Source organism: Carcharodon carcharias, chromosome 9 (genome assembly GCF_017639515.1).
Source record: "Carcharodon carcharias isolate sCarCar2 chromosome 9, sCarCar2.pri, whole genome shotgun sequence".
Taxonomy (NCBI): Eukaryota; Metazoa; Chordata; class Chondrichthyes; order Lamniformes; family Lamnidae; genus Carcharodon; species Carcharodon carcharias.
The window spans coordinates 120,851,668-121,140,025 of record NC_054475.1 but is presented as its reverse complement, the minus strand read 5'-3'; the positions used below and the strand labels follow the sequence as shown (position 1 = coordinate 121,140,025).

General features: G+C 43.1%; 3 protein-coding genes across 4 annotated transcripts; 2 read left to right on the top strand and 1 right to left on the bottom strand.

The window, feature by feature from the left end:
* Window positions 1–100,299: 100,299 nt before the first annotated feature.
* On the top strand, window positions 100,300–256,570 carry LOC121282022 (fibronectin type-III domain-containing protein 3A-like). Of its 2 annotated transcripts, XM_041195355.1 has the most exons (27): window positions 100,300–100,667; window positions 167,068–167,199; window positions 173,264–173,353; window positions 193,231–193,306; window positions 195,014–195,090; window positions 205,999–206,230; window positions 211,694–211,990; window positions 219,577–219,635; window positions 221,308–221,465; window positions 224,356–224,415; window positions 224,533–224,671; window positions 225,016–225,069; window positions 225,219–225,340; window positions 227,297–227,471; window positions 228,909–228,995; window positions 230,586–230,724; window positions 235,007–235,075; window positions 236,921–237,039; window positions 240,085–240,190; window positions 240,285–240,460; window positions 242,466–242,579; window positions 244,841–244,990; window positions 245,148–245,431; window positions 245,557–245,769; window positions 247,645–247,811; window positions 250,326–250,447; window positions 254,124–256,570. In XM_041195355.1, exons 2-27 carry the CDS (start codon window positions 167,095–167,097, stop codon window positions 254,439–254,441), a joined length of 3,708 nt encoding a protein of 1,235 aa, XP_041051289.1. In that variant the 5' UTR covers window positions 100,300–100,667; window positions 167,068–167,094; the 3' UTR covers window positions 254,442–256,570. The 2 variants fall into 2 exon arrangements, with proteins under 2 accessions (XP_041051289.1, XP_041051290.1); XM_041195356.1 differs by lacking the exon at window positions 173,264–173,353.
* On the bottom strand, window positions 154,473–154,857 carry LOC121282023 (ubiquitin-like protein FUBI). Its single transcript, XM_041195357.1, is given in 2 exon segments — window positions 154,473–154,677; window positions 154,679–154,857. Coding segments are annotated over 2 exon segments (384 nt in total).
* An 11,686-nt stretch (window positions 256,571–268,256) lies between the features above and the next one.
* Window positions 268,257–281,406, top strand: taf9 (TAF9 RNA polymerase II, TATA box binding protein (TBP)-associated factor). The gene is made up of 7 exons (XM_041194743.1): window positions 268,257–268,341; window positions 270,213–270,294; window positions 270,995–271,131; window positions 271,228–271,362; window positions 271,464–271,548; window positions 277,630–277,743; window positions 280,272–281,406. Exons 1-7 carry the CDS (start codon window positions 268,306–268,308, stop codon window positions 280,442–280,444), a joined length of 762 nt encoding a protein of 253 aa, XP_041050677.1. The 5' UTR covers window positions 268,257–268,305; the 3' UTR covers window positions 280,445–281,406.
* Window positions 281,407–288,358: the final 6,952 nt, after the last annotated feature.

The window sequence follows — 288,358 nt, the reverse complement described above, 5'->3', positions numbered from 1 at the left end:
TTAAACCTTCCTCAAACACTCCTTTGGTTAGATCTGATTTAGTCAGCCAGTTCCTCCCTTTATGCTCTTGACCATATACAACAACAACTTGCATCATTCTGCACCTTGATTGTAGAAAGGTGAGCCACAAGAATATGAGGAAAATGATGACTGAGCCAAAGAAGGGACAGTTAAAAGCTTTGTCATCAAAAGTTTAGTCAAAAAGCTGGGTTTCAAGGAGGATCTAAAAGGGAGGAGAAAGTGTTTGGGGGAGGTAAACTCAGGAGTATGGAACTAGATAGCTGAAGGCACGGCTGCTCATGATCCCGTGAAAGGAAGAGGGAATATACAAAAGGCTGGAGTCAGAGAAACAATCCTAGAGTGGAAGGAACAGCTGTATATATGAACCAAGATGAATTTCTGACCTCATATTTGTGCCATCGCTGAAGATCCCCCTATTTCATCTCTCAGCTTATCGATTGCTGAAACCCTCATTCATGCCTTCATTACCTCAAGACTTGAGCATGAAGGGGACACATGTGAGTAAATTTTCCAATTTTTTTTTAGTATGATTAATTATCCTTGGAAGGATCCAGAGGTAAATGTGAATGAGCAGGAGGAGAAACCATTGGAAGTGATTCCCTGGCTATAATTTGATAGCTAAGAATGGAACCAGATGAGCGCAATGCCATCCAGCTGAAAGAGTTTCTGCAGCAGGATGTAAACTGTGTCGAAGGCTGCAGACCATTCGGGAAAGAGGAGCAGGGATAGTTTGCCTTGGTTACAGTCACACAGAATATCATTGTGACTTTGACAAGTGTTGTCTAGTGCTCAGTGGTCCATAGCCTTGCAGGTTACAGCACTTCAGGTGCAGATCCAAGTACCTCTTAAATGAGTTGAGCATTTCAGCCTCAATCATCAATTTAGGCAGTGAATTCCAGAAGCCCACCACCCTCTAATCCTTCTACCAATCACCTTAAATTCCATTTGCTGCTTTTCTGCCCACTCAACCAAACCATTGTTTTTTTTTCTGGAGGCCATAGCTATCCTCTTCATGATCAACTACACGACCAATTTTTGTGTCATCTGCAAATTTCCGAATCATGCCTCCCACATTTAAGTTCAAATCATTAACATATACAACAAACAGTAAGGGACCCAACACAGATCCCTGTGGAACACCACTGGAAACCACTTTCCATTCACAAAAACATCTATCAAACATTACCTTTTGTTTTCTGTTGCTGAGCCAATTTTGGATCCAACCCATCACGTTCCCCTGTATCCCATGGGCTTTTATTTTTCTGACTAGTCTGCCATGTGGGACCTTGTCAAATGACTTACTAAAATCCATGTAGACAACATCCATTATTTCCTCCCTGGTTTCCTTTAACAACCTGGGATACAATCCATCCAGCCCTGGTGACTTATCGACGTTGAAGGATGTCAGTCCCTCCAGTACTTCCTCTCTCACTATGCTTATTGTATCTAATGTTTCATACTCCTCCTCCTTAACTAGAATGTCTGCATCATCCCTCTCCTTAGTGAAGACAGAGATAAAATATTCATTGAGAATGCTGCCCATATCTTCAGCATAAACTCACAAGTTGTCATGTACATCTCCGATAGGCCCTATCCTTTCCTTACTTATTCTCTTGCTCTTTATGTACTTGTAAAACATCTTTTGGTTTTCCTACCAATATTTTTTCGTATCCTCTCTTTGCTTTCCTTATTTCCTTTTTTACTGCAACCCTGTACTTTCTATACTTTTCTAGGCTTTCTACAATATTAAGCTTTTTCTGACTGTCATAAGCTCTCTTTTTCTGCTTTATCTTACCCTGTATGCTTCTGGATAACCAGCGGGCTCTAGATTTGGCAGTACCAGCTTTTTCCTTTGTAGGGAAATGTCTACACTGTGCCCAGAGAACCTCGTTTTTGAACGTTTCCCACTGATTTGACAGTTTTCTCTTCTAGTAGCCATATACAGTCCACTTTCGCCAGCTCACCTCTCAGCTTTGTAGAATTTGTCTTCCCGCAATTTAGAACTTTTACTCCTGTTCTATATTTGTCCTTTTCCATAATGATGCTAAATCTAACTGTATTATGGGCACTATCTCCAAAATCCCCACTGCTACTTCATCCACTTGACCAGCATCATTTCCTAAGACTAAACCTAGAATTGCATCCTGTCTCATTGGGCTTGTTATGTGCTAGCTAAAAAAGTTCTCTTGAATACAGTTCAAGAATTTTATGCCCTCTGTGCCCTTCACACTGTTTGTATCCCAATTGCTATTACGGTATTTGAAGTCTCCAAATATTACTGCCCTATTGTTTATGCACTCAGAAATTTGCCTACATATTTGCTCTTTTAATTCCCTTCCATTATTTGGGGGTCTATCATACACTCCTAGTAGCGTGGCTGACCCTTGTTTATTTCTGAACTCAACCCATATGGCCTCATTTGATGCTTCATTTAGTATATCGCCCCTCCTCATAGCTGTAGTTGTTTCTTTAACCAATAATGTTACACCCCCACCTTTTTTATCCCCTCTCTATCCTACCTGAAAATGTTATATCCAGGGATGTTGAGCTGCCATTTTCACCCCTCTTTAGGCCAGGTTTCCATTATAGCGATGATATTATGCGGCCATGTATCTATCTGTGCCCTTAACTTATTGGCTTTATTTGCTATACTCCTTGCATTTATATATATACACCTTTTAACACTGCCAAATTCCTATGCTGTACACTTTTTAACCTGCGCTTCTTCTGTCTTTCAGAGTCACTCACTAATTTTCCATCTCCTGTTACCTGCTCTGAATTTGCCCTCGGGTACCCAGCCTCCTGCCAATCTAGTTTAAAAACCACCCCTCCCCACCACTCCCCTCCCCAACAGCACTAGTAAATCTCTCTGCAAGGATATGCAAGGATATTTGTCCTAGGCCAGTTCAGGTGTAGACCGTCTGGCTTGTACAGGTCCAACTTTCACCCAGAACCAGTCCAATGCCCCAGAGATCTGATGCCCTCCCTCCTACACCAGCTTTTCAGTCACATGTTCAATTGTTCTATTCTCCTATTTCTATACTCACTTGCATGTGGGATTGGGTGTAATCCTGAGATTACTGCTTTAGAGGTCCTACTTTTCAATCTCCCTCCTAGCTCCCTAAAGTCTACTTTCAGGACTTCATCCCATTTCCTACCTAAGTCATTAGTGCCAACGTGGACCACGACTTCTGGCTGATCACCCTCCCCCAAAAGAATGCCCTGCAGCCGCTCCATGACATCCTTGACCCTGGCATCAGGGAAGCCACATACCTGGAGTCACGTCTATGGCCACAGAGTTAACTGTATATTATCAATGTGCTGGAGGCTGCTCATAACAATGAGGATTCCATTGTTGGGTCATTTATTTGGGGGCCGAAAAGCTGTAGCTGCAGCGATAATACGGTGGATTCTTACTCAGAGGAGGCGAGTGATCCCAAGCTTCATTTTCATTTCAACCTTAGTTTACCTGCTGCAATTACAGTCAACAGCTCATCAGGCAGGTTGCCAGACTGAAGACTTTGCAACGACACAGAACCTCAGAGGGATATCTTAAAGTAGACAATGTCCGTTACCATGAAAGTCAGACTATCCTACCCATCCTGCCAGTTCATGCAGAATAACATGGAGATATGCATATTACAAAATAAGGGTACGGTAGGAAGTGGATAAGAACAAAATCAATGTCTCAATAAATTCACGATCAGTACAGGATAGTCCTAAGTTTGCTCCTCACTCAGTGCTGAGTTAGATCAGGATGTGGATATCACCAGCAAGGCAAGCATTTGCTACCCATCCCTAATTGCCCTTACACTAATGGCTTGCTAAGCTGTTTCAGAGAGCAGTTCAGAGTCATTGACATTGTTGTGCTTCTGGAGTCACATGTAGGCCAGATAGGGTGAGGACTCCCTCAAGGATATTAGTGAAGCAGATGGGTTTTTACAATAATCAGTGGCAGTTTAATTGTCACCAGTACTGAGACTAGCTTTATATTCCAGATTTATTAATTGAATTTAAATTCCACCAGTTGCTGTAGTGAGATTTGAACTCGTGTCCCCAGAGCCTGCATCTCTGTATTACCATTACACCACCATCGGCCCAGTTAACTGATCTCGTGCAATTAGCTCTAATGCTCACAGCTGATGACAGGGGTGAGGGAGGGGAGGGTGGGGAATGGAGCGGGGCTGGTGGTGGGTGGAATAAACTGACAAGACTCCTCCCCACAAACCAATAGGAAAAAACAGCTCAGATCCAGTTTTTTTTTATATTCATTCATGGGATGAGGGTGATGCTGGCTTGGCCAGCATTTATTACCCATCCCTAATTGCCCTTGTTCAGAGGGCATTTAAGGGTCAACCACCTTGGTGTGAGCCTGGGGTCACTAGGTAAGGACACCAGATTTCCTTCCCTAAAGGACATTTGTTAACCAGATGGGTTCTTACAACAATCAACAATGGTTTCATGGTCATCATTAGACTTTTAATTCCAGATTTTTATTGAATTTAAATTCCACCATCTGAGGCAGAAAGCTGAAGAATATAAAAGTAATAAAAACAGATTTTAAAATCTGGAAATAAATGCCCACGCATCAGAATCAGTCACCTGAACATAAATAAGATGAAAATTCTGTCCATACAATTTATTTTTTTAACTTAATAAAGGAAACTTCATCTCGCCCGTGGATGAGGTTTCCTGAAAAATGCAACGGCTGTCTGGCCAATTCGCCCACCTGTGAACTGTAACATTGGACAGACAACAAAAAATCTCCACAAATTGCACCATTAATTGGCTTAATAGTCCTCTAAATTGTCAGCAGGTGCACTTTGGAGTTTAGCGTGTGCCCGCCGACCGAAATATTGCGCAAGTGTGCAATGATATCAGGACACTCATCCGACGTCATCACATGCTGTTTCACACTTGAGCGGTTTGGGCATGCACCCACATGCCAAGCAAAAAATTCTGCCCTTAGTTCCTGTAAACATATTTGTTCATGTTTTAAATTTAATTTAAATTGACTTTAATTTAATGTATTTTCCTGCTGGTTAATTTTGACACCTATTGGCCAACATTATCAATTGTGAAATTAAATATTGAAAAATCTGTAAAGTAAGGGACTGCAGTTTATAATAAGGGTATTCTTACTTCATTCATCTAGCCACTTATTTGGAAAAAGCTAGATGTTAGTGGATGAATGCTTGGTGAATTTCTAGACGCAGCAACTTCAGAGAGTGCACCCCTTGCACATGCAGCTACAGCACCTGTGATGATACTGACACTGGTGCAGATCGAAGGCAGAAAAGAACACACAACACTGTTGTCGCTCTGTCCCATTCTCTGTTTTTTCCCACTCCCCTCGTTATCCACCCCATTCACCTGACCCATCATTGCCCTTTGTTGTAATACACCTTTAAGGGATATCAGCAAGACAGCACTAGAAGGGAAATGTGTCATTTGGTCCAGTCTTATTTTCACTTTTGCTTTGACAATGTAATGCTTCTTTATATACTAGTCATTACCAGTCTACTGTCAAATCTTTGAATGCATTTTTCCAATCCACCATAGCCAACTTGCCCCTCAGACCTTCATAATTCCCTTTGTTCAGATTTAGAACCCTAGGCTAGGATTTTCCAGCTCCATTGTGGTGGGACCCACCATTGGAGATTCGGCATGCCAGACAAAAGTCCATTGACTTTTGGCGGGACCAGATGATTCTGGTGGTGGGAGGGGCTGGAAAATCCACACACACACAGCTCTGATGTCTTCAAGCTGTAATTATATTATAAAATGGTGCTGAGCGGTGGTGAGATGTCTCCAAGCTTTATACCTATGTATAACTGTTCTCCTGTGCCTAGTCTTAATAAATGAACCCACAAAATGTTTACTCAATCCCTTATGAGCAATTGGGGCCTTGTGTTTTTTAAAGTAAATAAGCAAAAGTGATATAGTTCATTCTGAAACTAGGGGCAGGATTTTCCAGCCCCTCCCACCACCAGAATCGTCTGGTCCCGCCAAAAGTCAATGGACTTTTTTCTGGCACGCCGAATCTCCAATTGTGGGTCCCACCACAATGGAGCTGGAAAATCCTGGCCTAGGGTTCTAAATCTGAACAAAGGGAATTATGAAGGTCTGAGGGGCAAGTTGGCTATGGTGGATTGGAAAAATGCATTCAAAGATTTGACAGTAGACTGGCAATGGCTAGTATTTAAAGAATCATTACATGGTCTACAACAAATGTACATTCCTCTGAGACACAAAAACCCAACAGGAAAGGTGACTCAACTGTGGGCAACAAAAGAAGTTAAAGATTGCATTAGATTAAAGGAAGTAGCTCATAATGTTGCCAGAAAATGTGGTAAGCCTGAGGATTGGGAGCAATTTAGAATTCAGCAAAGGAGGACCAAGAAGCTGATTAAGAAAGGGAAAAAAGAATATGAATGCAAGCTGGTGAGAAACTGTAAATGCTTCTTTAGGCGTGTGAAAAGGAAGAGGTTAGCAAGGACAAATGTGAGCCCATTAAAAATGGAGGCAGGAGAATTTATAATGGGAAATAAGGCAGTGATGGAGAAACTAAACAATTACTTTGTGTCTGTCTTCATGGAGGAAGATACCGAAAATCTTCCAGAAATACTAGGAACCAAGGGACTAGTGAAAATGAGAAACTGAAGAAATTAGTAAAAATAAAGAGATGGTACTCAAAAAATTAATTGAATTAAAGGTTGATAAATCCCCTGGACCAGATGAGCTGCATCCCAAAGTATTGAAGGAAGTGGCTATAGAGATAGTGGATGCATTGGTGGCTATCTTTCAAAATTTATAGATTCTGGTAATGTTTCTGCAGACTGGAAAGTAGCAAATGTAACTTCACTATTTAAGAAGGGAAGGAAAGAGAAAACTGAGAACTACAACCCTGTCAGTTGTAGGGAAAATGTTTGAACATATTGTAAAGAATATGATAATAAGACACTCATAAGAAAATAATCATATGATTGGGCAGAGTCAGCATGGATTTATGAAAGAGAAATTATGTTTGACATACCATTTGGTGTTTTTTTTGAGGAAGTCACTTGTAGCCTAGATAATGGAGAACCAATGGATGTAGTGTATTTGGATTTTCAGAAGGCTTTCAATACGATCCTACACAGGGACAAAATTACAGCACATGGGATTGTTAGTTATATACTGCTATGGATTCAGAATTGGTTATTAGGCAGAAAGCAGAGAGTAGAAATAAATGGGTCATTCTCAGGATAGCAGGCTGTTACTTGTGGGGTACGGCAAGGATCAGTGCTTGGGCCACAGATGTTCATAATCTATACAAATATTTTGGATCTGGGGATCAAATGCAATATTTCCAAATTTGCTGATGACACAAAACTAGGTTGGAATGTGAGTTGTGAGGAAAATGAAGGAGGCTTCAGGGAGATTTGGACAGGCTAAGTGAATGGGCTAGAACATGTCAGATAAAATATAATGTGAATAAGTGTGAAGTTATCCACTTTGGTAGAGAAAGCAGAAAGGCAGAGTATTTCTTAAATGTTGAGAGATTAGGAAGTGCTGATGTCCAAAGGGACCTGGGTGTCCTTGTTCATGATTCACTAAAAGCTAGCATGCAGATGCCGCAAGCAATTAGGAAGACAAATGATATGCTGGCCTTCATTGTGAGGGGATTTGAGTACAGGAGTAAAGATGTCTTGCTGCAATTTTATAGAGCATTGGTGAGACTGCATCTGGAATATTGTCTACGGTTTTGGTCTCCTTACCTAAGGACGGATGTATTTGCCATAAAGGGAGTGCAACAGAGGTTCATCAGGCTAAGCCCTAGGATGGTGGGATTGTCTTATGAGGAGAGATTGGGCCTGTATTCTCTAGAATTCTGAAGAATGAGAGGGGATCACATTAAAACGGTTCTTACAGGGCATGACAGGGTTAATGTAGATAGGATGTTTCCCGTAGCTGTGAGCCTAGAACCAAGGGACACTGCCTGACAATAACAGGCAGGCTATTTAAGACTGAAATGAGGAGGAAGTCCTTCATGCCGAGGATGGTGAATCTTTGGAATTCTCTACCCCAGAGGACTGTGCATGGTCAATCATTGAGCATGTTCAAGACAGAAATCTATATATTTCTGGATCCTAAAGACATCAATGAATATGGGGATAGTGGGAAAAATGGTGTTAGAGATAGATGATCAGCCATGATCTGTTTGAACGGCGGAGCAGGCTCAATGGACTGAATGGCCTACTCCTGCTCCAATTTCCTGTGCCCCCCAGGGTATTATATCATTCCAATAATGCAACAGCCCGTCCCACTCCCTCACCTCCATCCCAATCCCTCGCTCTCCTGCTCACCACCCTCCTTGTCGCCTCTGCCACTCACTGCCCCATGCATCATATTCACTGCTTCCCTCTCAGCCCCTCACCACCTATTGCCACCCGGCTCATCGCCTCCCTCCTGGTTCCTCACTATTCCTCCCCACCCTGCTCATTGCCTCCATTTCAGCCCCTCAGTGCCCCTCAGCATCCTGCTCAGTGCCTCTCTATCAGCCCTTACTACCCCTTGTCACCCCCCTCACCACCGCACTTACCATTTCCTTCCCAGTCCCTCACTACCTCTCACCACCATACTCACCGCCTCCCTCCCAGTCCCTCACTGCTTCTCACTACCATACTCACTGCCTCCCTCCCAATCCCTCTGCCTCTCACTACCATACTCACCACCTCCCTCCCAGACCCATACTGCCTCTCACTACCATACTCACCACCTCCCTCCCAGACCCATACTGCCTCTCACTACCATACTCACCACCTCCCTCCCAGACCCATACTGCCTCTCACTACCATACTCACTACCTCCCTCCCAGACCCATACTGCCTCTCACTACCATACTCGCCACCTCCCTCCCAGTCCCTCACTGCCCGTCACAGCCATACTCACTGCCTACCCCCACCCCCAGCCTCTCACAGCCCCTCACCACCCCGGCTCACTGCCTCTCTCCCAGCTCCTCACCACCATGCTCACTGCCTCCCCCCCAGCCCCTTGCCACCCTGCTCACCGCCTCCCTCTCAGTCTCTCACTGCTCCTCACCACCCTGCTCACTGCCTCTCTCCCAGCCCCTTGCAGCCCTGCTCAATGTCCACCTCGCCACCCCACTTGCTGATGGAACTGGGAGAGAGGCGGTGAGCAAAGGTGGATAGTGAGCACATGACATCCTCCATCAGTGCAGGCATCATGCACACACCAGTAAATGGAGTCATGCCAAGTGGGCATCAACTGCTGTTCCTGTGTGGTGGCAGGAGTTATAGTGAATTTTTATGACATTTTTCAGTCTGCTATTTCAATTTGGTCATGAACCTGCAGCAAGTTAATGCCTCTGTTAAATTGGTTTACCAAGGAATGCGTTCAGCTGCCTTGGCCCTGAGCTCTGGAATTCCCTCCCTAAACTTCTCCAGCTCTACACCTCCCTTTCTTCCTTTAAGATACCCTTTAAAGTGTATGCCTCTTTGATCAAGCTTTTGATCACCTGTCATATTGGGTGCCATGGGAATCGTCGGAAAATTTGACAGACCAGCAAAAGGTCCATAGACTTTGGGTGGGAATTGGAAAATCCCGCCCATCATTTCCTTGTGTAGCAAAGTGTCAAACTTCCTTTGATAATACTCCATTTGTAGCTTGGCATAGCTGGGGTGATTGGAGCATGGGGAAATTCCGAGACAGTGCCAGCCTGCTGAATCTAGACAGCTATTAAAGAGCTGAAATTATGCTAGTAATTAGAGGCTGGAGTGCAGACTCAGGAATCTAAGAGAATGCAGTGTCAGGAGACAAGATTGAAATGCTGGGAGGTGAGCAGTTGTTGAGGCAGTCCGAGTCAGAGTGACTTTTGGAGGGAATTCAGACGCTAGTTCTTGGGAGGTGAAGACTGGAAATCCATCAGAAGGGAGATAGAGTTTCAACAAGATTGTGGAACTCACAAAGAACACTGACATCTGGGTGGTTTCCTGAGAAATCTGTGGGATCTGTCTTGTTCGTATCTAACATTTATGTGTAGCATGGTGTGTTCAACCGCAGTTTGCCTGTTAATTCATATTTATCTCATGTTGATTCTGAATGTTAGAGTTTTTTAAGATAGATATTGTAAATAGTTTTACTTTTGTGCCTTTGTATGGTAAAGTTTATTCTGTTTGTTCAAAAACCTCGGAATCTTGGGCCTTTATTCTCTCTTAGCACATACCTGGGATCTCAAACTTTGTCTACTTTTAAAAAAAATTTACTGGTTCCCTAGCTAAATCATAACATAAATTTGGGGGTCAGGTCCAAGATCATGACTACTTCCTTTGTTTTACTACTGGTGTATTCTAAGTGCCAACACTGCTGCACTGTTGTAGCTAACCATAGAATTCATGCCCACTGTCTTGTTCACAAAGCTAGACATGTGTCTCTTGGTATTTATAACTTTATCCGTTAATATTGTCAACGCCTTTAAGCATGCAGAAGTTTTAACACTTGCCAAACATACATCAAGTTATAGCTTTTGTTGTCAAAACCACAACAGAGAATGGGATCTTGCTCTATGACTTGTTCAGGTGATGCACGACGATCAATAAGGAAAGGGAAAGAAACTGAAACAGGAACAAAGTGAGTTATTAGCTAATCAGGTAGCAAGAGTCATCATCTGTAATAAATTTCCTCTCGTGAATTATAAATGAAACAGTTGCTTACTAAAAATCAATAAATCATTTGGAATCTACTCTAGGACATGCAATGAAAACAAGTTTTACCATCAAGCTTCTTGAGTTTTCAAGAATTTGAGATGTTTGGCTCAAGGTTTTTGTAGACCTACTAATGAGCCGAATTAACCCTTACTGGGTCCAGCTTGCATTGTTGACATTGTACAAAGTTCTTTGAAGTGAGCCAGAGCAATTGACATGAAAGGGAACTGTTACAGGCAGAAGTGACTGTCAGCCATTTCCCTGTGACTCAGAGTGTATGGAATGTCTTTTCCCACGAGCTGTGAAGCAAGGGGGTAATTTAATTTCTTTGTAATGTGTCCTCAGTGGGCCTCTGGGTAATGCCAATCAAGAACTTAGCATGTCCCCGAGACCAGCTATTAAAATACCAGATGATTTGCTGTAGAATCAAAGAACTCTGAGAACCTGGAATAGAGAGGGCGTTATCATGTGATTCAGCTAATATGGTAGGTACTGAGTTGCTTAAACTCTGCTAAACGTATGCATTTAAATTGCCATTCATTTCATTTCATTCTTTATCATACTGCTTGAAAGCCCCTAAAGGCAAATAAAATCTTCTCAAGGAAGAGAAAGAAAGAACCCCCATTTATAAAACATCTTTCATGCCTACCAAAAGTGCCCCACAAACAATGGTTACTTTTGAAGTACAGTCACTGCTGTTTTATAGGCAAACGTGGCAGCCAACTCACCAGATGGAGCCATGAATCTAAAATTGTATGAAAGCCACTGTGTACTTAGGAATTTATCCCTTGGGAGAATGACTATGGAGGAGGCTAGTTGGGACAGATTTGTTGTTCATTATCCACCACCATCTGCCCTCCCCCGCAACAGCTCCCGTCCCCAACCCCAGTGTGCCCCTCCCCTCACTACACAAATTCTAAACTAAATCTGACCATTGGATTGTTCCGTTGCACCCTGTTACTAGAAAGGTTTTCTTTGGTCTGATGGAGTTTGAGGAGATTTCTTTGAAACATTAAATTCATTAAAATTGATCATCTTTGTGCAAGTTAGTGATTAAACTTTAAACTTTCTTGGTGTATAAGAATCAGCTGTAATTCTTCTGTAAACTAGATGTGCATCATGTATGGAGACTGGAAGGCTGGAGTAATCCTGGGCCATCTTAGAAGCTCTTCAGTCTGGACAGAGAACCTCAGCAAAGCTGCCGTTGTCACACTCTTTCTTTTGTGTTGACTTTGGAATTCCTATCAGTCTTTGTCAGACCTAAGGGTCAGGGTTGGTATGCCAGAGCATCAGATATTTCCATACAAGCATGTCAGGTTTTTACACTCACAAGACACACTGAGAAACTGACCCTGATTTGAAAGAGGAGGTCGGGTGCAGTTCACAAGAGCCTCATAGCAGGCAGCACATCCAGGAAAGTCACAAATTTAACAACTGTGCCTCGGTACCATAACTTACATCGGAGTCTGTTGAAATCAGCCAGACGGTGACAGAGAAGCAGGTAGGAAGCCATAGCCACAGACCCATTGGATCAGTTCCCAGTTAAGTGGTAAGAGAGGCAATTGGATTCAAGAGGGGCCAAGGGGTGGGGATGGTGGTGGAGGGATTGGGTGGGAATGTGTGAGGTTATAGAGGCCCAAGGATTACTTGTAGCCTCCAGTATTCCTGCTCCACAAGGCCCCAAGAAAATATAAAATTAATACTTATCTCCAGGGCCTTTTTGGTTCATGATGACCCTCCAGGTTTGGCTTGATAGGGAGGCCAAAAATTGCAGATTCATTCCCGACAATGTCATCAGGGCCCAATTTGCCTATTTAAAATGGACCTGGCAGGGAGGCAAAAGAGATGGCAACAAGAAAGTCATTCTCTTCATTTTAATTGCCCCACCCATCCCCAGCTCCCCCATCTTTCCCAGTTCCTGCCTGTGGGGAATTAACACTGGGGCCAATTGACTCCATTTACTCATCTGGATTGAGAAGTACTAGACATTTCTCAATACCAATTGGATTTGAATGAAAACCGTTCTAACCTCACATCCATTTGTTTCAATGACTAATCTTCCATATAATTTGCAGGAAAGTGGTATGAAAAGAATTGAGCATACAACTGAAAGTGGATTTATTAGAAATGATCTTATTTTGGTTTAATTGGCTGTCATGAGGCAGGGCCTACCAAGGCATTTGGTTATCTTCTAAGAGACATTGATTTGTTAAAAATATTGCTAATCTTGGATTGAAACGATTCTTTCATATAGTTTTACCTTGTTATTGTAAAGTTTAATCAATGATTCCTTCCTGAGGTGTGATGGCACATTTTACATCAAAAGGCTGTGGGAAAGGAGGGAGTGGTGATTGACTTCAGACACTTTCTTACCTTCAAATAAATGGTGACTGCAGTTTTACATTATACAGACAACTCTTGAGACAGCCTCAAAGGCCCATTCATAATTCACCACAGAAAAAACATAAGCATTTTAATTGTTACAATTCATGAGCTGATCACAACAGGACAGCCTAGCATTTGAGGTATTGCTGATAAGTTTCAAGAAAGGAAACCTGAGGGGGAGTGTGATGACTCTATGAAGCAGACAGGTTTCGTCAAGAAAACAGTTCAGCTTTAGTACAGAGACATTTTTATTGCTTGCACGCTCAACCAGATCTCTCATCAGAAAAGCCCCATCCTGCAGATTACCCATGCTAAGAGCTCACTGGCCAGAGACCTGCAATATATCACATGACCTGTGATTGACAGGTGGGAATGACTATACATCAGTTACCACATTTCCTCCCCCTTTAGTTTTTTTACAATTACTCTTTACAGAAAAACATTTAAACAATCCAACAAACATATGTACAATTTCAGGTGATTATAAATCAAGTCTTTGAGGTGCTCTTCTTATACGGCCAGAGCAGTGTAGCTCCACCACTGGAGGTTCATGAACAGGATTGACAGGATCTGGAGCTGCACTATGAGATACATCATCGGAACTAAGCAGCTCAGGATTTAGCAACTCTTCTGAAACATCTGGAATGTCTGTTCTAGGTCGATCACACACCTCAGAAGTCAACGGTTCAATGTTAATCACTGGTTGATCAGTTAATTATTGGAATATCTCTCTGGCACAGATATGATCTACATGCTTACGAATGATTCTATCTCTCACTTGTACTTGGAAAGATAATGACTCCCAGAGCTCGGGCACTCCTTCCAGAACACATTCTGTCACCTTTGGAGGAACAGTACTCTCTGTTGCTTTGGGGGACTTTGTCAGTTTGGCATTTTCCTTTTTCCAAGGTATCCATTGAGTTCTGCCAGATGTTAATGTCTCAGAAATGGAACCCTTATTTCCACTTGTTTCACAATTTCAGCCACTTCATTTTTCAACAACTCATCAGTTCTCAGTATGTTTGAGGCATTTGGTGCTTTTTATTCTAGTTCCATGAACTTCAGTGTCGGATTTACATTTTCCAATCTTATTTCTGTTTTTTCTTTCTCGGTCTGTAGCAGAGCTTGTCTTTGACCTTGGTTTCACAGTTGGCCAGGTCTGTCTCCTGTGAATTCCTTGCTTGCTTCAGTTCTGTAATTGTGCTACTCATGACTTCATTATCCATTCGCATCTTGGAGGTCATTGATGAAGCAGCTGAAGATGGTTGGGCCTAGAACATTACCCTGAGGAATTCCTGCAGTGATGTCATTGGACTGAGGTGATGGACCTCCAACAACCACAATCATCTTTCTCTGTTAAGTTATTAAGGTTATTAAAAAGTCAGTTGAGAACTGAGATAACCCTCATTTCTGGATATTGCAACCAGGGGAGCTGTTTCCTGACCTCGCCAGAATTAGTGAGGTGAATGCACTGTTGGAAGAGCTTCTTCAATGAAACTAACAGACTGGGAAGGCTTTGATCAGTTACATAGAAGGGCTACAATCATGGACAGGGGAGAGGCTGCTTGTTCAAAGCACTTCTCTCAAAGAGTGCTATCACAGCTGAACCAAACTACTGCTCAATATCTTGGATGGCACTTCACCTGTCTAGCACTTGACTCCCTTCAGCTGCACTACATTGCTGCCAGCCTTCACCAAGCCCTGAGAGCAGCTTATGCAGCTCGCAATTGTGCCTCTGCTGAGGGTTAGCAGCAGGGGCCATACTACTGCAAATTGCCCCAAAGCACCAGGAGCAACCACCAGTAGCAGCACCAGCTGCCTTCTGCTCAGGCACATGCTCCTCCACAGGGCAGTGGAATGGATACAGAGATCTAAATCCAAGGAGGCAAGACTCCCCAACAACAGGGTTTACAGGCAGAGGATCAGCTCTTCTGGCATTTCTGAGCATCAGAGCCTCAGGCATTCAGGGCAGGTCATTGCTGAATCCTGCAGCCTCCTGGAACAAGACCTCCTTCTTAGTGGCGGAGGTGGGAACGCATTACCAGTGGCAGCAAACTGCCTGTCACTGGAGGAACACACACCCCAAGGTGTCTGCCTCTTGCCAAGTTGTGAGTTGTCTTCTCCTGCTTGAGAAAAAGCAGAGAGGTGTGAGTTTACATAATGGCTTGTGTGGAGAGGAGGGAAGGCCATTTATGAATAGTGACTACGAGGCTTAACTGTGAAAGGACAATAAGATGAGGGTGAGGATGAGTGTTGGTGTTCAGATGGGGATGTGGAGAGAGAGTGGAATGAGTGGAGCTGCAAGCTGTATTGCCCTGAGGATTCCTGTGCAGGAGAATGCTGGGGAAGTCAGAGTGTGGGGCTCGGCCTCTGAGTGGGTTCTGCCACTCACCTTTTGCACCCTCCTGAGGTCCTGGATCCTCTTGGTGCTCTGTCACAGGTTGGAGGAACAACACTTCAGCTGCTGACTTCCTCAGCCACTTTCATCCACCTCACTTGCTTTGAGTGATTGGCCTCTTTCTCCCATCCTTGAGAAGAATCACCTCACTGCAATATCTTAGATCTGTCAGCTGCACCTCCAGATAAGAGTGAGAGACCCAGGGAGCAGCCTTCCCAGGTCTCCTCTCCATTTCCTGTGGTTGCTGCAGCCTCAGGAATTCACACGCAGTTGAACCATTGGGAAGATCTTTATTAGATCCTTAGAGGCAGGTTTGGAGGTGGATAGATGAGCATAATTTGAGAAAAATGAATCTGGCTGGTTTGCCAATGTCTTCTCGCTTCCGGCCACTTTATCCAGAGGTGGGCTGACTCCAAAGTCAGCAACCAGACTGGAAGCAGCGGGAAGTCAATTCAGATAGACAATTAAGCTGGAATCTTCCAAAAACATTGTAATTTTCCCAGCATTGTCCGGGCCTCACATTGTGTCAGCACCTCGGCTGCACAGTGGGAGGTCGGAGCCGTGTGAGAGTTCAAGGCTTTCTAACCTTTAACAGCAAAAAATCACAAGGCTGGTGTCTTCTGCTGGCAATGCATTATCAGTGTGTGAGGGGCTCCTAGAGACTAATGTCTCCCATATTTCTGGGGTTGAAGCAGCAGCAGCCGCTCCCATCAGACAGATTGCACTTCCGTTGCATCCCTTCCACTTCTTCTGCATTCCCTCAGCAGCACTCTCACTGCAGATACAGTACAGCCTGCCACCCTTGCATTGGGTCACGCTGAATTGACGTCCTGCCTCCTCAGGCTGCCCGGCATCCCGAATTAGATACAAAAACAGAGTTCTGTCGAAGGGTCATGAGGACTCGAAACGTCAACTCTTTTCTTCTCCGCCGATGCTGCCAGACCTGCTGAGTTTTTCCAGGTAATTCTGTTTTTGTTTTGGATTTCCAGCATCCACAGTTTTTTGTTTTTTGTCTTTATCCCGAATTAGATGGCAGTTCTGAAGGCAGATTCCTAATTCCCCGTCATCCGGCCCATAGAACTGGAAGGCGCGTTGCTGCTCTGAGCGGGGTCGGGACCCGAAAGTGGTGCCAGCAACCGAAAGTGCCTAGTTCCAGAAAATTCTCCCTGTTGTGACCTGTGCCACAATCCCTTTAATTAGAAACCATTCCTTTGATAGAATGTACGCCCGACCCCTGGTTGGCCAGGTAATCCTGTGGCAGGAAACTAATGCTGAGTTAAAGAGCCATGTTTAAACTCATCCTTTTCTAAATCAACCCAAATATGGACCCACTGATTGGGTACTAACTGCAGTAGATTTCACCGCTAGAAAACTTTCAACTATTACCAAAGTAGTTCTTCACTACCAGGGGCAGTTCATTCAAATTTCAATAAAAGCTATTGCATAGCCACTGCTCTGGATCCCAACAGATAACCTTTGCAGGTTAATAACTTGTGATTGATATTTGGATAGTCAAATATTTGAAAGCATGCTGAGGAATCAATAGGGTCTCATCAACAACAACAACAACAAAAATTGCTAGAAAAACTCAGCAGGTCTGACAGCATCTGTGAAGAGAAAGAGTTAACGTTTCGAGGCCAGATGACTCTTCTTCAGAATTAAAGAGAAGTAGAAATGTGGTGAAATATATACTGTATAAGGGGGATGGAATAGATGAAGCTGGATAGAAGGCCAGCGATAGGTCGAGGCTAAGAAGAGGTTACAAAAGATGTCATGAACAAAAGGTCGAAGGGTTGCTGATGGTGGTTAATACTGGCTAAAGGAGGTGCTAATGGTGACATTAAGAGTAGAAAGCAGGATAAGCCAGTAACAGATGGCCTTAGTGGGGGTGTGGTGGGGGGATGGGGATGGTGTGGGAGCAAGAATCAAAATAAGCTAAAAGGTGGGGTTAAAACAATGAATACATTTAAAAAATAATAATAGAAATAGGTGGAGAAAAAATGTATATATAAAAATTTAAAGATTTTTGAAAAAGGGGTGAGGATGGTGGATAGAGTTCATGATCTGAAGTTGTTGAACTCACTGTTAAGTCTGGAAGGCTGTAAAGTGCTTAATCAGAAGATGAGGTGCTGTTCCTCCAGTTTGTGTTGAGCTTCACTGGAACATTGCAGCAGGCCAAGGACGGACATATGGGCATGAGAGCAGGATGGTGTGTTGAAATGGTAAGCAGCAGGAAGGTCTGGGTCATGCTTGCGGATAGACCGAAGGTGTTCCACAAAGTGGTCACCCGGTCTGCGTTTGGTCTCTCCAATGTAGAGGAGACCGCATTGGGAGCAGTGAATGCAGTAGACCAAATTGAGGGAAGTGCAAGTGAAGCACTGCTTCACCTGAAAATAATGTTTGGGCCTTTGGACGGTGAGGAGGTAAGAAGTAAATGGGCAGGTGTTGCACCTTCTGCAATTGCATGGGAAGGTGCCGTGGGAGGAGGTTGAGGTGTAGGGGTGTAGGCTGTCATCCACTGGTATACTCTGAATCCAGTTAAAGGAAATGAACAGAGTTTGTTAGATACCTGTCAAACTCCACAGGTTGGGAGAAATGGATTCCGCCTTTTTCGGAGGATGTGGAGAAAGGCATTGCTACATCTCCTGTGAAAGCAGCAACATAAACTTTGAGAAAGGGAGAAAATAACATCAAGACTCTAACCAAACACTCCACCCTTCACCACCCAGTTTTGGTATAAGGTGTCAGCCTTAGCTTTGTGCTAGTTCTGTTGCCTCTGATTCAGAAATTGTGGACTAATAATAAAAAAGAAACTGTAACAAGTACGATTTGTTTAATGCCCCTATGATTGTTCTCCCAGGTTGTTCTTTACAGTGAATCTTTCATTCCTGGAGACTCAGACAATCCTGAAAACATTACACTTGACAGAATTCAGCACCACAAGTGTCCCTGAAAGGCATCACTAAAACAATAAACTAGCTTGTGGTCCACCCAAACTGAAATATGCTTCAAATAAAGAAACAAAGACCCATTCCAACAAAACCAAAGGTTTTACACCTTGTCCTCGAATGACCCCACTGATTTTAATGCATGCCAAGTATTCAGAGTTGGTTAGATTCAATCCAAAACCACCCAGAGCAACCCATAAAACTTGAGTCTAGACAACAATTACTCTCATGAGAATCAAACTAGATAATTATCCGTCCCTTCAGGAAGTTCTGATCACAATCTTCCCTCTTTCTGACTCTTTGCTGACACTTCCCTCCTGAACCATTGCCGCAATGAGTACAGGTTAAAAAACAAATACTTCCTTTTTTAGTAAAGTGCCCAATTTGCAGAATTAAGTCAAGTTTTACATTGACAATGGGAGTTTTTCAATTGTGTAGTTATTTTTTTTATCAATAGCAACACTATTTTTGTTTGGGAAAACATGATATTCTGTTTCAGAGCTTCACTCAGGAATGGAATTGAAACATTTCCAATTGAGAGTAATTTGATTCCATTTTAGTAAAAACTGTTTTAGACAAGGCAAGCCTAAGTCAGAATACTGGCAGCAATTGTACATGACCTGGAGCCAAGTTATTTAATTACCTGAGATGACTCTGAGGACTAGAAATTTGTTCGCTTAGTGCTGCTTCAAGTGGTGCCACAGAGGCAGACTGCCACTTCCCAGTGGCACAATGCACCATTATCCATGTTTTCTATGGCTCGCATAGCCTTGCTTAAGAAGGAGGGCACACACTGTCCCCTATTTGGAACTAGAAGACCAAGAGTCTAAACTAGGACCACACAGATCCAGGTTATGAATTTGTGCATCATTCAGCTAAGAGAAAGCATTTTGCTGCAAGCTGGGCCACGAACTATGCTAATCAAAAGGCCACTCCACAAGTTGCAGGCAAGGTGTTTTTGAGTAACTTTCACTTAGACACAGTTGCGTGGAACACTGTGCTGGGATTGCCAGTTTCTGAATACAGCCAAGGAGGAGAGAGGACTACCTGACCTGGGTATGGGTGGCAGTGGGGATGGGGAGCAATAGTTGTTGCAGTGCCTCCAACATGATCTGGAAATGAAATGAAAGAGACAGAAAAGAAAGAAGGAGAAGGCATCCTGAACCCTGTGTAGGTAAATTATGAGACCTCGCTTCAACTTCAACAATTTCCCCATTGCAATCAGGATTCCCGATTCAACACTATCACATCCATTTCACAGTCCCCATCACAATGTCCCCTTGGCCAACATTCAACTATAAAAGCCAACAATAAAGTACATTTTTAGTAAACAGCATAAACATAAACATAAACGAAGTTACCTCATGCATCCACTTGGCATCTGAGCAGAATTGTACAGTCCCATTGGCTGTGGGCATCATGGTGGGCGGTGGGAGGTGGGGGGGTTTGGGTGGTGCTGTGCGGCAGCGGGTTGGGGAGGGTGGGGGGGGCGGGGGGGGGCGATAATTTGGCAGAAATCGGTTTCATGCTGCCCTGAAATCACAGTGGGATCACCCGATGATGTCCGTCATGGTGGATTGCAAATCCCGCTGGAGGCCAGCGTGAACCCGATTCCATTCCAGTAATGGATGCAAAGTAAGACCCAACCAGAATCGTCCCCCCACATCTGATTTACTGTTATGCCAGCAGGAAAACATGCTGACCCAAAACATGTCTGGACAAGTGTCACATGCAGAAGTTGGGACTTACCGTCAGGACCTTGCTCAGATTGCAGACATCCAAGGAGAAGAAGGTGCTGGTGCCCTACAGCTGCTGGACCGTGGAGAAACACACACATCGCATGGTTCTGCCGTGAAGCAGCTCACAGAAAGTGGGAGGTCTCCGTTGATGTCTCAGGTCTGCATCAGAACATCACAGTCTTAGCCATGGGCTGCTACGGAAGATCGGTGAGGGGGGGAATTGGAAGTGGCTGTGAGCGGGAGTGGAAGGTGTACCCAGGGGTTGGGAGGCGGGGGGCGGAGTTGGGGGGAGAGGAAGGTCTAGGTGTGACTGGGAGAGGAAGGTATATCGGGGGGGTGAGGTTGGGAGGAGGAGGAACGAAAGTGTCCGGGGGGGTGAGTTTGGGAGGGAGGTGATGAAGGTTTCGGGGGTGGGGTGAGGCTGGGAAGGGGAGGAGGGTGTACAGGGAGAGAAGGGTGTAACAGAGAAGAATACAGCAAGTAGGAAGGTAGGTGTAAGGGCGGAGGAAGGTGTAAGGGAGGGAGATGGAGAGGGGAAGGTGTCTAGGGGAGGAGGGAATTCAGAGGGGAAAGGTCTCCGGGGGTAGGAGCTGGTTCGGAGAGGGGAAGGTGTCCAGGGGGTGGAGAGGGTTCGGAGGGGGGAAGGTGTCTGGGAGAAGGAGGGAGTTCAGATGGGGGAAGGTGTCTGGGGGAGGAGGAAGTAAGGTTGGAGGAGGGAATGAGGGTGGAGGAGTAAGTAAAGGGAAGGCAGGAAAGGCATCCGGGGGGAGGAGGAAGTAAGGGTGGAGGAGGCAGTAAGGGTGGATGTCCAGGTGAACATGCAAGGGAGGGGTCTGTGGAGTCATTGACTGTCTCCTGGGGAGCGAACTGAGGGTGGGTGTGGTAGGAGGGAATGGTGAGTGTGAGAGGGGGCAGAGGGAGCCAGTAATGTGGGAGGATGAGGGTCTGTCGGTAACAGTAGAAGGGATGTCGAGGGTTGTTGGCAGACTTGGAGGCAGACACAGACCCCGGGGGTGGGAAGGAAAAGGCCGGGGAGGTCAATGTAGAAGAGGATGGGATTCTCAGGAAGGCAGGAATTGTGCACATTCACTTGAACATCCTGGAACAACAAGGGTTCGGGTTGGCAGGTGACAGTGGGGAGATGGAAGGTGATGACAGGGGTGTCCACAGTGATGAGACAAAGGACATGGGTGACTTGAGGGAGGAGAAAGGACAGGGGATCTGATAAGATACTTGATCACAACCATGGTTTTCAAAATCAAAAGTGAGAGGAGCCTTGTGTTGGATGGGCACAGATGCTGCATGGGAGTGTGATCAGTGGGTGGGCAGAGCTGCAGGTCAGCTCAGATGGACAACTGAAAGAGAACCGCAGCACGCAGCACTGAAAATGCGCAGGACAGTGAGATGAGTGTGATGGAGGAAGGCTCCGCCTGCGTGGGACAGTGCTTGCACGAGCTCCAAAAGGTCCTCTCACACACACAGTTCTCAACCCAGAAGCACTTGTGGTCCGGCTACATGCAGCTGAACTGCTAGTGAGGGGCGCGGATGCAATGGGAGGACTTGTGATGCCTGTCAATGAAGCTGAAAACCGACATTACACATTATTCAGTGAAAGTGAATATATTTTCAGAATATTAAGTGACAGGTTATGAAGTGTTCACCCATGCAACAATTTGCGATCAGAATTTCTTAACTTTTCTAGACCTACTACTTCTTCTAGGTGCTGCCCTGACATCTGCAGCAGGAGTTGTCAGCCTGAGCAATGGTTGGTCCAGTTGGCTCTGATGACTTTGGCAAGTGTCCTCTGGAGAGCTGAGACCTTGAGGGACCCGGATTGCTTTGGCTGTCCTCCTGTGGACCAGCTGCTCCCTCTGCAGTGACAGAGGATGAGATTGAGGTGGTCACAGGCAAAAGGACTTGGAGGGAGAGGACAGCCTCTGAGATTCCTGAGTGGATGACCCAGGGGTGTCCAGCTGTAACTCCTCATCCCTTTGGGTACCCGAGGGCACTGGCCTGACTCCTTGTGGGGAAGGAATACCTAGAGTGACATCAAGGTGCCCCATTTCCCTTTTGCGTTGCCATTGCAGGAACTCACACATGGCTACCACAATGGAGTGCAGGTCCGCGTGCATCTCCACGTTCTGCTGGACCAGGGCCTCCATGGTGTCCTCCATCCTTCCCATGCAGACCTCCACATGGGCACCACTTCCTCGGAGAGCAGGCGGACGCACTCGTCCGACTCACATGCCACTCTGTTGAGGGCTTCGAACAGTTCTGTGTGATGATTCCCCCACCTTCTGCTGACTCTCCACAATGAGTTGGAAGGCTAAATCCAGAGGCTCGCCATCTGACTTGGACCTCAAAGATGCCTCTTCCCCAAGTCCTCCGAGTGCTGGGGAGCTCAGCTGAACCTGCCTCCTCCTGCTGCAGACATGTTTCCGTGCAATGACCACCAGATTGTGAACCCAAGCCTGCTCTAGATCTAGGTCCCACCAAGGTGTGTGTCTCTGTGTTGATGGAGAGTGTGGGTAAGCGCTATGGTGGGTCTTCCAAGCTGCTTATTTCCAGCTCTTCAATGGAGGAGGTGTCCTCTTGGCCGGAGGTGAGGACCTGGATGGAGCTGAGGGGCTAGCTGGCTGAGGGCGTTGGTGACTTAGCAGAGCTCCCTGTGAATCAAAGCAGAGTTAATTAGCACATGGCAGCAGAGTCAAAAGCAAGAGAGAGGGAGAGCACTCAGATTTGCATTGAGAGAGGGATGATGTGGTGCAGAATCCTCAAGTGGGTGTTTGCCGCCGACCTCACCATCAGCACAGCCACGGTCCACAGCCTCACCAGTCAGCACGATGGCATGTTCCTCAAAGCGAATGAAGGGCTTAATGTGGGCCACTCCACCCTAGTTTGGATCTCTCCCTTCTGATGTGAGCTGGCTTCTCCTGCATGAAAACAGATGGAGAGAGTGTGAGCAGGACACATGGCATTCGTGGAATGTTTGTGTGGTGAACAGAGCTATGGATGGATGAAGACATGAGTTTGAGAGGATATGAGCCTGATAGCGATGTAAGGGTGTTTGTGAGAGTTAGTGGTGTTGTCCCTTGAGGTGTGAGATCCCTGTGGATGTGTGATGGGTTTGTGAGTGTGTGAGTTGAGAGTGATAAGGTGGTTGACTTACTCTGGCGGAACAGATGAGACCATTCATCCTCTTCCTGCACTGGAAGGCTGACCTCCTCTGTGCTCCAGCGGTGCTGACCACCGCTGCCACCACTTCCCAGGCTGGACTGGTGACTCTGGTGGATCTCCTGCAGCCAGAGCAGCGGTAAAAGACATTTTGGTGGCCTTCCACTGTGTCCAGCAGGGGCCCCAGAGAGCAGTCACTAAATTTGGGGGCCTCCGCATCCTTTGCTTTCGGGGCCACCTGTCACATGCAGCAGTCCTGGTCTGAAGACATGAAGCAGGCAGCGCTCTGGTTCATTTTAAATATGGCACCCAGAGGGAGGAAGCGCTGAGGTCACAGCATGGCGGGCTAATCTGAGCCCGCCCATCAGTGAGCTGGAGTGTTTCCCGCAAAGGCATTATTAATGAGGCGGATTAGGAAGTGGAAAATACGGCGCGAAAACCCGTCATTGCGGCCAGCCAATAAAGTGTCTTTTTTCACGCCCACTACCACAATTGGTGCAAATCTGGGACAATTCCACCCTCTGTCTTCTCTGCATCTTTGCCTGTCCTCGTACTCCAATGCAGTGTTACCCAGTGCCTACAGCATGCCTGGTGGAAATCTGCTGACTCTCAGTAGAGGAGACTGTGAATGGCCTTGCAGTCCCTCTTGCTCAGCTCTGGGTCTTGAGAGCCTCAATGGGGGCAGTCTGGGCTAGCAGGCTGAGAGGCAACACCCAGGGGAACATTAATGGAATTACAATGGCAGGACCACAAATGCTGTTGTCCTGACAGCAGGTTCGTCTTCCACAGGCCACTGCCACGGGGCAGCTCCTCAGCAATCATACTTAATTGCTGGAGTACAAGTTGCTGTACTGCTGTGAGAGACTGCAAGCCCCTTTGTGCACTGAGTTTGGAGCCACGATGGCAACAGTCCAAACCTGCACGGCAGCAATCATGGATCTTTCAACCTCTAACTGGGCTTCCACTGCAGCACTGAGACACTGGAAGGATTTGGCTGTGCTGGAGTGGGAAGCTGCGAAACAGTGACTACCTGATTCTGCATCAAATCTGGATCGCCAAAGCAGTCATGAAATTGGCCACCACTTCCATGCGGGGAAGGATCCAAGCTCCGAGTGATGCCCTTTGCCATTTTGGGGCCAGACTCCCCCATGCTCCTAAACAATGCCAGGAGACTACCTTGTCAGCAGCCAATGCCCCAAACAGCTCAATGTGCATCATCATCATCAGCCTTCTCCTGTATGCTGTCCCATTGAAGTTCGTAACTGAGTCCCCTACAGCAGAACTTCTGCAACCTCACCCACTGGTGATTTGGCTCACCCTTCCTCCAGCATGGCTGCAGCCCACTTGTGCCCAATGACTCACCTGATCCTGACTCTATACCAGCCTCTAAAGTTCATGGAATGCACATATCTGAGCTGGTGGCTGGAATCGCAAAGTCCAGTGCCTCCTCATCAATGTCATGGGGTTGGTCTTCTCTTCCTCCTGTGGAAGCTGAGGCTGTCCAGCTTCTTGAGTATCTGAAAATAGAAAATCAGAAGGGGAGAGTTGGAGGAAAGAGTAAGGAGCATGGGAGCCAATGTTTTGTCTAATTTTTTTCGCTGTGCATGGCCTGATAGCTTAAGTGCGCAGGCCCTTGAAATACAGTTTGCACCTTAGAGGGAACATTGGCGGGTACCACTCAGACCATACTACAATGATTAAGATGAGGTGGGTACACCTCGATCAGAATCACAATACATGAACTTCACACCCAAAAAGAACGAGGCTATCCGATTTCTAACCCTGAATGTTTCATTGTGAATTATGGTCAAGCACCTTAATTATTTGGATAAATCCCTACTGCCAAAGATTACAGCCCGATTATTGGCAAATCAATGGTTAGCAATTTGTACACCTAATTCTGTTTGCTTTGTTTAATGGAGATGTTGAAATATTTGTTTTAAATGTGCTATAGCCCACATTAAATTAAAAGATGGAAGAACAAAGCAGAAAGCTTTTGTAAGTATTAATAGTGAAGTTGTTTTTCCCCAGACATGCGAAAGAGGTTGACACTGAAGTCACTGGGAAAGATATTTGGGCCTTATGCCAAACAAGCTGCTGAGTCACATTTTAAATTTATTCTTTCATATGATGTGGGCATCACAGGCAAGACCAGCATTTGTTGCCCAACTCTAATTGTCTTTTCAGGGGGCAGTTAAGAGTCAACAACATTGCTGTGGATCTGGAGTCACAAGACCAGACCAGGTAAGGATGGCAGATTTCCTTCCTAAAAGGACATGAGTGAACCAGATAGGTTTTCACAACAATTGATAATCATTTTATAGTAACCATTACTGAGACAAGCTCTCAATTCCAGATTTCATTAATTAAATGCAAATCCCACCAGCTGCTGTGGTGGGATTTGAACCCATGACCCCAAAGCATTAACCTGGATCATCAGGATTACTAGTCTAGCAACATTACCACAATGTACCATGATGAGCCTGTTTGTGTCATTATCAAAAAAAAGCACTTGGACTTTTTTAGAGCCTTTCACAATCATTGGACATCGGGCTTTACAGCCAATAAAATACTTTTGAAGTGTGGTCACAAAGTGTAGGAAACAAATCAGCCAATTTGTGCACAGCAAGCTCTCACAGACAGCAATGTAATAATGATCAGATAATCTGTTCCTGTGATGTTAATTGACGGATAAATTTTGGACAGGCCAACAAGGATAACTCCCCTACTCTTTTTTGAAGTAGTGCCATGGAAACTTTTCCACCCAGCTTAAACATCTGACAGGGCATTGGTTAGCGTTAGGACTGTCCACCACAATGACAATGAGATCCAAGGTTATCAAAGAAGGCTGAAAAATAACCGGAGGGAGGGCTACCTGTACATTGTGAGGTTCCAGGAACAATGGAGGGACCCGAACGATGATAGGCGGGGGTTTGAAGCTGGTCTCAAAATAACCACCATATTGGAACCCAGAAGTTATTGCACAGTTTATAATCAAAACTGGAAAAGGATCTGACTGGAGGGGTCTGAGGCAGTGTGGGAGGAGCCCTGGCTGCTCTCAGGGGTCATTTCAGGCACCCTCACACTGCTTGGAGGCACAACATTGAAATAGAGTCAGAGCTGAGAGAAAAGAGGAAAACTTTCTTGAGAAAGTGCAATTGGAGTCAGTGACTTTTGGTGTGCTTTAATGGGAGACTGCAGGAATCATTGGCTTCACAATACAGTTGCTCCATTTGAGAGAATGGAAAATGCAGGCAACCATAAAGGAAGCACAGCTGCTGCATATCTGCCAGATCATCAATGAAAGCCTCTAATGTGCTTTCTCCAATTTACATGGATAACAGGCCTAAGGGAATCCAGTCATTGATGAAGTGCAAGTTGAGCTTGATCGGTATACCAGATCAGAGATTGGCAAGGTGGCACATTTTATGAATGTGTCCAAACCTCTTCCAACCTCTTTGGGATTGAGATGTCAAGTATCAGGGTTGGCATCTTGGACACCTGGATACGTAATTGTGTAATCTATTTCATCTATCAGTCCCCAGGGAGAAGGAGGATTGAATAATGGAGCCAGCACTCAATGCTGCCTCTTGATGGCAATGATCTGATTGAGGGAGAGAAGGGCCCAGCGCCGCCTGGCACAGCTTCGAGAGAAAGCCCAGCCTGAGGTGCATAGACCAGGGGAGCCCCAGCAAGACCCAGAGGATGAGAGGTTATGTCCATCTCACGGAGGTGACTCGCACAACCAAGGGGCTACCGAAGAAGATGTCTTTATCTGGAGATGAGTGAGAGACATCGCTGCGCATGTCTGCGCTTGTCAAGTGATGTGGCAGATCATTTCTACAGGAGGATCAAATACCCCATGGGTTGGGAGGACATCCCCTGCCAGTGCCTCTGAAGGTCACCGTCCTGCTCAATTTATTTGCCTGCGGATCATTCCAAGGATGCACAGGGGACCTATGCAGCACGTCACAGTCCTCAGCACATAAATGTATCAAGGAGTTGACAGATTCCCTGTACAGTAAGGCTCATCATTTTGTGAAGTTCATACTGGATTAAGCTAGCCAGGCTGCGAGATTTCTGGGTTTTGCGGCTATCTAGAGGACAGGGTGCACACATGGATTGCACAGATGTGGCTTTGAGAACTCCATGGCAGCAGCCCCTGATGTTCATTAACAGGAAAGGGTTCAGTCCCTGAATGTTCAACTGGTGTCCGATCATCAGAAGCACATCATGCACGTTTGTGCCAGGTACTCTGGGAGTTCACATCATTCATACATCCTGAGTAACTCCCAGGTACCTCACATATTTGAAGGGCCTCAGTGAGTACAGGGATGGCTGCTTGGAGGTAAGAGGAACCTGGACAAATGATGGCTCATGCCACACTCTGTGCATCATCCTCAGAGTTCTCAGAGGAGTGATACAGTGTGGCACACTCAGTGAGGAGATCCATCATCAAGCAGACCATTGGCATCCTGAGGATGTGCTTCCAATGTTTGGACCATTCAGGTGGGGCTCTGCAGTACTCTTCACAGAGAATGTCTCACATCATCGTGGTCTGTTGCGCACTTCACAACCTGGCACTTCAAAGGGGGAATCCCATGCCAGAGGGACCATGGAGGAAGCTGCGAACTCCTCAGACAACAACGAGCAGGATGGGCAGGAACTTGAAGAGGGAGATGAGGGTCAGCATCCATGTGAGGATGAAATCAAAGAAGCACGATGCGGAAGATATACCCGTGCCACACTGATAGCCACGAGATTCCAGGAGCATTAAGGTACAGGCAATGGGTCACAGCCACATTCCTTCTCTCCGTTAGTGCCATGCCAGTGCACTGAAAGGCCTTTACAGACAGTGACATTGAGATCAGGTTCAGCATTCAGACTTGCACCTTCAGCCTTCATGATTCACTAGATCTTAATCTTTGGAAACGTCAGCAGTGAACCCTGTATCCATGCTCTCTGGGAAGTGAAAGTCAGTACAACAGGACAAACACTATGTCAAAGGACTTGATGCAGTCATCAGCACCTTAATGAGAAACTTTTAGCAAACACTGAGATGTGCACATGGTTTGAGAGACCATCATGGCTGCAGGCCTTGTGCTTTGGCACCACCAATAAAGTCAGCCATCTTAACTGGAGAAACAATTACTGCTCACCCTCCTAGACTATAGTGCACATGCTTAACTCCATGCTATCTTATAAGAAGTAGAAGTTACGAATGTACTTTGCAAACACTTACAGTAAACTCTTGACACATCTCACTGACATAATACAAGGGTCGAGTAATTATCATGACTCAAAAAGAGACATGTCGAAGCTTTTCATCTTGCACTCTTAGGACACTTCACAAGAATACCAATATAGAATGAAGACAACAATTTATACTCTATGTGAAGAGAGTGTTGATTGGTTGGCAAGTAGACTCTGCTTGGTAGCGGTATTGCCATGGAGAATGCACCAGTGATGGTGACCGACAGTTAACTGCCAAGCATTTTTTTGAAATTTTAACCAGGTGGTTTAAAGGGCCGAGAGCTGGAGGGTCCCAGCCTGCTTTCGGTGTCCTCTTGTGGGGAAGGTGTGCCCTCCCAGCCTGTACAGCTGGAGGTGATGGGGTCACAGGCAGAGGGGATTAGAATTGCTGGACACTCTCGGAGCCGCCTGGGTGGATGACCCCAAGGTCTCCAGCTGCCAGTCCTCCTCCCTGTGGCTGCCTGAGGGCTCCTGCCTGACTCCCTGCAGAGAAGAGGCTCCTGGAGGGAGGCCAAGGTGCCCGTGTCCCCCACAAGCCTAGCCGCCATTGAATCCTGCCAATGTCAATAGCAATGTAGTGCAGGTCCGAGTGCAAATCCGGCAGGATCTGCTGCACCAAGGTCTCCATGGCAGCCAGCACCCTTCACATGTGAGGTGCTCTCCAGAATGTGACCCTGAGCCTGCTCTAGATGTGTGACCCACTGGGGGTGTGTGTCCCTGCACTAGTGGAGGGTGCAGGTGAACACAGCGATGGGTCTTCATCTGATGCATCCTCAGCATCTTCCTCTGAGGTGGCCTGGGGGCTGGGGCTTATGGTTGGTTTGGACCCCTGTCTGGACCTACTGGTGCCTGTAAGAGAGAGAAGATAGATTCTGCTCATAAGCTGGTAGAATACAACATTGCATGTAAATCACTGTGATTATCAGGATGTGATCAACTCATGGAGGGCTCCATTAAACCTTTCTGTCCCCCAGCCCTCCCTAACCTGCCTAAACTCTCCCTGCCCAAGACCCGAACTTACTCAGCTCCAGGATCCATGGGCATTCTGCTTGCTCCCGGTTGCAGTCCCGGCAGTGCCCACTAATGCGCCCTTGGCACTGCCAATCAGATAGGGCAGCAGCAACTGATGGCGGGACTTAATTCCTCCCAGTGAGAGACGGAAGTCCCACATTACCCCTATTTAGCACCCTCCCATCCCCCACCAACACCCCCTGCACCCACCCTGCTCTCCCCCCCCCCCTCCCACCCCCAACCCTCCCACCCCTGCCCCCCAACAGTGAGTTATGGCTGCAGAGCGGGCTGGCATGGAGCAGGTCAACTCCACACCTAATTTGCTGTTAGGTGTACAAGCCGTCTACCCCTTCAGTAATATTCCGCCCCATCTTTCCCCCCCACCACAGCCACCACCTTCTTCACTATTTCCTGTATCTCTTGGTTGCCTCTGTACCCTCTGATTCTGTCATAGTACATCTTCAAAAAGAATGTGTTTTCTTCAAAACAATAATCGCCATGTAAAAAGATGTTCCCCCTGAGAGTTGTGGAGAGCTGTCTGGGGCAACTAGAGCATCGGAAGGATTAGGAAGAGAAAGACAGTAACATCGTATTCATATGGTTCCTTTTACCACCACAGTACATCCCAAAAAACTTTATGATCAATGAAGTATTCTTGAAGTGTAATCACTGTTGTATTGCAGGAAATGCAGCAATCAATTGAGCACATCAAGGTCCCACAAAAAGGAGTGGGTTAATAACCAAAAAAAATTTAGCATTTTAAATTACAGTCTCAGTTCACCAGATTTTAAATTTCCAAAATTTACTTTTCAAAATTATATAAAACTATTTTCTAGTTAGGTTGGAGGTACAATAGTCAGTTCTTTAGTGAATTAAAAACAAATTCATTCAAAACCTTTCAAAACGTATCTATCAGTGTCTCATTGTGCAAAAAATGCAGTTTCATTTTTGAAGCCTCCTTGAAGAAACTTCCAATGGTGATTAATTCACACTAGGGACGGAGCCTGTTTTGGGGGCAGGTTCTGCTTCTATCATGATGTTTTTTAAAAATAGTGCAATAGATCAGATGAATTGTGCTAGTTGAAACAACACATCAAGTGGAGACTCGAAGATATGGTGTCACATCAGTGCCCTGAATCAGGTATCACACAGGGATGTACAGAGGGTGGTTCCATGAGTAACAGAGCAGCCTTTCTCAGCCCAAGAAATCTATGGAGCTTGAAGGTGCTAGAGTTCACTTTTGGACACATGCAACAAGGAGGAAGGAACTTATATTTGGTATACCAAAGAAGCACATGAGCCTCTTTTAGATCACGGACCTCTCCTTAGACATCACCTCTGTCGATGAATCAGTCTGGGTAACTTGCAGGGTATTCCTTGTGGTTGTAGGACAGCATTAAACTAGGAGTAGAGTATTTATCTGCCATCCAAATCTTGCATTGTTACGTAGCAAGCATATAACAGCAAAGTATTGAAAAAGTCTATGGAAATAATTTTCCTTGCTAATAAAAGAAGGCAAAAAAATAAACAAAGCATTTCCTCAAACAAACATTTTCATGCTAGCCAGAATCCTTCCCTCAACCAACACCAAAAGCAAGTTAGTAGGATATTCATTTCACTGGTCTTTATGGGATCTTGCTGTGTGTAAAATGGCTGCAGGGTTTACCAGGGTCACTGTACTCCAATATAATTAATTAGATGTAAAGCTGTTTGAGACATTTCTGACAGATTGGAAAACTGCTATGTAAATGCAAGTTTCTATCTCGCTGATACATTGTGCACGTGTTTGCATGTTTTTGTACATGACAAAAGCTAATAGCTTTTTATTATTTAGCCATTACATATACAAAGCAACCCTACATGGCTGCGACAGAAAGTATTCTTAAAAAGTATGTTAAGGGTTAATTCGCAATGGCATTTATTGCCAAATACCATACTCTAGTGACAGTAAGTTATTGTATTGGACTCAAATCCAGTAGGTCAATGAGTTCAATTACTCTTGAAATTCAGAGCTAGCACTCTCCATTTGCTCAGTTTTGAGTTGAGAAATACATTCTGTCTGCAGTTATTAGGCTGTAAAGATATTTCTCAATCTCAAAGACGTCACAACTCAAGAATGATTAACCAGGAAACAAGAAAAAAAAATCAAGCTTCACATTAGAGCCAAAAGTTTTTGGAATAAAATGGTCATATCAGATAGCTCACAGCTGGCATCTTTTGAAATTAGCCAAGCACTGGTCAACAGTTAAAGGTCAATAGATGCCTCATTTGTTTCCATAACCCTGAAGAGACTGTGTACGATATGCGTCACACCTGAGGTATGCTGAATCAAAGCCTAGCGAAGGCTCTCATTACATTGTCAATAGCATGTGGGAAACGAAACAACATACAGTGGGCTAAACATTTCCACTGCGGTTAAAGTCCCGGGGGTGGAAACCGAGAGGCATATTCCCAGCGATAGCCAATTAGGCGTCCCATCCCAAGAACTGCCAGCCCCATCAGATGCCCAGCAGCTCAGTACTGCCACCACTAGCAGTGGCCATTGCTGAGACTACAGTTGCATGGAGAGGGCACCCAATGGCCGAGGTGGGCTGGGGGGTGGGGTTGTAGGGAGGGGTCTGTGGCACAAGTGGCACAGTTGGTGCAATGGCCGCTATTGTTGTCTGAAGCCCCTTCGTAGGCCATGAAGTGCCCAAAAAGGAAGGCCCCCTCCCACAGCCGCTGGGAGGCTGTCAGGTTTCACTGGCTGTCTCCCCACAGAACAGCGGGTACCCTCGGTGCAGGCGAAATGCTCGCATGGGTCAGAAGTGATCCTTAATTGGCCTCTTAAGTAGTCGATCTGTCACCTTTCTTGCTGCTCACAAAATGGCATGGCAGCAGGGAGACATTGGGCACACCTCCAAATGTGTTCCCATGCCATTTTGCCAGCCTTCCCATCTCCCAACCCATCCACAAAGGCCTAGTCAAAGTCCTGATCCAATTGTTAGCTGCTATTTACTGAGATTCACAATTTTTTGGTCGTTGAGGAAAGAATAATTATAGCATTTTACAGGTGTGGTCATGAAGGGTATGGGTAAGCCCCGGAGCAGACGGTGGTCCCAGACAGATCAGGAACATGGAAACCCAGCCAAGCTTAAAGGCTGCGCCTCACTCTTTCTGAGCTCCCATCCATCCCCTAACCATATTCGCTAGTTGACTGACAGATGGGAGCAGGAATGTGGCAGCAGGAGGCCAGAGCTCAGGACCAGTGAGAATAATTCCTAGCATATCACTTGGTCGAGGGATTCCAGGGTAATCTCAGTCAGATCAGGGGGAGTTGGGAATTGCTTTTAGTTGCACAATCAGAGTGAGGCCAGGGCTTGGGAAATCCAGTTCCTTGAGGGAACTGGAGAGAATATGCCTTCTCCTCCTAGTCCACAAGGCATTCAAAGAGATGGAAATTTCTTTGGAACAAAAATGTGCATTTTTTAGTAAATACATAGATGTAGGGAAACAAGTGCTGAGCCGAGAAAGGAAAGATTAATAGAGGTGACTGAAACTCAGTTGAAGTGCTGGGTTTTGAAAAGATTTCTGGAGGTGCAGAGCGGTTTAGGGAGGGAGTTCAGAGATTAAGACAAAATTGGCTGGAGGTCTGTCACCAACAGTAGGGTGGAAAAAAACAAGAAAGCTAGAGTCAGAAGGATAGAGCATTCTGGATGCCTCTAAAATTGGAGGTAGAATGCGGGAAGCCCTTGGAAGAATTTATAGATGAAGACATGATGCATTAGAGGATTCTTAGGTTTTGGTCATCAAGGCCTGATGTAATGATCCTCGAGTCAGGAGCATCCCACTGGAAAATTCAAAACATTTCATACAAAGTGGTTCAATCTGGTACAGATCCTGAATCTGTTTATTGATTTATTGATCTTTGTACCAATTGGAAATTACAATACAAAAGGCCAGTGTTTCTAATTCTCCTCAGACAACTTTATTCATTGATCATACCCAAGGCCCAGATTGGATAGGACCTCAATCTTGTTTGAACAAGGTCATTATAAGTATCTTTTTTATGTCCATCTTTTTTGTCTCCCTTAGTCTCTTCCTTGTGCAAATTCCTTTATGCAAATTGTAGCAAATTAGTACCAACAAGCATAAAATGTTTTATTCTCCACTGAAGTCAGGATATTTCCTATGTTTTTATTCCTCCTTTCCTTCCTTCCTATTACTGTACTCTCCTCATTTCACACACATGGCCATCCTGCAATCTTTCCTGTGAATCAGTAACTGAACGTGAATCATACAGCTCGGGCCCCTGGTCAGAATTTGCTGTGTGAAGCACCATTAGGATTTCAGTACAACTAATGTTTCAAATATAGCTTGCATGTGTGAAGTGGCCATTTACTGCTAATTATTCACAGAGCTGTAAAGTTGTACAACAGTTTTAGATGGGTGAGCTGTACATGGTTAACAAGTCCTGAGGATGCATATGGGATAGACAGCTAGGAATCTTCTGGGTAGCATCAACATGGTGTCTTTCCTCAGGACCACAATCTTTTTCTGTATTCCCAGCTAGGTTGTCATGATATTACAGACAGCAGATCTGCTGTCACATATCTCACAATAAGTGTTTTAGATGGCTCTCCTCTTGGGAGTCAGCTATCCAATGTCAATAGGAACCACCATCCTTAGCTATATCATAAACTTCAGGAACTCAAAGCCACTATCCTCAAATATGCTGTGCACTTTCAGCAATCCCTCCATTGATGAGAAGTGGAATGGATCCCTGTCTTCAACTCATAGGCCGGGATTTTCCATGCCAACAATCGCAGCTGAGGGGGGGCAGATAATGTGGTAGGAGCTGGAAAATCGGTTTCCCACCAGTGTGAAATGATAGCAGGAACACGCTCTCTCTCCCATCATGGCAGGCTGCTATTCCCACCAGAGGCTGGCGTAAAACTGTTTTGCATCCCGTTAATGGCCACCAGCGGGATATCACGCCAGCTGGAACTCATCTGGGTCAACATGGCATGGACATGTTGGCACTCACCTGGAATAAGGCCTGGGGAAGCTCGCAGAGATCAGAAGATGGAGGTCTCCAGCGACCATGAACCCTGGAACACCACATGCAGCTGTGCTGGGTGGAGCATCAACCACGTGGATTGTCATGCTGCAGGAGCTTCCAGCATGTGGATCTTCATGCTGCAGCTGCATGAGGTACTGTTGGGCGGCGATGGCCTGTGCTGTGGCAGGGTAATTAAACAGGGAGGAGAGGAATGAAGAGGTGGGGTGGGTGTGGAGGCCTAGATGGGGGCTGGGGAGGTTGTGGGTGGCAGGGGAAAGAGAGAGATGCTGTAGGGACCATGGAATGGGTGAGGTGGTATGGAGCAGAAAGATGGGAAAGGCTGTGCTGGAGTGCAGGTGAGACGGACAGGATGTGCAGGTATGAATGGGCATGGGAGTGTGCAGGTGTAAATGGACATGGGGGGTGTGCAGATGTGAATGGGCATAGTGGGTGTGCAGGTGTAAACGGGCATGGGAGGGGAAGAGGGGAAAGGGGTTCAGAGAGAGGGATCTGTGCTGTCAACTGATGAGTCCTGGGGGGCATACTGAGGGAATTGTTGATAGGAAGGGATGGGGAGGGTTAAAGGGGACAGTGGGAGCCGGTAGGCTGGGAGCGTGAGGGTCTTGCGATGATGGAGTGAAGGGATGCTGAGCGTTGTTGGAGGGTATATGCAAGTAAAACTGAATTTTGGGGGTCAGCAGGATGAGATGGGGTATGTCTATTGTCACAAGGGTAGGCTCCTCAGGAAGGTAGGGGATGTCGACATTCACCTGAATCTGGAGGGTGATGGGGGAGAGCTGTAGGGTGACTGTGGGGAGGTCTAAGGTCACACCAGGGGGGCCACAGGGGGAGGTTGGAAGGTGTTGAACTCCATCTGAAAAGTCACATGCACATCGCCACTTACAAATATCTAGAGCCTTGAGGTGGAGATCTCAAGATGCTGCATGGGAGTTGGGTCAGCGGGGGTGGGAGAGCAGCTGGTCAGCTCAACTGGACAATTAAAGGGGCACCCCAGCACATAGTACTGACAATACTAAGGCATTTCAACAGATAAGCCTGTGAAGGTTAAAGGCTCAATGTGCGCAGGAGGCTTCTTGCACATGGCTCGCAAGCGCTCTTGCAAAGATCCTTGCCTCCCTGCCCATGAATGATTCCAGGGGACATAGAACCAGCCTGGGGTGTCCCTCTGACTTTGGGGTGGCTAGGAGGGTGGGGGGTGCAGGGACTGTGCAGAGCACTTAAGGACTATGAATTACAAGTAAACCACATCAGACCTTATTAAAGTGCAAGTGTAGTCAATTTACAAAAGTGTAAGAACTTTAACAACTATACTACATCCATGCCACCACATGTGAAATTATGTTTTCTTAATCTTGTGTTCCCGACCACTTCTTCTAGGTGTTCCCCTGACATCCATAGCAGGGTTGGTGGCAGCCTGCTGACCAGTTTTCCCTATTGCCTGGGATGACCTTGGTGGCCGTCCTTTGCAGACCCGAGGCCTGGAGGGCATTGGCTCACTTTGGCTGTCCTGCTTTGGGGCAGCTATTCCCTCTGTGGTCACAGAAGATGAGGCTGAAAGGGTCACAAGCAAGGGGGATTCCAAAGGGCTGGGCACACAGAGAGTACGGAGTGGAGGTCACAGGGGTGTCTGACAGCTGCTCCTCCTCCCTTTGCACGCTTGAAGGCCCTGCATAACTCCTTGAGGAGAAGGGACACCTGGAGGGAGATTGAGGTGCCCTGTCCCCCTCTTGCATAGCCACAGCAACATTTCACCCTGGCTAGAGCTATGGAATGTAGGTCTGCACACATCTCTGATAGAAACTGAGCATTGTGCTGACCAGGTTCTTCATGGCAGTCACCATCTTGCCCATGGAGACCTCCATGTGCTCATATGTCAGAACCACTTCATCAGAAAGCAGGCGGACGGACTCCTCCACCTCATGTGCCACTCTGTTGAGGGCCTCCGCCACCTTTGCCTGATGTTCCCCTGCCTCTTGCTACATCTCCAGCATCTCGTGCAGGGCCGATCCCAGACCCTCAGCATCCAACTTGGGCATCACAGATACCTCAAACCCAGCAGTCCTCCAAGTGCCAGTGAACTTGGCTGACCCTGTCTCCTTCTGCTGTGAACACGCAGTATGCGGTGAGCACCAGAATGTGAGGCCCTGCCTGAACTAGATCGAGTACCCACTGAAGCGTGTGTCTCTGGGCTGGTAGAGGGTGCAGGTGACTGCTGTGATGGCTCCATAGGTGCACTTTCTTCCTCCTCCCCAATGTTCCTGGTCCTTTGTGGGCTGGAGGTACCACTGGACAAGGTAACTTCTTCTGGCCTTCCCCTCAACCTGCTGGCACCTGTGAGTGAGAGAGGAAAGAGCAAGTGACTGCATGAGCTGCCTCAACATGGAGGAATGCATGACCCTGAGGTTTCTATGTGACTGCATTATGAGTGGATTCTTACTGGATGGAGGCCGCCTGCCGACCTTTCCATCTGCACAGGCTCAGTCTGGTTCCTGCCCTACCAGCTCAGCTGCCCGCTCCTTGAACTCTGTAATGTTCTTCATCTCAGGCCAGACCCCTCCCACATTCCCTCTCTCTCTCCTGTTGTGCTGTAACTTTTCCTATGCAAAGAGATGAGACGGGGTTGAGAGCAGTTGGGTTTCATGTATCTTTCTCAAGCTCCCAGACTTACAAATAACCCATTGGATTGTGTGCCATGTGATTGATGCATGGCAGGGTGTCCACAAGGGCTCTGGGGCAGCACCCTCCAGAGTGGTAAGCCAATGCAGATAGAAGGGTAATGTTCACAGAGGCATGTCATAATCAGTGCTTGCTAGTGGCCTCAACTCCTAACCCCTTCCCCCACCCACCCCCCTCCCCACCCCTTCCCAATAGACAGTATCTGAGCTCTCTGTGTGGAAGGGCCAGGGACCCACAGAGGCCTCTCCACCTGCAAACTAGATGGACTGCAGTGGGGCTTTGAAGCATCATGTTGAGCAGCTCTTTTATGCATGGCCATATGTTTGGTGCCCTTGCCACTGAGGTCCATGCCCTTTCTACCATTCAGTGAGGTGAATGTGAGCAGGTGAGGGTTCACTTACCCTGGCACTGTGGATGTGGTCATTTATCCATTTCTGGCACTGCTGGACAGTCCTCTGGTGGAAGCTGTGGGCACTGACCACCCTGGCAACTTCCTCCCATGGATGGTTGGGCACACGGCTCAACCTCCGCCTTCCATCCTCGGGATGGAAGACATCTATTCTGGCCTCCACTGCATTGAGCAGCACATCGAGGGAAGCATCACTGAATCTGGGGGCCGGAGTTCCCCGGGCTCGTGGGCCATCTCCTCCTTCCAAGATGGGCTCATGACAGAGAAGTTAATGTCTGGGCGCCTTTTAATTATGGCGCCCGGAAATGACGGTCGGGCCTGCGTCATCCAACCTGCCACATCGCATAATTAATTAGGCCAGCATTGCACGATTTGGCGTGAATTCCCACTGGCCGCTGCAGCGGAAAACATCCTAGTCCCCACCCCCGGCACGGGACCTAGGGCCGGAATGAAAAATCCCAGCCAGGGAATTTAATTTGGATAAATCATTGATCTAAATTTGAAGGTGTTTCTTTCATTTCTTTGTTTAACAAATACTATCTGTAGATCATTGGGGATGTTAAATAAGGATTGTGCTGCAGCATCACTGATGTTGCCTCTGACTAAGGTTACTTTTTAAGGAAATCGCAACATCTTACAAACTTCATACCTAAAAAGGTTCTGTTTACCCGTGCAAAATGCAAACGTGAAATTTAACATTACGAGAATTCAAATTTGCCTTGGTTTACAGAGCTTGATATTGTTCTGATTTGACTTTTTAATGTAGGTAAATCAATGGACACACATTCCTTGTTTGTGCATTCGTGGTGCAGTTGCATTAATTTATTCCTCACTCAGACTGTTGGAACACTGATAAAAGTGACAAGGGTTTACTTCTAAGCTTTCCCCTGTGCAGTCAAGATATCCCAGTGTGTCAAGGTGGCTTGAGCTATTTCTGTTTTGCAGAAATCACTCATAACATAATAAGTAGTAAAATCTTCAACATTTAAGAGCTTCTTCCCGACATTTTATTAAAAATTCTGATCTCTGTTTTAGTTCCCCAGCTATTATTCTATTTTCATTTCAAATCCATTGGTCAGAATTTTATTGGCCCCAGGGTGAAGGGCTAGGAAGCTTCCTCAGTGGTGGGCACAGAAAGGCTTGGCCACACTGACCAGAGGCAGGCAGCCAATTTGAATAATTAAAGGGTTGATTACGGACCATTTTCCTGGGCTGCAGGCAGAGTGCCCACCCCATATGGAGAGGATGCCTGCTGCATTGAAATATGCTCTCAGCAGCTTCCTGACTTGCTGTGGCAGGGCCGTTGGAGCCTAAGCTTCATAAGAACAAAGCAACCAGTTGCAGAGGCCCTCCTGCAGCTGCGACACAGCCACTAGAAGGGCTCCCCACCCCCACCCCAGCAATCAGCTTGTGCCACCAAAAAAGAACTCTCTGCCATCCTGGTGAGGGCACCTCTGATTGGGCTGGCAACATGGAAAGCCCACCAGCCTTCCTTAAATGACCACCTCTACCTACCTGCTGGCTTTTGATTGCCTCGTCCTGGCACAGGGGAGATCCCCACCTCCTGCCCAAGTGCATTGGCCACCTGAGAAACTTCCTGATGTCAGGCAACACCCCCCCCACCAAACCCCTGTTTCTGGGGAGATCCCGCCCATTGTATCACCAGTCAGCAAAGTATAAGAAGGGGAATGGGACAAAAATGCATTGCACCCTTTGCTGCTTCAACCCTTTAAATCTCTGCAGCTATGCAAGGAACCTCAAGGGCAATTAGAGATGGGCAATCAAACTGCTGGCATCATGCGATGCCCCCATGTCCCATGGAAGAATAAAACAAATGCCTGCATATAAGCTACCAGAGGCTGAGGCTGGGGCTGGAGCTTGCACAAACTAACTAACAAGATCTGAAGTGCGAAGCTCACATGGAAATGACTATGTGCAGTCTGTTGGCCCAGATGACCTGCGTCCTATCATTCCTGAGCCAAGCAGCTTGTCTCAGAATTATAGCCTACAGTTTCAAGATCTTTTGTGCCTAAAATACTGAAGAACATCAGTCTTGTTGGCCTGTGGCAATGTTGTTCTGTAACTTTATGCTGAATTTCAATATCTCTGTCTCTGTCTCAAGCTCTGAATTGCTATCCAGAGACATACTAAACTGCTGACTCAGGAGCAATGGGCGAGAGCAGGTGGGTAAAAATAGGAATACGGGGGTGTATCTAGGGCAGCTTTGGTTACTGTGCCAAGAAATCAAAGAAGAACATTCTCCAAAACATGATTATTCCAAGCAACTACTAGGAACATCTTAGAAATCATTGTCAACAACTGTGTTAACTTTTGCTCTGGATTAGAATGCCCCAACTCTCCTTACTCTGCCATCGCCTTTTAATTGTCATTTCACATGAAAGATGTACATTTACTTTTATCAAAACCATTCACTTAGAAGCAGGACTATATATCACTTTGGACAGAATTTTCCAGTCCTGCCAGTGGCGGGTTTCGTGACGAGCGGGATTGGAAAATTTGGAGAGAGGCCAAAAATTGGATTACTGCCGGCAGGAAATCATTTTTGGATTTTCCCCTTTCATGGCAGGCTAAGGGTGGATCAGTTTCCCGCTGATCCATGTCAGGAATGCTATTTGCATACGTTACCATGTCAGGAAATTAAAAATGCTACTCACCGGAATCACTTTCCCCCCTCCCAATCTTGCGCCACATCAGTGGGAAATTAGACCTGTCTGAATCACATTTGGAAATAGGTGGCATGCAGCCATCAGCCCTCATTTCACTCCTGACTTCGGGATGTGTGCAACATTCAAAGCCTAACTGTACTGCTTGGAGTCTCAGCACTGAAATAGAGTCAGAGCTGAGAGAAAAGAGGAAGACTTCCTTGAGAAAGTGCAATTGGAGCCATTGACTTTTGGTGTGCTTTAATGGGAGACTGCAGGAGTCATTGGCTTCACACCAGAGAGGGATGTGAGAATGGAAAACACAGGCAACCGTGAAGGAAGCACAGCTGCTGCACATCTGCCAGATCATCAATGAAAGCCTCTAAGGTGCTTCATCCAATTGGCATGGATAACGGGTCAAAGGGCATCCAGTCATTGCTGAAATACAAGTTGAGCTTGATCAGTATACCAGATAAGAGAAGGTGGCACATTTCATGAACGTTTCCAAACATCTCCCAAGTTCTGTGGGATTGAGATGTCAAGTATCAGGTTTGGCATTGTGGTCATCTAGATATGTGAGTGTGCGCCTCAGCTACAAGGCTGTATTAGTGAAAAGCTAGTAGCATAGACGTAGATCTAGGGCATGACAGTGGCTCTCTGTTTGCAAGTGGGAGGGCTACTATATTTGCCCAGTGTTCTCTAACCTGTTATATCTATCAGTCCCCAGGGAGAAAGAGAATTGAATAATGGAGCCTGCACTCAATGCTGCCTCTTAATGGCAGTGATCCAATTGAGGAAGAGAAGGGCCCAACGCCGCCTGGCACAGCTTCGAGAGGAGGCCCAGCCTGAGGTGCATGGACCAGGGGAGCCCCAGCAAGACCAAGAGGATGGGAAGATTAGACACACCCCAAGGAGATGATTAGCATGACCATGGGTTTACTGAAGAAGACTTTTCTATCTGGAGATGGACGTCAGACAACGCTGTGCACATCTTGTCAAGAGATATGGTGGCTCATATCTGCCACGTTCTGCAGGAGGATCTAAAGTTCCATGGGCTGGGAGGACATCCCCTGCCAGTGCCTCTGAAGATCACTGCCACATTCAATTTATTTGCCTGCTAATCATTCCAGGGATCCAAGGGGGGCCTATGCAGCATCTCACAGTCCTCAGCAAATAAACGTATCAAGGATGTAATAGATACCCACAACAGTAAGGCTCATCATTATGTGAAGCTCACATTCGATGAAGCTAGCCAGGCTGCTAGATTTCTGCGGTTTGCAGCTATCTTGGTTTTCCCTAGAGTACAGGGTGCAGTCAATTGCACACGTGTGGCATTGAGAGCTCCATGGCAGCAGCCCCTGATGTTCATTAACTTAAAAAGGTTCCACTTACTGAATGTTCAACTGGTGTGCAATAATCAGAAGCACATCGTGTACGTTTATGCCAGGTACCCTGGGAGTTCCTATCACTCATACACCCTGAGTCACTCCCAGGTGCCTCACATATTCAAAGGCTCTCAGCAATTACAGGGGTTGCTGCTTGGGGATAAGGGGTACCCGGACAAACGAAGGCTCATGATACCCTTGCGTCGTCCTCTGAGTCACTCAGAGGAGAGATACAATGCAGCACATAAGGCAACACGTTCCATCATAGAGCAGACCATTGGCATCCTAAGGACGTGCTTCCGATGTTTGGACCACTCAGGTGGGGCTCTGCAGTACTCTCCACAGAGGGTGTCCCGCATCATCATGGCCTGCTGTGCCCTTCACAACCTGGTGCTCCAAAGGGAGGATCACTTTCTGTAGGGAGACATGGAGGAAGCTGAGAGCTCTTCAGACGATGAGGAGCAGAACTTGAAGAGGGAGATGAGGGTCAGCATCCATGTGAGGATGCCATCAAAGAAGCATGATGTACCCATGCCACACTGATAGCCACAAGGCTCCAGGAGGATTAAGGTGCAGGCCATGGGACACAGCCACAATCCTTCTGTCCTTTAGTGCCATGCCAGTGAGTAACATTGAGAGCAAGTTCAGCATTCAGACTTGCACCTTCATCCCTCATGATTCGCTGGGCCCTAATCTTTGGAAATGTCAGCAGTGAACCCAGTATCCATGCGCTCTGGGAAGTGAAAGTCGGTACAACAGTGCAAACACTATGTCAAAGGATTTGATACAGTTGTCGCCACCTTAATGAGAAATTTTTAGCAGGCATTGAGATGTGTACATGGTTGGAGAAAACATCATGGCTGAAGACCTTGTGCTTTAACACCACCAATAAAGGCAGCCAACTCATTTGGAGGAACAATTACAGTTCACCCTCCCAGGCTAGTGCGCATGCTTAACTCCCTGCTGCCTTGTAAGGAGTATGGTTACTAATGCATTTTGCAAACGCCTCCAGTAAAGAGTTTGATGCATCTCCCTGACATAACACAAGTGTTGAGTAGTTTTCATGAGTCAGCTACACATCACGTGAATGCGAGGCTCACAAAGGGAGGTGATCACTGAGTGGAAGCATGGCTCACCCTCGCAATAAGAGAGCACATGGATGCATATGCACAAGGCTTTCAAATGACGAGACCATTCTTATGAAGAGCAAATTTATTTACAAAGTTGCATGATATATACAGTGAATGAACACCTGTGACCCAGAAGTGATGTCAAAGTTTCTTAATTTTTCTAAACCTACTGCTACATCTTGGTACATCCCTAACATCCTCAGCGGAGGTGGAAGCAGCATGCTGACTGTAATGCCCTATTGTCTTTGATGAATTTGGTGGGCATCTTCTAGAGGGCCAAGACCTGAAGGGCCCTGGCCTGCTTTGGGTCTCCTGCTGTGGGGAAGATGCACTGTCCTCAGCTTGGATCACAGGCAAAGGGGATTGAGTTTGGCTGGACACTGTCAGAGTCACATGGGTGGATGGCCCCGGGGTCTCCAGCTGTTTACCTCCTCCCTTTGAGTACCCCTGCCTGACTCCCTAAGGAGAAGGGACTCCTGGAGGTAGGGCAAGGTGCATCACCACCTTCTCACCTAGCCACTGATGGATTTTGTTTTTATTCATTCATGGGATATGGGCTTCATTGGCTGGGCCAGCATTTATTGCCCAACCTTATTTGCCCTTGAGAATGTGATGGTGAGCTGCTTTCTTGAACTGCTGCAGTCCATGTGGCATATGTATATCCCTAGTGCTGTTAGGAAGGGAGTTCCAGGATTTTGATCCAGCAACAGTGAAGGAACAGCGATATATTTCCAAGCCAGGATAGTGAGTTACTTGGAGGGGAACTTCCAGTTGGTGATGTACCCATCTTTCTGCTGCCCTTGTCCTTCTAGGTGGTAGTGGTCATGGGTTTGGAAGGTGCTGTCTAAGGTTCCTTGGTGAATTCCTGCAGTGCATCTTGATGATACACACTGCTGCTATGGTGCGTCGGTGATGGCGGGAATAAATGTTTGTGGATGTGATGCGAATCAAGCGGCTACGTTGTCCTGGACGGTGTCAAGCTTCTTCAGTGCTGTGGGAACTGCACTCATCCAGGCAAGTGGGGAGTATTTCATCACACTCCTGACTTGTGCCTGTAGATGGTGGACAGGCTTTGGGGGGTCAGGAGGTGAGTTACTCATCACATGATTCTGAGCCTCTGACCTGCTGTTGTAGCTATAGTATTTATATGGCTAGCCCATTTCAGTTTCTGGTCAATGGTAACCCCCAGGATGTTGATAGTGGGGGATTCAGTGATGGTAATGCCATTGAATGTCAAGGGGCAATGGCTGGATTCTCTCTTGTTGGCGATGGTCATTGCCTGACACTTATGTGGCACGAATGTTACTTGCCAATTGTCATCCCAAGCCTAGATATTGTCCAGGTCTTGCTGCATTCGGACATGGACTGTTTCAGTATCTGAGGAGCCACGAATGATCCTGAACATTGTGCATTCATCAGCAAACATCCCCACTTCTGAGCTTATGATGGAAGAAAAGTCATTGATGAAGCAGCTGAACTCCTGCAGTGATGTCCTGGAGCTGACATGACTGACTTCCAACAACTACAACCATCTTCCTTTGTACTAGGTGTGACTACACCAGCTGAGAGGTTTCCCCAGATTCCCATTGACTCCAGTTTTGCTAGGGCTCCTTGATGCCACACTCGGTCAGATGAGCCCTTGATGTCAAGGGCAGCCACTCTCACATCACCTTGGGAGTTCTGCTCTCCTGTCCATGTTTAAACCAAGGCTATAATGGGGTCAGGAGTGGCCCTGACAGAACACAAACTGGACATCAGTGAGCTGGTTATTGCTAAGCAAGTGCCGCTTGATAGCACTGTTGGTGACCTCTTCTATTACTTTACTGATGATCGAGAGTGGACTGATGGGGCAGTAATTGGCTGGGTTGGATTTGTCCTGCTTTTTGTGTACATGACATACTATGCAATTTTTCACATAGCTGGGTAGATGCCAGTGTTGTAGCTGTACTGGATCAGCTTGGCTAGGGACATGGCAAGTTCGGGAGCACAAGTATTCAGCATGATTGCCAATTGTCAGGGCCCATAGCCTTTGCAGGATTTAATGCCTTCATCTGTTTCTTGATATCATGTGGAGTGAATCAAATTGGCTGAAGACTGGCATCTGTGATGCTGGGAACCTCCGAAGGAGACCGAGATGGATCATCAACTCGGCACTTCTGGCTGAAGATTGTTGCAAATGCTTCAGCCTCATCTTTTACTCTGCTGTGCTAGGCTCCTCCATCATTGAGGATGGGGATATTTGTGGAGCCTCCTCCTCCAGTGAGTTGTCTAATTGTCCACCAGCATTAACAACAAGATGTAGCAGGACTGCAGAACTTAGATCTGATCCATTGGATGTGGGATCGCTTAGCTCTGTCTATTACTTGCTGCTTATGCTGTTTGGCATGCAAGCAGTCCTGTGTTATAGGTTCACCAGGTTGACACCTCATTTTTAGCTATGCCTGATGCTGCTCCTGGCATGCCCTCCTGCACTCTTCATTGAACCAGGATTGATCTCCTGGCTTGATGGTAAGAGTAGAGTGGGGGATATACCGGGCCACGAAGTTACAGATTGTGTTCAAGTACAATTCTGCTGCTGCCGAAGGCCCACAGTGCCTCACAGATGCCCAATCTTGAGTTGCTAGATCTGTTTGAAATCTATCCCATTTACCACACTGGTAGTGCCACACAACATGATAGAGAGTATCCTCAATGTAAAGATGGGACTTCATCTCCACATTGACTGTGCGGTGGTCACTCCTACCGATACTGTCATAGACAGATGCATCTATGGCAGGCAGGTTGGTGAGAATGAGGTCAAGTATGTTTTGCCTTTTGTTGGATCCCTCACCACCTGCCACAGACCCAGTCTAGCAGCTATGTCATTTAGGACTCGGCCAGCTCTGTCAGTAGTGGTGCTACCGAGCCACTCTTGGTGATGGGCATTGAAGTCCCTCACCCAGAGTACATTCTGTGCCCTTGTCACCCTCACCATCAAGTGATGTTCAATGTAGAGGAGCACTGATTCATCAGCTGAGGGAGGGCGGTTTGTGGTAATCAGCAGGAGGTCTCCTTGCCCATGTTTGACCTGATGCCATTAGACGTCATGGGGTCCAGAGTCGATGTGGAGGACTCCCAGGGCAACTACCTCCTGACTGTATACCACTGTGCCACTGGTGGGACAGGAAATACCCAGGGATGGTGATGATGGAGTCTGGGACATTATTTGTAAGGTATGATTCCGTGAGGATGACTATGTCAGGCTGTTGCTTGACTAGTTTGTGAGACAGCTCTCCCAATTTTGACACTAGCCCCCAGATGTTAGTAAGGAGGACTTTGCAGGGTCGACAGGGCTTCGATTGCCATTGTCGTTTCTGGCGCCTAGGTCAATGCAGGTCTGGTTTCATTCCTTTTTTGTGACTTTGTAGAAGTTTGTTATAACTGAGTAGCTTGCTACGCCATTTCAGAGGGCATTTAAGAGTCAACCACATTGCTATGATTCTGGTGTCAAATGTAAGCCAAACCAGGTAAGAACGACAGATTTCCTTCCCTAAAGGGCATTAGTGAACCAGGTGGGTTTTTAAAAAATCGGCAATGGTTTCATGGTCATCATTAGACTTTTAACTCCAGATTTTTATTGAACTCAAATTCCACCATCTGCCATGGTGGGATTCAATCCCCAGTTGCAAAGGCATTACCCTGAGTGTCTGGATTCTAGTCCAGAGACAATACCACTACACCATCGCCTCTGCCAATGCCTATAGCATTGGAGTGCAGGTCTGAATGCAAATCTGGGAGGATCTGCTGGACCAAGATCTCCAAGGCATCCACCACACTTCCCATGGAGACATCAAGGCACTCACATGTTGGAGCCACAACATTAGACAGAGCGTGGACGGATGCCTCCACCCTTTGCTCTGGTCCGTTGACTGCTTCTTGCAACTCTACCTGATTTTCCACTGCCTGTTGTTGCATCTCCAGCATGTTAAAGACGGCCTCTTACAGAGGTTCATCATCTGACACACTCAGCGGGTGTCTGCTCTCCAACAGTCTTCACTCTGCCAGAGACCTGGGCTGTCACTGCCCCCAATTATTGTGGAGATGTGTCTGTGAGGTGCCCTAGAATGTGACCTTGCACCTACTTTATAACTAGGACGCACCGAGATGTGTGTTTCTGCGCTGGTGGAGGGTGCAGGTGAACACAGTGATGGGGCGTCTTCAAATGGCTCCTCAGCATCCCCCTCTGAGGTGGGCTGGGGGCTGAGGTTTATGTTGGCTCTGGTGGTCTGGACCTGCTGGTGCCTGTAAGAGAGAGCAGATAGATTTAGTTTATGAACAGACTGAATGCAACAATGCATGTCACTCAACTCATGGAGGGCTCATCCATGCTGGCTTCTAGGAGTGGCCAACCTCACCTTCCCCACAGGAGCAACCTCTTTCCTCACCCGCCAACTCAGCGGCATCCTCCTTGAATTTTGTCAACTCCAGGATGTTGGCCCTCCCTCCTCCAGTCTGGGATCTCTCCCTCTTGTTGTGAGCAATCTTGGCCTGCATGATGACAAATGGATAGAATATGATGAGAAGAAATGGAGGAGAGGTTGGGAAGCATGCATGCCTGCTGTGTGTGTGCTCTGCCCTCCCCAGTAAGGGTTAAGGATGGAGTTTGTACAGCATGATAAATGCGATGCTGGTGATGTTAAAAGTTCCGTGAGACAATCATTGCTGATGTGTCCCCAACTAATATTGTGTGAGATCCCTGAGCAGTGTAACCATTTGGGTGCGTGATGCCATGATGAAAGTGTGATATTGGAGTGAGCTGAAGGGTGATGTACCATGATAGTGCAGATTAGATCATTCATCCTCTTCCTGCTGTCACAAAACTATAATATTTTTTATTATATTATTAGAGACTTATGAGTGTGAGTGTGGATGATTCTGTCTGTGTGACTGTTTTAATTGAATTAGAGTCAGATAGGCTGCAAGTTTGAAATTATCAAAAGAAGTTAGGTGTAAAAAGGCATTTGAAATGCTAATGAGTAAACATGGATGAAGGCAGCATGTAGGGTGTGAAGGAAATTTGCATTTTAAGATAAGCGGAAAGGTGTTTTCATCCCTTTTTCACCCCTTTCTTGGATTCACTGAAGTTCTGTCGAAGGGTCATCAGGACTCGAAACGTCAACTCTTTTCTTCTCCGCCGATGGTGCCAGACCTGCTGAGTTCTTCCAAGTAATTCTGTTTTTGTTTTAGCAAGGTGTTTGGGTTTGAAAGGGATGGGAGGATGTTTACAACTAACAAGATAAATTGGGCAAGGTTATTATGTTTATTTTTCCCAAAAGGAAAGAGACCAGTTTTTTCTCTGTTCAAAGGATTTATTTCACACATTGGCGACAGGAATTCAAAAACATTATTCATTCTGTGAAAAGGTTGGAGGATTGGTTTTTTGGTAGGGGGGTGGGGGGGGTGGGAGGTGCAGGGTGGGGGGAGAGACCATATTGACAACGTGAAAGATTTTTTATATTATGGGGAAAGTAAATTCCGATGACCTGTAGAACAATGGATTTATAGATTAAAGAGAGAAAAAACATATGTAAAGAGAGATGGAAGACTATGCAGGGGGTGTGGCCATGTGAGATCCAAAGGTACACAGTGTAAAGCAGTCCATGGGGAAAAGCCTCCAGCCGCTTTAGCAGAAGTTTGCTATGTCCAGCAACTAAAGTTTGTTACAAGCCTTTGGAATTCCACTGTCCTGTGAGTGCTGTGGTAACCTTGCTAGGTTGATTTTATAATTTAAAATCTATCTTGGACTATTGTCTTAAAGAGGGTGTGTAGTTGGGAGCCTGTTTAATTAAGAATTTTGGGAACTGTTAAGACTAAATAATCATGTAACTGTGATACTGTGTGTGTTTATTGTTTTATTTTTTTCCTTTTGTTAATAAATATCTTAACTTAATTTTAAAATCTCCAAAGGTGTTAGTGGATTCCCTTCTTCTGAATTCAGTGCATAAACCTTCCCGTAATAAATACAAATTGCAAAACCATTGTGATAGCGTGGCCAAGTTTCCCTTGTGGATTTGGTCCTCCTGGCACATATCACCTACCACGTCATAACGCTGCACTGTATGATGTTTCTCGGGTGGGTGCCCAACAAGCTGACCTCTCTTGCAACCGCCTCTCAGGGCAGCAAGGTGAGGCTGGTGGGCCTCCTGGGGCCATTCTTCAGATACAGGACATCCCGATGCTGGCGGATTCCATGGATGAGGGCCTCAAGGGAGTCATTACTGAACCTCAATGCAACTTTCTTCTTGGGCTCATATCGAAATGTCTGCTCCACACTGCTGGGCTGGAGAGGGTGAATATTTGTGTTTTGGTGGCATTGAAATACGATGCCTGAACCTTCGACACCATTAGAAAGCAGTGGGGTGGATGAATCTGCCTGCCCTGCCGTGTGATTCAGAGAGCTACTCGCCAATGCATATTTAATAAGTTTTCGAACGTGAAATTGGGCATGTTTCCTGTGCTTGCGTCCAGCGGAAAATGTGCCGCAATACCTGCCTGCCACCACACTTAGAGCAGAATTTTCCACTGTGGGGTGGGGAGCGCGGGTGCGGGCGCGGGCGCAAGGGCAGGCAGGCACGGACCCGACTACTGCCCGTGATTGGGTCCGCGCCGCCATTTTATGCGGGTGGGCCAATTAAGGCCCGCCTAGCATATTTGCCAACTCCCGTGGATAGCGGGAGTGTGTGGGCGGCGGCAGGCATGCACAGACTGCTGGGTCCAAAGGGCAGGCTGCAGGGTAGGCCAGTGCACCCCTCGTTTTTCAGATTAATGCCTTGCACCCCTCCTCGAGGGGGTGGCAGCATGGCAGGAGGTATTGGTTCCCCAGGATGGGAGGAGGAGGCCCCCCCACATGACCAAACGTGCCTGGGAGGAGGTGGTGAGCTCCCGCGATGTGGTGCGGCGCACCTGGATCCAGTGCCATAAGTGCTTCAACGATTTGTAGCGCCCTGGCAGGGTGGGTACCATGTTGGTGATGGGCATTTAACCCAGCAGGTGGCCTTAGCCTTTGAGGGCCCCCCCCCACTTCCTTCCCCACCCCCCACCCCCCACCTCCACCCCCCCCCCACCCCCACCACCCTCCCCCCCCCCCCCCCCCCCCCCCCCCCCCCCAGTCTTACTGTCGTGACTGCCTTGAATCATGTTGGACATTTTTCCTTCACTGTGTGGACAAGTAGATATTGCCCATGCTTAGATCAGCCTGAGTGGTTCATGAGGAGGTGAGTTCTCCCCCGCACCATGTGTTGCTCTTAGTCGCACATGACTAGTCTGCGGCAACCTGCAGGTAATGCAGCGAGGCGCATACTCAGAACCCCAGCACATGTCCTATTCACGGTGATGAGATGGTGGAAGGGGAGCCTTAAGATGTCATGGCAAAGAACCATCTGCTACCCTCAATGCTGCACGTAGTTGTGCATCCTTGCTATGGGAGCAAAAACCATGTGGTTCCTAATGTGATGTACGCAGCATGTGTCCAAGGGGCTATTGGGGAGGTGGGGAGCAGGCGTACTATCTTTGTGTGCGTGAGCAGCAGTAGCGGGGAGAGGAGGCACTAGAGGCCTGATATGGCCCACTGTGGTTAGGGTACGGTGTGTGCGTGCAGAGTCCATGTGCAACTTGCCATAATGAATGGTGTTCTCTCTTTCGCAAGAGAAGAATGCTCATAATGCCTCGGAGCATGCAAAGACTGGAGGCGGCCAGGCACACCTCCTCATCTTAAGCAGATTCGAGCAGGAGGCCCTGGAGCTGGTGAGGCGGCATACACCCAGGTCAACTGGTGCCAGTAAGGCTGGGGTGGAACGACCAGGTATTTGAGGCCAACAGTGAGATCCACAATATCCTCCCAACATCCATAGCATTGATGATTGTTAAATTAGTTATTTTTGCAACATTGCTCGGTCACAGAGTGATAGAGTCAGAGGTGTGCAGCACAGAAAAAGGCCCTTTGACCCATCGAGGATGCATCGGTCAAACAAGTACCTAACTATTCTAGTCCCATTTTCAAGCACTAGACCCATAGCCTTGTATGTCATGGCATCGCAAGTGCACATCCAAATACTTATTACATGTTATGGGGGTTTCTGCATCCTCTACCCTTTCAGGCAGTGCATTCCAGATTCCCACCACCCTCTGTGTGCAAAAGTTGCTCATCACATCCTCTGTAAATCTCCTGCCCCTTACCTTAAATCTATGCCCCTTGGTTATTGATCTATCCGCCAAGGGGAAAAGTTCCTTTCTGTCTACATTATCTATGCCCCGCATAAGTTTATACACCTCATTCATGTCACTGCTCAATTTCCTCTGCTCCAGGGCAAATAACCCCAATCTATGCAAACTCTCCTCATAACTGAAACTCTCCAGCCCAGGCAACATCCTGGTAAATCTCCTCTGCACTCTCTCCACTGCAATCACTTCTCTCCCATAATACACATTTCAGAACTACACGCAGTACTGTAGCTGTGGCCTAAGCAGCATTTTCTACAGTTCAAACATTACCTCCGCCTCTACATTCTATGCCTCAGCTAATAAAGGCAAGTGTCCCATATGCCTTCTTAAATACCTTAAGTGCCTGTCCCACTACCTTAAGGCATTAGTCGACATGCATACCAAGGTCCCTCTGATCCGCGTTACTTCCCAGGGTCCTACCATTCATCATGTATTCCCGGACCTTGTTTATCCTGCCCAAGTGCATTACCTCACACTATCCACATTAAATATCATTTGTCACTTATCAACCTATCTGACCACCCCGTCTATATCCTTCTGTAATGTAAGGCTATCCTCCTCACTATTTACCACCCCACCAATGTTCGTGTCAATTGTTTCTGAAACATTGAGCGCATAATGAGCCAGGAGGATACGGATGAAGTTTGTCACACTAACTGATCCACTGTCCTCGTTGTTCCTTTCAGCATAATCAGAGCATGGCCGGCAGGAAGAGCAGCAGATGCCCCCTCTCACACCTGAGGGCCCTCAATTCTCACCAGCATCGCACCATTTCTGCAAGGCAGGCACCAACGCAGATACTAGCATCTCAGTGGGCATTGGAACATCGGCTAGTGTCCCGGGGCACAGTGGAGAGGGCACTCCACATTCATTGGAGGAGCTGATAGAGACAGAGAGTGCCGATGGCGTCAGCAGTCAGAGGACTGCAGGAGACCAGGCACATGCTCAGTTGGTGCCTGATGATGTGCCTCTGGAGTCGTCTGTGATGCAGCAGCTGCAGGAAATGTGACCGGGTGTGCGGGAGCATCTGGGAGAGATACCTGAGGCTATGCTTCGCTTGGTGTCCATGATGGAGGAGTCTACATGGACGCTCGCTGAAGCTACGAGCTACATGTCCGAACGCCATGCGTCCTCCATGGAGAGAGTGGCAACTGTCATGGAGAGCCTCCTGCAGGAGACCCACCAGGACTTCCTGGGGATGCGCTCAAACCAGCAAGCTCTCACATTGGCACTGAGCTCAACTGCTCACTGCCAGTGTGGAAGATGTTGCGGGCATCAAGTTTCCCAGCTCGGTGCCCATCCATCCATGGTGAGCAGGGAGGTCCGAGGTGACCTCATGTCGGCACAGCAGCTGCCTGTCATCTCTTCGGGCTCCTCTCACTGAGCTCCGGATGAGGGCACAAGCTCCTCTGCCCCTCTCCCAGTAACCATATCATCTGGTGAGGCTGCAGTGACTGGGGAGATGCCAGCTGTGAAACTGGCAGATCCCTACCAGGTGGGCCTAGCACAGGTTCCACGGGCCAGAAGACAACCGCCAAGGTCATCGAGGCCAACAGGACAGCAGAGCCAGATGCCACTCTGAGTGATGGGGCAGCACCAAGACGTAGCACCCGGAATCGGAAACGTAAGGCACATTAAGCACACCACGGGCTTCTCGCTGATGTTTTTGTGTTGGCTCGAGGTTAGGTCCTTAGGATTTCTTTTTGCTTGATTACAGTATTGTTCAATAATTGGGAGAACATCTGATTTGAAAATTAAACTTCAGATGTGTGACCATGGCTGAGGATGGTGCATTTGTTCTGCATGTGTATGTTTAAGAAAACTGCCACAAGTGTTTGTTTGGACATTCAAATTTATGTACAAGGCCCTTAGTCCCTGCTGATGACCTGGCAGATTTTGCACTTAGGTGTCGAGTATCGAGGCGCCAGGCAAGGCTGGTCCTGCTGATCCATTTGTGTTGTGCTAGTTGAAGGTTCGTTGGATTAAAGCATCCCAGGTGTCCCAGCCTCCTTGGAGTAGTACCAGGGCAGCACTCACACCCTCAGTTTTCCCCTGTGCAAGCTCATCCTCAGAATCAATGCTGGACTAATCATGTGCAGCTACAGACTCTGCGTTGACATCTTCATTGTCCACTGCATCCCCCTTTCCAGCGCAAGATTGTGTAGAGCACAGCATGTAACCATTATCACCGAGACACAATATGGGGGTACTGGAGTACGCCCCCTGAGCGGCGTCAGAAGCCCATCTTGAGAAGACTCCACCACAGCCCTTTTGGAGGCGTGGCTCCTATTGTACCACTGCTCAGTTTCTGTTCTTAGACGGCGGAGAGGCATCATGAGCCACCTTCTGAGGAGATAGCCCTTGTCACCCAGCAGCCAGCCATCCAGCCAGGCTGGAGCACTGAAGAGCCCCAACACTTGGGAGTGTCTGAGGATGTATGCTTCGTGGGAGCTACCTGGGTACCTTGCACAGACTTGTAGAATCTGCACCCTGTGATCACACACTATCTGCATGTTCATGGAGTGGAAGCCCTTCCTGTTGACAAAGGCATCGGGCTCACCTGCTGGTGCCTTGATGGCCACATGTGTGCAGTCTATTGCACCCTGGATGCGAGGGAACCCAGCAATGGCCACGGAGCCTCTGGCTCACTGTGTCTGACTTGTCTGGTCGCAGCGGAAGTGGATGAAGGTCAATGCACGCCTGAATAGAGCGTCTGTAAGCTGCTCGACACAAGTGTGGATAGCTGATTGAGAGACACCGCAATGATCACCCTGGAAGGAGCTAGAGGTATAGAAGCTAAGGGCAGCTGTGACCTTCAGAGCCTCTGGCATGGTGTGTCCACCCTCACAGTTAAGGGATATCTCAGGGTCAATCATCTGATAGATATAGTTCACTGTCTCCCTTGACAGTCAGGGCCTCCTTTGGCACTGCACCTCAGACATATTGAGGTAACTGCTTCACTGCCTGTATACCCTGGCAGCAGTCCCTTCCACCTTGGACTACCTCTTGGCCCTGCACCCCTTGTGCCTGCACATCTCCTCCCAAAGGTGGCCCCCATGGAGGCTGAATGTACACTCCTGACCTTCTCCTCCTTCCCCCTTCCTCCTCAAAGGAGCTGCCTCCAGTGGACATGTCAGATCCCATACCCAGGCTAAGGGGAAGATTCCTGAAAGCTACAGGCCCGCAAAAGATTCCTGACTGCAGAGTGCTGGCCCGTAGGTTAAAAGTACACAAAAAGCTGCTGGAATGCGTTCTGAACTACTGCAGATCACAAAGGCAACTCTAAAATACTTTCTCCAATAAATACTCCACAAACCAGATTGATGACCCCACTGAGCCCTCTTATCCCGCACATGGATGAGGTTCATAGAAAAGTCTCTTACCCGCCTGCCCGTTGTGCCCATGCCGACCCAAAGATCATACAGGCGCCTAAAAATCAGCATCGACTGAAGTATAAAAGGCCTTAATTGGCCCATTAATTAATAGCGGGCGAGCGTCAGACCTCATCGCGCGCCCGCCCAGCGAAATATCACGATAGTGCGCGGTGACATCAGGACACTTGCCTGACGTCACCACATGTCATTTTACGTGCGGATGTACGAGGCCCTTCCTGGAGATCTTCCTCCAGGCCTGCAAGGCAGTGCTTCTGATTTGTTGGGAACAATAACCTGATTAGCACATCAAGCCATTGTTTCCAGGACAGTCACTGACCTCATGTCCTCTGGGGATCTCCCTCCCATAGCTTCCAACCTGATAGTCGCCCAACCTCGGACGGCCCGCTTCTATCTCCTACCCAAAATCCACAAACAGAACTGCCCCGGTAGACCGATCGTCTCAGCTTGCTCCTGCCCCACAGAACTCATTTCTCGTTATCTTGACTCCCTTCTCTCTCCCCTTGTCCAGTCCCTTCCCACCTACATCCATGAGTCCTCTGACACCTTACATCACATCAACAATTTCCAGTTCCCTGGCCCCAACCGCTTCCTCTTCACCATGGACATCCAATCCCTCTACACCTCCATCCCCCACCAGGATGGTCTGAGGGCCCTTAGCTTCTTCCTCGAACAGAGGCCCGAACAATCCCCATCCACCACTACTCTCCTCCATCTGGCTGAACTTGTTCTCACGCTGAACAATTTCTCCTTCAACTCCTCTCACTTCCTCCAAATAAAAGGTGTGGCTATGGGTACCCGCATGGGCCCCAGCTATGCCTGTCTCTTTATGGGGTATGTGGAACATTCCTTGTTCCAGTCCTACTCTGGCCCCCTTCCACAACTCTTTCTCCGGTACATCGATGATTACTTCGGTGCCGCTTCATGCTCTCGTCGGGACTTGGAAAAATTTATTAATTTTGCTTCCAATCTCCACCCCTCCATCATTTTCACATGGTCCATCTCTGACACTTCCCTTCCCTTCCTTGACCTCTCTGTCTCAATCTCTGGTCAAAGACTGTCCACCAATATCCATTACAAACCCACCGACTCCCACAGCTATCTCAACTACAGCTCCTCACACCCCGTTTCCTGTAAGGACTCCATCCCATTCTCTCAGTTCCTTCGCCTCCGTCGCATCTGTTCCGATGATGCCACCTTGAAAAACAGTTCCTCTGACATGTCCTCCTTCTTCCTTAACCAAGGTTTTCCACCCACGGTCGTTGATAGGGCCCTCAACCTTGTCCGGCCCATCTCCCGCGGATCCGCCCTCACGCCTTCTCCTCCCTCCCAGAAACATGATAGGGTCCCCCTTGTCCTCACTTATCACCCCACCAGCCTCCGCATTCAAAGGATCATCCTCCGCCATTTCCGCCAACTCCAGCATGATGCCACCACCAAACACATCTTCCCTTCACCCCCCCATCGGCATTCCGTAGGGATCGCTCCCTCCGGGACACCCTGGTCCACTCCTCCATCACCCCCTACTCCTCAACCCCCTCCTATGGCACCACCCCATGCCCACGCAAAAGATGCAATACCTGCCCCTTCACTTCCTCTCTCCTCACCATCCAAGGACCCAAACACTCCTTTCAAGTGAAGCAGCATTTCACTTGCATTTCCCCCAACTTAGTCTACTGCATTCGTTGCTCCCAATGTGGTCTCCTCTACATTGGAGAGACCAAGCGTAAACTGGGCGACCGCTTTGCAGAACACCTGCGATCTGTCCGCAAGAATGACCCAAACCTCCCTGTCACTTGCCATTTTAACACTCCACCCTGCTCTCTTGCCCACATGTCTGTCCTTGGCTTGCTGCATTGTTCCAGTGAAGCCCAACGCAAACTGGAGAAACAACACCTCATCTTCCGACTAGGCACTTTACAGCCATCCGGACTGAATATTGAATTCAACAACTTCAGGTCGTGAGCTCCCTCCCCCATCTCCACCCCCTTTCTGTTTCCCCCTTCCTTTTCTTTTTTTTCCAATAAATTATATAGATTTTCCTTTTCCCACCTATTTCCATTATAAAAAGAGAAAAAGAAAAGAAAAAAAAAATATTTATTTATTTATTTATTTTTTTTTTTTACATCTTTTATGCTCTCCCCACCCCCAGTAGAGCTATACCTTGAGTGCCCTACCATCCATTCTTAATTAGCACATTCGTTTAGATAATATCACCAACTTTAACTTTAACACCTATGTGTTCTTTTGTATTATTGTTGTTGACATCTTTTGATGATCTGCTTCTATCACTGCTTGTTTGTCCCTACAACCACACCCCCACTCCACCTCTCTCTCTCTCTCTCTCTCCGCCCCCCACACACACACCTTAAACCAACTTATATTTCAACTCTTTCTTGGACTCGAACTCAAGTTCTGTCAAAGGGTCATGAGGACTCGAAACGTCAACTCTTTTCTTCTCTGCCGATGCTGCCAGACCTGCTGAGTTTTTCCAGGTAATTCTGTTTTTGTTTTTGTAACCTGATTAGTAGATGTGAATGCATTGTAATAACACGGGGTGCTGGAGCTCCTGCATGCTGTCCTATTCTACATTGAGATTGAATTCACACCCATGGCCTGCCGCTCCCTGAGCTCTTGATTTACCTGCAAGCAGGGCCTATGTAGAAGCCAGGTGCTGCACCATGGATCAAAACAGACAATGAAGAGTTAACAGCATTTGAAGTACAGTGATGTGGACAAACCTAATCTCTTAACTACATTTGTGTGCAGTTCAGAGAGACTTGAAAGAGGGGGTTGGATGGAATTGGAAAGTCAAATAGTTGTGTATTCTTACTAAAGAACCACAGTATTTACACAAAGCTAATAACATCCTTTAACTTTGTGCCCTGTTAGTGAACATGGCCTGAGATTTACACATTCAATGTATTGTGCGGATTTTTGATGTTTGTTACATTCAGTCCATTTCTTTGAAAATGCGTGTGCTAAATAAGTCAATCCATTTTGTGCTTTTTCTGTTTCAAATTCACCTGGATGCAGAGTACTCAAGTAGTCAGTTGATCAGGATTGAGAAAATGACAGCAAACCTAATGGTGAAACTATTCCAACAGGAATGCTGCAGCTTCAAAGTCAGTTTTTTATATTAAAGTTTAAATGTATTTCACCTGGCTTAAGGTTGTTGAAGGTGAAATTACCTCAAGGGTAAAACCTGGTGCTGAACTTTACTAGTCCCCAGCAGGCATGTTTCCCTGAGGGTGGTGAGAGGGGACATGTAATATATGAGGGGGAGGGCATGTAAAATGAAGTGGGTGCCCATCCCATCACCTGCCCACCCCCAAGCTAGCCCTATAATATGCGGAGAGGGAAAGGCACCGAAGTCAGCAGCTCATCTGCCATATTTAAATGAACAATTAAGGGTCAATTAGGCTTGTTATCAAGCCTATTGACTGTGATAATATGCTGCCCATGCTATAAAATGTTTGGCATGGGCAGCAGGGCGGGAGTGGGAAACCCGATTTTTCACCTCAGAGGTTAAAGGGTGGGAAGGAAATGAGGGTGGTTGCTCTTCGGGGGCTGCCCTTTGCCAATCACGGGGTGCCCCTTAGGTTTAACCCCCCCCACCCGATCCCTCCCTTAAACCCACCCCCTCCCCACTCTGCCCCCACTGCCCCTCTCCCTAACCTACCCAAACCCTCTCAGCCCAAGACCCTGGACTTACCTGCTCTGGGAATCCAAGGCCTTCAGGTCCCTTGTTCTCCAGCAGTCCCATGACCCATGGTGGAACTGGACAAGAGGATAGATGCCATGATTCTATGTCGGAGGGGGAGGGGGATGGCATTGGAGGCAGCAGGAGGCCCTCAAGGATCATCTCCAGGTGAGTGGGAGCAGATGGCCACTGACACCTTTCTGGTGCTGCTGGGACTGGTGGACCTGCTGGCTGATTGCATTGGCCGGCAGCTCCAGAGGCTGACACTCTGGCCCCAATGAGGGGTGGAAGTCCCACTCAGCCATCGTTAATCAGCCCTGCAGTGCTTTCTGGCTGCAGGGTGGGTCGGCATGGAGCATGTCAGTTCTTCTGGGGAGGTGTGCCGTCTCCACCCCCGCCTACTGTTTATGGAGCCCCTGGACTCCAATATTGCGAAGTCAGCCTTTAGCTCTTTGCTGCCTGGATACTTCTGATTTTCCTGTGCTATGGAGTTACAAAGCATTATTGTTTAAGTTATTCTCTTGCACAAAATTGGTGTGGCCAAAAACAATCATTGACTCAGGTTTTGCTTTAACAAGGCAAACAGTGCCTGCTGTTAGATACACTTGCCCCTGCAACTTTTAGCTCATAAAAACTGCCCACTTATTTGCTTGAAGTGCAAACAGTAAGGGAAACAAGGCATCTGGGAACTTAATGAACAGGACAACAAACCAGGTATCACTTTAACCAATCGGGTTTAAAAATTAGGAAATAAACAACTTATGGACTAAGAAGGAGAGTGAATTAAAGGGGGGGAAACTCAAGGTCAGATCAAGCATATATGAAGAAAGGAAAAGATTGGATTAGCAGAGAGAGAGAGAGAGAGGAAAAAGAAACAGAAGGAGAAGTAAGATTTTTTTTTAATTTTACTTTTGAGGCTAAAAATTGGCTTACTCCAGTTTTGTGTACAGGGGTCACCATGATTTACAACCCATCCATGCTAGTTCCGTTGGAGGTGGGCAGCACATAAATTGTGCTGCCAGCTCATTATCATGATTGCAGCCTACGGCTAAGCATCTGCCGTACTGCTGGCTGCCTCTGAGCTCAGCAGGGGGCCAAGCAGCATTGCTAATAACATCTGAAGCTGCCAGCCTTCTGCTATTAAAGACAGTCTACCCCTCATAAAACATGGAAAATGGAACACCAAGGCAGAGAGGAGGATTCTGTGTGAAACATAGGGCACTGGAAGCATTCATGCTGTAACTCAACAAGAGGATGGATGCCATGATTCTATGTGGGGTGGGGGGGAGGGTGGGGGTGGCTTTGGAGGCAGCAGAAGGCCCTCAAGGATCACCCCCAGATGAGTGGGATCAGATGGCCAGTGAGTTCAATTTACTGCACCTGTGAAGCTGGCAAGAAGCCTAATGGTCTCAAATGGGTGGTCAAGGTCAGTGGCTATTTCTTCATATGGCAACTATGACCCACCACACTACCAACCTCTCACACTGTGGAGCATGGAAGAGGCTGGATCTAACTTGGAAGAGAGCACCACACAGTTTGCCCTCAGAGCCTCAATCCCATCTCCCTTGATGCTGCAAACCCAGAGGTGCTGTCACTGCTGCCCCAAAACTGTTCCAGCCTTTGCATTGACTGGTTACCTACTCCTCTGCCCTCCCTGTTATGATGTAGCAAGACTCCCTGCCAAGTCTAGGAACTCACCACAACACCCCCAGAAACATTCCACAGTACTTCCAGACATTTTGCTATAGCAGAAATTCTTCAAAATCATCTTTACTGCAAATTGGATACCTGGTCCTAAATGTAGCACTGGATCAGGGTCCATCAGGCATGCTTGATCTTTTCAGAGTGGCGTAACTCCATTCAACAGATCCGCATGGGCCAAATTTGGAACTCTGGCATCACATCTGCTGTAAGGCTGTGTGAAGTCAGCATTGTGCCAATTCAGTTGCTTCCAATACACGGAGAAGATGCCAACATGGACGTCCTTCTCAAGAGAGCATGCCATGTGGGTTATACTGGAAGCTGCTGTATGTATAATTTCCACCTCAAGGAGAGTGCAAAACTTACAGCAGTGCTACAGAAACCCTCGACGTTTTAAAATTTCCTAACCCTAAAACAATTCACAACATGAGGGATTGAGGTTCCACGTTTATAATTGTTCAGTTTTCAGTGTCAGCTGATTGATTGGCAGTAATTCACAATTATCACACCGTTACAAGGGTATTTGGACTTGCAATTACGAGTCTTAATATCTACAATGGGTTTATTCATATCTACTGCATAAATTCAGCAACTTTACGACATTCAAATCCATTCAATGGTGAGGGAGACAGCAAGATGCTGTCTTCACAAAGTTAGAGTGGCACAACTCAAACCGTAACTTTTGGATGTTGTCATTTAAATGTGCATCTGCCCTTGCTTGAAAGTTGGCTGTACCATTGAAACATAAAGAATGGTGAGTGTCATTAGCCTCACTGTTATTTTGACAGCAAAATCTAACCAAAAATTATCAACACATCACAGTGGGAGGTTGAAGGCACTGTGCAGTATTTGATTTGCAGTATGATAACTTGGTTTAATTTATATGTAGTTGCAGTTACACTTGCTTTCCCTTTTTATGTAGCATGCATTCAAAGCACATCTACATCATAACATAAAAGAAACGACAAAGCTAAGAAATTATTGCAAGCAAGGTTATCATTATGCTGAAGTTAACTTTGTGGGATTTGCTGTGCAAAAAGTTGTGTGTGATACAAAAATATCACAAAAATATTGCATTTCAGAAGTAATTCATTGGCTGTGAAGAACTTTGGGACATCTGGAGGACATGAAAGGCACCACATAAATGCAAATTATTTCCTCTGCCAGAGGCATTAAGTTAATTACAGACTCAGGTATTAATAGCAGACAAGGCAATTTGGAATGAGCATGCTAAACAAGGTAACATTTCTCAAAGACATAATGTTTACAAATTATGTATAGTTAATAGGGTAATTATGTCATAAATATTCAATGTATGCCACGCAAAATAATATTTTTTCTAGAAATCTTTAGTCACCTTTACTTCATCACCTGTACACTTCCCCTTGACTATATTATCCAAATATAGAGGTTAATCTTTAAGATATGCTACAATTTCTTCCCCTCTGCCTCCACCACCCTTTCAGAGATTTTGCCTCACTCACTGCCTATTTGATTTTAAGACCTGTATAAGCCTAAATATCCTCAAACAAAATGTTTGAAAAACTCATCAACTGATCTTCAGTTTTAACCTATACATGTGTGACTCCAACTTTGGTGCATCAACATTCTCACCTAAAACTTCAGGATATGTTCAGAGGTGAAAACTTTCAGCATGATCCTGGGATATGCTTCCTTCCCACATCTACTCTGCCATCAAGACAGCTTTCTTCCACCGCTGAAAAACCACTCCTCTCTGCCTTTACCTCAGAGCCACTGGAAAGTTAATCTGCATCTTCATGGCGTCACGACTTGATCTGCTCAACATTCTCCTTGCCGATTCTCACCTCCACCCACACAAGCTGTAACTCATTCAGAACATTGTGACATGTGCCCTCAGCAATGTGACAATAACAACTTATATTTACACAGAGATAAAAACAAAAAACTGCGGATGCTGGAAATCCAAAACAAAAACAGAATTACCTGGAAACACTCAGCAGGTCTGGCAGAATCGGCGGAGAAGAAAAGAGTTGACATTTTGAGTCCTCATGACCCTTCAACAGAACTGAGTGAATATTAAGAGAGGGGTGAAATATAAGCTGGTTTAAGGTTGTTGGGGGGGGGTGGTGGTGGTGGTGTTGGGAGAGAAGTGGGGGGGGGCGGTGTGGTTGTAGGGACAACCAAGCAGTGATAGGAGCAGATAATCAAAAGATGTCACAGACAAAAGAACAAAGAGGTGTTGAAGGATATTATCTAAATGAATGTGCTAATTAAGAATGGATGGCAGGACACTCAAGGTACAGCTCTAGTTGGGGTAGGGTGGAAAGGCTAACAGGACATAAAAGATATAGATTTAAAGATAATGGAAATAGGTGGGAAAAGAAAAATCTATATAAATTATTGGAAAAAACAAAAGGAAGGGGGAAGAAACTGAAAGGGGGTGGGGATGGAGGAGGGAGCTCAAGATCTAAAGTTGTTGAATTCAATCTTCAATCCAGAAGGCTGTAAAGTGCCTAGTCAGAAGATGAGGTGCTGTTCCTCCAGTTTGCATTGGGCTTCACTGGAACAATGCAGCAAGCCAAAGACGGACATGTGGGCAAGAGAGCAGGGTGGAGTGTTAAAATGGCAAGTGACAGGGAGGTTTGGGTCATTCTTGCGGACAGACTGCAGGTGTTCTGCAAAGCGGTCGCCCAGTTTGCGTTTGGTCTCTCCAATGTAGAGGAGACTGCATTGGGAGAACAAATGCAGTAAACTAAGTTAGGGGAAATGCAAGTGAAATGCTGCTTCACTTGAAAAGAATGTTTGGGCCCTTGGACGGTGAGGAGAGAGCAAGTGAAGGGGCAGGTGTTGTATCTTTTGCATGGGCATGGGGAGGTGCTATAGGTGGAGGTTGAGGAGTAGGGGGTGATGGAGGAGTGGACCAGGGTGTCCCGGAGGGAATGATCCCAACGGAATGCCGCCGGGGGGTGAAGGGAAGATGTGTTTGGTGGTGGCATCATGCTGGAGTTGGCGGAAACAGCGGAGGATGATCCTTTAAATGCGGAGGCTGGTAGGGTGATAACTGAGGACAAGGGGTCCCTATCATGTTTCTGGGAGGGAGGAGAAGGCGTGAGGGCGGATGCGCGGGAGATGGGCCGGGCACGGTTGAGGGCACTGTCAACGACTGTGGGTGGAAAACCTCGGTTAAGGAAGGAGGACATGTCAGAGGAACTGTTTTTGAAGGTAGCAACATCAGAACAGATGCGATGGAGGCGAAGGAACAGAGAGAATGGGAATGAGTCCTTACAGGGAGCGGGGTGTGAGGAGCTGTAGTCGAGGTAGCTGTGGGATTCGGTAGGCTTGTAATAGATATTGGTGGACAGTCTAGCACAAGAAATTGAGACAGAGAGGTCAAGGAAGGGAAGGGAACTGTCAGAGACCATGTGAAAATAATGGAGGGGTGGAGATTGGAAGCAAAATTAATAAATTTTTCCAGGTCCCGACGAGAGCACCTCTACACCTCCATCCCCCACCAGGATGGTCTGAGGGCCCTTAGCTTCTTCCTCGAGTAGAGGCCCGAACAATCCCCATCCACCACTACTCTCCTCCGTCTGGCTGAACTTGTTCTCACACTGAACAATTTCTCCTTTAACTCCTCTCACTTTCTCCAAATAAAAGATGTGGCTATGGGTACCCGCAGGGGCCCCAGCTATGCATGTCTCTTTATGGGATATGTGGAACATTCCTTGTTCCAGTCCTACTCCGACCCCCTCCCACAACTCTTTCTCTGGTACATCGGTGATTACTTCGGTGCAGCTTACTGCTCTCGTCAGGACCTGGAAAAATTTATTAATTTTGCTTCCAATCTCCACCCCTCCATTATTTTCACATGGTCCATCTCTGACACTTCCCTTCCCTTCCTTGACTCTGTCTCAATTTCTGGTGATAGACTGTCCACCAGTATCCATTACAAACCCACTGACTCCCACAGCTACCTCGACTACAGCTCCTCACACCCCGCTTCCTGTAAGGACTCCATCCCATTCTCTCAGTTCCTTCGCCTTCATCGCATCTGTTCTGATGATGCTACCTTCAAAAACAGTTCCTCTGACATGTCCTCCTTCTTCCTTAACCGAGGTTTTCCACCCACGGTCGTTGACAGGGCCCTCAACCGTGTCCGGCCCACCTCCCGCGCATCCGCCCTCACGCCTTCTCCTCCCTCCAAGAAACATGATAGGGTCCCCCTTGTCCTCACTTATCACCCCACCAGCCTCCACATTCAAAGGATCATCCTCCGCCGTTTCTGCCAACTCCAGCATGATGCCACCACCAAACACATCTTCCCCCATCCCCCCCGGCGGCATTCCGTTGGGATATTTCCCTCTGAGACACCCTGGTCCACTCCTCAATCACCCCCTACTCCTCAACCCCCACCTATGGCACCTCCCCATGCCCACGCAAAAGATACAACACCTGCCCCTTCACTTGCTCTCTCCTCACCGTCCAAGGGCCCAAACACTCCTTTCAAGTGAAGCAGCATTTCACTTGCATTTCCCCCAACTTAGTCTACTGCATTCATTGCTCCCAATGCGGACTCCTCTACATTGGAGAGACCAAACGCAAACTGGGCGACCGCTTTGCGGAATACCTGCGGTCTGTCCGCAAGAAAGACCCAAACCTCCCTGTCGCTTACCATTCTAACACTCCACCCTGCTCTCTTGCCCACATGTCTGTCTTTGGCTTGCTGCATTGTTCCAGTGAAGCCCAACGCAAACTGGAGGAACAGCACCTCATCTTCTGACTGGGCACTTTACAGCCTTCCAGATTGAAGAATGAATTCAACAACTTTAGGTCTTGAGCTCCCTCCTCCATCCCCACCCCCTTTCCGTTTCTTCCCCCTTCCTTTTGTTTTTTCCAATAACTTATATAGATTTTTCTTTTCCCACCTATTTCCATTATCTTTAAATCTATATCTTTTATGTCCTGTTAGCCTTTCCACCCCACCCCAACTAGAGCTGTACCTTGAGTGTCCTGCCATCCATTCTTAATTAGCACATTCATTTAGATAATATCACCACCTTCAACACCTCTTTGTTCTTTTGTCTGTGACATCTTTTGATTATCTGCTCTTATCACTGCTTGCTTGTCCCTACAACCACACACCACCACCACTTCTCTCCCCCCACCACCCCCACCCCCCCCCAACAACCTTGATCCAGCTTATATTTCACCCCTCTCTTAATATTCACTCAGTTCTGTTGAACGGTCATGAGGACTTAAAACGTCAACTCTTTTCTTCTCCGCCGATTCTGCCAGACCTGCTGAGTGTTTCCAGGTAATTCTGTTTTTGTTTTGTATTTACACAGTGCCTTTAACACAGTAAAACCACATTTGGTTACTCAAGGAATCAAGGGATCTGGGAAGCAAGCAGGAAAACAGATTAAGGCAGAAGGTTAACTAGCCATAATCATATTCACCAGGCTTGAAAAGCCATATGGTCCAATTTGCCTATTCCTATTTCTTAAATTATTATATTCTTAAAATTTCCTGAGGCACTTCACAGGAACCTAATCAAACATAATTTGACACCAAACCTCATAAATAATATTTGGATAAGCGATGACAATCTTAGTCAAAGAAGCTGGTTTTAAGGTGCACTATAAAGGAGGGAAGAGGGAAGATAATCCGGAGTTTAAGGCTATGGCAGCTGAAGGCCAGTGGTGTGTTGATTTTTTATTCATTCTGGGGGTGTGGGCTTCGCTGGCTGGGCAAGCATTTATTGCCCATCCCTACTTGAGAAGGTGGTGGCAGTGAGCTACCTTCTTGAGCCACTGCAGTCCATGTGGTGTTAGGAAGGAAGTTCCAGGATTTTGACCCAGTGACCCAGTGAAGGAACGGCAATGTATTTCCAAGTCAGGATTGTGAGTGACTTGGAGGGGAACTTCCAGCTGGTGGTGTTCCCATGTATCTACTGCCCTCATCCTTATAGATGATAGTGGTCATGGGTTTGGAAGGTGCTGTCTAAGGACCATTGGTGAACTTCTGCAATGCATCTTGTAGAAGGCATACACTGCTGCTACCATGCATCGGTAGAGGAGAGAGTGAATGTTTGTGAATGTGGTGCCAATCAAGCGGGCTGCTTTGTCCTGGATGGTGTCAAGCTTCTTGAGTGTTGTTGGAGCTGCACTCATCCAGGCAAGTGGAGAGTATTCCATCACATCCTGACTTGTACCAGTGTGGATGGTGGACAGGCTTTGGGGAGTCAGGAGGTGAGTTACTCGTCACACGATTCCTAGCCTTTGACCTGCACTTGTAGCCATAGTATTTAGATGGCTAGTCCAGTTCAGTTTCTGGTCAATGGTAACCCCCAGGACGTTGATAGTGGGGGATTCAGTGATGGTACTGCCATTGAAAATCAAGGGGCGACGGTTAGATTCTCTCTTGTTGGAGGTGGTCATTGCTTGGCACTTGTGTGACGTGAATGTTACTTGCCATTTTTCAGCCCATCCTGGATATTGTCCAAGTCATGCTGCATTTGGACATGGACTGCTTCAGTATCTGAGGAGTCGCAAATTATCATTGCGAATTCATCAGCGAACATCCCCACTTCTGACCTTATGATGGAAGGAAGGTCATTGATGAAGCAGCTGAAGATGGTTGGGCCTAGGATAGTACCCTGAGGAACACCTACAGTGATGTCCTGGAGCTTAGATGACTGACCTCCAACAACCACAACCATTTTCCTTTGTGCTAGGTATGACTCCAACCAGTGGAGAGTTTTCCCCTATTGACTACAGTTTTGCTAGGGTTCCTTGATGCTACACTTGGTCAAATGCTGCCTTGATGTCAAGGGCAATCACTCTCACCTCACCTCGAGAGTACAGCTCTTTTGGCCATGTTTGAACCAACACTGTAATGAGGTCAGGAGCTGAGTGGCCCTGGCGGAACCCAAACTGGGTACCAGTGAGCAGGTTATTTTCTTTTATTCATTCATGGGATGTGGGCTTCATTGGCTGGGCCAGCATCTATTACCCATCCTTAATTGCCCTTGAGAAGGTGGTGGTGAGCTGCCTTCTTGAACCACTATAGTCCATGCAGTGTAGGTACATCTACAATGCTGTTAGGAAGGGAATTCCAGTATTTTGACCCAGCAATAGTGAAGGAATGGCAATATATTTCCAAGTCAGGATGGTGAGTGACTTGGAGCGAAACTTCCAGCTGGTGGTGTTCCCATGTATCTGCTGCCCTTGTTCTTCTAGATGATAACAGTCGTGGGTTTGGAAGGTGCTGTCTAAGGAGCCTTGGGGAATTCCTGCAATGCATTTTGTCGATAGTACACACTGCTGCTACTGTGCGTCGGTGGTGGAGGGAATGAATGTTTGTGGATGTGGTGCCAATCAAGCAGACTGCTTTCTCCTGCATGGTGTCCAGTTCCTTCAGTGTTGTGGGAGCTGCACTCATCCAGGCAAGTGGGGAGTATACCATCAAACTCCTGACTTGTGCCTTGTAGACGGTAGTCGCTTTGGGGAGTCAGGAGATGAGTAACTCAGCACAAGATTCTTAGCCTCTGACCTGCTCCTGTAGCCACAGTATTTATATGGTGAGCAGTTAACATTTCGAGTCCATATGACTCTTCATCAGAACTGAGGAAAAATAGAAATGAGATGAAATTTAAGCTGGTTGAGGGGGTGGGACAGGTAGAGCTGGATAAGAGGGCCAGTGATAGGTAGAGGCAGAGAAGAGATTGCCAGCGATGTCATTGACAAAAGGACAAAGGGTTGTTGATGGTGGTGATATTAGCTATGGAACGTGCTAATGGTGACATTAAGTGTGGAAAACAGGACGAGCAAGTGACAGATAGCCCTGGTGGGGGTGGGGTGGGGGGAAGGGATTGAAATGAGCTAAAAGATGAAGATAAAACAATTAATACATTTAAAAATAATAGAAATAGGTGGGAAAAGAAAAATATATATTAAAAACTATATATATATTAAAAATATATAAATTATTGGAAAAAGGGGATCGGAAAGTGGATGGGGATGGAGGAGAGAGTTCATGATCTGAAATTGTTGAACTTAGTATTCAGTCCAGAAGGCTGTACAGTGCCTAGTCGGAAGATGAGGTGCTGTTCCTCCAGTTTGTGTTGAGCTTCACTGGAACAATGCAGCAGGCCAAGGACAGACATGTAAGCAAGAGAGCAGGGTGATGTGTTGAAATGGCAAGCTACAGGGAGGTCCGGGTCATGCTTAAGGACAGACCAAAGGTGTTCCACAAAGCGGTCACCCAGTCTGCGTTTGGTCTCTCCAATGTAGAGGAGACCCTTGTCCTTTTGTCTATGACATCTTTGGCAATCTCTTCTTTGCCTCCACCTATCACTGGCCATCTGTCCATCTCTACCTGTCCCACCCCCCTCAACCAGTTTATATTTCATCTCATTTCTATTTTTCCTTAGTTCTGATGAAGTGTCCTACAGACTTGAAACGTTAACTGTTTCCTCTCCACAGATGCTGTCAGACCTGTTGAGTTTGTCCAGCTATTTTTGTTTTTGCTTCAGATTTCCAGCATCCGCAGTATTTTGTTTTTATTTATATGGCTAGTCCAGTTCAGTTTCTGGTCAGTGGTAACCCCCAGGATATTGCTAAGCAAATGCTGCTTGATAGCACTGTAGATGACCCATTCCATTACTTTACTGATGATTGAGCATAGACTGATGGGGCAGTAATTGGCCAGACTGGATTCGTCCTGCTTTTTGTGTACAGCATATACTGGGCAATTTTCCACATAGCCGGGTGTTTACTAGTGTTGTAGCTGTGCTGGAACAGCTTGGCTAGGGGTGCAGCAATTCTGGAGCACAAGTCTTCAGTATTATTGCCGGAATATTGTCAGGGCCCATAGCCTTTGCAGTATCCAGTGCCTTCAGCAGTTTCTTGATATCACGTAGAGTCAATTGAACTGGCTGAAGTCTGGTATCTGTGAAGCTGGGAACCTCCAGAGGAGGATGTGTTAGAGAGTGGAATTGGAGGAGGGCAGAGATCTGGGACTGTTGTAGGGATAGAGGAACTTACAGAGAAAGGATGGGGTGAGGCCAAGAAGAGATTTTAGCACAAGCATGACAATTTTAAAATGTTAGTGTACCGGACCAGGATCCAGTATAGGTTAGTGAGCAGAGGGATGATGGGCGAACAGGACTTGGTACAAATTAGGCCCACATTTCTGTTTTTGCCAAGCTTCATTGATCCTAATGAATCGATTTTGTGATTCTTATATTCACTACCCAATTCCACTGTTGTATTGGTATATTTTATCTAATAATCTCCTCTCCTCTTTGAACGTGCTTTCAATGGAAAGCAGAAAAAGAATTATCATGTAAATGGTGGCCAAACTGCTCCCATCTGTTCAACACCCCTGCTACAGTTGAATTTCAGCCTAAGTGTATCTGAGCCTTGTTTGTAAAACCTTTCCTTTATGCATTCTGGTGCTTCACATCTTGTGGTACATTTAGCTTTGGCTAATATTATGCAAATAAATTCATTCTAGGTAAATTTCTTGTTGCTTAAATAAAGGAAAGGAGAAAGAAAATTTCAGGATTGTGATATCTAACTTAAATGGCAAATTTAAACTTGAAATTGTGTTTAATGTCAATTAGTAATAAAGGGACAAAGCTTCATCTTTCCACAGAATAATATAATGCATCAAATGGTATGTTCCCTTATAAAATAACATATTATCCTAATCACTATGGGCAATGCCACAGAAGATCCTCATGACTTGCAAATATATAATTAAAGTATTTCAAGTGATACTCTGGCTAAAATCAGAACAGGAATCAAACCTAGGAAAGTTTGTTCTAGGCAGTGCCTTTGCCTCCTTGGCATACACAGGATAGTTCAATAAGTGATATATTCAAATACATGATTATATACAATAATACAAAATTGACGGGCAGGAAAAAGGCCAGCTGGTACATAAGCTACCCCATTACTGCCAGCTGGGTGCAAGTAACCTGGGAGGAGAGCACCTTGATCATTGTGTCATTCACTTATTGAATCCATTATGTATCCATCCCTAGAAAAAATGATCCACCAATTCACTTACAACTACACTTTCAAAATCCCAAATATCTAGCCTTTGTCCTGCAAACACCATAACATGACTGCAGCTACTTATTTGCTCAGCCTCATCCTCAACTCTGCCTTTGATGTCCTGGTCTCCAATAAAACCAATACTGCCTCTCACCTTGGCTGTTCCTCCTAGTATAATTCTCAGCTCCTATCTCTTAAGTCCAAGGAATACAGACTTGAAATGTTAAAGTTGACAAATGGTTTAGCCATTCACAGCCAGATATGGTTAGACCACATAAAGCACTACTGTGTCTTACTCTCGTCTGCTAGAACTACCCACTTTAGCAGGGTTATCCTGAAATGCGAAGATAATCCCCACTTCTTTTCACTACTGCAAGCTGTCTTTTTAACTCCTCTCCCCTGTCCTCCCATCTTCAGCTCCAATAACAAGGAGCCCATGGATTTCTTTGTCATTAAGGTTGAGACCATCCAATCAGCTGCTCAGTGCTTCCCTCTTATCCACTAGCCCACCAGGCTTGATTTCCTCTGATGCTCTCCTCCCCCTTGTCCTAAGCCCGTATTTTTTTCTAGGTTTCTCTCCTAACTTACATCATGCCCTATCCAGGGTCATAGGGCTGGATTTTCATCCTAGAGGTGGGCAGCAGGAGTTGGGAAATTTCCCAGCTTGGTGTGCCTGCCTCGGGAGAAAATGCCTGCAAAAACAGGATTTTCATTCCAGGTGGGGCAAGTGTGGGCTGGAGAAGCAGTGTGGAGGCAGCCACAGAGGCTGCCAAATGCTGAGATAGTCTAGTTCAAAGGCTGCCTTCATCCTAGTTACAATAAAATCAATAAATATAAAAACAGCCCTCTAACCCTCACCCCCACACCCACTCTCCCCTCCACACACTCTCCATGCCCCATATATGCCAGGTCATGCCCATCCACCCACCTTCATGGCCCCTCAAACCCTCAATGCCAACCTATGCCCCTACACACAGTTTCTCCTGGCTCCTCATGCCCTCCATGATAACTTATGCCCCTCCACCTACCCGTCCCCACAGCCCCTCATACACTCCATGCCAACCTATGATACTTCCATGACCAGTGTACACTGTGTACAGGACCAATAAACACTCTAGTAACAATTGCATGTGTGGAAAAACTGGGCTGAGACTGCAAATGCTCATTAGTCTGTTAAAACAGCTGTGTCCCAGGACAAAGATTGCTTGATTGACAGCTCTTTATCCTTGATCTGTTCTGTCTATTACACAATGTTTATTTACACAAGATAAAGAGATGTCAAGTGATTGCAGTTTCTGCTATTGAAATTTTAAAGGGCCTGGATGATTAGCACTTCTACAGGGCTGTAGCAAAAGCAATCTTTTAAAGAAAGTACCAACTGATGAATGAATGACTGTTTATTAAAGCTTTTCCACACATGTTACTGTTACAATAGGGTTCTCTGGCTCTGTACAGGGTGAATATAGGGTGAATGAGCCTGGAAGTGCCATAGACTGGCATGGAGGGCATAAAGGGCCATGGGGTGAGTGGAACAGCATAGTTGGCAAGGGGGCATGGATAAGACCTCTTGAATTTACCTTTCAAAAGGTTCCCTCACCCACTACTAGGATCGTCTGGACCTACCGAAAGTCAATGGACTTTTGGCTGGTACGCCACATCCCCCACGGTGGGTCCCACCACGTCGGGACAGGAAAATTCCGGTGTGTGATCTACACCACCTCTTAGAGGCTGTGAACCATGACTCGTTGAAAAGTTGGCTCGACTTCATGAAAATTGTGTGGACCAGGAGAAACCTATCCCCGCAATAGAGCTGGCCAGGCCATGAGTCCAGGTGTGGGCTCGCAACCTGCACCAACCCACATCCTTCTTCTGCTCTAGTAAAAATTGGAGGTGCGGGAATGGAATTGGCTACCATTGTTAAATGTCTGTGGAGTCTCCCTGACTCTGCAAAAATTCATCTTGTCCATGAAATCTACTTCTGTTCCCTCGATCCTAGTCCCACTGAACTTCTGATCACCCAAATTCCCTGCAAGGTTCCCATGTTAGCTAATATTGACAAAGGTTCAAGTGTTGTCCCTCTCTCTTTTAAACCTGCTGTCATCACTCATCTCCTCAATAAAACCAACCTTTGACCCCATCGTCCTTGCAAACTATCACCCCATCTCCTTTCCTCTACAAAGTCCTTGAATGTGAGGTTGCCTCCTAAATCCATGCCCATCTTTCCAGAAACTCCATGTTTGAATTGCTCCAATCAGGTTTCCGACCCTGCCAAAGGACCAAAATAGCCCTTAGCAAAGTCACAAATAACATTCTATGTGTCTGTAACACAAGTAAATTGTCCTGCCTCATCCTTCTTGACTGGGGTTACCAACTCTGGCTGGACATATTCCAGGAGACGTCAGCGTAAGTGACGTCACGGAAAGCCGGCAGTGTGGCATAAGTGAATAGGTGACACTAGAGAAAAGGCCTGTGGCACTGACTGAGAGGGAACAAACCCGTTTGCACTAAATTCCACCGCTGAGTCTGAGTAATTCCTTTCTCTGCCAGGTGCTTTTGGGGAACAGAAACCCGGAGTTCACCACAATCCAATACTAATTAATAACATTAATAACACTAATTAATCACTATACCAGCGTCTGACCAATGTCAGTCAAGCCTAACCTTAGCTCATAATCAATCCCCTTTCTCCAGCTCTGCAGCCCGAGTGGGCATCGCCTCAACTGATTGGAGCATTGATCATGTGGTCTGTAGGCTTTTGGATATTTCTGTTAAGTAGCCTCCGCGTTCGCCGAGTCAGCTTTTCCCCGGATGGGGAAGTAGGTTCCTGATGTAAGGAACGTCAGGTGGTATCAGGACTGAGGTTGTGATTGGCTGACGGCCGGTCCCTGAGCTAGGGAAGGTGAGGTGGTAGCTGAGTCCCAGCTGTGATTGGCTGGCGGCTAGTCCTGGCCACTTTTGCCAGGAGATGATGTGCTCCTGGAATGCTTTGTTGGGCCACAGGGAGATTGAGGCCAATTCTGGGATCTCCCAGCCATTCCAGGAGAGTTGGCTATCCTATTCTCGAATAATCTGAAGCCTTTAGCATGGTTGACCATGTTATCCTCCTCCAACATCTCTACAATGTTAACACAATCCAAGCCGGTTGGTGAAGCTGAAACCAAGGCATAGAGTTTTACTTTATTGAGAGAGCTTATTGACTTGTTCAGTCTCATTGCTCACCTCCGACATAACCCAACATCCAAACTATCCCATGGGTAAAATCTTGCCGTCAGCATGCAGGGGAAAGCCCGACACGCCAATTTGTAAAATGACGTGCGATGATGTCAGGCATGCGTCCTGATGTCACCGCATGCATTATGATATTTTGGAGAGTGGGGGCGCTATGACATCCAAGGCACGCTGGCCATTAATTAACGGGCCACTTAAGGCCCTTGAGGCAGTAATACACAGCAATTTCTAGCAGCCCATGCGATTTTCAGTGTGTCGCATGGGCGCTACAAGCGGGCAGGTCGGCCACATTTTTAAAGTTCTCATCCACGGGCAGGATAAGAGGGGTGAGTGGGCTCACGGATGCTAGTTGTTAGCAATTTACTGCTTCTTGCTTGTGTGAACAGGAGAACTTCAATTCTCTTCAGAGCTGCTTTGACAGGAAAAACAGGATTCAGGTCAGGGCTCTGGAGGACACATAATTCTTGGGGCCTTGCAGGTTTCCGGTAGCTTTCCCTTATCCTGGGAATGGGGATTATGGTCTCCACTGGAGGCACCTCCTCTGAGGAGGAAGAGAGAGCCAGAAGTGAGGGGGGAGGGGGTGGGGGGGAGTGCAAGAGTCCATATTCAGCCTCCAGGGGAGCCACCTGTGGGAGGACAGGTGCAGGAACAAGGGGCACAGGGCCAACAAGAAGTCCAAGGTGGAAGGGCCCGCAGAGGACACCACTATCCTGCTGCCAGGGTTTACAGGCAGCAGATGCAGCTACCTCTATATGCCTGAGGATCAGCGCTGAAGGAGGCTCCGTCTCTCAAGGGAGATAGTGATCTCCATCTGTCAGATGATCGGCCCTGAGATTAGCTTCAACTGTGTGGGTGGGCACCACATGCCAGTGGCACTGAAAGTCACAGTTGCCCTCAACTTCTATGCCTCCAGATCTTTCCATGGGTCAGTGGGTGATCTTTGTGGAATCTCCCAATCACCTGTCCACACTTAGGCCAAGCAGGTGACAAATGCTCCATTCAGGCGTGCATTGACTTTCATTCACTACCGCTCAGATGAGGCCAGCCAGGCGGAGCAAGCCAAAGGCTTTGCAGCGATTGCTGGGGTCCCCCACATCCAGGGTGCAATCGACTGCAAACATGTGGCCATCAAATCGCCAGCGGGTGAGCCCAGTGCCTTCGTCAACAGGAAGGGCTTCCACTCCATGAATGTGCAGATAGTTTGTGACCACAAGATGCAGATTCTGTAAGTCTGTGCAAGGTACCCAAACAGCTCCCATGAGCTACAACCTGAGACACTCCCAGATGCTGATGCTCTTCAGTGCTCCAGCCTGGCTGGATGGATGGCTGCTGGGCGACAATAGCTATCACCTCAAAAGGTGCCTCATGACGCCTCTCCGTCATCCAAGAACAGAGGCCGAGCAGCGGTACTATAGGAGCCATGCCTCCACAAGGGCCGTGGGAGACAGAACCATCAGTCTTCTCAAGATGCGTTTCCGATGCTGGACCATTCAAGGGGCGCACTCCAATACCCGCCAGATCGTGTGTCACTGATAGTGATTGTGCTGCATGCTCCACAATTTGGCACTCGAAAGGGGGGACACAGTGGAGGAAGAAGATGTAGACGCAGATGCTCTGGCTGCAGACAATGAGTCCAGTAGTAGGTTTGAGGATGAGCACGCTCAGGAGAACGTTGAGGGGATGGACGTCGACCTGGGCAACCTCCAGGGAGGCAGGGACATCCAGGAGGCTTTGATTCAACGCTCCTTCAGCTAGCCTACCAAAGATGAACCTCCAACACATGCCAGAGCTGCAGGCTCCATATCCGATACCTGAGTGCAACATTTGCTTGTTTAGGACATTAACTATGTGCCTTGTCAATAAAGCTCAATGACAAACAAGTCACTCATAACATCGTGGGTTCCCCTTCACCTGCAGAACTAACGAAGCACCCAGAGGCTTGTTGAGAACTAAAATATTTAATGATTGCATACTTGCGTACAGAAATCAAAGTCCATTAAAATGTGTTGAGCAGCACATTTACTTAAAAATAACTGAAGCGGGGGCAAAGGAAAACCACCAGTGATAACCCCATGTTGTGCCTAAGGTGATTTACGTTTACATTTGGGGGTGCTATGTCCAGGTGCTCCCACCTCGCTGGCACTGGCATTGGAGACAGCCTGCTCGCTCTGCTGTCCTGTTGGACTTGATGACCTCAGTGGGTGTCCTCTGGCCCATGGAGCCTGTGCTGCTCCCAAATGGGAGGGAGCAGACAGTGGCACGGCTGGCATCTCCCCAGTCACCGCAGCCTCATCAGATGCCACACCACTGGCAGAGAGGCGGAAGAGCTGCTGCCTTCATCTGGAGCACCCTGAGAGGAGCCCAGAGAGATGACAGGCAGCTCATGCGCAAACGTGAGGTCGCTTTGAACCTCCCTGCTCACCATTGATGGATGGGCACCTAGCTGGAATACTGGGTGCCCAGTCCATCTCTCATACTGACACTGACCACCTGAGGTCAATGCCGCTGTGAGGGCTTGCAGGTCTGAGCGCATCCTCAGGAAGCCCTGATTGAGTCCTTGGAGGAGCCTCTCCATGACAGTCGTCACTCTCTCCATGGAGGAGTCATTGCACTCGGACGTGAGGGTCATTGCAATGCTCATGCTCTGCATGGACTCCTCCATCATGGAGACCATGGCGCGCATTCCCTCATGTATCACCACCAGATCCTCCCGCATACCCTGCTGGACTTCCAGCATCTGCTGCCTCAGGGATGACTCCAGAGGCACATCTTCAGCCACCGACTGAGCATGTTCCTGGTCCCCAGCAGTCCTCCGACTGCTGGCGCCCTGGGCACTCTCTGTCTCTGCCTGCACCTTAAGCGAGTTAGAAGTGTCCTCACCGCTGTGCACCGAGACACTAGCCAATGATCTATTCCCCACTGAGGTGCTGGTATCTGCGCTGGTGCCTGCCTGGCTGAGAGGGTGTGACGCTGGTGCGTTTATATCTTCTGGGCCCTCAGGGCTCAGTGGCGGTCCCACTGCCTCCTGAGCATGGGCGTGCTCCTGAGAGGCTGAACGGAAGAACGGGGACATTTGATTAGCTGAAGTTCTTACACTGTTAATGTGCATGTCTGGCACCCGGATCAGGATGCGCTCCTCTTTCCATTATCAATGGGCAATCCATGTTGGATGCTGGAATCAATATACAGTCAACAGTGGAATGTTTGCACTGACAGACATTGTGACCCCAGTGCACAGCACTCTTACCTCCCAGTGGCACCCCAAACTCACTGCAGCCGGTTGTCCTGGGCACATGGCACCTCTCCAGCTCGAGAGCCTCCTGCTCATATCTGGTCAGTATGAGTAGGTGGGCCTACCCTCCGCCAGTCCACAGCCATTCTGCATCATTGTGGGCTATCTTCTCCTGAAAGGAGAAAGGAACATTGAATAGTCCACCCTGTACCTGCATTGCCATTGCAGCCTGGCCACCCCCACCTGAGTGAAACATTACAGGGTTCATCGGATTCATGAATCTGGAGCAGCCATACGCTCACTCCAAGCATCCAGGGCTGACCCCCTTGGCCACATGCTGCCTCCATTACATTTGCCACTCATGCGCTAAGACCTTCCAAACCCATTAGGAGGACAAGGGCAGCAGATGGATGGCGACATCACCACCTGGAAGTTCCCCTCCAAGTCACTTACCATCCTGACTTTGAAATGTTTCAGTGCTCCACCACTGTGTCTAGGTCCAACTCCTGGAACTTGCCCCAAAGCAGTACTGTGGGTGTACCTGTACCACATGCAGTGGATATAGAAGGCAGCTCACCACCACCCTCTCAGGGGCAACTAGGGATGGACAATAAATGCTGACCCACCCAGCGAAAGTCGTGAATGAATGAATGCAAAAACAAAATTCTGAGTTGTTTGGGCGGGGGCCAACCTAACTGCTGTGCTAAGTAACCCATGTCAATACGGTACCCACCCTTCCTGATTGCAAGAGGTCATTAAACCGCTTGCGGCACTGCACCCAGATGTATCTCATCACATCGTGGAAGCGGACCCTTTCTGCCATCTCCTCCTAGGCATGTTTCGTCATGTGGCGAGGCCTCCTCCTCCAGTCCCTTGGCACAAGGACTTCATGGCGTGCTGCCATCTCCTCGAGGAGGACAGCGAGGCACTCTTCCAAAAATCCCGGGGCACATTGCCCTGCCGACCTGCCCTCCTGCCTGGCCTGCTCCCCAAGAATGCTGTCTGACATCCTCCTGTGCAACGTCAGTGGCAGCCTCTGGAAAGCTGCCTGTGCCACTTTTGAATAGGCCGCCGGGTCGCCATTGGACCCAGCGGTCATTGGACTCCTGCCACCGCCCACCCCTTCCTGCTGTTCTCAGGAGCCGCGATTCATGCAGGGCAAGCCTTAATTAGCCTGCCCATGTAAAATGGTGGTGCAGAGCCAATCGTGAGCAGCAACTGGTTCTGCGCCCGCTCTCGAACAGCCCACCCACCATAAGTAAAATCTTGGCCCATATTTATAGACTCCTTTAAAAAACAAAATCAATAAATTAAACTAAAAATCAATAAGGGGTGACAGCCTCTGGCGGGGCACTGTAACTAGAACAAAAATGTGAAAGGAAACTTACAAAATTAAATCAAAATGTCATTTGCAGGGATGCTGACGTACCCCAGCATCACCTATTTATATGTGCTAAAAGACAATTAATACCCATCATCTGTTTCTCTTAACCTTAACAATATAATTGACATTAGCAAACCTTAACAACATAATTGATAGCTATTCACATGCAGCACCATCCAGCTGGGTGGGACTGTACTGGCCTGGTTCCATGCTTATCTATCTAGTGTAGTAGCCAGAGTATCGATTGCAATGGCTTCCCTGCCCACTCCTAGACCACTTTTAGTGTAAGCCAAGGATTTCTCCTTGACCCCCTCTTATTTCTCATGCATATGCAGCCACTTGTCAACATCAATGAAAGCACAACATTAGTTGTCACATCTATGCTGATGACAACATCTCTGCCTCACCATTACCTCTGTCAACTCTTCCACTACTGCTAAATTATCAGACTGCCTATCTGACATCAGTACTGATGAGAAGAAATTTCCTCCAATTAAATATTGGGAAGACTGAAGCCATTGCCTTCAGTCCCCGTTCCAAACTCAGTTCTTTATCCACCGATTTCATCTCTCTCCCTGCCTGAATTTAAACTCAACTTTTCATAACCTTGGTGCCATATTTGACCTTGAGATGAGCTTCCAACCACATATCCGTGCCAACAACAAGACCACCTATTCCCACCTCTGTAATATTGCCCACCTTAGCCCCTGCCTTAGCTCATCTGCTGCTGAAACACTCAGTCATGCCTTTGTTGCCTCTATTCCAACACTCCTAACTGGCCACCCACATTCTACCCTCTGTAAACTTGAGTTCATCAACAACTCTGCTGCCTGTGTTCTTGCACCAAGTCCCATTTGCCTTTCATCTCTCTGCTCGTTGACCTACAATAGCTCCCTGTCAAGCTACACTTTGATTTTAAAATTCTCATTTTTGTTTTCAAAGTCCTTCATGGTCAAGCCCCTCCCTATCTTTGGAATTTTTTCAAGTCTTTGAGCCCTCCAAAATATCTGCACTCACCTAATTCTGGCCTCTTGAGCATCCTTGACTTTAATTGTTCCATCATCATTGGTGGCTGTGCCTTCTACAGCCTAGAAACCAAATTCCAGAGTTTTCTCCCTGAACCTCTTTTACTTCCTTTAAGACATTCCTTAAAACCCAGCTCTTTGACCAAGCTTTTGGCCATCTGATCCAAAGTAGCTAGGCACCTAATTTGGCTTTAAAATGCTCCCGTGAAGTGCCTTGAGATGTTTTGTTGCATGAAATGCACTATATAAATATAAGTTGCTGTTGTAAGTAGTTATTAGGTTTCAAGACTACCCAGAATCATCAGAAGCTTCAACCTTAAACAACATTTTAGTATATGGAATACGAAATGCACATTTTTGTTATAAACAAGCGCATCAAGAACCCTTGAGAAAAGTACAAAGTAACTCATGGAGCCAGATCATAAGTGTTGCTTTAGAGACTGTTGGTGAGCTAGCTAAACATTACTGCTTGTATAACTAGTGCCCTTTCTGGTACATTGGTCCAGCATGAGCTGACATAACTTTGACTATATTGTTTTCTCAACAGATGCCTCCCCTTCCCTCCTGAGGATGTTGATTTGTTGTTGGAATATGGTCCTGTGGGCATCAGTCACCCACTGGTTCATTGCCAATTATGCTGTTTGGTGTGTTTGCAATTTATCACAAGTTTGCAAAATAGAAGACTTGCTGTATTCACATTACTCACCCTGACTGCCTTAGTCAGGAGGAACTGAAAATTGATCTAGGGAGTTGCAGTACTGAAAATAGAGGAGAATCACATTGTGAGAACAATGTAACCACATCACTCGAAGGGTAATTTTTCCTGTAACATTTTCCTGTTTAACAATGCTCTGACCTTAATATGTGTGGAGATAAATTCCATTCAAATGCTGAGAAAAAACATAATGAAAGTAAGGCATGCTAGTTGGTTTTTAATTATTTGGCATCGCCTGCCTGCTTTGTGAAGCTAAAGCAATGTATATGGCACAATCCAATTGCATTGCTTAATGTTTTTTATTAAATGCAATTCAAAATCCATAGGATTGCATTTGTGGAAATATTTTGGTATCTACAATACTGGAAATTGGGACTCAGCCAAGCCTGGCACAATATGACTGGAAAAACAAAAACTGCTTCTCTGACATAAATTGCTTGAATGTAAACAAGTGCAATGAATACATACCCTGTATACTTAAAGGAGCTAAATTCAATTATGATCAATACTCTGATTTAACTGTATAGGAAATGTATTTAAAAACTGCAATTGATTTTGTTTTATTTTGTTAAAAGTGCTGCTGCCACTTTTGGCCACCATTTTAAGGGTGGGAGACTAATCAAATGTCATTAGCATATTTTCAGCTATCTGCAGAATAAAGCATTTTTATAGATGCTGTCTGACAGAGGCGATCAGCCCATCAAACCTGCTCCAATATTCGATAAGATGAAGGCTGAACTTTTACGTAAATTCTACTTTCCCGCTTCAATATCTAAACATACACTACTCACTGAGGTAGAGAATTCCAAAGATTCACAACACTCTGAGCTAAGAGATTTCTTCTCAACTCAGTCCTGAAATGATCACCCCTAGATCTGGACTCTCCAGAAACAATGGCTAGGATTTTCCGGCACCCCCACCGCCCCCCCACCATCCCACCCCCATGTGGCGGACATGGCAAGCCATTCAAACTTCTATTGGCTTCAGAAGAGGGCCCAGAAAACTCTGGCCAATGTCTCAGCATTTATCCTGTTAGATCTTTTAAGAATTTGACACACTTCAATGAGATTATCTCTCATTCTTTTAAACCCCAGTGAATGTGGCTCCATTTTACTCAGCCTTTCCTCATAAAACATCCCTCTCATTCCAGGAATCAATCTAGTAAACCGTTGTTGCACCCCCTCTCCAGCAAATGTAGCCTTCCATAGGTAGGGAGACCAAAACTGTACATATTACTCCAGGTGTGGTCTCATCAAATTCCTACATAATTGTAGTAAGACTTCCTTACTCTTATATTGCAACTTCCTTGCAATAAGTACTAAGTACCATTTGCCTTCCAAATTTATTACTGTATATGCACATTAGCTTTCTAACTTAAGCTATTAATTACCAGGCTTAAGTCTCTGTGATGAGATTAATGGGCAATTAATATGCAAATGTATTCAGCAGCCTAGTGAAAATCACAGGGAGGTTAAATGCTGTTTCTGCGAAGTTGATTGTTGAGCAGTGAAAATCAGTAAGTAAATTACAGTAAATTGAAATTCACAAGGTATCTCTTCCTCACCACAAGTTGTTGGCCTATTTTTGCATTAATAAGTGTGCACCATTCAGAGGTCATTATTTTCTCAGCAGAATGTGACCCCACGTTTAAATATTATAAGGTTATATAGATGTCTGACAATTTTTGCTCCAAAACATTTGGATATATCAACCAATATTTTTAAAGCTATTATTTTACCACTTTTCCACTTTTTGAATCAATCAGCCAACAACAACATAAATACCCTAATATTCAACTCTTCCATACTGTCTTCAATCACCTCCCCAAAATTTTTTCTCCCAACTTTGACCTATTCTCTTTAGTGAAGTATTCTGGGATATTTCAATAAGCTAAAGATACAATAGAAATGTTACTTTATTGTTGCTATTGGTTTCTTTGTTTTAATCAGTCCAACACAAAAAGAAGAAATAACGGTTCCCTGGTTGGAACTTTGACTGACATAAGTTCACCGGCTTCTCTGGTTCCCTGAAAATATCAAGAAACCAGAGAAAAAGAACACTGGAATTTAGAACAAAGTTAGCAATCTTGGTAGAGGGATAAAGGATCTGTGACTGTAAATTGATACACTGGAGCTATCAGAGGAATGCATCTAATATTCAATTATTCTGCTGTTAGGACCCCAGGAATTTCAGCTTTGGTTCTGGTTTCATGTCTGAAACTGAGAAAGGTGAATTTCAGTAGCTAAGGTTTAGGACAGCACTGTTTCAAAAGGCCTCAGCACTGACGCATCGACCAATAACAGTGCCATTACTGATATATGGCTTACATTTACTTCAGACTGTGATGCTTTGTGCTCTAATTTGGAATAGAGATGGTTGTACATAAATTGTAACCAATTAGAAAGCAAACTGGACAGAAACCAGCAGAGAGCATGATTTCCATGATGTCAATTCTCCTCAGTTCAAAAGAACTTGTTACCAATTACAGATAGAAAGAAAGATGAAAGAACTTGCATTAATATAGTGACTTTCATGACTGTAGCAAGTACCAAATTGTTTTACAGCCACTTACTTTTGAAGTGTAGTTGGCTGACTTTTGAGCTATTCTAGTTTTAGTTATGTTCTTTAATAGAGGTATCATGTTATATGTCAAGAATTAAAACAATTTATTTGGATCTGTACTGCACCTTCAGTGATGTACCTGAGCAGATGCTGCTAGAAGCAATCTCAGCTCAGGTGAAAAAAATATATAAACACTCCAACGTTAGGTTGGTAATACACACACAGAAGTGGAATAATCTCAAAAAAAATTGAGTTAGTATAAGTGCAGTGTTAGAAAAGTGTTTTGAATGCAAGACAGCAATGATGTGAATCAAAGTGGAAAGATGTGAGTCTGCTCCTGCCATTCGCATTACTCTGAGCTTCACATTGAGTCATAAGAGGACAAGGAAAGGGAAGAAAGAATTTAGGGGAAAATGCTGCACTGCTTGTGAAAGATTATAACTGACTACATTCCATGGCTAGCTCACACTCATATGCAAATTAAATTGCTGAATTCCTATAAATATGATGTTATTTGCACCCTTCCAAAATTGGTAAAATGGCTTAGAATCAATATTGTCAAGATGGAATGGAATTGCTGTCTTTTCAATGGAAAAGTTGCATGGTTCCACCATGCACTTTTGCAGGGTAGTATCAAAATGTACGTTCTCTACCCTACAGCACACACAGTACAAGGTGATTGTTCTGTTCTAACCTCTCTCCCAGGAGATTTAATTAATATCAGCCTGTGTTTTTTATATTTAGTTTGAAAAAACATGTGCCATGAGAAGTCATAATCCGCAATTCTTGTACAATTGGTAGATCTTTAATTAAGGAAACGAATACCTACAAATGCGTGATGGCAGGGATTAGGAGAAATTTAGACTGTTGCAAAGAATTTGTGAGATTTTGTTGGAATACCAATTCAAGAATAAGCTTCATTACTAGCAGCACTGTTTCATGCATTTGCCTCTCTCCTTTTCCTCTATCCCTTCCTTCTACTATAACATCTTGTTGTTTAATATCTGCTCTTGTCTGCATTGTTCAATGGTTGTTGAAGGATTTTGCTCTTGGAATCTTTACATGTATAACACGCTACAACCACACCAACCCCCTCCACCTCTCTGTCTCTCTATCTCTCCGCCCCCCACACACACACCTTAAACCAGCTTATATTTCAGCTCTTTCCTGGACTCGAACTCAAGTTCTGTCGAAGGGTCATGAGGACTCGAAACGTCAACTCTTTTCTTCTCCGCCGATGCTGCCAGACCTGCTGAGTTTTTCCAGGTAATTCTGTTTTTGTTTTGGATTTCCAGCATCCGCAGTTTTTTTGTTTTTAACGCATTATCTCTTGTCTGTCTGCATGGCAGTCTGTTCAAATAAGCATGAAACCACTGTAGTTCCCAGAATATAGGGCTTCAGTGTAGGTTTTAGCTTTGATGAAGATTCATGGACTGATTTTCCATGGCACGGTAAAAGAGATATCCAAGTGCCCATTTTCAAGGGCATGACAACAATGTGACATTCTTTTTTTCACTGCAGTCTTAGTGCACTGAAGGCTGCTCCCTCATTAGAGAGAAGCAACTGATGGTGATTTTAACCTGAGTTTTAACACCTCAGGCAGGGAGCAAGGTTAAGCCTACATAGAAGGCCTCAGGCAGTACAGGAATTAAACACATGCTGTTGGCATCACTCTACATCACAAACCAACCACCCAGCCAACTGAGCTAACCAGCCCAAACACGTATAGCCACATTAAAAACCACAAGGAGGTGCACTTCTTCCAAATGTTTTGTCAGGTGGCATTGGAATTGGCACCATACCTGCCATCATTCCTTGTACATAGGACAGAGTGTCACTCTTATTTTTTTAGTTTTACATTTGAAGTTTGGTTCTTTCAACTTTTCCTTGGATTCTGTTGATACTCAGTTGATATGATGGGACGATCCAACCTACAGACATTTCTACAGATAAAATTAAGGTGTGGGAAGCATCCCCTCTTTATCGATGGACTTTGTTCAGTGTTTTTTTTAGGAAGTTGCAGTGTGAAGTGCTCTTGACCAAATGCAGATGATAATTGACAATTCACTTGTCTAAGCACAAAATGGCTGTAGAAAAATCTTTTGCTGGACTTCTGCAAAACAATTTGATGGAATCAACCACAGCATCATGACAGGTTTTACAAGAGTTGATCCATGAAGAACAATGAAAACAATTGTAAATATTTGTCCTGCCTGGTATCATGCTGGCCACTGCCACACCTATTGGCACTTCAGAATAAATAGCACCAAGTCCAGGAAATTAGCAATTAGTAAACTTGTCAACAGTCCAATTTTCATGAATTTCAATAGAGGCCAAGATGACATATATGTTGAAATAAATGGAAAGTACATGTCTTTTTGCTTTAATTTAAAAATAAATATTTGAATTATCATGCTTCAGACACAGGTGAAATACAATATTTGACATGAGCAAAAATAAGTGGATGCTTACCAGGATATGACACTGGTTTCATCTATTAAGGAAAGAATGATTTGTGCAAAGTGAACACCTAGTACACACATGTGAATGGTGCAATTTCCTTTCAGCAATCTCGAGATTCCTGCTGTTCATAAATCAGTTTTCCTACTTTTTCCTCCTGTGGAAATATTGACTCTTGGTTTACTATGATTTTACAGGTGCCAGATACCTGGTATCTCATTCCGAGCTGACACAATGTGACAACCAATTCTGATTCTTGTTTCACCCAATGTTCACACACCAACATGTGCTAATTAGGATCAGTAGATAATTATCATGAGTGGGTACCCACATAGCTCAGTATAGCAGAGCTGTACCAGGATAAATTGTAGCACTCCTTACTATCATCTTTGTGGAATTGAGTTTAGTACAGTTAAGATGAACAGAACCTGGAACTTTTTGGTCTAGCACCTCAGCTAATCCACTGCCTTTACCAACTGAGCTAACAGGAGACCCTGCAAGCCATGCATTGCAGAGTTGCTTTTATTATTTATCATTTTAACAAGTAGGATATGAAGCCCTCAAAAGCTGGTTATCAAGCAAAAGGAATAAGCTGGTTATCAAGCAAAAGTAACAATCAGCAGCTCCCAAACAGTGGTCCAGAAACCACCTAGAAACATGTTCAGGAAACCAAAAAGAAACAGAACACGAGAAAGAAAAAAGATATAAAACTGTAAGAAATAAAATAAACCACATAAACTGCAGATATAAAGCTCCAAAGAAAACTACAAGAGATAACCAAGGACCTTAAATAAGCAACCCGGCAGTGAGAGCCATTTTAAAATATAATTTTAAAGTATTGGTTAAAAAAAACTAGCACTCATGAGTTTAAATATATGAAAGAAAAATATGGAAATAAGGTTTTAAACATTCACAGCACACCTCATATCAAAGAGCTGCCTCAAATGCCCATTACAGTGGACTTGAAAAAGTCAATGCTGAGTGGGAACTAAAAGCAGAAAAGAATCAAAGGACACGGTCAAAGAGAAAGATTTTAAAAAGGTCCTTGAAAACTGTATGAGAAATGAAAGATACAAGGGCATGGGAAGCTAGTTCCAGAAAGCAAGGGTTTAATGGATGAAAATGAAGGGCTTCGTGTATGAGTTTCATCGGTATATGGGGAATGATTAGTTGAGGAAGAAACTTAGGGTTGGGCAGAGTGCAGTTTGAATTCAGAAGAGGACAGATGGGCTGAGAGCCATTGGGACTTGGGAAGATGGGAATCTGAAGACATAAGGTCAGTTGTGTAGCTGGCCTTGATTTTAACATGGAAGTTGATGGGTTTCTTATATTTGGGTTCAAAGTGAAAGCACATTGGTGCTTCTGCCATTGCTTGTGTTCATTAGTATAAAATAAGAATTAGCGTGTAACAAACATTGGTAGGTATTTGCAATTTGGTGTGTTTATCCTGTTGTAAAGCAATTGATACTACATTCCAGTGCATTGTACTAAATTTGCTTTACCTCCATTTAAATGTGTTTATATTTAGATATCATTACACTATTTAGGGTTTTGGTATCTCAGAAGCAGTTTTTAAAACAACTTATTTACATTTTAAAATTGTTCCTAGCTTTGTTCATTTTTTGCCTTTATTAGTTCTAGCAGTGGAAAACTGCAAACATGATTTCTGAGTAATTCTGAGTAGCAACCTCAAAGTTACAGATAATTTAGCGTAGATAGGTGAATGAGCTCTGACAGTTGCGACATCTTCCTCCCTTTTATTGCTGATTGTAGGGAGCCTTTGACTCAGTGATTGCATCTCCACATTTCAATCAGAAGGTGCAGGGTTCAAACCCCACTCCAAACAGTCCTAGCTCTATCTCAAAATTTTATCTTGACATCCAATGAGATGCTGAGGAAACTGAATGCAGGCTTGGAGTTTGGTGAGTGGGGGAAGTGGGTGTGTTTCCTTTTTCTATCTTTCTCACCCTGGTTCTTGCTCTACTACAGGGAAAGGAGCTAATTGTTTGGTGAGTATCTGATGAGTGGTTAAGGTCTATTCTATTCCAAAGGTTTAAAATAGCACACAAATTGGCGGTAAAGTTAATAAAATGTATAAAAGCAACATAAATAAATGAATAATATAATTAAGTAATTATTTAACACACATTAAGGATGGCAGGAAAGGTGATGTAGATTTGATAGATTCTTGACTGGTAAGGAGATCAAAGGTTACAGGGAGAAGGTGGGAGAATGGGGTTGAGAAACTTATCAGCCATGATTGAATGGCGGAGCAGACTCAATGGGCCGAATGGGCTAATTTCTGCTCCTATGTCTTATGGTCTTATGTGTCTAGGCTGCAGCATGTAGGAGTTCCTGGGTAACATTGTGATCCAGGGCAAGTACGCCTGTAGGAAATGTTTGTGGCTTAAGGAGCTCCAGGTCAGAGTCATTGAGCTGGAAGCTGAGCTGCAGACTCTGTGACACATCAGGGAGGTGGGTGGGGGGTTGGGGAAGTTAGCTGGATACTTTGTTCCTGGAGGCAGTCACACCACTTACACCACTTAGGATAGGGTCTTTTGATTTGGTCAGTGGTCAGGGACAGGAGGGTGTGACTACGAGTGAGGCAGGTAAGGGGACCCAGAGAGCAGCAGTGCAGGAGTGTGAGCCTCTGCTATTGGCCAATAGTTTTGAGGCTCTCTCAGCTTGTTTGGATGAGTGTAGGGGCTGCAGGGTGGATGAGCAAACTGACCATGGCATGTGGGACAGGAAGCCGTTCAAGTGGGGGGAGCAAAAAGGAATGTGGCATTAGTAGGTGACAGTATAGTAAGGGGGACTCACACTGTTCTCTGCAGCAAAGAACAAGGGTCCAGATGGCTGTGTTGCCTGCCTGGTATCAAGGTTTGGGACATATGTTCAGGTCTGGAGATGTATTTGCATTGGAAAGGGGGAGGATCCAGTTGTCATGGTCCATGTAGGTACCACCGACATAGGGAAAACTAGGAAAGAGGTTTTGCATAAGGAGTATGATGAGCTAGGCACTAATTTGAAAAGCAGGCTTCAAAGGTTATAATCTTTGGATTATTACCTGAGCCGTGTGCAAATTGGCATAGGGTACATAAAATTAAAGAGATGAACACGTGGCTCAAAGACTGGTATGGGAGAAGTGGGTTCTGGTTTGTGGGGTACTGGCACCAGTACTGGGGAATGTTGGGGCTATACCATTGGGATGGTCTACACCTGAACTGTGCTGGGACCAGTGTTCTTACGAACTACATGATTAGGGAAGTAGAGCAGATTTTTAACTAAATAGTGGGGGCAAGGGATCAATTGTGGAAACATATGGTATATCAAAGAGTAGAGACAAGGTAAGAGAGGAAAATAGTAATATGGGAAATGAGGATCAGAGAATGGCAGGGAGAGACAGAGAGAACAAAACCTAAGAATACACTAAGAATCAAGGCTAGATGTTACAAAGATAATGAAGACACAAAACTAAAGGCTCTGTACCTGAATGTGCATAGCATTCATAATAAAGTAACCAAATTGATGGTGCACTTGAAGTAAATAAATATGGTCTGTTAGCCATTATGGAGATGTGGCTGCAGGATGACAAGGATTAGTTCCTGACTATTGAGGGGTATTTGACCTTCAAGAAGAATAGGTGAAGGTGGAGAGGGAGCACTGCTAATCAAGGTTGACATTTGTACAATAGTTAGAGATGATCTTGGTTCAGGAGATCAAGATGTAGAATCGGTTTGGGTGGAGATGAGGAATAGTAGGGAAAAGAAGTCACTAGTGGGAGTGCAGCCACACTGTAGGACAAAGTACACAAGAAGAAATATTGGGTGCTTGTGATAAAGGGATGACAATAATCATGGGTGACTTAAATCTATTTTGAAATTGGAAAAATCAAATTGGCAGTAGTAGCCTAGATGAGGAGTTCACAGAATGCTTTTGAGATAGTTTCTAAGCAGCATGTAATGGAATCAACCAAAGAGCAAGTTATATTACACTTGATAGACTTCCTTTAAAGGAAATGGCTGCAGTGATAGTGGAGGCAATGGTCAAAATATTCCAGAACTCACTGGATCCCGGGAGTGTCCCAGCAGTTTGGAAAACCACTAACACCCTTGTTCAAGAAGGGAGGAAGACAAGAAGCAGGAAATTATAGGCCAGTCAGCCTAACATCTGTCATTGAGAAAATGCTATTGAGAAAGAAATAGCAGGACATTTAGAAAATATTAATGCAATCAAACAGAATCAACATGGTTTTGTGAAAGGGAAATCATATTTGACAAATTTGCTAGAGTTCTTTGAGGATATAAAAAACAGAGTTGATAAAGGGGAGCCAGTAGATGTAGCGTATTTGGATTTCTAGAAGGCATTCAATAAGGTGCTACATAAAAGGTTATTGCACAATATAGACTCTCACGGTATTGGGGGTAATGTATTAGCATGGATTGAGGATTGGTTAACACACAGAAGGCAGAGAGTTGGGATTAATGGGTCTTTTTCAGGTTGGAAAGATGTAACTATTAGAGTGCCACAAGGATCAGTCCTAGGCCTCAATTATTTACTATCTATATTACTGACTTGGAGGAGGGGGCAGAGTGCAATGTATCCAAATTTGCTGACGATACAAAAATCGGTGGGAGGGCATGTTGTAATGAGGACATAAGGAATCTGAAGGGGATATAGACGGGTTGAGTGTGCGGGCAAAAATTTGGCAGATGGAGGAAAGCGTAAGGTCATGCACTTTGGTAGGAAGAATATTTAAATAGAGAGACACTCCAAAAAAGTGCAACACAGAAGGATCCGGGTGCTCTTGTACATGAAACATAAAAAAGTTAGCATGCAGGTGCAGCAAGTAATTAAGAAGGCAAATGGAATTTTGGCCTGAATTGCTAGGGGGTTGGAGTTTAAAAATAAGGAAGTCTTATTACAACTGTACAGGGTGTTGGTGAGGACCCCCTGGAGTACTGTGTACAATTTTGGTCTCCATATCGAAGAAAGGATAAACTGGCTTTGGAGGCAGTTCAGAAGAAGTTTATATGGATTTCAGCAAGGTCCCACATGGGAGACTTATAAAGAAGGCAAATGCACATGGGATACAGGGTAATTTGATAAGGTGGATTCAAAATTAGCTTAGTTGTAGGAGACAGAGGGTGATGACAGAAGGATGCTTCAGTGACTGGAAGCCAGCGTCCAGTGGCGTACCACAGGGATCTGTGCTTGGTCCCCTATTATTCCTCATTTATATAAATGACATAGATGACTATGTGGGGGGTAGGATTAGTAAGTTTGCGGATGACACAAAGATTGGCCTGGTGGTTAACAGTGAGGTTGAGTGCCTTGGGCTACAGGAAGATATAGACAGGATGGTCAAATGGGCAGATAAGTGGCAGATGGAATTTAACCCTGAAAAATGTGAGGTGATACACTTTGGAAGGAGTAATTTGACAAAGAAGTATTCAATGAACGGCATGACACTGGGAAGTTCTGAGGAACAAAGGGACCTTGGCGTGTGTGTCCATAGATCTCTGAAGGTGGAGGGGTATGTTAGTGAGGTGGTGAAAAAGGCATATGGGACACTTGCCTTTATCAATTGTGGCATAGATTACAAAAGTAGGGAGGTCATGTTGGAGTTCTATAGAACTTTGGTGAGGCCACAGCTGGAGTAGTGTGTGCAGTTCTGGTCACCACATTATAGGTAGGATGTGATTGCACTGGAGAGGGTGCAGAGGAGATTCACCAGAATGTTTCCTGGAATGAAACATTTAAGTTATGAAGAGAGGTTGGATAGAATTGGGTTATTTTCATTGGAGCAAAGAAGACTGAGGGGCGACCTGATCAAAGTGTACAAGATTATGAGGGGCATGGACAGGGTGGATAGGGAGCAGCTGTTCCCGTTAGTTGAAAGGTCAGTCACGAGAGGACACAAGTTCAAGGTGAGGGGCAGGAGGTTTTGAGGGGATGTGAGGAAAATCTTTTTTACCCAGAGGGTGGTGACGGTCTGGAATGCGCTGCCTGAGAGGGTGGTGGAGGCGGGTTGCCTCACATCATTTAAAAAGTACCTGGATGAGCATTTGGCACATCATAACATTCTAGGCTATGGGCCAAGTGCTGGTAAATGGGATTAGGTAGGTAGGTCAGGTGTTTCTCACGTGTCGGTGCAGACTCGATGGGCCGAAGGGCCTCTTCTGCACTGTGTGATTCTGTGAAAAGAGATTCACTAGGTTAGCTCCTGGGATGAAAGGATTGAATTATCAAGAACAGATAAACAGGTTAGGCCTTTATTCATTAGAGTTTAGAAGAATGAGGGGTGATCTTATTGAAACGTATAAAATTCTGAGGGGGCTTGACATGGTAGATGTTGAGATGCTTCCACCAGTGGGGGAATCTTGAACTAGGGAACATAGTTACAGAATAAAGGGACACTCATTTTAAACTGAGATGCAAAGGAATTTCTTCTCTCAGAGGGTAGTGAATGTCTGGTATTCTCTACCCTAGATAGTTTATGGAGGCTGGATCACTGAAAATATTGAAAGAGATAGATTTTTGAAATATTGGGTAGTTGAGGGCTATGAGGAGCTGGCATGAAAGAGGAGTTGAGGCCTGGGGCAGGCCAGCCATGATCTTATTGAACGGCGGGGCAGGATTGAGCGGTCGAATGGCCTACTCCTGCTCCTATTTCTTATGTTCTTATGGTATTGTATAATGTAGCAGGATTAATTAATGACCTCAGGGTAAAGGCACCCCTAGGCAGCAGTGACCACAATATGAACGAATTTACTTTCAGTGTGAAAGAGAGAAGTGGATCTAAGACTAGAATTTTAAACTTAAGGGCAACTATGTGGGCATGTAAGCTGAGCTAGCTGAAGGTAACTGGGATGCTAGGCTAGGGGATAGATCAATAGAGAAGCAGTGGCAGACATTTAAGGGGATCAAATTCTAAACAGAGGACCATGGTTAACTGAAGGAGTTAGGAAAAGCATCAAACTTAAGGGAAAAGTATATAACTGTGCAAAGATGAGTGGCAGATCAGGTGGTTGGTCAGAATATAAAAAAACAGCAGAGAATGACTTAAATGTTAATCAGGAGAAAGAAATTAGAGTATGAGAAGCTAGCTAGAAGTGTAAAAATCAATAGCAGGGGTTTATACAGGTATTTAAACAGGAAAACAGTAGGTCAAGTGAACGTTGGTCCTCTAATGAGTGAGAATGGGGAGTCAATAGTAGATAATAAAGAAATGAAATATGAATTGAACAAGTATTTTGCTTCTGTCTTCACCATAGAGGGTGTAAAAAACATTCCAGTGGTAGCTATAAATCAAGAGGTGAAAGGGAGAGGGGAAATTACAATCATGAGGGAAGCAGGATTGAGCAAACTGTCAGCTGTGGGCTGACAGGTCTCCGAGTCCCGATGGATTTCATCCTAGGGTCTTAAAAGAGGTGGCTAATGTTGTAGTAGATGTGATGGTGTTAATTTTCCAAATTTCCCTAGATTCTGGAAAGGTTCCATCATACTGGAAAGTAGCAAATATAACCCATCTATTCAAAAAGGAAGGCAACAGAAAACAGGAAATTATAGGCCCGTTAGCTTGATGTCTGTCGTGGGGAAGGTGTTAGAGTCGATCACAAAAGAGGCTATAGCTAGGCATTTAAAAAAGCACAAGGTAATCGGGAAGAGTCAGCATGATTTTGTGAAAGGGAAATCATGTTTAACCAATTTATTAGAGTTCTTTGAAGGAGTAACATGTACCATGGATAAAGGGGAGTCTGTAGACATACTGTACTTGGATTTTGGTATGACACAGCGGATGGTAAATGCTGAGCTGTTCAAATCCCAAGGGGAAACTTGAAACAACTGCCACAACTATTTTACAATTTGTATTTATTTTGAGATGCATGCCTTGAATTCAGTAGTAACAAGACCACCAAGTCTTATAGGTTTCTTACAAAAATAAATTAATCCTTTATTAATAATAAATTATGTTAAGCACGTACACAGGTTGACAAATTACTACTACTATGATAACTCCTAGCTTCCCTAATTAATCTAACTCCCAGTTACACCTCCGTGAAGGCAAAGTAACATAATACCCTGAAAAGTCGAATGCAAAGTGAGTTTCCTTCAATTCAGTTCTTGCAGATAGCAATTTGGGGCTTAGAGGCTGGAGGCTTTTCACACTTATTAGATCTTAGAATGCCTTCCCTTACACATAGCCTCATCTCCTTTATAATTGCATCTCTCTTTTTAATGTAAATCTCATTGTAACTTTCTAATGATAAAAATCTTTCATAGTACCAATTTTATCATTAAGCTTTGGGAAGAATAAACACACTGTTTGACTTCTTCTGTTGGCTAGGTGTAACACCTTATCACCTCTTTGAAATTCACAACCACTCTGGTTTATCTAAAAATGCAATTTTTCCTTTTACAACTCACAGTCTAAAACTTCAATCATGTTTACCTATTTAACATTTCAAATCTAGCTTCTCTTCTTGATATATCAAAGCCTTTAGAACAGATGTCTTTAGTTCAATGAAGTCCCACACACGCACACTCTATTCCTACTTTACAATAAATTCCAATAACACAATGAAAATTATATTTTCCTGACAATTTCCAAAGGCATTTGATAAGGTGCCACATCAAGGTTATTGCGGAAAATAAAAGCTCATGGTTTAAGTGTACACATATTAGCCTGAATAGAGGATTGGCTGGCTAGCAGAAAACAGAGTATGCATAAATGCATCTTTGTCTGATTGGCAGGGTGTGACTAGTTGAGTTCCACAGGGGTCTGTGCTGGGGCCTCAACTTTTTACAATTTATATCAATTACTTAGATGGGGGGGAGCAAAAGCATGGTAGCTGAATTGGCAGATGACACAAAGATAGGTAGGAGAGTGTGTTCTGAAGAAGATATAAGGAGTTTGCAGATGGATATAGATGAGTTGTGAGTGGGCAAAAATCTGGCAGATGGGGTATAATGTGGGAAAATGTAAAACTGTTCACTTTGGCAGGAAGAATAAAAAAGCAGAGTATTACTTAAATGAAGAACGACTGCAGAATTCTGAGGTTCAGAGAGATCTAGGTGTTCTAGTACATGAGTCACAAAATGTTAGTCTGCAGGTACAGCATGTCATCAAGAAGGCTAATGGAATTCTATTCTTTATTATGAGAGGAATTGAACATAAAAAGGATGTTATGCTTCAGTTATACAGGGCATTGGTGAGACCACATCTCGAATACTGTGCGTAGTTTTGGTCTCCTTATTTAAAGAAGGATGTAAATGTGTTGCAGGTGGTTCAGAGGAGGTTTACTAGATTGATACCTGGAATGAGTGGGTTGTCTTATGAGGATAGGTTGGACAGGCTGAGCATGTTTCCATTGGAGTTTAGAAAAGTGAGGGATGACTTGATTGAAATATATAAGATCCTGAATGATCCTGACAAGGTGGACGTGGAAAGGATGTTTCCTCTGGTGGGTAAGTTCAGACCTATGGGGCACTGTTTTAAAATTAGGGGTTGCCCTTATAGGACAGAGCTGAGGAGAAATTTTTCTCTCAGATGGTTCTGCAACTTTGGAACTCCTTGCCTCAGAAAGTAGTGGAAGAGGGGTCGCTGTATATTTTTAAGGCGGAGTTGGATAGATTCTTATTAGGCAAGGGAATGGAAGATTATTGGTGAAAATGGGAATGTAGAGTTCAAAACACAACAGATCAGCCATGATCTTATTGAATGGCGGAGCAGGCTCCAGGGGCCAAATGGCCTACTTCTGCACCTATTTTGTATGTTTGAATGTACTTATGCTGTGGCTTATGGAAACCCATAACTCTCTAATTGTTTTGGACTAACCAACCTGTCAGACCATTAATCAGCCTGTGAATCCAACCAGTAGTTCATCACTTCTTCAAGAAGAGTGTGAATATATGAAAACAAAAATAATCACTGATTCAGATCAGTTGAAAAATAAAATCAGGCTGTGAACTAACTGGCTGTCTTATTGCTTCGGAAACTTGGACAACCTACAGCAGGCATCTCAAAGCACTGGAGAAGTACCACCACTGGGGCCTTAGCAAGATCCTCCAGAACAGGTGGAAAGAAAGGAGGTCCAACAAAGGTGTCCTCTCTCAACCCAACATGCCCAGCATTGAGGGGCTAATTACTCAAAACCAACTCATTCTGGGCAGGACAAGTCATTTGCATGCCTGACACCAGACTCTTGGAATCATTGCTCTACCAGGAATGCAGTCATGGCAGGAGGCTCCCAGGAAGACAGCAGAAACACTTTAAGGATGTCCACAAAGAACCACTAAAGAGGTCAAACATACCCACCCATTCATGGGAGACCGTGGTTTGTGACCAACCAAAGTGAAAAAGGTCTATTCGGGAAGGCATCAAACACAGCGAAAGAACATGCAGTGGTAAAGTCGAAGTGTCGGAGAGAGTGCACAAACCTACAAACAACTCATCTACCCAACACTCCAAGCAGCACCTGCCCGGTATGTGGCAGAGTCTGCTGATCATGCACAGACTTATCAGCCACCTCAGAACCCACTGAACTGGAGTTTTGTTTTATTCAATCACGGGATATGAGCTTCGCTGGCTGGGCCAGCATTTATTGCCCATCCCTAGTTGCCCTTCAGAAGGTGGTGGTGAACTGCCTTCTTGAACCACTGCAGTCTATGTGGTGTATGTACACCCACAGTGCTGTTAAGAAGTTCCAGGATTTTGACCCAGCGATAGTGAAGGAATGGCAATATATTTCCAAGTCAGAATGGTGAGTGACTTGGAGGGGAACTTCCTGGTGGTGGTGTTGCCATCTATCTGCTCCCCTTGTCCTTCTAGATGGTAGTGGTCATGGGTTTGGAAGATGCTGTTGAAGAAGCCTTGGTGAATTCCAGCAGTGCATCTTGTAGGTGGTACACAATACTGCTACTGTGCGTTGGTGGTGGAGGGAATGAATGTTGGTGGATGTGGTGCCAATCAAGCGGGCTGCTTTGTCCTGGATGGTGTCAAGCTTCTTGAGTGTTGTGGGAGCTGCACTTATCCAGGCAAGTGGAGAGTATTGATGGTAATGTCATTGAACATCAAGGGGCAATGGATTGGTTGGATCTCTTGTTGGAGATGGTCATTGCCTGACACTTGTGTGGAGTGACTTGCCATTTGTCAGCTCAAGCCTGGATCTTGTCCAGGTCTTGCTGCATTTGGACATGGGTTGCTTCAGTATCTGAAGAGTCGAGAATGGTGCTGAACATTGTGCATTCATCAGCGAACATCCCCACTTTTGACTTTGTGATGGAAGGAAGGTCTTTGACGAAGCAGCTAAAGATGGTTGAGCCGAGGACACTGCCCTGAAGAGCTCCTGCAGTGATGTCCTGGAGCTCAGATGACTGACCTCCAACAACCTCAACCATCTTCCTTTGTGCTAGGTATGACTCCAACCAGCGGAGAGTTTTCCCCGATTCCTATCGACTCCAGTTTTTGCTAGGGCTCCTTGATGCTATACTCGGTCAAATGCGGCCTTGATGTCAAGGACAGTTACTCTCACCTCATCTCAGGAGTTCAGCTTTTTTGTCCATGTTTGAAACAAGGATGTAACGAGGTCAGGAGCTGAGTGTCCCTGACGGAACCCAATGTGAGTGTCAGTGAGCAGGTTATTGCTATGCAAATGCCGCTTGATAGCACTGTTGATGACCCCTTCCATTACTTTACTCTTGATCGAGAGTAGCCTGATGGGGCGATAATTGGCCAGGTTGGATTTGTCCTGCTTTTTGTGTACAGGACATGCCGGGGAATTTTCCACGTCGCTGCGTAGATGCCAGTATTGCAGTTGCACTGGAACAACAGGAGTGGAAACAAGCCACATTCAATCCCGAGGGAATGTCTAAGAAGAAAGAAAAGGACTTATTGTGTAAAATAGGAACTTGAAATGTTCAAGATGGATACAAAAATCAAGTTCAAAATATGGTTTACAATTTAAAACAAAAGTTCCAAATATGCCAGAATCTTGATGGACTCATCAGGTCATTTGATACTGAACAGGTTCAATGTAAAACTGGACGGAGCCCTCGCCAGACACAGGCATCTTCTAGCAGAGGTCGCTTTTTCCTTCCTGGGTGCTACATGCTTAGGTGAATTGTGGATCAGTCATTGTCCTTGGTGAGATCAGCTAATAGCACCCGTTTCATAAATAAGCATGTGTTGGTTCAAGACTTTGAACCCATAGCCAGCATCACTGCAGTACGATCATTATCACTGCTACATTGTAAGAGGTGCTATCTTTTGGGTAAGATGTTAAACTGAGTACATAAGACAAAAATGCCATGGAAAAAGGGAAGGAGCTGGGGTACTGGCCAATATTTATATCTCAAACAACGTCACCAAAAGCAGATGAAGTGGTCTAATTTACTTATCTCGTGTGTAAACTGACTGCTGCATCTGCTTACAAAACAAACCACGGCACATCAATACTAACCCATTAGCAGTGAAATGCTTTGAGTTGTCCAAGGGAGAAGAAAGGCGCTATATAAATGTAAGGACAGATTGCACAGGCTGGATAATTCTCTTGATTTGTCTGACATCCTTTATCAAAACTGTCTTTAGGCCGCTGCTTAAGAAACTACATGGTGGATACAAAACTGCAGCATGCTTGGTGGGATTGGAAATGGGACATCTTGCAACCCACCGGCAACTCCAGCAGCATGGGCTAACCATCTGCAGCAGCAAATGGCTGATCCTCTTCAGCAGCCCCAGCAGTAGTCGGCTGGCCTTACCCAGCAATCCCAGCAGCAACAGACTGACCCTCTCCAGCAGCAAATTGACCCTCTTCAGCAGCCCCAGCAGCAATGGGCTGACCTTACCCAGCAGCAGCAGGCTGGCCCTCTCCAGCAGTCGTGGATTGACCCTCCCCAGCAGGAGCGTACTGACCCTTTCCAGCAATAGCGGACTGAACCTCTCCATCAGGTCCAGGAGTGGGCTGACCTTCTCCAGTTGCCCCAGTAGCTGCAAGCCAGCCCTCTCCAGCAGCTCCAGGAGTGAGCTGATGATACTCAGCAGCAGTGAGCTGACCCTCTCCAGCAAGTGGGCTGATCCTCTCCAACAGTGCTCACAGACCCTCTTCAGCAGAGCCAACAGCAGCAGTCAGATGACCGTCTCCAGCAGTCCCTGCAGCTCCAAATGATCTTCTCCAGCAGCCACTGCAGTGATGTGCTTACTCTCTCCAGCAACAGTCAGCTTTTTTTTTATTCATTCACTGAATGTAGGCTTTGCCCGCTGAGCCAACATTTATAGCCCATCCCTAGTTGCCCTTGAGAAGGTGGTGGTGGTGAACTGCTTTCTTGAATCACTGCAGTTCATGTGGTGTAGGTATACCCACAGTGATGTTACGAAGGGAGTTCCAGGATTTTGACCCAGCGACAGTGAAGGAACAGTGATATATTTCCAAGTCAGGATGATGAGTGACTTGGAAGGGAATTTCCTGGTGGTGGTGTTTCAATGTATCTGTTGCCCTTGCCCTTCTAGATGGTCGAGGTCATGGGTTTAGAAGGTGTTGTCAAAGAAGCCTTGGTGAATTCTTGCAGTGCATCTTGTAGATGGTATACTTTGCTGCTACTGTGCATTGGTGGTGGAAGGAATGAATGTTTGTCGATGCGGCGCCAATCAAGTGGGCTGCGTTGTCCTGGACGGTGTCCAGCTTCTTCAGTGTTGTGGGAGCTGCACTCATTCAGGCAAGTGGGGAGTATTCCATCATATTCCTGACCTGCCGTGTAGATGGTGGACACGCTTTGGGGGGGTCAGGAGGTGAGTCACTTGTTGCACAATTCCTAGCCTCTGACCTGCTCTTGTAGCCACAGTATTTATATGGCTAGTCAAGTTCAGCTTCTGGTCAATGGTAACCCCCGGGATGTTGATAGTGGGGGATTCAGTGATGGTCATGTCATTGAACATCAAGGGACAATGTTTGGATTCTCTCTTATGAGAGATGGTCATTGCCTGACACTTGTGTGGCGTGAATGTTACTTGCCACTTGTCAGCCCAAGCATGGATATTGTCCAGGTATTGCTGCATTTGGACATGGACTGCTTCAGTATCTGAGGAGTCGTGAATGAGGCTGAACATTGTGCAATTAGCAGCGAAGATCCCCACTTCTGACCTTAAGATGAAAGGAAGGACATTGATGAAGCAGCTGAAGATGGTTGGGCTGAGGCCACTACCCTGAGGAACTCCTGCAGTGAAGACCTGGAGCCGAGATGACTGACCTCCAACAACCACAACCATCTTCCTTGGTGCTGCGTACGACTCCAACCAGTAGAGAGTTTTGCCCCGATTCCCAATAACTCCAGTTTTGCTCGGGCTCCTTGATGCCACATTCAGTCAAATGCAGCTTTGATGTCAAGGACAGTCACGCTCACCTCACCTTAGGAGTTCAGCTCTTTTGTCCATGTTTGAACCAAGGCTGTAATGAGGTCAGGAGCTGAATGGCCCTGGCAGAACCCAAACTAGTGAGCATGTTATTGCTAAGCAAGTGCTGCTTGATAGCACTGTTGATGACCCCTTCCACTACTTTACTGATGATCGAGAGTAGGTTGATGGGGCGGTATATGGCCAGGTTAGATTTGTTCTTCTTCTTGTGTACAGGACAAACCTGGGCAATTTTCCACATAGCCGGGCAGATACCAGTGTTGCAACTGTACCGGAACAGCTTGGCTAGGGGGGTGGCAAGTTCTGGAGCACAAGTCTTCAGTCCAATTGCCAGAATATTGTCAGGCCCTATTGCCTTTGCGCTATCCAGTGCCTTCAGCTGTTTCTTGATATCAAGTGGAGTGAATTGAATTGGCTGAAGACTGGCATCTGTGTTGCTGGGGACCCCAGGAGTGGGCTGTCTCTCTCCAGCATTAGTGGCTTCAACAGCTTCGGGTTGACCCACCCAGCAGCAGGGAGCTTATCCTCCCTAGCAGCCCCAGCTGCAGTGCGCTGACCCTTTTGAGGAGTTCCAAAAGCAGGACGCTGACCCTCTCCAGCAGCCCTACCAGCTCTGGGTTGATCCTCTCCAGCACGTCCAGCAGGAGTGGGCTGTCCCTCTCCAGCAGCCGTGGGCTGAGCCTCTCCAGCAACCGCAGCAATAACGGTCTGATGACCCTCTCCAGCAGCCCCTGCAGCAATCTGCCGACCCTTTCTTGGAGCTCCAGCAGCAGTCTGCCGACTCCTCCCCTGGTGCTCCAGCAGCAGTCTGCCACTCCTCCCCTGGAGGAGCAGTAGCTCTAGCAGCAGTGGGCTGACCCTACCGGCTCTGGGTTGATCCTCTCCAGCAGGTCCAGCAGGAGTGGGCTGTCCCTCTCCAGCAGCTCTGGGCTGACCCTTTCAAACAGCCCCAGCAGCTTTGGGCTGACCTTCTTCAGCACTCTGAGCAGCAGTGAGTGCACCCTCTCCAGCAGCCCCATCGGCAGCGGGTTGACACTCTCCGGCGGCAGCCGTCAGCTGACCCTCTCGTGCCGTTGAGCGGTTTGTCGGTGGGATAAGCGGCGCGCATGCGCGGCTGCATTCCAAGATGGCGCCGGCTTGTGTGGGGGTTGCCGAACGTTGACGTCCTGGGCAGTGAGTGAAGGGGGGAGGGTGGGAAGGGGGGTGGGTAGGGGGGAAGGAGAGGAAAAGAGAGACGGACAGCGGATGAATCTTCGGAGATCCTTCAGGACTTGCTTCAGTATTCCGGGGGGGGGGGGTAAGTGGATGTGAATCCCGGTGTCCAATACTGTGAGAGCTGGAAGTTTGTGTGGAGCTGCTGGCCTCTTCCCACCCCCTCCCTCCCCAGTCTCAGCCTCTGTCTTTCTCCCTCTCCGCTTCCATTCAGCAGCATTGCACTCCGGAACGTCGGGTTACAAATGCCACGTATACTTAAACTGGCTTAAACTGTCCCAGTGCCATTCGGGCGGTGGTGGGGGTGGAATCGCGTGCAAAAGACCCCAGTGTTCGAATCCAGTTTACTTGCAGCAGTGGACAGACAGCCACCTTTGCACGGTACTGTACTGTCATTTATTTATTCCTGTTATCCTCACCCCCACCATCTCCAAAATTATTGATGGCTATAGTTGGGCTGCGTGTGTACCTAGCGGCATGGTAACTTATGCCCAGCAATTTGCCTTTGTAAAGCTCCCTGTGGGCAATCTGGCTTTTTTTGTAACTGTTATTTTTAACCTTCACATATCTTTATAGTTAAGTGTGTTGCCTCTCTCCTGCTCCGTAAACAAGCCTTGTTTGTTGTGCTGTTTGCTCCAGATGTGGCCGTTGTTTCAGTAAGAGTGCTGCTTTTTTTAAAAAAAATTTTAAAAATTGTATTTTAAGAGTTGAGATCGTGTAGTGTTTTAGGGACAGAAAACTGGTTTGATGCTACTAAAATGCGGCTAGTTTATTTACTGTACTGTTTGCTATACGTCACCAAGAAAATGCCTGGCAATCTGAAGGGAAGTTTTAAAGTGCTTTGAAAGGCCTGAAATGTCTGTGTGTGGTAATTAAGGGATGGATAGCTATCTTTTGAAGAGGAACATTTTTACTTAGAACTAAGGTCCTGAACAATTATGGTGGAGCTTATTGGCAAAGGGGAAAAGCCTGTTTTTGTGTTTTCTGTTAAGTTTGCTGGTTCTTTAGTAGTTAAAAGCTTTTTTTAAGCCTTTAAGTATTCTGTATGCAACAAGTAAGATTGTTATATGAATAATTAATCTGTTTTAATTAATCCATCTGGATTGGCAAAAAAAATTAAGTGATGCCAGACCCAATTCTTAAGCTTTATTAATTGGATTCAGGTGAGATAACTGTACTAAGCTCCTATCATCAGAGCCAAGAAAATAGTGATGATTCATATCTTTTGGCCTTTCATTTAATTTAAACAGTGAGTTAAACATGCAGTACCTCATATTGGTGGCACAGGCCAAATGGGCTCTTTCAGTGCTGTATCATTCTATGATTGGAGGAGTCACAGATGCTGCCTGAGATCTAATTCTATACTTATAGAAATAGAGACACAAGCAAATGTTAATGCGCTCCCTTGTGCTGTGGGGTTAATAACTCTTCCAAGTCAGTATGCTAAAGCTATCAGAGTTAACTTAAACAAAAATATTTTGAAATCAACAATGCAGAACAAAGTTTGTAATTTGTTATAGTTGGGTATTTATTTCCCTTTAGGTAGTGTCCTGTAATTAAACTCCTGTTCCTGGATATTTCAAGCCTATGCCATCTTTATCTGCAGATTCAATTTTACATTTTAAACATCTGCTTAAGATTTCACCTGTGGGTTATGTATGAAATATATGAAACAAATCCCCTTGTATAATAACAATATAATATAATTATTAACCATTAACCACCTGAAGGCACAGTGTATGGAAGGCAAGCCTTGTGCTGGGAAATAAGAAACAAGGAGGGTGACAGATGAGTTTGAAAAAGCATTTGAAAAGAGAAGCAGAGAGTTTTGGAGGACCTGTTTCGAGGTGAAGAATACTATCCTTATTAACTGTGGACAAGTCAGCCGTGATAATGTGGGGATTGGGTCAGGTGCAGGGCATGATTTATCACTCAAATTATGCAAATATTCTCAAGCTTTTGATTTTTTTTGTCAATTTTGTGGCCCTCCACTTCACCCCCAGTAGCATTAACTCCTTGATTTGATGCTTTGGTTGCCTTTCAGCACATTTCCTTGTGTAGCCATTTTTCATTTGTGTGCCTGGACACTGAATGTTAAGACATTTGACTGCAAGGAGCATTCCAGCCAAGCTCACTCACCCCTTCCCTGGCATCCATGCCATGTGCGCTTTCAGTAGTGAGTTCTAGTACAATGAGCTGGAACCCTGGCTGATTTTCCCTTCTTTAAAAAGGAACAATTTTTTAAAAATTCATTCATGGAATATGGTCTTCGCTGGCTGGGCCAGCATTTGTTGTCCATCCCTGGTTGCCCTTGAGAAGGTGGTGGTGAGCTGCCTTCTTGAACTGCTGCAGTCCATGTGGTGTAGGTACAGCTACAGTGCTGTTATGGGAGTTCCTGGATTTTAACCTAGTGACAGTGAAGGAGTGGTGATATACTTCCAAGTCAGGATGATGAGTGACTTGAAGGGGAACTTCCTGGTGGTGGTGTTGCCATCTATCTGGTGCCCTTGTCCTTCCAGATGGTATGTGGTCATGGGTTTGGAAGGTGCTGTCTAAGGAGCATTGGTGGATATCTACAGTGCATCTTGTAGATGTTACACAAGGCTGCTGCGCTTCGGTAGTGCAGGGAATGAATGTTTGCAGCTGTGGTGCCAAGCAAGCGGCTGCATTATCCTGGAAGGTGTCAAGCTTCTTGAGTGCTGTGGGAGCTGCACTCATCCATCACACTCCTGACTTGTGCCTTGTAGATAGTGGACAGGCTTTGGGGAGTCAGGAAGTGAGTTACTCATCGCACGCTTCCTAGTCTCTGACCTGCTCTTGTAACCACAGTATTTATATGGCTAGTCATGTTCAGTTTCTGGTCAATGGTAACCCCCCAGGATGTTGATAGTGGGCGATTCAGTGATAGTAATGCCATTGAATGTCAAGGGACAATGGTTGGATTCTCTCTTGCTGGAAATGGTCATTGTCTGGCACTTGTGTGGTGTGAATGTTAGTTGCTGCTTGTCAGCCCAAGCTTGGATATTGTCCAGGTCTTGCTGCATTTGGACATGAACTGTTTCAGTACATGAGGAGGAACGAATCATTAATCATCAGCGAACATCGCCGCTTTTGACCTTATGATGGAAGGGAAGACAATTATGTCACAATGACTGTCCTCGCTATGTGGAAACTTGGCACTTACTGGAAAGGCATCTGGGAAATTTCTGGTATATAAAAGCGGAATGCTGCAGATGCTGGATATCTGAAATAAAAACAGAAAATGCTGGAAAACCCAGCAGGTCTGGCAGTATCTGTGGAGAGAGAAACAGAGTTAACATTTAGAGTCCATTGCAACTCTTTGGTTCCAAAGAAGAGTCATATTAGACTCAACATTCATTCTGTCTCTTTCTCCACATGCTGCCAGACCTGAGTTTTTCCAACACTTTTTTATTTGGGAACTTTGTTTTAAGTGTCACAAATGTTGATTTATTTTTGATGCCAACTTGAGGACACATGATAGCACCAATAATGGAAGACATGCACATTGACCATATTGTGAGTGAGATTTGTTAAACAATGCTGCATCAGTCCTGCCAGCAGGTTCTACCAAACCTGGGTCTGTTATGTCTCAAGGGTGTAGCATGCCTACATACATGCAGTAGTACAGTTTCAACTGACAGAGGAAACTTGAGCGCTAGTGTATTTAGCCAGCTTCACCCGGCCATATATGCTAAAATTACTGTTACGAGTCTGTAAGCCTAAGAGAAATCAGATTTGAGTGAGTAACTTAATGTCTAGGTAGGTCATGATGGCATTGTACCAGCTTCAGTCATCCAGCAGGGGCATAGGAACATAGATTTGACAAATGTCAAATACCAACAATTTTGTTTTAAGCCAGATTTATCCTGATAGGGGTGATTTTGCCAAACTTGTACCACAACATTTAACCAACTCTGCATTTCGGGCTACTTCAGTTATTGTGTAAAGATATGATCCTAAAACCTTGTACTGCCCATTATCTTGTGCTCTAGATTTTGAATACTGGTTCAGTATTAATCTATTGTTCTTCCTATTATCTTATCAGTATTGCTTTTGGCTCTTTGTGCAATCCTTGTCTCATTGCAAACTCACAATGAACCCAACCTTGAGAGGTTCGGTTTCTGTTTAGGACTGACCAGGCACCCTCCTTGTTGCATGTCTTCTAGTGTTTGATGGCTTGTACTGATACTTGGCTGTCCTATTTGGGACTCACCTGCCCATAAGCTTCAGTAGCACTTTTGGTTTCTCCTCGCTAGGGATTTTTTTGATGCACCCAGGCCTGGATTCTTTGCAGATATTCTGTTAAGCTTTTGCATTGGTGCATTCCATTTTTAACTGATGCTACAATTGTCATGTAAATCAGAAATCAAGGCCTTGACTCTTGAGGAAAACCAGTGCAAAACTCCCTGGAGGATAGAAACTAGCCACTTCCTATTGACGCATAGTAAATCCAGTGTGTTCACAAGCTACAGGGTAGGTGAAAAAAGTGCCCAGGAGTGCCTTGATTCCCTTTGACATTTTTTACACCTATCTCTAATTAATTTAAATAGTTAGGTGGTGCAAATGTGGCTCTCACTGTTTAAACATTTAAAATGTAGTGGCTAAGAGAGCTCTGTGGATGCATAATTTAAATTTAATCTAGGCAGTGCAAACATGGTACAGTGCAAACATGGTACAGTACAAAGGCACCCTTATTTCATGTTTTCCTGGTTTGATGTTCTCTTGTCACCTTTCCAGTGTTCTCTTGACCATGAAGGGCTAAAATTGTAAGCTAGTGCAGGCATAACCCTACTTATGATTTCATTTTAGCTCAGTTGCCTTAATCGACTTTGAGTCAGAAGATTGCGAGTTGAAGCCTCATTCAAGCCCTTGTGCACTAATCTAGGCAAATAATTCAAACCCTATTTTTGTGCAGTACAAAGGTAGCACTGCTTTGTGAGAGATGTTTTCTTTTAGATAAGATGTTAAATTGAAGCTTGTTCATCTCTATAGGTGGACTTTCAACTAGGAAGTTACCTGACCATTTGCCACGCAGCCAAAACCACTAAAATAATTAACTAGTTATTTTGTTTGTGTTTGGAGGACTTCACTGTGCATAACTTGGCTGCTATTTTGCCTACATAACAGTAACTACACTTTTTAAAAACATTTAAAAAATGCTTGTGAAGGCCTCTGGGATGCCCTGAGTATATGAAAAGCTATGTATAAATGCAAATAATTGCTTTTGTTATATCAGTGCATCTTAATTTTTCAATCTCCAATCCGCCTTTGCTTTCAGTGGTACTTGTTGCCAGATTGTGGTACTTAGTATTTTCACACCTTATATCTTATCGTTACCTATATAGCACTGGTCTAAAAAATCTAGACACACCTGCTCATAAAGAATGCTGCATTACTGTGCACTCGCGCTCTCATTGACTACTGGGTTTAAGCTTCCTTTGAGAACTAATTTACCAAACTACTGAGTTCCTGCTGCCCACCAGTTTCCTGAAAATGATGCAGGAAGACAAAACATGTTTTGACTAGGGATCTTAAAAAGAGTATTTTCGAAGGCAGTGGTGAGGTGGAGCCAAACACAAGTTTAATATTGGGATTAGCTGGCTAGAAATATTATCGGGAATCTGATGATGTGGATGTTTTCTGTACCCATTCATTGTGGTGTCGGAATCAAAGCCAAGAAACATTTGCAAAGCAAAGCATGTCCACAAGTGACCCAGATCAGATGAGGTATATGCAGGTTTCTTAATGGAAGTGAGAAAGAAATGGGAAAGGCTACATTAGGTTGTTTAGAGAAACTCCACAAACATGAATGACACCTGAGGGATGGAAAATAGTATCATACTGGTACTCATATAAGAGCAAGTCATTTCACAACTGAAATGGAGGAATGCTTGGAAGCATTGTTACAGTACTAACACTCTTAAAGAGCTAGGTGGCTAAAAGGTAGTCACCATAGATTTAGTAATAGGCACTAAATTTGTTAACTTGATACTTAATTTGTAGGTGGTGAGTGAGGGTAACTAATGGATATGGTTTAGTTAAATTTTTCAGATTTGATAGTGAATATTCGTTATATTACTCTCGCTCTTCTGTGAAACTAATCAAGATGAAGGCTCATGGAATTGATCATTTAGCTAGCTGGATCAATAAGTGCCCTGTAAATAGCTCATGCTGTTAAATTATTTGAAGGAGCTTGCTTAAGTAACATAAAGTTACTGATGTCACCTGGCCACATAACTTGATATCAAGTAAAAGGGAGAGGAACAGCGCTGTAAAGAGATTTAGATCAATTTAGCAGAGGTGTTAAGCATTGGCAGGATTCCAGTGTGGGTAAATATAAACTGATAAATATTAGAGCAGGTACAAAGTGAAGAATGTCCACTAACAAAGGTGGAGAAAAATGAATTTGTGATTATTGATTACTTACTGATAGTTTCTGGCCAATATGCTAACACAGCTCATCAAAACCTACAATGCATTTTGAGGACATCAGTTATAAGTCAAATGTTTTTCTATAAATTAACAGAGACTAAAATTTGGGCTTTCTTATTCGGGTTGAGCATCCTGTCTTAAAAGAGGAATGTATTCCAAGATGAGCAAGGAGTTGGTATTCTAAAATTGAGACAAGGTTCACGTAGCTGCACTTTTCATTGGAGGAAAAAGAGAATGAAGAGGACGTTGTAGCTGAAGATTTTAAGACCTGGACATAGATGGTACAGAAGCCATCAAGCAATTTCACTTGGTTTATAACTGTAGAACCTATTTAATTTAAGGGAAGATGATTGCAGGGTGGCAAGCCCAGAATCCAAATTTTTTCTGTGAATAGACTTGTATATAAGAAAATAAATCAGCTTGATTTTTGCCTTGAGTGCATAATTAATAAATGTATAGACATTGTGAAGGATAAGATTCTAAAAGAGCCTTAATAGAGGAGGTGCATGCATTAATTTAAATCAAAGGACCCTTTGCTCTAGCCAGTCATTTGAGCAGCAGAGCAGTGGAATGTAGGAAATTTAAACCCACTGTAGTTTAAAGGAGTGATACAACTGGGGAACTGTGTCTTTCTTTGAAGCCTTGAATTTAAAGTTCTTGCAATAGCTTGGGTTAGAGAAAGTTGAGCACCAGTAACTTCATCCTGAGTAGTGCAGTCAGCCATTGTATTTGGGGCTTGTCACATCAGTGTTGCCCCTAACTAGATTGAGTTTATATTCAGTTATTTGCCTCTTGGAGAGCTAGTTTCTAAAGCTCTTGACAAAAAGCTGTGTTCTAGAGTAGCTTTAGAATCACTTTCCATTTATATTGTGGGATTTTCCTCACACTTGATCTCAAGAAGTTAAGCATTATAAACAAATTGATTTTACCTGGCAAACATTTAGCAATTATCAGTCAGATGTGGGTAATTTTCAACTTTTTTTTTAACAAGGCACTTGTTCTCACACAGTCTACTGTACAAATAGCTACAATTAGGTTAACACACTTCCAGCTTTCCTCAGATATGGAGCGGAGGAAGTATAACTGGATAGTGGCTTTTTTGTTTTTATTATAATATCAACCTTTCTCCTTGTAAAACTCTTAAATTTTTGGCTGCACTACAGTTCCACATTCCTGACCTTTAGCCACCCAATGTAGAGGGGAGCAGACATTCGGGAGACTTACTCGAGGGACTGCTCCTGGGCCTGGCCAAGGCGGCCATCAACAGATCCAGGTAGTGAGCAGTCGAGGGGGTCATTCGACTGCCTGTCTCTACATTCATGCCCAGGTTCACCAGTAAGCTCCTGAGGCTAGTGGGCACCAGGGCAACTGGGACTGTTACTTTAATCTAATTAACTAACTAAATTTTCTTTAAAGGCTTGGTTGGCAAAGCTGGGACTGTTCTCTTTGGAGCAAAGGAGATTGAGGGAAGATTTTCTCAAGATGTATAAGATTATGACATGTTTAGATAAGGTAGGCAAGGAAAAACTTCCAACCGTTGGATGATTGTACACTGACTGGGGGCACACAGATTTAAGGTTTCAGGCAAAAGATGCTGGGGGAATGTGAGGAAGAACTTTTTTTACTGAATGGTAATTACCTGGAACTTGCTGCCCCTGAGGGTGATGGAAACAGGAACAGTGGTTTCAAAAGGAAATTAGATGAACGCTTGAAGGAGATAAACTTGCAAGGCTGTGCATATAGAGCAGGGGAATGGAACTAATTGCTCCATGGAGAGCCGGCATTGATTCAAGGGCCGAATGGCCCCTTGTGCCATAAATAACTCCATGACTCTATATCAGTGATCTCTCTTTCAGAAGGGGCACTTAGCTCATTGTTATGATGGATCAAAAGAGATATAAAATCACTTTTGAAGAATTAGCTTGTGTTTTGTTGAATTTTTTTAATCAGTGGGAGGTAGATATCAGAGTAGTGTTTTGATCTAGAATGGAGACGAATTGATGTCTATTTTATGAAGAAAGGGTTAGAACTGCCAACTGGGCCAATACTTTACCAGACTATATTAATCCTGAGCTCCCAGTTGTTTCCTTAATGCAGATATGTTGCACTGAACATAAGCTTACTAACTTAACTGTGCTGTATGACTCATATATGGAAAATGTGGCCAAATTCTGACGCAAGTGGAATTTTTGTGTCAACTATTGTTGACCCTTGTTTACGTATCTTCTTGGATCATGATCTTTTTGGAGAGTTTTTTTTTCTGGAACATTATATAGAGTTGTTGCATTATGCATGAGTATCTATAGTATAAGGTAAAGTAGTTGATACCGTGTTCATTATTTTCTTTAGGAATGGGCCCGGATAAATATCTGGTTTAGAATGGGATTGAATTTCATAAAAGTTGTGTTTACATGGCGTATATTTAAATTGCTTGTTTGGAGGCTGATTATATGTACTGGCACTCTACATTTGCAATGCTAAATGTGTTATTTTAATCTTAGTCGCAGAACTGCAGATCCAGAAAAAAGCGGACCTACCATCCTTCTATAGTTTTAGCATTGATAATATGTGCAAATAGACAGATGAGCAACCTGCCTGTGCCATTGATCCTAAACAAATGGCAAAGTAAAAGCGCCTCAGGCAGGTACAGAGTGAGATGATCAAATATTTCATGGAATGTGATAGTTCCTTTGCTATTTCAAGACTGAATGACTTCATTGTGCTCCTGGTTCCTTATGGTTTAAAATTTCTAGTTCTGGCTCAAACCATTTTTCTACAAGTCAAGAGCATAAGAATATGTGGAATAAAAAAGTTTCAATTCTTTTAACATGTTCATTTAGCTCCAACTCTACTCATCTTAATCTATTGAAGGAGCTATCTAGCCACAGGCATTGTAAACCACTACTGCTTTCATGGGCCAAGCAGCACAGTGAATAACTTAATGTTAACTTTCTGTTGCTCCAGATATGACTTTGAGCTGATTAAGGATTCTATTAAGAAGGTCCTGAGTTCAATCTGTGCTTTATGTTGAGTTAAATGATTTCCGGTTGGAATGATGGTAAGAATGTACAGTTGGCCTCTGCTTCCTTCATCTGTGCAGTGGGAGTTCATCCAGTGTTCCCACTCCCATTTACTAGTGAGTGACTTCTGATGAACAAAAAATGTGTGCATATGCTGGATGTGCACTGCATCAGGCTCAGCTGTAATGCCTCCAAAACAGTTGAATTGAGAATACACACTAAGATAGAAACAAAAAACTGCAGATGCTGGAAATTGAAAACAAAAACAAAAATACCTGGAAAAACTCAGCAGGTCTGGCAGCATCTGTGGAAGGGAGCACAGTTTACGTTTCGAGTCCGCATGACTGTTGAAGAGTCATGCGGACTCGAAACATTAACTGTGCTCCCTTCCACAGATGCTGCCAGACCTGCTGAGTTTTTCCAGGTATTTTTGTTTTTGTTGAGAATACACACTCCTGGCTTATATTTTGTCCAGATAGAGTCTATTAGTGTTGGGACTATAGAAGGAATGATTAAGTTGAGAGACATGTGCCAGAATTAAAATCCAGTAGATATTACTGACTCTTACGTAACTGAAATAGTACTGATTTTTATCACACCTGTTATATTTTTAGTTAGTAGATCTGTTCAGAACTCCTACTACTTTTATTTCTGGCCTCAGTTCAGTTCTCTGTTGTACTGGAATCATTTACAAAGGTCTCTTGTAAAATTTATCTCACTCATACAAGTCACACAATGGCAGCTGTGCTAAATGGAAAATGTAACCTTGATGCAGCTGAGCTCTTCGGAGATTGGGCTGGGGCACATTGGGACAGAGTAGAGGGAGCTTCGTTACCCACCACTGCACTGTACTTGACTTAGAAGTACATCCTCCTGACATGGATGCCTGGAATAGCAAATGTTCTATCCAACACTAACATCCTGTATCTTAAGTACAATAAATTCATAAAAAGTATATGTGCTATCAATGTTTAGTTAAGCTTCTCATCTTGAATTTATGTTGAGGTTTGCTATGAGTGATTTTGTATGCCAGGAGGTAGGAAGTTGTTTAAACTGCTTGCCTGATGGGTCTGTTTGCTTTTTAATACAGATGTGCTTTGCAGTGGCCAATACTCCTTACTTTCCGAAATCAGATTCAGACAAGGTGTAAGAGAAGTTTTTGTTTCAAAATGAAATTGGGGCAAATTACTCTCCCCTTGATCATATGAAACCAGTTCCGTGAGCTTTTGCATTTGCACAAATATGAACTTTAAGGATAACTTACATTTATATTACAACTTCGACAGAAAAGTTGCGTGAAGCCGCCTCTGAGAGGTGTAAGAGAAAAATTTGGGTGCCTAGCCAAGGAAGGAAAAATTTGGAAGGCTAACAAAAAACTTGTTTGGTGTGATGGGTTTCAGAAGGGCCTTAAAGGAGGAGAGGAAGATGAATTTCAGAGCGTGGGGACAAGGCAGTTGAAGGCATGGCAGATGGAGTTGGGGTGGGGGGAAGATAAGGGAATGCACAAGAGGTTAGTATTAGAGGAATGGAGAGTTGTGGGGGAAGATGTTAGAGGGCTGGAGGAGGATACAGGTAGGAATGGGTGAGACAGTGAAGTAAACAAAAGGATGAAAATTTTTAATTTCAGACATTGGGCTATTGGAAGCTGGTATAGATTAGCAGAGAGAGTAGGCAAACGTGATTTAATCTGTGATACAGCAACAGAGTTGGACTGGGTAAAGATAATGCTATAAACTTGCAAACGGAAGCTATTCATTGTTGTTGAGGGACAGCATGTAAGTGACAAGGGAAGACGCTAAGGACAGAATCTTGAGGTACACTGGTATACTTCTGTGAGGATGGAAGGAGAAACCATTGCAGGCAATGTCCTGGTGAATTAGGGAAAGGTGGAGCCATGAAAGGCAGGTAGCACAAAAGTGGATCCTAAAGGAGAGACAATGGCTGATGCTAGCCACAGAGTTGGGGAGGATCAGGAGGGACAATGCAGCAATGCATGTGGGGGGGGGGGGGTGTTTTGGCAGCAATGGGCGCTGGATGCCAGTGCTGTGAGCAAGAGAAGTGTGACATGGTTGACCAAGCCAAGCCTGTAGAAAGATCGAGGAGCACAAGGAAGGATCTATAGTCACAAAGAATGTAATTTGTGACTTTAGCTATTTCAATGCTGCGGTGGAGTGGAAAATTGGGAAGATTTAAGTGCAAAGGTGGAAAAAATGGTCATGGGTTTGGCAGGTGAAAGCATATTGAAGGACTTTGGAGAGGAAAGGATGACTGGATTTCGGCTGGTGGTTTGCAAGGGCAGATGTCAGCTAACTTGGGGGCAAGAGTGGGAAGTTTGGTGTTTGGTAGCAGAAACTAGGTCAAGAGAGCAGAAGGTGGGCCTAAGGCCATGTATCATTAAAATGTACAAATTGAATGCCTCTGAGTACATCTCAGCAACTGCTGGCATCTTTTGCTTGCTTTTGCACATGTTTCCTAACTTCTGCTCAGTTACTTCTGTTACCTCTTCTTCGCTTCAATGATCTTCCTTCACCCCTCTTGTTGCCTTTGCCCAGTCTCTCTCCATACACCTGTATTTTTTTCCCCCTGGTTATCAAAGTGCGGGTAATGTTGGCTAAGCTGTATTTATTACATCTCCCTACTTTGCATGAGAAGGTGGTGAACTACCTTCTGCACTGATTATTTTTTGTACAACTGGTGCTTTCTAGATAATTTCAAAGGGCCATGCAACTTCCCTTTCCAAGTATATTCATGAGTCAGTTAAGGCTTTGCACCAAACAACTTTAATGGACATATTTGTCTTGTGCCACCTGATAATTTACAAATTTATCGAATTCAGTTTCAGAACTTACTGTGGCTGCCTTTGAAATGAACTTGTTTAATCCCATAACTTCCTTCCTAACAGCACTTTGGGTGTACCTACACCACAGGAACTGCAGTGGTTCAAGAAGGCAGCTCACCACCACCTTGTCAAGGGCAACTAGGGATGGGCAATAAATGTTGGCCCAGCCAGCGAAGCCCACATCCCGTGGAATGAATAAAAAAAATTATCATACCACGGCTCACTCTTTCATATTATGCTATATATTATTTATGCCTGCTTTCTCTTCTAACTTGACTAAGCTTTGGTATTGCTGTTGCTTTGCCGTGAAAGTTCCACAGACTGCCTACAATGCACTCCTTTCCCTCAGGAAGAATGAAAAATATGCAACACCTGCCCCTTCACTTCCTCTCTCCTCACCATCCAAGGGCCCAAACACTCCTTTCAAATGAAGCAGCATTTCACTTGCATTTCCCCTAACTTAGTCTATTGCATTCTTTGCTCCCAATGCAGTTTCTTCGACATTGGAGAGACCAAACGCAGACTGGGTGACCGCTTTGCAGAACACCTTTGGTCTGTCTGCAAGCATTATCCAGACCTCCCTGTCGCTTGCAATTTTAACACTCCACCCTGCTCTCTTGCCCACATGTCTCTCCTTAGCAGTGAAGCTCAACGCAAACTGGAGGAACAGCACCTCATCTTCCAACTAGGCACTTTACAGCCTTCCGGACTGAATATTGAGTTCAACAACTTTAGATCTTGAACTCCCTCCTCCATCCCCACTCCCTTTCCGTTTCTTCCCCCTCCCTTTTGTTTTTTCCAATAATTTATATGGATTTTTCTTTTCCCACCTATTTCCATTATTTTTAAATGTATTCCACCCATGGTTTATTTCACCTCACCCCCACTAGAGCTACCTTGCTTGTTCTCCTCTCCACTCTTAATTAGCACATTCATTTAGATAATATCACCACCTTCAACACCTCTTTGTTCTTTTGTCTGTGACATCTTTTGGTTATCTCCTCCTATCACTGCTTGCTTGTCCCAACAACCTTCTTCCACTCCCCACCCCTTAAACCAGCTTATATTTCACCCCTTTCCTATTTCTGCTTAGTTCTGTTGAAGAGTCATGAGGACTCGAAACGTCAACTTTGCTCTTCTCCGCCGATGCTGGCAGACCTGTTGAGTTTTTCCAGGTATTTCTGTTTTTGTTGAGAATGAAAAATGTGTTGCCTGACAGAATTGTTCAGCCTAAAAGATGTGCAACATACAATGTTCAATGTAGTGCTTGATTTATGTGCTACTTCTGTTTCCTAAACCAAACTAATAGTGTTTGAAAACTTTTAAAGCCCTTGAATCTTTGAAGATTGTAATCTGGCGCTTCTTGGCTTCACATTGTTTTTTTCTCACTTCTGCAGCTTGAAGATGTAAGCTTGAAATGGGAGAGTTGGGGGCTGGTAAAATGAGTAAATTCTCACCACCTATATCATTTTTCTGGGTGCCATGCCAACACACCAGATCAAAGAACTTCATTTCTACTGGCATGGCATTCATGTTGACTGCAAGCTATTGCTGAACTTTGATTCTTGACCTCGCACATCAAATAGCTTGGCTTCAATATAAATTTACTCTGCACTGGTTTTATTAGACTTCAGGTTAATTTGCGTAAGGGACCAACAAAGCTGAGGGAAATCTTTGAAATCAGTTGCAATTGTGAGATTTGTGTGCTATCTCAACTTTTTGCTTATATGTCCCCCACAGAAGTTTCTAATTTCAGGGCCATCTAATTTCATCATTTTAAATTTGCAATTTTTTTTTCATTCATTGGATGTGGGTGCTGCTGGCTGAGCCAGAATTTATTGCCCACTCTGAATTGCCCTTGAGAAGGCAATGGTGAGCTGCCTTCTTGAACTGCTGCAGTCCATATGGTGTAGATACACCCACAGTGCTGTTAAGGAGGGAGTTCCAGTATTTGGACCCAGTGACAGTGAAGGATTGGCGATATATTTCCAAATCAGGATGGTGGGTGGTTTGGAGAGGAACTTCCAGGTGCTGGTGTTTCCACATGTCTGTTGCCCTTGACCTTCTAGATGGTAGTGGTTGTGGGTTTGGAAGCAAATGCATAAATATTAAAATTTTAAATGCTATAGCTTGGAACATGATAGAACTCTCCCCTCAGTTTAATGTGATCTGTAAATATGGGGTCAGCTTCCCTAATTATATAGAATACATCCAGCTTTAATCCTCTGCTGCCACTTTGAACTCCATGATTTTCTCTTTCTGATACCAAATCGTGTGGAGGGCAATGGAACTTTTAATTAAGGAGCAAAGGGTCTGTTGTCCCTCTCGATTCCATTTTCTGATGAGGCTAAATCTGACAATAGACAACCTCAGTGTTCTGTTCTATCCTGCACTCATCTTCAAACCCAACATCTAGCTCATTACCTAGACTGCCTATTGCCATCCCCACCTCACCTCAGTCTTACTTAAAATCTCATCCATGCCTTTGTAACCTCCAAGCTTCATCCTCCTAGCTAACTTCTCAAATTTCCTCTTCCACAAACTCCAGCTGAGCCAGAGCTCTACTGTCTGCGTTCTATCTGTAGTAAATACTGTTTCTTTTTTATTAATCAGTCAGTAACTTCACTGCAGCCCTGTATCCCAGCTCAAATCCTCTGCTCTTTGGGGTCTGCAATTCTGTGCATCACTGATTCCAGTCCTGTAAATTGGGAATTTTTTCCTAAACTCCTCCTTCCCTAACTTGTTCATTCACTCTTGGTGTCTGATAATCCTCTCTGTGAAACATTTTGTGATGCTTTATTAGGTTACAGACACGATAGAAGTGTAAATTAGCATGAATTGCATCAGTTCTTGAAAACTAATAGTTTCAAATTTAATTTAACTTTCCGATATGAAGGATTTTTCTTTAAGAAGTGTTTAATGTTCCCCTTTTATGGCTTTAAAAGATCTTGTTGGTTTTGATGACCACTGTTTTAATGCACTTTGCAATTTATCTTTGTAATCCTCCACTACCCCTATGCCCCCTAAGAAGTCTAAAAGAACTGAAGTGCACCAAACCTCCAGTTTTGTGTTCTTCTGTGTATACTGTATAGATTCACAGCTCATGAGTTTTTCAGTGGATGGTGGGTCCTGCAATTTTGTGCTTGTGTTGATAAAATATTAAATGTTCAAAAATGAGGTTTGCATTTTTTTTATTCGTTCATGGGATGTGGGCTTCACTGGCTGGGCCAGCATTTATTGTCCATCCCTAGTTGCCCTTGAGAAGGTGGTGGTGAACTGCCTTCTTGAACCGCTGCAGTCCATGGGGCACAGGTACATCCACATTGCTGTTAGGAAGGGAGTTCCAGGATTTTGACCCAGCGACAATGAAGGAACAGTGATATATTTCCAAGTCAGGATGATAAGTGATATGGTAGTGGTCATGGGTTTGGAATGTGCCAAATAAGGAGCTTTGGTGAATTCCTACACTGCATCTTGTAGATGGTTCACACTGCTGCTACTGTGCGTCGGTGATGGACGGAGTGAATATTTATGGATGTGGTGCTGATCAAGTGGGCTGCTTTGTCCTGGACAGTATCAAGCTCAAGTGTGGATGGAGCTGCACTCATCCAGGCAAGTAGGGAGCATTCCATCACACTCCTGACTTGTAGATGGTGGACAGGTTTTGTGGAGTCAGGGGGTGAGGTACTTGTCGCACGATTCCTAGCTCCTGACCTGCACTTGTAGCCACAGTATTTATATGGCTAGTCCAGTTCAGTTTCTGGTCAATGGTAACCCCCACGACATTGATAGTGGGGATTTCAGTGATGGCAATGCCATTGAACGTCAAGGGGCGAGGGTTGGATTTTGTCTTGTTGGAGATGGTCACTGCCTGACACTAGTATGGCCCAAATGTTTGTTGCCACTTGTCATCCCAAGCCTGGATATTGTCCAAGTCTTGCTGTATTTGGACATGGTCCGCTTCAGTATCTGAGGAGTCGCAAATGGTGCTGAACATTGTGCAATCATCAACTAACATCCCCACTTCTGACCTTATGATGGAAGGAAGGTCATTGATGAAGCAGCTGAAGATGGTTGGGCCTAGGACACATCATTTTGTGCCATAAGGAATGAAAGAACTTGCATTTAATTTTGTGCTTTCCCTGATTGTTCATAATAGGTGAAGCACCATAGTAATGTCGGGAAGTGTAGCAATGCCCCATAAACACAAATGAGATAATTGACCAGATAATGTGCCTCGATGATATAGGGTGACATCAGGACATCAGATCCTCTTCAAATTGTGTTATGAGATTTTTTTTTTTTTACATATATCTGAGTGGAAGGATGGAGCTTTGGATTAACATCTGACCTGAACAATAGGGCCTTGGACAGTGTAGAGTACACTCAGTAGTACACCAAATTCTGGTTAGATTATGTGAAATAAAATTCGAACCTACAATCTTCTGCTTGGGATATGAGTGAAAACTTGTCAATCCCCCTTCAGCACCTTACGGATCCGCGCCCTCTACTAAGAAGGACAAGGGCAGCAGATGCACAAGAACACTATCACCTGCAAGTTCCCCTCCAAGCCAATCTAAGGGGGAGATGGCACGGTGCTGGTAATGTCACTGTGCTAGTAATGCAGAACCGAATGCTTTGCAGACAATGGTTCAGTTTCCACCACAGCAGCTGTGGATCTTAAGTTCAATTAATTAAACCTGAATTTGAAAGCTAATCTCAGTAATAGTAGCCATGACAACCATCATCGGTTGTTATAAAAATCCATCTGGTTCACTAATGTCCTTTAGGGAAGGAAATCGGCCATCCTTACCTGGTCTGGCTTACATGTGACTCCAGACCCACAGCAATGTGGTTGACCCTTAGCTGCCCTCTGAAATGGCCTAGTAAACCACTCAGTTGAAGAGCAGTTACAGATGAGCAATTAATGCTGGCCCTGTCAGCGACGCCCGCATCTCGGGAAAGAATAAAGGCAAAAAAGGCATACACCATTCTGACTTGGGACTATGTTGCCTACCGTTGCTTCATTGTTTCTGGATCAAAAAACCTGTAACTCCTTTCCTAACAGCACTGTACGTGTACCTATACCATTTCGATGGTTCAAGAGGGATGAGGAACAAATCCTGGTCTTGTCAGCAACTCTCACATCCTATGAATACGTTTTTAAAAAACAGCTGTAACTGGTACTGTTATGCTGAACTCTAATATTTGGATTAATCTGCAATCTTGGTGTTTGCTGAAGTTTACTATGTTTGAAGTTTGAATGTTTTCACGGATGTGGGTGTTGCTAGCTAGGCCAGCATTTACTGCCCATCCCTAATTGCCCTTGAGAAGGTTGTAGTGAGCTTGTGACTGCCTGAAAGCATGTTTGACAGAATTAAATGAAATCAGATTTTTAAAAATTTCTGTACTGATATTTTACAGTCCTTTTTAGAATTGGAAACACCTTTTCAGTCCTGAGCTACTCAGAGATGGCCTGCACTTTATTTTGCATTGTTAGCATAATGTACATTTGAAGCCAAGTCCCTTTAAGCTGTGACCAGGTTGAGGTGGATTTTGATTTAATAGATTATGTAGATAATCGTAGATTCGCCATCCTACTTTATAGGAGTACTATCCCTGGAGCAATTTGAACACGAATAGGAATGACTCAAGTTGTGGGGAAGGGAAAAGAACATGGAAGGTCAGCATAATTGACACAATTTTACACAGTTCATTTATTGGAGCATGCTGTAGCTGTAAAAAAAAAAATGGATTTGTATAAACCATGTAATGTAAAAACTTGAATTTGCATTTTACATTGGCCTGAAAGAACTTGGGCAAATTGCCTACATGGGAAATAGAAATCGCATGACTATAAGGTTTCACTCGTACTGCACAACACAGGTAAATTCTTTCTCTAAAACCCACCTTAAAACATGCAGCAGCATTTTGAATCAGTGTTTCATTTTGCAGTTATAATTTCAACTATAACCTATAGATTATCTTGGTAGTTGCTGTCGTCTGTTAACTCTTCTGTCAACAGCGGAATAGCCTAACAGTGAAGTACAAAAACAATTTTTTTTATTCATTTAAGGGATGTGGGCATGGCTGGTTTAGCCAGCATTTATTGCCCATCCCTATATTGCCCCTGAGAAGATGGTGGTGAGCTGCCTTCTTGACCCACTGCAGTTCCTGTGGTGTGGGTACACCCACAGTGCTGTTAGGAAGGGAGTTCCAGGATTTTGACTGAGCGGCAATGAAGGAACAGCGATTTATTTCCAAGTTAGGATGGTGAGCGGCTTGGAGAGGAACTTTCAGGTGGTGGTGTTCCCTTATGTTTTCTGCCCTCGTCCTTCTAGATGATAGTGGTCGTGGGTTCAGAAGGTGCTGCCAAATGAGCCTTAGTGAGTTTCTGCAGTGCATCTTGCAGATGGTACACACTGCTGCTACTGTGCGTCGATGTTGGAGGAAGTTAATGTTGGTGGATGGGGTGCCAGTGGGCTGCTTTTACCTGGATGGTGTCAAGCTTCAAGTGTTGTTGGAGCTGCACTCATCCAGGCAAGTGGAGAATATTCCTTCACGCTCCTGATTGTGCCTTGTAGATGTGGGTGTTGCGTTTAGGCCAGTGTTTGCTACCCATCCCTAATTGCCCTTGAGAAGGTGGTGGTGAGCTTGTAACTGCCTGAAAGCATGTTTGATAGAATTAAATGAAATCAGATTAGTACAAAAACTTTTGTACTAATATTTTACAGCCTTTTCAGAATTGGGAAACCCTTTCAGTCTTGAGCTACTCAGAGGATGGGCTTTGAGAAGTCAGGCGAAGTTAATTGCTGTAGGATTCCGAGCCTTTCACCAATCTTGGAGCCGCAGTATTTATATGGCTAGTCCAGTTCAGTTTCTGGTTGATAGTAACCCCCAGGATGTTGATTGTGGGGAATTCAGCAATGGTAATGCCATTGAATATCAAGGGGTGATAGTTAGATTCTGTCTTGTTGGAGATGGTCATTGACTGGCATTTATGTGACGTGAATGTTACTTGTCATCCCAAGCCTGGATATTGTCCAGGTCTTGCTGCATTTGGACATGGACTGCTTCAGTATCTGGGGAGTTGCAAATGGTGCTGAACATTGTGCAATCCCATCAGTGAGCATCCCCACTTCTGACCTTATGATGGAAGGAAGGTCATCGATGAACCAGCTGAAGATGGTTGGGCCTAAGACACTACCCTGAGGAACTCCTGCGGTGATGTCCTGGAACTGAGATGATTGACCTTCAACAATCACAACCAACTTCCTTTATGCTAGGCATGACTCCAACCAGCAGTATTTTCCCCCAGTTTCCACTGACTCCAGTTTTGCTAAGGCTCCTTGATGCCACGCTCAGCCAATGCTGTTTTGATGTCATGGGCTGTCACCTCGGGAGTTCAGCTCTTTTGTCCATGTTTGAACCAAGGCTGTAATGAGGTCAGAAGCTGAGTGATCCTGGTGGAACCCAAACTGGTTGTCAGTGAGTAGATTATTGCTAAGCAAGTGCTGCTTGGTAGCACTGTTGATGATCCCTTCCATCACTCTACTGATGATGGAGAGTAGACTAGTGGGCGGTAATTGGCCAGGTTGGGTTTGTCCTGCTTTTTGTGTACAGGACATACTGGACAATTTTCCAAATAGCTGGGTGGATGCCAGTTTTATAGAGTACTGGAACAGCTTGGCTAGGGGCATGGCAAACTCTGGAGCACAAGCCTTCAGTACTATTTGCTGGAATGTTGCCAGGGTCCATAGTCTTTGCAATATCCAGTGCCTTCAGGTGTTTCTTGATATCACATGGAGTGAATCGAATTGGTTGAAGACTGGCACCTGTGATGCTGGGGACCTCCGGAGGATGCTGAGATGGATCATCCACTCAACACTTCTGGTTGCAGATTGTAGCAATGCTTCAGCCTCATCTATTGCATAGATGTGCTGGGCTCCTCCATCATTGAGGATGGGGATATTTGTGGAGCCTCCCTCCAGTGAGTTGTTTAATTGTCCACCACCATACACGACTGGATGTGGCCGGGCTGGAGAGCTTAGATCTGATCGGTTGGTTGTGGAATCGCTTAGCTCTGTGTATCATTTGCTTATGTTGCTTGGTACGCAAGCATTCCTGTTTTATAGCTTCACCAGGTTAACACCTCATTTTTAGATATGCATGGTGCTGCTCCTGGTATGATGACCTGCACTCTTCATTGAACCAGGCTTGATACCCTGGCTTAGTGATAATGGTGGAGTGGGGGATATTCCAGGCCATGAGGTTACAGGTTGTGGTTGAGTACGATTCTGCTGCTGCTGATGGCCCACAGCGCCTCATGGTTGCCCAGTCTTGAGTTGCTAGATCTGTTCGAAATCTATCCCATTTAGTGCAACACAACACAATGGAGAGTATTCTCAATATGAAGACGGGACTTTGTCTCCACAAGGATTGTGCAGAGGTTATTCCCATTGATACTGTCATGGACAGATGTATCTGCAGCAGATGGATTGGTGAGGATGAGGTCAAGTACTTTTTCCCCTCCTGTTGGTTCCCTCTCCACCTGCCGTAGACCCAGTCTAGTAGCTATGTCATATAGGACTTGGCCAGCTCGGTAATTTGTAGTGCTACCGAGCCACTTTTGGTGATGGGCATTGAAGTTCCCCACCCAGAGTACATTCTGCACCTTTGCCATTCTCAATGCTGCCTCCAAATGGTGCTCAAAATGGAGTACTGATTCATCAGCTGAGGTGGGGAGGGGGGGGCGCGGTTGGGGGGTGCAGTGCGTGGTAATCAGCAGGAGGTTTTCTTGCCCATTTTTGACCTGATGTTATTATACTTCATGGGGGCCAAAGTTGATGTTGAGGACTCCAAGGGCAACTCCCTCCCAACTGTAAACCGCTGTGCTGTCACCTCAGGTATATCCTGCCGGTGGGACAGGACATACCCAGGGATGGTGATGGTGGCATCTGGGACATTATCTGTAAAATATGAATCTGTGAGGAAGACTATGTCAGGCTGATGCTTGACTAGGCTGAGAGACAGCTCTACCAATTTTTTCACAAGTTCCCAGGTGTCAATAAGGAGGACTTTGCAGGGCCGACACAATTGGGTTTGCCACTGTTGTTTCCGGTGACTAGGTCAGTGCAGGGTTTCATCCAGTTTCATTTCTTCTTACTGACCTTTTAATGGTTTGATACAACTGAGTGACTTGCTTGGCAACTTCAGAGGACATTTAAGAGTCAACCACATTGCTGTGGGTCTGGAGTCACATGTAGGCCAGACCAGGTGAGGGCAGCAGAATTCCTTCCCTAAAGGACATTAGTGAACCAGATGGGTGCTTACAGCAAGCAAGAATTGTTTAATGGTGATCATTAGACTTTTAATTTCAGATTTTTATTTGAGCCTGGGTCCCCAGATCATTACCCCTGTCTCCAGTCCAGAGACAATGCCACTACGCCACCAGCTTCCCAAAGCTAGTAGGCCGTGGTGCTGGTGTTAAATGGCCACTTTGGATCAAAGGCAAAAAGCTCTTCCTTGTCCCTACTCAACTAGAACAGCCCATTTTCAGATTACTCTCCTGCAGAACCTTAGTATGTGGAAATTTATGATTCTCGAAAAGAATCATCTTCACATATCTTTGACACAGTTGCACCTGGCTATTAATCCATTATTTATGAATTATTTTTAACATACGCAGGGGGCAGACTCCAGCATTATTCTGTTCATACTAAAAATTTCAACCACGATAATTACCCTCATTCTGCCATCTAAATGGCAGAAATGCATAATTTTGGATGCCCTTTGTTTTTACAGTTTACAATTCTTAGCCACTGTTAAAATAGCACAACTTGAGCCTGTTTGTACAAACCTCTTCTCAATCACAAAGGATTATCTTGAATATGCAAGTTTGCAGTTCAAGCATACCTAAACACACTTGTTTTAAAGTATTTTTGCAGTACCTTCCCAGAGGTGTAGGCACAGAGTAACAAACTTCATTGCCCAATCTACAAAAATGCATTTTTAATATTTTCCTTTAACCAGTGAGTGATGATGGCTCACTAAGAACCATCCTAAAGGAATTGAGCCTGGTTACATGAGATAGCTGATGTAACATGGGTAAATATTCATTAATCCTCAGGTCGTTTCATTATAAATTATGCACAGTATGCTTTTGTAAGACCACGCAGTGGCATTAATGCTGCATAATAAACATGGAATGACCAAATCTGCTTTAGTTATATCATCTACTGAAGATGATTAGCCAACCATGGTATAATGCTTAGTGTCGATTTTAACATGTTTCATTCTTCCTCAGCTTGCATTGAAATGTCACCAGCTATGACTTGGGATATGGAAACTATAGCCAGACTGGTAGATATCTGTCAACAGGCTGCATATACTTTGTGCTTCAGTGTCTTCCAAAATGTTGCACAGGCTAAATTAATATATCCTTCAAGCCATATTTGCCTGCCGTGCAAATGAGGTACTTTAAATAATGGCACATTAGTCACGTTGGCCAGATTAGTTGGTTGTACATTATCAAATATTATGTTTTTTCTGAAGTTGTAGCAGTATTATGTGTGTGAGCATGTATCTGTGTCTGTATAATGCTGCTTTAAGTTGGAGGATAAATCGATGATCTCATGATGAGAAATTATTCACCTTAATGAGCACAAAGATTCACCAAAATGGAGGAAGATGATGCAGCGGAACGCAGCAATATCCTTCAAAATACTTTGACCATTTATTTTCTAAAAGGAATTCTGGCTCCTTGCAGTAATTCAGGTGACTGAATGACCTGATCTGATGATAAGAGAACACTCCTGGTTTGATTCCTAATCTGTTCTGTTAACAAATTTCAGATGGGGTCGCATTGGCGGAGGCAGATTTAAATATGTTACAGCTGGCTCCCAAGGAGTGGGGTGTATTTTCAGATTCATTGTGCCTGATGGCATCCAGTATACAGCATATAGAAATCCTTTAAGGACAGGAATGGGCCCTACTCTAATGGTGTCATTGTCAGAATAGCTTGTCAATATTTGCTCTCCAGCCTGATCACTAAGAAATGGCCTGTGGAGCAAGAGAGCACCATTGGCCATAAACATCCCCAGCAAAAGAGATAGAATGGAATTAGGAAGAATGAAAGATGAGATTTCTTCACAAGTGTACATTTGATGTGATAAGCATGCAGTATTTTTACTGTCTTTCATGCAGAGCAACTTGTACAGCAAATATGCTCGTCATCTGAGCTCATTTGCCACTCATTTCCTGTCCATATTTTGCATCATATTGGCAGATATCTTGACTGATTCAGTTCCTGTCTTTAAGTTCATTTCTTTCAAATTCATGATATAGTGATAGTGACTTTACATCAGTGATCTACGTTGGAATTTTCTTCCTTTCTACCATAACGAGAATTACCCGAGCCAAACTTTTGGTTTATGACTGATTTAAATTGAAATGAGTTCCTGGCAGTGTTCAGCTTGTCACCTGTAAGTTCTGTTTTGCTGCTCACTGCTGTGGTTTTGGGATTCCGAGCTCTGAGAGGCTTGAATGGATGTGGAAATTTCATAAGGTGAAATACCCTGTCAAGAACAAGACATCCTTTCTGAACCATACTTAAACTTTAAGTGATTCCTTAAATTATATTGACTTACCTCAGAAATTATAGCTGCCATGGTTTTTCAGAAGAATAAACACAGTACCTATCCAATCATGTGAACTTATGTGAACATTATTTTCTTCTCAATTTTTTTATCTTCCTGGTTGGGCCCTGTGTGTTAGCCCTGATACTGAGGTCTGCGTGGTATTTGCTGGTGTAAGCTCAATCCAGCCCTTGCCCAACGTCCACATCTGTGTTCTTGCCAATTTTGTCACTGGGTAGTATTCCGGAATAGGAACTCTGATTATTTTATTCTACGCTGACCAGAGTCCAGTGGTACTGAGGCCAATTGTAGCACCCCATTGACAGCCTAAATGATTTTAGCTTGTAAAATCAGAATCCTAGAATAATGCAGCTCAGAAGGATGCCATTTGGCCCATCAGGCCTGTGTGAGCCCTTTCATTACAGTAGTTCATTAACTCTCTCCTTTTTCCATTTCCCAATATTTTTTCATCTTCAAGTATGTATCTCAGTCCTTTGCCATTGAATCTGTATCCATCACCTTATTAGGTGTTGCATTCCAAATCCTAGTCACTCATCACCTTAAAAAGACGTTTGTGTTCATGTCATCTTTGGTTCTTTTGTCCGCAATTTGCCATAAATCTGTGTTTCTTTGGTTAGAGACTCTTGAACCATTGGAATCACTTTAAGTCCTTCAAGATGTTAAGCACTCTAGCAAATCCTTTTTCTATTCTTTAAGGAGAAAAGCCCCAGTCTCTCCAGTCATTCCTGGAACCGTTCTTGTAAACTGCTTCTGTACACAGTCTAAAATAAAAACTTCACGTCCTTTCTAAAGTGTGGTGCCCAGAAATAGGCACAATACTCCAGCTGGTGTTCAAAATATTCTTAAATCTAGGTTTACCATAACACCCTAGCTTCTGTATCTTATCCCTTGATAAAGCCCAGGATCCATCTGTTTTGTTAACTAGTCCTTCGATCAAAGATTTGTCTGCAAACACCATCCCCCACCGCCACACCCAACCTCAGGTCTCTCTCTTCTTGCAGCCTCTTTAAAATTGAATTATTTTACTATTCATTGTCCTTCCTCATTCTTCTTGCTAGAATATATCACCGCACCCTGCTCTACATAAATTCCTTTTGTCTTCTGTCCATTCATTTCAAAAGCCTATATCCTCTTGAAGTCTTATTACTATCTTCCTCACTGGTTACCCCACACACAAGCTTCACGCCATTCTCAAATATTGTGCCCTGTACCCCAAATTCAAGTCATTGGTGTATATCTAAAATAGCAGTGGTCCTATACTGAACCTTGGGGAGCTCCATTATATACCTGTGTCTAGTCTGCGAAACAGTCATTCACCACAACTCTTTTCTATCCCTTAGCCAGTTTTATATCCATGCTGTACTGCCCTTTTTATCTAATAGGCTTGTTGGCAAAACTCAACCCTAATATGTGGTATTTTATCTCTCTTTTTAAAATCCATGTACACAATACCAGCGTACTGCCCTCAACCACTCTGTTAGCTCATCAGAAAACTCAATCAAGTAAGTAAGACACAATTTGCCTTTAAGTCTGTGCTGCTTGTTTTATTATTCCATGCTTGTCCATGTGGCTGTTAATTTTCTCCTGGATTTTTGTTTTTACAAACTTCCCCCAGCCCCCTGTCATTGAACTGACTGGCTTGTAATATTTGTAACTTTCCATTTTTAAACAAGGGCGTATCATGAAACCTATTGATCTTTGTGTCATTGGGTGCTAAATTAGCAGTCTGAGGAGATTTGTAACATTTAAGGTACAGGATGTTCCAATGTTTGTTATGTTGGTCCCTGTTTAGTAACAAGGGTGGGACCCTCTGGGAGCATTTTGATAAGTCACCAGATCAGTTCAAGGGTCAGTGAACAGCTCTTCTTGAGGCAGTCAGTTTCAGGTAGTCTGCCAGCCAACAAGTGCCACAGAGACAGGCAGAGGTCCCAGATGAGTTTAAAAACTTAAAAGAAGAGCTGCAGGGAGTAGACATTAAGTAAAGAGGGCCATTGGGAAAAGGTACCCCTTTGGAACAGTGGTGTTCTGCTTCGCACGGCCATAGATCTGAAAGTGTGCTTGCGAGCTAGTGTTTGAATGTACTCAGGAATCCAGGGAGAAGGAATCTCGGAAGGTGAGAGTTTCATTGTTAAAGCAGTTGGAGTGGGAGCAACATTTGGAGAGAATTCCAAAGAGAGATCTTGAAAGGTGGATTTTGGAAACCCTCATGAGAAAGGCAGAGTTTCAGTGAGATTGTGAGACTCTGTGGGACTAATGCCTTGGTGGTTTGTTGAGAAATCCAAGGAATCTATTTTGGTTGCATCTGTCCTTTACTCTAGCATGGTGTGTCAGACCACAGTTCATCTGTTAATTCGCATGTATGTCATCAATGTTAGTGTAAGTCAGATCTATAAATTGTTTTATCTTTTTGAATATGTAAGGTAAAGTTTGATTTTGTTTGTTCAAAACCTGTGGAATCTTGTGGCTTTATTCCAAAGGCAGGTATCTTGAATCTCAAGTTTTATCTACTTTAAACAAAACATTATTGGGCCCTAACCAGATCATCTCTCACGTCCCAGGGTCTGGCCAAGCATCAAAACATAAATTGGGGCTTCTTGTTGCAGCCACAGGCACATACAAGTGCTGATACTTGCTGAGGTTAAGGTTTATAAGATTTTCATGGTGAATTTTACTATACTGATTGAAAAGCATAATGGCTTTGCCAATTGCTAAGGCTTTTCCGAGTGATTTGCAACAACTAACCATAACTAGGTAAATCACAGCTGAAAAGTTAGAATTAGAATTAAAAGCAAGGGCTAAGAAAGAAGAAATAATTGAGGAAATAGCACAGCATCAAGGATTGGAAGAAGCAAAAGTGAATCCAGATAGCAATTCAGTTAAACTAGCTAGAATTCAGTTGCAGATGAAGCAGCTTGAAATAGAAAAAGAAATGAAAAAACTTGAACCTGAAAGAGCAAAAGAAATGGAAAATAAGAAGCTCAAATTGGGAAAAGAAAAAGAGTGCAAAAGAAATGGAAATGCGAAACTTTGAGCTCAAGTTTCAAAGAGAGAAAGAAATCAGGCAGCATGAACTGGCTAGAGAAAGCTTAGAGTACAGAGTGAAAGAATGTCTAGTAGTTCGGATGAGGGATCAAGTCCTGTCTGAGCTTTGATGTAACAAAGAATCTTTGTCTATTGCCTAAGTTCACTGAAGACTGGGCTGAGAGAGATTTTATCTAATTTAAAAAGGTAGCTAACTAGCTAAAGTGGCCAAAGGACACATGGACTCTCATTTGGCAAAGTATTTTGGGAAGGCTATGGTTCATATTTTGAGATAGTTAAAGCTACAGTACTTATGCTTCAGGGACAAGTTTCTAAGCATTATTAGTGGAAATTTCAGACTTTATAGGAAAGGCCAAATGCAATGTTTGTAGAATTTTCTAGGGAAAGAGAAATGCTGTGGGACCAGTGGTTTTGATCCCTAAAGTTAGAACAAAATTTTGAGAATGTGAGGGAGCTAATGATACTCAAAGAATTTCAAAATAGCCTCTCAATATCTATTAGGTCACACCTGGAAGACCATAAGGTTTCTAAGATATGAAAAGTGGCAGCTCTGGCAGATGGATGTGCTATATCACATAGGCAGCTAGGGGCAGTAGATCTACAACTGTGAACCAATTAGGAAACTGGAGGAACAAGAAATAGTCTAGCTGTATGGAAGAGGCAGAAGATCTTCAGTCAAGAAAAATGATCGTGTAGAGAATAAAAGGGGTGAAAATAAACTGGTATGCTTTTATTACTGTAAGATGGGGCATGTAAAAGCAAATAGTTGGAAACTGAGTGCTACATCAGTGTCAGTAATAGGAACATGTATGGTGTCTTCAGAAAAGACTGTACCAGAAAAGCAAAGGGGTATTAAAATAGTGTCAATGGTATGAATGAAATGTGTTCCCTCAGAACCTACTAGAATGGGGAATGCAGCTTAAGGTAGTCAAGGTGATTCTTCCTTATATGGCTAAAGGGAGTCAGGCTGCTGGAGATTTTAGAGCCTTTGCCTCAAAGGGAGAAGTGTTTCCTTAGTCCTCCAACAAAACAAATTAATATCCTGAGAGCTACTGAGGACGGATCAGTCATTGATGGTAACTGATGATACGATTTGCATCCCAGATGGTTTGCTGGAAGAGAAAGTATTAACAGGGAATTTTAATGGAGCTTATGAACCTGTTGCCTTGTATAAAGTTAATTTACAGAGTGACTTAGTAAATGGAATTGTTATGGTAGGAATTGTTCCTAGCTTACCTATGGAAAATTGAGATTTTTTTTACTGGATAATGATTTGGCAGGTTTGAAAGTCTAATTGACCCTGAGAGTTTTGAAAACAGAAATGGGAATTTTGCAGGAGGAATATCCTGGATTACTTCCTGATTGCACTGTAGGCAGCATCCGAGCTCATAAGACTAGACAGGATAAAGCGCAAAAATCAATAACCCAGGACCGAGAAAAGTTGTCAAAGACTGTGTGAGGAATTAGGCTCTGTTAAAGAAAAACTGACCAGTGTAGAGAATCAACTTTCAAGCACAAAAGTTGAGTTTGCTAATGAAAAACAAGAACTGGTGAGGACATTTGATTCAGTCACAGGGAAAGGAATTGCTGATGAATCAGAACAGTTGGTTGAATGCAGATTTAAAAACCAACACTAATGGACTATTAGAACTTCGTCCTGAAAAGAGCAATGAGCTTTGAGATAGAATTACACTTACAGCTAACAAAAAGGACAAAATTGGGCTATGGACTTAAATGAAACATGCTTTGCCAAGTTAAAGACTGGGAATAAGAGGAAGGAAAATAAAGCACAAGCATTGAGTTATGATTTCCTATTTGTTACATGTATTGACTTTTGATTTGGTTAAAACTTTGGAATTTCATGTGTAAACAAACAAAATGATAAGTTGTCTGTATAGTATGTAATCTATTTATTAAAAGCTATGATATGTACTTGTAAAGGAACTAAAGCCATTGTAAAGAAACCTTCACTGTAGTGAAGCTTTCTTTCTTTCAAGGGAAAGGTATCAAGAAATCCATTGATCTTTGTGTCATTGGGTGCTAAATTAGCAGTCTGTGGGGATTGTAATATTTAAGGTACATGATGTTCCAATGCTTGTTACATTGTCTCCTGCCTAATAAAAAGGGTGGGACCCTCAGAGTGTTTTGATAGATCACCAGATCAGTTCATGGGTCAGTGAACAGCTCTTCTTGAGGCAGTCAGTTTCTGGGAGTCTGTCAGCCAACAAGTGCCATGGAGATAGGGACAGACAGAGATCCCAGTTGAGTTAAAAACATAAAAGAAGAGCAGCAGGGAGCAGACTTTAAATAAAGAGAGCCAATGGGATAAGGTACCCCTTTGGAGCAGTGGTGTTCTGCTTGGCAAGGTCATAGATCTGAAATTGTGCATGTGATTTAGTGTTTGAGTATCCTCAGGATTCCAGGGAGAAGGAATCTTGAAAGGCGAAATTGAAACCCTGTGAGGTGGGCCATTGTTAAAGCTGCCTTGCGTGGGAGCAACCTTTGGAGAGAATTCGAAAGAGAGATCTTCAAAGGTGGAGATTGGAAACCCTCATGAGAAAGATGAAGTTTCAGTGAGCTTGGCTGACTCAGTGGGGCTAACATCTGGGTGGTTTGTTGAAAAATCCATGGAATCTATTTTGGTTACATCTGTCTTTTATTGTGGTGTGTCCGACCACAGATCGTCTATTAATTCACATGTACCTCATACTTAGCTAATTGTTAGTGTAAGGCAGATTTGTTAACTGTTTATCTTTCTGAACTTGTTTGCTTTTGTTTGTTCAAAACCTATGGAATCTTGTGGCTTTATTCCAAAGACAGGTGTCCTGAATCTCATCCTTTATCTACTTTAAACAAAACGTTATTGGTCCCTAACCAGGCCTCGCCTCATGCCTGGGGTTCTGGCCAAGGATGGTAAAGGCCTAACATGGAATCCTCCAGTCCTTTAGCACCACTCCTTTATCTAAGGAGGATTCGAAGATTGTGACCAACACCTCCACAATTTCTACCGTTAACCTCAGTGACCTAAGATGAGTTCAATCCGGACCAGAATGCACATTAAGTCCTGCCAGCCTTTCTGTAACCTCCTCTTTATTTTTATCACGTTCAATATCTCAGCAACTATTACTGCTTGTTTGTCCCTACAACCACACCAACCCCCTCCACTTCTCTCTCTCTATCCCCCCACCCAAACTCCTCCCCCCACCCACACCTTAAACCAGCTTATATTTCACCCCTATCTTGGACTCACTCAAGTTCTGTCGAAGGGTCATGAGGACTTGAAGCGTCAACTCTTTTCTTCTCTGCCGATGCTGCCAGACCTGCTGAGTTTTTCCAGGTAATTCTGTTTTTGTTTTGGATTTCCAGCATCCGCAGTTTTTTTGTTTTTATCTCAGCAACTTCCTTGTTTACTATAAATTTGGCAAAGTCCTCTTCTTTGGTAAACACCAACGCAGAGTATTCATTTAGTTTCCTTAACCATGCCTTATGCCTTCTGCCTTCACCAGTAGATCCACCTCCCCCCCCCAACATTATGGTCCCTAATTGACCCCATCAAACAAAGATTAGGAATTAATCCTAGCAACGTCTGCAATTATGTTTCAGTGCATTTATGTATCCCTGTTCAGACTGATAACTAGTTAAAAATTTGCAAAGATTTGCAACCTGAACAATGCCATATAATTTAAGTGGAAGTAAGCATGAGTGACAACTTGTTAAATGATGGCATTTAAATCTTTATTATTATAGAAGCAGAAGGGAAGAGAAATAAAAAACACCTTGACATCTTGTTGCTGAGCGTTGCTATGGCAGTCCAAAAGCTAGCTTCAATTCGGATAATTTTCTGCTGTTTTGAGACCGTTTTGTTTTGAGTTGATTCACAGTCTTTTTCTTCTTCTTGCCAGATGTGTAAAACTGCAGTTAAAGTGTACCAGCCAGTTACTTTGTAATTCAGCCAAGTATGTTTTGGTATAGGGGTGGGGAGCTGCGCTGAAATTATGCAGTAATTAGCACAGGAAAGTTCTTTACTTTTCCAAGTCACATTTCATTTGGCAAAAATAGTTAACCCCAAACTAGGCAAAGCTATCTTAAAAGTGATTTAAATATATTGCATGGAGGATTTTTTCAATGCGAAGTAGGAAGGAAACAAAGATGGTAAAGAAAGTTAAATGCACTGATACTAAAAATAAGAGATATCTTAATTTTAGTTTTCTGGTTCGTAGAGTTGTGTGGTGGGGAAGGCTTCATTGTAGTTATAGATTGTTGCTTAAAGCTTACCTGCTGCGCAGATGATACAGGTTCGCTCACTTACTTTTCCAGAACTGCTTCATACAATTCAGGGTTGCGAAGAGTCGGAGCCTATCCTGCAGGCAGTGGGTGCTTGGCGGGGTACAGCTAGGACGGGATGCCAGTCCATCACAGGGCACATGCATGCATATGGCATGCTCACGTGTACACACACGCACATATACATCCTCTCTCTCTCTGGGGGGAAATTTACTGTGGACAGTCTACCTAGCCAGCATTTCTTTGGACGGTGGGAGGAAACTGGAGCACCTGCGGAAACCCTCACTGAACACTGGAAGAACTCCACACGGACACCAGATTTTAGAATCGCACCCAGGTCCCTGGAGCTGCGAGGCAGCAGTGCTAACTGCTGTGCTGCCCATGATGCAGGTTATGTTGCTAATTACATGCTATAGAAAAGCTCAGACCCTGAAAAAGCCCTTAGCCATCTATATTTATGACTCTTATGCTCTCAATAACTTTAACAAATTCTGGATTTCTGGTCCTAAATACTGATTCTCATTTTGAGCATTCTCCTTCCTTGAGCAGAGGCCCAAACATTCCCCATCAATCACAGGCCCCCTCCATCCTCTTCACACTTTGAAAATTTTTCCTTAAACTCCACTAACCAGGCCTGAGGAAGAGTCTTTGATCTGAAATACCAAATGACTGCATCCGCAGTTTTTTTGTTTTTACCAAATGACTGACCTGTTTTTCCAGAGTTGCTGCCTGACCTGCTGAGTACTTGTAACCTTTTCTGTTAAGAACTTTAATACCTGCAGTATTTTGCTTTTTGTATTTTATTTGCCTATTGGTTAGTAACACTGGGGAAGGTCTAACAGCCAGAAAATAAAAGTAACTGCATGGTACTGATAGCCTTGACCAATAGGCTTCAGAACTGCCTCTTAATGCAATTCTGCCATGTAAAGTGACCATCGATGGCAGAAAATATTCATTAGTTTTCTATCGGTTAAATAGAATTAGTTTATAAGATCATGGAATAGTAACAAATATCCTTGAGCTCACCAAATTGATAGGACCTTCAAAGCATACATTATCAAGCTAAATACAGATCCTAGTGCATCTGCGGGGATTAACCAAGGTCTTAGCTGATCAGATTGCTGTACTTGTTGACTTTCTAGCAAATTATTTCTGTTGCTTTGTACTAAACAAAAGTCCTCTGAGTGTCTGACACTGTCATGGGTGGATCTGAAACAGGAAAATTAAAATTTAAGCTGGAATGAAGGCATGAATTTGGAGGCAGGCACAGTGAAAAGAGAAGTGTCTATAAAAATAGGTCTTAGCAAGTACATGATCTAATATAAGGTGATATATATTAGAAGAAAATAAAAACATGAAAATCTCTTTGAATAGGAGCAGAACTTCTTCAAAATAGGCATTCCTGGAAGAGAAGTGCCAGTGAATTAAACAACATAAATAACTGCATGCACTAGAAATCTAAAAATAAACCAGAAAAGTTGGAAGTACATCAGTGGAGAACAGAAGTCGATCAAATGTTTCCATTCTTAAGTTCTCCGTGGGTGCCCTGATGGAAGATATTAGACCTGAATGGTTGATTTCTGATTTCTCATAGATACTATCTAACCCACTGAGTATTTCCAGATTTTATAGTCCTGTTTTTAGGGATGTAACTACAGTACAGAGCATTTTCCCTGCCTATACTGAGAAAGATGGGGCTCTCTTACTATGGTATATAATATCCTCAGGCTGTTGCTGCCTCTGCAGTTGCTGGCAAGAAACATCTTTTCAGGCAGTTTTTGCTACCTCCAGAGGATTAAATGCCATCACATTAGGCCTGCATCCCATTGGGCAAAGTTAGAGTTGCATCTAATGGCATCATTTTAAAAAGGCATAAGAAGCAAACGTCAGATGGAAGCTAGCGTTAAATTGGGAACCTGTTTCAAACCTTCAGGTCCACAAAACTCAGGCAGGAAAAATCAGCAAGTAAGAAAAGTAGAGACTTGAGTTGCCGAGGCTTTGTGGGCCAGATGAATCGTCAGAAAGATAATGGACACGCAGAACACAATCCATTTTGGATGAGGTGTCATCTTATCGTGATCCTTTGCTGATGGCTGAAGAGGTCAACCTTTGAGAGGCAGGTTCTGCCACAAGTGCCACACATGAACCTTCCAAATGTTGCTATGCGTTATTGTTTTTGGTGTTGATGCAAGTTGCCAGGTCACTGAAGCTGCTGGTCAATGTGGTGCTGCATGCCCACCCACAGGAGGCATCACCATTTCCCCCTGTCATCAGCTAGTGACTCCCAGGTACGATAGTTGATGTTTAGGGCCTTCATGTCATTCTTGTAATCATCTTTGAAGCGGAGCTTTGAGCATTCTCCTGGTCATCTTACTCTATCTGCTTTACCATATGCAAAGTCCTTGGGTGTGCAGCTATCTTCCATCCTATGGACGTGCCAGAGCCAATGAAGCCACCTCTGTTTCAATGTTAACAAACTTAAAAAACCTGTCTTTGAGAGGATTGCCACTTTTCACGATTTTGTCTAGCCAGGATATACTTATAATGAGTTGCAAACAGCAGAGATGGAAATTTTGAGCTGATTTTCTTGATAGCTGTAAGTCATTTATGTTTCACAGCCATACAGCAAGGTGCTGAGAACACAGGACCAAGCCAATGGTTTATAAGGCTTAACGGTCAGCTTGATGTTATTCCAAGCATGTCTTACGAGTTGGCCAAAGGTGATAGCTGCTTTTCCTATGCGTTTATTAACTTTTGTATCAAGGGACAGATTGCATGTCACCATAGACCAAGGTAGCAGAATTTACTTGCCACTTCCAGTGGGGTGTTATTTAGTGTGATCGGGGAGGAGATGCAACACCTTGCCCCACATCCATGGTTTGGCATTTATCAGGAAGAACAAATTACAGGGTTGAGAGAAACAGCCTGTGAGTTTTTGTAGGTGAATGTCCGTATGGACAACTAGCACAGCATGAGTGTAGATCAGTTCCCTGATCAGGATGCACATTGTGTTTTTCTTCTTTGCTTTCAACCTTGATAGATTGTAGAGTTTACTGTCTGACTGAATGTGCAAGTAGACTCCTTCCATACCTGCAGGGAAGGCAAAGGTCAGGAGCACAGAGGAGAAGATGCCGAACAGAGTGGGGCTAGGGCACAACCCTGTTACTCTCCATTCTTCATTTTGAAACTGTCAGAAGTGGAGCCATCAAACAATGCAGTGCATGTTGTCATGAAAGGATTGGATAGACTGAGGAGATTTGGTGGACAGCCAATTTTTCCAAGAATCTTGTAGAGCCCTGCTTTGCTAATGATGTCGAATGTCTTGAAGATCTAGAGGAGTAAGGTAAAGAGGTACCCTGTTCCCTACACTCCTCTTGTAGCTGGCATATGGAGATGATCATGTCTACAGTAGATCTGCCGGTATAGAAATCACACTTTGCTTCTGGGTACACTCGATTTACAAGTAGGTGGAGTCTTTTAAATATGACCCTGTAAAGGTCTTCTCCGTGATGCTAAGAGCAAGATGCCTCTGTAGTTGTTGCAGTCTCCTCAGTTGCCTTTGTTTTTGTATAGTGTGATGTCTTCTGCATCACGCACCTGTGGAATGGAGCCTACTTTCCAGCAGAGAAGGAGAAGGTCATAAAGGTGAGGCAATAGATGGGAAGCCAGATGCGCAGACCTGTGTGATACATTTGGCACTACTGTAATAAGTAAGTTATTATGTACAAGGATAAGACTTCCTTCCTGAAAAATATGGTGAGTTCAACTGCCCTTAATAGGGGCATTCACAATCACCACAGCAATAGTGAAATGCAATTTGTTAAAATAATGACAGCATCTGTATTTGGTGCAACTGAGGTGACCATGAAACCATTGTCGATTGTTGCAAAGACCTGTCTGGTTCACTTTTTTTTTAGGGAAGGAAATATGCCATCCTTACCTGGTGCGCTCTTAATATAACTCCAGAACCACAGCAATGTGGTTGACTTAACTGTCCTCTGCAATGCAGTGGCAAGCCTCTCAGTTCAAGGGCAATTAGGGATGGGCAACAAATGCTGGCCTTGCCAATGATGCTCACATGCCATGAAAGAATAAAGAAAAAAAAACTTGTGAAGTTAATTTTGTTCTTAGTTTTAAATGTCAAAGAGCATGTAGCTTGTGTAAGCAATGGCCAATATTTTAAAATCTTCAGTGGTGTAATCAGTCTGCAAATGCTATTTTTTAAACTAAACTTTGTAAGGCCTTGCTGATATTTTTCAATAAGACAGAGGCCATTAATATTTTTAATCCATCATATCCTAGAAATTAATTGGTGTAACTTTGAGAACTAAAATATATTGGAATCTTATACTGTGAACAATAGATTGGGAGTCTAGTAGATCTTAATTAGAATTACATAGTCTTTTCTATTGTATACTTGGACTAAGTCAAAAAGAAATTGAGGCACCATGACAATTTGCTTATCAAATTTGCATTAAGTGGATTGGACTGTTCACATCTGGACCACGGTCTATTTCTGAAATTTCATTACAAAAAATCTCAATGCCTTCAGTTCACTAATACTACCGGTACAGTGCTTTGCTGCATCAACAGTTTGTCCCAATTGTAGAGGAAGCAAAATAAAGAACAGAATTGATGTCATGTGAGGCCTGGGTTCGGAATGCAATCAAAAAAATCTTGATAGTGTTGAAAGGCTTTTGGTGAGTCAAATGTGATATTTTAATCTGAACTTGAAAACCATATGAAAGTTAATCTAACAAGGTAGATTTGGAGGGAAGACAAATTAATTTGTAATGCAGTTGATAAAGCAAACAATTCCAATGTTTTCTTTAAGCTGTTTATAATTGTAACTTTTATATGCTTTTATATTCTGTATAGAAAATAAAACTCAGCATTATGAAACCGGATGACATGGGATCCCTGTAGTTTGGATAGCATCAGATTTTATATTGTCAGGGACTGTGAATTTTTGGCACTATGCAAAGGAAGTGAGGTAAAGCAGCCTACAGCTGCTTAACAATTAATTAGAAATGTTTTCACAAATAAATTGACCATTGAACACAACATTGTACTGATGAGAATGCAGCTATTTTCCATTGCAAGTTGATCCTTAGGGCATATGTTTTAGCAGATATGGTTGTTTTGCTGCAGTAACGTTTGGATTCTAAATTTTATGTTTGCTTATGGATAAAGTGATTAAACTTCACACCACTACTATACCTTTTAATTTTATGCAGATATGATTAACTTCTATTGATTTAATTTTGAAATTAAGCTATGCTGATGTATACAGTGAAGTTATGCAACAATTTTTGTTTTCATTGGTATATTTTAATTTGCTCATTGGTTTGTATGCTGAAGTTGATGTATTTTATATATATCGAACTGATGTCCGGGCAATGTTTTAAATCTTTGAGCTCATGTGATACTGGACCAAGAGTTTTGAAGTATGTGATCTCAAACTGGTACTTAGTTAAAAATATGTGGAGGCCACTAATATATAATGTGGTGAACTGGTCACACGTGATAAATTGGATCTAGCTATCTATGCTAGCATTGTTTTTTGCATTGTCTGATATGATCCCCATGAACCTGACATTCGAGGGTGATTGTGATTAAAAGCATGAAGTTTCAATTGAGAATTTTAAACAATTCTAATGCTGCACTGTCGTATTTGAAAATATTGTTGTTGATGCTCCGAATCCATATGTCAATGTATGTGGGGTGAATTTAGGACAACCTGTAGCCCAGTCACACCAGCCAAACTACTTCCAATGGAAAATTCCCTGCTAAAAATAGTGCAGCCCAGTTTCATGATCGGTATGCAAATCAGTGAGCAGAAATGAGTTGTGACAGTAATTTTCTTATTGTAGTTATGTTACCCTAGGCTGAAGTTTTTTTGTGACTTCTGATTTTGTGTGTTTTTGTGCATAATTATTTGCTTGTAGATAAATAAGAAAATACTTAACATGAGCTGGTACACAAGGACACTACTGGCATATAGGTCAGAATTTCTGTTTCAATTCTTGGTCTTTGCAGTCACCTGTGTTGTCATCAATAAATTAAAGCAAAAATTGGACTGAGGTATGATATCCTCCATGAATGAATAATTGCTAATAATGTCTCTGCAATTTCCCCCATAAACCTCTTTGCTGCTCCACATCATTCCTTGGCAGGGGATGGTGGGGCAAGGAAGAGTTCTCGAGCACTTTTTTATTAGCCAAGCTCCCAGTGACCGCTTCTGTCTCTCCCTTTCTGGCTTGATACCAGTTATTCTTACCCCTATCTGTCAAGCGCCATGAGACATTGTTTTTATTTAATTACAATTAGAATATTTTAGTTTCATTCCATTCTAAATGCTTTTAAGTTAATGAATTCAATATCTAGCATTATGCTGAGGCATTATTGTTGCTACTGTACTGAATATGCGATAATCTGCAGTGAAATAATGATGCTGCGTAGGCTGTATGCCTTAGTATTTTGGCTCAAAGCAAGACGTGTTTGTATTTGTTCTAAGAACAAGGAAATCCTAATCAGAACAGATTGTACTCCAGGTGTGCCAATTTGTTGAATTTAGGCCATGAGTTTGAGTTTTTCATTAAAATTTATCTGTCTTCCTTGTTGTTTTTCCAGGTTTTTCAGTACAGCCTGCCTGATCTTTGCTTTAATATTGTTAAACTGTAGCATACAAAAAAAAGGCTTGAAATATATTACACTGGTTCAGTTTTTTTTAAAGCAGCATACGATTTTAAATGCATAGGCCATATTATAACAATGAAGCTAACACATGTAAATTATACTTTTAAACAAGATTGTTCCATTAAATAAGCACTTATGCCAAAAGAAAACAGAGTCTTCAAAACAATTGATTTTAAACAAAAACAGAATTATCCGGAAAAACTCAGCAGGTCTGCAGCCCTCCTGAATATTCCATTGAAAGCAGTGTGGCTCCAACTTGAGATAAATCTCAGCTGATTATACGCTGCCCAACTTCGGGAAACCAGTATATCGATTGGGATAAATACAGAAAATTCTTGAAATACTCAGGTCAGCAAAGGTGAAGAAACAGGGTTGATGTTTCAGGTTGGCGACTTTTCGTCAAAACTGGGATCAGTTCTGATGAGAAGTCATCGGCCTGAAATGGTAACTTTTTTTTCTGTATAAATGCTGCCTGACCTGCGGAGTATTTCCATCATTTTCCATTCTTATTTCTGATTTCCAATATCCGCAGTACAGTATTTTGCTTTTGTATCAGTTGGGAGCTTTGCATTCTCAACAGTTTGGTTAACTGAATTTTTCTTTGATATGAAGTGTTGACCCACATTATTCTCAGTGGAACTACGTGAGGATATTCCTTGTTGGAAACTGTGGCCAAGTTGTAAGATGAACCTCCATGGTGGTTACAATTTTTATTTTAAGTTGAACATGATTTATGCAAATTTGTTTCTTCAATATAAAATGAAGAGCTACGTTGAACAAAATATACTCATTGCAATGATTTCTTGTCTCAATTTCATATCTTAGAATGATTACAGTACACGAGGAGGCTATTCAGCCCATTCTGTCTGCATTAGTTCTCTGCTAGAGCAATTCAGTTAGTTCTACTCCTCTGTCCTTTCCCTATAGCTCTGCAATTTTGTCTCTTCAGTTGCTTATCCAATTTTGAAAACCATGATCGAATTGGCGTCCACCACATTCTCAGTTGATGTGTTTGAAATCCAAACCGCTTGCTGCGTTTTTTAAAAAAGGTTTTTTCTCACATCACCACAGGTTCTTTTGTCAGTCACATTAAATTGGTGTCCTCTGGTTCTCAACCCTTCTGTTAATGGGAACAGTTTCTCTCGATCTACTCTGTCGAGACCTCTTATGATTTTGAACACTTCTATTAAATCTCTTCTCGAGGGGAAAAACCGTGACTTCTCCAGTCAGTCCAGATAACTGAAGTCCCTCAACCCTGGAGCCATTCTCAAATCTTTTCTGTACCCTCACTAAAGCCTACTCGTCGTGTGGTGTCCAGAATTGGAAACAATACTCCGGTTGAGGGATAACCAGCATTTTATAAAGGTTCTTCATAACTCCTTGCCTTTGTACTCTGTGTCTCTATTTATAAAACTTAGGATCCCTATGCCTTTTTAACCACTTCTTAACCTACCCTGCAAACCTCAATGAAATGAACACATATACCTCCAGGTCTCTGTGTTCCTGACCTCTCCTCACCCCCCTTGGAGTTGTGCTTTGTTTTATATTGCGCCTCATTTTTCCTACAAAGAGGTACCACTGCATATTTGTTTGCATTAAATTTTATTTGCCATGTGTGGGCCAATTTCACCAGCCTGTCTGTGTCCTCTTGAAGTCTATCATGACCCTTTTTACGATACTTCCAAGTTTTGTGAAATCTGGAAATTCTGAAATAACACTCTGCACACCCAAGTCTAGGTCAAAAACAGTGGTCTTAGTACTCGAACGCAAGTTCTGTCGACGGGTCATGAGGACTCGAAACATCAACTCTTTTCTTCTCCGCCGATGCTGCCAGACCTGCTGAGTTTTTCCAGGTAATTCTGTTTTTGTCTTAGTACTCACCCTGGGGAACCTTATTGTTTCCCTTCCTCCAGTCCGATCAACAACTATTCAACACTGTCTAGTTCCTGTCACTCAGCCAACTCCATATACATCCTAACGTTTTCCCTTTTATTCCACGGGCTTTAATTTTGCTGGAAAGTCTATTTTGTGGCACTTTATCAAATGTCTTTTTTGAAGTGCTTATACACCATATCAACCCTATTTGTTACCTCATCAAAATAATCTCAATCAGGTTAGTTAAACACAATTTGTCTTTAACAAATCCCTGCTGGCTTTCCCTAATTAACCTGCACTAGTCCAAGTGACTTAATTTTGCCCTGGATTATTATCGCTAAAAGCTTTCCCACCACTGAGGTTAAACTGTTGGGTTTACCCATAATCCTTCATTGAACAAGGATGTAACATTTGCAATTTTCCAGTCTTCTGGTACCACCCCTGTATCTAAGGGGGATTGGAAGATTATGATCTGTGCCTGTGCAATTTCCACCCTAGCATCTGTCAGTATCTTTGGATAAATTTCTTCCTTGCCTGGTGACCGATCAACTTTAAGGACAGCCAGCCTTTCAAATACTACTTTATGGATATTTAGCCCATCCAGTACCTCAACTATCTCCTCTTTCACTATGGTTTTGGCAATATATTTTTCCTTGATAAAGGCACATGCAAAATAATCATTTAGTACCTCTGCCATGCCCCCCATCTCCATGGGTAAATCCCCTTTTTGGTTCTAAATCAGCCCCACTCCTCCTACCACTGTTTTAATATTTGTATGCTTATAGAAGACTTAGATTTGGTAACATATTCTGAGAATCTGAATCAAAGATAAGTCAGAATGAAACAAACCCCTGATAACATACTGAAAATATCTACAGTTACTCAAATATATTTAAACTGAAATATATAGCTGACTCATTCAAGATATTACCTTGGTAATGGTGTCATAGTAACTGCAGCCATTTGGACACAATGCTTTTAAGGTTTTCGGACTCCTACCAAAAATACTTCAGTTGTCCCATAAATTGATGAGGCAACAGCCTGCTCTCCCCTATCACCACTTCTCTATCTTTTCCCATTCGCAAGACAGACCCACCAGAGGCTGGGCTTGTTGATATGCAGCCATGAGAATTTTTATCTCAAGAGTCCCCATCATTGAATCCAGATCCTTTAAGCCCCTTGGTTTCATGCAAGTTCAAGAAGGCCTCCTATTGATTGCCATCTACGTTGTCTTCTCAGCTGACAAATCAATACTGCTTCATCTTGAACAAAAGTTAGAGGAAGTTCTGAGCGATGCATGTACTCTACATAATGCACTCTAAAGATTTCCATCAAGTGTCTCAGTTGCCCACTGCTTACCAAACTGGCTGTGTTTAGTAAGCCTCTTCCCAAATGTTAGTGATGGAAAGTGTCACTGTAGCTTTAGCTGAATTGGAAGATTTTGCTCAGAGAAATGCCTTTTTTTTTAAGTAAAATATTGTGGGCCATTTGATCCTACAAATTTTACAAAGTTTACCAACTGTTTTTATTTATTAGCTATTCAAGTAAAATGTCGCTTCACTTTTTTAGTTTGATTTGAAAGAACCACCATGATAACAGACATGCATTTATGTAGCACCAGTAACATGAAAACATTTGAAATTCCATTATTTCAAAATACTATGACCGTTATTATGTCAGCAAATATAGCGGACATGCCATGCCAATAATTTTCCAGAAGCAACATTGAAGTTAATGACCAGTCAGTTTGTGTTTAGATAGTGTTGCTTGAGAATTGTTGACCAAGATGCCAGCATAACTTGTTTTTTTAAATTGTGTTAGGGGATATTTAACTTCTATCTAAACCATTACAATGGGTGACATATCATTTTACCCAAAGGGCTTTGTTCAATTTAAGCTGGTTAGCAGCTTTTTTTAAAATTCTTTCATGAGATATGGATGTTGCTGTTCCCCATCTCTAATTGCCCTTGAGAAGGTGGTGATGAACCACCTTCTTGAACTGCTGCAGTCCAGCTGTTGCAAGTACACAGTGCTGTTGGGAAGGGAGCCCCAGGATTTTGATCCCACAGCAGTGAAGGAATGGCGATATAATTCCAAGTCAGGATGGTGTGTGGCTTGGAGGGGAACTTGAAGATGGTGGTGTTCCCATGCGTCTACTACCCTAATCCTTTTAGGTGGTAGAGGTCACAAGTTTGGAAGGTGCTGACGATGGAGTCTTGGTTAGTTGCTGCAGTGCACCTTGTATATACTACACACTGCTATCACTGTGAGTCGGTGGTGGAGGGTGTGAATGTTTAAGTTGATGGCTGGGGTGCTGATCAAGTGGGCTGCTTTGTCTTGGATGCTGGGAATGCTGCTGGCATGCCCTTTTGCACTCTTCATTAAACCAGGTTTGATTCCTTGGCTTGATAGTATTGGCAGAGTGAGGGATATGCCTGGCCATGAAGTTACAGATTGTAGTTGACTATAATTCTGCTGCTGATGGCCCACAGTTGCCTCATGGATACCCAGTTTTGAGCTGCTTGATCTGCTCTGAATCCATCCCATTTAGCAAGATGATAGAACCATACAACACGGAGGGTATGCTCAGTGTGAAGACGCGACTTTGTCACCACAAGGGCTGTAGAGTGGAGCACGAAGACGACTGGAAAAGCAATAGTGATAGGAGATTTGATAGTTAAGAGAATGGACAGGCATTTCTATACCTGCAGACGTGAATCCAGGATGGTGTGTTGCCTCCCAGGGTGTCACTAGTTGCAGAGCACCTCAAGGGGGAGGGTGAACAGCTTGCAGTGAAGGTCCACATTGGTGCCAGTGACACAGGCAGAAAGAGGGATGTGGCCCCGCGTTCAGAATTTAGGGAGCTCGGTAAGAAATCGGCAAGCAGGACCTCCAAAAGTAATCTCCAGATTTCACATGTGCAAATGAGCATAGAAATAGGATAAAGCAAATGAATGCATAGCTGGAAAGATGGTGCAGGAGGGAGGGCTTTAGATTCCTGGGACATTGGGATCTGGGGGAGACGGGACCTGTACAAGCCGGACCGGTTGCACCTCGAGCCGGGGCAGAATTCTTTGTGGGGGAGATTTGCCACTGCTGTTGGGAAGGGTTAAGTTAACTTGGCAGAGATGTGGGAACCAGGAAGTAATATCGCAGAGGAATACCAAGATGCACAGAATACTAGGAGAGATAGATAGAACTAGAATAGGAAATAGTAAGTTTTTAGGTGAGTTCAGAGTAGGGGAGAAAGTGATAAAGTCTAAATTGGCATGACTATGTATTCACATACACGCACAGAGTATGGAAAATAAGATTGGTGAATTACGGGTGCAGATTGTCATGTGGAAATATGATATGGCTATAACAGATACCTGGCTCAAAGAAGAACAGGACTGAGTGTTAAATATTCCTGGATACAAGGTGTTCAGGAAAGATAGGAAAGGAATGAAAGGGGGAGGGTTGGTGGTATTGATTAAAGAGAACATTGCAGTGCTGAAGGGAGGGGAGTTGAGGACAGAATTATTTTGGCTAGAGTTTGGGAACAAAAAGGTGCAATTACATTGGATATGGGGAGTGGACGTGAAGATGGAGTTGAAACCCAATATCAGCCATGATCGCGTCGAATGGTGGAGCAGGCTCAACGGGCCATATGGTCCACTGCTCCTATTGCTTGTGTTCTTGTGAGTCCACCTAATAGCTTACTGTTTCTTACTTGTGTTATCTGCCTCTTCCAATTCTTTGTACACCCTGTTTTTCCCTTTCTAATGTTAGTTTTTGGTTCCCATCCCTCTGTCAAGTTAGTTTCCTCCCCCCCCCCCCCCCCAATAGCTCTAACAAACTTGGCCCCTAGGACTGGTTATAACTCTGTTCACGTACAAGCCAGATAGGTTGCACAGGTCCCAACTCCCTATTACCGATTCCAAGAATCGAAAGTCCTCCCTCCTGCACAATTTCTTCAGCCATGTATTCATCTGCTTTATCCTCCTATTTCTATATTCATGTGGCACCAGGGGTAATGCTGAGATTGCTACCTTTTGAGGTCCTGATGGTTGGTTGTTTCATAGATCCCTAAAAGCTGCCTGCAAGATTTCATCTCTTTCTTTCTGCCTATGTTGTTGGTATGGATATGGACCATGGCTGCTGTCTGTTTACGCTCCTAGGCACTGGAGGGGAAACAGACCATCCTGGGATCACATCTGCAGCCGCAGAAATGCCTGTCTATTCCCTCACTATAGAACCCCCTATCACTATTGCTTTTCCAGCCTTCCTTCTGCCACACTGTACAGCTGAGTCACCCGTGGTGCTGTAAACTTAGCTCTGACTGCACTCCCCAGTGGGACCATCATTCTCACCAGTATTTTGCTTGGAAAGCAAGATACATTCAAAGGACTCTTGCACTAGCTGCCTGTATTCCTCATCTGAATGGTCACCCATTCCCCCTCTGCTTGCACATCCAGAAGCATGTTATGCACAAACTGAGCCTTGCAATGTACCTTAGTGACATGAGTTGCTGCTCAATCTCTGGAATCTAGAACTTGAGCTGCTCCAGCTGATGGCACTTCCTGCACATTAGGCTGTCCAGGACATGCAAAGCATTTTGGAGTTCCCGCATGGAACACGATGTACATTCCACAAGCGCAAGGTGCCCTGCTTTGCCTCCATTTATCATCCTATTAAGTTTATTTAAGTTAATTCAGTTAAGACTTAGACTCAATTGCTACTCACCAATCAGCTGCTTCCCTTGTGCTGCTGTCACTTTATAGGAAGTTAATTTAATTAGAGTTAATTAGAAATATTTATCTATGTACCTCAGATTTTAATTCACTGAAAATTCAGAACCCTTTCGTGTTACTATCCCTTCCTATTTAATTTCAACTTTGTCCACTGATCACTAAGCACTGATTTTAAATATATAATAAATTACCAAAATGGTTTTAGATTTAATATTAATTAATACATCTAGTCTTGTTTTATGGTTGATTATTTGTGTACACACCCCATGTGACTTTTTGTCCTGTGACCGAAAGGGGAATGTGCCAGAGGACTGGAGAATTTAAAATGTTGAACCCTTGATGGGGTTGATGTGTGTATGAACTTCAATAATGTAGTTGATAAAGTGGCACATAGGCTTGGCAGCAAAGTTAAATCTTGTGGAATAAAAGAGATAGCTGCATGGATGCAAAGTTGGCTAAGTGACAGGAAACGAATTGTTCTGAGCAGACTGGAGGAAGGTTTACAGTGGATTTCCCTAAGGGGTTCACATTAAGACCACTGCTTTTCTTGATCTATGTTAATGGCCTAGACTTTGATCAGGGCACAATTTCAAAATCTGCAGATGCCATAAAACTTGGAAGTATTGTGAAGTGTGAGGAGGATAGTGATAGATTTCACGACAATATATGCTGATGGAATGGGTGGGCACATGGCACGTGAAATTTCATGGAGAAACATGAAGTGATAAATTTTGGTGCTAAGAATGAGGAGAGGCGATATAAACTAAAAGGTACAGTTCTGAATAGGCTGCAGGGACAGGGAAGCCTGGGGTGTGCACAAATCGTCGAAGGTGACCGGGCAGGTTGAGAAAGCAGTTAATAAGGCATACATGATCCTGGACTTCATAGAGATACTGAGTGTAAAAGGAAGGAAGTAATGGTGAACCTTTATAAAACATATTGGCTTGGCCTTAACTGGAATTCAGGCAGCAGACTTTATGAAGGATTTTGAAGTCCGCGGATAAGATTTATGAGAGCGGTTCCAGAGATGGGAGGACTTTAGTTATGTGACTAGATTAGAGAAGTTGGGGTTGTTCTTCGTGAAGCAGAGAAGGTTGAGAAGAGATTTGACAGAAGTGCTCAAAATCATGAGAGGCCTAGATAGAGTTGATAGAGAGAAACAATTTCCATTTGCAGAATGGTTGAGAACCAAAGGACAGAGTTTTAAAGTGACTGTCAAAGGAACCAAAGGTGACATGAGGAATTACTTTTTTAAATGCAGCAAGTGGTTGCGATCTAGAATTCGCTATGTGAGAGTGACGGAGGCAGATTCAATCCCAGATTTCAAAAGGGAACTGAATAAGCTTCTGAAGCGTAATAATTTGCAGGGTTACAGAGAAATGGCTGGGGAGTGGGATTAACTAAATTTCACTTGCAGAAAGCCAGCACTGACATGATGGCCCGAATGGCCTCCTATGGTGTAATCATTCTATGATTCCAATAAATTAATTTTCATGTCATCATGAAACTTTTCTTCAGCTAAGCCTTATAGGTAATGGTAGATCTTTTTAAATGCTGCCCTTGCAACAATGTGGAGTGTAAGTCCATCATACTTTTTGATCGCTCTGTTAAAGCAATGAGAATAAGAGTGGCATTGATCATAAGGCCCATTAAAAGTGCTGAGAAGCAGGAGCCAAGTAAATAGCAACTTGTTTACATCCAAAAATTCAGTTGGAGTTTATTGGTATCTCTACTACAATTCAGAATTCTGAATGTGCAGTGTTTTCCCTCATAATGGCCCAAGTGTGCAATGCTGTTTTTACAAATAAGCTCCTCTCTCTTTCCCCAGCCACCTGGCAGTGAAAAAATGTAAACCCTATTTAATACTATAGATAAAGCATAGGACTTTTGATCTTCACAGGTATATGCGACCTGCTGACGTGGCAGTATTTGAAGGGAATAATAATCATTCCTGAGAGTTGTCAAAATAAACCAATTCTAGATTTGGCTCTATTTGTTTACGTTGATATAGCCAGTTGGAGAACCTTGTATGTCCAAAAGGAATTGGGTGACACAGTAATAATCTTGGAATTGCTTCTTGTTTGGTTAATCAGTTTATTACTAATTTACTTCTGGTTTAGCTAACGTTTCCTTCCAGTCTAGTTGGTGGTAGAGGTGTTATCTTCTGCTGGTGGTAGAGTCACTAGTCCAGATTTTCTGGTCTCCGGATCATCAGAGACCTGACATACTCCTCCACCCACATCCCTCGCCCCACCCCCCCACAAGATGTGCTTCGGGATCTGACTCTTTGGGAATTGCCCGGGAAAATTGAATTTCAGATTGGCAATTCACCTACTCACCGGGACTCTTGGAAAAAGTCTTCAGCTTGGAGTTAGAGTTCGAGACTTCGAATGGTTGCAACCTACTTAGCTGAATAGCTACCCCAGGAAATGTTAGAGAGAACAATCCTAGTTTAGCTTCTGGGAAGCTATACAATTGACAACCCCCCCCCCCCCCCCCAAACTACTCCCTCACCACCCCCTGACTACCCTCTCGCCACTCGCCCAACTAGCCACTCACCCCGACTCCCCTCCAAACCTGACCTGACCAGACCCATCATCTGACTCCCCAACACCCCTTCCCCACCCCCAGACTTGACCAGCCCTCGACCTGACAACCCTTCCTGACTCAACACTGGACCTATCCACCCTGCCCGGCTGTCACAAAAAACAAAAATAGCTGAAAAAACTCAGCAGGTCTGCCAGCATCTGCGGAGAGGAATACAGTTAATGTTTCGAGTCCGTATGACTCTTCATCAGAACTAAGGAAAAGTAGAAATGAGGTGAAATATAAGCTGGTTGAGGGGGTTGGGACAGGTAGAGCTGGATAGAGGGCCAGTGATAGGTGGAGGCAAAGAAGAGATTACCAGAGATGTCATAGACAAAAGGACAAAGGGGTGTTGACGGTGGTGATATTAGCCAACACCCCTTTGTCCTTTTGTCTATGACATCTTTGGCAATCTCTTCTTTGCCTTCACCTATCACTGTCCCTCTATCCAGCTCTACCTGTCCCACCCCCCTCAACCAGCTTATATTTCACCTCATTTTATTTTTCCTTAGTTCTGATGAAGAGTCGTACGGACTCGAAACGTTAACTGTATTCCTCTCCACAGATGCTGGCAGACCTGCTGAGTTTTTCCAGTTATTTTTTGTTTTTGTTTCAGATTTCCAGCATCCACAGCATTTTGCTTTTATCTTGCTCAGCTGTCACCCTGCCCACACGTCCATTCACCCGCACACTTGATACCTTTAAACACGTACCAGAATATGACAGCTCGTGCCATAAAAAAGTGGGTATGGCTTCTGCGCAGATTCTTTTTGCTGCTCTTTGCAAGGATTCCTGTGCCTGGGGAGTTCTGCAGGGTCTGCAGAGTTGGAGCATTTACAACATAGCAGGTGGGTGGGTAGTTTTCTGTCTGATCAGAGTCAGACACGGGTTTGGACTCTGATTGGAAGTTTTGGGCCATTATCTTCGGCACGACTTAGCAGCAAACCCACAAACGACTCACCTTCCTCCAACGTATTCAATAATGGAGGCTCGGTTTCTGTGGCACCAGCTTACCTAAGCTTGAATTGCTTCCACTGTAGTAAAATGAAATGTATAACCCTGGAGATAGGTTTTCTTCAACAACATTTTAGCAGGTGAATTTAGTCCCAAGATCAAGCAAACATTAAATGTTTCTTGAATTTTGTTGGCAATTCCAGTTCTGGCATGGTCTAATATGGAGCAAAGGCTTAGGGTATGTTATGGTGTGGTTTGTTTCATTAATTGCCTGATGGGTTATAATATATATTTGTGTGATTTTGTAAAAAATTTAATCGCTACTTCTTTGACGTCTGAGTTTTTAAATATTTGCTGAAGTGTTCACTAACAAAACTTTCACAGTAATAAAACTGAGAAGGAACTTTTTCACACAATGCGTGATTAGGATCTGGAATTCACAGAGATAAAAACAAAAAAACTGCGGATGCTGGAAATCCAAAACAAAAACAAAATTACCTGGAAAAACTCAGCAGGTCTGGCAGCGTCGGCGGAGAAGAAAAGAGTTGACGTTTCCAGTCCTCATGACTTCTGTTGAAGGGTCATGAGGACTCGAAACGTCAACTCTTTTCTTCTCCGCCGATGTTGCCAGACCTGCTGAGTTTTTCCAAGTAATTCTGTTTTTGTTCTGGAATTCACTGCCTGTGTGTGGTGGAGGCAGGTTCAATTGAAGCATTCAAAAAGGAATTAGACTGTTATCTGAAAAGGAAGAATGTGCAGGGTTATGGGGAGAAGGCAAGGAAATGGCACTAGGTGAATTGCTCATTTGGAGAACTGGTGTCAACATGATGAGCCAAATGGCTTCCTTCTGTGCTGTACTAATTCTGAGAGCCTGTAAAAATTAAGCAGCTTGTAACTTCAGTGCTGTTTTCTCAATGACATTGCTCAGACATCATTTAGGATATAAAATACCTTTTAATTTGCCTCAAATGCAAATACTTGCTATTTAATCCATCAGAAACACTGAAGTGAAACTTCTGTGAGATTAAAGTTAGCCAGCATCTTTTGGTGATCTCTAAGTGCGGTTGCATAGTGCTATATTATTCCTCCCCTTCCCCCAAACCCAGCCAATTCTTGAGTTTAAAATTTACATGAGATAGAAATGCTTTATGGAATGGAGGATACAGTGGCCATTATAAAAGATTGATGTAAATATTTGATCCAGCGCCTTGTGGGATGTTGAAAAATTTGAGATGAAATTGCCTGAATCTGCAGGTTATTTGAGAAATACATAAAGCCAAGCAGTTTCATATGAAAAGTATTTTTGTAAGCAAATAATTTGAATAACTATTTTTAAAAAATATTACTGTGGGGTATTCCCCCTCTGTCTTCCACTGATGGTGAGGTATGACATAGCTAATTGTGTTCAAGTGTCTCCTGAGGTATTGCCTTTAACAAAGGGTCTAAATTAATTATACTTTTTTCAGAATAATATGCCAAGTTTGGGGTTAAATGCTAAACCAAAATGTTTGTTTTAACATTAGGCTGCTTTTTATGTTAAATAAATAATTGCAATTTATAGTAGGTATCCATGCATATAAGAGCACAGGATATATTCAACGATTTCAGTTAGCAAATGATTGATAGTCAACCGTCTAAAACACTGTTTGGGGCAACAGCAAAACAAGTGTGTAATACCAAGTGGCTAGGACAATTTGGAAGCAAGAAACTAAGTCCGGGTTAGTGATGGAGTGATACGATACTTGAATTTTTAAAAAGATTTATTCACGGGATGTGGGCTTCTCTGGCTGGGCCAGCATTTATTGCCCATCCCTAGTTGGCCTTGAGAAGGTGGTGGTGAGCTGCCTCCTTGAACTGCTGCAGTCCATGTGGTCTAGGTACACCCACAGTGCTGTTAGGAAGGGTGTTCCAGGATTTTGACGCAGTGACAATGAAGGAATGGTAATATATTTCAAAGTCAGACTGGTGAGTGACTTGGAGGGGAACTTCCAGGTGGTGGTGTTCCCATATATCTGCTGCCCTTGCCCTTCTAGATGGTAACAGTCATGGGTTTGGAAGGTGCTGTCTAAAGAGCATTGGTGAATTCCTGCAGTGCATCTTGTAGATAGTACTCACTGTTGCTACTGTGCGTCAGTGGTGGAGGGAGTGAATGTTTGTGGATGTGGTGCCAATCAAGCAGACTGCTTTGTCCTGGATGGTGTCCAGCTTTTTCAGTTTTGGGGGAGCTGCACTCATCCAGGCAAGTTGGGGGTATTCCATCACACTCCTTGTGCTTTGTAGATGGTGGACAGGCTTTGAGGAGCCAGGGGATGTGTTACTCATTGCAGGATTCCTAACCTCTGACTTGCTCTTGTAGCCACAGCATTTATGTGGCTAGTGCAGTTCAGTTTCTAGTCAATGGGACCCCCCATTGGATGGGGGATTCAGTGATGGGTAGTGCCATTGAGCATCAAGGGGGCGATGGTTGAATTCTGTCTTGTTGGAGATGGTCATTGCCTGACACTTGTGTGGTGCAAATGTTACTTGCCACTTGTCAGCCCAAGCCTGGATTTTGTCCAGGTCTTGCTGCATTTGGACATGGATTGCTTCAGTATCTGAGGAGCCACGAATGGTGCTGAACATTGTGCAATCATCAGCAAACATCCCCACTTCTGACCTAATGGAAGGAAGGTCATTGATGAAGCAGCTGAAGATGCTCGAGCCTAGGACACTACCCTGAGGCGCTCCTGCAGGGGAAGCCCTGGAGCTGAGATGACTGAGCTCCAACAACCGCAACCGTCTTCCTATGTGCTAGGTATGGCTCTAACCAGCTGAGAGTTTTCCCCCTCATTCCCATTGGCTCCAGTTTTGCTAGGGCTCCTTGATGGTGCACTCGGTCAAATGCGGCCTTGATGTCAAGGGCAGTCACTCTCACCTCACCTCGGGAGTTCAGCCCTCTTGTCCATGTTTGAACCAAGGCTGTAATGAGGTCAGGAGCTGAGTGGCCCTATCGGAACCAAAACTGGGCATCTGTGAGCAGGTTGTTGCTAAGCAAATGCCGCTTGATAGCACTGTTGATGACCTCTTCCATTACTTTGCTGATGATCGTGAGTAGACTGATGGGGCAGTAATTGGCCAGATTGGATTTGTCCTGTTTTTTGTGGATAGCACATAACTGGGCAATTTTCCACATAGCTGGGTAGATGCCAGTGCTGTAGCTGTACTGGAACAGCTTGGCTAGGGGTGAGACAAGGTCTGGAGCACAAGCCTTCAATGCTATTGCCCAAATACTGTCAGGGCCCATAGCCTTTGCAGTATCCAGTGCTTTCAGCTATTTCTTGATATCACATGGAGTGAATCGGATTGGTTGAAAACTGGTATCTGTGATGCTGGGGATCTCTGGATGAGGCCGAGATGCTAGGCTGCTCCATCATTGAGGATGGGGATATTTGTGGATCCGCCTGCAGTGAGTTGCTTAATTGTCCACCACCATTCATGGCTGGATGTGGCAGGACAACAGAGCTTAGATCTGATCTGTTGGTTGTGGGATTGCTTAGCTTTGTCCATCACTTGCTGCTTATGCTGTTTGGCATGCAAGCAGTCCTGTGTTATAACTTCACCAGGTTGACATCTCATTTTTAGGTATGCCTGGTGCTACAACTGGCATGCCCTCTTGCACTCTTCATTGAACCAGGATTGATCCGTTGGCTTGATGGTAATGGTAGAGTGGGGGATATGCCGGGCCATGAGGTTACAGATTGTGTTCGAGTACAATTCTGCTGCTGCTGATGGCCCACAGAGCCTCATGGATACCCAGTCTCGAGTTGCTAGATCTGTACGAAATCTATCCCATTTAGCATGGTGGTAGTGCCACAACAGGATGGAGGGTATCCTCAATGTGAAGGCGAGACTTCATCTCCACTGACGGTGCGGTGGTCACTCCTACTGATGTTGTCGTGGACTGATGCATCTGTGGCAGGCAGGTTGGTGAGGATGAGGTCAAGTATGTTTTTCTTTCTTGGTTCCCTCACCACCTGCCGCAGTCCCAGTCTTGCAGCTATGTCTCGAATCTCCTCTTTGATACTCTGTGAAGAGGAGATACTTCTATATGAAATTGATTGGAGGTGCATTGTCCATGTTGTCACCGCAGGGCATTATTCCCAGAAAAACAGCATGCCTGGCAGGTGATGGTTGAACAGGCTTTGAGTACTACCTATAAGACTGAGGAAATGGAATCAGTTAATAGCATATTGTCAGGATTGACCAATGATTCCATTTATATGGTCCACATCCCAGTCTGTGGCACAGCTTTATTACAGCTTTCCTTGTGGTATGCATCGCAAACACCATGGGCAATCTTGACTTATACAGACGCTTGTTCTTGGAGAAGTCTGGGTATTGTGTTTCTGCCTGTGGATCTATATCTAAAGATAAAGGCATCTGCAGGCTTTCCACGTCTGTTCCTTGCAGTGGTAATACACACCAAAACTGGCAGTTTTTGCCGTCATTGCTGCACCATAATTGACAACAACCTTAGGACTCCAGACATGCACAGAATAACAAGGAAATCCAGATGTGGCTGTCGGTGAGTCACGTTCCTCTATAGGGTGCACTATAGAGCTTCCCACAGACTACAATTTCCATTGCAATCATGATTTGAAGAAAAGTAACCAGTCCTGCTGTAAAACTTAAAAAGTTTCACCTTGATGAATAAGTTGTAACAAAGCTTTTGATGGCGTTCTGATTACTGCTGAACAGCATTACCAACCCTGAGGAGCTAATTTTATGTTTGTGGAATGTCTGATTTCTCTACAATTATTTTTTAAAATTCCATGCATTTTAATTTTTTTTCTCTTTGAGATTTGTATTTTAGTTTCCATCTTAATGTAATCCTGGTAATTTATTTTGCTTATATGAAAATTTAAACTAAAAATGAAGCCTTTTTGAGTACTTTTAACTTCTTGGTTTGCTGGACATTAATTTTTTGATTTAAGATCATAAGAAATAGGAGCAGAAGTAGGGCATTTGGTTCAATCGAGCCCGGTCCACCATTCAGTAAGATCATGGCCGATCTAATTGTGGCCTTAACTCCACTTTCCTGTTGGCCCCTCCTTTAAACCTTGAGTTGAATATATTCAATGACCCAGCCTCAACTGCTTCCTTGGGAAGAGAATTCAAAGACTAACAACCCTTTGAGAAGAAATTCCTCCTCATTTCCATCTTAAATGGGTGACCCTTATTTTTAAACTATGTCCCTTAGTTCTAGATTCATCCACAAGGTGAATCAACCTCTCAGCATCTCCTCTGTCAGGCCCCCTCAGAATCTTATGTTTCAAAAACTTCCTGTCTCATTCTTCTAAACTCTATTGACTGAATATAGATTGAACCTTCTCAATCTTTACTCATAAGTCAACATCTTCATTTCAGGAAAAACTCAGCAGGTCTGGCAGCATCGGCGGAGAAGAAAAGAGTTGACGTTTCGAGTCCTCATGACCCTTCCACAGAACTGTCGAAGGGTCATGAGGACTCGAAACGTCAACTCTTTTCTTCTCCGCCGATGCTGCCAGACCTGCTGAGTTTTTCCAGGTAATTTTGTTTTTGTTTTTGTTTTGGATTTCCAGCATCTGCAGTTTTTTTGTTTTTGTCTTCATTTCAGGAATCAGCTCAGTCAATCTTCTCTGAACTGCTTCCAATACAAGTATATCCCTGCTCAAGTAAGAAGCCCAAAACTACCCAATACTCCAGGTGTGGTCTCACCAATGCCCTGTACGATTGCAGCAAGATTTTCCTTTTTTTATACTCCATCCCCTTTGCAATAAAGGCCAACATTCCATTTGCCTCCCTAATTATCTGTTGTACCTGCATGCTATTTTTTTGTGATTCATGTATTTTTTTATTAGTCATATTAAAGATTTTAAATAACTAATACAATGTAAGCCAATTACTTGATTTCTGAAAGTTCCAGTACAGTGAGCCATGCCTATAAGAGAGAGTGAAGCATAGACCTCAATTCATTATTGAATCAAATAGTTGGTTTTTGATGACAGAAAAACTTGAAATAGAATTTAGGAATTGGAATTTGGTCCCTTCCCCTTGCCAAAGTATGGCACATTTACGAAACAGCGATTGTACTGCATGCGTCTCTTTGCATGGTCAGTCTTGTTTTTCCTCTTCTCTGGCTTTGCAACCTTTGGACTCTGACCTTTTACTTTTCCAGCTCGAGCAAGGCATCCATGGACCTTGTCACCCAATGATCAAGCACTACTTCTAGAGGGCAATGCTCACTGATCCACATTGGCTTAGGATGGCATCAGGGAGTGCCAGCCAAAAGATCACTTGGTTCAATAGCAGGAATTCCAGGGATTCAGCATGGGCCTTAATTTCCCCAACAGTCTCTTCCCCAGTCACATCAAGAGTGTAGGTGTTTTGAGCGTATAGAAACAGCTGCATGATGGTTCCAGAAAAGGCAGCCCTGGCTCAAGTGAAAACGGCAACAACCCACAGATCCCTGTTGTTAACTGTGTAAATTAACGTTAAGTGTCTATAGGTAGGTGGTTAATTATTTGTGCACATCCTTAAGGGGCTGTCAGTTTGCTATAGTTTGTTTTATTGGTATACTCAAATATAAAAAGACGCTCCCAGCGGCTGGTTAGATCAGATGGTTAGAGCTTGGTGCTAGTAATGCACATGTCACAGGGTTAATCGGAGGCTGCAAAATATTATTTAATTGTTAAATCCAGGGCTTCCACTGATGGCATCTCAGTCTTTCTCTTGCTGATTTTGTGCAGCATTTCTGGGAACCGAGTATTGTTAGAGAGTGTTTAATATAGTCTGCCCCAGTGTGGAACCATTTTCCTTCAAGTTTTGCGTCAGTAGAGCCCCTCCCTGATCTCTCTGATCAACAGCTTATAGAGCTGACCTAATGAACATTTCAAGCTTGGAGGTAAAGAGAAGTAGAAATAGATGGAATTCATAGTGTTCGGGAGGGGTGGGGTGGGGTGGAGCAGGTAAAGCAGAATAGAAGGTCAGCGATCGGTGGGGGCTAAGGAGAAATTGACAAAGATGTCATGGACAAAATGACAAAGGCTATGGTAGTGGTGAAGACTAAAAAGGCACTGATAATGGGATAAAGTTAAGAAAGCAGAATGTGATAATAGCAGAACCAGGGTCAGCACTGAGAAAGAACAACACAGAATAAGTGACCAATGACCCTTTGGATGGGGAGGGTAGGGGGAAGGGGCAGTGGTTGGTGGGGGGGGGTGGGGGGCGGGGGGGAAGGATAAAAGGGATTTAAAAGGGGATAAAATGATGAATGAATGAAAATAAGTAAATTAAAAATAAAACTAAATTTGAAAAAAGGGGAATTTAAAAAGGGGTGAAGATAGAGAAGAGAGTTCATGGTCTGAAGTTGTTGAACTCAATGTTAAGCCTGGAAGGCTGAAAAGTGCCTAATTGGGAGATGAGGTTCTGTTCCTCCACTTTGCTTTGGGCTTCACTGGAACATTGCAGCAGGCCCAGGTCCGACATGTGGGCATGAGAGCAGGATGGTTTGTTGAGATGGCAAGGGACAGGAAGGTCTGGGTCATGCCTGCAGACAGACCTCAATCTAACCCTGTTACTTTCTCTTGGGTCCCATGTGCTGACAAGAAATGCTGAAGTGTGAGGCGCCATTGTAAATGCTTAACAAGAGTTGTCAGATTGATTTATTTTAAGTCAATGAATTTCTTGTAGAGTTGTTTTCATATAATTTCTACCCATTCTATTGACTGCTGTGAGGGCTACTGTGTGATTGATCCTGAACTTTCTTTTCCCAACACATTGTCCCATCTTTCCCTGCATCAACCCGCCTATACTTCGTCACTCAGCTCAGACGGCCAGCAGTTGGCCTGGCCGGTGTTACCCTTTTAGGCTAGCGTTTGTGAGAAGTACAGTGTCCAAGTTTGTCCTTCAATAAACTTTTTATAGCTGGACAAAACACAACACTTGCACTGATTGATTTGCCTACTGATTTTTTTACACTCCTTTGGGGAAATACTGGTCTGACACCTTTTCTGAGATCAAAGACTGGCTATGTGATCATGCTAAATGATTGCAGCATCTCACTTAGAAATTAGGGAAAAGAGCTTTACATAAGATAAAAGCAAAAAGTTGCGGATGCTGGAAATCCAAAACAAAAACAAAAATACCTGGAAAAACTCAGCAGGTCTGGCAGCATCTGTGGACAGGAACACAGTTAACATTTCAAGTCCGCATGACTCTTCAACAGAACAGTTCTGTTGAAGAGCTTTACATAAGGATGGTTAGAATGTGGAATTCTCTGCCACAAACTGTTGTTGAAGCAGTCTGAGTTCTTTCAAAAAGGGAATTGAATAGTTTCATGTTAAAGAGGAGTATTTAATAATGGGCATAAGGAGTGAGTAACAAAGTGGCATAAGGCTAGGTATCATAGAATTTATGGCACAGAAGGCCCTGTCATGCCTGTGCTGGTGCTTAGTCATGCTTAGTTCCACATCCCACTTTTTGTCTGTAATCGTTTTAAGTCCCTCATCCTTAAGTACCTGTCCAACTCCTTTTCAAAATTATATATGAAATCAGCTTCCACCACTTTTTTAAGTAGAGCATTTCAGATCCTGACAACCTGAGTGAAAAAGTTGTCTCCATCTCTCCTCTTCATCTTTTGCCAATTATTTTGAATCCATGACCTCTAGTTATTGACCCCCCACCAGAGGGAACATTTTTTTCTACCTATTATACCAAAACCTCTCATCAGCTTTTAAACCTCTTGGGTCATAAAAAAAAAAGCTAGGAGCAGCAGGAGGCTGCATAGCCCCTTGAGCTTGCTCTCCCTTTCAGTAAGATCTTGATTGATCTTTGACCTCAACCTCACTTTTCTACCTGATTCCTTGATTCCCAGTCCAAAAAAAATCTATCAACCTCAACCTTGAATATAATTAATGACTGAGCATCCACAGCCCTTTGGAGTAGAGAATTCCAAAGACTCATAGTGAACAAAGATATTTCTCTTCATCTGCAGTCTGAAATGGGTGACCCTTTATCCTGACACCGTGCTGCCCAGTTGTAAACTCTCAGCATCTACCCTGCCAAGCCCTCTCAGAATCATATGTTACAATGAGAATCACCTCTCTTCTTAACCCCAGAGAGTGTAGGCATAGTCTGCTCATTCTCTTCTCATCAGGCAACCCTGTCATCCAAGGAATCAGTCTAGTGAACCTTTGTAAGCCTCTGAGGTGCAGAGACTAAAATTGTGCATCAGGCTCTGGGCATGGTTTCACCAAAACCATGTACAATTACAACAAGACTTACTTGCTCTGGTACTTCAATTCCCTTGCAATAAAGGGCAATGTTGTTTATCTTTCTAATTGTTCACGGTACCTATATGCTAACATTGTGTTTCTTGTGCAAAGGGACCTAAATCCCCATGAATGCCAGCATGTAATAGTTTCTTCCCATTTACAACATTGTTTTTCTATTATTCCTACCAAAGTGAATAATCTGAAATTTCCGTACGTAATAGCCCATCAGCCATCTTTTTGCCCACTCACATAACCTGTCCCTGTATGGAATTTTTGTGTCCTTGCTGCTTATCTGTGCAGCTTATCTGTGCATCTAATTTTGTATCCCAGTTGCTGTGTTGGATTTGAACTTACGTTTCTGAATCATTAGTTGAGGCCTCTACATTACTAGTCCAGTAACATAACCATATGCTACCATACCTGATTATACTAGATAAGTAAACGGTCAATATTTATGTTTGAGCTCTGATGAGGAGCATTGACAAAATGTTTGTTAATGGGGTACTTTCCACCTGACCATATTCTCACCTGTTTCACTTTTGTGTACAACAGAACTCTTGGTACACAATGTTCATCCCAGAAGACTGTCTTGCTTGGCCTGATATTTACCTGTTAGCTACTCTTGATTCACTTAACCCATGGTCTTCATGCTGCTTTCTGAATTGTTGCTGACACCTTGGAAATAAATTTGTGGAATTTCTGGGGTGTTTGTAGAGACTCTGATTTTGAAACTCTGTGGCCTTTCGATATAGTCACATTATATTTTCAAACAAGGATTACTATTATGTGCCACTTGAGTTATGTATTCAATTTTTCTAACTTAGCAGTACATTTACTTAATTTAGAGCTATACACTGTATAAGACTGTGTTTGACTCGGACAGCATGGATCTGCAGAGACATCACTCTTTTAACATGCCCTTATGTATTACACTGGGGCTGGCTGAAGGTTTAAGAGAATATATGAAACTAAATATGAATATTAGATTTGTAGCATATTATAGCTTGAAGCTTAATTACTTTGGATCCTCCTCTTATTAATTGTTTTTTTATTCAGGTACAGGATGCTGGGAAATATCTTCATTTATTTGCCTGAATTAAATTAAAAAGTCGTTTATTCACTTCATATGATTAGACTGATTTTAGAATATTACAGAAATGCAAATCAGGGCAGAAGAAACACATTTAGGCTTTGTGATATGGACAGATTATCACAGATGTTTTAAATGAAAAGGAAAAAAAATTATGACGCTGCATAATGTTTTGTCATTTGCTAATGACAGAATTGTATCACTGACCATCAGTTGGCACCACGCTGTCTGTCTAAACGTAATTTGAATAGATACACTAAGAAAGCACACCTACATGTTGAAAAGGTCTGGTGGCAGATTTTGCATCAGAAAGGATGTGATGTTGGTACATTTTTTTACAAATCCATTGTGCGATAACATCAATGCAATGAAGAGGATCACGGCAGTATACAAGGAAGGAGCAGCGAATGAAGCCTCGCAAAGGAGACCAACAATCCTTACACCATCCCACCGCCAAACAAAGCCCTTGTGAAGAAACCATGTGAAAGAAGGACACACAGAAGGATAAATATCAGAAAAAAGGTGCATCAGCAGGCCAACAAACTCCAACACTGTGCCCTAAACTCCTCATCAAGCAGACCGCATCCTTGGAAAATGGGCAGCAGTGGGAAAATGGCAAGGCTGGCAGGTTGTGAAGAGGAAAACCAACAAGAGGAAATTCCAGAGAAATGCAAGAGTTGTTGCCAGTGCCAAGACAAATGATAAAAGGTCATTTATGTTCCGGACAGTCAGTAGCTTCTGCTCGTGTGTTTAAGAAGGGCAAGGCAAAACAAGCCACTCTTGTCATTAAAATAAACAGCAAAATACCAAGAACAACAAAGCATTAAACACCTCTCAGCTGCAGAACACAGCAAAAACCTGTCCGGCGCGTACCAGCCCTGGAATGCCAGGAACAGCAACACAGACAAGCACCAACTCCAGGAAACTGGGAGCAGCATTAGCCACTGATGTGGAACAGCTTAAGAAAAGGGAAAATCGAATACCAGTCAGGGTTTACCCAGGTTATTCTCCTTATTCCCCTTATACATTGCTGCCGATGCCAACCCAGCAAGCCAACATCCCCAAGAAGAAACCGGGGCTTGTACCTCAGCCCAGGTATAGTGAAACAGTTCAGGCAGATCACAGGGATGCAGAATCAGATTTAAATTTGGAGCAATATAACAATACTTTGGTGGGATTATGAATCATGTATTTTTAAAATGGGTGTGAAGGTTGCATCTATTAACATGCAACGTGTGTTTCAATGTTAGGGTACCTTGCCATTCTTTCTAGGTGGTGACTTCAGCTGGATCACCGATTGTGGCTAGACAATTCAGAGCCAACAACAAACTGCCACAATTGGACTCCTGTGGAAGTGGTAAAATACACCAAGCCACAGAGTGCCATCAATCCTGCAGGCAGGGTACTGCATAGATACACTTGGCTGAGACCAGACTGGTTCATCTATTCCAGAACGGACTTCTTGTTTGTGTCCCAAGTATTCATGGCAAGATCCACTGACACCACGACATTATGCCAGTGTGGCCCTCTCTTCACTACTTTCTGCTGGCTGACCCATAGGAAGATTGGAATGTTGGCAGGAAGATTTGGAAGCTGATTATGAAACTAGTGGCCCAGAAAACATCAAGGAACTCAAAAGGGACTATAAAAGTTGGAATATTTTGAAACCTCTCTTTGATTTCCCCAATGCAATGGGAAGCCATTATAGTGACCAATCAAGAGGTGATTCATTCTCTGAGATGCTCAGACAGCCTGTGGGACAGACAGAGGGAAATGTCCGGACTCCAGAAAAGCATGCAGAATCTGCTCCTGCTGCAGTCGATGGGGGATCATTGTCAGTGAGGATCTCCAAGTGGAACAGGATGAGACATGCTTGCACTCCTTATCTCAAAAGGTACACAGAATGCTGAGCCGCAGCCTGAAGGAAGATGTCTACTTGGTAACATCTTCACAGCCAGATGTACTTAAGATCAACAAAGCCTTTTATGCTAAGCTGCACAATGTAAAGCCTACAAACATCAATGGCCTCCCCAGTCCTTTCGTGTCCTCTCCCTGAGGTTTTAAACAACAGCAGGCAGGAGAGCCTTGGATAAACCACTAACTTTTGAGCAGGCAAATACTATCCAGTCCTTTGAGGCAAGTAAAACTTCTGGAAGTGACAGTTTACTCGCTGAGTTGTATTTGACTCTGAGACTAGATCACATCTCACCCACAAAGTATGCTTCCAGCTGGCGACATGCCAGAATTCCTGAGGGGAGGCATTATCACCATCTACAAACAGGAGGAGGAAAGGGAAGAGATTAGAAATTAGGACCCATCTCACAGCTTAACGTTGACTATAAAATTCTGTGCAAGGTCTTTGCCACTTCATCAAGTCTACTGTGGAGCTGTGATCCACCCAGATCAGATCTGCAATGTACCCAGCAGAACAATCTTGCACTACTCAGGGCAGGAAGGTCAGGACACCTGTCTAATCAGCTTTGACTAGGAAAAGACCTTCAATAGAATATTGCACCTGTTAATGATGGATGTGTGCTCCAAAATGCAGTCTGGGAAGAGAATCCGCAGTTGGATTCAACTGCACTACAATAACATCACAGTTTTAATCAATGGGTAGGAATCGGGAAAGGCTGTCCTCTCTTCTCTGCCTTGTTTGTGTGTCATAACAAACCTTTTGCTGACTCCATGAAGGATATGGGCTTTAGAGAGGGATGATAACTCACAGATTGATGAGCACCTGTGACCAGTTTGAGTTAATTTCAGGAACCAGAGTAGTTAGGGGGTTTTTTAGGTACTGGGCAGACCAATCTTTTGTCCCCTTCATCTTCAGATCAATTTAGCCATGGGTGCTGAGAATATCAATGGATTTATCAGGTGGGTGTAAATGGAACTCATTCCAGAGAAGTGATGTAACGCATTTTGAGAGGGCAAACAAGGCAAGAAAATGCACGAGAGATAATAGGATACTGAGAAGGAGCAGAAATGATAGGATACTGAGAAGGAACATGTCCATGTATTGCGCCTTTTTCAACTAGAGAAAAGCTTACGGGACAGCCATTCCCTGGTTCGTTCCACAAGGCAGTGCCTTGACCTATCAGAGTCTACCTGCCTGGTTTGAATTTAAGCAAAAGCTTAGCAGTTAACTGTTCCATGGTGCATTCTCCCTGGCAATGCCTCTACTAAGAGTCCACTTGCCAACCAATCAGCACACACTACTCATGCAGTATAAATTGTTCTCTTTGCAATTGGTATTCTTGCGAATCTGTCCTGATGATGCAAGATGAAAAGCAACACTCAAGTTCTGTGCTACCAAATGACTACACAAAGTATACTGGTTAAATCCTCAGGTGTTTCTCCTAAATCCTTAAATCTTTCTTGTTCTGATAAAGCACCTGCAACTAATTGGGTTTCAAATTTGCTATAATTATAAGATTAGCTTGAAATATGGCCATTTGCACTGCAACATATGATCTTGCGTTTAGCAGAATAATCCCCATTAGAAAAGTAATTTACACCTGCAGAAGTATCAGTTGGGGACATAATTGCAAAATCCATTTTAATTTCCTAAGAGAATACTTGCTGCAGTGACAAAACTGAGTACCCTCTTTGCATGCTAATGTACCTTCACCTGCGTGCATTCACTTTCTAGTTTGTTCTAAAGGCATCCTGATGGGCGACTTTATAATTAACTTGCAGTTGAATAATTGGGGGCCTGACTCCTGCATTTGGAAATTGGAATATAATTACTTTGGATTGTAGCTATTACCCTGCTCTGAGATTTGCGAGTATTTATAAGATATACAAACGGGTTAGGAGGCAGTCCAATATAGTTTGAGTTTAGGAAACAGTGAGGGATTACTTGTGATAATGTAGTAATCATGTAGCACGAAAAGATCAGCAATCAGTTTGGCTAATGAGTGACGCCAACCTGGATTTTCTTATTGGGCATGACTGAAATTAGGGCGCACTTAACTGTTGAAATTTCTGGGATCATCCTCATAACTAACTAATTTAGTATTTGTTCTGTTGGAGGCAGGCTTGCAGTAGCTTAAAGGGAGAAAAGACTAGAAAGTTTTGAGGGTGGCGGTCCTGAATAACAATCACTGCCGTATTTCTTAATTGGGATTCCCCGTTAATGTTTATAGCAAGCCTGTTATGTTGCTGGAAGTGTTACAGAATTAAAAAGGACGAGTCAATGACCTTCATTCCAGACACTCAGGGTAATGCTCTGGGGACCAGGGTTCGAATCCCATGATGGCAGATGGTGAAATTTGAATTCAATTTTTTAAAAATCTGGAAATGGTGACCACAAAACCATTGTTGATTTGGTTCACAAACGTCCTTTAAGGAAGGAAATCTGCTGTCCTCACCTGGTCTGGCCTATATGTGATTCCAAACCCACATGGTGTTGACTCTTAAATTAGGGATGGGCAATAAATGCTGGCCTAGCCAGCGATGCCCACATCTCAGGAATGAACTTTTACAAAATCACCTGGATTTTGCAGTAATTAAAAACTGTATGGGAGAGAAGTTCTAACTGAAGATTTGTTCTTCAGTGCTTTGCCCTTTTAGAAGCTGATATTTCCGAAATGGTCTTTAATTGTTGCAAAATTCTTAACGAGGAATTGGAACCTTAGTAACTTTTTGTAATTTTTCGTAGGTAGTAGATGTTATGTGTTTTTCTAATTTCATCTGCGAAGAATATATTGTAAGGTGCATAGAACTGCTCACATTTAAATATAGACAAATAGTGTTTTATGTAACTGGCAAGCACTGGATACAGTCTTAGCACTTATGCATATTACAGGTCGACTGGTCTGCTGCATTATAACAATTCTGTGATGATGACATATTGTCTGTATGTGGGAATTATACAACTATACTTCTGCTTGAAAGGAATTGTGTTCCAGCAATCAATCTTCGCCTGGTTAATTCATTTGAGTTCAGGTACAGCTTTTGGCCCTGGACAAGGAGTAAAATAATCAATTGGGAATCCCATTTTTAGTTACTGTTTGATTGAGTTTAGCCATAGTGCCTCCCCACAGATCAACATCCTTGTTGAGGCCATACATGAAACATGGTATTTCTAGTCACATACGTGACTTCCTTTTACATAAAGTAAACAGCTTGTGTTAATGCCTTCAGGAGATAATGGCTTCGTGGTAACACTCTCACCTCTCATTATGGGTTCATGCACCACTTCAGACACTTGAGCATATTCAGGCTGTCCCTTTAATGCTGCACTGTTAGAGGTATTGTCTTTCAAGTGAGATATTTTTGATACTGAAAGGCCAAAGCTGATCCAAGTCATTTCTTCAGTGTGTATCATCTACAAGATGCACTGCAGGAACTCACCAAGCCCCCTTAGACAGCACCTTCCAAACCCATGACCAATACCATCTAGAAGGACAAGGGCAGCAGACACATGGGAACACCACCACCTGCAAGCTCCCCTCCAGGCCACACACCATCCTGACTTGGAAATATATTGCCGTTCCTCCACTGTCGCTGGGCCAACATCCTGGAACTCCCTCCCTAATAGCACTGTGGGTGTACCTACACCACATGGACTGCAGTGGTTCAAGAAGGCGGCTCACCACCACCTTCTCAAGAGATGGGTAATAAATGCTGATCTAGCCAGCAATGCCCACATCCTGTGAACTGAAAAAAAATAGAAACCCAAGGCCCAGTCCACCCTCCAAGTTGGACGCACAAGGTCCCACCACTCAGAAGAACAGGTGAATGTTCTTGGTGTCTTGGTCCAAAGTTATCCCTTAACCTATATTACCAAAGCACATTATCTTGTCATTTAACTCATGGTTGTTTGTGGGGACATGCTGTGCGCAGATTGACTACCATGGCTCTATATATTACAAAACATTTACGTCCTTAATTGTCTGGAAAGCACTTCAGGCCTTTGAGGTTGTGAAAAGCACTAAATAAATGTCAGGGTTTTTTTATATAAGGGTAGAATCTTGGGTGTAAAGGGGAGCACTTGTTAAGTTTGGTACAGATGAAAAAAGCTCTCAGCCCATTTTATCTGATTCTTGAGAATACCAGCACTGTAATTCCATTGTTACATTTGGCTGTTAAATCAATTCAGTGCCCTAGCTGAACCACTCTTCACTTGTTTCAGCTGTTGATCTACTTGGGAAAGAAATACTCCTGATTGTTTTAAATTTGCCATTTGTAACCCTGCACTTCTGCTCTCCTTGGCTTTTAATACAAGCATTGTTTTGGGTTTGTTATCTGTCTTAAGTTTTTTTGTGTCCATAGAAGATGTTCTCAGGTTTATCTTTAATACTAAAAAGCCAAAGCTTATCAAGTCATTTCTTCATAGCTTCAACACTAGGAATCAGTTTTGTTGCATTTCCTCAGTGCTCCCTCCCTGCCAAAATTGGCCTCCACATGTCACACTGACTACTTTGTGCAATGCACCAGATGGTTGCTTTACCAGGTTACTGTACAGCTTCATTCAGCATGACTGAAGGGGGTTTAAGCACAATACCCTATTGATTTTACTTGGTGCCAACTCTCTCATGACATGGTCAATGACTGATCAACTACTCTCCTGAACTTCATCCTCGACAAATTTGACACAAGCATGACTTAATTGTGCCTTGATAAAAGCAAAAAACTGCGGATGCTGGAAATACAAAACAAAAACAAAAATACCTGGAAAAACTCAGCAGGTCTGGCAGCATCTGCAGAGAGGAACACAGTTAACGTTTCGAGTCCGAATGACCCTTCAACAGAACAGGGTCATTCGGACTCGAAACGTTAGCTGTGTTCCTCTCCGCAGATGCTGCCAGACCTGCTGAGTTTTTCCAGGTATTTTTGTAATAGTGCCTTGTATTTGTCTGTATGGAATTTCATTTGTCACTGATCAATGAAGTTTTCTGCTAAGCTCTCTTAGCTGTCTTTCCTTGTTAAGTGTGAGGAAAAATGCTACCAGAAGTGAGCGATGAAAGTAGCTGTGGATAACAGCATAATCAGGCTGATGTAAGGATGGAGGAATACTCTGAAGTCTTGTTTTATTACCTTTGGGGATCACAGTGTTTAAGAAGAATTATCTGAATATTTTCCAGCATAAGTGTACAAAATGTCAGCGAGAGATGGGCACTGACATTATGTATTTTTGACCATTTAAAATTTTGGCCCACTTTTTGCTCACTGATTTGTGCAAAGCTGCAGGGTTGGTTAAACAGTTTACTTTCTTTACTGCTTAATGTCTTACAACATTGCATTGATTAAGAAGTGGAGTTGAAAGTGGCATGAAAGGCAGTGTGAAATTGGTTTAGCTCATAATATCCGTTAAAGGAAATGTTGAAAGAGAAAATTAAGTACACAGAGGTTGGGGTTCCTTTAGCCTGACTTCTTTTTCTCTTAGTTTAGCAAGTTGCTTTTGGCAACTGGTAGTCTGACGTGTTCCAAACTCCAATTGCCATTGTTAAGTAGGTTTAAGAATTCTTTTCAGATTAACCTTTGCTGTTTTGCAAAGGTTTTTAATAACCAAGACACAATACAAGTACAAGGAAATTGTGTTTAAAATGCTGAGTACTCTGGCCAGACTACACTTATAGTATTGTGTCAATCTGTGATCTCTGACATTCTAATACTCTGACATTCAAGCCCTGGAGGTGGTTCAGATAAAAGTCACTGGGCCCTAGTAGCAGAGAACTCGATTCTGAAGAAAAAGCAGATTGGACCGATTGGCCTGAAAAGGAGGGAGCTGTGAGCTGATTTTATAGAGCTGAAACATTTAATAAGTAGTCTGGCAAAAGATAAATTTGGAGCACCACTACAAACTAAACCATAGAGTAGGACAAGGTGCAAATTTGTAAAAGCTAAGTTTATGAGTAGTGTCAGGAAACTCTTCACACCAAATAATCAATACCTACAGTGGACTTTGGAGTCTTGAGAGGCAAAACATTGAAATTATTTGAGATATTTACATTCAAAAAAGGAAAAATGTTGGGTCTTTTAGGATGGCAGAATTAATGTTAATTAATTGGTCATCTTTATCTATACCTTGGGACCTTATGGCAGTGGAAAGCAAGATGTTACTGATGGAGTCACAACCTTTATTTGGAGATTGATATCCTGAACCTTATGTGCAAAAGCTTCTGATTCTTTTGTACGATAGTAACAAAACTCTGAAAGAGCAATTGATACTTTTGAATAGATGTTCAGAGTCAATTTTTTTACTTTTGCGATTACTTCTTATATTATCAATTTGTTGTGCTTCTTTGGCAGGGAGAGGAAAAGTTTTGCTGTCAATGAATGAGCATTCCCATGATAATGGCAGAACAGCCTCCGCTGGAATCAGCTCTAATGAATGAAGTTCCACTTCTACCTCATATAGTCAATGGGGACAGCGGACAACAGGTGAGTGGTAAATTAAAGGCATTGGGACCTTTCATTTTAGAATTTGAAAGCTTCACTTCATCTAAACGTAACACAGAAACTAACAAAGTTTATTCCAAAATAACAAAACTTGATTTATTCAGTAAACACTCCAAGGGTAAGCTTTCCTAATTGGGTGTCAGATTTTCAAACCCAGGTGTATATTCACTTTATGTAATCTTCTGTCTAAATATTATGTTTGTTTTGTATCACAATGTCTGTGTCAAAATAGTTCTTGTGCCAAATATTAAGTTCTGTTTTTTAAGCTTGGTAACAGTTACTTTAATTCAGTCAAATAATCAATATCTAGCTGCTTGTACTTTTACACCATAAATCCAATATGATGGTTAACTGGTTTGAGAAGCACTAAGCCCCACATTTCAAGTATATACATGCATTTGTTCTTTTATTTTGTAAATTTGCTTAATTTTTTAAAGCAGGGTCCGATGTGACCCTCCACCATTTTTAAAGATGAAAAGAGAATCTTGTGGAGATGCAAGTTAATTTCCGAGAGCTGAAACACATGACAGGTTGTTTTGTTTGTTTTCCTTAGCTCATTACCAAGGACCATTAGACTAGGTATGAAGGTCAGTGAATACTTCTCCTTGGCAGAGAAAATTAAGGCTTAGCTCTAAGAATGACCTAAAATACAGAGCCAAAAAATGTACAACATATAAGGAAAAGATATAATTCAATTAATAAAAATGAGCAGTTATTAGTCTGCTTTTGTAAACATTTTGAGTTGTTTGCTACTTTCTGAAGCTGTTTGGAAGTTATGGATGTGCAGTAAGTTGTAGTCCATTAAACCCAATGAAGACTGTTATAGTACTTTGTACTAAAATTTGTAGAAAATTACAATTTTAATGAGAATTGAAAGCTATAATTCAACCATAAGAACTAGGAGCAAGAGTAGAGCATTTGGCCCCTTGAGTATGTACTGCCATTCGATAAGATTATGGCTGTTCTGATTATGGCCTCAACTTCACTTTCCTGTCTGTTCCTAGAACTTTGACTCCCTTGTCGATCAAAAACTTATCTAACTCAGCCTTGAATATATTCAATAACCCAGCCTCCACTGCTCTATGGGGAAGAGAATTCCACAGATTAACGACCCTTTCTTTTCATCTCTGTCTTAAATAGGAGGCCCCTACTTTTTATTGTGTCACCTAGTTCTAGACTTGGCTGAAATTCAATGGGTTCCAATAACTTTTTTATTTGTAATTATCAGAATTCCTTGTTTGGGCATTGTTGTACTTACAGTGATGCACTAAATAAACTGGCACAGGTGAGTGATAAATTTAAAGGCATTAGGACCCTTGTTTTTAACATTTGAAAGCTTCCCTTATGAGGGATTTTGGTTTTGAAACAACTGTGCTAATTATAAGGCTGACTTTCCCCTTTGGGGCAGTGTAGGCCAGAGCCCACACTTATGACAATTATTTCTTCTTTTTGTCATGAATGGACCTCAACTTGCTCTTGAATCTGCCATTTGTGCGACAGCAAGCCCTTCTGTTGCAAAGCTGGGAATTTGAACCCTGAACCCTGAAGAATCATTTGGACCTGTCTTGAATGACAATTCCCTTGTCTATAAGGAGCTTAATTTGCATTGGAACTTTCCTGTCATTGGAGAAGGACAAAAAAAAATGTCTGAAAGAAAGAGATGTGCTGTCGAAGCTTTTTGTCTTGCACTCATCAGCACAGTTTGCAAGATTGCCAATAGTAAAGGGAACAAGAATTTTTACTGCATGAGAAGAGAGTGTTGACAGGTGGACTCTGGAAGAGGTGTTGCCATGGAAAATGCACCAGGGAACAATTAACTGCCAAGCTTCTGTTCAAATTCAAACTAGGCAAGTCAACTCTGGGCAAGGCATTACCATAGGGAATGAACCAGGGGATAGACTCATAGATGTTTACAGCACAGAAGGAGACCATTTGGCCCATCGTGTCCATGCCAGTCAACAAAGATCTGACTACACTAATCCCATTTTCCCGCTCTTGGCCCTTAGCACTTGAGGCTGTGGCAATGCAAGTGAATATCTAAATATTACTTAAATGTTGAGTGTCTGACTCAATCACCCTTTCAGGCAGTGAGTGTCAGACTCCCACCATCCTCTGGATGAAAAAAATTCTCCTCAACTCCCCTCTTAGCCTTCTACCTCTTACCTTAAATCTATGCCCCCTGTTTATTGACCCCTCTGCTAATGGAAAAAGTGCCTTCCTATCCGCCCTATGTCCCTCATAATCTTATACACCTCTATCAGGGCCCCTCTTAACCTTTGCTGCACCAAGGAAAACAACCCCAGCCTATCCAATCTTTACTCATATCTCTGATCCTCCAGCCCAGGCAGCATCCTGGTAAGTCTCCTCTGCACCCTCTCCAATGCAATTACATCCTTCCTATAATGCAGTGACCAGATCGGCACACAGTACTCCAGTTGTGGCCTAACCAGCGTTTTATACAGTTCCAGCATAACCTCTCTGCTCTTATATTCCAAGCCTCAGCTAATAAAGGCAAGTATCCCTTCTTAACCACCTTATCTACCTACCCTGCTACCTTCATGGATCTGTGGATATGCACACCAAGGTCCCCCTGATCTTCAGTACTTTCCAGGGTCCTGCCATTCACAGGGTTCCCCCTTGCCTTGTTAGCCCTCCCCAAGTGCATTACCTCACACTTTTCTGGCTTAAACTCTATTTGCCACTGCTTAACCCACCTGACCAGTCCGTTGATATCCTCCTGCAGTTTACGGCTATCCTCCTCACTGTTTACCATGCTACCAATATTTGTGTCATCCGCGAACTTCTTGATCATACCCCCTACATTTAAGTCCAAATCATTCATGTACACCACAAACAGCAAGGGCCCCAGCACCGAGCCCTGTGAAACCCCACTAGAAACAGACTTCCAGTTACAGAAACATCCCTCTACCATCACCCTTTGCTTCCTGCTTCTCAGCAAATTTTGGATCCAACATGCCACTTTGCCTTGGATCCCATGGGCTCTTACTTTCTTGACCATGAGGGACCTTATCAAAAGCCTTACTTAAGTTCATGTAGATCACATCAAAAAATTCGATCAAATTTGTCAAACACGACTCTCCCTTAACAAATCCATGCTGACTTTCCCTGCTTACTCTGTGCCTCTCCAAGTGCAGATATATTCTGTCCTTCAGAATTTTTTCTAGTAACTTCCCCACCACTGAGGTTAGACTGACTGGCCTGTAATTTCCTGGTCTATCCCTTCTTCCCTTTTTTAATAATGGAACAACGTTAGCAGTCCTCCAATCCTCTGGTCCCTCACCTGTGGCCAGAGAGGATCTGAAAATTACTGCCAGGGCCCCTGATATCTCTTCCTTTGCCTCCCTCAACAGCCTGGGATACATCTCATCTGGGCCCATGGAATTATCCACTTATAAGGCTGCTAAACCCGCCAGTATCTCCTCTCTCTCTCTCTCTCTCTATGTTAATTTCTTCTAATATTTCACAGTCCTCCACCCTGATGTCAATACCTGCGACGCCCTTTTCCACTGTGAAGACTGATGTAACATATTCATTGACGACTGAAACCAGGTCTTTAGGTCCAAACAAAGATTACCTCTATGGCCCCTAATTGGCCCTGCTCTTTTTCCCTAGTTATTCTCTTACCCTTTATATATTTTAAAAAACCCCTTTAGGTTTTCCTTTATTCTACTTACCAATGCTTTCTCATGCACTCTCTTAACTTTCCTAATTTCCTTTTTAAGTTCCCCTCTGCATTTTTCATACCCCTCTAGGGACCCTGCCATATTGAGCCCTCCGGTATCTGCCATAAGCATCCTCTTTTTTTCCTTAATCCTAACCTTTATATCCCTTGATATTCAGGATTCTCTGGACTTGGTGACCCTTCCTGCTCTTCTATCCCCCTCTCCATCTTGTCTGGATACCCTGTAACCAGGAATGTTGACCTTCCACTCCTAACCTTCTTCTAGCCAAATCTTGGTCATAGCTATGATGTCATACTCCCATGTCCCTATCTGTGCCCTCAGCTCATCTGTCTCATTCCTCAGGCTCTTTGCATTAACATATATTCCATTTAGCCTTGCTAAGCTCACTTCTTATCTAGCCTTGTTTCCTCTGCCTTCCAGACTCACTCACTAGCGTTTTAACTGCTAATTCCATCTCAGCTTCTCTCCCCCCTGAACTGCTTTTCAGGATCCCATCCCCCTGCCAATTTAGTTTAAATCCGCCCCAATAGCATTAGCAAACCTTCCCGCGCAGATGTTGGTCCTGTTCCTGTTCAGATGTAACCCGTCCAACTTGTATAGGTCCCAACGCCCCAGGAATCTCAAACCCTCTCTCCTGCACCATCTCTCCAGCCACACATCCATCTGCTCTATCCTTCTGTACTTATGCTCACTACTACATGCCACCGAAGTAACCCGGAGATTACTGCCTTTGAAGTCCTGCTTTTCAATTTCCTACCTAATTCCTAAAGCCTGCTTGCTGGACCTAATTTTCAATGTCATTGGTCCATGGACCAATTGGCAAGGACCATGACCTCTGACTGTTCACCCTCCCCTTTGAGAATGCCCTGTACCTGTTCCATGACATCCTTGAGCCTGGCACACAGGAGGCAATATACCATCTTGGAGTCACGCCTATGCTCACTGAAGCGCCTCCCCTCACTAACCAATCCCCTACACCCTATTGCCCTTCTACACCTCTTTCCCGCCCCCCCTGAGCAGCTGAACCACCCACAGTGCCTTGGCCTTGCCTCTGGCTGGCCTCCATAGAGGAACTGTCATTCTCACCATTTTTCAAAACTAAAAAATGGTTTACGAGTGAGATGTGCTCAGGAGATCCCCCTCACTGCCTGCCTGGTCCCCTTCTTTTGTCTGGCGGTCACCCATTCCCTCTCTGCTTGCACTTAAGCTGCAGGGTGATCATGCCCTGAAACATGCTATCAACAAACCTCTCAGCCTCATGAATGCACCATAGTTCACCCAGCTGCCGCTTAAGCTCCAAAACCCAGAGCTTGAGTTGCTCCAGTCGGAGGCACCTCCTGCCCACATGGTCATCCAGACCGCCAGGAGTGTCTAGGATTTCCCACATAGCGCAGGATGTACAAATCATAGGATTGAGCTCCCAGACATATCTTAACTAAAAAGAATATGGACGCTTGCTTTTATTTTACCCTTACTCCTACTTAAGTATAGACTAGATGTTAGATTCTCTGGATAGACTAGATCCTCTAGGTGCCACTGACTGCCTATCCCAGGGTCCTTATCTCTCTCTCTCTCCTCCAAATGACTTTCCCCCAAGCCTTTTGTTTGGTTGAAAAATGCGCTTTGTGTGGACATGCCCCTTCTGTCTGCAAAGGACAGGTTCCTGTGTTTGAATATATGTAGCTTCTAGCATGTGTAAGTGAGCCATGTTACAAGCCCAACTGATAATCTTAAATTGGTTGCAGCGTAATTCTTAGCACAATCGGAATTGTTTAGTAAGTGTTGTCCAATTGTAGAATCTCTCACTGAAAATCAATTACGTGCTCAGAATTGTGTCCAGACTAATGTTAGCTTACACCAGAGTCTTGAGGGACAGACACTTTGCTTTATCTGTGTCAATTATTATCCATCAAATACGGAGGATGGCACAGGTGATCAGATTTTTCATAGCCATTGCCACATATACAAGGAATTATTGCAATACTCGTCAAATTAGTGACTGCCTTTATTCATGATGTTTCTGTGGTAGACCTACAACTGCTGTTGCTTTTCTAAACATTACAGTGGACAATAGTGCTGGTTCCAAGTTGGTGGAAGAATTCTTTGAATCTGGCTTAGGAGAGTTTATTAGCATTACTTAAGTATATGATTAGCAGGTTAGTGTATCTTTTTCTGGTCATGGAGCCTTTGTGTGTAACTTTGGATGTCGTTCTATACTGGGCACTTCAAAATATGATTGCTGTCTGTTATAAGTAGTCTTTCATTGCGTACACATTATCTGTCTTGTACCAATGCCACAATGAAGGTGGATGAGTAACCTTTATATTTAACTATTATTCAAGGTTATCAATGGATCAACTATTTGTGTGTTCACCTGTCCCGTTGGGGTCCTGCAAGAAAGTGACTCTCAAATTGACTTTGTTCTGAAACAGGTCAGCTACATGGAGATTACACCGGTATCTTTGACTCATGCTTTAATTGACAGTTTTGGATGTTTTGATCTTCCTATGTCAAAGGTTGGAGATGAATATGATGCTGGCTAGCAGCCTGGATTCTTTAATGTCTCGTCTCTTAGTGTACTGTCCAATAAAAGACTCCTTAAGTTGTCTTATAATTTTGTATAATGGGCACTGATGTTTGTTGTGTTAAAACAAACCACAAGTACTTTGAGATGATTTATTATTTGAAATATATTCATAAGTTTGGTGAAGCTCTGCAATTAATCTGCTTAACGCTGTTTGATCTTTCTGTTTAATCTTGCATCCCAATTTAAAATTTCACTAGCTGCAGCCTGCCAACTTGGAAATTCCCCACTCTGTCCTGTCAGTTAACCAATCCTCCATGTATTACCCCTAACTCTGTGAGCCCTTGCATATTAATTGTTTGTGTGGCACTTTTATCGAAAGCCTTCTGGAAAGTGAGGCAGACTAAATCTATTGGCTCCCCTTTTGCAATCCTACTAGTTACACCCTCAAAGGCTAAAATTTGTCAACACAGTTTGCTTCAGATGAAATCACGTTTACTCTGTCTGATTATGCTCTGATTTTCTATGTGAATTGTTAAGTCTTCCTTAATAATAGATTCCAACATTTGACTGACAACTGTCAGGCTAACTGGCCTGCAATTCCCTGTATTCTCTCTTTCTCTCTTGAATAGTGGTGCTACATTTGTAAATTCCCAATCAGCTGGGACTATTCTAGAATCTAGGGAATTTTGGAAAATCGTAACCAGAAAGCATCAGTGCTGGGACCTCAACTATTTACAAGCCATGTTAATGACTTAGACAAAGAGACTGGGAATAATGTACCCAGGTTTCTTACGATACAAAGCTGGGTGGGAATGTAAGCTGTGAGTAGGACAAAGGAATATAGACAGGTTAATTAAATTAAAAGCAAAAAACTGTGGATGCTGGAAATCCAAAACAAAAACAAAAATACCTGGGAAAACTCAGCAGGTCTGGCAGCATCTGCGGAGAGGAACACAGTTAACGTTTCAAGTCCGAATGACCCTTCAACAGAACTAAGTAAAAATAGAAGAGAGGTGAAATATAAGCTGGTTTAAGGTTGGGGGGGACATCTTTTGGTTATCTCCACCTATCACTGGCTCTACTTGTGATCTGATTGTCAGGGATTGGCTGCAGTGGAAGTAGTATTCGGTATTCAAAATTAAATGGTTAAAGGATTTAGTTTTTTTATCACTAAGCGCTAAAATGTATAGCATCAGACCTTCCAGGTGTGATTTGTCATTATTCAGGTACTTCAATATATTAACCGTTTTTGTAGCCTAGCATGTTTTTTTAAGCTATAAATTTGCTGAATAGTATAATGTTGCATAAATTCGTTATCTTTTGCTTTAAGTAATAATTTCTTTAAACATACTGAATTGGAATCCGTAGTGCATTGTGTGAATGTTAGAAGGATGTTTATCCTGTTTGGGACAATGTTAAATACAGAACATCACTCGTAAAATGTTGCAGCATGCCACCATGAATTGAATGACATTCAGTGAAGTGTTTTAAAAAGAACATCTCGTCTGAACAAGGAGTAACTTCTGACAACAGATACAAAATGTTTCATATAACTTGGATTGCTTCAGTGATTGTTCTACTTGTTTTTAGGGGCAAGGACAATTTTGTTTTAACTTTGCCAATACCTACATTTTAAACTGGCACTGTAAGAATTAGCCTTAAAAAAAAATTAACCTGACATTTGGGATGGACGTGGAGGAGGGAGCTTGGTCTTTTGCTGCCAGTTTTAAAATAAACTGCATTATCTATTTGTAAGTATTTTATCTTATCCAATCTTCCTATGGTGGATATCATTTTTACATGTCTATCTTTGTGGTTTGAAGATAAAATAAACAAAATTGAATTTTAAAAATGGCTTGAGATTTTTGACCTTTTGATTCAGAAAGTTCATGGCATTGCAAAATGGGAAGAATAAATGAGGGGCAAGGAAAATATTCCTCCTCTTCACTTCTTCTCACACGCGCACACGTTCTCTGTCGCTCGCTCACGCATGCACACACGCAGTTATTTGCTGTCTCTCAGAACTTTTCTTCTCTGTTGCTGTGTGTTCTGTCTTTGCTGTGTGTCAGTTTCTCTCTCATTTCATATTTTCTGCACTTTTCTCCAGCCTTGGGCAGAACCGTCCCAGATTTGCATTAAGTGTGAAACAACGCCGGCCACAATGGCGGGTTTTCACACCATATCGTCCCAAACCGCTGCATTTACTATGCATTCCCGGGAAACATGCTGGTTCCATGGCGGGTGGGCTCTAATTTTCCCACCACACCACCACCTCGCCACTTCATCATGCTGGGTGCCATCTCAGTGCTTCCAGCCCATGACTGCTGCAGGGGAGATGTCCACAAAAAGCAAAAAGACTTCAGCCACCTGGTTTGGTGACGCGTCACTGGAGTGTCTCTTGGATGCCGTGGAGGGCTGCTGCAATGTTCCTTACCCCCACTCTGGCCACTGGATGGGCAACAGCGTGACCAACCAGGCTTGGAGGTGGTGGCAGCTGTGGTCAGCGGCAGCACCCTTCAGATGAGGATAGTCACCCAGTGCTGCAAGAGGAAGTATGATCTTCCCCCATCCCGCCAGGGGAAGTCACTCGTCTCATCACTCTCAACACACTCAAGCTCATCATGCACCCACAGGGATCTCATTCACTACCAGTTCAAGGGACATCATCATTCACTCTCTCGCACTCAGAGTCATTGTCCTCATCCTGTCCATGGGGCCACTCACCACCCACACATGCCGGCATACTTATCACCTGGCCTGGTAGGTGTCCTATTTACACACTCTCCATCTCTATTCACGCAGGACGTGCTGGCACACAACAAGAGGGAGAGGTCGCAGACCGATGGAGGTATGTCTGAAATCAGGGTCCTTACGGACTTTGAAGACAGAGCCATCCAGCTGGCCGGCGATGATCTGGACTGTTGGTATGCTAATGGTGAGGCCAGCAGTGCTGTGACAAGTGAGCACCCAGTAATGCAACATTCATCAGACAACCATGCTGTGAATGGTGTGCCCTATTTCACAGGCCACTGCCATGCACTAATTATATCCCCTTGCTTCCGCAGGCACATCTGGGAAACAGCCAACAGAGTCCATGACCCAGGGCCTCCAATCAAGCCCTGAGGAAACCTATGAAGAGGAATCTGAAGGCACCCTCCTTGAGGTCCCGACACAGCACTCACCTGCACCCTCCACAAGTGCAGAGAGAGACACCTCGGTGGGACCTAGCTTAAGAATAGCCTTGGGATCACAATCTGGTGAGCATATCGCACTGTGTGATCCACAGCAGGCGGCTGCAGGGACTTCCCAGGTGTCTGGCACTTGGAGAATTGCTGAAGGCCAGAAATTTGCTGAGTCTTGAATCAGATGACAAGCCTCTGGACTTGGTCATATCACAGTTGCTGGAGCTGCAAAGGCAAGCTCAGGAACATCAGAAAGGGATGTGCGCTACACTTCTCAGATTGCAAGATACAATGGAGGAGTCCGGCTGCCTTCAGGCTGAGGTGATAGCCTCAACGTACCAAGGTCAACACTGATAGGATGGTGGCTACCTGGAGTTCTTTGTCCAGGACATCACTCTTGATCTGCGTGGGCTCAACTCCATCGCTGATGCCATAGTTGGCCTCCAACAGTGTGTATGCAAAAGGGTTGCGGAACAGCTCAATCTCACCCCAGCTACCCCTTCTCCTTGATGGCCCTTGGGCACCCATAGGGAGGAGGTTCAGCAGGTGTTTCTCCCCCAGGGCCTTACGTCCAAGTAAACCCGGGTGCACCCGGCCCATCCAAATCCCTTCCTCCTGTGACCTCAGCAGCTCCAGCTCCTCAGGCTGAGAAAGGTGCCACTGCCACACAGCAGGACCCTGAAAGCAGGATGGAGCTCTCTAGATCTCAGCCCCCAGAGAATGCCCGTCAAGGTCAGCACTGACATGGCAAAGCAATCAGCAGGCTGCCTCCACCTCTGTTGTGGATGTCTGGGGAGCGCCAAGACGTAATGGCAGATTTAGGAAAGTTAAGGTGTAACTCTTTCGACTACAAACACGTTTCCATCTGTTTATACAGATGAAGTTACATTGTTTCATAGTTTGCCATTGTGAGATTTGAACTCTTGATCTTGGGGTTACAAACCCAATACCATAACCACTTGGCTATTCAGGCCAAGCCGAAGTTAAGGTGTAACTCTTTCGAGTACAAACATGTTTCCATCTGTTTCAGATAAAGTTACATAGTTTCATTGTTTGCCATTGATGAGATTTGAACTCTTGATAATCTTTTAAATGAAAACCAAATCAACAAAATTGGGATAAATCAGGCACAGCCCCTAATTCAGGTCAGCTGTAAAACCAAGAACAAAGTTTAAAGGAAACTTACAAACTTTAAATCAAAATGTGATTAAAGGGGTCAACAAAACACCCCAGTCCCCGCGGTGCCCACCGAGCACGGAAGGCCTCGAGAGTGCCAGCAGACACCGCGTGCTCCTTCTCCAGGGACATCCGGCAGCGAACGTAGCCACGGAAGAGGGACAAACAATCGGGCGGGACTCCCCCGTCGATCGCCCGCTGCCTGGACCTGTTAATGGCCAACTTGGCCAGGCCCAGGAGCAGGTTCACGAGGAGGTCCTCCTCCTTCCCGACCCCCCTCCGCACCGGGTGCCCATAGATCAGGAGCGTGGGGCTGAAGTGCAAACAAAACATCAATAAAAGGTTTTTCAAATAACTAAAAAGGGAGTGCAGCCTACAACACCCTATGTATACATGGTCCACGGACTCCACAAGACCGCAAAAAGGGCACGTGTCCTGAGAGTCCGTGAACCTATGCATCCTCTTATTATAAGGGACTGCTGCATGCAACACCCTCCAACCCAGGTCCCCGATAGAAAGGGGGAGGACACCTCCATAGAGGGCATCCCATCGGGGGCCTCCGCCGCCGGACGGCAACAAGGCACGCCAAGGCGTGTCCGGGCGACGGACAAGGGCGAGAAAATGGAAGGTGTGCAGCAGCAGTCCGTACAAAAAGCCCCTCTTTGCCGTGCCAAAAGGCACAGAGGGCATGTCCCCGAGGCGGCTCATATTGCGGGGCACCAGCACCCGAGGGAGGGTTCGGGGCTTGGGGCCAATGTGGAATTCCGTCCGAACAGGGGAACGCTCAGACGGAAGACCACCGCGCACCTGGGCCGCCTCAAGACCCAAAATAACGTCGGGTCCGAGCACGACCGTTCTCAGGTCTTGGATGGCATCGGCTGCGACCTGGACACTCACAGACGCGCGTCGCGCCAACTCCTGCGGGAGCATCCAGCCCAGTCCTCCGCCACCCAGCACGTCCCCGATCCTGGTCACCCCTGCGGCCACAGCCCTCCTCTCCGCCAACCACTGAAAAGGACGGAGGGGCGGATTCCTGAGCAGCGGCTCTCTGACGATAGCCGCTACTCCTGACGGGGGAGAGCTGCGTCGCGAGGCGACCACTTTCCAGACTTTGATCAGGTCCTGGTAAAAGACGGGCAACGCCTGCAAGGAGCCACCGAGGCCCAGCTGTTCTATAAACAGGAGCTGCACGTCATAATTCAGGCCGTGCACCTGACGGAAGAAATACGTCATCAGGGCACACCATCTAGGAGGAGGCTCGACGTAGAGGTATCGCTGCAGGGTCTGAAGGCGGAAAGTCGCCACCTGTGTGCGTAGGCACACTAGCGCCTGACCACCCTCCCTAAGCGGGAGACTCAGAACCTCGGCAGCGACCCAGTGCAATCTTTTGTCCCAGAAGAAGTCGACTAACAATCTCTGGATTCTTGTGACAAAGTCCGGGGGAGGGGTCAAAGTGACCAGCCGATACCACAACATGGCGGCGATCAGCTGGTTTATGACCAGAACTCGACCTCGGTAAGATAGCACTCGGAGCAGTCCTGTCCAGCGCCGCAGGCGAGCGGTGACTTTCGTCTCCAGTTCCTGCCAGTTTGCCGGCCAGGATTCCTCAGCGGGGCAGAGATGGACCCCCAGGTAGAGGAGGCTGGTCCTGCTCCAGGTGAAAGGCCTGAGCTCCTCGGGTAGGGGATCCATCTGCCACTGACCGACCAGGAGTCCAGAACATTTACCCCAGTTGATCCTGGCAGAAGAAGCGGCAGAGTAGACCTCCTGGCACTCGCGCATCCTCCGCAGGTCAGCCGGGTCACTAAACATAAGGAGCACGTCATCGGCGTAAGCCGAAAGGACCACCCCGATGCCCGGCCCGCGCAGAACCAATCCCGACAACCTCCTCCGCAAGAGGCGCAGGAAAGGCTCCACGCAGATAGAATACAACTGGCCAGACAGGGGGCAGCCCTGACGTACCCCTCTCCCAAAGCGAAGGGGCGCCGTCAGGGACCCGTTAACCTTCACTAGACACTCCGCGGCAGTGTACAGAAGTCGGATCCGGGCGACAAAATGCGTCCCGAACCCGAAAGCTCGCAGAGTTCCGAGTAAGTATTCGTGATCCACCCTGTCGAACGCCTTCTCCTGATCGAGAGACAGGAAGGCGCTCGACAGACCAGCCCTCTGGGAATGGTGGATGATGTCCCGGACCAGATGGATGTTATCATAAATGGTTCGGTCCGGGACGGTGTAGGACTGGTCAGGGTGGATCATGTGGTCCAGCACGGTGCCGAGCCGAGAAGACATGGCTCGGGCAAAGATTTTGTAGTCCGTGCTGAGGAGGGAGACCGGGCGCCAGTTTTTAAGAAGGCGGAGATCCCCCTTCTTCGGCAGCAGGGCAATCACGGCCCTGCGCCACGAAAGGGGCATCTCCCCGGTAGCAATGCTCTCCCCCAGGACCCCCGCGAAGTCGCTCCCCAAGACGTCCCAGAACGCCCTGAAGAACTCCACAGTCAGCCCGTCTAGTCCCGGGGTTTTGCCCCTAGAAAGACCGTCGAGTGCGCCGGTCAGCCCCCCCAGACTTATAGGGGAGTCGAGCTTTCCGGCGCACTCCGGGCCGACCTGCGGCAGGTCCTCCCACAAAACTCTGCAAGCTTCCTCACTGGACGGATCCGGAGAGAACAGGGCAGTGTAGTAATCTCGGGCAATGGCCCTGATGCCCTCCGGATCCGAGACAAGGGATCCGTCGTCGGCCAGCAGCGTAAAGAGCTGCTTACAGACCCCGTGCCTTTTTTCCAGTGAGTAGAAGAAGGGAGAGCCACGGTCCATCTCCTTAAGGAAACAGATCCGCGACCTCACGAACGCGCCCCGAGACCTGACCAGTTGCAGGTCCCGCAGCGCGCCCTTCTTCTCATCGTACACCGACCACAGGGCCGGGTCCGCGTCGGGCTGACGGAGACGTGCCTCCAGGTCGAGCACCTCCTTCTCCAACTCCTCGACCCTGGATTTGCGTCTCTTTGTCAACCCCTTCGCGTACTCTTGACAGAAAACTCGGACGTGAGTCTTGCCCACGTCCCACCATAGCCTCAAGGAGGGGAAGCCTCCCCGCTTCCTTCTCCAGCCGGCCCAGAAGCGACGGAACGAGTCCAGGAACCGCTGGTCTTCCAACAACAGGTTATTAAAATGCCAGTACGCGGACCCCGTCCGAGCGCAGAACGAAGTGAGCTCCGCCCACACCAGACGGTGGTCCGTGCACGGAACCTGCTGTATAGAAGCAGCCGGAACGCAGGACACGTACGCCTTCGAAACGTAAAGGCGGTCGAGTCTGGACGCTCCGACTCCAGGTGACACAAAGGTGAACACGCTGGAGTCAGGATGGAGATTTCGCCAGACGTCCACTAAGTCGAAGGACCTGACCAGGTCCCGCAACTTACTCACACCTCGCGTGCAGTGCGGGGTACCGTGACGGTCCCGGACCCCGAGGGTGCAATTGAAATCCCCCCCGAGGACGATGCACTCGCCAGCGTCGATGGAGCCGAGATGAGTGGACACTTCTTCAAAGAAGCTCGCTTGCTGCTGCGTGCCCAGGGGAGCGTACACATTCACAAAGTGAAGCACCGCCCCCCCCCCGACGCACAGTCAGGTGCAGCAACCGGCCTGGCACTGGCTCCTTGACCCCCAAGATCTCCGGCTGAAAATGCGGGGCCAACAAGATAGCCACCCCGCCAGAATTGGAGGCTAGGTGACTCATGTAGACCCCCCCTCGCCACTCCAGGAGCCACGTGGCTTCGTCTCCCGGAACGGTATGGGTTTCTTGCAGGAAGCACAACGCATACTTCCCGTCCCTGAGGACCGAGAAGTTCTGGAACCTGCGCTGTGCGGCCCTGCTGCCGCGGATGTTGAGGCTGGCTAAAGTCATCTTCATTGTCAAAGGTACATCAAATCTTCACCTTAAGTCATTAAAAAGAAGAAGAGGACTTTTTAGTCCTTCCTCTCCTTCAGGAGCCCAGCGAGAAACGTTTGGACCCTCCGCCGCGCGTTCCTATCCAACTCAGGAGACTTGAGAGCCTCGCGAGTGGACCAGAACACCAGCGGAAAAGAATGCCACCGGTCCAAGGCCAACTGAACCCTGTCTCGGCGACCGCGATGACTCGCCAAAAAGTCCCGGAGTTCCCTTGGGGGGATGAGGGGGGAGTCAGTGGAGGGCACCAGGGGATCCACCGCCTCGCTTGAGAGCGACTCAGCGTAATCTCCAGTGCTCACCACGGACACCCCGTCCTCCTCCAGGTCGTCGCCTCCAGCTTCCGACCCCTCCCCCGCATTGAGTACGGGGGCTGATTCGGAGCTGCCAGCTGGCCCCACCTGTACCTCGATCCCACCCCCAGGATCAAGGCCAGAGGGGTCCTCTCTGGTCTCCTCTAAACGTTTTGGGTCAGAGGGCAGCGGCAGTTCTGATGCCCGCTCTCCTCCCGGCACCGGGTCGTCCGGGGAGCTCAGGACAAGCTCCTGACCTAAAACTAGGACGCCCGGTGCGAAGGTTTGGGAGGGAGCGGGAAGGCCTTCCTTTTCGCCGCCACCCAATGACCCGTTGACATTTTTTAAATTTTGAAAGTTGCAGTCCCCCGATGAGCCAGAAGGTACCTCGGGGGTATCGAGGGTCTCTGAGTCGGGCACCACCTCAAGGGAGGTGCCTTCAGTGACCCCCGAGGGGCCCTGTTCAGGGGACTGCAGCAGGTTGACAGGGGTAATAGTGGTGGGAGTCGGTGCAGGGGTTTTGAGTTCCCCCAGAGGACAGGGCGAGATTTTACTTGGTGGAGACGCCACCACCTCTTCATCGGGGGAAGGGACACACCCAACTTCTTCAGTTTGGGCATCACCCACCTCCTCCTCCGAAGCGTGACGTCTCTTCCGGGTCAGGCTGGGGGCTAGGGAGACCTCCATTTCCGAGGCCCCCTCCTCCTTGTCCAGCCCTCCCGGACACTCCACCCTCTGGGTTTTGGGTGTTAGATACCCCGGCTCGGGGTCCCGCGTCCCTTCCCCGCCGGCCCCGGGAGCACGCGCAGGGACGACGCCGGGCCCAGCACTCGGCGCCTTAGCACCCACGGGCCCGGGAGCACACGCGGACACGACGCCGGGGCCAGATGTTGTCTTTTCCCCCGAGCCGGTGCTTGCAGGTGTTTGGGGGTTTTGGGGCGTTTCAGGGGCCGCCTCCAGGTTGCGGGTCTTCCTCTGCGCCTTCTTACGGCGTGGGGGCTCTCCCCCCGCCTCACCGGCAGCCGAGATGGCAGTGGCCGCCGGCGTCGCTTCCCCTTGCGGGGAGGGAGATGGAGTGGTGGCGGGGGGAGGAGGGGCGGTGCCAGCCGTGGCCGCTTGGGTGGGGCTCGTAGCCTTGGAGGCGGGGCAGTTCTTCCTCACATGCCCCGCCTCCTTACAAGCATGGCACCGCACGCCCTCCACGGTCCAGAAGACCCGATAGGCGGTCCCCTCAAAATTGATAACGAAGGCCCCCTCCAGGCACTCCTCCTGGGCCAAGCGGACAAATACCTGGCGCCGGAAGGAGTACACATGGCGGAGGGCCGAGTCTTTGAGGCCGAGCGGGATTGGTGCAACCCCCGACCTGACCTCCCCCAATTTATTAAGGTGGGGGAGGAGGAGCTCACTGGATAGAAAAGGCGGGATGTTCGAAATAATAATTCTCTGGGCGGTGGCCTCAAGGGGGTCCACCGCCAGAAAAGTCCCGCCCACAGTGAGTCCTTTTTGCAGGGCGAGGTGCACCGCCCGCTCGGACCTCAAGAAAAATATGGCCTTCCCATACATTTTAGAGGCCGCGACAATGGCTGAGGGGCCGACGACCCCAGCCATAGCCTTTACGCAGGCCTCTATTGTCATTTCAGGGTGAGCATAGCTCTTTACCCCAAGGGCCCTGGTCAGGAGGCGGAAAGGTGACAGGGCAGCGGGAGCAGCTGGAGCCGCAGAAGCAACCACCCCCGCATAAGTTTTCTTTTTTTGAGGCCCTGCCACCGGTGACAAAACCGCCTCCACATTAGCCCTCGAGGGCCCGGCCACAGGTGATGGTGAATTGGCCTTAGGGCCAGAGCCACGCCCACCCCGGGAAGGATTGGCCATTTTGTTTTTTTCTTTTTATTTTTTTTTTTTTAGAAATATAGGGAGGAAAGGGGGTGGGGGAGAGAGGTAGAAACAACCTCCCCTCTTTTAGGCAGGAGAGGAGAGGAGGGAGAGGAGTAAAAGACAGGGAGGCACAGAAGGGAAAGAGGTAAATGTCCTGGTGGGTGTCCTCGATGGTGGATGGACGGTGGGTGGGGGCCTGATGTTCTTCAGGCAGGGGGAGGCGATGTCTTCACCAGCTATTGCTGGCCTTACTGGGAAAAGGGCTGGGTTGGGGGGAGGGGTGGCAGAAAGATGGTTTCAGCACACACACACACCCTCCCGCTCTTCCTTCCCCAACTCCTCTGGCAGTCTTCTTGCCTCCCCCTACAAAAACACAGTCCTTAATTGCCCCCACCTTAAACAAAAATACACAGTTCAGACACCCACCTAGGATGTTGTTTTCCAACTCAGTCCTGGCCTCCTGGCCTTCCTGTCCTGTAGCAACAGTAGCAACTGTTCTCTTCTCTCCCTCTCTCTCCTTTGGCAGCACTGGAGGAGCAGCAGCAGAACACAGCAGAAGCAACAACCCCAAAGGCAGCAGCAGAAACAGTTGAAACACTGAGGAGCAGCAACACCAACACCACACACCTTCTCTCCTCAGTATCAGGAAACCAACTGAATCCACAATTGCCTCCACGAGATCGTTAGGAAAATGAACTCTTGATCTTGGGGTTACAAACCCAGTACCATAACCACTTGGCTATTTAGGCCAAGCTAAAGTTAAGGTGTAGCTCTTTCGAGTACAAACCCGTTTCCATCTGTTTCAGATGAAGTTACATTGTTTCATAGTTTGCCATTGTGAGATTTGAACTCTTGATCTTGGGGTTACAAACCCAGTACCATAACCACTTGGCTATTTAGGCCAAGCTAAAGTTAAGGTGTAGTTGCACATCCTGGGCACGGGTGTTAATCACTTGTGTATGCTGTTCACTATTGTCAATAAATTTTGAAGAATGCCTCCCTTCCTCTGGCTCCTTGCTCTGATGCGCAGTGTTTGTGTCAGATGTGAAACCTTTCTGCACCAGATAAAGACAAGTGCCTCCGTCCAGGGCTGCTTCCCTGTGCTTTATGCAGCCTTCAGACCAAAGTGGTGGTCTAGCCTCACATCCCTGGATGCATTACCGATGCCTGCACCTCAATGGTGTTCGTCATTGCTGCCAGAATGTAGTGGGCAGGCGTCAGTATCCAGTCATTCTCTCTGTGTGCTCCCCAGCACCTTTTAAGGAGGGGCTGGCCCCCATCTCTTCCGCATCTGTGACCAGTGATGCTGTGCTCCTAAAGGGGTTAGGTGCTGAAGGCAGACAAAAGATCAGGTGCTTCTGAAGTTTCATGGCTGCGCCACTATGATATGACCCTGATCACAGAGCGTAAGTGATCTGCCCTCAGCCAGACAGGAGTGAGACATTCTCAGAGGATATGTGAAGATTGGTGGAGTGTCCTCACTGCATGTCATCATCCTCCTGCAATTGAGTGGCTATTAGGGCCGCCACTGCATCTCCATGACAGGAGCATTACCAAGAGGGTGTGCACACTACCATAAGCCAATTTGGGGTTAAACGTTCACACATGCAATGTGAGGTCTCCTCATTGCATGTTGTCATCATCCTCCACAAATCTAGCAGCTATGAGGGCCTCCCAAGCACACCTGCTTTGTCTGGCCAGTGCGAGGGCCTCATCTCCGTTGGTGGTGGCCTCATCCGAGGAGACCTCCAGCTCTTCCATCTCTTCCTCACTCAGCTCCTCCCTGTTGCCCTCGTCCCTGAGGAGCCATCCCAGCAGATTCTGTGGACCCTGGAAGAATTCATTGACCTGTGACTGACTCAGGATGTAGGCACCTTGCACACTCCCTGGAAACCATGTGCAGACCTGCAGGATGATGGTTGCATACCAGCTCTACACTGAGCGAATGTAATCCCTTGAGGTTGATGTAGTTGACTGTGTGTTGTGATGGAGACCTAAGTGTCACGTGAGTACAGTTGATGGCACCCTGCACCTGTGGGAAACCTGAGATCTGGGCAAATCCAATTGCTCTTGCATCTTGGCTGTCCTGGTCCCGGACACACACAGTTGTGTGTCCTCTTGAAGATGGCATCTGTGACTTCATGGATGCATTTATGGGTGGGGGGTTTGTGATATCCCACAGAGGTCAGCTGTGGAGCCCTAAAAGGAGCCACTGGTGTAGAAATTGAGCACCGTTGTCACTTTTACAGCCACTGGCAGTGGATGCCCTCCATGTCCCTATGGTGCCAAATCTTGCAGCAGGTGGCAGGTGTGACCGACTAGTTCCCTAGATATGCCCGGTCTTCAGTGACACTGGCTCTCAGTCATCTGTAGGAAATGAAAGGCGGAGTCTATAGTCCCTGGGTGTCACTAAGCGACAATCAGTGATGGCTCACTGTGGCTCTTTGTTGGTGTGTGGGAGCCCCAGCCACCCCTTCTTCCTGAGGGTGCTGCTCCTCCCTCTGTGCAGCCAGGCGCCTCAGTCGCTCTTTCTGTTGCCTTTGCTCTGTGTACGCCACGAGACACAGCTAGCTCACCAGGCTCCATGATCCTGATTTTGTACTCCTGCAGGATGAAAGAGAGAGTGGGTTAACATGGGTGTACTAAGAACCTGTCCTGGTTAAGTGTGAAAGCCCCTTAACGCTTTGCTGAGAGTGCTGGCCATCACTTGGATAGCCAGAGATTAGTGCACTGCATGGCTGCCTAAAGCCCCACCCACCTCTGCCCTACTCCACCTGAGCGATTGGCGGCAGTTTTGCCCATTGGGCTGCATGCTGTGCTCTCAGCTCAGGCATTCTCCTAACCTGCACTGCAAGGCAGCATTGTCACCTTGAACCATGGGCGAGACTGGTCCAAACCGGGATGCTGACATTGCCAAGGGGCTGTGAGTGCCTCCACCAGTGACTGCTCCATGGCCGGCTTTAACAAGGAGATTGTACAACATGTGCAGTCGTCCAACTGCTCATTACTTTGCAGCCTGTGCCCAAGGGGTGCAAAGCTGTGGAGCACTTGGTGGCACTTTGCCTCTGAGTTGCTTGAGTAGGCAGTTAAGCTAGAAGCCTGACTTTAATCCTGTGAGTGGCTGCGCCTGAACTGGCTCAGTTTGCAGAGGAATGGCCATTTTATATAAGGTGTCCTTAATACATGGCCTCTTCCCTCGCCCACCCTACCCCCCCCACCCTGAATGTATGTGGGTTATATTCAACCGCCAGGCAGCCCTTGCTCTCCCCCCACCCCGCCAAAGTCACCTCAACTGCAGTGTTGCCCTTGCTGCCCCACCCCAACACCCCTCAAGCTTGAAGTCCAACAGGCAATCCTAGTGAGTGCCGCGCAGTGTTACTGCATACTCATCCCTGAGTTTCCCTCAAAATGCAGCCCGCCAAGTGTGCACCTTTTATATGCTGCTGTGAAACACGTCAGCGTGCTTTCCTGTCCAGGGGTTAGGGGGCAGGTGTGTGGGACAATTGCGGAAGGCCTATTAATGCTATACAAATGTATTACAATGAGGTTCTCGATGTCCAATGGTGGGAAGCATGGCCCGCCATTAGCGGGCTGAGCGGACGATCGCAAACTAGTTTCATGCCATCGTGAAACCAAATGCGCCATATTGTCCGCTCACGCCACCAAACATGTCTGACGCCGGCAGGTGCGGAAAACCCCTGCCTTAGTTTTGCAACATTCTAAAGGCAATCATATTTTTCATAATATTGTGGGATATTGTAAAGTAGGTTTATGGTTGTGAGTGTGGATAGTTCTGTCTGTGAGACTGTTTTGATTGAATTAGTCAGAGACTGCAAGATTGAAATATCAAGAGTTCGGTGTAAAGCAAAGTTTTGAAATGGAAACGGATAAGGTAGGATAAGGGTTCCACAGATGAGGTGTGAATGAAATTTTCATTTTTAGATAAGTGAAGGGGTTGTTTGATTTTCAAAAGGATGGTAAGATGTTTACAACTAACAAGGTAAATAGGGCATGGTTATTATTTTTATTTTTCCCAAAAGGAAAGAGTCCATATTGACAACATGAAAGATTTTTATATTATGCAAAAAGTAAATTTCTGAAGACATGTAGAACAGTGGAGTTTTACACATTAAAGAGAGAGAAACATATAAAGAAGAATGGAAGGTTATGTGGGGTGTGGCCATGTAACATCTTGAAAGGTATACTGTGTAAAGCAGCCTCGGGGAAAAGCCTGTCGTCACTTTTTCAGATGTCTGCTGTGTCCAGTAACAAAAGTTATGTTAAAAGCCTTTGGAATTCCACTGTTGAGTGGGTGCTGTAATAACCTTGCTGGATTGCTTATTTAACTTAAAATCTATTTTGGACTGTTGCCTTAAAGGAGGTGTGTAGTTGGGAGTCAGGTTAATAAGGATAAAAACAAAAAACTGCGGATGCTGGAAATCCAAAACAAAAACCGAATTACCTGAAAAGACTCAGCAGGTCTGGCAGCATCGGCGGAGAAGGAAAGAGTTGACGTTTCGAGTCCTCATGACCCTTCAACAGAACTGATCTTTCTTTACAATGAGAGAGAAATATAAGCTGGTTTAAGGTGGGGGGTGGATGTTAGGATAGGAGCAGATCATCAAAAGATGTCACAGACAAAAGAACACAGATGTTGAAGTTGGTGATATTATCTAAACGAATGTGCTAATTAAGAATGGATGGTAGGGCACTCAAGGTATAGCTCTAGCGGGGGTGGGGGGAAGATAAAAGATTTAAAAATAATGGAATTAGGTGGGAAAAGAAAAATCTATATAAATTATTGGGGAAAAAAACCAAAAGGATGGGGGAAGAAACAGAAAGGGGGTGGGGATGGAGGAGGGAGCTCAAGACCTAAAGTTGTTGAATTCAATATTCAGTCCGGAAGGCTGTAAAGTGCCTAGTCGGAAGATGAGGTGCTGATCCTCCAGTTTGCATTGAGCTTCACTGAAACAATGCAGCAGGGCAAGACATGTGGGCAAGAGAGCAAGGTGGAGTGTTAAAATGGCAAACGACAGGGAGGTTTGGGTGATTCTTGCGGACAGATCGCAGGTGTTCTGCAAAACGGTCACCCAGTTTACATTTGGTCTCTCCCATGTAAAGGAGACCACAATGGGAGCAACAAATACAGTAGACTAAGTTGGCGGAAATGCAAGTGAAATGCTGCTTCACTTGAAAGGAGTGTTTGGGCCCTTGGATGGTGAGGAGAGAGGAAGTGAAGGGGCAGGTGTTACATCTTTTGCGTGGGGGTTGAGGAGTAGGGGGTGATGGAGGAGTGGACCAGGATGTCCCGGAGGGAATGATCCCTACGGAATGCCGATTGGGGGGGGTGGTGAAGAGAAGATGTGTTTGATAGTGGCATCATGCTGGAGTTGGCGGAAATGGCGGAGGATGATCCTTTGAATGCGGAGGCTGGTGGGGTGATAAGTGAGGACAAGGGGAACCCTATCATGTTTCTGGGAGGGAGGAGAAGGCGTGAGGGTGGATGCGCGGGAGATGGGCCAGACACGGTTGAGGGCCCTTGTCAACGACCGTGGGTGGAAAACCTCGGTTAAGGAAGAAGGAGGACATGTCAGAGGAACTGTTTTTGAAGGTAGCATCATCGGAACAGATGCAATGGAGGCGAAGGAACTGAGAGAATGGGATGGAGTCCTTACAGGAAGCGGGGTGTGAGGAGCTGTAGTCGAGGTAGCTGTGGGAGTCGGTAGGCTTGTAATGTATATTGGTGGACAGTCTATCACCAGAGATTGAGACAGAGAGGTCAAGGAAGGGAAGGGAAGTGTCAGAGATGGACCACGTGAAAATGATGGAGGGGTGGAGATTGGAAGCAAAATTAATAAATTTTTCCAAGTCCTGACGAGTGCATGAAGCAGCACCGAAGTAACCATTGATGTACCGGAGAAAGAGTTGTGGCAGGGGGGCGGAGTAGGACCGGAACAAGGAATGTTCCACATACCCCATAAAGAGACAGGCATAACTGGGGCCCATGCGGGTACCCATAGCCACACCTTTTATTTGAAGGAAGTGAGAGGAGTTGAAGGAGAAATTGTTCAGTGTGAGAACAAGTTCAGCCAGACGGAGGAGAGTAGTGGTGGATGGGGATTGTTCGGGCCTCTGATTGAGGAAGAAGCTAAGGACCCTCAGACCATCTTGGTGGGGGATGGAGGTGTAGAGGGATTGGACGTCCATGGTGAAGAGGAAGCGGTTGGGGCCAGGGAAATGGAAATTGTTGATGTGACGTAAGATGTCAGAGGAATCACGGATGTAGGTGGGAAGGGACTGGACAAGGGGAGAGAGAAGGGAGTCAAGATAACGAGAAATGAGTTCCGTGGGGCAGGAGCAAGCTGACACGATCGGTCTACCAGGACAGTTCTGTTTGTGGATTTTGGGTAGGAGGTAGAAGCGGGCCGTCCGAGATTGGGTGACTATCAGGTTGGAAGCTGTGGGAGGAAGATCCCCAGAGGAGATGAGGTCAGTGACAGTCCTGGAAACAATGGCTTGATGTTCAGTGGTGGGGTCATGGTCCAGGGAGAGGTAGGAGGAAGTGTCTGCGAGTTGACGCTCAGCCTCCACGAGGTAGAGGTCAGTGCACCAGACAACAACAGCCCCACCCTTGTCAGCGGGTTTGATGACAATGTCAGGGTTGGACCTGAGAGAACGGAGTGCAGTAAGTTCAGAGAGAGAGAGATTAGAATGGGTGAGAGGAGCAGAGAAATTGAGACGACTAATGTCACGCCGACAGTTCTCAATGAAAAGATCAAGAGAAGGTAAGAATCCAGAGGGAGGGGTCCAGGTGGAGGGAGAATATTGGAGGTGGGTAAAAGGAACCGTTGAACAGGGACAGGACTCCTGCCCAAAGAAGTGAGCACGGAAACGAAGACGGCGGAAGAAGAGTTCAGCATCGTGCCGAGCCCGAAATTCATTGAGATGAGGGTGTAAGGGTATGAAACTAAGTCCTTTGCTAAGCACTGAACATTCAGCGTCGGAGAGGGGAAGGTCAGGGGGTATAGTGAATACACGGCTGGGGCTGGGATTGGAAGACGGGGTGTAGACGAAGGGACAGGTAGGGGTGGAGGGTCCTAGATGGGTGTTGGTGTCGATGAGTTGCTGGAGCTTGCGCTCCTTAGCACTTGAGAGAAAGAGAAAAAGTTTCTTGCTGAGGCGCGGATGAGACGAAGAATAAAATGAAACTGGGGGCACGCGCAGCTTTGAAAAAGGGTATGGCACTGCTGCTGGAGGGAGAGGTCGAGTATGTTCATATGGCGGCGCATGGCACTGAGTGTGGATCTCAGAATGTGACAGGAACAGCAATTCAAGAAACGTTTTATGTCCCGGAGATACCTGTAATCCTGGGTGGGTTCGAAACATGAGGGGTGGAATTTCAGTTGAAATCCACGTGGGGTAAGTTGGAGACGGAGACAGTCACTGAGAAAGGTGATATGGCTGTGAAAGCGGGTTTTAGTAAACACCTTGTCAAACACCAGGAGAGAAATGGAAAGCAATGAAGGTGAACAAGGCAAAAGAGAGATACGGAAATCTTGTCGCAGAGACGAACAGAACTTCTTCAAGGTAGGCATTTCTTGAAGAGCAGTGGCAGTCAATTAAACACAGAGATAAAAACAAAAAACTGCAGATGCTGGAAATCCAAAACAAAAACAGAATTACCTGGATAAACTCAGCAAGTCTGGCAGGATCAGCAGAGAAGAAAAGAGTTGACGTTTCGAGTCCTCATGACCCTTCAACAGAACTGATCTTTCTTTACAATGAGAGGGAAATATAAGCTGGTTTAAGGAGGGGGGGAGAAGTGGAGGGGGGGAGAAGTGGAGGGGGGTGGTGTTAGGATAGGTGCAGATCATCAAAAGATGTCACAGCCAAAAGAACAAAAGAACACAGAGGTGTTGAAGTTGGTGATATTATCTAAACGAATGTGCTAATTAAGAATGGATGGTAGGGCACTCAAGGTATAGCTCTAGTGGGGGTGGGGGGAGCATAATAAGGAGATAATAATGGGAAGATAATAAGGAATTTTGGGATTTGTTAAAATACCAAGTAACTAATCTTATGTTGGTATTTGAAATATTTTCTTTTGTTAATGTTTTAATTTAAATTTTAAAATCTGTAAAGTTGTTAGTGGACTTTACTTCTGAATTCAGTGCAAAGATCTTCTCTTAATATATGCAAATTGCAAAACTGTTGTGATAGCGTGGTCAGGTTTCCCTTGTGCATTTGGTCTGCCTGGCACATAACCACTGCCACATCATAACAAGAATACTTGTCTTAGAACCTCAGTAAATGAATAAAAAAATTGTTATATACTTCTGTCATATGTGCTTTGTATTTGATCAAAAAATGTGTGAATGTAAAAGTATTTTGCTATGAAAATTTAGCTTTTGATTGCCCTTTGCAAGATAATAAACATGTAACTCAATTGGATTCTGCATGCCACCTTCTTGGGCCTCCCTGCAGTGAACTCAGTTTCCCACCATACCCAAACCATTCCATGATACCAAGATTTCCTTTTAACTGCTGTTAGTACATCTCAATGAAGAAGTGGCATATCAACCCTCCTCCACCAAACTATAGTCCACCCAGTCAGGTAAACCAACAGCAGAAAAATGTGAAATACTTCTTGGAATCAATCCATTTGCACTTTTTTGATTCATTTATGAGATGAGGGCATTGCTGGCATTGCTGTTGAGCAGGTGGTAGGGGCGATAAGGCCATTTCAAGGCACAGTTAAGAGTCAACCGCATTGCTGAGAGTCTGGGTCACAAAAAGGTCAGACTGGGTAAGGACAGCAGATTTCCTTCCCCAAACGACCAGTGAACTAAATGCGTTTTTACAAAAATCTGGTAATGTCATGGCCACTACTGATGCTAACATTCTATTTCAGATTTCTTTAATTAGCTGAAACTAAATTCCCCACCTGGTATAATGGAATTTGAACTTGTGCCTCGAATCGTCCAAACCTCTGGAATCCCATAACTTTTCCCATAATATAACAGGAATGCCACCATTCCCGTAAAATATATAACACCATACACTCTAACATCCATCACATTTATAGGAAACAATCCAGAACGACTGCAATAAAATGGAAAATTAACTTAAAAGTAGCATTTCTTTTGTAATAGAATATAAATATGAAGTTATTTTGTACGTTAACATTAATGTTAAATATGTGATAAATAAGGATGTCATCAATGGAGAAGAATATATGGCACAAAGGTAGATTTTGGCAATTATTTTTTTTTGTGCTGTAATGCACTATCCTGTTTTGACTCTGCATTTTCAGGTTATATTGGTGCAAGTTAATCCTGGGGAGACATTCACAATCAGAACAGAAGATGGTCACATTCAGTGTATTCAAGGTAAGGATTTAATGAACGTATTTTAAAAAATTAAGTACTGTATAGTAAATAAAGCTCCCATTAATACAATCCCCATAGAGACCAACAGCTTGATGAATTTCCCAGCAACCAACAAAGAACAGAAGGACAAAATTTCACATTTTAAGACTATTACTGTAACAAACTAAAAATCAATAGAGACCAAACATTACTTAACAGGCAACTGATACATCATACTAAAGAAAAGGTACTTTCACATTAACTAATGCAATTGAGATACATCTAACAACCCTTTTCGCCTTGGGCTACACTCTGGCAGACATATAGTATTACAGGAACAAGTCCAAAGTAATTTCTGGCTCTGCAGCAGGGTCACTTCTGCCTGTAAAGCTAGGTGTAAACTTTCAGTGTCCTCCAAAACTCGATTCACTCAGCCCGTGACTTCAAGATGTGATTTCACCAGCAAGACCCACTTCAGTGAGTTTAGTATCACCTTAACACCCCTTTTCAGGATGTTCTTTTTCACTTTCAGTTCAAGGAGACATTTTAAGAAATAATTATTTTGTAAAGTCCAGCTTCATAACATTGTATAGAAGAGTGATGAGAACACTGATAGTAAGTCATATTTGAAAACTTATTTTCTATCAGTAGTAATACTGTTAAATTCCATCCCTCTTTCCATTGTTACGTTACCCTTCTTGAAAGAAATTGTAATCTGCAGCCTCAAATAAGTGTATCTTTGGCTGCATGTATGAAACAGTGTCAAAATGTAATCACTTAATTAAAATGAGTTTGGGATAGCATGTAGATAAGTGATATTTTTCTGAAAATAAAACTTTTCTGATGTCGGCTAAATTTCGCTTGTCCTTTGTGACCAAATTATGGGTGCCTTGTATTTCATTATTCATTACACTTAGCTGTAGATTTTAATTTCTGTTCAGAATATTATTATTTAATTTGTGGTCCGTCAAGATGCAGGGGGTGGAGACAGCATTAAAGTAGCACTGGACGTCATATCAGTAAGGCAATCAATCATCATCTTCAATTCATCAGAAGATATATAATCAAATTGGCTGCGCTGTTTTCTGTATGAGCTTCTGCAGATGATGCCTACTTTTTTCCATAGACCTTCCTCCATTGAGTTTTGTGAAATTATTCCTAAAGAGCTTGATAAAAATGAGCTAGGTCCAGTTCCATCAACTCAAAAACCTGCATAGAGAGCAAAAGCAGTCTCCCTCAGTGGCTGGAGGTTATCGTAATTTTGCACATGCACAGTTCAAAAACTCAAGGACTTGAAAAGAACTGTTGTTCCAGACATTCCAGCATCCTGCTAATGAAACAGGATGAGGAACAACGATTTGGTGAATCAACAACCAAGATGTCAGTGAAAAATTAAAAATGTGCTGGAACTTGACTTTTTTTATTCGCTAATTTTTATTCCTTACTCTTTCTGTCCTGAAAGTTAAGGTACCTTGAGCAACTGATCATTCTTCTTTCAATCCAGGCAGAGAGTTGGTAGGTTATTTGGTCTGTGGGTGCATCACAGCTAAGCCTAATATTTTCCCCACCCAGCATCTATCCATGCACATTTGGATGGGGGACACTGGAAAGCAGTCAAGATTTTGCGATTAGGTAGTCTTGCTATTAAATAAGCTTAACTTGCCATATACGTTAGATTTATTTTAAAAATGCAGTTCTTTATTGCTTCAATTTTTGATATTCTTTTAGGTCCTGCTCATGTTCCCATGATGTCACCAAATGGTTCAATGCCTCCAATTTATGTGCCTCCTGGTTACATCTCACAGGTACTGTACATTCTCTGTATTTTAGTGCATGAGATCTAATGATAACTGCCAGTTTAAGCTCTCTGCAAACATAAGCATGATTTTAGTAGTTGAAAGTAGGAACCGGTTACCAGTTTTGTTAAAGTCAGTTACTTTTATATGGCACTTAAATTAGCTTATGATTGAATATACTCTTCCACTGGGGAATAATAATGTTTCATCTATATTTAAAAATGTAACATTTGGATGTTGAAGGGACAAGATTAAATTGGAGTGAAGCCCTCATTCGATAATGTGTTCCATGGTGGTGCATGTTTTTAACACTTGCAGAAGGCTTTAGTTAGAGAGCTCCTTTAAATGGAAAAATGGAGCCTTTCAAAATAAAACTAAAAGATCTAAAGTGACACCAACCATTATTATAATATAAGTGTAACAAGGATATTCAAATTATTTGTAAGTATTGGATATATTCCATTTGAATCTCCTTGGTTTAGACCACTATAATTTATATTTTTCTATCAGTGAACAGTTTGTGTTCCACAAAGGAACTCTCCAACTATTGAATTCCCTGTATATGAATAAAAATGTACCTCCATAATCTTTAATGTGGAATGTACTTTATTTTGAAAATAATCGTCTTTACAGTTATTTTTCTTTACATTTAGGCCAGTATTGCACATACTATTATGGAAACAAAAATGATTCATGAGTTCAACTAGTTCTAAAGAAGAAAGCACAACAGCCATTCTTTGTAATTCATTTAACTTGCATTTATATGATGCCTTTGACTAGCCTTCAAAGGTGAAAACGTTGATACCGAATAGTTACAGGAAAGTTGAGTAGTTGATTGAAAGCACTGTTGAAGTGGTAGGTTTGGGAAATTTTTAGAAGGGAAGGTTTAAGGGAACATAATTAGAGTATTCCAGAGGAAACTTCAAAGCAATAGATTTGGAATCCTGGGTTTCCTGACCTGATGGCACCCTTTCTATTCCTCATGAGCAGTAATCTGCACACACAATCTGAGCAGATCACTCAAAATTTTGACAAGAATCTGTAAAACAGACAATTAGACCATAAGACATAGGAGCAGAAATTAGGCCATTCGGCCCATCGAATCTGCTCCTCCGTTCAATCATGGCTGATAAGTTTCTCAACCCCATTCTCCCGCCTTCTCCCCGTAACCTTTGATCCCCTTACCAATCAAGAACCTATCTATCTCAGTCTTAAATACACTCAATGACCTGGCCTCCACAGCCTTCTGTGGCAATGAATTCCATAGATTCACCACTCTCTGGCTAAAGAAGTTTCTCCTCATCTCTGTTCTGAAAGGTCTTCCCTTTACTCTGAGGCTGTGCCCTTGGGTCCTAGTCTCAACTACTAGTGGAAGCATCTTCCCCACGTCCACTGTATCCAGGCCTTTCAGTATTCTGTAAGTTTCAATCAGATCCCCCCCCTCATCCTTCTAAACTCCATCGAGTACAGACCCAGAGTCCTCAAACGTTCCTCATATGTTAAACCTTTCGTTCCTGGGATCATTCTCGTGAACCTCCTCTGGATCCTCTCCAGGGCCAGCACATCCTTCCTGAGATACGGGGCCCAAAATTGCTCACAATATTCTAAATGTGATCTGACCAGAGCCTTATAAAGCCTCAGTGCATGACCTCACACTTTCCTACGTTGTATTCCATCTGCCACTTCTTTGCCCATCCTCCTAACCTGTCCAAATCCTTTTGCAGCCTCCCCGCCTCCTCAATACTACCTGTCCCTCCACCTATCTTTGTATCATCTACAAACTTAGCCAGGATGCCCTCAGTTCCTTCATCTAGATCATTAATGTATAAAGTGAAAAGTTGTGATCCCAACATTGACCTCTGCAGTACTCCACTAGTCACCGGCTGCCATCCTGAGAAGGACCCCCTTATCCCCACTCTCTGCCTCCTGCCAGACAGCCAATCTTCTATCCATGCCAGTACCTTGCCTCTAACACCATGGGCTTTTATCTTACTGAGCAGCCTCCTGTGCAGCGCCTTGTCAAAGGCCTTCTGGAAGTCCAAGTAGATAACATCCATTTGCTCTCCTTTGTCTAACCTACTCGTTACCTCCTCAAAGAATTCTAACAGATTTCTCAGGCATGACCTCCCTTTGATGAAACCATGCTGACTCTGCCCTATTTTACCATCCACTTCCAAGTATTCTGAAATCTCATCCTTAATAATGGACTCTAAAATCTTACCAATGACTGAGGTCAGGCTAATCGGCCTGTAATTTCCTATCTTTTGCCTCACTCCCTTCTTAAACAAGGGGGTTACATTAGCGATTTTCCAGTCCTCTGGGACCCTCCCTGACTCCAGTGATTCCTGAAAGATCACCACTAACACCTCCATTATCTCTTCAGCTATCTCCTTCAGAACTCTGGGGTGTAACCTATCTGATCCAGGTGATTTATCCACCTTCAGACCTTTCAGTTTTCCTAGCACCTTCTCCTTGGTAATGGCCACCATACTCACCTCTGCCCCCCCGACTCTCTTGAACTTTGGGGATGCCACTCCTGTCTTCCACTGTGAAGACTGATGCAAAGTACCTATTCAGTTCCTTTGCCATTTCTTTGTTCCCCACTACTACTTCTCCAGCGTCATTTTCCAGCAGCCCGATGTCCACTTTTGCCTCTCTCTTACCCTTTATATATCTAAAAAATTCTTGCAATCTTCTTTTATATTACTGGTTAGTTTACCCTCATATTTAATCTTCTCCCTCTTTATTTCTTTTTTAGTTGTCCTCTGTTGGTCTTTGTAGGCTTCCCAATCCCCTGGTTTCCCACTGCTCCTCGCCGCATTGTATTCTTTCTCTTTAGCTTTTATGCTGTCCCTGACTTCCCTTGTCAGCCATGGTTGCCTCGTCCTCCCTTTAGTATGCTCCTTCTTCCTAGGGATGAATATTTGCTGTGTCTCCCAAATTACTCCCAGAAACTCCTGCCATTGCTGTTCCATTCTCTTTCCTGCTGGGCTCATCTCCCAGTCAATTCTGGCCAGCTCCTCCCTCATGCCTCTGTAGTTGTCTTTATTCAACAGTAATACCGTTACATCTGATTCCAGCTTTTTCCTCTCAAATTGCAGGGTAAATTCTATCATTTATGGTCACTTCCTCCTAAGGGTTCCTTCAAGCTCCCTTATCATATCTGCCTCATTACACATCACTAAATCTACAATTGCCTATTCCCTAGTGGGCTCCGCCACAAGCTGCTCCAAAAAGCTATCTCGTAGACACTCCACAAATTCCTTTTCTTGGGATCCACTACTAACCTGATTTTCCCAGTCTACCTGCATATTGAAATCCCCCATGATCACTGTAACCTTGCCTTTCTTACATATCTTTTCTATCTCCTGGTGTATCTTGTGCTCCACATCCTGACCACTGTTTGGAGGCCTGTACATAACTCCCATTATGGTTTCTTTACCTTTGCGGTTCCTCAACTCTACCCACACAGATTCTACATCATCTGATCCTACATCATTTCTTACTATCAATTTAATTTAATTTCTTACTAACAAAGCAACCCCACCCCCTCTACCAACCTCTCTATCTTTTTGATAGGATGTATATCCTTGGGTATTTAGCTCCCAGTCCTGATCCCCTTGCAGCCATGTCTCTGTGATGCCCACCACATCATACCTGCCAATTTCAATCTGCGCCACAAGCTCATTTACCTTATTTCGTATACTGCGTGCATTCAGATACAACACCTTCAGTCCTGTATTTCCCGTCCCCTTTCTCATTGTCGTCCCTTTATCTGAAGTGCTTGAAGTTAGATTCCTAACCCTTTCCAAGCACTGTGTCCTATTTTGTGTTCTGGAGACTTTAATAACCTCTCCTGGGCTCTCCTTTTTCTTCAGTTTTTTCATAATTTTCCATGAAGTTGAATCCACCCCCCCACCAAGCTAACCTGATGCTTTGATTCCCATTAGTCATATTTCTTGGAGTTTTACCCTTCCCTCCCCAACCCCCCCACACTTTCTAGTTTAAAGTCCTGTTGACCAGTCTATTTACTGTTTTCGCTAGAACATTGGTCCCAGATCGGTTCAGGTGGAGACCGTCCCAACGGTACAGATCCCGCCTGTTCCAATACTGATGCCAGTGCCCCACGAAATGGAACCCCTCTTTCCCACACCATTCCTTTAGCCACGTGTTTACTTCCCTTATTCTCACGTCCCTTTGCCAATTTGCACGTGGCTCGGGTAGTATTCCGGAGATTATAACCCTTGAGGACCTGTTCTTTAGTTCCTAGTTCCTGATAATTCCCAAACAGGTCCTCTTTCCTAGTCTTACCTATGTTATTTGTCCTGACATGGACCACAATAACTGGATCCTCCCCCTCCCTCTCCAATATCCTTTCAAGCCGGTCAGAGGTGTCCCTCCCCTTGGCACGGGCAGGCAACATACCATGCGGGACTCTTGATCCTGCTTACAAAGCAAGCTATCAATTCCCCTAATTATAGAGTCCCCTACAACTACCACATCTTTTTGCTCCCCCCTCTTGAATGGCCACCTGTGCCACGGTGCCATGGTCAGCTGGCTCATCCTCCCTACAGTCCTGTTCCTCATCCACACAGGGAGCAAGTACCTTGTACCTGTTGGACAAGGTCAAGAGCTGAGGCTCCTCTGTTCCTGAACACAGGATCCCTCTACCTGCCTCACTTGCAGTCACACCCTGACCACTGACTGGACTTGAGGTATTTAATCTACCGCCTCCCGATACAAAGCGTCCAGGTAACTCTTCCCCCTTCCCGATGTGCCGCAGCGTCCAGAGCTTGGACTCCAGCTCACCAATTCTGAGCCGGAGTTCCTCCAGCAACCAACAGTTGCTGCAGATGTGGTCACTGCAGCTCGCAATGGGATCGCAATGGGATCTGCCAGCTCCCACATCATACAGCTACAGCACATCACCTGCCCAGCCATCTCTACTTAGATAATTAATTTATTAATTAGCTTTGCAGTGTTTTCTTTTCAAATTTGGTGCAGATTTCCTACCAACCAATCAGGTGACATCCTGTGACATCACTTTTTCAGTTTTAGCTTCAGTTACTCTGTGCCCTGAGGTCTCCACTCTGGTGCTCCTCCCTCCGAGTCTGCTCCCTAGAGACAAGGCCGTGAATCCCCGAGGTAAACTAGATTTATACTCACCGCTCTGGTGCTCCTCCCTCCGAGTCTGCTCCCTGGATTTACTCACCAATCAGCTGCTTTTTCTTTAAAATCCACTTTCAGAAGAGTGTCCCTCGCAGGTCTGGTGCGGTGGTACTTTTAGGCTTTTAATATATCTGTTAGTAGATGTTGATAAAATGTTTCCCCTACAATTATTTCTTCATTGCAATATTTAAACCTGATGGATTTTGATAAACGTGTCCACATAGCAGCAAAGTTCTGACGGCAGCAACACCCTGGAGTAACAGGTTGTTCACATCAGAACTGAGGGGCTACATGCCAATGACTCAAGTACCTTTGACTGTACAACCACAAGTTGATGAATGTCACCTGCCAGCCCACTGGAGAACCCAACACCAGGGTGCAGAGAAGTGAAGGCACTGCCTCTTCTCTTTTTAGGTTTGAGGAGGAGGGAGGGATGGAAACACTACAGCAATGTAATGTTTGGGGCTATTCCGTTCTTTGACAGTGGGTCCCCCTTGATTCCCTCTTGAGTCATGGTGGCTGCGATGACTTCTCCCAGAATGCTTCAGTCACTTCTCACCAGCGCCCTCTGTTGGATCTTTTTTCCCAACATTTCTCTTATTGATGTCCTTACTAACTAGGTGAGATCCCACTAAATCTAGAACTTCCAATTGCCTTATTTAACTGGGGGCTGGTTACTGATTGGACTGTATTATTTTGGACCTGGATGAAACTTCCCATCTTTTTACTGAAGTCCACCATAGACCAGGCTATCAAGATTGCTCTCAAACTTTGGTGTTTAAAGTTTTCAAAGTTAGCTTTAACTGTCATAATGAAGATTTAGTTCATAAGAAAAAGTTATCTTCACCTGTACCATATGCTGATTGTAAAAAAAAAAGTTTAGATGATAGCAGTGCCAGCTTAGATAGATTTCATTCAATGAAAACTGATTTTTTTTTAACTTGCCTTTTAGATTGGGAAGGTGCAAAGGAAGAGTTCTATGTATGTTTTAATTTTGCTTTGTTTAATCAGGAAGCACAACTGGAGAATGCCTGTGAAATCAAAGACTGCTCAGTTGCCATGGGAGCAGTTAGAACTTACTAACCCGAGTTACGGGCGTTCTCTGACTTGGGTCCTCTCAAATAATCTTTTCTACTTGTAGTTTGGCAATGTCCACTTTGGCTTGGCCTAAATAGCCAAGTGGTTATGGTACTGGACTTGTAACCCCAAGATCAAGAGTTCAAATCTCACAATGGCAAACTATGAAACAACGTAACTTCATCTGAAAACAGATGGAAACGTCTTTGTACTCGAAAGAGTTACCCACAGAAAGCCAGCTTTTCTAGTTCCTGTTTGTGTTATTTGTGGGAGAAGACTGTTCAGATTGTTGACTTCAGCCTTCCATTTTTATAGTGAGGATGACCATGCGTTGAAGCCATCAGTTCTCAGTGTGAAACTATTTTGTATTTTAATCCAGGTAGAAATTAAGAATTATTTTGGGGGATTGACTCTTGTTGCCTCATTTGCATCTTTGCACTCGTTCAACATTCTGAAAAGTGTAGCCTGCTGCTCAGAGTTTAAACAAAGTATTTTCACTGAAAGAAAGACTGGCGATTATATAGTACCTTCACAGCCTCAGGATGTCTAAAGCACTTTACACCAATTGAACACTTTTGAAATGTTGTGCCCATTGTAATTTAGGAAATACAGCAGGCACTTTGCATACAGCAGTATCCCATAGCAGCAATTTTATAATGATCCGATAATCTCTCTAAACTAATCATGATGGCAGATGGTGAAATTCAATAAAAAATCTGGAATTAAAAGTCTGATGACGACCATGAAACCATTGCCAATTGTCATAAAAATCCATCTAGTTCACTAATGTGCTTTAAGGAAGGAAATCTGTCCTTACCTGGTCTGGCCTACATGTGACTCCAGACCCACAGCAATGTGGTTGACTCTTAAATGCCCTATGAACAAAGGCAATTAGGAATGGGCAATAAATGCTGGCCTAGCCAGCGACACCAACATCCCATGAACAAATAAAAAAAACTCCACTACTGGATTTAAGCTCGTAATCTAGATTAACAAACTAGTGCAGTACATGGCATTGCCTTGGCAGGAGTTTTCTGTCTTTCTGATGAGACATCAAAACACCTAAAGATGATGGATTCCACGACACTCTTAAAAGAGGAGTGTGGTGTTCTCCATCAACCGTTACAATTGGTGATTGGTCAAAATGTTTGTGCAAACCCCGCTGTATGCTCTATTACTCGTTTGCGTTAGATAAGCAAAGGTATTTTCTAGAGGGAGAAAGGGAAGAAGTTCATTGGGATAAAAATAAAATTGCAGAAACATGTTAAAAGTGCTCAGGAGGCTGGAAAAAATTCCCTTAGCCCAACTGATGAAACATTAGGTATAATGGCCCCCAAAGGGAAAACAAATGAAATTGTGGAAACATCCTGAACTCCAATATAATCAAAAGAAATTTAACCTACTTAAATGTTTGGGTGCAGTATCCTTTCTCATAGATTATAATTCACAGCTGTTGATCAGCTGCAGTTTGTTTTATTCAGATTTGGCAGCTTTTTAACCCAGTGATGTTTTTGTAAAGCTCTTTAGCAGATCTGTGGGTTTGCATTAATGCCCATTGCATTTATATTTTAGCACTGTTTAACATGGTTCTTTAAAACCTGATCTTACATTTTGTACCTCCACCATAGATGTAAACTGCAGGGAGAACTGAAGTCATGGGTGTCCTTAAAATAGCCTGCAATGTACAAACACCCTCATTTAAGTTTTCTTTGGATGGCTGGCAAAGGTCCATGCAGCGTGGCAGTGATGAAACTGCCTGCATGGTAGGCACCAACTGCTCAGTTCTTTGGCGTCCACCTTTTATGGAGTATGTTACTCAGCCTTTTGTTTCAGGTGACTACCTTTTAATAAACCACTGGAGCATTAGTCCCCAGGTTTGTGATATGATTGGGGCTTTTTGATTCTGTTAGTAGCACAGTTTCAGGTAACATGAATATATCAGTAATGGGTGATAATTCTGCCATTGCATCAGTCTGCCATAGTGGTCTTCCCTCTGACTGATGATAGGTTCAACCCCACTCCAGAACTTAAGCATAAAAAGTAAATGTGACACTTTTTCAAAGATCAACACTGGTGTCATAGCCAGCATAGACTGTTTACCAACCATCAAAACAGATTACTTGGTCATTTATCCCATTACTTGTGCAAATTGCTTCCTGCATTTTTAAAACTTTATTCTGAGATAAGGGTTTTACTAATAGGCAATAAATGCAGGCCTTATATCTAGTTGCTCTTGAGAAAAATGTGGTAGTGCACTGACTTCTTTGACCTCTGCAGTCCATGTTGTGCTCGTACTACTCCCACTCTTGTATTGGATAGGGAGATGCAGGATTCTGACCCAGTGGCATTAAATGTCAAAGCAACATTTCTTACACTTCAAAAGTAAAGTACGTTGATGCAGCATGAGGACATGGAAGCTGTTGTATAAATATAATTTGTTTTGATCAAAAGAATGTTGGTGTTGGGAGCTGCTAATGTTAAAAATTCTATTTTTTTTCTCTATTATCATTAACTTATAGTAATAAATTGCATCTACCCAACACAACTTGCTGCCAGGTAACAACTGTGCTAAGAATATATTAAACAAGGTCGGCGCTAAACAATCAAGATCAAATGTTCCCAACCTGTGGGTCACAACTCGTCTCTTCTCTGGGAGTTTGAAAGACCTTAGAAGCTGATGGCTCACCATCTGCTCTGATTGTTGCGAGCTGCTGATCTGGGCTCCTATCCAAAACTATTGCTTTGTTCCAGGTGCAGAGGCTTTGTTACAGGGGGGATAGGAAGTACTGAACTCTCAATGTTTTCTTTACCGCATGTAAAATTCCCACTTGCACCATGCCGAAGTAAATGTTACAGCCAGAGAGCATGGATGAGCATTTTGAAGGAGACATCTAGCAGAAGCTAGGGACTGGCAGCCAGGAAGGCTTGGAAGGAGAAAATGTAGTTGAGATTGGAGTGACAGAGAGGAGGATAAAGCATGAAGGAGATTGGGGAATTAAACATGTTTTAGTTAGTCACACAATTATGACAATAGATAACTTGGCTCACTTTGTTCTGATTTGTAAAAAAAATGAGCCCAGCTCTATATGTGTGGTGTGGTTGGAGAACTACTGATTTATTTTAAACTTGATTACTCCCAGTAAAATCATCAACATGTGTAGATGGTGGGGACTATATTCTTTTTGCCTGATGGTATGGAAACGTAGGGCTTAGAGGACATTTGAAGCATTGCGGGTTTATGACAGCAAGAAATACTATTTTGTTTTTTCTTTTAGAAGAAGTACCATGTCAGGAATGGCAGAAACCCATACTGTATAATGTAGTTATCCTTTCTCGACTTGATAATCTATGGTATTTATTTAAGTGTGCAAAATTTCCCATGTGTTGGGGGCAGGAAATGTTCCGATGCTTTTAGGTGCAAAATCAAATATCCAGCAAAGAAGCAATTTGGATTTACAAAGTCTGCAAGACTGCAGGCACATGAATTGCAGCATGGTAACTTGTACCTGTAAAAGACTGAAGAAGTACTCCCCAGTACTGCTGCTTTTGGTCATCTAACCTAATATATGTGGCTGTCATATTTTGCTTTACAGTGCTCCTGTGAAAGACTTTGGATGTTAAAGGCACTATATGAATACAAGTTGTTGCTTAATCCTCTGTCTCAGCAGATGTAGTCTCCTGTATATTATGCAGGGTTCATTTAAGTGGCTAATGCCACTATGCTCACAATTCTTTAAAAAAGGTATTTACTACTGTGTGAGAAATTTTCATCTGCTCATTTTCTGCAGCTAAAACATAATATGCTATCAAATTGTTGAAGCTGAAGCATTGTAGCAGATGTTACTTGTCAAAATAAAATTAACAACATAAATATTCTGACCGTCAAGCCCCCACATCTTGTTTTACTGTTGCATAATGTATTGTAGAATCAGTGCTGTAGCACCATGCCATATCAGAGGTTCAGATTAAGGTTTGCTAATCAGCCCTGCATGAGCTGTCAAATAATGTGCTGGTAATATTGGTATTCTGGTGATTTGGCAAATTGTTGTTTCCATTTTGAATTGCAATTTTACATTTTAATTAAAGAAACCTCTCACACAGCATTTTGTCAAATGTAAAACCATCAGCTTGTGGTATATTGCTCTTTAACTCACAGCTGTCTAAAAGAAAGAGAATATGTAAGATGGTGTAATGAGGATGTTTCTCACATAGCAAAAGTAAGGGGTGAGCTAATAGTGCAAGTATGGTAATGGAGAAGAGGTTCTGAACATGATTTTGAACATTAGGCTTTATTTTCCAGTTGATCATTCAGAGCAAGATAAAAGAATAGTTAAAGCAACCATTGGCCTGAGAAAAAACTTCCAAATTAGATATGAAATTATAGTAAATACAAGAGAAGCTGCTTAAAAAGTGGATGGGATAACAAAAGAGCCTACAGGGACTGAGTAAAGATGGGCAAAGTAAAGATAAGTAAAGGAGACAGGTGGAAAGAGAAATATACAAGTATAATTGAAATAAGGAGGCAATGCAGAATATTTTAGTTAGTATGAACACAAGGTTTTCCCAAGGTTAGCTTAATATTAAAGCAGCTTTAGAAATATATCCCCAAATAAGAAAAATACGTTATAATTTTGATTCACTTTTAAAAAGAGAAAACAATTTGTTTTGCAGGTAATAGAAGAAAATGGTGTTCGAAGGGTTGTTGTGTTGCCACACTCAACAGAATTCCACCCTAGTAATCATCCCTCTATGCATCCCCCTCCGCCTCATGTGCCACACTACATGCACTATCACCCAGCTTTAATTTCCCACCCTCATCAAGTTTACGCTCCAGGAACAGGGGACATCCCTCCACAGTTCATTCCTCAGCACCCTCCTCCACCCCACGTTTTTGCAGATCAAGGTAGGTACACACACAGATGTAGCAGTGACAAATTCCTTATTAAAGTTCAAATCTGTGCAGCACAGAGCTGGGAAAATCTACTAAATGAGGTGACTTGTGAAACAGTGGCAAAAAAACTTGGAGAGTGGTGAGGAGTGGGAAAATAGAAGTGTTATAAAACTGAAATTGAACAAACTTTTATTTTAAATATTTAAAACTGCAGCTCTGACAGTTAACAGTTAACTAGCTGTAAGTGTTAATTGCTGTGTCTGGCTGTGCCACATAGAACTGGGAGAATCTACTAAACAAAATGACTTGCTAAGCAGTGGCAATGGTAATTTGGTGCAGGGGTTGGAAAAGAGTGATAAATGGTTTACAAAAAAGGGCCAACAGCAAACAAGTAAATAATTGGAATGGAAATAGAAAATATGATGTCATAATCAATGTACAGAGGAGCAGCAGAACCTGAGGAAATTAAAGATATACATGTAGTTATTTAGCCATTCCTTTGTCTGTTTAGAATCTTTAGTGGTTAGCTTTTAAGCTTGATTTAATAAGGAAATTAATATTAGTGCAAGTGTAAGTTAAAGTAAGTGAGCTAAGTGATTAAATTCGAACTGCATTTATAAACACTAATAACAGCCAAAGCAAAATAATTAATAATAGTAACTGATTAGTTTAACGTTGAAGTAAATAAACATTTAGTGAACTAGGCCAAGTTACTAATTAGTTCAACGAATAAACTACAGATAGCCAACTGATTAATTAAGACTCTGTAAGGATTGTAGTATTTTGGAGTTTATGGGCAAAAAGACTTTTCTATACTGCCGCGCCTGTAAGAAATATCTTTGCTACAAGATACTCCGGTTCAGAGTCATTGAAGTGGAATTCAACTAGGGACATTCTGACATGGGAGAAGAAGGAGCTCCAGAATAAAGTACCATCCAGGGTACCATCACACACCAGAGGAAAGCAGAGGTGCAGGAAGGGAAGAATGTGACTTTCAATTAGCCAGGTTAGGGAAATATAGGTGAGGTAATGAAGGAGGTCTAGCAGACACTGCAGCTTTCCAAAAAATGCAAAGTACTCAATACCTGTGAGCAAAAGGAGAATGACTTGGACGGACAGCCAAAAGGCTGTCTAGGGTACCATGGAGCAGGAGAACACCCAAAGGAAGGAGGGCATAATAGGAAGGTTATAGTCATAAGAGATTCTGTAACTCTGGGAATAGATAGTATTCTTTACATTTGGGATCAAGGGTCTTGCAGGATATCTTCCTACCTGGTGTCAGAGAAATGGTCATCTTGAAATGTCTGGGAAAGAATCTGGAAAAGGAGGGGGAGGATCCAGTTGTGCTTCATGTCAGAACCAATGACCTAGGAAGGAAGAGGGGAGAGGTTGTACAATGGAAGTTAGGATTCATATTGAAAAGCGGGAACTCATGGGTAATTATCTCAGGATTATTACCTGAGCCACGTGCAGGAAAGTCAACATACGGTTGAAGGAGTGGTTTGGGAGAGAAGGGTTGCATTTTGTGGGACACTGGCAGCACTACAGAAATTGGAAGGAACTGTACCATTTCAACAGGCTACACCTGAACCGGGCTGGGATCAAGGTTCTACAGAAAAGGGGAACTGCTAGATATTGCAGAAATCTAACATTTAAAAAGAAATCAGCAAAGGAGAGTGAAGGACAGCTAAAGGAAGGAATAAGAATAACATGAATGAACAAAGATTGAAGTAGCAGCATTAAGTTAAAACCGCTACTAAAATCAAGGAGAGGAATAATAAAATAATTTAAATTGTACAGCAATATATGTAGCATTCAGAACACAGTGGTGAACTGGAAGCAATTTATAGAGAGGATCCAGTTATAGTAGCAATGACAAAGAAAGATGGCTATATAGAGAGCAGATTGGCAATGAAATATTGCTGGGTATAATGAAAGAGGTGAAGTAACTGTGCTAGTTAAAGATAATATGATGGTTTAAAAAGATGTAACCAGCATTTGGATACAAAGCCCATGTGGACTAAATTGAAAGGTGAGGAATTCTTCACCCTTTTGGAGGTACACTTTAGACCACCAAATGGTGGAAGGGAGTTTAAGAACTATGCAGGCAAACCTGAGGTGAATAGTAATCATTGAATAAGAATCATGGCAGATCTCAACTACCCCTCTCTCCCCACCCCACTTACCCAAATAAACTGGCAAGAAGCAGTGGGAGAGAAGAAAAAAAGAGTTTTTTAGTATATTCAGTATGTAAGAAAAACAATCACTGCTGGATCTTGTGATGAATAATGAACCAGAACAGATGGGAGTACCAAGAGTGAAGAGTAGCTTAGTAGTAGTAATCCTCAACATAGTAAGGCTCGAGATTAGAATTTTGAATGGCCAAGGTAATAGATTGGAAAAGACTAAAATTTTGAGCAAATAAGGGTGGAATGAAAGTTAATGGGGAGAAAATCTTGAAAAACAGAGATAGAAAAACAGTGGGAAATCTTAACAGGATAATCAGTGGTTCAAGTGAATTAAAAGCCAAAAACAAGAAAGCTAATTATGGGACATTATAATCGTTATATTGTTATGAAACTAAAGGGAAAATTGAATCTAAAGAAATAGACATATAAGAAGTACTTGGATACTAAAGGAGAGGAGAAAATGGAATATGAAGAACTTGAGAGCTTGACGTAAAAAGATAACAGGAAGGCAAAGAGAAATTACAAAATCAAATTATCAAAGAATATGGCATCCACAACTAAAGGAGAATTAAAGTAGAGATAAGGTACTAAATGATGAGAAAGATACTTTCTCAGGCAGAAGTAATGAATAACTACTTCACCAAAGGTTTTACTAAAGAAGATAACAAAATGGACACCACTAGAGGATGAGCTTAATAAGAATATTGATATAGTTGGGAAAGAAAGAGAGAAAATAATTCACAAACCAGCAAAACTAAAAGAGGATAGAAACCTAGGATAGATGGTATGCATCCAAGCATACTGAAGGAAACAAGGGAGGCAGAATGTAATCAAGGCACTAGTTTATATACAAAGTTCCATAGAAGAGAGGATAGCGCCAGAGGAATGGTGGACGATTAATATTTCTATATATATATATATATATATATATATAAGGGGACAGAACAAAACCTGGGAACTGTAGACCAGTCAGCTTACCATCAGTGATGGGAAAGATATTAGAATCTGTCCTGAAAGAAGTGATGGAATTGAGATAGAATGTATAATAAAACTAATCAGTGTGGATTCCAAAAAGCCAAGTCATGTTTATGTAAACTGATAGAATTCTTTGTATGGTCATGTAGTATATGCCGTACCTGGAATTTCAAAAGGCCTTTGATATGGCATCACGCAGTAGGTTCATGACAAAGGTGAAGGCACATCAGGTAAAGTTAAATAGCTGGATGGATAGCAGCGAGTAGGCGTAATGGATAGTTACTCGGATTGGAGGAAGGGAGAAAGCCATGTACCAAAAGGATCAGTGTTGAGACCACTGGTAATCATAATTTACATAAATGATTTGGACTTGGGAACGAGCAAGTCAGAATCAATTTACAGATGATACCAAACTGGGAAGTATAACTAACACTGAGAATGCAACATAAAACAAGAAGGCATTAGGAAACTTGCTCACTCGGCAGTTAAGTGGCAAATGAACTTTAACATGGAGAAATGTGAGGTGGTCCACTGATAAGAAAAATAGAAACATCACCTGCAGCTTAGAAGATAAATTGAATAAGGTAAAAGAGCAAAGGAGTCCAGGGGTACAGAAGAACAATCATTGAAAGCAGCATTGCTAGCATTTTTTATTTCTTTGACCCACAATGAGCTGGGATATGGAATACATTTGTAGTGAAGTTATGTTAAACTTAGAGGAGTCTGGTCAAGCTGCACTTGTAATACAATGCACATTTCTGGTCTCCATGCTTTTGAAAGGACATGGAAACACTGGAGAGAGTGAATGTATATACAATTTACAAGGATGATATCATTGAGAGATAGCTGCTATTGGAAAACATTGAACAGATTGGGGTTCATTTCTTTAGTAAAGAGAAGACTTTGAGACCTGATAGAGGTCATTAAAATAATACATGGGTGCGACTTGGTAGATGTGAAGAGATTGTTTCCAAAACTAGAGGGAATAAATACAAGATGGTTACTGCTAAACCCAACAGGGAATGAGGACAAATTCCTTTACTCAATAGTTAGAATGTGGAACTTGATACCACAGGACATGGTTCAGGCAAATAGCTTAGAAAATTTAAAAAGAATATTAGAGATGAGTATAGAAAAAAGGGAATGAAAATATATGCTGATGGGCTGAAAAGAGGTATATGGAATGGGAGGAGACTCATGAATACAAATACCTCAGATTAGTTGGGCTGAATAGCTTGTTTCTGTGCTAATATTTTACATAAAAACATTTTTGCAACATAGTAATTTTGCCAGCCCACTGTGTATGCATCTGACTTTTATGCCCTACTAAAGAAGCTGCCACTCCTTTTGTACATAAACTTCATTCACAGATTCTGTGTCATTCACGGAGGTCAACGAAAACAGTTTAATTCAATCACCAAGCAAAACAACAATAAATGCTGTCTAGCAGAGAAGAATCAAAAGTATTAGGCCCAGCAATACATTTTTGTTCTGTTGAGCCACTTTATGTATTGTTAAGTCTTTTTAATAGCCATTTCTAACATTTAAATTACAGTATTTATTAATTTCAGATGCGTAGGGTTTTTATTTAATTTTCAGTTTGTGAAATTTACATTGTGTTGTCGTTTAAACTCAGTTAATCCAATAAAGGGATCAGACTTAAACCCAAACAGACTCTTCATTCCAACAGAGTTTGCTTCATCTCCCATGGTACCTTAGAGGTCTCACAGCAAATGTAATTTAACTTAAGCCAGGTTTGCCTGTCTATCTGTTTTCTGTGCTCCATTTGGAGTTGTATATTGTAAGCCTCAAAAGAAATCTAGTTCAAATCCTAATTTTCCATTCCCAAAGTAGCACTCCTAAATGCTTAGATGCAATGTGTAGAAAGAGCAATCACAGTTGGATTAAATTAAAACCAAAAAGACACATTGATAAATGCTGAAATGAGCTGTAATGAAAGAGGGCGCCATGGCATATGAGAATAAAAGAACGACATTGTGCAATTTGTAAACACCATGTTTCCATTCAATGTTCCATGATGCTCAATCGGCCCTAAAACATTGTACCAATTCATATATGGGCTGCTGGATGGTGGATGTCATTATTGGCATATTGTGCTGCAGATGTAGGCTCTCCTACTGTTGTAGATTAAGGTTGTGTGGGGTTGAGAAAATGGGGATGCAAATAAAATAAAAACATTATTTTCAGTGATGGGTTTCTGTACAGACCAGTGGTATAAGCATAATATCAACAAAGAATCAGAACATGAATTTGTTTCACAACATTGATTCTGCAACATTTTTTTTTACAGAATCTCGCTCATCACATGGAAGGTCAAATTTCAACCATAGAGATGAAAGGACTCTTAAAGCACATGAACGTTTGCAAAAAAGGCTTAAAGAGAGACAAGTGGGAGGACAGAAAGATAAACCCAATAGCCCCCCTTCTTCTCCACGTAAAAGTCACTCAGTTTCACCTACAAATGTGCAAAATGGATATGGAAAGGGACAAGCTACATGTGGTGTTACAGGGATTGCAGCAGGGCCAGTAAAACTGAAGCTGCCTGGGAAAGCACAAAGCAGCCCACAAGTTGATACAGAGGCTGGAGGTGAGAACTTGTAACTGTTTCCTTAGATACTCTGGAAAAGCACAAACATCTGTTAAAATTTAGGAAGATGGTTGTTTGCTCAGCCGAATAGCTTCAGTAAATATTATCTTAACAGCATTCTCATGGCACAAAATATTTGTGCTGTGCAAACTCTGGAGGTTCAAATATTTTAATTTGCAAATAAACCATTCTAAGATGGATACTTAAATTGTTCCAAAATTTAGCAACAGATTGGTGCTGTAGATTGTTCTTTAGTATTTTAATTATGTGAAATTTATAAATAGTGTTAGTTGAAATGTGAATTGAAACCCGGCTATGCATTTATTACTCTTCTGTGACACAAAGCAAATACCACCAGAATTTTATATTTTTAACGAAAAAGCCAATTTAACACCATTCAATAAATTAAATCTTTGAAAAAAGATACTTTTTACTGAACTTATTCTCTATTCTGAACAGTTTCTTGTACATAGCAATATGATTTTTCTGGTTGCTGCCAACACTTCATTTAAAATTATGTAGCAACAGTATTAAAATTTCGAGAGTTCACTTCAAAGAGAGTGTCACCATCAGTTGAGATAAAAGCAAAGAACTGCGGATGCTGGAAATCCAAAACAAAAACAAAAATACCTGGAAAAACTCAGCAGGTCTGGCAGCATCGGCGGAGAAGAGCACAGTTGACGTTTCAAGTCCTCATGACCCTTCAACTGTTGAAGGGTCATGAGGACTCGAAACGTCAACTGTGCTCTTCTCCGCCGATGCTGCCAGACCTGCTGAGTTTTTCCAGATGTTTTTGTTTTGTCACCATAAGTAGTATTGATTGTGTTTAGACAATGAGTGAGAACTGTTGACTTAGTAAGGCCATCACTGAGAGGGAACTAGTTTATCACTGGAGCATAGTGGATTCATTATTATTGTTGAAGCAGAGTTCCATTATACCTTATAGAGGGAAATATATCAGATTTTATGACTTTAGAAATATGTTTGCTTTTGAATTAGCTAAAGTTAAAAACAAAGGAAATTAGAAGTTAATCTTGCAACTGTTTAACTTTTAAAAAGGGCACTGATTATGAAACTTTGGGTATGTGTTATGTCCAAAAGCCAAAAATTCTGTTTAAAAAGATTAAAAACAGCAAAAAAAACATTAATTCTGTCAAATTTTATATAATTTTTAAGTTCTAACTCATAAAAGAAAAAAAGAATTTCCTTTGGCGCTCAGCCGAAGGAATAATGTGGACTAAAAAGTTTCATAACCTGGATGTAATTCAAAGGACTTTGTTTTTGTACTGAAGAAAACAAATAGATAAAGTATTCTACACTCCCTCTGAACAAGAATGCGCATGAATGAAAGTAGTGTCAAATGTGTGTAAAGGTGATTCTAATGTGCACGAATGACAGGAAAATGTGAATGCTTCAGTTTTAGAAAATGAGAAATTTATTCGGGAGACTTAAATGAGTGAAAATAGTGGAAAACATTCAATGTTAGTGCTATTAAGGCATTGTTAGCCTTGCTATCAAAAGTATTTTTTGCACAGAGGAATTCAGCAATTGTAGCATATCACAAACATTAAAAAAAAGAGGATCCAGTTTGGATGACAAACTTAGTGTGACAAATTGATGGGAAAATAAAAAAAACAGCTTAATTTGGTGATTTGTTGGTGACTTTTGATTATTTACCAAATGTGACTGATTAGGTGAGAGACATAACTCTAATTTGTCTCTAATGTTTGAATTGAGATTTTTTAAAATTGGTGACCTAAAGGATTGAAACTACATGTTGCTTACTGTTACAAATACTCTGCAGAAAAATTTACCCAACTTGTGTACCACTCACTAAGGATTGGCTAAATTCCTACAGTGTTTGCACAAGGAAGGACAATGATCAGTGTTCATATCACATGATTTTAAAGAGTAAATCCAGTATATATCCTTGCAAAGAGGAAGGATATCTTGACAGCCACCAGCTTACTCATTCAAATTGGCAGATTCTGATGGGTTTCACTGTTTCAAAGATAAAGTGTTCTTTTACAGGAAGCTGTTTATCTTTTGGAGTGCTCAAAAGTAAACCATATTAATATTACTATTTATGATTATCATTCTTTGATCCACAGAGTTTGCTGAGGATGAGATAATTAAATTGCAATTGAATCAAAGTTGAGACAATAGGAATTTTTTTAAACAGTCATTCTCAGGATGTGGGTGTCTTTGGCAAAGCCATCAATTATTGCCCGTCCCTAGATTCCCTAGAGAAGGTGATGGTGAGCCACCGCCTTGAATTGCTGCATTCACTCCCTTGGCCTTTGCACTACCATCAGCTCCAGACAATTCTGCACTTCTTGGATTGGTCATTTTTTTCAGATTATCTCAGTTCTTGTGACATTGTGTAATCCCTTAACACTATAATCATGCTGAAATGCCATGATATAACACAAAGACAATGCACTTTTTGTCTTAATGTTTCCCCATTTGGCTGTTTGACTGTTCCTTGCGCTCTGGTTGTATGATCCATACAAGCTTTCTATTGAGCCTTGGTGATGAACAGCAACAAGCTATTTTAACAAATCAAAACTGAACCTGATCTTGTCCTCATTGTGTACAAACTTACATCAAGGATCGTTTAATAGAGATCAGGAGTGGGGAACCATGAGTGAAATTTGGTCCTTTTAGCCTTTGAATGCTGAGGCCAATCGTAGACATCCTACTTCCATCCCTTGTCAGATCAGCTAACAAAATAACGATTGAATTCAGGCCTGTCTGGTCTAATATTGACCAGCTCCTCTGTAAATAAATATGTTGTGTTATCTGGAAACTTCCTATATATGAAAGAGCCTTTGCCTCTAATTTTCTTTCGCTGTTCTGCCTAATTTCCTTAATCACTCATAAATTAAAATGTTAATTTATTTTAAAATTGCCTGGTCTTCTGTACCTCTACTGATGTGATCCACACTAAAGGTGGGACCATAACCTTTAAAGCTCCATCCCTGTTTGAGTAAAAGGTTTAGAACTTTATTTGTTCAAGAACCTGGGCATTGCTGGTAAGGCTATGTTTGTTGCCTATTTCCATTTATGTTGAACAGAAGTAGTGATGGATTTTTATGAACTGCTACAGCTCTTGTGGTGATTGTGTTCTGAGATGGTGTAAGGTAGGGATTTTGACCCAGTGATAAAGAAGAAACTGCAATATATGTCTCAAATTAGGATGCTGTACCATTTGGAGGTGACAGTTATCATGATAATATTGTCCTTTAGGCATGGCAGGGCTGTCAAAATAAGTCTATTTCAAATTCCCCTAAAAATTTGACAACACTTTAAATAAACTATATAGAAAGCGAAGATCATTTATTGCATTGACACATCTTTGAATTCAGTAAGTTATACTTATGCTACGGTCAGCTATATTTTTCCATGCTTAATGGTAATTGTTTCACACAGATTGATATCACCCCGCAAAGGAGAACTTGCTTATTGACTTGGACAATATTAGCATTAATCTGAAAATTTTAACTTTTGAGCACATCTGGATTTGAGCATATTCAAACTTTGTATATTCATTAAGAATATTTGTTTCTAAATATATTGAACCCACTGGGTTGTTCCTAATAATTTTGAGAGTAGAGTCGTGCTTTTGGACAATTTGTCATCGTAATAAGGTTTGAATTTTAATTCAAAGTATTCAAGAACCCAACGAATTTGTGTTTTTGTATGTGTAGTTGCACATTGAGAGACGAGTTTCTGTAGAGCAAGGTCAAATGCCAATTAATTGTTTTCTTCTTCTCACAAACTCAAAAATGGACTTTGGAAACTGTGCCAATGTCTATTGCATTTTTGAGCACTGAGTTGTCACCTGAAGAACAAAACTTATTTTTTTCCCCCTCAGTGTTATTACTTCTGCTTCTTAAATCCCGGGATGGACTTTTACTCCTTTTGGAGTCCATTGTGATTAAACTACAGCAATGTTTGGAAATGGAAATTTTGGCAATCATGTGTATCCAGGACATCACCTGGAATTGTATCAGTTTTAACTAATGCATTAGCCCCTGAGTGAAGGAAATATTTCATTCACATAGGGCAGGATTTTCAGGTCATTGGGCAGGCGCAGTGAGTGGGCCTGGAAGTGGCCGGGAAATGATCCACTGCCTGTGATCGGCCCCCATCCACGATTTCACGCTGGCTGGCCAATTTACGGCCAGCAGTGTGAAAGGTGTGCTAAAAAACTCAGCACTTCTGGACTGGCTAGCGGTGGGAGGAGGGCGAGTGCTGACACGTCCGTGTGGGTGCGGGGGAGCGCGCATTGGAAGCTCCCTGAAGGCAAAGAGTTGCCTCAAGGAGCTGAAGAATTGTAAAAACAAAAATAAAGGTTATGAAATTCTTTAAAAAAAATGTTCCTACATAGGACTCACTCATCTAAACATATAGATCATAAAAATTGTCAAAACATTTTAATTTTTTAAATTAATCTCTGGAACTTCACCTGCCTGCAGATGAGGTTTCCTCAAAAATCCAAAGGCCACCTGGCTGATACGCCCACCTACCAACCATAAGGATGGACGGGCAGCAAAAAGTCACTCTTAATACATTAATGGCCTTAATAGGCCTCTTAATTATCAGCGGGCGCACACCGATACTCGTGCGTGCCCTCCGACCAAAGTATCGTGCAAGTGAGTGATGACTTTGGGATGCTCGCTATTTTATGCCCAGTCGGGTCGGTCGTGCCCCTACCTGCGGAACGTAAAATTCTGCCCATAGAATCTTCTCACATCTGTCAACAACACCTCAAAGGACTTCACGTATGTCAAATTAATTTGAAGTGTAGTGACTATACCATAGACAAAAGTAACACAAACTCTCAAACATCAAGATGAATGATCAGTTAATTTATTATTATTAGCATTTTATCAGGGCAGAAAGTTAGCAAAGTCACAGGGAGAACTCCCTATTCTTCAGTTTGTGCTCTAGGATTGTTATTTTTCTATTGAACTACCAGAAATTGAAGACAAGGTCTCAGTTTAATTTCTTGCCTGAAGGACAGTATCTCTGATAGTGCAGCACTGTTTCAGTAGTGGACTAATATTTAGATTTTGTTGAACTCTTAGTGCAAGGCTCAAATTGACAACTTTCTAACTCTCATGATTGTTTTTAACTGAGCGTTCTGTGTGAAGCCAGTCACCCGAAGGCCTGGAGCCACAAAGTGCCAGTGGGCATCATCAGAATAACATTAATCTCTAACAAAAACAAAATTACTTGGAAAAACTCAGCAGGTCCAACAGCATCTGTGGAGAGGAATACAGCCAACATTTCGAGTTTGTATGACTCTTCAACACTAATCTCTGGTATTTTGAGTCTTTCCATAGGCTACTTTAACTTACCTTCAACAGGCAAAGGTCTTTTCCCCTCTGCCATGAGATTACATGGCTTGGTTGGTGCAGTGAGGTGGGGTGGTGGTGTTGGCTGTTTATGGTGGATGTTATTGGAGGCAGAGGGTGAGATGGTATTTGTGTAAACTGCATTATGAAACTCCAGCCATTGTGATGTATGGGGCAAGCTGGTCTTTCCATACCTATCAATTTCCTACATTTAGGCAAATTAGTTTCTGCTAATTATTTAGCTGTTATTGCCCCTCAGCACTAAACACGAGCATTTATAGTGGCATATATCTGTAGTGAAACATAGTAGCAGCGAAATGCATAAATTGAAGTGTTTAGTTTCTTTTCAAGTCCAAAGGAAGTTATGTTTTTTTAAATGTAAACAGAATATATTCCCTCCTGGTTGAGCTGATTATTGCTTAGTTACCTACTATCCTATGGATAAGAAATTAAATAACTTGCATTTGTATAACACCTTCCACATCCTCCAACTGCTTGGCAAGTAACTAAACACTTTAAGTGTAGCCATTTTTGTTTTACAGGCAAAGTTGGCAGTCAGTTTTGTACACTGCCATGTCTCTCAAATAAGTTGAGTAGCCAGTAAATCTAGTTTGGCATTGCTTGTTGAGGAATGAATGTTTGTCAGATCACCAGAAGAATTCCTGATCCACATGAGCAAGCAGGGAATCGGTTTAACACTTCATTTGAAAGAAGAAATGCTCTGTGCTTTCACCAGCTGGTGCTGAGTTAGTTTCTTTTTTACCAGAGCTCTGTAGTCAATTTATTCCATCTTAACTCCATTGATCAAGCAGTCAGCTTGACCTTTAAGTTACCAGCTGCATTAGGTTGTAAAGATTCCAATTGGAGACTGGTTTCCTCTTTGGGAAAGAAGATTATTATTACAAGAAGTTTCTTTTAATTTGCACAGCCTTGTTTATTAGAAAAAGCACACACTGGGTCAATTGTGGCTTTCTGTGAGCTTTGCTGTACATTGTACAGAAACTGCATATTACAGCAGGACTTACAAAGGTCAACTTATGTTCGTCATGGTGGTGATTCTCAAAACAAATGTGTCCTTACCTGTTAACACAGCCTGGATGCAAGGCATTCTGTTGCATTTATCTTACAAAGACCAAGTGAAAGTTTAAACCATTCTGCCGTCATCAAAATTGCCAGTGTTGTTCTTCAGAAGTACTTTCTGGCATTTTCTTTATAAGCTTACATACTAGGTAAATTGAATAGAATGAAATACAGACTACAAGAAATTTCTATTCTCCACTGAAGCTTTCCAAACAGTTGGTAAATTCAGAATAGCTTTTGAGCTGAGGTAATTGACAAATGTAGCATCTTTTGCCTTTCTACATACTTCAAATGATGCCAGATTGTACTTCTCAGATAGAAATTCAGCTTTACTTTCACAACCAATAATTCTTTATTGCAGAAATTTTTATTAAGTTAGTGCTAGGCTAGCTATTGAGTTAGCTTGAGTTTACAGTGAGAAAAATTCTGTTTAAAATCTTGCTTAGTGAGTGAGTGTTGTCTTTGTACTAAAGAAAATAGATAAATATGTATTACACTGCTGTTCGCCTATCTGCTTCATGCAAGCAAAACAATTTGCTGGTCCTAATGTTTGTTTTGATATGATAGAATGTGTATTCAATCTACTGTTTAAGGAAAGAGAATTGTGTGACTGCATATGTTATATTCCAGCCGCAAGCATACAGCGTAAAGGTTGTATGAACCCGAGTGTCACTATGATTTATCTAAAAGATGGGCTGTAAACAATATATTCCAAATTGTATAGACACAGAACCAGCTGACAGGGGTGACTGCTGATGCTGTACCTGCGAAACTATCTAACATAAACATGACAAGTTATTCTCTATCATTATTCAAATGTCAATTGAACTAGGAAAGGAAATCTAATTAGTAGCTTTTGAGCATTAAGGAAATTTTCACTATTCAGAATGAAGAAAGCATCTTGTGGCCAAACTGAACAAAAATGGCTCATATAAATGTTAAACGTTTTGAGCAAGTGTGACTGTAATTTATTAATGCAGCACAATACATATGAATAATATGGTAGTTATAAAATGAAATAATTTAAAAGCATTATTCAAATGCAAGATTACCATGAAATGATGCTGATTTTTTATAGTCATATTAAACATAAGCATGATACATTGTTTTGTAACTTTTTTTGTGTTTTTATCTAATTCTCAGATTCGGATTCAGAAACAAAATTATTACAAGAACTTCTTTCTGGCATTGCTAAGCCTGTGGTAAGTAAGATTAAAGTTTTTTAAACTCGGAATTGGTGTATTAGTGCCACATGATGGCTGGCTGAATAACATGCCATGCACACAAACCGCAGTGGGCTCAGCATCAGTCCCTGGTTTAAGCTTTGATTCTGACACCTGCACTAAGTGTTGCAGTTGTTTTCAGTGTTCCTGGATTAGGACGGGGACAATATGGAAAGGTTCCCACATCTGCCTGCCATCTGATATCCTGAGTGTTTTCTCCAACTATCGCTCCCATTTCTCTGAATCCTGCTCCTGTTTCTCTGAATCCTGCCTCTATTTCTTACACTTTCATTGCGAGAAGGTGGAGTTGAGGTAGATGATTAGCTATGATCTTACTGATTAGTGGAGCAGATTTGGAATACCACTGGCCTACTCCTATTTTTTCCTTATATTCTTACTAGGGATCAGGCCGGCCTTCTGAGACGGAACCATATCCATCTTTCTAAGAAAGAAGATGACATTGGTCATCCTGCACAGCTCATGACTTGGTTTTACAGCATAAAGACCTGAAATTAGGACAACTGCCTAATCTTGCAGCCGTGGAATAATCATAATTCTCTGCTCAGGTGCTGTCCCTTTTCTAAAAGAAAGTATTGCCATCATCACAATTTCCTGAAAAAAAAACACCCTTGACCTTTATATCCTGGCAAACTACCACCCCATCTTCAACCTCCCCTTTCTTATCAAAGTCTTTGAAGGTGTTGTCACCTCCAAATCTGACCTGAATCAAAATCTCCAAAGATATCTTTTGTGATTATGGTGCCTTATCCCTCCTAGACATCCCTGCAGCCATTAATGCTGTTAGAAACCCACCTTTTTCCATCATCCCTCTATTGATGCAGCTCGTTGGAACTACCTTGACTTGTTCCACTCTTGCCTATCCAATCATAGATAGGGTATCTCTAACAATAGATTCTCATCTCACCTTTACAGTGTTAAGTGTAGACTCCTTCCTTGACACCCTCCTCTTGCTCATTTGAATGCTGCTCTTTTGCAACATGATCCGAAGACATGAGGGCATTTTCCATGTGTAACCTGATGACATGCTGATCTATCCCTCTACCACCTCAATCCTTTGATAACTACTTTGTTATTAGACTGCTTGTCCTACATGTGGTCCTGGCAGAAACACTTTTAGGTTGAAGCAGACCATTCGCAAACCTCACGTTATATTCAATAATAAGATGAGCTCCTGACCTCATTTCCTATCCAAAACAAAGACTGTCTACTTTGCCGTTTAACATCACTTGCTCAGTCCTGCCTCAGTCCATCTGCTGACTCGTTTAAATTTCTAATTCTCGTGTTTACTTCCCTTGTGACCCTTCCCTTCCCTGTTTTTGGGATCTCTTCCAGCCTTACAATTTCTCGGAGAGCTTTACACTTGTACATCCTGGCTTCACCCCACCATTAATGGCCATCCTCCCTAAACCTCCCAACCTCTCTTTCTTTGACTGAGCTTTCACTCAACTAAATATCTCCTGCTTAGGTTCTGTAACGATTTCTGTTTGATTAAGCCCCAGTGAAGTGGTGTGGGATATTTTTATACCTTAAATGTGCAATATAAATTCAAGATGTTGTTGATTGTCACTGCTGTTGGAGCTGTTGCCCTATTACATTCTATGTTCACATTTAACCAGACTTTTAATTTCAGGTACCTGAAATTAAAGGAAGATCAGTTGTCTTGTCCTGGAATCCACCCTCGAATTCAGTGGAGGAGGAAGATAATGGTGAACAGTTACCAGCAACCTGCAGTTATGAAGTTACACTATCTAACAGTGGAAAAGGTGGAAAATTCAAAGTGGTTTATTTGTAAGTGTGCTGGTTTGGTTCTTTTTGTTTTGTATTCATTTTGTGTGCTGATCAAGATTTCACTTTGGTACCCTGTGTCGTTGTTGGGGCAACCCCTAGTTGTAGAAAGCTATGAATTGCAAACTAAAACTCATTCCACCCTAGGACAATGCATGGAAAACCAAGTGTTTTACTACTTGAGAGTGAGATTGCCCATAGTTAGCACAGGACTGAGACTGCCCTAACCCAATAAGTCTGAACCAGAAGAACTAGATCCTATTAGCTTGGACAAAAATTGAACCCAGGTGTGAAAAGGCAATATTCTAAACCAAGGCATTGCCCAGTTCTGTATGCTAAACATTAAATATTTTAAATCATAGCTCATCACCAAGATGACAAAAATAAAAATGTGAAGGTGGAGTCCCAGGAATTCATTTAGTTCTGGTTGCTTTTGCAAATTTTGTACAATTTTAATTCTGATTCAAAAAAGGACAAATGGGATTCAGTAAGTATACTCTACGATTGGTAAATAAAGATCTATTTTCGGTATAAGATACTTATATAACACAACCTGCATAAATGGACACTTATTGACAGTTTCCAAATCATTTACATAATAGATCCAAATTTCACAGTGAAATCGCAGAGGCTCTCAAATTATGAATTACAGGCAGCCTTCAATGCATCAAGTTTGTTTGCAGCTGAAAACATGGAACATGCGGCTAAATGTAAGGAAGTAACGGATGGGGGAAGAAAAGACTGTGGCGTCATGAAAATTTCTCTACCAAGCATCCATAATGCTAGATAAACTACTACATCTCTGTGACTAAATGCTTGCACAACCTTATCCCAAGGATAGAGAGGTTTCTCTGCTACTGTGGATGGTGGGTATAGAATTCCCCTTCCCACAAAATCCAGGAACTGCACTGGATTAATCGATATTCATAAAATGGGACTTGGGCCTCCAAGGCACTTCTTCTAGATTATTGACATGGAGGTCACAGCATTAAATTTTCCACCATTGTGAGCTTATGCACCCCCCACCCACCTACCCAAGTTCTGTGACATCACTTGACCACCACCACAGAGAGTCTTAACTGTTCTCCACTTGTTTAAGAGTGTTGAGAATTGTGGGCGTTGACATTCACTGGACACAAATTGGGAGGATGCCTTGGAATCAGAGGCTGGAAGAGATGGATACTAAGGGAAAATGGTTTCGTAAAGCAACAAAGAAAGAGAAGGGAAAGGGACTAAGGATGGAGATTATGGCTAGGAAAAAGCAGATTGGGGCTCAAGTGCTTGCAGGGTTGGTGGGGTAGGTGTGGCGGTTTGGGCTTCTTGGTTCTCTGCAGAGAGCCAGGAACAGCAATAACAATATGGAGTAAGAACTTAAGATGTAGTTACTATACAACCCGTTTATCCTGCTCTGCCTTTCATTATGATTATGGCTGATTTTCGGCTTCAACTCCACTTTCTCACCTACTCCCCATATCTCTTCATTCCCTGAGAAAACAAAAATCTGTCTTTCTCCGCCTTAAATATATTCACGATGGAACATAACAGCCCTTGAATAGACAATTCCAAAAATTCACAATTCTTTGAATGAAGAAATGTCACCTCATCTCGGTCCTGAATGATGGCCTCCTTTACCTGAGACTGTGCCCCTAGTTCAAGATTCCTCAACCTTTCAGTGTCTACCCTGTCAAGCCCCTTCAGAGTCTTATATGTTTCAGTGGCATCACCAGTAGATTCAGACAGTAAACTGGAAGAACCAATGGGGAACAGAGGAGGAATGTTCCTTAACCGAAAGTTCTTGGACAATGGAACTTTAACCACATGTTTTACTATATTTTCAGTTATTTAAAAAAACAGGTTTTTTTGGAAGCAATCACAGTGGTGCATCATAATTCCTGTGGTATAATGATGGATAGCATTTTTGATACTTACAACTTGGGTGTGGAATGTTAGGAAAGATGACTTTGTGATTTACTGTGTTGAGCTTCCAACAACATATCTGTGCCATCATTAAGACCACCTGTCCCCACCTCATTGTCATCTCATACCACACCTGCTTCAACTCATCTGCTGCTGAACCCCCCCCCCACCCCACCCTAATCTATGCCTTGGTTACATTTAGAATCAACTGTTCTGACACATTCCTGCTTGCCGCCCACATTCTAACCAGGTAAACTTGAGGTCATCCAAAACTCTGCTGTCTTTGTCCTAACTGGCACCAAGTCCTGTTCACCCATCACTCCTCCGTTCACTGACCTGCATTGGCTTTTGGTCAAGCAGTATCTCAGTTTTAAAATTTTCATCCTTGTTTTCAAATCCCTCCATGGCCTTGCCCTCTCTACTCTTGTAACCCCCTCTACTCCCACAACCCACCAAAATTCCTACACTCCTCTAGAGCAGCCAGATTTTAATCATTGCACCATTGGTGGCCATGCCTTCAGCAGCTACAATCCTAAGCACTTTTCCCTGTAAGCTGCTCAGCAGTCTGTAATATATCATGCAGGGAACAAACGGACTATGCACAAATAATGCTGGCTTTAAGATGTGCAGATAAGCAGCTGCGCCATAATCTTAAAGGCAATGCATAGTACACCAAATGGACTGTGTACAGCAAACAGAAATTAGTGGGAACATTGATCCTAACTCTGAAACTCCCTCTCTACTTCTTTTTCCTTCTCTAAGGCACCCAATTAAACCTACCTCTTTGACCAAGCTTTAGTTTTCCTGCCCTAATATTTTATTATGTGGCTTGGTGTCAAATCTTGTTTTATAATGCTCCTTTGAAGTGCTTTGGGATGTTTTGCTTTGTTTTAGGGTGCTATATAAATGCAAATTGTTATTTCCAAAACGATCATGAGAGCAGGGAAGTTCAACATAAGACCTGTTTTAATTTCAGAGGCGAAGAAACCACGGTTACTATATCCGAACTTCGACCAGCCACAGATTACCACGTTAGGTATATTTTCATACCTGATATTATTTAAAATTAACATAATAAAACTTCTGAGATTGTTACAAGAGAAAGGAGGCTTCTGCTCTGTCCATTTAACAGCTCTGTTTTTCTCTGATGTAGAGTTTCAGCAATTTGTAATTCTGTGAAAGGGTCTGCTTCGGAAGTGACAAGCTTTACCACAGAAATCAGTAAACCTGATTCTCCAGCTCCACCAAAACTAATTAATAGGACCAAAAACAGTCTGAGTTTTCAGTGGAAGGTATGTATTACTAGATCTATCAGTAAATTATTTTCTGATGCTTTGACTTCTGTAAGAGGGAGGAGTGGGGTCTGGTATTCAACATTTAAAAAAAAATCTAGTGGGAGTGGAAGGGGGCTTCCTTCCAAAGGTCAATACGCATGGGGATCTTGTGCAAATATTCCCAGGGCCCCAATCTAATTTTCTAAACATGGTGTAAGTAACCCATAGGGAACAATGAGAGCTGCAGAAAATGTTTTTCTTTGTGCACAGCAACAGAAACAGCATGCTAGTATGCTAATAAATCCAGTAATGTATTGAAATCTAATAATCCCTTTAATCTGCCATTTTAATTTTTGCTGCAGGCACCCAATGATGGTGGTTCTAAAATCTCCAGTTATCTTTTAGAATGGGATGAGGTGAGTGTTTTCCTGGTATTCTTTTAAATGACAGTTCTTATTAAAGGGTCAAAGTGTCGTGGTGCAGATAAAGTTGTAATAGTAAATTGTCAGTAGCTGTTATTAAATGGCTAAATAAGAATTAACTACAATAAGCTTTCTTCATATAGGGAAGACAAAACCCTTTCAAGGAATGTTACTTTGGACATCAGAAGCAATACAAGCTGACTAAATTGTCCCCATCAGTAGGATATATGTTCAGGCTAGCAGCTAAAAATGAAATTGGACTGAGGTAAGTAACCTTTGAAATATATGAATTGCTCCAGTTCACTGGGAACAGGAAAATCTGATTTACCTATTGCACATAGTGGAGAACATTTTCCAATTAGATGCTGTTTAAAAACCAGGTCCTGGAGAGAAGGAGCTGAAGGAAGATGATAACTGAAAAAAGAGATATGTCTAAGCTTTTTGTCAGCCAGACACTTGCAAGAATATCAATATAAAGGCAAAACAACGATTTATACTGCATGTGAAAAGCTTAGATATGTCCCTTTTTTCAGCAATACGCAAGTTCTGTACTACAAAATGACTGTTTGTGATAGCATACATTGCCATATACTGGTATTTCTATCCTCCTACAGTGGGCACCTGCTCATTGCCTATGCTGCTGAGTGTAGCTGTAGCAGTACAGAAACAGCTTAAAATATTTTTTCCATTTTACCTGCAATCATGGAAAAGGGATAGATAAAGAAAAAAGATGGAGGAGAAGAATGAGGTGGAGTACAGGAAATAAATTGTGTTAAGACTAAGGAAAAGCGAGCTAGTTTAAGCAGTGGTTTAATCCAATTGTCCTCTAACTTCTGGGATGTAGGCTTGAATTCAGTCCAGACTGATGGTAGCAACTTTCCTCCCCCAATTTTGAAATTTCTGGTATGCCATCCCTCAATCTTTCTTCCTCTCTGCAGCTTAGTCTTGCTTTAAAAACTTCAAAACCTATGTTAGTACCATGGAATTCATTCATCATTCCAAACTTGTCTCCTGTGGCTCAGTGTCTATTGTTCTCATCAATCTCAAGAGGACCTTAGGGAATCTGGTACTTTAAAATCACAATGCAAGTGCATACTATAGTGGCAATATTGTTTTGTCATGGAGTTGTGAGAATTGTTTGAATAAAACACCTGAGCAGCAGACTCAGAATCTTGAAAATCTGACGCAATAGTTCTGTAAGCAGCAGCAACTCAGCCTCAAATAAATAAATGATAGCTTCCGTTCTTTCATTAGTTCGCCTACCTCGTATGACTGAGCCGCCAGCCGAAGTGAAAGTGGTAAACAAAAACAGAATTACCTGGAAAAACTCAGCAGGTCTGGCAGCATCGGCGGAGAAGAAAAGAGTTGACGTTTCGAGTCCTCATGACCCTTCTGTGGAAGGGTCACGAGGACGCGAAACATCAACTCTTTTCTTCTCCGCCGATGCTGCCAGACCTGCTGAATTTTTCCAAGTAATTCTGTTTTTGTTTTGGATTTCCAGCATCCGCGGTCTTTTGTTTTTATCAAAGTGAAAGTGGTGATTGTTAACTCCGTAAAGATGGAGGCATGTTCCACATAAAATTATCAAACAGTTTTGATTTCTTTCATTGTCTCAAAAGCTGTTTTAAAATATCAGTGAGAATTAAGAGTAATTATTTTTATCCATTGATTTATTCTTGTATGAAGACTTATAAGAACTGAAGAAATAAGAGTAACAGAAGGCCAGGCAGGCCCTCGAACTTGCTCCTCCATTTAGTAAGATCATAGACAACTTTCAACTCCACACTTTGCTTTACCCCTAAACCCCATGATTCATTTGATGCTTATATTGTATAACAAATTTAGTTGGTTGTTATATTAGCTACAAAGTCTGTCATTGTTTTTCCATCTATCAGAGCAATCAGGAATGTATGATGGCCATTTGTACATTTCTACTCTATAGCTCAACAGAAGAGAGCAGGCTGTACACCATGAGGCACATTGTGCCACGTTGAGTGATTTAGTGGATAGAAAATGTGCCATTGCTTATGGAAGCTGTCTTTTGCATTGTGTACCAAGGGTACTGGGAAGAAGCTCAAATTTTAATGTCTCTAATTCCCAATGCCTCTTCATGGAGGGCCAACCATTGTTGACAAGTTCAGCTACCCTGGTGTTTGCAGTGATGAATTCTGAACTTCTTGCATTACATTTTAACTGCTTATATTTTTGGTTTTTCCACTAGTGACTTCAGTGAAACAGTACAGTATTACACAGCAGGCAGTGTTCCACCTTCTCCACCTTCCCCTCAGCTAATTAGGGTAGGTGTCACATGGATGTCGTTGGAGTGGAGTAGACCCAGTGGTGTTTCATGTGACGAATCCATTACATATATCCTGGAAATGGAAGATGAGAGTTCAGTAAGAGATTTTAATTTATATTTATTAAGTAATATTAATCTGATTGGGAAAGTGAGATATGGGCACTTAATGGTATTGAACCAGATTCCACTGCATTACCTCTTGCTAATGTGCATAGTTGACCCAATGTCGTGAAATTGGACTACCCATCCCACTTCTGCGGTGACATGCAGACATTTCTCCCCATATACCCAGCAAATGTAGCATTGTAGACATTGATACATTCACTGCAACTCAACCAAAAGAAGGCACTCAGTAGTTAGCCTGGCTTGTTCTTAGCAACAGTCCCTTACCTATCATAAGGTGAAGAGAGACATGTGACAAGCTAGGAAAGAAGCCATTTGTAAGGAAATAACTTCAATAATCCATAAATCTGCATTAAAAAGTGTTCTGATTCTCTCCCGTGTCCATTCGTACCCAGAAAGAGAAATTGAGAAGTAGGACCACAGACTGCTGGTGATATTTACAAATTACCCACAACGATACGCCAAGTATGAAAACCATTCCACATGTATTCAGCTTCACTATTGCAGCCACTTTTGGCTGTAAGTCAGGTGTTTATAAGCTTAAAACTCATGATAGGATTTGAGTGCAAAATCCAAGTTTCCACAATGGAGGGAGTTCTCCAGTGCCAGAGTCCTAATTTTTGGGTAAGGTGGTAAATTGAAAATCTGTCCATCTGTTTATTGCACTATTTTAATAAAAAGATTAAGGGGATTTTCTCAAGGGACTGGCCAATATTTTTCACTCAGTCTACAACCTAAGTTGCTTTGTGGGACTTTGTTCTTTAGGATGAAGCTCTTTAGGACATCCTGAGGATGTGAACATATAAACAAATGGAAATTTGTTCTATGTATAAACGTATGTTAACCATGCAATGTGTGTACGATCTGCAGTGTATCTTGATATGGTGCAATTGTAAAACAATTAAATTTAAAAAGTAACATAAGTGCTTTGAATTATGCTTTAGAATCTTGCTCATTGTTTTAAACTGTATGAACATAAGAACAAGAGCATGCCATTCAGCCCATCAGACCTGCTCCATTTACGTCAGGGCTGATCTGTATTTCAAGGTGGATTTTTTTTTCTGTATTGTGAATAGCAATTTGTCTTGCACAAATTACTATTGGACACGAGCAGAGATTTAACTTGTGGAAATTGTTAACCTCTGACCAATTATGGACAGCACATTTTCAAATAGCAAACTATCCTGGTTGAAATTCACATCCCAGTGTAAGAAATGTGATCATTTCTGGTTTGTTAATCACTGTCATTTTTGGCTGGTTATCATAAGCAGTTATTGTAAGTTATATGGGTAGAAAAAAAGGAAATTGTGATTATTCTGCTAAGTTTTTTTTGCATGGCATCTGTTAAGATGTACAAATTGCAATTTGAACTTGTAAGATTGTTTGTAACTACATTTTAAATATTTTATAGGGTTATGGTTTTAAGGCAAAATACAATGGCGATGAGCTCACTTGCACTTTAAAAAATCTCAGACGGAGTAGCTCCTTCAATTGCAGAGTAAGTGCTATTTGCTTGTTCAAGCCTTATTTTTCTTTTTCTTTTAACACCACTGTCAATGCTCTTTGAATTGAGTTATCAGATTCAGATAATAAAAGGCATTAGTTCCCATGTGAGAAAAGAAAATAATCAATAATCAACCAGGGCATCTACTTAGTATTATCCAGTGGCCCCTATGTGAAAGTGTGTTGTATCCATACTACATCACATCTGGCTGTGATGCTTACTGTAGTTAAATAGTCTAAGAACTCCTGAGGCTCAAGTATCATAAATGGCCACTTCAGTGGGATATTGGAGGGCAGCTGCTGACGTGGAATTTCAGGAATTGAAGGCGTGAGATTCTGGCAGGGCTGGAGGTAACAGCTCTTTGATACTCTACTGTACTCTACTTGTTGCTACTAGTCTCAGTTTCTTTTCAGTATCTAGTGGCACAGGAGGTTGTTTTTACAATCAGGAGGTTGTTTTTACAATCAGATTTATGTTCTGCAACAAAGTCCCTTTTTTCAAAGCATGAACCAGTTGTCAGTTTGACTTTGAACTCCCTACCAGCAGAACTTGCTAGAGGTGATAGAGAGTCTCTCACCACTTCACTCCATTTCACTCACATGCCAATCCAGTATTCAGAAGCTGGAGTTCGAGCTTCCTGTTTGCCAGGACCATAGTGGGGGGATTTGAATGGGAGGGGGTCACTTCACTTCCATTAAATGCAAGTTCCCCACTGGCTGCCAACCTAGTATGAAGAGGTTGAAACTTAAGTCTCCTCTAGCTGGGCAGTGGTCTTTATAGTGTATCAAAATTTAGTTCAAAAGAATTGCTGACGGTAGCATTTTATCACAATCATAATGGCCAGTGTTGCAATCTCTGTGGTGAGAACTTTGACTTTATCCCCATGCAGTGGTATTGCAAGAGCATTCTTTGCAGGCATTTTCAGGGTAGAGCTGCAGTGATGTAGTTGTGCTGTTCAAGTAATCAATCCCAATAAAGCATTTTCACAGACATCCTAATCAGGAAAGGAAAAGCAGTAGAAATAAAAATCACTTTTTAAAATGTTTTACATAAAATGGGGGACTGGAACATAAGTGAAGGTAGAAACTGAAATAATCTGAAACTTTTTTTAAATGAAAAATAATTTAAGATTTCTAATTAATCAAATGGAGACATAACAACACTTGCAGAATGTAAAAAAATCAGGGCCAATACTGTTGTTAAAACCCAGTTACAGCAATGAGGAAATGGAAAAGCGCAGGTTCTTATCTAATTTAAAAGAATGTTGGCTCTGGGGGTTCGGAGCCACAGTGCAACCTGGAGCACTTAGTGGCAGACTACAATTTAGAATTTCTGCACTGGCCTGCGCATGTGCTACATCCTGAAGTTCACCAGTTTTAGAGGGGCAATGATAGTGAATGTTGCCAGTTCATCGTCAACGTCCCTCCACCCCAGACCTCCCTTCACTGCAAACCCAGGCCAATGTTTCATCTGTCTTTATGGGGATAAATGAACTGTGTACAGAAGTGTCATGTTTTCCTTCTTGCAAGCTCATAAAATTCTTTTGTTTTAAGTTAACTTCATTTTCTTTTCATTAATATGCAGGTATTTGCCTGTAATAGCGAAGGCAAAAGTAACCCTAGTGAGGTTGTGAAATATTGCACATGTCCTGATAAGCCTGGACCACCAAGTAAACCAAGTATAAAGGGAAAAGTTCATGCGTACAGTTTAAAGGCTTTGTGGGGTAAGCCACATCTGATCTGATGCATTGATGAAGTCCATAGTGAAAGAAACTCATTACAATGATTTCCTATAATTAAAATTGTGCTTTTTATTCTCCAGACTGTAGTTTTTATTGAATTATATGCATGTTGCCACTTTGCAACATGTGCATTGGTAGAAGATGAGCGCTGTATGTCACACTTGCAAGTGTCACATAGTAAATCCTTTCTGAAAAAGGGACTGTTAACCTGAAGATACCATTTGCCTCTTCAGTAGTATGTGAATGAAGCAGTAACAGGCAAGTGGGAAAACTACCAATGAAGAAGCAGCAGATAATGACAAATAGATAATGGCAAAGTAATAGCTTTTTCAAAAAAAATGGCCATCTTTTTTTCAGTTACTTGAGATGTAGAGATAAAGATTTATACGCGCGCGCGTGCACACACACACACTTGAATAATTCACAAAAATAGCTGTAACTTTACCCAAAACATTTTCCTTGCTTCTTGGAACTGACATTGGTTTTACTTCCAGAGGCCTAATCTCTAAAGACCTGGAGCTAGAGTTTTTGCTCCTTTCTTGGAGCTTGCTTTGTTCAGTTGGACTACAGTCTATAATGCATCGTAGTCGAAGCAGCTGCATTTCTTGTATAAATAATTTAATACACTTGCAAATTTTGTTTCACTAAGAATTACTGTTTTCCAGCCTTATGGTTATTCACATTTTTCTAATTTTCACGCTGCCAAAAAATCAATAGATGGTGTGTTGCCACTGCATCTATGGCTGTTTACTATGTGTAGAAAACATCAAGGAAGCGCTGGAAGCCTCACATGAAACAGCAAATAAATGTTATGTTGTTTTCATGCTCAGATATTTTATATCAAGCCTCCTTATTGATATTTTCACAATTCATTTACACTCCTGAAAATTGCATTACATAAATGGCCTACAATCGCCTTAGCAATACTCGCTGCTCACTGATTTTAATTTTAAAAATCTGTATTTTCCCACTTCAGTTTTTTGTCAGGTGAGATGTGAATTTTTTTTGCCTCCTTTTAATAGTATCCAAGTCATTTAAGTAGCATGCACTTCTGTCCCACGTGTCACACTTTTGATGTTGTATTAGAATATGGCCTGCAAAATCTGCTAGTTCATAAGTGATCTCTGGTGTGGTTCTCCATGTGGGTGAGAAAGAGTTTCTATTTAAGATTGGTATTTGTTACATTGCCCAATGATTTGGGGGAATAATTTTTTATGGGTGTAGAATAAATTACATGGATTGGAAAAGGCATGAATATCTGTAAGGAAAACATCAGGATTTAAAAGATTTGAGTTCAGGAACAAAAATAGTGGGGGTGGACATCAGCATTCAAGGTCAAAAACATCAAGGAATGGGCATTAGGGGAAAAATAACTCTTATGCGGAATGAGATTTAATTAGAGGGAGTTTAAATACAATATCATGACTGGGAATGAAAAAATCTATTTAGTAAATTGGAGGTTAAGAATGGGAATTCAAAACAAAGCTCCATAATGAGGAAAGGGTGGAACATTAAAAACAGAATTGGGAATTTAAGAGAAATAAAGCCAAAGAAGGGAGGTTTAAAAATAGATCTTGATAAACCAAGAAAAAGAGCATTGCGCAGAAGCAGCAATTAAAGAACATTAGCCAGTGGTTGGTGGTGGGTTAAGCTTAAGAGCAGGACAGGGAATTAAAATAGAAGCAAGTAAGCAGAGATTAAAAGCTGCACAGAGAGCTGGCAGAGCTCAGTGTGTTGTAGAGATGGTAAGATGTGGGGTTGGAAGTTGACTGCTTAAATCCTGTAGGATGAGGTGGAAAGAAGGAGCATTTCCTTGAAATGGGGTAATTCAGTCGTTTTAACATAGCTGGAAGAGAAGTGTGGCCAGACCATTTGAAAGGCAAAGGGAGCATGTTCCAAGCCTGAAGCAGCCAACGGCAAAGGGAGCATGTTCCAAGCCTAATCTAGGCAGGCAAAAGAATTGCAGTTGGCTTCCAATGTTGGCCTGTGTGGATAGCATAGGAGTTAGAAAAACCGGAGTTGATGCAAAAGCACCACCTACTGTTTGATCACTTGCAATAACAGTTTTAAAGAACTGACAAATATTAATACAGAAGTTTCCCATTATAAAATGTTGATGTAGCGTTTTTCCGTTATAAATGCTAGCATACAAATCATGACACAAAATGTGACACAATGGACTAACTTGTACAGGAAGTGGTGTCAAATACAATACCTTAATTATAGCATTTTATAGATGCCATATGTGTATGTAAAATATTTACAAGACTGTACCTGGAATAAAACATCAAGAGCAATCAGCAGACATTCCTAATATAAAACTCAAATTCTGGCAGGACTACAGCTTTAGAAAAGATTAGTGTGATAAAATTAAAGCACATGGGATTGGGAGTAGTGTATTGAGATGGATAGAAAACTGGTTGGCAGACAGGAAACAAACAGGAATAAACGGGTCTTTTTCCGAATGGTAGGCAGTGACTAGTGGGGTACCACAGGGATCGGTGCTGGGACCCCAGCTGTTCACCATATATATTAATGATTTAGATGAGGGAACTAAATGTAATATCTCCAAATTTGCAGATGACACAAAGCTGGGTGGGAGAGTGAGCTGTGAGGAGGATGCAGAGGTGCTTCAGTGTGATTTGGACAAGCTGAGTGAGTGGGCAAATGCATGGCAGATGCTGTATAATGTGGATAAATATGAGGTTATCCACCTCGGTAGCAAAAACAGGAAGGCAGATTATTATCTGACTATAAATTGAGAGAGGGGAATGTGCAACGAGACCTGGGTGTCCTCATACACCAGTTGTTGAAGATAAGCATGTAGGTGCAGCAGGCAGTAAAGGCAAATGGTATATTGGCCTTCATAGCCAGAGGATTCGAGTACAGGAGCAGGGATGTCTTGCTGCGATTGTACAGGGCCTTGGTGAGACCATACCTGTAATATTGTGTGCAGTTTTGGTCTCCTTATCTGAGGAAGGATGTTCTTGCTATAGAGGGAGTGCAGCGAAGGTTTACCAGACTGATTCCTGGGATGTCGGGACTGACATATGAGGAGAGATTGACTCCGTTAGGATTATATTCACTGGAGTTCAGAAGAATGAGGGGGGATCTTATAGAAACCTATAACATTCTAACAGGACTAGATGAGGTAGATGCAGGAAGGATGTTCCAGATGGTGGGGGAGTCCAGAACCGGGGTCACAGTCTGAGGATATGGGATAGACCATTTAGGACTGAGGTGAGGAGAAATTTCTTCACCCAGAGAGTGGTGAGCCTGTGGAATTTGCTACCACAGAAAGTAGTTGAGGCCAAAACATTATATGTTTTCAAGAAGGAGCTAGATATAGCTCTTGGGGCGAAAGGGATCAAAGGATATGGGGAGAAAGCGGGAGCAGGCTATTGAGTTGGATGATCAGCCATGATCATAATGAATGGCGGAGCAGGCTCGAAGGGCCGAATGGCCTACTCCTCCTATTTTCTATGTTTATTGATGTTTGGAGAACGATTATGGGTAAATTCCCTGAAATTAAAATAATGCTATATACCATGCTTTATCCAACTGCAGAACTGCTCCTAAGAGGATTAGAGCAAATTAATCCTTCATGTTTGACGGTTTAATGCTAAATCCATACAAATTGTGCCGCCTATACATACAATATTCCAGTTAAGGAGCTGCATTGATCAGTCTCTGAAAATTTTTTAAAAGAAATGCAGTTTCTACTTTTCTTGCTCAAAACATATTCAAAATCTCTAATCATGAAAGGAATTTAGTAAAAACAAAAACAAAATCTTATTTTGATATCATTATTGAAATGATCTTGGTTCTTGATCTTAGCTTCTTTAACGAGAAGCTAAAATTGATTCATGTTTGTGTAGTACCCATCAGAATTGTAACTTCTTGTGACACATATGACTTGACCTCCTGAGGAAATACCTATTTTCTCAATGTTTATTGTCTGAGATTCTAACTGATGATGTTGGCCTCAATGAAACTACTTATGTAGCCAGGTCCCATGCCTCTTAAAAAAAAAAAAATTGTTTAATTTGTGCTTAAAAAAAAATCCATCAAACACACTGACTTGTAGAAGAGCAAGCTTCCAAGACTGCTGGCTATAATGGCCAATGTGTTTGAGCAGTGTTGAGCAGTCAAGAGAATCCTAGTTATACTGAAATCTTTAATAATATTTTAGTTGGGTAAAAGATTTACATCTGTCTTCTGAAGTATTAGTCATATTTAAGTCATTTTTTTTTTCTTTTTGCAGACCCTCCAAAAGATAATGGCGGGTCAGAGATTACCAAGTATGTACTGGAGTTATCAGAGGGATTGAATGGTAAATATACTTTGTTATTTTTTACTCTGGGTCTTTGCAAATATATATGTTTGTCTGCCAAATTTTGTAAGCAGTGCAAAGCACCCCTGTTAGTTGTGGATTGGTGAAATGTGTGATGGTGGTGATTAACAGTTATGTTTGTCTCTTGCTACCTTTGTGTTTGCTGCTGATATCAGTTAAATCCAACTGTTTTCTTTCTCTACTTTGATACCACAGCTCTAGTTTCCTTGTTCATTTTCCCAGCTAAGAAAAGGAAACCAGAAGTTTTTTTTCCAAGAGTGCATTAGAAACTTATAAGAACTTAACTTTGCATATGTACATTCTAGATCCTGAACACAAACTGTATTAGTAAACATTTATGGTAGTAAAAGATGCATGTTAACAAATGAAATGTACTCAACTTGATAAGAATTTTGGCAAATTTGGGAAGAAAAACAGTTTTGGTTTATGAAACTTAAATAAGTGTAGCATTGGTTATAAATTTGTTTTCATTTTCAAAACAATTTTATGTAATTAGAAACATTTTTGCATCATTTATTTATCCAATGATAAATTGTCTTGATCCCCCCCTAGTTGACGTTTCGAGTCCTCATGACCCTTCAACAGAGCTAGGTGAATCCAAGGAAGGGGCTTATATTTCACCCCTTCCTTGGATTCACCTAGTTCTGTTGAAGGGTCATGAGGACTCGAAAGGTCAACTCTTTTCTTTTCCTGCCAGACCTGCTGAGTTTTTCCAGGTAATTCTGCTTTTGTTTTGGATTTCCAGCATCCGCAGTTTTTTTGTTTTGACATACACTTATATATTGCCTTTCACATTCTTGTGAGATTCCAAAGTGCTAAACAGGCTAATGAATTACTTTTGTGTATTTTCTGTTTTGTAAGCAAAAACACAACTGCCAATTAGTCAACAGTAAGGCCCTCAAACAGCAACGAGATAAGTGACCAGTTAATATTTATAATGCTGTTGGTTGGAGAATAAATATTGGCCAGGACAATAGAAATGCTCCCTGCTCTAAGATCGCAGAATCATAAAAATTTGCAGCACAGAAGGCCAATTGGTCATTAATGCCTGTGCTAGACAAAAAAGAGCTCTCAAGCTTCTTCTCTCTTTCCAGCTCTTGGTCCATAGCCTTGTAGGTTGCAGCACTTCAAATGCATATCTGAGGAGGGCTCCTGCCTCTGTCACCTTTTCAGGCAGTGAGTTCCTGATACCCTCCACCCTCTGAATAGGGTGATTTCTCAATTCCCCTCCAATCCTTCTGCCAAATAATCTAAATCCAAGGCCTCCAATTATTGATCTTCCTGCGAAAAGAAATGGGCCCCATATGCCTTCCTAACCAGCATAAATTTGGAGTCACAATCTCAATGCACTAAAGATGAACAATGTGTAAGCCTTCTACAGAAGGCTCTTGCACACTATTGGTGCTTGGCACTGGCTTAAGCATTATTTTAGTGCAAACAGGTTTGAGACATGCACAGTTTGTTGGATATCATGCACACTTAAACTTAATATTCGGTCTCTTCAACATCCTGAGCAAACAATGCTTGCATCTATGCTCTCCGAGCATGGCAGAGATCACGGAGGAGTGGAGCTGTGCGCAAATGTTAGTGAGCATAACTGGTGCTGTTGCTGCACTTTTTGCAGCTGCTGTCATCAGACAAATAGTGCTGTGTGATTTTGAAACTTCTTGCAGCATTCACTTTTGCATGAAGACCAGCCTTAACAAAGTGGTTTAGCGGGTGACAGCGCTTATTAAGCTGTATGGGGCACCTCTTAAAGGTTCTGGTCTAGTTTGCAAATGATCAGTCATTTGAGTAACATCAATGTTAATTTGTATTTTTCAGAGAATAAATGGGACATGGTGTACAATGGACCGGTCAAAGAGCATGTCTGTGATCATCTAAATCCTGGTACATGGTACAGAATGAGGGTTTACTGCATTAGTAATGGAGGACAAAGTCAGGTAAAACCAGTTATTCAGTCGTGTATTTTCTTGAAACATTTTGCTGAATCTTTAAACTCATCGAGGCAAGAGATTTCTATTTTGTTACCTAGTTGCGCACATCAAGTATGTTCAGGTCATGGAGAGAGCACACACTGTTTGAAGAATGAACTCAATCTCTGTAAATATTGCTTAACTTCACCTCTAAAGAAGGCTGCCTGTGGCCTTAGTGTCAATTCACAAGAAGTGCAGTGAAACCCCATTCAGATACTTATCACAAGTAAAACACTCAATGAAAAGAAAGAAGTCATCCACTCTGAATAGATAACTCCGTCACCAAATCTTATAGCTGTTAGAGATCTTTACTCCTAAATAATCAGAAAAATATGGTACAGCTAAAATTGAATCTACCTGCAGTAAAGTAAAACAAAGTGCTGGAAAAGCTCAGCAGGTCTGGCAGCATCTGTGGAAAGAGGCGCAGAGTTAACGTTTCGAGTCCAATATGACTCTTCTTCGGACAATAATATTCAGTTCTTTTGGAGATAGTAAATCAGCTTGTTAATTAAATAACTGCATTTTAACAATGTGCATAAATTCTCCACATAACCCATTTCTTGTCAGTTTTGTAGGTGACAGCTCTGCTCTCAGAGCTTGTGGCTGAACTGCTGTACACTTTTTCATAATTCTGAAAGCTATTCACTGATCTGCAGACAGCTGTGATGTCAAAAAGCAATGAAATTTCATGATTCATATGCCTGAAAAGATTCATAGACTCAGATGTTTACAGCACTGAAGGAGGCCATTCAGCCCATCATGTCTGCGCTGGTCAACAAAGACCTGACTACATTAACCCCATTTTCCAGCGCTTGAGCCATAGCCCTGGAGGCCTTGGCAACGGAAGTGAATATTTAAATACTTCTTAAATGTTATGAGAGTTTCTGACTCAACCACCCTTTCAGGCAGTGAGTTCTAGACTTCCACCACCCTCTGAATGAAAACATTTCTCCTTACCTCCCCACTTACCCTTCTACCTCTTACCTTAAATCTATGCCCCCTGGTTATTGACCCCTCCACTAATGGAAAAAGTGCCTCCTTATACACCCTATCTATGCCCTTCATAATCTTATACACTCTATCAGGTCTCCTCTTAACCTTCGCTGCTGTAAGGAAAACAACCCCAGCCAAACGAATCTTTCCTCATAGCTCTGACCCTCCAGCCCAGGCAGCATCCTGGTAAACCATCTCTACACCCATCTCCAGTGCAATCACATCCTTCGTACAATGTAGTGACCAGAACTGCATGCAGTATTCCAGTTGTGACCTAACCAGTGTTTTATACAGTTCCAGCATAACCTCCCTGCTCTTATATTCGATGCCTCAGCTAATAAAGGCAAGTATCCCTTCTTAACCATGTTATCTACCTGCCCTCCTACCTTCAAGGATCTGTGGATATGCACACCAAGGTCCCTCTGATCTTCAATATTTTCCAGGGTCCCCCCCATTCATAGTTTAATCCCTCTCCTTGTCAGCCCTCCCCAAGTCACTCTTTTCCGGGTTGAATTCCATTTGACACTGCTCTGTCCACCTGACCGGTCCATTGATATCCTCCTGCAGTTTACGGCTATCATCCTCACTATTTACCACCCTACCAATTTTTGTGTCATCCGCGAAATTCTTGATTGTACCCCCTACATTTAAGTCCAAATCATTTATGTACACCGCAAACAGCAAGGGCCCCAGCACCGAGCCCTGTGAAACAGACTTCCAGTCACAGAAACATCCCTCTACCATCACCCTCTGCTTCCTGCTTCTCAGCCAATTTTGGATCCAATTTGCCACTTTGCCTTGGATCCCATAGGCTTTGACTTTCTTGACCAGTCTGCCATGAGGGACCTTATCAAAAGCCTTGCTAAACCCCACATAGACCACATTAAATGCATTACCTTCATCAATACTCCTGGTTTCCTCCTCAAAAAATTTGATCAAATTTGTCAAACACGACCTTCCCTTAACAAATCTATGCTGACTGTCCCTGATTAATGCTTGTCTTCCAAGTACAGATATATTCTGACCCTCAGAATTCTTTCCAGTAACTTTCCCCGCTATTGTCCTGGTAGCATTAGCCTGAGCTACAACAGCTGGCCAATCAACTGATCTGGCTGTCAGTTCTGCCACCTACTTTCTTGAAATCTAGTCAAATTTACACTGAAGCCCTCCCATGTTTGCCTGGGGAACCGTTATAATTGGGACTACAGAGTTCTGTGTCTGAGAGCTTTACTATCTATTATACAGTGCACCTTATTCATGTGAATTTCTATTGAGCTTATTTTCATTCTCCCCCAGATTTTTGAGGCGTTGCTGTATTTGCATGTGCTCTGTTTGACTTCTGTCAAATTTCCTAGCTGCAGGGAGACATGCAGGATTGAACTTGCTTTCCTGCCAGCCTGCTCATAGACCAATGCACCATGAAGCAGCTTGGAAATGATGGGATGGGGTGCCTCTTGATTGGTTTCCAAGCAAGTTGAAAGTTGGGACCCTTACCTCCAACAAGCCATTTTGAAAGGCATCGGAGTGCTTCCTTTGGTGATGTACAGAGCAGGCTGTTGTGGAGGCAGGCACAAATTTACGTGTCAAATTGACATGTTTTGGACAGTAAGACAGTATTTTTAGGTGCATCTTTTTAAAAAAAAAAAAGTCTTGTGGAATTTTCCCTTATGTTAGAACTCTGAAGCCCTGGGCCTATGTATAAAGCATAAAAGGTAGTTGATGTTGAGAAACATGCAGCTATGAATCAGTGCTGCTTGCAGACCAGTGGTGGTCTTTACATTGGAATCTCCTTATATTTCCTGCAACATCTAATTTACACCAGTGCAAAGCTCATGTTATAAATAGAGCTGAAAATTTTTGAGTCGCATCAAACTGCACCATCAAATTGAATTTTAAAGAAAAATACTATATCTGGAAAATTAAGGAAACTTGAAAGATTCATTCATAATTTTAAATTGTAGCTGGATAATATAAGGAAAATGATGCTGTAACTATCAGTCTTTTTTTTTAAATAAACAGGTATCTGAAATTTTAGCTATACAGACTGCAGCTATCACTCCTGGACCTTGTCAACCCCTTCGTCTCTCTGGTAAAGCTAAAGCTAGAGAAATGGCACTCCGATGGGGTAAGAACTTTCCTGTATATGATTTGCACTTCTGCCTACACACCACCTACATCTCGACCTAATAGTTTCTTTTATGTTTATCATTCCTGTGCAGCACCACCAGTTGTAGATGGTGGCTCCATGGTCACAGAATACTCTGTGGAGATTGGAGAGCCAGGATGGGATGATCGAAGACTTGTCTACAAGGGTCCAGAGCTAGAGTGTACAATAGGCAGTCTTTTGCCAGGAAAAATGTACAGCTTCTGGGTAAAAGCTGCAAACAAAGTTGGGGTAAGAAACAAATTCAGACGACTGAGCTGTGTTTTTTAACATAACTGGAATGATTTTCAATTTAACAGTGGATATTAACGTGAATCTTCTGGTGATCATGTGATTGTGAATAACTAGATGTGTAACAGCACAATTTTTGGGGGATTGCATTTTAATGTGATTTTGAAAAATGTAATTTAGTGCTGTTCTCAAAAGTCATGTTTTAGCCACCCACCCATCCACTCATTTGTAGCTTAAAGTAGGATCTGAATTAATATTTTAGTACTCCAGGTAATACTGCAGTTTTTAATTAATTGTATTTTTCTCAAAATCTAAATAAAATGGACAAAAAAAACAAGTTACATAAAAATGACAGAACAGCTAAATGATTAATCCACACTAACATGTGAACAATATAAACATTAAGATAAAAGCAAAAAACTGCGGACGCTGGAAATCCAAAACAAAAATAAAAATACCTGGAAAAACTCAGCAGGTCTGACAGCATCTGCGGAGAGGAACACAATTAACGTTTGGAGTCCGTATGACTCTTCAACAGAACATGTTCCTTCCAAACTATGTTGATTTTACAATTGTCAGCAACTTTTAGTTCATGCTATTGTACGTTCAAAGAAATGCTGAACAGACCATTGTCAGGTTTGAGTCTATTATGAACTTTCAGACCATACTTTAAATTTTTGAACAAAAAACAAACTGTTAAATGGCTGCTGCAAACCATGTGACTTTTGGCAGTAGTAGCCCCAGATAATCCTGAGACTCACGCAAATACCTAATTAAATATGGACTTTCACAGCTATATGGGGAATTCACATCCTTTTAAGGATAGAACTTCTACAAAAAGACTACAGCATTCTAGCTGACTCACCAATTCTGGTTCACCACGGACAAAAGACGCATTGAAACTCAATGACAGTTAAACAATTTGAATGGGTCCCCATTGACCTCCCATTGCTTTATGATGGTCCCTCATCTGAACCCAGACTGGGTAAATTTCAAAGTATCAAGTGACAAACACAGGATGTTTATTGACCTGACCGCCTGCCTTATTTGGAAAAGGGCTATGGACTTGTAACCGGTCACATAGGTGAGTCAGCCACATTTGTTATAAAAACAAAAAACTGCGGATGCTGGAAATCCAAAACAAAAACAGAATTACCTGGAAAAACTCAAATGTCAACTCTTTTCTTCACCGCCGATGCTGCCAGACCTGCTGAGTTTTTCCAGCCACATTTGTTGCCTGTTTTTAAAACAGCAAACATGAGCTCTGCAGGGACAGAGAAACCATCAGAAAGTCATTGAACCAGCTGCATTCAACCAAGCAGCCAAGGTAATAAAATGCAATACCTTGAAAGTGGGAGAAGGACTCTTCTCAACCTGTTCCAACTTCCAAGTTCACCTGAGAATCAGCCTCCTAGAAATTCAACTACAAAAAGCCTCGCAGCTAACTGAGAAACCTCTGCTTGCAAGACCTTCAGCTAAAAGCATCAACATATCTAAGAAATTACAGATTTGCCACAAAAGAGAGACAGAGACAATTATACATTGTAATCATATTGTTTCTTTTTTTCATCCAATTGTTGTTTGTCTGATAGTGAATGTGATTGAGATATTGTGTTTTTAAACCTCTGGGGCAAGTGTGGTATAAAATTGAAAAAAGCTCGATGTTGGAATTACTTCAATTACTTAAAGGCATTATCCCTTGAGGGTAAAAATGCACACACCCCACATACTGTCCATGATCAATGTGTTTTTGTGAGAAAGTACATTCTGTCTATGACAATTGTAATATGATCATGGTATCTCTAATTGTAAATTGAATGTGTAAAACCAAGCTGTATGTTTCTTTTCAGGTTCAATATTTTGAAGTCATTAAATGGGGTTATCAAACCCGTGTCCCTATTTGGCAGTTTTGTCAATTATAGAATTGAGATGAAATGTCTGTGACATTTGATGTTGCCTTTAATTAACCAATTTTAAACTGCATGTGATTTGCTTCCTTCCATAGTATGGCCCACATTCTGTGAGGACTGATATCTCCACCGTAGCTGCCCCCCCTGACCAATGCAATACACCTGTAACCACGTGTAAGACAGCCACGTGCGTGCAAGTGAGTTGGGAGGTAAGCTTTTTAATATTTAAATTATTGAGTTTAGCAATTTTAAATAGTGAACTGTACAAGGATATCAATATTATGTTTTACGCTATTAGATGGAGTATATCAGATATTCCACTGTTATAGAATGTATTCCAACAGTTATATTATGATCATCAGGAAGACATTTTTCATTACGTTGGCAATTGTTAGCTGCCAAAACTGTCCTATCTACAAATTGTTCCATGAAGTATATTGTTCAAAAAGACTGCTGCCAACATTCAAATCTGATCACAACCACCTGCCTCCAAACTCTTATCTATCCAAGTGGGATTTCACACTGTGTTCTACTATATTAGATCTCAAGCTAAACATTATCCTTTCTCAAGTTGAAATAACTCATGTTCTCTCTACAATATGTTTTAATGACTAACCCTGAGCATTATCCTGCATAAATTGCTATCTTTTGGAAAATTCTATTGGAATAATTTGTGGGCTGGGTTAGGGGTGTAGAAAGAGTTAAAATTTTGACAAGTTAAGTTCAGATCCAAAGATTACTCTGTGAATTAATGGCAAGACTAGAAAACATCCAAAATAATAACAATGGCTGCAGTGCTCAGTTATGAAAATGATTTCACCTGGTGACTTGAACATGCAAATTACAGTTTCGAGATGCTACTTAATACTGTCACGACAACGTGTTTTATGCCAAATTATTATGCTTAATCCACCGGCTGGACAACCAAACTGAACTTTTAAAAACAGACTTTAAAACGCAAACTAAAAGTGTGACTTGAGGTTGCAACAAACATGGCTACCCAATTTGCATCGCTAACCCCCAACATTGTCACCCACTGAAATGGAGACACCACAAGTGCATTTGCCACCTATCAAGGACAGTGGTCTCAGGAGAATGAGTGAATCACGTATCCTGTCTCAATTAGCAAGGCATCAAGGCAATCACCTGGGAAATTCAACAGGGCTTCGCAGGCATTAACTCATCAAGGTACAATGGAACTACGCTAAACCAATCACTTGAACAACGGGATACACTCAGAGAGAGGATTCCCAAACATGAACTGATTAAGTTACAAAGCCGAATACACTAAGCATGACCATGTCTGAATCACTGGGTGATGGCCTTGTGACAGGCCCACCCTTGGTGTATTTTAACCTGCTTTCTCTGCAGTAAGCAAGACAAACAGCTGAGGCACTGATGAGAGAAGATCCGAGTGATGTTCCTTCTTCCCCCCTCTCTCTCTCTCCCTCTCCCTCCCCCCAACCCATCTTGAAAACTTTGAACCCTATTTGCTGACTGTGACCATCCAGGGGTGTCCCTGCTGCAGATGGAGATTTCTTAAAACAAAACAGCACTCTCCAAGAGAACTGCCATATCAGCCATCTACATCCTTAAATTGTCAGCATTGGGACCACTGAAGGAAAATTGCAAGACCACAGAATTCAGCCTGAAGCCATCCAAGTCACCAAACTACATACTGTATACTCCTTTTACTTTTCTGGACTCTATAAATTGACAATCGTTGTCCTTCCCCCATTCTCATTTATTGAAGTGCGTGTGTGAATTTTGTGTGTGTGTGTGTGTGTGTGTGTGTGCGCACATGAAAGTTGGAGCATATGTTATTTACTTGGATCGGTTTAAGTATAACAAAGCTAACTTGTTTCTTTGTTAAACTCAAGAAAACCTGTCAGATTAATTGTTTTATGATACAGCACGTAAACTGTTAAACACTTACTGACTTGGCAAGTATATCTTTTTAAAAAGAAAAACTGTTGCGGTCTAACGAGGAGAGGGAAAAGAGGTGAGCCATTCAGTCCCTTTCCCACTTGATCATAACAATGCTTTCGGAATATCTTCAATCTGTCTGAAAACCAACTGAATTCATTATGTATGATGCATTTCCCAGTTCTTGCCAGAAAGATAACGTGTGTCAATTATGCACATAATTGCTACATCATATACTTCCTACATCAGTAAATTCAGGGCCTTAAAGGATAGTCCATGAGTTGTGAATTTCCAGGACTTTTTGGTTGATTTATGCCACTGATGTTTGGATTTACAAACGCATTCTCGATCTTAGCCTCCCCCATATTTTCAAGAATTTGCTGGATTTGCACATTGAGTGCGGGGTCTGTCTTTGGGCGGGTAGATTCTCTTGACTATTGAATGGTTTTGAAAAGTTGCAAATTCAGTTTGAAGAGTATTTTCAATAAATGTCTGCTTTGTAGAATAACATGCAGAGCAGTTATTTGTGTTTCTTTCTCCTCAGTGCCCTTCATCTAATGGTTCTGAAGTCATGGAGTTCAGACTAGAATTTGGAGGCATGGAAGGTTGCATGCAGGTTATTTACTGTGGTTCTGCCCTTTGTTATGAAGTGAAAGCCCTGACACCAGCGACAGCATACTACTGTAGGGTTCAGGTATGAAAAATATCTTCAGACGTTTTAATGTAGGAATTACAACAAAGAGGGTGGAGTTTCTGGTTTTTCATTTGTGACTGCCACTTTTCCAGTTCTTTTATTCCATTATCACATTGTTGAAATGGGTGATGTGCACTTTGTTTCTTACCTCACTCAGGCTGTGAATGCTGCAGGTCCTGGGTACTACAGCAGCACTGCCATATGTATGACACCTGCCTCGGTGCCAGCTGCAGTGAATGTACTGCAAGTGATTGATGAAGATCAGCTTGAAATTGTTCTTCCTTCACCATCAACGTGCCTTGCTATTCAGTGGGAGGAGCCTTGTTGCCATGGATCTGAAGTCATTGGTTACAACATAGAATATGGAGATAAACAGATTGCAGCAGTCAGCAACGTCACAAATGCCATCATTGAGCATCTGCAACCAGATACATCATACAGGTATTTGCTTAGACTGAGTTGAACATATTTTCCAATACATTCAGTGAACAAATATAAAATTGAAAGTAGTTTTGAAACTACCATATCAGCCTGTATCAGCATTTGATGTGCCCTTTGTATTTTAGGATACGAGTACAAGCTGTCAACAGTATTGGAGCAGGCCCTTTCAGTCATTCCATTAAAGCCAAAACAAAACCACTACCTCCTGAGCCACCTCACCTAGAGTGTGCAGTTGTCAGCTACCAGAGCCTTAAGCTTAAGTGGGGGGATGGGCCCAACAAAACTTTAACCACGGGTTCAACACAATATACCTTGCAGATGGAGGACAAATTTGGAAGGTAAGTCTGGCTCCATTCGAACCCTATTTTCATTTAAGATAACAAGTATGGAAAAATTTGTCCGTGCGATGAACGCCAGGCCATCATTTCCATTTATTCCACTTTTATAGTGTCAAGAAACTATCATATTTTTCCTAACATTATTGTGGGATACTGTAAAGCAGGTTATATGTGTGTGTGGCTGATTTAATTGGGCTGGAGACGGTTGACTGCAAGGTTTAAATTGTCAAAGAAGTGAGGTGTAAAATGCATTTGAAATGGAGGTGAGTAAGCTAGGGGTGAGGCCTCAGCAGAGATGGTGTGAATGAAATTTGCATTTTTAGATAAGTGGAGAAGCCTTTGAATTTCAAAGGGACGTGGAAAATGTTTACAACTGGCAAGATAAATAAGGCAATGTTATTATGTTAATTTTTCACAAAAGTGCTGGCCATAATGGCAACATGAAAGTTTTTTATATTGGGAAAAGTAACTTCTAAAGGCAAGTTGAAACAATGGGATTTACAGACCAAAAAGGGACAAATACATTTAAAGAAGGATAAAAGGTTATGTGACGGGTGGCCGTGAGAGATCTTGAAACAAGCTTGGGGAGGGAAACCCTCTAGCCGCCCTGCAGAAGGTTGCTCTTCCAGTAACCTAAGTTGTGTTAAAAGCTTTTGGAATACTATTGTCCAATGGATGCTTGTGGTATTGTTGCTGGATAACTTAATTTGGAATCTATTTGGACTGTTGCCTTAAAGGGGGTTTGTATTTGGGCGTCCGGTTAAGTAGAAATTTTGCGAACTGTTATAACCTTGTAATTGTAATTGCTTTTCTATTAATTGATCAGTTTATTTATGCATTTATCTATCTATATATAGAACCATAGAACACTACAGCACAGAAAAACAGGCCATTCGGCCCTTCTAGTCTGTGCCAAAATATTATTCCGCTCGTCCCATTGACCTGCACCCAGTCCATAACCCTCCAGACCTTTCCCATCCATGTATCTTTCCAACTGATTCTTAAAACTTAAGAGTGAGCCCACATTTACCACGTCAGATGGCAGCTTGTTTCACACTCCCACCACTCTGAGTAATCTTGTGTGTGTTTTAAGTTTATTCTTTTGTTAATGTTTTAATTTAATCTTTAAAACCTCTAAAGGTGGTAGTAGACTCATTACTTCTGACTTGTGCGCAAAGTTTCTTGTAATGAATACAAATTGCAAAATCGTCATGATAGCGTGACCAAGTTTCCCTTGTGGATTTGGTCAGCCTGACACATACCACCTGCCATATCACAACAAAATATTGTGGTTCAAACCACAGTATTTTGCAACAATCTGGTAATATGGATGTCAGGATTTAAGTTAACTTTACCAACTGAGTCAAGAGGTCTGTTGACCCTAACAGGCCTTTAACTGATGGCATTCCTGCAGAGGGGACAAGAACCAATGACGATATCTGGAACCAGGCAACCTACTTCATGCTGTTACTGACAGTGTACTGTCAGTGTACTGACAGCTGAACAAACCTAAGTATCACTTGTTCTGATAATTTATTGGTTCACTGTATTGTGATAATGCCATCTCTGGTCTCTATTGAGATTCTTGGAGTAAACTATGCCACCTATTGATCTGATTTATAAATAAGGCTCTAATTTATGTAGTGACATGTTTCACATGCTTGTGGTTTGTCCATGCCGAAGAAAACATGCATTTCCATTGTTTACTAATGTGACCTCCAACTGGCGTGTAGTGTGAATATTTTATTGTATACATAGCTAGTTTTTTAAATTTGGTGGTAAAGTAATACAATTTACTTTTAAGGTTAGTGCTGGCTGTTTAGACTGGCTTTTATAACTGCTTGGATATAATTTTACCATCTGCATATTTTTCAGGTTCATTTCTATCTATAGCGGGCCTTGTCATACATATAAAGTCCAGAGACTGAATGAGTCCTCAGTTTACAACTTTAGAATTCAAGCATACAACGATGCTGGAGAAGGACCATTTTCTGAAGTTTACACTTTCACCACAACCAAATCTCCACCACCTCCACTTAAAGGTAGATATCTGTGCAAAGCCTTTTTTCTCGAATAGGTGTCAGGCTGGGATTTTCCGTGCCTGCTGGCATCAGGTGTGTTCAGTGTCGTGAGTGGACAATATGGCGCCGATTGGTTTCATGATGGCATGAAACTAGTTCTCATTCATCCGCTTGGCATTCACCGCCATCGGATGTTGGGAACCACATTGTAATACATCAGTATATCATTATTAGGCCTGCCCGCCGGAATCTTTCCCCCCCCTCCCCCCACCTCCGGCCTCCCGGCTGGATTGTCTGTCCAGGTCAGTGGGAAAACACGCCGACATTTTTCCCAACAGCATGTAAGCGACTTGCACCTGGTGGACTGCACTTTGCTTGGAACTTCTAGGTTTGTTTACCTACCTTGATTTAGTCAGCGCTTGTGATCATCAGTGCCAGGCTTCACAGCACCACATCACTTTTAGAGGGGGCTCAGGGCAGGTCTCTATCTACCAGATTAGCCATATCTGGGTGGCTTTTCAATGGCTGCAGGGCCAGGGCTTGCTTGGCGAAGGGGGAAAAGTGGCCTCAAGAGAGGCAAGAAGCTGCAGGACAAGGGCTGTACTGGGGAAGGAGGGTTATCCAGGGTGTGTGGGCACATGTTGATCTGTACAAGTGCCCTGAAGATACGGTGAGGGCTGAGGAGGCAGTCTCCAGAGGAGATGAGGCCAGATGAACATGAGAGGGTATGTGTGTGAGAATGGGTGATGGTGTCCCTTGAGCTGGCAATGAGTGAGATACCAATGAATGTCTGATGGCCTTGAGCCTGAGAGTTTAGAGTGATGAGATAGTTGACATACCCTGGCTGCACGGATGAGATCATTCATCCTCTATCTGCTTTGGATGGCCAGCCTCTTCCATGCAGCATTAGCACTGATCACCACTGCTACCGCCTGCCAAGCCTGGTTGGTCACGCCGCTATCCATCCTGCAGCCAGAGCAGGGGTAGAGGACATTGGTGGCAGGCCTCCACGGTGTCCAAAGGCATTCCAATGACACATCACTAAATCTGGAGGCTGCAGTTGCCTTTCGTGGACATCTTCCCTGCAGTTGTCGTGGTCTGGAAGCACTGAGATGGCGCCCGGCTTGATGAAGCAGCGAGTTGATGGTGTGGTGGGCGAATGAGAGGCCACCCACCATGGAAATCGCGTGTTTCTCCGGAATGCATTACTAATGTGGTGGGTTTGGTGTGAAAACCCACCATTGCGGCCGATAGATAAAACATTGTTTTACTGGCCCACTACTGCACTTAGTGCAAATCTGGGGCGATTCAGCCCTCAGACTCTGACAATATGAAATTTTCATGCTTTCCTTCTGAGAAAGTGGCAACCCTTTAATTCATTTAATACCTAGGTTTTACTCACATGGTTTACTAGCACCCTGGAATGAAAAGGGACATTGAATCACTATAGCAAATTACAAACATATTTTTCATGCCTTAAGAAAGGGTTTCTTGGAAGGTTACTTCTAAAAATGTCACTGAATCATTATTTACTTTTAGGCAATTATAGTGTAATAAAAGATAGTGAAATAAAGCAAAAAAACTTAATGGCCTCTCTCTCTGGAGTAATAACATGAACTGATGGAGGACTGAAGTTTTACAGAGGAAGTTATCATTGTGGCCTGATGTAATAGTTGTCTTCTATCAATCATGTAAAACATGAAATACTTGTACTAAATATTCTCAAATGAAAAGGTTTGTGTTGCTCCTAATCTTATGTGAAATTGATAGACCATTTGATGAAAAGTCTACATTTCCCCATTGCCTGTAAACATCAATGCGAATTTCTGTAAGTGTCTTAATTTATCCCTAGTTAAACACTTATTTCTGCTTTCACAAAACACAACTGTCAGTGAATGTAGCAGAAGAATGCTATGCTGCACTCAAGATACTTCTATTGCCTTCTATTGCAGTGTCACTAAGTTGTATTAGATGCAGAGGCATTAATAGTGGTGTGTACTACTTTCCCTAAGTGCTTAGATGATAGTTAAACAGTTGACAGACTCTTTGATGAAGTAGTTTTGTTATTCGTCCTCCAGTTCTCTTTATTAGGTATAGCCTAATATAGAACGATCATGGAAGAACTTAAAATGCAGTAATTATCCAGACAAATACATGATTTCCCCTGTTCCATGCCACATAAATGCACCACCCCTCTAATTTTCCCTTGTTGATTTGAACTAGTCTTTTAATAAATACAATAAATTGCATAAATTGAAATAATGAGAAGATCTGGTCAAATTAACCTTAGGCTTGACAATTCAAAGTAATATATCAGTGACAAAAGTGGCATTGAACATGTCTTGCATAGTGTGGGAATTAGAACTAGGGAAATAAATACTCAAAAGTTAACTGAGTATTTCCTTTAGGTTTGAATTTATAAGTGAGTGAGTGTCAACAGAAGAAATCACTGATTTTTGTTGACTTTTGGATTTTCTGCTTTGCCTAACACTTAATTTTATGTTGTAAACAGATGTGTTTTTTAATCCCTTGCAGCTCCCAGAGTACAAATGTCGGAAGAAAACATTTGTGAAATCACGTGGGAAGCACTACAGCCAATGAAAGGGGATGCCATTGTTTACACACTTCAGATTATTATTGGGAGAGATACTGAGCAGGTAGTGTTACATTTTCCTGTAGGAGTCTTGAATGTACCAACACGTCTTATAAAGTGGAACACTTAATGCTTGTAACACTTTTCCAGTCACAGTTGAGCTTTCTGTGTCAGTCTTGAATTTGAGTTGACATTTCCAATTTAACAGAAGGAGCTAGATGTTACTGTGCTACAAGATCATTTGTTACACTGTGAGATGATGGTTTCACCAAAGTGATCTAAGCCTCCCAACTCCATCTCTCAGGTCTGTTTGTTTCGGTCAACAAAAGCTGTGGTGAACAAGTTAGGAATTGGAAAAAAAGTGTTTTTTTAAACTTATCCAAGTTGTTCATTTCTTGATCTTCAGCAAAAACAATTTGCCAGTATTTAACCCAATGTTAAAAATAAACCAGTTAGTCAGCATCCTTAACCACCTCGTTAAAAATGCAATAAGTAAATGGAATTGTATCATGAATATTTGTATGTTACCTACTGGCTAAATAGCTTCTTTCTTAGATCACATGAAATGCATGGGCTCTGTATAAATATATAGTTAATTCAGACTCCAGCCATGTGAAAGAAGGCATGAAAATAAAACAACAAATTGATTAAGGGTAGTTGACATGAATTTGGCATAAATTAATTCATGAAATCCTTGAGCTTTATCTCATCTGACCATATGCTCTCTATTGTTCTTTGAGTGACTTATTAATTTAATACAGGCTGCCTCCCAGTAACACTGTTTTTGGATTTTTGCTGTAATTTCAAACTGGAGATTTCATTAATTTTTCCTGTTTAATGTATAAACATTTCTTTCTTCTTTTTCCATCTCGCAACTACATGTGAGTAATGAGTTTTTAGAGGGTGGCAAAATGGCCAGTATACTGGAGAGCTACCCATTCTTTTAGTACTGCTGTGGGATGCAGTATTAATCATGTATCTGAACTACTAGAATGGGAAAGAGGAATGTGTTGCATTTTAAACCTTCACTTGGTATTGGTGCTTCATATGCAATGCCACAGGAGATTTTTAAGTAAAACTGAAAGTCAACAACACTCTTGCTCAGCTCTGAGAACTCAGCAACTCCAACATTAAGAAATCTGAGTTTCATGGCTATGGAGCACTAGCTTGGATATAGGGGATGGAGGCAAAGGCAAAATTTAAAAAAACATTCGTGCCACTGATAATTGGCTGAGATTTTAACTTGATCTTGCCAATGGAGCAGTTACAGCATGGTGTCCCATGAACTTCATAACATGGATACTGTATATTTAAACATTTAAATTATTTTAACAAAGAATCCATCCCTGTTCATTTTTATAAAATGACATCAGTAATGAAGTTGTAGAGTTACTAATTGGGTCTCAAAGCTGTTCTTGATCTCGCTAATTGAATTCTACCAGTCAATTGATATTCAGTTTGGTCATTATTGTTTTAAGATTCTTGGAAAGATAATTATTTTAATAAATGTATGTATTTCAGTGGTCACAATGTGTTCAGACTGGAAATTCTGCTTGGGTACATGACCAGTTTCGTTTGCCAAAAGTCACGATCAGTAATTTACAGTCTTACTTTTGCCTTTTAGATTGTATTTTAGCTACCACATAGTCCATTTAACTTTCTTTAACATTGAGCTTTGAAGTGTGTAACCTTCTTTTAGTTACTCTGTGCACTTACAAATGTGTACTACCTGATTCCTTGTGAAATTGCATATGGGAAATAAAGCTTAAACACAATGGATTACTGAAGCTATCACTGTAATAGCATAAGTTTTTTAATGGGGAGAATTTAAATTACAGCGAAGAGCCATTGACTTTTTTGACATTTGTTATGACCACAGAAGATGCTATTTGCTGAGGAAGCCAGATCCCAAAATGAAACCTTTCCTACTGATTGTAAACCTTTTTTTTTCGTATTTTGAAAATGAGAAGGAAAATCTACTGACCCCAAAAGTATAGAACTCCAGTGACACCTTTAGGATGTTAAACGTTAAAAGATTTATTAAAAAGGGAAAAAAGCACATAAGATAAAATCCACACAGTTAAAACAGTCTGACAGAACAACCCCCAAAACATCCACTTGGCCAAAATGCACAAGTAAGCTACCTTCTTGGCAACAACTCCCTTATAGATCTTAACTATAAAAATCCATTAATATTACCCAAGGCAAATAATTGTTGTCACTTTAACAAAGGTGTACTACACAACTCCTCAAACACTTCCACTCAGAGGTGGAAATCCAAAAGGAAAGTTTCAGACTGCTTTCTGAAAACAGACTTTTCTGGCTTGAAACTGGGTGGCTGCTTCAAATTCACAATTTTTGCACGTCCTCAGCACACAGTTCTGATTTCAGTGCATTTCCCCTACTCAGGCAGCCGAAGGCTGCGCTGGCCCACTGAAGGTGGTGTTGAACCTTGTCGTTGATATCTGCCTGTGTTGACAGTACGCTCCCAAGGTATGGAAACACACAAATACAATTCTTTACAGAATACCACATATACCCAAAAATACTTTTTAAAAATCCATCATCTCACATTATACAATCACAGTATGAAAATGGAACCAACAGACCATCAAAAAACCTCATGTAGTACCACTTATACTATAGGTTACTGTTGACCATTACAGCACTGCTAAATAATAGGGTAGGAATACCAGTAGATGAATAAATTAATACAGCAGTAGGAATAGCAATTAATTTTAAAAATGAAGCAGCAGGCACTGGTGAATTCATGACGAAGTAGATTATTTAGTGAATTAATAGACCTTTGAGCATGCCAACACATCAAAAACTAAATGGAGAAGCAGGCATAGTGAATTAATCAATTAATTGAACACTTGGCATCAGCAAATTAATAAATGAATGAAGCAAGGAACACACTGGCTCTCATTCAATCAATGGAGCAACAGACAGTGACGGTTAAATAATGGAGAAGCAAACAACAGTCTCACTTAGTGAGCATTATCATGGTACATCTACTGGTATATAAATGTACATATGTTCCTGAACCAAATCTGCTTCTGGCTGATAAAATTGATATCTGAGATTGGTGTGTTAACTTGAGGTTTGAGATGAAGTGGATGTGTGTCGATGTCACTCAGGAATTGAATACTGGCTATTGTTGACTTAATCATGGAAACCTTATATATCTGTAATTTCCCCCCATATCATGCCTGATTTGAGTGGTTATAGTCCTTATTGAACAAAAAAATTCTGAAGAGCCTTGCACAACCATTGGTCATCCCAAAACGGTTTACTGCCAGTGAAGTACTTCTGAGCTATCATCATTGTTGGAATGCAGGAAATGTGGCAGCTTTTTTGCAAATAGTAACTCTCATAAACATCAGTATGTTAATGATTAGATAATATGTTTTTTTTTACTTTGAGGGTTGAATATTGACCAAAGCAGGATGCTGGAGCTATTTCCCCTACTCTTCTTCCAAAAAGATCCCATGCAGCTACTGTGTCCACCTGAGGTGCATTCAGACCTTGGTTTAACACCTCATCCAAAAGACAGTACTACACTGAAATGCCAGTCTGGATTTTTGTACTCAGGTCCTGGAGTGGAATTTGATTCCATAACCTTCTAACTAAATGAACCATGGCTGACACATCAAACACATTAAGCAAAAAAGTTGTTTAAATATGTTTCATTTAATAAGAGATGAATTACTTATGTTATTTTCTGTGTTTAAATCTAGGTGTACAAGGGGCCAGCGACTTCATTTCATTTCACAAACTTTCAGACAAACTGTGAATATAGGTTCAAGGTCTGTGCTGGCCGCCAGTATCAAGATGCTGTTGGAATGCAAGAACTCTATGGACCTTACAGTCCAACTGTGCCATTCTCATCTCAGAGACAAGAATCCGCCTCAAGTAGTTCAGAAACTACTGTGGAGCTCACAAAGGTCAACAAGGAAACACTAACTGATGAGCAGTTTGCTGCCCTGATTGTTGCGGGCTTTGCTGTAGTTTCCATTTTGTTTGCTTTCATTATTCAGTACTTTGTAATTAAGTAGAGATTGAAAAACACATTAATGGCTATGTTTGTATCATCTACGATAAAGACTCTGGCTTTTTTTCTCGGTTTATCGTCCAAATTAAACTGATAGTTGGAAATGATTGTATGCTGAGAACATACATCTCCATCCTTCTTGCTGCTGACAGAATGTGAGACAGTGGTAGCAGAACCCTGTGCACATGCAAAGCCACAATTCTCATAAAGGGGTCATCTGAGGCTTCTAATTCCCAAAACAGCTGCTCTACGGACAGCTAGGATTGCCTTAGTATTTTAGACCCTCAAGCCAGTGCTATCCAGCCAGTAGATGTTTAGGCTTAGCAAAAGGAGCCCTTCTGAAAGAGCTGAGAGAGGTGCAGTAGACGCAAGCCAATTTTAAACAATAGTAGGGAACATATTGAGATAGCAAAGGTTTTTATGATCTAGAGCAGAGCTTTATTAGTGGTCATGACTTCAGATGAACTATGAACTACTTTAGTGAAAGATTCTAGTGCATATGGTTTCATTACACAAAAGAAAAGCATAACCACTGCTGGTTGCAGGGTAGTTAAATGTGTATTGAACATAAGTTTGGAAAAATATAGTTTGTTCTGTGCAGTTAGTTTGAAAAAAGTCCTGCAAATTACATCACCTGTGTACTTAAAGGTGACTGTGTTGGACCCCAGATTTGCATTTAACGTCTTTGTTTTCTGGCAATCCATGAAGGTAATTCAATGCTAATGTGCTTGCAGTAAACTGCAGCACTTTGTAGCAAAGCACAAATTTTAATAATGTCTCTGATTGTAATGGTGCAATATAAAAGTTGCAGTTTGTTATAAATGTTTCACTGTTTGGTTCAAACTGTGCAGTTTTTTTCCAAGAATACAATATCCAGAAAAAACAATAAACTAAAATGTAATAAGTTTCTTAGTTTTTCCTTTAATTGAAATAGAGGAAAGAACATAGCCTTTAAAATACGTCCTCCAAGTTATTGTGAATCTCAAAACAAACTTGCAATTTTAGAATATGATTTATCATTTTGCTAAGCATGATTTTCAAAATGCTGCAGAGTACCCAAATGACCACATTATATGCCATCATGTAGAATGTCAGTATTACATTCCACTACTTTAGCATCAGAGACGGCGCCATTTGGTTTTTAAGGATGTGCACACAGAAGAAATGAGTTTAAAACTTTCACTTTCAACCAGCTCAGTTGGTTTGTGAAGAAAGAAAGGGCGAGTCATTATGTTGTGAAGTAGCAATATCTTTTTTCTCCTAGGAATTTCATTTATGGTGCAATTCTAAAATAATCTCTCCAAATATATATCTTCCATTTTATATTTTATTTATTACAGTTAAGTACAGGAAATTTATGTATGAATGTATTAAACTTGTAGCAAGTCTTAACTTAATTAACAGTTTCTCAATGTATTGGATTGCCCTGTTACTGGAAAATCTGTTTCCCTATTTGGATAACTAAACAGAAACAAATGTTTAGTCTTAATAGTCCTGTAGAATGGTTTACATGCTTTTCTTCCTGGTGAGCCTGTTTTTTCATTTCCTGTTTATTTCTTAAATGAATTGTGGCATTCAGTTAAAATTAAGATTCCTGATAGTGCTGTTTTTTGGGCTGTTTTGCCAAAGGCGATCTTTCAATTTCAGTTTTTTAATGGAATAAGCCACATCGGTGGTGGTTAACTCTTGTATGGTGGTGGTTGGTTGAAACAATGCCATTTCGACACCTGGGCAAGCTTCAGCAAGTAGTCAAAAAGGTATAAAACTGGCAGATTTCGAGACTGGAGTATTTTCATAAGAAACTTATGGTGCCTGATTCTGGATGTTTTAAGTACAATAAATACACAAGTTGTATAACTGCTTAAACCATTGGCAGTAAATTGATTACTGCAATTTATTGTACTGGGTACAGTAGTAATTTTATGTTGCATAGTTTTAAATATTAAATATACATTCCAAAACTACCTTAGGTGGCATTAATGTACTAAATATTATTGCTTTCAACTTTATGTATTGTACTATATGGAATCATTCACAGATTCATGTTTAAACTGCCATTCCAATGTATGACTAAACTGTAACTATCAAATAGATAATATATTTAATAACGGCCAATAAAATGTAAATTAATTACATAAAGTTTAAGGTTTTGTACACTAACTTATTTCAGACACAGGCAAGTGTTTAGTTCTATATTTCACTACTTGTACTGCTGCATCCATTTCCTAAAACTAGGCTCTGTTTCAAAAATATACTTCATTTCTTTTTGACAGGAAAGTGTGTTTTGGATCATAATTGAAATGCAAACTTGGACAATTTATCAAAAACCTTTTAAAATTTCTTTGGAAAGGAATTGTCTTCAAGAAATTGTGAATCACATCTTAGAGACTGCTTTGATTTGCTTCCTGAATTTGGGAGAATTCACTGCCAACGCAAAAGAGAATTTGAGGGGAGACATTTTCCCTAGTGGTTGGGATCCTATGGGGTTTTTTGTGCAAATACTTTGCATAACTGTAGATAATTAAAAATCTTGCATATAAGATTACATTTATAGTGTAGAATCATATACATACAAAGTTGCTGGGCAGGAAGAAAGCTATTTATATAGTATTGTGTATAAGTCACTTTGACATTTTGAATTGAAGTTAGCTATGATGAATATTGAATAACCATATGTAGAACCACAAATGTTGCACAAAGCCATAATACATCTGAATTCTTGCCCTGAAAACTTTCTATGTGCCTATAAAAGGATATCAAACAAATCATATCTTTTCCTACATTGCCACATTGACTACACTTCAAAAGTACTTTATTGGATATGCTTTGGGATATCCTATGGTCGTGAAAGGCCTTACATAAATGCAAATCTTTTTTCTCTTTTTCACATTGGCAATTTGGTTCATGGTTTAAGATTTACTTCTGGGATTTTCTGTCTAAATTATCTCATCCTACATAACCATTTAAAGATATTCAGCTCACATTTCCCCAGAGCTCCCCAATCTCCCACCACAACTTCATTAGACACCCAAAGAAATGTCTGGCCGGTGTCTTCAATTCTCTTCCTAACTTCTGTTAACGCTACATATACTACATTTGTTTTGACTGTTATACTTTACTCCTGGATTTTAGCACATAATCTAGGCTTATGTTTAGTGCACTACCATGGAAGTGCCACACTGACCAGGTGCTATCTTTTGGCTGAAACATTAAATTGAAAGTGTCAGTGTGGCTCATTTAGTGTCAGCCATGGCTCAGTTGGTAGCACTTGTCTCTGAGTCAGAGGTTGAAAGTCCAAGCCTCACTTCAGAACACAATCTAGGCTGAAGCTCCAGGGCAGTACTGAGGGAGTTCTGCATTGTCCAAGATGCCGTAATTCAGATAAAATATGAAGCCAAGGCCCTGTCCTCAGCTGGATGTAAAGGTATTTCAAAGAAGAGCAGGGATGTCATATCTGGTGTCCTGGCCAATATTTATCCCTTGATCAGCTTCACTAAAAACAGATACTAATCCCATGGTGTTTGCAGGAGCTTGCTGTGTGCAAATTGGCTACAATATGCTTTGGGATGGTCTGAAGTTGTAATCTAAATTACATTGTCTGAATTACAGCCCTAAACAATTAAAACATTTCAAAAGTATTCTGTTGGCTGAAAATGCATTGGGATTGTCTTGAGGTTGTGAAAGGCTCCATATAAATGTAAATCTTTGTTTTTTTGTGAGTCCCAGTTTTTTAGTTGAGATGATGTAAAAAAATCTCATGGTGTTTATTGGAAGAGCAGAGGACTATCCTGGTGTTCTGACTAGCATTAAGCTCTCAACCAAAATTACTCAAACAAATTAACTGGTCATTTATCTCATTGGTGTTTCTGAAAGCTGGCTGTGTACAAGTTGACTGCCACATTTGTCTACATGACAGTGACTACAATTTGGAAAGTAAGTGAAGTACTGAACTTTGGCACGCCCTGAGGACATGAATGTGCGAGTTTCTTTCTTTCTATGCAAACATAGACTAAAAAAAATTATTAGCCATTTACTGGTAAGTGCTTGAAGGAGAACAAATTGCAAGAGTATGGGAAAGAGCTGGGGAGCTGGATTGCTCTTCAAAAGAGCTGGTGCAGACTCCATGGGCCAAGTAGCTGCCTTTTGTGCTTTTCTATTTTAAATAAACCAATTTAACCATTCTTAAACTTTTCATGCCGTTATTTGAGTGATGTTGGACCTTAAATATTTTAAACCATCATAAAGTGAGCTCCGCTTAAAGTGAAATAATCAATAGAAAGCCAATTTGGCTACATGTATTACTTTCTAAGACTTCATTAAAGTAAGCATAAATGTCTTAAAATGATCATAGCAGTCAGTAATTATAATTGTTCCACCATTGGTGGCTGTGCCTTCATTTGCCTAGGGCCCCAAGCTCTGGAATTCCCCCTCTACTCCTTTCCGTCTCTACCTCGCTCCCCTCCTTTAAGACACTTCTTAAAACCTGTCTCTTTGACCAAGCCTTTGGTTACCTGACATAATGTCTCCTTAACAAAAACAAAAATACCTGGAAAAGCTCAGCAGGTCTGACAGCATCTGCGGAGATGGATACAGTTGACGTTTTGAGTCCGTATGACTCTTCATCAGAACTAAGACATATAGAAATGAGATGAAATATAAGCTGGTGGGGGGGGAGCGGGACAGGTAGAGCTCGATAAGGGGCCAGTGATAGGTGGAGGCCAAGAAGAGATTGCCAAAGATGTCATCGACAAAAGGGCTAATGGGGACATTAAGCGTAGCAAGCAGGACAAGCTAGTGGGGGTGGGGTGGGGGGTGGGGAGGAGTCAAAATGGGCTAATAGTTGGAGATGAAACAATAGATCGTAATAAATTTAAAAATAGGGAAAAGAAAAATATATTTGTAAAAATATTATCAATTATTGGAAAAAGCGGGATTGGTAGGGTGGAGATAGAGGAGAGAATTCATGATCTGAAATTGTTGAACTCAATATTAAGTCCGGAAGACTGTAACGTGCCTTGTTGGAAGACAAGGTGCTGTTCCTCCAGTTTCCATTGAACTTCACTGGAACATTGCAGCAGGCCAAGGACGGACTTGTGGGCAGGATGGTGTGTTGAAATGTCAAGCAACAGGGAGGTCTCGGTCATGTTTGCGGACAGACCGAAGGTGTTCCACAAAGTGGTCACCCAGTCTGTGTTTGGTCTGTCCAATGTAGAGGAAACCGCATTGGGAGCAGCGAATGTAGTAGACTAAATTGAGGGAAGTGCAAGTGAAGTGCTGCTTCACTTGAAAGGAGTGTTTGGGCCCTTGGATGATGAGGAGGGGGGAAGTAAAGGGACAGGTGTTGCAGAGGTCCTGATACCCTTAAATTACTCCAAGGTCTCTGTTATGAAGATGTATATATGTATAGAATATTAATTTGTACTGTGACCTGTATATGTATTGCACGTAAAAAGAACATTTTGTGCCAAACAAAGGACACTGGCCTATAGCAGCTAGTGAGGAAGAATTTTTTCACTAAGAGGGTGGTGGAAATCTGGAACTCTCTGCCTGAAAGGGTGGTAGAGGCAAAAACCCTCATAACATTCAAGAAGTATTTGGATGTGCGCTTGCGATGCCATGGCGTACAAGACTATGGCCTAGAACTGGAAAATGCGATTAGAATAGTTAGTTACTTGTTTGACTGGTGCATACTCAATAAGCCGAAGGGCCTTTTTCTGCGCTGTAGACCTCTACGACTCTAAGTTGCATTTGTTAAGGCCACAAGCCACTTTATGGGGAGACAATCAATGGAGCTCTGAGGCAATGGCCAAGATAAAACCCAGATTGAAACCGGAGGTCACGTGACCCCTCTCTTAGTTCAAATCTGGTATATTTTACACCTAACAAAGACTGCCTCGGGGACAGCAGGGACAATAGCCTTAGCCCCTCTCACTGGAACCTCTCAACAAAGCTGACCCGTTTGTGGTTTGAAAACCCACCAGAAGTCCTCAATGCTGCAAAGGAATCTTAAAGGAATATTCCAACTCAACGCCACTGCCTTCAAGAGAAAAGAGAATCAATCAGCCACAACTGCAAAGTGATTGCTTTAGTGAGAAACCAAAGTAACAGCAGCCACTGTGGAAAGTGACGAGCTGTGAACAAGCATTTGGGCAATCCGTGAATAATTTTTCTGACTATCTTTTTTCACTTGGCCAAGTGATTAACATCTGATCCTTTGTAAAGTTTTTTAGTATGCATGCCTAGGGAAGTTGAACATATACATTTTAAACCTTTTTGTTAATTTCTGTATCTCTCCCTGAGTAAGTTTTAGTAATAAAACTAGCTCCTTACTTGTTAACTTAAGAAATCTGGCTGGCTTAATTCTTACACCAAGCCATATACAGTTAATTACACATTGAGTTGGCAATGTTACATCTTTTTTAAATTTTAAACTCTTTACAACCAACCCAGGACTGGGACCAAGAGAGGAGTCAACTCACCCCTCCTAACCTGTTCTGGAAGTCCATCTTAGTTATTCTTTGTGTAAAAAAATACTTCCAAACATCAGTTCCAAATGTACCTTTTGCAAAATTTCAGCTTCTGCCCATTTCCCTTCCCTTTCTAGCTGATCTAAAAGCAAAGATTAAATTTATCTTTATCATGGTCATACAAAGTCCCACTTGGTCAATTTCCTTTTCAAGGCTGAAGAACATCAGTTGTTCCAGTTTATAAATACAATATTTTAGAGTTGGTCTGAGAGTAGCAATGTGACATTTGACTTGTACTCTGCAATACAGTTCTATTTTGATTTATTACTTGCTGAATCTACTAAAGTCTATTGACTTCTGAGTCAAAATGGTGATTATTGAAATGCATAACTTTTGTCTCAGCAAATTACTGTTATGAATATACAATGATTTGCTTTTCTAAAGCATCTTTAATGTAGTAAAGCACCCTAACATCCTTAACAAGAACATTAATCAGCAACATTTGACACAGAGCCACAGGAGACAACAAAAAATGCTGGAAATACTCGGTTGGTGTGGCAGCATCTGTGGAGAGTGAAACAGTTAACAGACATTAACAGACATCATTATTTCAGAGAACCAGGCTAAAGCCCTGGGGACATGAGTTCAAATCCCACCATGACAGCTGGTAGAATTTAAATTCAGCAAAAAAGAAACTGGAATTGAAAGCTAATCTCAGTAATGATGATCATGAAACCATCATCAATTGTCATAAAAACCCACTTGGTTCACTAATGTCCTTCAGGGAAGTAAATCTACCATCCTTACCTGATCTGGCTACATGAGACTCCAGATCCACAACAATGTGGTTGACTCTTAACTGCCCTCTGAAATGGCCATGAAGTTCAAGGGCAATTAGGGATGAGAAACAAATGCTGGCCTTGCCAGTGACACCTGCATCCCATCAAAGTATAAAGAGAAAATAACCTTAGAGGAGGAGAGATGTTGGGAGGGATTTCCAGAGCTTAGGAATTAGGCAACTGAAGGTGCAGCAATAAAAATTGGGGATGCGCAAGAGCCAGAATTGGAAGAGCATAGAGATTGCAGACAGCTGTAGCACTGAAGGTGGTTATGAGATAGAGAGGGTCAAGGACCTGGAGGGATTCAAAAATACATATGGATATATTTTTCAAAATATATGTATATTTCTTAAAATATGGTATTCCCCTTTTTGTTAATTCTTCATTGGAATGCTATTAACATGTACATAAGAAACTGCAGCAGGATTAGGCCATTCAGTCCCTCAGGCTAACTCTGCTATTTAATAAGATCACGACTCAAACTCAAATCCAATTTCTCACAGGTCCCCATATTGCTCAATTCCCTGAGAGTCCAAAAATCTATCAATCTCAGTCTTGAACATACACAATGACTGAACATCCACAATCTTCTCAGGTAGAGAATTCCAAAGATTCATAACCCTCTGAAAAAAATTTGCCTCTTCTCAGTCCAAAATGGTTGTCCCCTTATACTGAGACTATGACCACTGGTTATAGACTCTTCAGACAGCCTCTCAGCAGATCTACCCTGTCAAGCCCTTTCAGAGTCTTGTATGTTTCAATGAGATCACTTCTCATTCTTCTAAACTCCAGGTTTAAAGGTAAATTCTACTCAATCTCAGCTCACAGAACAACGTTCTCATCAATCAATCTAGTGAACCTCTGTTGCACCCTCCTCTAGGGCAAGTATATTGTGCCTTAGGTACAGAGATTAAAACTGCACACTAAGATATGGTGTCACCAGAGCTCTGTACAGTTACAGCATGACTTTCTAACTGACTTCCTAATTTCTTGCTGTACCTGCATGTTAACTTTGTATTTCATGTACAAAAACGCTGAAATCCTCTGAACATCAACATTTAATAATTTCTCACCATTTGAAAAATATTCCGTTTTTCTATTCTATCAAAGTGAATAGCCTCTCATTTCAACAGGTTGTACACAAATTTAAGACTTTGGGCAAGAGGTGCCGGGGGAATGTGAGGAAGAATATTTTTACTCAGCGAGTGGTAATAACCTGGAACTTGCTGCCTAAGAGGTGGAAGCAGGAGTGATCAATGATTTCACAACAAAATTGGTTGGGCACATGAAGGAAATTAACTTGCAGAGCTATGGGGATAGAATGGGGGAGTGAGACTCACTGGATTGCTGCACGGAGAGCCATCATAGATGTGATGAGCTGAATGGCCTCCTTCTCTGCCATAAATGAAACTACTGTCATACTTTTTAATCTAATTTCCTAATCTACCTCAGCCAACTTTCACCTTATGCCTATGTAATTGTTTTTTATGTAAGTTCTATATTCTAATTTCAAATTTGTACATCAACCCCAAACTCAATGTGAAATTGTCATATTATGATCACTCATAATTTGTACATCATCCCCAAACTCAATGTGAAATTGTCATATTATGATCACTCTTTCCAGAGACTCCCTTACAATGAAATTACTAATTAACCCTGTCACATTACAAAAAAAATGTTCTAATGTAGCCTCTCCCCTGGTTGTTTTCACAAAGTATGGTTCCAGGAAACTTTATCTGTAAATCTTCCAAATTGTATTGCCTGAAATTAATGTAATGTACTACTGCAACTGCTATATTTATATAGTGCCTTAAAAGTAATGAAATATCCCAAGGCCTTTCACAAGAGCATTATAAAACAAAGTGTGACAACATAAAGAGACATTAGGTCAGATGGCCAGAAGCTTTGTCAAAGAGTTAGGTTTTGAGGAGTGTCTTAATGGAGGAAAATGAGATAGTGATGTGGTAAGGTATAGGGAGGGTATTTCAGAGTTTGTGACCTAGGCAACTGAAGGCAGGGCCACCAATGGTGGAGCCTGGGGATGCACAAGAGGCCAGAATTAGATATTTCAGAGTGTTGTGTGGCTAGAGGAGATTGCACAGATAGGGAGGGGCGAGACTATGGAGGGAATTGAAAACAAGGATCAAAAATTTAAAATCAAAATGTTGATTGACTGGCAGCCCATGTAGATCAGCAAGCACAGGGATGATAGAGGAATGGAACTTACTGCGAGTTAAGACTCGGGCAGCAGAGTTGGGAGATGTTACACTAGGAATAGACAGCCTTAGTGATGGCACAAATATGAGGTTGGAATTTTGTCACAGGATCAAATGTGAATCCAAGGTTGTGAACAGCCTAGTTTAATCTCAGGCTGTTACGAGGGAGAGAGAAGGAATCAGTAGTTAGGGAACAGAGTTTGGAGTGGGAATGAAAAACAATGGTTTCAGTTTTCCCAATATTTTAATTGTAGGAAATTTGTGCTCATCCATTACTGGATATCAGATAAGCAGTCAAATAAATTATTAACAGTAGGGGGTCGTGAGAGGTGGTGGTGAGGTAAAGCTGGGTGTCATAAGCATACATGTGAAAACTAGTGCTGTACATTGGGATGATGTCGCTGAAGGCAGCATGTAGTTGAGAAGATGAGGATAGATCCTTGTGGGTCACCAGAAGTAACTGTGCAGGAGCAGGAGGAAAAGCCATTACAACTGATTCTACGGCTATGGCTAGATCGATAAGAATGAAATCAGGTAACTGCAATCCCAACCAGGTGGATGCAGTGGAGAGGTATTGGAGGAGGGTGGTGTGGTCAACAGTGTCAAAGGATGCACACAGGTCGAGGAGGAGGATGATAGAATGTTTACCGTTGTCACAGTCACTTAGGATGTTATTTGTGACTCTGATAAGACCTGTTTCAGCCTTGTATCAGGGATGGAAACCTGATTGGAGGGATTCAAACTTGGAGTTCCAGGAAAGATGGGAACAAATTTGGGAGGCAACAATATGTTATCACAACAACAGGAAACTGACAGAGTGAAAGCTGCCCACAACTCCAGCAGCTAAGCACAGGAATGTTGAACTGTTTAAAGAAGACCATTTTTTTTAAAAAGTAGAAACACTGATCAAAAAACCGCTGCCACAAGTCACTTGATAGCTAATACTGTAAAGTTGACCACCTTCCTGGAAAGTTTCTATATGAGTTGCACTGCAGATCAGTTACCTGGAATTTCACACCTGGAGGAGTGTGTCAATGTCCATTTCAAACAGGGGCACTCTTGAAAGGAAGGCGTTAAAAATGCAAAATTTTGATCAGCTGCAGTTTTATTATGACAATGGGGACTGATAACTAGCCAGATACTTATCAAACATTCAAAACCCCTGTGGAGGATGAAATAACCCCCATCTCCTATTGATTTATATCTTAAAATGTGTCAAAAGCTTCAGAGAAGCAAGGATCAAAAATGAGATTACTTGGCCTGCAACAATGAATGCAAGACATTTTAATTGAATTCCCTTCTGGGAATATACAGACAGGAGTTTAAAAACTGGTTCTGCCAAGCAGAATGAGGAAAAGAAAAAGCAAGAGTAGAAATAACATGACAGTCATCAGAAAACAGCAGGAAAAGAGCAGGAAAGATCTCTCTCTCCCCGTAGCTAAAAGAGTGTCTTCAACAAGTGCAGACCTCAGAATCACAATGCAGAAGAGGCCCTTCGGCCCATCGAGTCTGCATCGACATGTGAGAAACACCTGACCTACCTACCTAATCCCATTTACCAGCACTTGGCCCATAGCCTTGAATATTATGACGTGCAAAGTGCTCATCCAGGTACTTTTTAAAAGATGTGAGGCAACCTGTCTCCCCCACCCTCCCAGGCAGTGCATCCCAGATCGTCATCACCCTCTAGGTAAAAAAGTTTTTCCTCACATCCCCCCTAAACCTCCTGCCCCTCACCTTGAAATTATGTCCTCTTGTGACGGACCCTTCAACTAAGGAGAAAGCTGCTCCCTATCCACCCTGTCCATGCCCCTCATAATCTTGTACACCTCAATCAGGTTGCCCCTCAGTTTTCTCTGCTGCAACGAAAACAACCCAAGTCTATCCAACCTCTCTTCATATATTAAATGTTTCATCCCAGGCAACATCCTGGTGAATCTCCTCTGCACCCCCTCCAGTGCAATCACATCCTTCCTATAATGTGGTGACCAGAACTTCATACAGTATTCCAGCAGTAGCCTCACCAAGGTTCTATACAACTCCAACATGACCTCCCTACTTTTGTAATCTATGCCTTGATTGATAAAGGCAAGTGTCCTATATGCCTTTTTCACCACCCCACCAACATGCACCTACGCCTTCAGAGATCTATGGACACACACGCCAAGGTCTTTTTGTTCCTCAGAACTTCCTAGTGTCATGCTGTTCATTGAATACTTCCTTGTTAAATCACTCCTTCCAAAGTGTATCACCTCACACTTTTCAGGGTTAAATTCCACCTGCCACTTACCAGCCCATTTGACCAACCCGTCTATATCTTCCTGTAGCCCTAGACACTCAACCTCACTGTTAACCACCCGACCAATCTTTGTGTCATCCGCAAACTTACTAATCCTACTCCCCACATAGTCATCTATGTCGTTTATATAAATGACAAATAATAGGGGACGGAGCACAGATCCCTGTGGTATGCCACTGGACACTGGCTTCCAGTCACTAAAGCATCCTTCTGTCATCACCCTCTGTCTCCTCCAACTAAGCCAATTTTGAATCCACCTTATCAAATTACCCTGTATCCCATGTGCATTTGCCTTCTTTATAAGGCTCCCATGTGGGACCTTGTCAAAGGCTTTGCCGAATTCCATGTAGGCTACATCAACTGCACTACCCTCATCTACACACCTGGTCACCTCCTCAAAAAATTCAATCAAATTTGTCAGGCATGACCTCCCTCTGACAAAGCCACGCTGACTATCCCTGATCAAACCTTGTCCCTCCAAGTGGAGATAGATCCTCTCCTTCAGAATTTTCTCTAATAGTTTCCCTACCACTGACGTGAGACTCACTGGCTGTAGTTCCCTGGCTTATCTCTACAACCCTTCTTAAATAGCGGAACCACATTAGCTGCTCTCCAGTCATCTGGCACCTCTCCCGTGGCCAGAGAGGAATTAAAAATTTGTGTCAGAGCCCATGCTGAACAAAATCAACTCCAGAATTCTACAGGAAACCAACTAATTTCAAATGGCTAAAATATTCAACAAGCTGCTCCTCAAAGACAAGCAAATGACTTTTCTTTTTATTGGACTCTAACTTTCTTACTTTTGATATCTGTGTGTGTGCCGTCGCGTCTTTCTTATTTTTTCTTGGCTTTAGTAACCAATAAACTTAATCTTCCTTTGGCTCAAGCGTACCTGGTTTGATTGGCTCCTTATTAACAGATAAATACATTTGGATTGGAAAAGGCATTTATGGGGAAAATAAATTTTAAACCTGTGTTGTAACCAACTGAGGGGGCTGAATAGAAGGGAAGCCAGGTCACACCACCTCATCTGGTCATAACAATGTTCAAGGATTTTTGAGAGGAAAGGGAGGTTGGAGATGGGTCGGTAGTTTGCAAGAACAAGGATCAGGGGTGAAGATGGTAAGTTTAAAGGAGAGAGGAAAAGCCAGAACCATTTACAATGTTAGCAATGTGGTTCACTCTTAACTGCCCTCTGAAATGGCCTAACAAGCCACTCAGTTCAAGGGCAATTAGGGATGGGCAACAATTGCTGGTTTTGCCAGCAGCACCCAAATCCCATGAAACAATAAATAAAATTGGCTAACATGGGGACAGAGGGGGAAGTTGATCAGTTTTATGGGAATATTGAAGGAACAGTCGGTGGGTCTGAAGTAGGAGATAGAGTAGAGAAAGGTGTGAATTCAGGGTTAGGGCGGTGAGCAGTATTTAAGGAAGTTTGACCAGGTGGGCTAGTGGAAGAGAGGGAGGTGGCAGAGGCAGCTGATTGGATTTCTCGATCTTGGATATGAAATAAATTTCATTAATATTAAAAATGGATCAATTAACTTGTTCAGTAATACTGTATAACTTCATCTAAAAAAAAGGTTAATAATGAACCTTGCCGCAAAATGAACACTGAGTGTCAAGTATTAGATATAACCAAGTTATTAATTAGTTGCCAGGTTGGAGTAAAGGATTGAGATAAATGAACGTGTAAGCTAAAACTATTCATAACAATCCATTTAATTGCAGTATAGGGATGTTATCTTCCTGTGCCAAGAGGAAAGTTAATATAAATATAGGATTTAGTGTGACTAAGGATTATGCATCATAGGAAAAAATGCAGGTCTACGGGGTAATAGCAGTGGCTTGATTCTCAGTCAATTGATCCCCTTGGCGCGCACTACACCTCCAGCAATCGGGTATTTTTATGAATGGCGAACTCGTAGCCGGGAGCCAATCGCGTTAGCCTGCCCGGTCACGTGGGCAGTGGCTTCTGTTGCCCGGGCGGCCCCAGGAAGTGACGTTGACTACCGGCGGAAGTGAGCAGTAAGGGAGGAAGATGGCGGCTCCGAAGAGTGTTCCTCGGGACGCGCAGGTAGAGTTTCCCAGCCGAATACACACAAACACCCCGAGCTCCAGCTCCGCGCTCCGTCCTGCTCGGGTGGGCGGGCGCTCACCCACTGGAGTCCGTACTCATTCACTGACTCGGTGCAAACTCAGATACAGACGAACTGCTACTGATCCTGTAGAGAAATGGGAGCAGAGCTCTTACTGAAGAGGAGGTTGATATTCAGCTCAAGCCCCAAAGCGCTTCCCAGCCAGTGAAGTACTTCTGCTATTGTAGAAAACGGACGCACAGCAAGATCCCACAAACTATGACCAGATAAAAATATTGAAAAGCAGGGTAACATATTGGCCGGGGAAACTTCTCCCCCATTGCTCTTCAGATGGAACCACAGGAGCAGAAGGAATCTCTTTCGGAGTCTCAGCCTTGATTATGTCCTGCAGTCTCGAGTGAGACTTGCATCCACAATCCGCTGAATTGGACTTCAGTCGGCTGAAGTTTGCTATGCATTTCAGCCGATCTGGTGACATGCTTGTTTGTTTTCTTTAACTTTAATTCCTTTCACTGATGGTACAGGGAGATCCTGAATTGTTTAAGGGAATGTAGGCTGAATATGTATTGCATTCCCTATGATAGAACAGGGATGGAGTGAGGACAGGCTTCAGTGGGTGACTTAACGATCCAAAGGAATATCACTTTTTTGCTGTAACTATCTGAAGGAACAATTGTGTGATTCAATCCCTTCCTCTTGTTACAGTGATTTCAATATTTAAAAAATGACTTTCAGAAGTTGAGCATGTTTAAATTGTCTTAGCTTAAATTTTGTTTGACTGGAAGTTTACTCTGAACAGTAACCATTAATTGGGCAGATTCTCAGTGCTTCAGAGTATTTTCATCCATCGATCAGTCCTGGGCTGAAATATGGGAAGAGTTTCTCAGTGAAAGCATGGAGATGGGGCATGTTGTCCGCATTGTAAACTGAAACTTGTCCACCCTCATAGTCCAGGAATTTGCTCCTTCCATCCAACGTGGCCTGTTAGATTTTCAATTATATGACATCACCTGCATTTTATTGCTTGTGTGCACCGTGTACAGCACAGTCACAATTTGAATCTTAGGTTCCTTAGAATAGTAGTGCACAAAATTTGAAATATGTGTTCTGCTCTTACTAGAAGCTGAAGAATTTTCTGCCACAATTGTGCGTGGAATGGGCTTATAAAATTACAAGAGTTGATTTGTATGCAGATGGTCCTAGTTTATCTAGCTAGTTATCGCCTTTGGCTGGTTCTCTGCACAACAAGCCAGCTTGGTTTAGTCAAGGACTAAAGTAAATTGCCCATGTAAAAAAAAATGGAATTCAATGTTGCCCTGTTTAGTTTGAAATAATATGCCTTTAAAAAGTAATTTTAATATTTTGTGATGGAAGATGATGGATTTTATAGTTGATCACTTCAACTCCTGTGTACCAGAGTAGTTGAAAAAATAGGCATTAGACATTATTACCATAAACTTTTCTTTGTAGCTGTCCTGAGTTGTCCATTCTGCTCTGTTTTAAAGTTAGATTAATAACTGGAATTGCCATGTCTTTTTCAAAACTGGCAGTTGAGTAGCTTTGCTCCTACTGGTTTGCAGATGATGCAGATTTGGATGTGAGACTGTAAAAGCCACTAAAAATAATTTGCTTGTTTTTCTATTTTCTGTCTTCAAAACTTGCTGAATTATCCAGGTATTTGTATTAGCATGAGTCTAAGATGTGCAATGATTTCACTGTGCTAATATACTGAAACCAGTTTGTGACCACCTTTTCATCCATGTGTAACGTGACCTGAAATGTTGGATGCATTCTTTGTAAATAATTATCATCCAAGGAAAATTTGCACTTCTGTTTCATTTTTCTATAGGTTATGGCCCAGATTCTAAAAGATATGGGCGTCACAGAATATGAACCCCGAGTTATTAATCAGATGTTGGAGTTCACTTACCGTAAGTAAGCACACCAGATGATAACTCGGAGCTGCGAAAGAGCAGCGGAGTGGATTTTTAGATGGGAAATCCAGTAATACGATGTTCTCTCAAGTCCTTCCAAATGGGAAATTTTTTCCACAGGTTTCCCACCCTGACAGGCTCATTATGTATCTGGCTCGAAAGCAGTCGGGGAGCAAACATTAGATACATTTGGCAGTACAGTGGTGGGGAGAGTGTGGACGGAACACTGTGAAGTGTGGTGGCAGGGCTGGACATTGAGGAGGAAGTTAGAATTGTTGGCTGATTGTGGGCTCCCATAGTGGTGTGTTTAAAAAGTAAGCTTTGTGGGCCAGGGGATGCAGCCTTGCTGCTCCAGGCCAATAAGCAATGCAAGAAAGGCAACAGATCTTTCATCTGTTGGAGTTTCCAAGGTTTGCAGGTGTTTAAAATAACATTTGAGTTCAAATAGGGGCATGCAATCAAAAAGATTTAAGTGACAGACCTGCCTCCAGAGAGAACACTATTTACTTGCCCCCAAATCTCCTCCTTTAAAAGCAGATGTGGTCAGGTTTCCCTCTATTTTATTTTCCCACCCACTTTGGGAGGAGAAATTGGAGGGGGGGGAGGGGTTGTTAAAATTGCCCCTACTATATAAGATGGGCACAATTGCAACAATTTTCTTGAGAAGTAGTCACTTGATTATCCTTCTGCCTTTCAGGATATGTTACCACAATACTGGAGGATGCTAAAATATATTCTAGCCATGCTAAAAAAGCAAGTGTTGATGCAGACGATGTAAGGCTGGCTATTCAATGCCGAATGGACCATTCATTTACTTCCCCTCCTCCTAGAGATGTAAGTATTGCTCAATAAAGCAATTTTATTCATGATGGTAAGTAGCACTGAAATAATTGAAAAGATTAATTTTAAATGTTCATTACCTCTCTTTAGTTTCTGCTGGAGATTGCACGTCAGAAGAATCAAAACCCACTGCCACTGATTAAGCCATATGCTGGGCCCAGACTGCCACCAGACAGATACTGTCTAACAGCTCCAAACTATAAATTGAAGTCACTACATAAGAAGGTATGTTTCATGATAGTATCATCGGACTTGATGCTGATAGAACTTTACAAATCAGGCTTTTACTAGATTTTAAAAATATTTCTGTATCCCCAACTTTAAAGGTGACATCATCCACTGGAAGAATAACTGTACCAAGGCTAAGCGTTGGCACATGTGTTACCAGTCGGCCTAGCACACCAACACTGGGTAAGTTGCAAGTTATTATTTGTACCAAGGCTGAATTACAGTTGTTAGTAATTCTATGATAACTACAGTAGTCTTGCCCAAGCCAGAGTGGTTGTTATATTTGAAATTTAGCGCAACCTTTGGAATTCCTCCCGTCACTCAGTAACTAATTGCATTGTGCATTGTAACTCGGTGTTGTAGATTCTAGCCCTACTGTCCCTTTAATGCATAATGGTAAATGTTTAACGTGGTGTCCTTTCAGATTGCTTATGTCCTGGACAATATGACAATTTAACCAAGTTTAATATAAAGAAGCCCCTGTAAATAGGAATGAATAGGAAGGATACCATGACAAGTTCCATGGAGTACCGGTTGTATCAAGCACAGTGAGAGGAGAGATGCTTTTCTGGTATTTTAAAAAATAAGGAGCAGCCCGAGAGAGGGAGCTGGAGATAGCGAGACCTGAGATCTAGAGGCATTAATTAAAATTAATAGTTCAAACAAGGTACTAACTATATTGTTTAAAAAAAAAATAGTATTTTTAGACTTGTCTCCAGGTCCTACTCCATGTGGGGAGTAGGAAAAGGTCTTGGGGGCCCATGTGTGTAGGAAGTATCTCGAACTGCTTGAGCTCAAGCTCAGGATCTCTGAGTTTGAGGGACAACTGGAGTCACTGCGGAGAATGGTGAGAAATTCCCAGATTGTCCTTCCAGGAGATGGCCACCTCACAGGCAGAGAGATTTCAGGACAGGAGAGGGATGGCAGGAAGTGCAGGAGTCTTCGGGGTTTGTGCCACTCTCAAATTGACATTCAGCACTAGAGTCTACTGAAAGAAATGGCAACTTGAAGGAGTGCAGTCCAAACCATGACACCTATGGGCAAGGGACTGCACAAGAGGGAAAAGCATAGCAGTTGTTATAGGAGATTCCATAGTTCAGGGGACAGACAGGCGTTTCTGTATCTGTCATTGTGAGTCCCACATAGTGTGTTGCCTCCCTGGTGCCAGGGTAAAGGACATTACGGAGACAGTGCAGAATATTCTGCAGAGGGAAGGGAGTGAGCCAGAAGTTGTGTTACACATAAGTACCAGTGATGTGGAAAGGGCAGATATTGAGGTTTTGCACTTAGAATTTCAGGAGCTAGGGAGGAAAGGAAAAAGTAGGATATCAAATCTTGTGAGTCCCAGTGCCACGTGTTAACAGAAGATGAAATAGGAAGATAGGGAGGATCAGTGGGTGGCTTGAGGTATTGTGCAGGAGTGAGGGCTTCAGACACTTGGGGCATTGTGACTAGTTCTGGGGCTGTAGACACCTTTACAAAAGGGATGAACAGAACCTCAACAGCACCAGGACCAATGATCTCACAGAGAAGTTCACTAGTGTGGTTGGGGAGGATTTAAACTAAATGGCATATGGAAGTAGAAAAGAGGAATATGGTGCACAATGGGGGGGCAATGGTTTTGTGGTATTGTCGCTGGACTAGTAATCCAAAGAACCAGAGTAATGCTCTGGGGACCTGGGTTCAAATCCCGCCATGGCAGATGGTGGAACTAGAATTCAATAAAAACCTGGAATTAAAAGTCTAATGATGACCATGAAAGCATTGTTGATTGTTGCAAAGACCCATCTGGTTCACTAATGTCCTTTAGGGAAGGAAATCTGCTATCTGGCTTACATGTTACTCCAGACCCACAGCAATGTGGTTGACTCTTAAATGCTCTGTGAACAAGGGCAATTAGGGATGGACAATAAATGTTGGCCTAGCCAGTGATGCCCACATCTGAATGAATAAAATAATGTAAAGGAATTTGAATAGGTTTTGAGAAGGAAATAGTAACACCACATCAGAGGATCAGACTAAGAAAGACTATGAGGAATAAAAGGAGACGATTACAGTGTATTTATGTAAAGTGTGGTGACTAAGGTTGGTGAGCTACAAATGGAAATATGTAGCGGCAATAACAGAAATGTGGCTTAAAAATGATGAAGGATGCAACCTTATTATTCATGAATACAAAGTGTTCAGAAAAGGTAGGGAAGGAAAATGAATGTGAGGTGGCAGTACAGAGGGATCTGGGATGCAGAGGGATCTGGGTTTCCTAGATTTTTTTTTTATTGATTCATTTGATGTAGGCATCGCTGGTTAGGCCAGCATTTATTGCCTATCCCTAATTATATATGAACAAGGAGCAGGAGTAGGCCATTCAGTCCCTTGAGCCTGCTCCACCATTTAAGAAGATCATGGCTGATCTGATACTAATCTGAAATCTGTATCCCACCTACCCCTGATAACCTATCACCCCCTTGCTTACCAAGAATCTAATCACCTCTGTCCTAATTGCCCTTGAGAAGGTGGTGGTGACCTGCCTTCTTGAACTGCTGCAGCCCATTTGGTGTAGGTACACCCACAGTGCTGTTAGGGAGGGAGTTCCAGGATTTTGACCCAGCAACAGTGAAGGAGCGGCGATATATTTCCAAGTTAGGATGGTGTGTGGCTTGGAGGAGTACTTCCAGGTGGTGGGGGTGTTTCCATGTATCTGCTGCCCTTGTCCTTCTAGGTGGTAACGGTCATAGGTTTGTAAGGTGCTGTCTAAGGAGCCTTTGGTGCACACCGTTGCCACTGTGCATTGGTGGTGGAGGGCGTGAATATTTGTAGATGGGGTGCCGATCAAGTGGGCTGCTTTGTCGTGGATGGTGTCAAGCTTCATGAGTGTTGTTGGAGCTGCAATCACCCAGGCAAGTGGAGAGTATTTTATCACACTTCCGACCTGTGCCATGTAGACGGTGGACAGGCTTTGGGGAGTCAGGAGGTGAGTTACTCGGCATAGGATTCCTAGCCTCTGACCTGCTCTTGTAGCCACAGAATTTATATGGCTAGCCCAGTTCAATGGTAACCCCCAGGATGTTGATAGTAAGGGATTCAGAGATGGCAATGCCATTGAATGTCAAGGGATGATGGTTAGATTCTCTCTTGTTGGAGATGGCCATTGCCCGCCACTTGTGGGGCGCGAATGTTACTTGCCACTTGTCAGTCCAAGTCTTGCAGCATTTGGACAAGGATTGCTTCAGTATCTGAGGAATCGCTAATGGTGCTGAACATTGTGCAATGTTCAGCGAACATCACTGCTTCTGCCCTTGGAAGGAAGGTCATTGATGAAGCAGCTGAAGATGGTTGGACCTAGTACACTACCCTGAGAAACTCTTGCATTGATGTCCTGGAGCTGAGATGATTGACCTCTAACAACAACAACTGTCTTCCTTTTTTGCTAGGTATGACTCCAGCCAGTGGAGAGTTTTCCCCCTGATTCCCATTGACTCGTTTTTCTAGGGCTCCTTGAGCACACTCAGTCAAATGCTGCTTTGATGTCAAGGCCAGTCACTCTTAATTCACCTCTTTTGTCCATGCTTGAACTAAGGCCGTAACGAGGTCAGGAGCTGAGTGGCCCTGGCGGAACCCAAACTGAGCATCAGTGAGCAAGTTATTGCTAAGCAAGTGCCACTTGATAGCACTGTTGATGATCCCTTCCATCACCACTAATAATCGAGGGTAGACTGATGGCGCGGCAATTGACCAGGTTCAATTTGTCCTGCTTTTTGTGTACAGAACATACCTGGGCAATTTTCCACATTGCTGGATAGATGCCAGTGGTGTAGCAGTACTGGAACACCTTGGTTGAGGCGTGGCAAGTTCTGTAGCACAAAACTTCATTACTATTGCTGTAATATCGTTTGGGCCCCTGGGTTGTAGGTTCACCAGGTTGACACCTCATTTTTAGATATGTCTGGTGCTATTCCTGGAATGCCCTCCTGCACTCCTCATTGAACCAGGGTTGATCCGCTGGCTTGGTGGTAATGGTAGCTTGGGAGATATGCCAGGCCATGAGGTTACAGATTGCAGTCAGGTACAATTCTGCTGCTGCTAATGGCCCACAGCACCTCATCGTTGCCCAGTCTTGGGTTGCTAGATCTGTTTGAAATCTATCCCATTTAGCATGGTGGCAGAGCCACACAACACATAGAAGGATATCCTCATTTTGAAGACAAGACTTTGTCTGCACAAGGATTGTGCTGTGGTCACTCCTACCAATGTTGTCATAGACTGATGCATCTGTGGCAGGCAGATTGGTGAGGATGAGGTCAAGTATATTTTTCCCTCTTGGTTCCCTCACTACCTACAGCAGACCCAGTATAGCACCTATGTCCTTTAGGACTCGGCTAGCTTGGTCAGTAGTGGTGCTACTGAGCCACTCTTGGTGATGGACATTGAAGTCCTCCACCCAGAGTACATTCTGCGCCTTTGCCACCCTCAGTGCTTCCTCGCAATGCTGTTCAACATGGAGGAGCATTGATTCATCAGCTGAGGGTGGATGGTACGTGGTAATCAGCAGGAGGTTTTCTTGCCCATGTTTGACCTGATGCCATGAGACTACTTCTGCATGAATTGCAAAAGGTTGCTATGCAGGTACAGCAAGTAATTAGGAAGGTTAATAGAATGTTATTGTTTATTGTGAGGGGAATTGAATACAAAATTAGGGAGGTTATACTTCAGTTATATAGGGCATTGGTGAGAGCACACCTGGAGTACTGTTACAATATTGGTCTCTACTGAAGAAAGGGTGTAAATGTGTTGGGAGCAGGTTTACTCGACTAATACCTGGAATGGGCAGGTTGTCTTATGAGAAGGGGTTGGACAGCCTAGGCTTGTATCTTTTGGAATTTAGAAGAGTAAGAGGTGACTTGATTGAAATATATAAGGTCCTGAGGGGTTTTGACAGGGTGGATGTGGAAAGGATGTTTCCTCTTGTGGCAGAATCTAGAACTAGGGGGTCACTGTTTAAAAATAAGTGGTCATCCATTTAACACAGATGGGGAGAAATGTTTTTCTCTCGGAGAGTCGTGAGTCTTTAGAACTCATCCTCAAAAGGCAGTGGAAGCAGAGTCTTTGAATACTTTTAAGACAGAATTAATAGATTCATGGTGAGCAAGAAGGTGAAAGGTTGTCAGGAGTAGGTGGGAATGTGGAGTTGAGGTTACAATCAAATCAGCCATGGTCTTATTGAATGGCTGAGCAGGCTCAAGAGGCAAGTGGCCTACTTGTTCTAATTCATATGTTCTTGGAGCAAAAGAGGTTGAGGGGAGATCTGATGGGGTATAGTAGATTGTGACAAGTTTAGAAAAGTTTGATAAAAGAAAAGTTGTTCCCATTAGCTGATGGCACAAGAGCTAGGGAACACAGATTTAAGATTTGGGTGAGAGATGCAGGGGGATGTGAGGAAGAACTTTTTATGCAGTGATTGGAAATGACTTGTTGCATGAGGGCAGTAGAAGCAGAGATGATTAATGATTTCAAAAGGAAATAAACTTGCAGGGCTACAGGGATAGAGTCGGGGTAGGGGATTGACTGGATTACTCTACAGAGAGTCAACATAGACTCAATGTGCTGAATAGCCTCCTGTGCTGTAATGCTGTATTTTCTAAGATTGAATTGGCCATTGTAATGGTTGAAAGTAAGCTTCAGTTCCTACATGTGTGTTTTAAATTCTAATTTTTATCAGTAGCCATTAATTTCCTGGTGGGATTGGTGGCATTCAGCTTTACCCCCCTCCATCACTATCCCTATTTGCTTTAGTACTCATGCATTTATAATCTCAACCATAGCTACTGAAGCTTCTACATATTGGTGCTGATTATACTATAATAAACTGTATGGAATAAGGGGAGCAATTGTCTTGTACAGCTGAATTTAGTGTTTCTATTGAACCTGCTTTAACTTACACTCTGCTATGGTTAAGTCAATATTTAGTTCCACCTAAATTTTGTTTTATCTGCATGAAGTTTCACCCTTAACATCTGTTTTTTAAAATATCATTTTGGAGATAGATTGTGTCAACTGCAGTTGGAAAACAAACAAAGGTGTATTCCTGTTTTCTGAGCACTCGAAAACAGAAAACAGCCATTTATTACAGATTTCATTTTGTAATTTAAAAAGTCTGTGGTCTCTGTCATAATGTATTAATGTTATGGATTTTTATTAGTTTTAATGTAATTTGCACAGTATATTGAAAGTTTTTGAAATTCGTTGTGCAACAATTTGTATTTGTAGGTACACCTTCATCACAAACAGTGGCTGTTACTGCAAAAGTTGGAACGCCTGTGTCATTGGCTGGACAGAGATTTACAGTGCAAATCCCTTCCTCTCAAACTAATGTTAAACCAGGTAATATTGCAAACTTGTGATTTATTGAACAGTGCATTCACTAATAACTTTCTCCCATGTTAAAGGTCAATTCCATAATTCAAAACGATGCTTCTACTTATCTTGTGGGTGGGGAATGTGAATCGCATGGCTTTTATTTTTACTAGTTCTATCTCACTATAATGCTGGGAAGAAAAAAGAACTTGCCTTTGTACACCACCATTGAGATTCTCAGACTATCAAAAGCTATTTCCTGTCATTTTTTTTAATGCAATATGGTTGCTGTGGTTCTGGCAGCCAGTTTGCACAAACAAAGTACCACATGTAACATATAAGATGTGACCAGTTAGTCTGTCATGCTAGAGTTGATTGAAAAGATAAGGCTTGACCCCCTTGAGAGCTCTTCTAAAAGGGTACCTGAACAGTCCGACCTTTGATTTAACACCTTGTCTAAAGGATGGCATATCTGTTGTTGCAGCACTCCCTCAGCACTGCATTGAAGTGGCAGCTAAGATGGGCTGGAATGGCTGTTGAATCCAGAACCTTCTGGTTCAGTGCTGACACTGGCATTTTAAATATTTAGTTGATCCAATAAATATATTTTTTAAAATGGGTGCTGTATCCCCGTGGTTATGGCACTGGTTTAGTAATGCAGAGATTGAGAGTTCAAATTCCACTAAGGTAAATTATGAAATTGAACTCATTAACAGCCTAATAATTTATGGGCTGTCACCAGATAAAATAACAATGATAGCAGCAGATTGTTGTAAAACCCCATTGGTTAATTAATGGTTGTCAGGGAAGTTAACCTACCCACCTCTCTTGTTTGGCCAAGATCTGACTCTAGTCCTAAACTATATGGTTGACTCTTTGTATTCTCAGCACAACTAGGGATGGACAATGAACACAGCTTTGCCAGTGATGTCCACATCCTGAGAATGAATAACTAATTAAATCAACAATTAGATTATCTTTCACTGAATAAAAGACAGAAAGCTAATGTATAGTGTTGATATAATACATTTCAGTAGCACAGGCACAATGTATTTGTCTCCGACTGTGACCCCTGATAATGGGTGAATTTTCTAGCTCTTCTCTGTCCCAATACTTCAAAATGAATGGTTCTATTTATCTTGTGGTGGGGGATGTGAACGGCTTTTATTTTTTACTAGTTCTACCCACCCTCTGTTCTTCCACCCTCCCAATTCAGACAGTGTACTGATTTATGTAGAAAGATTAGTACATTGCCTTGTTTTTTCTGTGTTTAGGAAGAATTTTTGCTTTCTATACATTAGAAATCTCTATTTGCAAGGGAGGAGGAGAGCTGACATATGGTGGGTGTACCTGTGGATTCCTTTTCCAATGGGCTGTATGTATGGCATGCTGTGAAAGACTGATGCTTAGATCCTGGATTCAGGTGGTGCAACAGTGTGTCCCAGGGATGAGTAGGAGGATAAAAGATAAAAAAGAAACAAAAGATAAAGTAGTGACTGTAGCTGTCCCAGTTGTATGGGCAGGTTATTTGATTAGATTTACAAAAATAGATTATTGCTCAAGATTAAGTAAAATTTTCCAATGTGATAATGGCTGTCCTACACTCTGCTGTACTTCCAACAAGAGCAATTTGCAGTTTTTTTGGATATTTAAAGCAATAACAGATTTTGTGACAATCAACCTCAAGCAGCCAGTGATGGGGCTGGGAGAAGGAAAAGACATGTGCCAATGGATTTGAGGATAATTGGAATTGTTTGACTTCAAAAATTATTTACTGTGTAGATTAAATGGGTGCTAGATATTTACAAAGTAGTCTGCCCTATTAAATGCAACTTTGGGATTATTTCCTATAAAAGTAATTTAACTTCTTGTTTCCTAACAATTTAAATTAGCTGACCTTTGTATGATTGAACTGCTTAGATCACTGAACTTGGCTTAAAAGAACTTGCCATGTCAGCCATGGCTCAGTAGGTAGCAGTCCCACCTCTGACTCAGTTCCAGGTTCCAGGGCACTATTTCGAAGAAGAGCAGGGGAGCTAACCCTGGTGACCTGGCTAGTATTCACCCCTCGTGCAATGTCACAAAGGCAGATTATCACAATACTGTTTGTGGGGGATTACTGTGTGCAGATTGGCTGCCACGTTTCAACAGTGCTTTTGGCATGTTTGATTGTCATAAAGGCACAATATTAATGCAACTTTTTCCTCTCTTCTTCCCCCCCCGCCCCCACCAACACACACACACACACACACTCCTACTCTTTCTCTTGCCTTCTATCTTTCAGAATTTATTGCCAGAATGTAGCTCTCAAAATAATACCTTTTAAACTAAAGCTGCAGTACCCAAAAGCTACAGTTTGAAATGGAAATTAGACTCTAGTACAGCAAGATTTCTGTTTGGTCAAAGAGCAAGTTTAGTCTATTTTTAAATTTAATTCTGGCTACGTACTGTATAATCAAATTTATTTTTGTTTTTAGCTTTACTGGCATTTGTTTACTGTAGGTGTATTCTTTTGACAGAATTTCTAAGTATGTTACACATTTTTATTCTTACAGCTACAGGCATCTCCTCAACAACTTCAGTCCAAAATGTTTTGATCAATCCATCTCTGATTGGCTCAAAAAATATTCTTATCACAACTAATATGGTCTCGGCCTCGGGTAGCAACAATGAGGCAAACCCATTGAAACGGAAACATGAAGACGATGATGATTATGATGCTTCCTAAAAGGATCTGGCCATAATCTTGCAAAGTTATTCTTGTCAGAATAAATCCAATATTTTGAGACTCCCAGATACACGTGTTGAAGATCTGCTAATTTCTGCTTGGGATTGATTGCAAGCCATCCAGTTTGGACAGGTTGAACTGTACATTCAGTCATGTGAAGCTAATGTGTAAAAGTATTTGTAATTTATGTGGCCTCTGCAGAATTGAGAACATGATTTGGAAATTGTCTCTCTTGTTCATAGTAAGTAAACGTGCCATTCTAGTATTGTAAACAGTCATCAGCTTAAATCTTGGGATCCCTTCTTGCCACGAGCTTTTTTCTAAATTGCTTTTCATGAAGATCAGTTTTCTATATTTAAACAATTCCTTTAAATGTGAAGAATTCATATTTTCTGGGTTATCTTTGGACAGTGATTTCTGCATATTTGTTTTTGCATTATGTTTTTACACCACTTGAATGGTGTTCATAGTTGCTTTCTGCTTTTGTTTCCTGAGAATTTAGAGATTGCCAGTGTTGTGTCAAACTTGCTTCAAGTAACAAACACAAAATTAAGTTTACATTTTTGTGCTGTTTTATAGAATTATTCAAAACATGCCAGTTGTATTTTAAGAAATGTTTGTATAATGAATCAGATTTTCTGAAACAACCACTTTGTTTCATGTCTGTACATAATGGAAAAAGCAGGTTTCTTTGCAGTCTGGATTGATTGTAGAGTTTTGTTATTAGTTTAGATTCATATAACAATTGTTTTTGGACAGCTGTTAAACAGTAGATTACATTGTTTTTCAATGGTGTATATTTTAAAAGGAAGCTTGAGATCTTCAAATTAATAGAAATGTCTTGCAGACGTGAGCCATTTCATGGATAACAGTGCTGTACTGCATTTGTTCTGTTTTCACATTTAACTCTCGGTTCAAATTGTTCCAGAATTTAATCACAATATATTGAAATATTTCTTGTAGTTAAGTTTGTGAAATACTTCTAACATGAATATCATATTATGACGGTTTCCAATCAACATATATTTCAAAAAGTGATTCTACACTCTCCAGCTACCATCCCAGTCAGAGTTCTGAAAAAAGAATGGAGTATGTTTTTCCTTTCAGGCACCTTCAGTATGAAGTATGGGCAAGTATGAAGTGTGGCCAGTCCAGAGTGTAGCACCATCACCTGTGCTCCAAACAGTGTGCCATAAAACATTGGAGAAATCACCAGTTGCCAACCACTTTTGATTTTTTTTTATTCCCTTGTCTTATCCCTCTCTTACTATACTAATGTGAGCAAGTTCCTTGTAATCAGCAAGGAAGTTTTCTTTTCACTAAAAAGAGGGCTCAGTTATACAGTAACTTTTTGCATTTTCAAGATAGCTCAATAGTGTTTCTTATAACTTTTAGTTTTGGAATATAGTCACTGCTGTATGTAATAATGACATACAGTTTTTCTTCAGTGATGAGATGAATTACCAGTTCATCTGTTTCTTGGTGGATACGAATGAGGAAGGAATGGGGGCCAGGATATGACGAGAAATCCTTGTTGCTTGAGCAATTTACCTGTCCAAGCAGATATGATCTCCATCTAGTATCACATGGGAATGATGTTACCTGTAACATTGCAGCACTCCCTTGGTCCTGCATTGGGATTGTTAGCTATGGCTCAGTTGGTACCATTCTTGTCTCAGAAAACAATGCTTTCAGGACTCATTTCGGAGCACATACTCGACTGATACTCCAAGGTAGTACCGAGGGAGTTTTGTATTGAAGCGATGCTTTCGTTTGGATGAAACTTTAAACCAGGGTTTTTTATTCCCTCTCAGGTGGACTTAAAAGATTCCAAGGCAGTATTTGGAAGAAAACTTTTAGGGTGTTTTCCCTGGTGTCCTGGGTCAATTTTATTCCCCCCAACTGAAATAGCTAAAACATTAGCTGCCTATTATTGTATTGCTATTTTCGTGATCTTGCTCTGCGCAATTTGGCTGTTGCGTTTTCTATATTACAAGTGACTACAAAAAATACTTTGGAAAGTCCTGAGGTCATGAAAAGTGTTATGTAAATGCAAGTCTTTGCACTTGAACGCGATCCTGGATTATGTGCATAAACAAATGAGGAAGGCTATTTGTCCTAGCTCAAGCTAATCCTCCATTCCTTCATCACAGCTGTTTCTGAAAAGATTTCAGGATTTTGAGCTGCATTACTCTACAGGGAATGGATTTCCAGACATTGATAACACTTCATGTGAAGAATATCTTGACCAGTTTTAATTTTGCCGTTTTCCGGTTTGAATTGAAGGAATAGGACAGAATTTTATAGCCTGGTTCAACCAGGTTGAGTTGTCTTCCCCTGTGCTGCCCCCACCTCCCGCAACCCAACTCAATGATCTCCTGAGGTCGCCAGCATCACAGATGCCAATCTTCAGCCAGTTCAATTTACTCCACATGATATCAAGAAATGGCTGAAAGCACTGGATACTGCAAAGGCTATGGGCCCTGACAACATCCTGGCATTAGTACTGACACCTTGTGTTCCAGAACCAGCCGTGTCCCTAGCCACGCTGTTTTAGTGTAGCCACAACACTGGCAATGTGGAAAATTACCCATTTGCAGCCCTCTACACAAAAAGTGGGACAAATCCAATCTGGCTAATTATAATCCCATGAGCATCCTTGCAATCATCAGGGAAGGGGTCATCAGTACTATCACGCAGCACTTATACAGTAATAACCTGCTCACTGATGCTCGGTTTGGGTTCCACCAGGGCCACTCAGCTCCTGATCTCATTACAGCTTTTGTCCAAGCATGGTTTAACTTGCCATGTAGTGAGAGTGACTGCACTTGGAATGGCAAGTATGGCAAAACTGGAGTCAATGGGAATCAGATGGAAACCTTCCACTGATTGGAGTCATACTCAGCAGAAAGGAAGATTGTTGTGGTTGTTGGAGGCCAACCATCTCAGTTCCAGGTCATTATTGCAGGTATTCCTCGGTGTAGTGTTCTAGGCCCCTTCAGCTGCTTCACCTTCCTTCCATCATAAGGTCAGAAGTGGGGGTGTTTGCTGATGCTTGCACACAATGTTCTGTACCGTTCACAACTCCTCAAAAATGGAACAGTCCATGTCCCTATGCAGCAAGACCTGGACAACATTGAGGCTTGGGCTGACAAGTGGCAAGTAACTTTTGCACCACACAAGTGCCAGGCAATTACTATCTCCAACAAGAGAGAATCTAACCATATCCCCATGACATTCAGTGGTATTACCATCAGTGAATGCCTCTATCAATATCTTGAGGGTTAGCATTGACCAGAAATTGAACTGGACCAGTCATAAAAATACTGCAGCTATAAAAGCAGGTTAGCAGCTGGGAATACTGGGATCAGCAACTCGCCTGACTCCCCCAAAGCCTGTACACCATCTACAAAGCACAAGTCAGTGGCATGATGGAATACTTGCCTGGATGAGTGTGGCCCCCAACAACACTCAAGAAGCTCAACACCAACTGGGAGAGAGCAGCCTGCTTGATGGATACCCCATCCACCACCTTAAAATTCACTCCACGCGGTGGCAACTGTGTGTGATTTATATAATTTGCACTGCAGCAACTTGCCAAGGCTCCTTCAACTTTACCTTACAAATCCGTGACCTCTACCATCCAGAAGGACAAGGGCAGTAGACACATGGGAACACGACCACCTGCAAGCCATCCTGACTTGCAACTATATCGCTGCCTTTTGACTATCGTTGGATCAAATTCCTGGAACTCCCTCCCCAGCAGCACTGTGAACGTACCTGCACAAGATGGACTAGTAATCCAGAGATCCAGGATGATGCACTGGGGACACAGGTTCAAATCCCACAATGGCAGATGGTGAAATTTGAATTCAATAAAAATCTGGAATTAGAAGTCTAATGATGACCATGAATCCGTTGTTGATTGTTGTAAAATCCCATCTGGTTCACTAATGTCCTTTAGGGAAGGAAATCAGTAATCCTTACCTGGTCTGGCCTACACGTGATTCCAGACACACAATAATGTGGTTGACTCTTAAATGACCTCTGAAATGGCCTAGCAAGCCACTCAGTTGTAACAAAGCGCTACAAAGTCATCAAAAAAAAAAAGGAATGAAACCGGACAGACCATCTGGCATTGACCTAGGCACCAGAAATGACAATGACAATCAGGGTCCTGTCGACCCTGCAAAGTCCTCCTTACTAACATCTGGGGGCTAGTGCCAAAATTAGGAGAGCTATCTCACAGCCTGACATAGTCATCCTCACGGAATCATACCTTAACTATAATGTCCCAGACAGCACCACCATCTCTGGATATGCCCTGTCCCACGGGCAGGATAGACCCAGCAGTGGTGGTGGGACAGTGGTATACCATCGGGAGGGAGTTGCCTTGGGAGTCCTGAACATCGAATCTCAACCACATGAAGTCTTATGGCACCAGGTCAAACATGGGCAAGGAAACCTGCTAATTGCCACCCTCCTTCAGCTGATGAATCAGTACTCCTCCACGTTGAACATCACTTGGAGGAAGCACTGAGGGTGGCAAGGCTCCGGAATGTACTCTGGGTGGGGAACTTAAATGTCCATCACCAAGATTGGCTCGGTAGCACCACTACATACCAGGCTGGCCGAGTCCTAAAGGACATAGCTACAAGACTGGGTCTGTGGCAGGTGGTGAGAGAACTGACAAGAGGGAAAAACATACTTGACCTCATCTTCACAGATGCATCTGTCCATGACAGTATCGGTAGGAGTGACCACCACACAGTTGTTGTGGAGGCGAAATCCTGCCTTCACGTTGAGGATACCCTCCATCAAGTTGTGTGGCACGACCACTGTGCTAAATGAGATAAATTTCAAACAGATCTAGCAACTCAAGACTGGGCATCTATGAGGCGCTGTGGCCCATCAGCAGCAGCAGAATTGTATTTGAGCACAATATGTAACCTTATGGCCTGGCATATCCCCCACTCTTCCATTACCATCAAGCCAGGGGATCAACCCTGATTCAATGAAGTGTGCAGAAGAGCAAGCCAGGAGCAGCACCAAGCATATCTAAAAATGAGGTGTCAACCTGGTGAAGCTATAACGCAGGACTACGTGTATGCCAAACAGCATAAGCAGCAAGCGATAGACAGAGCTAAACACTCCCACAACCAACGGATTAGATCTAAGCTCTGCAGTCCTGCCACATCCGGTTGTGAATGGTGGTGGACAATTAAATAACTCACTGGAGGAGGAGGGTCCACAAATATCCCCATTCTCAATGATGGAGGAGCCCAGCACATCAGTGCAAAAGTAAGGCTGAAGCATTTGCAATAATCTTCAGCCAGAAGTGCCGAGTGGATGATCCATCTCAGCCTCCTCCGGAAGTCCCCAGCACCATGCATACCAGTCTTCAGCCGATTTGATTCACTCCACGTGATATCAAGAAGTGGCTGAAGGCACTGGATACTGCAAAGGCTATGGGCCCTGACAATTTACTGGCAATAGTACTGAAGACTTGTGCTCCAGAACTTGCCACACACATAGCCAAGCTGTTCCACTACAGCTACAACACTGGCATCTACCTAGCTATGTGGAAAATTGCCCAGAAATGTCCTGTACACAAAAAGCAGGACAAATCCAATCAGGTCAATTACCGCCCCATCAGTCTACTCGTGATCATCAGTAATGTAAGGGAAGGGATAATCAACAGTGCTATAAAGCGGCACTTGCTTAGCAATAACCTGCTCACTGATACCCAGTTTGGGTTCTGCCAGGGCCACTAAGCTCCTGATCTCATTACAGCCTTGGTTCAAACATGCACAAAAAAACTGAACTCCTGAGGTGAGGTGAGAGTGACTGCCCTTGACACCAAGGCAGCATTTGACTGAGTGTGGGATCAAGGATCCCTAGCAAAACTGGAGTCAATAGGAATCAGGGGGAAAACTCTTCCCTGGTTGGAGTCATACCTAGCACAAAGGAAGATGGTTGTGGTTGGAGGTCAGTCATCTCAGCTCCAGGACGTAACTGCAGGAGTTCCTCAGGGTAGTGTCCTCGGCCCAACTACCTCCAGCTGCTTCATCAATGACCCTCCTTCCATCATAAGGTCAGAAGTGGGGATGTTCGCTGATGATTGCACAATGTTCAGCACCAATCACGCCTCCTTAGATACTGAAGAGGACCATGTCCAAATGCAGCAAATCCTGGACAATATCCAGTCTTGGGCTGACAAATGGCAAGTTACATTTGCACCACACAAGTGTCAGGCAATGACCATCTCCAACAAGAGAGAATCCACCTATCGCTACTTGATGCTCAATGGCATTACCATCACTGAATCCCCCTATCAACACCTTAGACTAGTCATATAAATACTGTGGCTACAAAAGGAGGTCAGAGACTAGGAATCGTGCGATGAGTAAATTACCTCCTTACTCCCCAAAGCCTGTCCACCATCTACAAGGCACATGTCAGGAGTGTGATGGAATACTCCCCACTTGCCCAGATGAGTACAGCTCCCACAACAGTCAAAAAGCTTGATACCATCCAGGACAAAGCAGCTCACTTGATTAGCACCCCATCCACAAACGTTCACTCCCTCCACCACCGACGCACAGTAGCAGCAGTGTGTACCATCTACAAGATGCACTGCAGGAATTCACCAAGGCTTCTTCAATAACATCTTCCAAACCCACTACTACTACCATCTAGAAGGACAAGGGCAGCAGATAGATGGGAACACCATCACCTGGAAGTACACCTCCAAGTCACTCCCCATCCTGACTTGGAAATATATCACTGTTCCTTCACTGTCACTGTGTCAAAATCCTGGAACTCGCTTCCTAACAGCACTGCGGGTGTACCTACACCACATGGACTGCAGCGGTTCAAGAAGGCAGCTCACTGCCATCTTTTCTAGGGCAATAGGGATGGGCAATAAATGCTGGCCCAGCCAGTGAACTCACATCCTTGGAATGAATAAAAAAAAGATGGACTGTAGCAGTTCAGCAAGGAGGCTCACCACCAGCTTCTCAAGGGTAATGACAGATGGGATACAAATGCTAGTCTTGCCAGCAACATCCCTATCCTGTGAAAGGATTAAAATAGGTGCTTTTAATGGTAGTACAAGGAAGAAAGGTTGAATAACATTCATAGAATAAATTCAAGAATTTGAGACCTAGCAGTTTTAACCATTTTCCTAAATTCAATTCCTTAAATAGTTTCTAAGTTGCCACTGCAACCATAGTTGCCATTGATTTCTCATGTTGAAACTTTATATCAGAATCATTGTAAGTGGATTTGTTTAGTGATAGACGAGATTGTTAATGACTATGTACTGTGACTGAATATATATTGACTTCATATGTATGAACATGGCTTGGTTCATCTTGCAGGACACTATGAAATAATACCATTTTTAAGTAAAAGATCAGTCTGAAAATTATGTTATGTTGGCCTGTCACCAAGTTGCCTAATGAAAATTGTGCGAGCTTAAGTGAACAAATTTAGACATTTGTGTATGATGAAATGACAAACCAGCTTTCTCAATATAATTGATGAATGTGCTGGACTCTAGGAAGTGAGCTGAACCCAAGTAGAGTATTCAGTGCAAAACCCATGAATATAACGCGTTTCATCAAGTTGCTTTTGCCACTCTATAAATCTAAAGCAGCTGCTGGAAAATGTCCAAAACAAATGAATGGACAGCATGGATGCTCAAGTTAGTCATAATTTTTCGTAACAGTTCTATTTTAAAAGGAGTTCTGTTGTTGAAATTCTCATTTCTACGTTTGGTTTTAATTTCAAATATTCACATCTATGAAAATTGATGTTTTATATATCTATATATATATATATATATATATACACACACATACATGCTCATTAACAACACCCCTGTTGAAAAGTGCTACAAAGCAGAATTAC

Coding starts and splice junctions, on each gene's coding strand:
- LOC121282022 (XM_041195355.1), top strand. CDS start 167,095: ATGAGCATTCCCATGATAATGGCAGAACAGCCTCCGCTGGAATCAGCT. Junction 221,466..224,355: donor AAATTCAAAGTGGTTTATTT/GTAAGTGTGCTG, acceptor TTTTAATTTCAG/AGGCGAAGAAACCACGGTTA. Junction 237,040..240,084: donor GTAATGGAGGACAAAGTCAG/GTAAAACCAGTT, acceptor TTAAATAAACAG/GTATCTGAAATTTTAGCTAT.
- taf9 (XM_041194743.1), top strand. CDS start 268,306: ATGGCGGCTCCGAAGAGTGTTCCTCGGGACGCGCAG. Junction 268,342..270,212: donor GTGTTCCTCGGGACGCGCAG/GTAGAGTTTCCC, acceptor ATTTTTCTATAG/GTTATGGCCCAGATTCTAAA. Junction 277,744..280,271: donor TCAAACTAATGTTAAACCAG/GTAATATTGCAA, acceptor TTATTCTTACAG/CTACAGGCATCTCCTCAACA.